Source organism: Cheilinus undulatus, linkage group 13, assembly GCF_018320785.1.
Source record: "Cheilinus undulatus linkage group 13, ASM1832078v1, whole genome shotgun sequence".
Classification (NCBI taxonomy): Eukaryota; Metazoa; Chordata; class Actinopteri; order Labriformes; family Labridae; genus Cheilinus; species Cheilinus undulatus.
Window position 1 is genome coordinate 42,437,502 of NC_054877.1, and position 252,512 is coordinate 42,690,013.

The 252,512-nt window shown below is 38.4% G+C and overlaps 6 protein-coding genes across 6 annotated transcripts; 4 read left to right on the forward strand and 2 right to left on the reverse strand.

Annotated features, from left to right (window-relative positions):
- The first annotated feature begins 5,309 nt into the window (after positions 1-5,309).
- LOC121520656 (potassium voltage-gated channel subfamily B member 2-like) lies at positions 5,310-49,251 on the forward strand. Its single transcript, XM_041804214.1, has 2 exons — positions 5,310-5,894; positions 47,260-49,251. The coding sequence occupies exons 1-2, from the start codon at positions 5,310-5,312 to the stop codon at positions 49,249-49,251; spliced, it is 2,577 nt and encodes an 858-aa protein (XP_041660148.1).
- A 12,977-nt stretch (positions 49,252-62,228) lies between these two features.
- On the forward strand, positions 62,229-98,609 carry LOC121520475 (E3 ubiquitin-protein ligase RNF31). The gene is made up of 24 exons (XM_041803937.1): positions 62,229-62,309; positions 62,934-63,132; positions 65,123-65,269; positions 65,762-65,917; positions 66,084-66,140; positions 67,351-67,546; positions 69,205-69,391; positions 73,933-74,066; positions 74,559-74,731; positions 75,693-75,926; positions 76,021-76,200; positions 78,702-78,863; positions 78,938-79,123; positions 80,491-80,697; positions 83,592-83,765; positions 85,633-85,731; positions 87,026-87,115; positions 89,823-89,937; positions 92,732-92,844; positions 93,552-93,662; positions 94,685-94,733; positions 97,097-97,193; positions 97,427-97,592; positions 97,801-98,609. Exons 2-24 carry the CDS (start codon positions 62,935-62,937, stop codon positions 97,849-97,851), a joined length of 3,282 nt encoding a protein of 1,093 aa, XP_041659871.1. The 5' UTR covers positions 62,229-62,309; position 62,934; the 3' UTR covers positions 97,852-98,609.
- Positions 98,610-103,733: 5,124 nt separating this feature from the next.
- On the forward strand, positions 103,734-129,314 carry xkr4 (XK related 4). The gene is made up of 4 exons (XM_041804197.1): positions 103,734-104,419; positions 116,275-116,474; positions 126,808-127,162; positions 128,714-129,314. Exons 1-4 carry the CDS (start codon positions 103,734-103,736, stop codon positions 129,312-129,314), a joined length of 1,842 nt encoding a protein of 613 aa, XP_041660131.1.
- A 30,468-nt stretch (positions 129,315-159,782) lies between these two features.
- paxip1 (PAX interacting (with transcription-activation domain) protein 1) lies at positions 159,783-184,205 on the reverse strand. Its single transcript, XM_041804196.1, has 23 exons — positions 184,021-184,205; positions 178,870-179,004; positions 178,682-178,725; positions 177,718-177,781; positions 176,752-176,862; positions 176,391-176,466; positions 174,428-174,937; positions 174,093-174,205; positions 172,875-173,700; positions 171,771-171,865; positions 170,378-170,473; positions 169,809-169,946; positions 168,915-169,036; positions 168,654-168,838; positions 167,632-167,675; positions 167,454-167,518; positions 167,269-167,371; positions 164,743-164,911; positions 164,356-164,456; positions 164,034-164,168; positions 163,111-163,186; positions 160,841-160,901; positions 159,783-160,031 (listed from the first exon to the last, which is right to left on the reverse strand). The coding sequence occupies exons 1-23, from the start codon at positions 184,099-184,101 to the stop codon at positions 160,016-160,018; spliced, it is 3,366 nt and encodes a 1,121-aa protein (XP_041660130.1). The 5' UTR covers positions 184,102-184,205; the 3' UTR covers positions 159,783-160,015.
- A 17,486-nt stretch (positions 184,206-201,691) lies between these two features.
- On the forward strand, positions 201,692-226,813 carry cnpy1 (canopy FGF signaling regulator 1). Its single transcript, XM_041803978.1, has 6 exons — positions 201,692-201,861; positions 204,653-204,755; positions 207,828-207,943; positions 225,388-225,600; positions 225,742-225,838; positions 226,668-226,813. The coding sequence occupies exons 2-6, from the start codon at positions 204,662-204,664 to the stop codon at positions 226,706-226,708; spliced, it is 561 nt and encodes a 186-aa protein (XP_041659912.1). The 5' UTR covers positions 201,692-201,861; positions 204,653-204,661; the 3' UTR covers positions 226,709-226,813.
- Positions 226,814-238,157: 11,344 nt separating this feature from the next.
- On the reverse strand, positions 238,158-244,788 carry LOC121520248 (homeobox protein engrailed-1-B-like). Its single transcript, XM_041803623.1, has 2 exons — positions 244,476-244,788; positions 238,158-238,495 (listed from the first exon to the last, which is right to left on the reverse strand). The coding sequence occupies exons 1-2, from the start codon at positions 244,786-244,788 to the stop codon at positions 238,158-238,160; spliced, it is 651 nt and encodes a 216-aa protein (XP_041659557.1).
- Positions 244,789-252,512: the final 7,724 nt, after the last annotated feature.

A 252,512-nucleotide genomic window follows, 5' to 3' on the forward strand; every position in this document is an offset into this window, starting at 1 on the left:
GGGATTTGTGGAACTCCATTACACAATCAGATAAAGGTCCTTCAGTCGGAGCACTTCTAATGGAAACATAAGCCTTTATAGTCCAACGGAGCAAGTTTCCATTCATTCCCTAACTCTGGATTAAAATTAGTTTTCATTACATAAGAAAAAACTCTGACAGTTTCCATTATTCACTGATTTAATGAAGAGAAATCTGTCCAATTAGAAAGTTTCCAGGGTTTAATGAGCCTTCAGGGTTTGAGAGAGCAGAGAGATCACACAATAAGGTGCCCAAAGGCTAGTTGGTTGCACAATGTGGATTTGTTGGATCCAAATGATCAAATTTGTCTTGGAATTGATGGTTTAATGCAATGCTGCTGTCTTTTGAGCGTGGTTTTACTAACTGGAAGCTTGTTTAGACAGAGCAAATTCTCAGTGGTGTATCCGTCATGGAAAAACAGGAAATAACACGAGAAATTAAGAAAAACATTTCTTACTGAACTTCACTTTCGGGGAAATTTTGAAGATCCAACATTAACAACCAAAACATCGGCCAGATGTGCAAACACGTTTGTCCACTTTAAAGCTGAACCAACAGACCTGCATCCTCATTTCCAAAAAAAGTTGGGTTGCTGTGGAAAATGTGGATAAAACAGAATGCAATGATTGTTAAAAGTCATAACAGAAAATGAACAACAAATCATTTTTATGAAAAATGTTTCCTCAGTTTGAATTTTATGCCAGCAACATATCAAAAAAGTAGGGACAGGGTCATGTCCTTCTTTTATGATGCTCCAAATGTTTTCTGTTGGTGAAAAGTCTGGACTACAGGAAGGCCACTTCAGCATCCGGACTCTTCTACTGTGAAGCCATGCTGTTGTGATCCAAATCTCTGTAAGAGATGTAGTCTGGATGGGAACATATGATGCTCTAAAGCTTTTATATTATTTACAGCATTGAGAGTTCATTTCCAAAATAATTAATTATTGTTTGTTTTAACTTATTGTGTATTATCTGTCTCTTGAATAAGTATTATTCATTATGACGTGTGCTGCTGACCTCTTGGCCAGGTCACCCTTGTGAAAGAGATCTCGATCTCAGTGGGTTTTATCTGGTTAAATAAAGGTTAAATAAATAAACTAGAAAAGCACTCGGAGAGCGCACACCTCCGCCAAGGCAGCTCAGTCCCCCCATGCTGTGATTTACTCCTGAAATTAACCCTGGACCTTGAAAACCTACCCTTAGCACTGGATTCACATTGATATTATCTTCTTTTTTTTTATTGTTTTTTATTGTTCCCCCCCCCCCCATTTCATATTTTTTGCCAACACATAAAAATAACAAATATATCAGTACAACTTTGCAAATACAATTTATTTGATAATAAAAATTAGCCCTATCTCCCAATAGTGAAGAATCTTTTAAAAAAATTGCTGCATCCAGACGGTGATCCGGATCACTCCCAAAATCTAATCAGCTCTTCCTTATGCCATTTTTTGACATTTCCTGAAAATTTCATCAAAATCTGTCCATAACTTTTTGAGTTATGTTGCTAACAAACTAATAAACAAACCCTGCTGATAACACAACCTCCTTGGCCGAGGTAACAAATAACATTTCCAGATGTATAAGCTGCCCTAACATAGGCACTAATGCAACCCCAGACCATCAGAGATGCAGGCTTTAGAACTGTGCACCGATAAAAAGCTGGATGATCACTCTCCTCTTTAGTCCACAGGACACGGCACCTGAGGTTTACAAAAAGAATTTCAAATTTTGATTAATCTGACCACAGAACAGTTTTCCATTTTTCCTCAGTTCATTTTAAATGAGCTTTGGTTCAGAGAAGACAGCAGCGTTTCTGGATCCTGTTCACATTTGGCTTCTTATCTGTAGCTTTAACTTACAGTTATGGATGGCACAGTAAGCTGTGACTTCTGGAAGTGCTCCTGTGCCCATGTGATTTCCAGTACAGAATCATACCTGTCTGTAATGCAGTGCCACCTTAGGGCCATAGATCACAAATATCCAGCACTGACCTTCAGCCTTCTGCTCTGTGCACAGAGAGTTCTCTGAAGCTTTTGGCGTCTTCCCAATTTCACATCAAGGAACATTTTTCTGAAATTCATCCATAATTTTTAAACACAGTTTTTCCCAGAGTGGTGAACCTCTGCCCATCTTTACTGCTGGGAGACTCTGCCTCTCTAAAATGCCCCTTTTATACCCCGTCATTTTACTGACATGTTGCTTCTCTAGCTGTTTTTCATTACTTCCACTTACTTTTCCAGCCTTTTGTTGCCCTGTCCCTATTTTTTGAGATCTGTTGCTGCCATCAAATTCAAACTGAGGTGAAATTTTTCATGAAATTGTAAAACGTCTCAGGTTCAACATCTGATGTGTTGTTTATGTTCTATTGTGAATAAAACACTAGTTTATGAGATTTGACAGGCATTACATTATGATTATTTTTACATTCTCCACAGCGTCCCAACTCTTTTGGAAACAGGGTTGCACTAAAGTGTGTTTTCAGGACTGAATTTTTAGGTCTGAACTCCACCTAAACAGATATCAGCACCCCTAAAAAGACCTAGACTGAGTTGAAAAGCTGAAATGATGAGCTGATGTTATATTTTTATGTGACTCTGCAGCAAACGTTGCTAACACTATTTCCTTCCCTTAGACAAATGTAGAACTCCTTGTGGATCTTCTTTAGCTGACTGTTCTCTGGCAGTGGATTTTGCTGTGTTTATGTGAGCTTTAGGGAACTGGATCAAATCCACATCAATCTCTTTCCTCACTGCCTTTACCCCATGACCATCCCTTGACCTTTTTCTAAGTTATAACAGGATGAATTGAAGTAAAACTGCAGGAAAGTCGACATTTCTGATGCTTTAGTATGGATGTCTACAAGCTGGATGTAGATTGTCAAACTGCAGGTGTCCAGACTGTCAGTCTGTCAAACAAGCGGGGAATACATAGTTAGTAGAAAGAGAAGTGAAAGTAAAGAAAGTCAAGTAAAAGACTAGAATTCACAAAACAAGTAAGCAATGCAGGTGGGAGGAGGCGGGTCCATCGCTGCACAGCTGGGAGGCGTTCAGAGGGGCTGTAAAGAAAAAAGGCCCAAACACCTGGAAGCCCCTGTTTGAAGATCTATTCAGCAAAACGTGACGTTTCTGTGTTATTAGAGAACAGGTGAGGAGCTAACTCTGAGTTAACCATGAGTTAACGGATAAATAGAGACTAACTCCTCATCACAGTTAATATTTACCACTGACTTTCACTGATCATCCTAATGAGTGGTTTCTCAACACTGAATCATTTCTTCATCCTTTCATATTCATTCATCGCTCACTGATTTTCAGGATAATGAGCCAGCCACGAGCCGCGAGCTATGCGCTATGAGCTACAAGCTATGAGCTATGTGCTACCAGCTACAACAATGAGCTACGAGCTATGGGCTACAAGCTACAAGCTATGTGCTACCAGCTACAACAATGAGCTACAACAATGAGCTACGAACTACAAGCGTATTATGCTGATAGAATAACACTGAATGCTCACGGAAAGGTTCAGTGTGTAAAAAGGCCAACTGATTTTTATTCTGAAATAAAAAAATCCAAAATCTTGAAACAAGCTGTTTCCCAATTGTCATAAAAAAGAAAAGCTTAAACACAGGAAAGCAAAATAAAGACAAACCCTGTCCTCGACCCTACAAGCACGTTATATTCAACTTAGAAACTATTGCTTTCCAAAAAGAAATGAATAAAGGAAATGTGTTTTTTCATCTTAATATGTTTTTAAATTCTGATTTTTAAAAAAAGCCCAAAACAAAATTCTGTTATTTCAGAATAATTACTCAAAGAAAATGTTTTTCTAATATGCAAAGGTTTACTGTGACCTTGAGCTGTGCAGCAAAAAGTTCAGGGTACATATACAGGGTAATTATACAGTGATAGTATAGTTTATTTTGAAAGTGCTTTGACCTTATGGAAATCTAGAAACCGGAAAGAAAAAACTTAAAAAAAAAAAAAAAAAAACGGTTGGATTTTGTTTCATGTCTTTTCCTTTTGTTGTTTTACCATAAGACATTAAAAAGGCCAAAAAGGACGGTCACATTACCCAGAAGTAAACGTACACTTTTCCAAATCAAAGCATGACCAGAAATTGGTATGGATACCAATGGATGGATGTTTAATGAATACTGGATGGCTGGATGGATGGATGTTAACTGGTTAGATGGATGGATGTTTACTGGTTAGATGGATGGATGTTTACTGGTTAGATGGATGGATGTTTACTGGTTAGATGGATGGATGTTTACTGGTTAGATGGATGGATGTTTACTTGGTGTATGTATGTACGGATGGATTGATGTTTAGTGGATATTGGATGACTGGATGAATGTTTAAAAGACAGATGGATGTTTAATGGATGGATGGATGGATGGATGAATGGACTATTAATTGCTGGATAGATATTTAATGATAGAAGTTGATTGGATGGATGATGAATGTTGGATGGATGGATGTTTGAAGGATGGATGTCTTATGGATAGATGTTGATGAATGGATGGATGGATGAATGTAGCAACGGATCATAGATAGATAGATAGATAGATAGATAGATAGATAGATAGATAGATAGATGAAATGGGGGATTTAAAGGGCAAATTTCACTTCCAGAAACCAGCACTGACCCACCAAAAACATGGGTCAGCAGTGGCCAGTGTGGAGTTATACCATTGGGGCTGCTGGTGTGGGCTGGTGGCGACCCTTGAGGTGTATTATATGATGCAACCCTGCGTTGCAGGTGTGTTTTGGGCTACAGGAAGTCAAAGAACAGAAGTGGTGTTGTGCAAAAAAGAATGTTGCATCACCAGTGTTTCATTCTTTGATCTTTGATTTCAAAATCAGAAAACATTTTGATTCTCAGTTTGATATCAAACTGCCTGGAAGTGCCCAGGTCAGTTTTTTTCCTTGTTTTGCTTTCCTGTTTTTATTAGTGATTAGGAAAGAGCTTGTGTCTTGATTTTCAAAATAAAAGTCGGACCCACTCAAAGATCTCTGGAGGTCATCATTTAGGGTTGTGTACTTTGGTTTTCTTTGTCTAATGTTATATATCTATCGTTTGTTTTTCAGCCATGGATCTAACCTGGAGCTAAGAGGCCTGAACTCGACCAGGTGAGCTCGGTGGGTCTGGGCAGCCCCCTCCCCACATCCCCTGGCCATCACCTTCACCTAACTGAGCCTTATTGAGTCTCTGGATAGACTTAGACACAGATCACAGTAACCTCTGTTTGAGTTGTCTTGCCCCGCAGAGCGAAAGCAAGCATGACGGACAGGGCGGGCTACAGCACTCCTAAGGGCAACCCCCGGCCCCCTGTGCCCCCAGTGCTGCCCCCTGAGCCTATAGACATCATCCGCATTAAGGCCCGTTCCCGGAGGGTCCGGCTCAACGTTGGGGGGCTCACACATGAAGTCCTGTGGAGGACACTGGACCGGCTGCCCCGGACACGGCTGGGACGGTTAAGAGACTGCAACACCCATGAGTCTTTGCTGGAGCTCTGTGATGACTACAGCCTCACAGAGAACGAGTACTTCTTCGACAGACACCCCGTGGCCTTCTCCTCCATCCTCAACTTCTACAGGACGGGGAAGCTGCACATGATGGAGGAGATGTGCGCCCTGTCCTTTGGACAGGAGCTGGACTACTGGGGCATCGACGAGATCTACCTGGAGTCGTGCTGCCAGGCCAGGTACCACCAGAAGAAGGAGCAGATGAACGAGGAGCTGCGGAGGGAGGCAGAGACGCTGAGGGAAAAGGACGGAGAGGAGGAGGATCACGGCTGCTGTCCTGAGCAGAGGCAGAAACTCTGGGATCTGCTGGAGAAGCCAAGCTCTTCTGTGGCCGCAAAGGTAAAGACAGCTTCACGCACAACACCTACAGACACGAGCCAGTGGCCCCAGGTGAGGTTTGACATAGTCGAGTAAAGCCACTGAGGTCAAAAACACACAACATCTGAACTACACAAAAAGTAAGGATGCTGTCAGGGGTAAAAACAGGGATGCAGGACATTTGGAGTTATCATTGTATCTGTCAAAGCTTTATTAATAGATCAGTGTAGATCAGTGTTTATTACACAGTCTAAAACTATGTCTAAAAACGTTTGTCAACTAACTTCTTTCTCTGATGAAGACTGGACTAAGACTCATTAAAAATAGATCTTTGATGATAAAACCTCAGATGAAAATTAAGTTTAGTTTTTGACAAGGAGACTAAAGCCAGACTAAAATGTGAGTGCTGCACTGTTGGAAGTTTAAATTCTGTGGCATTGTCAGTATTTTTATCAGCGTATTTTAAATCAATTAAAACATTATTGATGTGTTAATTGATTTCAAATAAATATAAGTAAATAATGATGAATTATCATCTTTCAAAGGCAAGGATGGAATGTTTTATAAGCTTTAAAGAGCAGAGGAGGGAATGTTAGTGAAGTTGAGGAGATCGGGGCCTTTGTTCCCTCTGTTTCTACCAACTAGTAGGCCATAGTTGCCAACTTTTGGAAAGGTACTTTTTCACCCACTTTTTTATCAGCTGTGATGACAGCAACATTAAAGGCAGAGGACAGCATGTTTTATAAGTTTTGATGGCATCATTTTCAAAGGCAAAGTTTGGAATGTTGGTGAAGCTGGGGATGTTGGGGCCTTTCCCTCTATTTTTGCCAAATGGTGGCCATAGTCATCAACTTTTGGAAACATTTTTTAGAACTTATCCGTCTTGGTTTGAAGAAGGATACAAGTTGTGCATAATTAGGGGCATAATGATGAGGTAGTACCGTGTAATGAGGTGGCATTTTACCAAGTAGTGACTCTGAAATATGGTAGTATTAAGGAAATTTCTACCTAGTGATGATCATAATGTGTTAATTATCAAGTAATTCCATGTGATATTGTTGCAGTTCTCTTGTAATTAGGTGGTATTTTACACTAAGCCTAACCCCCAAACCTTTCTCCAGACCCCTAACCTTCAACCTAAAAATGTCTGGGTGTTTTTTTTAATTATTCAAGAAGAAGTACCTTTCATCAAAGAAATTACCTTTGAATTTCCAAGCAACTTATAAAGAAAATTATCTTCCTATTTCTCAGAGAGTACTTGGTAAAACCACGTTATTACAGATAAATTAAAAATTAAAATTACAAGGGTTAGGTTTACGGTGAGGGGTTAGGGTTGGAGTAAAATACCACCTGATTGCAGATAAGTGCAACAAAATTACTAGGGTTAGGGTTATAGGGTTAGGGTGAAATACCACCTAATTACAGTTAATTACAAGAAAATTAACAAGGGTTAGGGTTTGGGGTGAGGGTCAAAAACCCCCCGACTAATTACAGATAATTGCAACAAAAGTTCAAGGGTTAGGGTTGAGTTAGAGCATCGTTACTCAGTGCTGCTAAACCAAAGAGCCAAATTGTTGAAAAATACCTTTGCAAGAGCCACAATCTAAGAGGTGAAGCAAAAAAGCTTGAAGTACAACAACAATAAGTTAAAGGTGGCAAAAATGGTCCAAAAACAACAAAAATGGGTAAAAGGGGTGAGAATGGGGATGAAAGTGGAAAAGTTTTCAGAAAGTAGCAAAGAATGGGTGAGAAGTTACAAAAATGAGTTATAGGTGACATAAAATGGTCCAAATGTGGCAAAAAAAAATGAGTCAAAAGTGACTCAAATAAGCAAAAAGCAGTCGAGAGAGGCAAAAATGGGCAAAAAATAGGAAACAAGTTCTATTTAGTAGCAAAACGTAGCTGAAATAGGTGAAAAAGGGCAAAAATGGGATATAGTGGCAAAATGAAGTGCCAAACACAATAAAAAAAAAAGAGGAAGCAAGTGGTATTTAATGGCAACAAGTAGCTTAGTGGGATATAGTGGCAACAAGAAGTGGCTAAAATGGGCAAAAACTAAAAAAAAAGTGGTACTTAATGACAAAAGATAGCTTAAATGGGTGAAAATTGGGAGAAAGAATGGTGAAAAGGGGCTAAAATGGGTAAAAAGTTGCAAAAATCTATATAATTGGGTAAAAAAGTAGGAAAAGGGTGGTATTTAATGGCAAAAGGTAGCTTAAATGGGTGAAAAGTGGCAAAGAATTGTGAAAAAGGACAAAAAAGTTTCCCTTTTTAAGGTTTTCTGGGGGAATTATATTAAAAATTAAGACATAAAAGAGCCACAAATAATCGCAAAAGAGCCACATGTGGCTCAAGAGCCACACGTTGAGTATCACTGAGTTAGAGGGTAGGGTAAAATACCACATAATTACAGATAAGTGCAACAAAATTACTAGGGTTCAAGGGTTAGGGTTCAGGGGTTAGGATAAAATACCACCTGACAACCAGATAACTGCCACAATATTACGAGGTAAATACTTTCATCATATTAAAGAGGTAATTAGAGCACACTAAAATAAAGTTCTACCTTTACTTTCTGTATAATTAGGGCTAGAAATAAGGACCATAATGACAAATGGATCATTTTAACTAAAAGAAGATACCCAATACATAAACAATTGTGTCTTACTCTATAATTCCAGGGTTCATATGGAAAATCTGACATTAAATCTCTGAATATACTTCAGACCCTGTTGAATCTCAGTTTCTAACTGGTTACACTGCTGTCACAGTGATGTGCACATTTTGTTCAGATTGTAAGATAAAAATGTTACGACATGGTAATGAAAAAGCAGACCGTATTTCTTATTGTAAAATGCAAATAAAGCTTTCTTTGACATGCTAACATTAGCAGACTCTGTGCTGGCAATACACTCAGCAAAAGCTGCTTTTTATTTGCAAAATCCTGTAAAATGTTGACAAATATCAGCCGTGGCTTCATCTCCAACATCTCCTCCTACCACTTCTTAGAAAACTTGCATTTCTTGATCATTTGCATGCTTATATCACTCAGTCACACAGTTAACTTACTAATTAACTTGGTAATGATACTTTTTAAATAATACTTTTTGCAGACACCCTGATCTCATTTGAAAATCTGTAAGTAAATCTTAAGAGCTTGATTTTTTTTCTCTGAGTGATGAGCTCAGAGCTCAGATGAACTATCCGAACTTATCAAACACTTTCGTTTAAGTCTGACTTGGTAATCATGAGGAGGAATGATTCCTGGAAAGGAGACGGGCCTGATGAACTCGGCCGTGTTCACTCCTGCTTCCATGATTAGCCGCCTCATGCAGATCGTCGGAGAGAAATCAGAGGCCATTAGAGAGCCGTCAGGGCCGTAATCCTCCTTCACCTGCCGAGTACAGAGACAGGAGGCGGGGGGAGGGATTACTGCTGCGTGTCCTCCCCCTCGCTGTGGCGTGTAAGCTCAGCATTAGGCTGTCCTTACTAGAGGAAGGTTAGGGGGGTTTAATGTCAAAGGGTCAGCTCGGCAAAAGTTCTGAAAAGCCAGTACCGATCATTTTACTTCTTCCTCACTGTATTTTTCTGTGAAGACAGATTTATTTGTCTAGGGTTTATTTTGGGTAAGAGGATTATTCAGTCTAGAAACACTACAGACCTTAGCCAGTGTATTTGTCTCCTGTTGCAAAAATATTCCAGAATCAGGCATGTTCACTGAAAAGTCTAAATATCATATTTGAAGACTGTAATCAAAAATAAGGCCTGAATCACTTAAAATGAGTTAGATTATCTGCCTGGTTTTTTTTTTTAGCAGAGAGAACCCACTCAGACTGAGGTCTTTTTTATCACTGGTTAAAAAAAAAATCACATTTTAAATCAATCAATCACTTTCCTAACATAGTGCAGACACAAGGTCTTTAAAAACACCATCCACACTGTCTATAAATGATCAGTACTCACTGTGGTCTGTGGAGGAGTTGACAGCGATGGTTGGATCATAAGAGGCCAATAAAAACATCATCTATGTATAAACTATCTATTATTACAGTGGCATATAAGGACCACTCTTAAAAAAAGGATCTGTTCATTTTCTACAAAGAAATAAATCCCCAAATTCTCAAGTTTAAAGAGTTGTTAACTTGCAAGGAAAAAAGAGTTTTTTTACTTAAACAGTCATGTATTAATATGAACTAAAACTTTGAATTTTGAGTTTCTTAAGCTGAAAATCACCACTGTTACCACTGAAAAACACTATTTTTTGGTTTCTTGGAATTTTTTGCCTTTACAACACCGTACATATATTATTTTTTAGTTTAAATATCAAAATTCAAGACATTAGAAAATTAAAATATTTTTTACATTTTCCTTGTAAATTCAATGACTTTTTAAAGCCCTGAGCTTGTTTTCTAGTAAATAGTGTTGTAGTACTCGATAACGGTCTTGGTCTTGAGACCAGTCTCAAGACCACACTTTGAATGTCTCGGTCTTGTCTCTAACTCAAGAGCTTTTTACTCGGTCTTGTCAAGGGGTTTTCCATCAAGACCAGTCGAGACCAGCACTTATCTGCTATTCTTTGACTTTATTAATGTGATAATAAGGAGAAGCAAACAAAAAATAGCTACGCCATCTTACTTCTAGTCAGAAATACCTCTGAACACTTACTTTAGGCCTCATTCACCTTGAAATTACATACAAGAATTTGTTTTTTACAAGATGTTAGTTGAACAAATTTGTTAAGATTTGAGAGTTTTGCATGTTGTGCTTTGAAAGAGTAGCAGACACCTTGTTTATACAGTGCTTCACAAATTTATTAGACCACCACCCATAGTAAGGTTTATGCCACAGCTGCCCTAAATTAACAGCATTGGTTATTACCAAAATCATGTTTTATATTTCTGCAGTGGTTAATACACCAATATGTAGAAGCTCTTTAACTGAATTGCTATTTATAATGCTAAGATATAATTGTTATTGTTATCCATGAATTTTCAAATTTACTGATTTACAAAAAAACTGAAAAAATTGTAAAGCACATTAATATTTCTTGATTAATATGTCAAATTATAGTTATTTACTTGCATTCCTGAACAGAAAAAAAGAGTTTTAGTGGTTGAATTTTATGCTTGATTAATTTCTGACTTCTCAGACAAGCCCAGTGAGCCAGCTCAAATTTGTCTGTAAAAAGGTGAATTCAGTTTGAAATTCCTCATTCCTGCTCAAAATGGTAAAACTTTTTTTAGTTTTAGATTTTGGTTTTAAACAAGTTTTTGAAAGATTTCTAAAATATTTATGCTTTCTCATTTTTATGACAGGTGGTCTAATAAATTTGTTAAGCACTGTATCTGTCAAATTTAATAAAAAGAAAACTAAAATCAAGGAGAGAATGCTCTTTAACTGTTCAACCTTGCCATGGTTTTTTGATATAGATTTTTATGGTTTTGGTCTTGTCCTGGTCTCGGGCAAGTTTTGGTCTCAGATTGTGTGGTATTGAGTAAAACACTACTAGTAAATATACAACTTTATAATCTCAGATGTTTTTTTACCCAAATATTGTCACTTTATTGCTAAAAAAGATAAACAGATCCTCTTTTTGTTCTTCTAAGGTGGCCCTGATAATCGTGATATGTTTAATTAAAAAAACAAAAAAAAAAAAATGCACATTAAATTTTGACAAGGTTGGAGCAGACAGGATCCCTCACCCCTCTGAAATCTTTAAATCTTTGCTCCCCACTCTAGGAGGTGCCTGGACCCCAGGTTAGGAACCACTGGCTTAGCTATTAATAAATGCAAATACAGTAATATTTTACTTTGCAGACCTCTCTGTTCTCCCTCTTGTTTTTTTGTTTTGTTTTGTTTTGTTTTAAGATTTATTTTTGGGTCTTTTCGTGCCTTTATTAGATAGAAAAATGACAGTGGATAGACTCAGAAACAGAGAAGAGAGTTGGGAGAGACATGCGGTAAAGGGCCACAGGCTGGATTTAAACCTGGGCCGCCCACGTACATGGGTAGTGCCTTAAACCACTCGACCATCTGCGCAACCCCTCTTGATTTTTAAAATATTTTTCATAAGATATTTTAGTTTTACTGCTACAAGCCCATTTGAATTTATAAGAATGAGTTTTTGCTTTTCTTAAACTGCACCGCTGTTCCTGTGATGAACCAATGAGTGAGGATTAAACAGTTTGTTATCAGCACTGCTGTTTGGCTCATGTCTTTACAAATAAAGCATAAAGTGCTGCTTATGATCTTCCAGTCCCATTCAAAAGTTAAGGGAAATTCTGACTAAACAGCGTCATTCAGTTCTGGTCAGAATGGTGAGCCTAGCTGCTGTTGCTAACTGCTAATTAGCATGGTGTTGTGTCCATGAAGAGTGGTGTTGCTGCAGCATTTTACCTTGTTTCTTGCAAAGCTTGAATGACCCATATCCAGCTCCTGACTTTGGGGTCTTTGAAGATTTTGGATTTTAAATATCTCATGGCCAATCAGGCTGTTTTTATTTATTTACAGATGAATCTTAAAGAGCCAACCCTGGCAAAAACAGAAGTGCTGAGGACACAAGCTCTGACATGATGAAGAGTCATCCTGTATTAGAGTGGCTGTGATACTTCATATAGATTTACTGAGTTCTTCAGAGGTCAATGATCGTTTTGAATCCTGGACCCATATACAGCATTTTAATGTTGCTTTCCAAGAGATTCAGAGAATATTTTTGTTAAATTCTTCTTCCAACTAGTAAGCAGAATCAAGTCAGTTTAGTGCTGTAACCCCTGCAAACTTCCTTTTATATCCTCCATAAAGAATAGCGATTTGATGCCTGTTCCTTTTAGGACTGCAGCAGCATCTTTTGAGACATCAGCCACCGTATTTTGTCATGCCAGAGTATTTTGTAAAGATTAAGGGCTTCAGGTTCAGGTCTCCTTTTGTCACGGTGAAGTCCACGTGGAGCAGGGGTTTTTAAGGACCTGATAAAATGATGACATCATGAGTTTTCTGCTCTAATAAGAGCAGATTTGTGGTGGGATAAGCTTTGTGTGTTTTTGTGCGTGTTGCATGTGTACGATGCTTTGTCCTTAAGCTGTAGTATTACACTCAGAAAGCTTAAGAAATGCTTTAAAGATTTTTCAGTGAGCTTACTGAGCTGCTGTCATTATCTGCAGATGGACAGCCAGCACCCAAAACACAATCCACCCCAGGACTACTAATGTCCCAGCAGCAGAGAAAGCGCTGTTGAAGCTAAATAGACTCCTGATAGTTACCCTTAATTTGATTTATAGGGACAGCTCACGTTCATCAACATCTCTGTAAATGTGCCAGAGGACTCATTTCTTTAACGTACTGTTTTTTGTCTAGGAGGGCAGAGAGAGCAAGATAACATAGAGGAAGCAGAGCAGGTCTGTGCAAAGTAACGATGAGAAGGAAAGGAGGAAGCCCACCAGAAAGGCCTAAACAAATCTGAAACACTGTCAAAGGATGGCTATTAACGCCATTATCTCCAAATCTTTAAAAACGTGGGAGACCACCGACATACAGGCAGGATCAGCTAACCTTTAAGATTAAAATTCTCTGAACATACACTCTGGAAAGTCCAGGTATCAGCAGTTATTTTATTTTAAAAGGCATTTGACTATTTAAAAATGACATCATTGATTTTGGACCAGGAAATCTAGGAGTAGCCTGTGTATATATATATATTTTATTTAAAATGGTGTCAAACAATCCATCCATCCATCCATCCATCCATCCATCCATCATCCATCCATCCATTGCAGAATCTTTGTACTCCTTCTCAAATTATACCAAGGTTCTACCACAACCCAGAGTACCACAGTCGGGAGGTGATCTACAGCTGTGTTGGAGTGCTAGATGAATAATACAACACACAGACAAAAGTAGGGGGGAAATAATGTGTGTGTTTTCTGATCTGTAAGTCATCCAGGTGGTTCATTATCTGCAGAAAGCTTAGTCTTTCCCTCATGTGGCTTGTTTCTGTTGTTGGTGCTGCCATAGGCCCACATTTCCTCAGCTCTGTTTGCAGATTTAATTCACTGTTCAGAGGCATGAATCAGCTTTTTAATGTTTGATATGTTGTCTGATTGACTAAACGGCTTTATAGGAGAGAGAGAGAGCAAAAGGACACAGAGCCGAATGGTTAATAAAGACAAGAGCTCGGGGCTGATATTGTGAATTGATTTGTTGTTTCCAGCTGACTGACTGCAGTGTCAGCAGAGAGGAGTGGAGGGTTCATTAGCCAAACTCACATCAGAGGAACGTCATCAGAGCTTCTGCCTGTATGTTTGTGGATGTATACACTGCAGCTCTGTGAAAAATAGTCTGCCCTCTTCCTGATTTCTTATTTTCTTGCATATTAGTCACCTCGGTATTGCAGGTCATCAAGAAAAAATTTAGTATTGGACAAAGATAACCTGAGTAAATACAAAATGCATTTTTAAAATGATGACTTCAATTAAAAAGGTAAAAAAGCCATCCAAACCTACCTGGAACAATGTGAAAAAGCCATCACATGACTGTTCCTGTCAAAAATACGAATCAAATAATCAGGGCCTGTTTTAGAAATGTGGAGGCCCCTAGCAAAGACCAGTAGGAGGACCTTTCTCAGTACTTTTGTACAGTACTGTGCAGACGTGAGCCAAAAATTAAGACTAAAGTAAGGCGTAGAAGATGCTCTAGGGCACCATCAGGCAGGATGGAGGATTGACACAACCCCTGTTGGGCTCTGGATGTCCTTGCTTATTACCAAGGGTTGTCACAAGCCCCTAGTGGTGCTGAGGATGCCCCAAGGCCCAAAAACCACTGGTGGTCTCTGGGCAAATTACAAAGGGTTTAAAGGCCCAGACATAAAGAGAGGCTGTTGATCTTGACCTTAGTAGACTGTCGGGTAGTTAATGTTTGAAATGTTCAGGGTCCCAGTGGGGCCCCTAGAGTGGGTGGAGCCCTAGACAACCGCCTATATCTGATGGTAAAGTTGGGCCTTTTGCTGATATTTAAGGCCGATATGTATGGCCAATATATCAGTTGTAAATGTCTGCAGAAATGTTCACATCTCCCAGCAGTTATTTAACTGTTTCATCTATCTATAGCAGTATCATGCCAATAATATTGTTCATTCCTACTTTACATGAAAAGATTTTAAATTCAAAAGATCAAGTTGCTCAAAAGGAATGTCAGCAATTTTTTCTGCAGGGGAAATCGAGGTGTTGCAACAGGTTTTGGTTCAAATTGGAAATGTATTTTGATTAAGTTCATAAAAACCTAAAAAAAAAAAATCCCAGCACATTGTCTGTTTGCTAAAGTACATCCATTGCACATTTAGACGACTGTCATTCTGTGGGAAATTTCTTTTGATTTATGAAACTGGGGAACAGAAATCTACTGTTTTTCTTAAATGTGTTTGTAGAGGGCTTGGAATAAACGTTCCTGGTTCTAATCCCAGATAAAAAACACCTTGTTTTGCATGTTCTCCCTGTGCATGCATAAGCTTTCTTTGGGTTCTCCAGCTTTCTCCCACAATCCAAAAAAACATGCTCGTTAGGCTAGCTGGTGACTCTGAATTGTGTGGATGTAAGTTAGGATGCTTGTCTCTATATGTCAGCCCTTTGATCGTGACAGGTTTACCACTAGGCAAAGGTAGGCAACACACCTGGGGTCTCATGCTCCAAGGGGCTTCGAGATATTGTCATTATAGGTGTGTTTCAAATATGTAACATTTGTATGACTTATAATGATTAAGATGTGGATTCTGTTATATATAAGAGGCCAAGAGTGATTACAAAGCATGAACAGATTTTAAATCTTACCTAAATTTAGATGATGGTTGGATGGATGGATGGATGGATGGATGGATGGATAATGTATGGATGGATGAATGGATAGATGTTAGATGGAAGGATGGATGAATGATAGATGAATGGATGGATGGATGGATGGATGGATGGATGGATGGATGGATGGATGGGAGGTTGAATAGATGGATGTTATATGGATGGATGGTTGTTTAAAGGATGAATTTATGGATGTTGGATGAATGGATGATGGATGGAGGGATGGATGGAAGGTTGAATGGATGGATGTTGTATGGATGGATGGATGGATGGATGGTTGGATGGATGATGATGGATGATGGATGGATGATGGATGATGGATGTATAAAGGATGGACTCATGATGGATGGATGAATAAAGGATGGATTTATGGATACTGGACGAATGAATGGATGGATGGATGGATGGATGGATGGATGGATGGATGGATGGATGTATAAAGGATGGACTCATGGATGGATGATATATAATGGATGGATGGATCTTGAATGGATGGATGAATGGATGGATGGATGGATAGATGGATGATTTAAGTTAAAAGGATGGATGGATGTTTAATGGATCTTTCAAGGATGGATGGATAGATGGATGCATGGATGGCTAAAGGATGGATGCATGGATAGATAGATTGATGTTAAAAGGATGGATGGATGGATGTTTAATGGATCTTTCAAGGATGGATGGATTGACTTTTTATGGATGGATGCATGAACGGATGGATGGATGTTATTTTTGTATAATAGCCCAGGAGTGTTGTTTTTATCTACAGTTAGGTTGTTCCATCTTTAAATACAGTGTCCCTCAGCTCTCTGATACCTATCATTTCATAGTTTAATAGCCCATGTGTGGTGTTTTTATCTAAAGTGAACAGATATTGATCCATCTTTAAATACAGTGTCCCTCAGAGCCACCATAGCTCTCTGATACCTATTATTTCATAGTTTAAAAGCCCATGTGTGGTGTTTTTATCTAAAGCGAACAGATACTTGATCCGTCTATAAATACTGTTGGCCGTCAGAGCTTCATGTGACCATGTTGGAAGCGTAGTGTCAGCAGGAGGGAAGCTGATTAGGCCGCTCTGTCTTGACACCAGCCGTGATGCAGCTCAGCTCTCAGCCAATCAGATCGTCTCCTCTTGGTGACGGAGACAGCTCAGTGCTGGTACTGATTAGAACAGAATGGCTATTATTGGCCAATATTGAGGTTAATTTATGATTACAAGTCCCCCTTTTGGCTAATGAAAGATGAGATCAGATGTCAGTGTTTGCACATGGGTTTTTTTGTTTGTTTTTGTTGTTAATGACAGTGTTTGAAAAAAAGATATCAGTTCATCAACATAGAGAGAGACTGAAAGCCCCTGATATGGTGGCCCTGGAGGTCAAATGCTAAAAACATTTCACCAAACAGTTCTTTTTTTTTTTTTTTTAATACAGAAGAAGTAAATAAAACACAACCCCTCAAACATCCAACGGACATACAAAAAGCAACATAACATGTTTTGAAATAAAATGCAGTAAAATATGATTTAAAAAAAGTGTGAAACCTTTCATGAAATAAACAAAATTGTGTAGCAACATTATAAAATTTTTTGAAACAAGAACATATCTGGAAAGAGAAAAATATTTTTGACAGAAAAATTCATAAAGCAAATATTTCTTGGGGGGGGACAAAAACTCATCACATTGGGTAAAAGCATTTCATTAAGAAAAAAAAAAAATTTTGCTTGATGCAAAAATATTTTAATGAAATACAAAATGCTTTGTGTTTCATTAAATACTGCTGCATTTATGAATTTTCCTTCTTGTTAAATCAAATATTTTCCAATGAATTGATTTTTTTTTTTTTTTTTTGTTATATTTTTATGATCTATTGAAGAGTTTGCGTTCAGTGATTAATTTTTTTGTAGTTGACCTTCAGGGCCGCTGTACCTCAATTTCTTCATGTATTTTTTGACGATATCTAAGCTTTATAGCATATTTCCATTCAATCTGTTTTATTTCTTGCTCTGCTTTGTTTTTGCCTGTTCTCTTTGGTCGGTCTTTAGTTCTGAGGCACAAAAGCCATGAAGACATTTATTTAAATTCTTCTAGTCGGCCATCTTAGATTTCTTTAAGTCAAATGAAAAAGCCTACCAAGGTAAAGGCCGTATTTATTCTCTAATCCTGTACCATTGCATCCAAATCGTGGGTTAGCTTACTGTAGGTGAAGCGGTACATGGCAGTAAGTAATGACCGAGCGTCTGCATGCACGGTCACCTGTCCATGACGAACACCCACACCCACACCCACAGAGTATGACTTAGGAGTACGACTTAATCTTCTTTGGGGCTTTTAGCAGCACTGCTGCTGCTGCAAATAGCCCGACTGTAGGCAGGCTGAAGAGTCCGTCCTGTCCACTGAGTGACCTGCAGAGCAGGGACAATATAGCAAGAAGTTCAATTTTTTTTGCTGTTGATATTTTAACTCTATATGTGTAGTTATAGTACATTATTGTCTGAATGTTGACTAAAGCTCCTGAACATGCTTTAATCATGTGAGGGTCCCCCAGCTAGAGACCAGTAAGAGGCCCCTACCCCCGATTGCTCATAGCTAAACTAAGCCATCCTGTTCAGGAGGTTTGATTGACATTGAGTTGCTGACTTACAGAAACTACACGTATAAGTGAAGTAGCCAACACTACATCAGCTCTTAGAAGAGCATCAGAACTCAAACTGCCGTCATTATGCAGAACTCATATCCTTCTTCAAATCAAAATGGACAAGTTATCCAAAAAAATCGCCGTACTTCAACCCTTTATTATAGTAGAACACATTTTTACCAGCAGTATTTCTCTTATGTTGACTGTCCTTTGTTGGCAGCTTTTGGAAAAGTGGGTGGAACTGGTGAGGAGCGGGACAAACCTCCTCGCCAGATCCACACCCTGTTCCCAAAGTTGCCAGCTATGGCCTTGTATTTGGCAAAAGTATGAGGGGAGAGGTCCCAACATCACTAGCTTCAACAACATTCCATTCTCTGCCTTTGAAGTTGATGTCTTCAAGAGGCATAAAACATTTTACCCCCTGCCTTTGAAGATGATATCATCAACAACTATGAAATATTCCAACTTCTGCCTTTGAAAATGATTTGATCAAAACCCATAAAACATTCTGTCCTCTACCTTTGAAGATGATTACATCAAAGCTTATAAAACATTCTGTCCGCTGCCTTTGAAGATGACATCTTCAAAAGGCATTAACATTTAACCCTCTACCTTTGAAGATTATGCCATCAAAACTTATAAAACATTCCACTCTCTGCCTTTGAAAATGATTTCATCAAAGCCTATAAAACATTCCACTCTCTGCCTTTGAAGATGATGACATCAAAGCCTATAAAACATTCCACTCTCTGCCTTTGAAGATGATGACATCAAAACCTATAAAACATTCCACCCTTGCCTTTTGCATGCAGGCCAATCTAGAAGAGCATCAGCACTCAAACTCAGCACATTTTGTACAGGTGGAACTTAGAAACATAAAATAGATGATCACTAATGCTGACAGATCCATTCTTCTGACACTTGTCAGACATATGGATTTATTGATTCCATTTTACCTTACAGTAATCAACGATATCATTTTTTTCAGTATGTCTACTGGTAATGTTTTGGCAGCTTTTAGATATTTCAGTGTTGACCTTCAGGACCCCTTAGCACACTGTCTAAATCTCTCTATCTGTCTTTGGCTTGTGTGGAAGGTTTTGGTTAAACCAATGACTGAAGATCTGCAGGTTTTTCAAATATATGCTTCTTTTAACACGACTGATCTTAAAAAAAAAATCAAAGATTGTGTCATTCTAAACCATTTAGTGTCATAAAAATATGGTAGAATTAATATTTTGACAAATCAGGTTTGGGGTTTTGCTAGTTGTTAAGGATAAATCATTTTGGAAAAAAAGAATTTTTTTTAATAATGTTAGCTTTCTATGAGATTTTATGGGGATGCAAAATGATCTATAATCCATGTGTCAAAGAGGCAACATGCTTCCTCCCACAGTTATGCTTGTTATGATGAATGGTGTCTCTAAATTGCCCGTATGTGTGAGTTCTCTTTATATGCCTGCCTTGTGATTGACAGGTGACCAACCCAGGGTGCCCATGACCCCATCCAGGATAAGCATTATCGATACGTTGTTCAGATGCTGCATTACTGCTTGTTGCTCATCAGAGTTGAAGTAACACAAAGTGATGATATAAATAGGAAATGAGAATGAGAGTGATTCGAAACTTTAAGTATTAAAAATGCATGTGGATTTGCTCAAGTACTCAAGAATGGAACTGATACCTCTCTCCCAGACCAAGCCAATGCTTTGGTCCATACCAGGACAGCGGTGATCATTAGTTTCCCAAACAAACCTGAGCTGAATGATACTGCCACCACAAAATAACCTCTATATAGCTTAAACTGGGCTAAATAGTTGCTGTATCCATTCAGATGGGGTGTGGGGGTCAGGTGGACTGGAGCCAACCCCAGTGATTGGGCAAGAGAAAGGGTACCTTCTGGGCTTGTCCCTGGTCAATCACAGTACATCTTCTTTCTTCCTCTTTACCTTCTTTATTTTCATTATATTTTCTATTCAAAGGCATAGCTAAGTAATCATTTGTTAATCATGACCAACATTAATTCATTATATAGTTTTGACTAATCTGTATACTCAATCATAATGCACCATTTTGACACTCCATTAATGGGGTCATGGACACCCTGGGCTGGTCACCAGCCAAGCACAAGGTTTACTAACAGTGACCACTCACACCTTCGGGCAATTGAGATTCACCGTGAACCTAACAAGGGTATCTTTGGTCTGTGGGAAGAGGCCAGTGTACCTGGAGAAAGCCAATGCATGCATGGGAATCTCCTGTCTGAGCTGGGAACTCACCAGGAACCTTCTTACTGTGAAGCAACAGCACTAACCACGTCATCACCATGCAGCCCTGTCATTATGGCAGGATACGATTAGATTCTTATGCTGTTTCCAGTATTATATCTTAGATTTCCTGATGACAGCACAAAGATTTATTCAAGATTTTTATGGAAAATAAAACAAATTTAAATTTCATCCATGTGTAGAACAATTGCACCCACAGCTGCCAAAAGATTATGGAGAAATGATGTCAAAAATATCATTTCTGACCACCTTTCAACTTCAACATGAACAGCTTATCAATAACAAGGGTGGTTTTACTTTCAGGCTCCAAGGGGCCTCAAAATAAAGTCATTAGGATGTCTAACATTACTGTCAGTGACTAAGACATGTATTTTTAATTTAAAGAAGCAAGAAAGGATAAACAGCAGCTGAAGAGACTTTGATTATCCAAAAAAGGTCCCAGTGGAGGACTTCTGGTCTGGCCTACAGACAAGTTCAAATTTTAGGATGTGCTGAGTTTGAGTTCTAGGGCTCTTCTAGACTGGCCTGCATAAAGAAAGGCAAGGAGAGACTGTTTTATACACTTTGATGAAATCATCTTCGAAAGCAAAGACAGAATGTTTTACATCCTTTCATAAAATTATCTTCAGAGGCAGTGGATGGAATGTTTTGTTCACTTTGATGTAATCATCTTCAAAGGTAGAGGTCAGAATATTTTATACTCCTTGATGAAATCATATTTAAAGGCAGAGGACAGGATGTTTTACACGCTTTGATGTAATCATCTTCAAAGGCAGAGGACAAGTGCTTTATACTGCTTGATGAAATCATCTTCAAAGGCAGAGGTCAGAATGTTTTCTATGCTTTGATGTAATCATCTTCAAAGGTAGAGGCCAGAATGTTTTCTATGCTTTGATGTAATCATCTTCAAAGGTAGTTGATGGAATATTTTTAAGCTTTGATGGAAACATCTTTAAAGGTAGAGGACAGTGTTTTATAATCTTTGATGAAATCATCTTCAAAGGCAAGGATGGAATGTTTCATAAGCTTCGATGGTGTCATTTTCAAAGGCAGAGGGCAGAATGTTGGTGGAGCTGGGGATCTTGGGGCCTTTTCACCTCCATTTTTGCCAAACATTTGGCCATAGTTGTCGACTTTTGGAAAAGTTGGTAAAACTGAAGAGGGTTGCTCCTCATTTCCAAAAGTTGCCAACAAAGGACAGTCACTATAAAAGAAAGATTGTTGGCATTTAGTGTTTATTAAAGATAAGAGTTGAAGTATGCTGAATTGTTTTTTATAACTTGGCAGTTTTGGTTTAGAGAAGGATATGAGACCTGAAAAGAGATATTTTGTAATACTTGGTCCACTCACTATGATTGATTTAGGATAAATGAGGAAGGGCCTCATATTGGTCTTTGCCCTTCAAATTACCACACCTGACCTTGCAGTCTGCATTCTGATTCTAACCTGTTTATCAATGTCTTAATTCCAGCTAGAGCTTACTGGGTCATTGCTGCTTCTAGTTGGTGCTTCTTATTATTGCACAGTAAGATTTGATAAACACTACAACAACCATATTTGATTCTAAGGAATTTAACACATTTTAATGAAGGTTTGAAGTGGAGCTGATGATGTTTTAAGTGTTAATTATTCAAACAAAGTGACTCAATCATCTGTTAATGTTGAGCACATTATTCACACATCAATATAATAGTCATGCACTTTATCAACCAACAAAGTTTGTCTCTGTTTGCAAAGTGCTGCAAACATTGCAGTTGATTTGGTTAAAAAAAAACATGTTTTTTTTTTGTCATTCTCTGCATCATTCTGCATGCCGCTCAAAGACAGAGAGTTCTTGTTATCCGGCAGGCAAACACAGTGTCAGCCTCCGTGATGAAGCAGCGGCCCATGACGGACGGAGACATCTGAGTCTGCTCCGATCAGAGACGCAGTCTTTCAAATATTTGTTTTTCTGTGTGAACTCATGCTGCTCTGTGAAGAGAGAGGCTGTCATATGAATCTTTTTATTTTGTTTGTTGGTTCATGGTGCTGTCCATCAAGCTTATTTACTTTAATCCAGAGTTTACAGTTTATATAACAGCTATTTTAGAGCAAGGCATTTAACTGGACAAGAGGTAGGGCTGTTTGATTATGTTAAAAATCATGATTACAATTATTATGATATGATATTATTATGATATTCAAATCATGATTATTAAACACAATAACATACTGATTTAACAATGGCATCTCATGCATCTATTAAACTCAGGCCTTGTCAACACGTAAGCGGGTAGTTTTGGAAACAGAGGTTGTCCTTGTTTGTTTCAAAGGGATATTTCAGTATTTTTTAAGTTGAGTCATATGAGATACCTAGCAGAAGAAGTGGCATTAGCCTCCAGTGATTTCAGTTAGAAATGCTCCTTTAAGAAGGACTCGCTGGTTGTATCAGCCAAGGAAGGTGGACTATACAGTTAAACAGATGGGTACAGTTTCTCCCTGGAATTTTGTGAGTTTTTGGTAAAAATGGGCCACAACACAATGTTTATTTATTTTTACCAAGACAGTCTCTGTGTTTTTGTCACTGTTTTGGAATGCAACTGGTAGCCCAAACTTGCATTGCAAAATAGTGACAAAAACACAGAGGCTAATGCCACTTCTACAGCTAGGTACCTCATACGTCCCAACTTCAAAAAATGCTGAAATATCCCTTTAAAAGAATTATCTTTTACACACTTTGCATTTTCAAAAACATATACATCTCTTCATTATCAAGACCACTTGTTCACAAAGCAGTGACAAAGGCAAAGAAAGAAGGTTTTACAAACTTCGATGGATGACATCATCTTTGAGGGCAGAGGATTGAATGTTTTATGAGCTTTAAAGGATAACAATCTCTAAAGACAATGATGGAATGTTTTGTAGGTTTTAAAGGATGACATCAAAGACAGAGGACAGATTGATAGTGAAGCTGGTTATACTGGGGCCGTTTCCTCCACTTCTGCCAAATAGTAGGCCATAGTTGCCATCTTTTAGATAAGTACTTTTTTCCATTTACTTTTTATAAGCTTTGATGGCATCCTCTTCAAAGGCATAGGTCCGAATGTTTTATAAGCTTTGATGGATCATCTTCAAAGGCAGAGGACAGAATGTTTTACATTCTTTCATGAAATCATCTTCAAAGGCAGTGGATGGAATGTTTTGTTCACTTTGATGTAATCATCTTCAAAGGTAGAGGTCAGAATGTTTTACATGCTTTGATGCTATCATCTTCAAAGGCAGAGGAAGGAATGTTTTACAGATTTTATTGACAACATCTTCAAAGGCAGAGGTTTGAATGTTTTGTAAGCTTTGATGGAATCATCTTCAAAGGCAGAGGATGGAACGTTTTACAGAATTTATTGACAACATCTTCAAAAGCAGTTTTTGGAAGGTTTGTGAAGTCAGTGACATTAGAGCCTTCAGAGGATGACATCATCTTTAAAGGACAGTTGATGGAATGTTTTACAAGCTCTTGAAGATGACATCATCAAAGGCAGAGGATGGAATTATGGCGAACCTGGGGATGTTGGTGGCTTTCCCCCTCCATTTTTGCAAAATAGTAGGCCATAGCTGGCAACTTTTGGAAAACTTGGTTTCATCCACCCGCTTTTCCAAGAGTTGTCATCTATGGCCTACTTTTTGGCAAAAAAAAAAAAAGTTAAAAAGGCCCCAACATCCTTCTTAAGATAATGTAATCAAATTGTATCAAACACTTCACCCACTCCCTTGGGAGATGATTTCATCAAAGCTTGTTAAACATTCCATCCTTTCCTTTTGCATACAGACCAGTCCAAATGAGCATCAGAACTCAAACTCAGCACATCCTAAAATTTGAACAAGGCAAGTATCAATAAAGATAGATCATTATTTATGACATACCCATTCCATCAACATAAGGGAGGGATTGTTGGTATAAATGTGGCCTAACAATGAAACAGAGCTCAAGTATGCTGATTTCTTTTATAACTCTTCTGTGCTGTTTGAAAGGGATATGAGTTATTCATAATTAGAGGTGTGGTTGATCTGATTACAAGCCAGGGTGTTGCAGCTGTTTGTCAAAAGGCTTTAGCCTTGCTTCAGCCCACCCCTCGTTTCTAGGTTTGTGACTTGGGTGTGTTGTATGAAGCAACAGTAACGAAAGCTAAGGCAGTGATGGAATGTTTTATTGGCTTCAAATGATGGCATTACCTTCAAAGACAGACTGGAAAAAAAAAACAAATGGATAAAAGAGATTGTCAAGCACCCTTTCATAAAACCAACCAGTCATTTGGATTACCCCACTGTGTGACAGTGGAAAGTACAGCTCACTAATGTGAGACCAACCTTTTCAACCAATTTTTGCTGAACAATATTTTCAGTGGGATATGGCTCACAACACTTTTAAACTCTTCTGGTGCTGCTTAAGCATGATTTTTTTAGCACATTCGTTCTCCACTGTTTGATGTTCGGAGCCCAATAGAAAAACTTGATTATAACAGCCTAGTATCCATGTTCCTTAAACCTGTACAGGATGTGAAATAGTCTTACAGTATTCTTATATTCGTTCATATTTTAAGGTTCATAGCAGGCCTCGTGGAAGGGTTTGAAGATTGTTTTTCAAAAGTAGACTTTTTGACATTTCTGCCATCTTTTTTTCAAACACTGCTCTTCAAAAAATCATTAGTAGAAAGAGAATGACAAAAGAGGAGTTTTTAAATGGAGAACAGCTTATTTTAAATGTTTTATTTTTCATATTTCTAATTTATGACTGTAGTATTTTTAATAATTTATTTTAACTGACTTAAAATCTAAACTTTTGGCAGTGATGGGGATTCTTTAAAACCCTCAAAACCACCTCTGGATATGGCATTGCCATTTCAGCTTTTATTTCCAGGTATTTACATCTGGATCTGATACACAATTTAGGAGATAGGATTATTTGTCATGGAACACCAGAGAGCAAAAGTACTGGAGCAGATTAAACTTAAAATAGATTAAAGTGAATAAGACTCCATATTTAGTTGTAAATTGCTTATAGTAACTGCATCAAGCCTGTGACCCACTGATATCACCAAACTTTAGCATTCTCCTTTTGTGATGCTTTTCCAGGCTTTCACTGCAGCCTTTTTCAGTTGTTGTTTTTTGGGGGGGTTACTCCCTTCAGTCTTTATAGGGTTTAAGTCTGGAGATTGACTCGGCCAGTCTAAAACCTTCCACTTCTTGCCTCGGATGAACTCCTTTGTTGTTCTGGCAGTGTGTTTTTGGTCATTATCTTGCTGCATGATGTAAGATCTCCTTATCAGTTTGGTTGTATCTTTTTTTAAGCTGACAAGAAGTTCATTTCTACTGCCATCATGTGTTACATCATCAGTGAAGATTAATGAGCTTGTCCCAGAAGAAGCCATGCAAGCCCAAGCCATGACATTACCACTGTGTTTCACAGATGAGCTTGTATGTTTGAGATCATGAGCAGATCCTTTCTTTCTCCAAACTTTAGTCTTTCCATCGCTTTGGTAAAGGTTCATTTTTGTCTCTTCAGTCCATGAAACCTTGTCCCAGAATATTTGAGGCTCGTCTCTGAACTTTTTGGCAAATTCCAGCCTGGCCTTCCTGTTCTTCCTTCTAATGAGTGCTTAGCATCTTCTGGTGTAGCCTCTGTTCTTTTGTTCATGATGTCTTCTGCCAACAGTAGATGGTGATACCCTCACTCCTGCCCTCTGGAGGTTGTTGGTGATGACACTAACAGTTGTTTTAGGGTCTTTGTTTACAGCTCTCACAATTTTTCTGTCATCAGCTGATGATGTTTACCTTAGTCTAACTGTTTGACGTTTGTTTCTGAGTACACCAGTGGTTTTGTTCTTCTTCAGGACATTCCTAATGGTTGTACTGGCTATGGCCAACGTTTGTGCAGTGGCTCTGATTGATTTTCATCTTCACTCAGCTTCACAATCGCTTGTTTTCAGCCAGCTCTCTGGTTTTCATGTTGGTTCTCTCTAACTATAAATGTCATCTCTAATGGCAAAACCCAAATCTGAAACTGGGTGTAGACATTCAGCGGTATTTATTGTGTGAATGATCAGTGTAATAGGACACAACTGGGCAACAAAACATACTTGTCAGCCGCATGTTCTAGTACTTTTGGATCAATCATCATCATCATCGCAGTATTGGTATTATATGGCATAATATTGCATTGCATTGCATCATTTCACATGGTATATTGTGGTTTCATTTTGCACTGCATGTTTTCATGTCCCACTGCATCACATTGCACATATATTAAATTACGTTACATTCGCAGCCAATTACACCGTATTGTATGGTGTATAATTGCCCCTTATTATATAGTTTTACATCCTGTCACATCACTTAAAATAACTTTACTGTACTGTATCTGCTATTGCATTCTATCATACCTAAATTGTCTGGTTCTGCTCCAGGTTTTGTGCCTGTTAAAGGCAGTGATTTATCTCCTCTGTAATGGTGAATGATGTTGAGTCTTTAAAATAATAGAACAGAGAGTATGGGCTAAACCTACCCTGTATAAAGCAAATACCTTGGATTATGACTTAAAGTAGATGAATATTGTTTTGAGCAGGGTTACAGGACTCTGAAAGATGTGACATTTTCTGTTGTCATAATGCTAACGTTTTAAATTTGCATTAATTACGTTTAAAATGAGCCTTTGTTTCCAAATTTCAACCCTTTTTCCCTCCAAAATAAATTCCAATAGCTTAGAGCAGTGCTTCTCAACCTTTTCAGCCCACAACCCTCAAAATAAAGGTGCCAGAGACCAAGGACCCCCACTGTACCTAAAGGGGGCTGAACAGAGCCATGAACATTCTAGTATAGTCATGTGCAGACAAGGCCACCTATTAGGGGGGAAAATGGGGCCCAGCCAAACTGGGGTCCAGCAAAATCATGGTCCATTGTAAAGTTAAGCTGTGGTATATGCTTATCAAAGAAACAAATATCTTTTTAATACATTTGTGTAGAACGTAGCCCTCTTAAAAATGCAAATCCTTTTGTTAAAAATAGAATTAGAATACATTAAAAACAGCTGCAATTGGTTATTAATGGCAAAAATATATATATATATATAGGGTTAAGGTGGTGAAATTGCATTTTAAAAGTAGCAGAAATGGGTAAGAATGGCCAAAACTTAGATAAGAGTGGCAAAAATAATCAAAAAAAGTTGCAAAAGTGGGTTAAAGTTGCGAAAACAAGCATATTAAGTGGTGAAAGGGGATTAAAAGGTGGCTGAAATGGTGTTAAAGTGCCAAAAATAGGTGGAAATTTGGTGAAATGGGATGAAAAATTGATGTAAATTGGCATAAAGGGGTTAGCTTAGGCAGAAATTGGAAGAAATGGGTTAAACTGGCAAAAATTGTAAAATGTGGCATAAAAAGAGGGAAAGAGGGTTAATAGTGGCAATAATGGGAAAACAGAGCCAACAACAGGTGGAGAGTGTCATGATTTGGTTTAGAAGTGGCAAAAACAGGCGGAAAAGAAGTGGTGGAAAGGGTTTAAAAATTGGGAAAAAAAAGGTTTTAAGTTGCAAAAATGTGTTAAAATTTGGCAAAATTTGTGTAAAGTGGCAACAGTGTAATTTTTGAAATATTGTTAGTTTTTTAAGGCATCTGGAGACCCCATCTCAGTGCCCCAATGGCGTCCCGAATCCAACGTCGAGAACCGCTTAGGGAAGGACATGCTCGTGTCTTTAAGCTCTCTAAACCATTTTGTTTCAAATGATGCGCTCTCTCCTTTAACAGTTATGAAGTCTGTCTCAAATGTCCTGTAAAGTCGTGACTAAACTTCAGAGCACCTAAAGGCCTAAAATGATTGGTCATGTCTCCTCATGAAGCAGAGACCACTAAGTGGCTGTAACTTCCCGATATCTGCTGGTTACGTCTGAGTAAGTTTTCACTCCAGCAGAGTTTTTCAGCCTTTAACAGAAACATTCGTCATCCTTTTGTCAGCAAATGTCTCGGTGTCACACGTCTGCGAGAGTATGAGTGTACCAGCTGCCATGCTGTCTTTGTTCTTTTTGTTTTCCTCCACACTTTCCTTTGACTTCGGCACAACGCTGACGTGAGAGGAGATGAGACACAGAGACATCATTTATGCCACACAACGCTCCGGTAGAACGACGAGGAGGGATGAAGACATGAGATGGAGCTGGTTAAAGAAACGACTCAATAAAGAGGAGATTACAGAGAAGTTAAAGTGAAGCAGAGAAAATAAAAATCCAGCAGGATGAGCCGTCAGAGGACATCAGTTTGGGTTTATTCCAGTTCACGCTGATATTAGTAGATGTGTTTGGAGTGTTTTGGTCAAAAAGCAGCTTTAACTTGTTTTATTCTGACTCCAGGCTCTTACTGCAAAGGGCTTTATAAAGATTTAAGGGTTCTACTGCTGCTGTTTGTGTTGTATTTAAACTCCCAGAATCCCCCCACCAACCAGCACCCTTAACTTCTACAGCTTCATAACAAGCACACCTTACATAATCTCACTGTGTTCATATTTCCTGATTCTCCAGCCGTCTTCCTGGAACCCTATGCCTTGCTGTGCAGCTTTTATCAAGAACTGATTTACCCTGCATCACTTTTGTGATTATAAATACCTTGATTCAGTGAGGTCGTTTTCTTACCTGATAGTCCCGGGGACTCGGTTTAATTGGGCACTAGAATTGCAACCAGAGGTGGAAAAAGTACACGTCTCTTGTACTTAAGTAAAAGCACAGCTACTCTGGCTAAAACTGACTAAAGACCAAGTAAAAGTAAAAAGTATTTAAAGTTTACTTAAAGAACTGAGTAACCACTGAGGCATTGTACAGTCTAATCTGATCTTTCCCTTTTGGCAGAAAACAAGAGACTTGAGCTCTGGCCAGGTTGTTCAGTCACACCTCTATAATAAAGTTAAATACCCAGATAAAGTAAATTCATGTTAAAATCTTCAATCTACCAATCAGAGCATGTCTGTACCCAAACAGTAAGTCAATTACCTCAAGTTTAAGACAGTTGAAAAATCAAAAATGGCACAAAAACATATAAAAAATAACAGAATTCTGAAATGTGATAAAAAGGGTGTGATTATTTGCAATTAACTACAGAAGATCTAAGATGAATCAAAATAAAAAAATTTGAATCTTTTGAGAGCCATACTGTTAATTTGATAAAAAGTATAATTTAATGATGATTTTTAAACTTCAAAAAAAAGAAAAACAACAACAATTTTTTCGGTTAATTAATGAACATAAAACCTTAGAATTTAAAGTTTTCTTCCTTAACCCTTAGAGCTTGGCAAGATCCGTGCAGAAGGCACATCCCTTTATAAATCACTTGGTAACGTTTGAACAGTCGATCGGAGACAGTTGTTTTTGTTTTTTCAAATCTGAAAGTTCTCCCTTGTGACTTTTTGATTATGTTCTCCATGCATTCGTAGCTCTTATAGAACATTTTCTTGTGAGCCTTGAACTTGGCTGACTTTCTGGGGTCTCTGAGGACGGTGTTGTCGTAAATAACAAGAAGTGACAAGTTTATAAAAACGTAAATAACTTTTGAACTATAAGTCATAGACAATCTTTTTTTTCCTCTTAAATTCGACTTTCTTGTTTGTTCGTTTGCTATCCCCGATGTCTCCATAGCCCTATAGGGCGCCGTTCTTTTGAGCCCGGAACTTTGGTGACTTTTCAGGGTCTTTACAGATTGAATCCATATTGTTAGATCTGATAATAAGGGTCTTTATATCCATTTTTAATCCATCTTCAATTGATTACTTCAGCTTTTTGCCCAGGGCATTGCCATGTTGTTTACCACAACGCACTGTGGGGCTTGTACATCTGGACACTGACATTTTATTCTTCTTTGCAAAACTGCTCAAGCTCTGTCAGATTACACGGGGATCGGGCGGGGTTTGAGGTCTGGGCTTTGACTCGGCCATTCCAGGATATTCACCTTGTTGTCTTTAAATCATTTCTGTGTAGCTTCAGGTCATTGTCTGGCTGGAAAAGAAATTTTCTCTTAAGCTGTAGTTCTCTTGCAGACCAGATAAGGTTTTCCCCAAGGAGTTTCCAATATTTTGCTGCATTCATTTTACCCTCTACCTTTACAAGCCTTCCAGGGCCAGCTACTGAGAAGCATCCCCACAGCATGATGCTGCCACCACTGTGCTTCACAGTGGGGATGTAGTGTTTGTGGTGATATGCAGTGTTTGATGTCTGCTGATTATTTGACAGTGTGGATCTATCAGTGTTAATCCAACTTTAGAGAGTCAGTTAACCTAAGATCCATTTCAAATTTGGGGATGGAGTTTTTTTGGGCAGAGTGTTTAGATGTGTTTCAGATGTACTTCTATGTGTTCAGAGGTTGTACAGGGATCATTGCTGTGATTCCTTTGCTCATGTTTCTGGTGAATTGTTTTTTGTGTTAAACACTTCTGCACCTCGGGTGAAGTTGTCCACTAGGTTGGTCACTTCTGCCTGTGTACAGTAACGCTGGTGATTCTTCTGTGTAGTGTAGGAACTAAGAAGTATAATATGGTAAAGCACAGTCATTATGTTCTGATGTGTGCCATATTTGGATTAATTTCAGAATTGCTGTGGGTCAATTAAAAATGGACGACAGGCAACATTTGGCCCCCAGGCCATAGTTTAGACACCCCTAACTACTATCTGCATTGTAAAAAATTGACTGTTTTCTTTGTTGTCTTGTTTTTTTTGCATATTTGTGGCTGCAGCAGTCTTCCTCTTGTCAGTGCTCTCAACATAACATGAATCGGATTGGGCCTTCTCCCTGTGCTTGATGGGCTCTCTCTGGTCTTCCCACAGTCCAAAAAGATGTTAACTAGTGACTCTAAATTGCCCATAGATGTGAGTGATTGGTTGTTCTTCTCTGATGATCTGAAAATTCTGACTATAATCTCCGAATTTTAACTTTGATTTCAGAATTTTGACTTTGACCTTGTAACCTGACATGCCAGATAGATTTGTTTAGCACCAGTGAGAAACACGAATACGGGTGAGTCCATCTGCTTTGCAAGGATTATAATTCTGACTTTAACCTTAGAATTTGGACTTTGACATTATGACCTCTGAATTCTGACTATAATCTTAGAATCTGGCCTTTGACCTTAGAAATCTGATCTGATCCCAGAACTCAGATTTAATCACAGAATTCTGACGTTATCCTAACTCTGACCATGATCCCGGATTTCTTAGATTTCTGTTTTTGATCTTGGAATTTGACTTTGATGTTAGAATTTTTAGATCAATTTCATAACTCTGTTTTTTTTTCCAGAATTCAGACTTTTTTTTTTTTTTCCCAGAATTTGAAAAGCTAAAGTTGGATCTCACTTTTTCCCCAGTGGACCTTATTCTGTCACATACAACAGAGTGGACACACTACAATCTCTTAAATTTGATTTTTCAATGAACACATTTGTCTAAAGTCATTCAATGAATGCTAAACTTAACTAATAAAAAGCTTATTAGCATCCTGCTGCATTGAACCTAAAACAACTGATTTTCACAGCTCAAGTCCTGCCTGACACAACAAAAGGTAATCAGAGTTTAGGATTTTAAAAAGGCACTGGAGGGCCTACGACACCCCTAGACCAGGAATTCTCAACCTTTTCGACCCCCAAAATAAAGATGCCAGAGACTGGGGACCCCCACTGTACCTGAAGGTGGTTGAACACAGCCATGAACATTCAAGAATAGTCATGTGAAGACAGGGCTGCCCATGAGGAGGGATAAAGATGGAGGTTTGTGGGACCCAGCCAAACTAGGGGCCCATGGAGGTCAGCAAAACCATGGTCCATTGTAAAGTTAAGCTTTGAAAACCCTAAATTATATTTGACCTGAATAATAACCACTCTTATCAAAGAAACAAATATCTTTATTTATTCATTTGTGTAGTAAATGGCCTTTTTAAAAAGGAAAACTTTTGTTTAAAACCTAATTGAAATGGGTTAAAAAATTGCAAAAATGATAAAGAATGGCAAAAATGGTGGAAAAAGGTGGTGAAATTGGATATTTAAATAACATAAATGGGTTAAAAGTGTCAAAAATGAAATAAAAGTGTCAAAAAATAACCAAAAATGGGATAAAGTGGCAAAAATGTGTACATAAAGGGGTAAAAAGTGCAAAAAATTTGTGGAAATTAGGTGGAATGGGATGAAAAATTGATATAAACTGGCAAAAATAGTTTAGCGGTGGTAAAAATGGACAGAAGGGGTGTAAAAAGCAGTTAATAATGGTAACAATGAGTCAACAAAGGCAACAATAGGCAGAAAGTGGCAAGAATTGGTTTAGAGGTGGCAAAAACAGGCAGAAAAAAAGTGGGGGAAAGGGTCTGAAATGGACAAAAATGGGTTTTAAGTGGCAAAAATGATTTGAAATTGACAAAATTGGTGTTGAAAAGTGACGAAAAAGGGTTAACATTTGGTAAAATTGGTGTAAAGTGGCAACAGTGTCATATAAAAAATATTCTTAGTTTTTTAAAGGCATCTGGTGACTCCCTCTCAGTGTCTTGCGACCCCCAACGGGGTCCCGACCCCAAAGTTGAGAACCACTGCCCTAGATGACCCACCAGAGGGGAGACATCCCACTGCCAAACAGACCGTTCATTTCCCTTTGTGATACTGAAGAAGAGAGCAGACTTAAGAGCAGAAAAGAGTTTAGACTGGCTCTGCTGCTGCAAGAGTAAAATATGCAAATGGCGACTGTGTCTGTGTTTGACAACCTGGGGATTAGAGCCCCATGGACATTGGTGGGATTATGCACAACAAATTAAATGTTAAAGCATTTGTTAACTAAGGTACAATGGCATTAAACAAGGTTTGCACCAGTCCTGTCAAATCTGAACATTTGGCTCAATGCCATGACTTAACATAGCAAACATTCCTATCATTAGCTTCTCCTGAGCTTTCAGTCACATCCGTGCAGTCTTCATCCAGCTGGTCAAAACCACAATATTACTCAGGCTTTCTGAAATCGTTGCAGTGTATGTCTCAAATGTCTTCTCAAAGTCTTTAGGTGTATTGTTGGTGTTACCGCCAATCCTGCAGGACGCCTGCAGGGACAAAAAATCTGTTCTCCTGCATCTGTTGTGGGATTATGGGCAGGGAGCTGGCACTGGGTCTGATTGGGGGATTTGTTGATGTTACTGGATGTTTAAAAGGCCGTGTATTGTGTATTGTTTAAAGAAAATTCACAGTACTTTTCCATTATGGGAGGTACAATTGACAATAGGCCCATTACAGTGAATATACTGAGTAATGAAGTGATGAATATTAGCGTTCAGATGAAAATGATAGAATTGACAACAGCAGCAGCTTTATTGATGAACTGTGTCGACCTCGGCAGAAAAGTCAGTCTTAGTTCTCACTGTTTCCAGAAATATCTCCATGTATTGATCAGTGCTGAGGATGCTCTGGGAAGCTCATTCTTTCATTACATGATGTGTTTTCTGCTGATTCTTTGTCTGACATCCCCTCTCCTTCTCTAGTGAATTAAAACAGCAGAAAAAGGGCAGAAAGATCCAGAACAGCAGACTGGATGTGGCTCCAGGGTGCATAGTGACGTCAAATGTCGGTTTGTAGACAGCAGATCTGAAGCCGGTCAGCATTTAGGCCATCGCTGTCTTGGCTTTTTAGAGCCAGTAGTGACAAATCTTCAACATGAGGCTGCACTCACATTGCTAAGCTTCTTTCCTGGTCGGGTTTACAGCAGCATGCCAGTCACAGGTAGCCACGCCCTGCAGCATGACCTTGATTTTATTCCTTATTAAACCTAAAGGGGAATGGAGCTACACTTTTAAAATGTACGATCTGTAGATATCAAGGTTCAAATCTACCAGTAAAGACCATAAATCCATGCAAATATGTTATGATACAGGTGCAATTCTTTGCAACTGCTGCAGAAACCTTTCTGCAAAACTTTAGTTAGAATGTGATTCTGAGGCACTTACACATGAAACACTTCACCCCCAAAAGAAAGTCTATGGAGTCATTATTGTCGCAAAATTCAGAAGTGCATTTTGATGTTCTATAGGGAAAAGCTTACTGATTTTCGGCTCCAATTTTTTTTCTAACTTTCCCTTAAAACTCATTTTTATGCTTTAAACTGCCTCTATATGCTCAGATTTTCTCTGTCTGTGTTCTAAATGTCTGCTTGCTCTCAGATCTATAGTTGTTTGATTAAAAAAAAAAACACGTGTTAATGCTCAAACAATTCTCTCATTCAGGTTGACTCAGCCTGTTTGTCAAACTGACCCTCTGATTTTTCTCTGATACCACGTACGAAACTTTCTTTAAACAGTCAAAACGTAAAGCGCTCAACAGTGATTGCCCACTTTTATGGTAGCACTGGTTGGGAAGAAAAATTCGCCGTTCATATTCCCCATAGACATTTTGTAAATTCTTTTTTACAACACTTTAAATGCATGAACCAAATTTAACAGCTACCCAAGTACTCATTACTTTAAAACATTTGATGTGGCACATGATTTGAGAGCAGAGAAAAAGGTCCAAGACTTTTCTCATTTCTTTACAAGGAGGAATGAACTACATATCCCACAATCCACTCCATGTATTGTTGTCATCAACAGTCAGCAGCCTTCCTTCACAACTCACTATACATTTCCAAGGTAACCAAGACCAATCAGAGACGTCAATGTGACATCTAAGGATTGTGGGGGCTGTAGTATTTTTGGCTGAAATTGCGAATAACCTATATTTTGTAAAACAAGGTTGATATCTTGTGAATTTTTGTCTTATACCTGACAAATACCATTGTTTTAGCTTGTGGTAAGTACAACTCAGATACTTCTGATAATATAGCTAATAATCAAATCCTCCATGGAGAAAATGAATGGAATTGTTACTTCCAGAACCACATTGTTGAGTCCTATTTCTGTTCTGTTTTTTTTTTTTTTTTTTTTTTTTTGGATGAACCAACCAAAAAAGAAACAGAAAGTGAATGGACCAATCATGTTCACTCTGCCCGTTGTTGCTGTGCTGTTCTCCAGGAGACATTTGCTTTGATCTCACTCAGAGAGTCCCAACATTCTATCACATACACACAGATAATAAAATTCTGAAAGACAAAAATCATCATCAAACTTCACAGAATTGTTATGACTGTAAAAAATGGCATCAAAGTGAATCCAACATTAAAATTTGGATATTAGTCTACATTTTAAAGCCAAAATGAAGTCTGTAGGAGGAACTAAGTTTGAGTTATAGAGCTTGGAAGCTGACTTATATTACTTCTAAGCCCCATAACTCAGTTCATCCTACAGACTTCAAAGGAAAAAGTTTCGTATGTATAATTTTAAAAAGTGAATTTTACACTTTAACTAGGTAAGCATGATATTGAATCTTGCCATCATCCAATATGCCAACATAACAAATTGATTTTAGTAGATATTGATATCAAATATAAATGAAGTTTAGATCTGTACAAATCTCCACTAACTTATTTGTTTGTATGGCCGATATTTACAGTTAATATATAGGGGGATTTTTACTGCTAAAACATTGATTTTAAATATTGGCTGATATTTTTTCATATCTATTGAGTTATAGGGCTTAGAAGTCAACTGAGATGATTTGTGTGTGTGTGTGTGTGTGTGTGTGAGATAGAATGTTGGGACTCCCTTACTGAGATCAAAGCAAAGGTCTCCTGGAGAACACCACAGCAACAACAGGCAGAGCAAACATGATTGGTCCATCCTCCACCTGTTGGATGATCAAAAAAAGAAAGGACATACACATCTAGGGCAGAGAAAGTTTCGTACGCACACACATCAACCTGAATGAGAGGAGAATGGTTTGAGTACGAGTGCTGCAAATAAAGATTTGCAAAAAGCAGACATTTAGAGCACAAGCAGAGAAATTCTAAGCACAAAGGAGGCAGTTTAGAGCATAAAAGCAGGCTTGAATGGAAAGGTTGAAGGAAAACTTTAGCCCAAACATTATGTTTTGTAAAAATTATAACACCATAGTGCTGCCCCCTTCTTGACTGCAATTGCCCAGTGATGGAAAAGTGATAATGATCACAGCTTTGTTTCAGAAGTTGATTTTTTTTTTTTTTTTCGTAGAAGAGCACAGGGAGCTTATGAACACAGGACTACATTGTCTTTGTTTTGAAGCTGAAGAAGGCAAAAGAACAAAAGCAGTCACTTTAAATATACTGGGCACTCAATGATTGCTTGATGAATAACATCTGTTAAGGCCCTGACATACTAAGTTCTTTTCATCCGAACTGAACATTAAGAAATAAATATGATCTTGTGCTGTGTTAATCATGTTTGCACAATGACTCTGAACTCTTTTCTGTATTTTTTTCTGTCAGGTTGAGATGAAGGTTTAGTTGTCATAACACTACTTAACATCCGATTGTTGATGCTAACCAGCCTGCTCACACTCAATAGCTGTTGTGGGTATTCCATTAAGGCCTTACCAACCTTGAATCATTAATATCAAACATGTTTGATTTATGCAATTCAAGGCTAGGGTGTAGAAAAGTCCCACATAATAACCCCACACTGAGGATTATTTGGACATGTATTTGCCTGAATCAGGACATACCCCCTCCATCATCAGGGAGGCCTAACTTTGATCTTAAAATTGTAAAGTAGGTATCCAGGGCTGCCAGGCAGTTAAAGGTTAAATTGGAAATAAAAAACAAAACAAAACAGGAAAACAGCCGTTTTTTGTGTATTTTTCCAAGAGAATAAAAAAGTGAAAAACAGTTTGTTTTTGTGTTCTGATGAAAAAAAAAAAAGGGGGGGGGGGGGTCAAATAAGAAAGTGCTGGGATTGTAACGTTTTTTCTATATCTGTGACATGTTGCAGGTATGAAAAAATAATGTTATGTCACTAGTGTTCTGTTCTTTGATCTTTTTTTATGAAAACAGTAAGATAAAAAAACATGTATGAATTTCTTTTTGAAAAAAAAACAAGACATGAAAAAAGAAACACTTTTGCAGGTGGTAAAAAAAAGAATGTTACGTCACCAATCTTTAATTCTTTTATCTTTCTTATATGAGCAAAACAAATAAACCATAAGATGAAAAACAAAACTGTTTTCATTTTTTAATTTCTGTTTGGAAAACCAAATTCCTTTATCTTTGACAGGCTGCAATAGTGAAAAAAATTTTACATCACCCCATTCTGTTCTTTGATCTTTCTTTTTTAATCTGAACACAATAACATGAATAACAAATCATTTTTCATTTATTAATTCCTCTCTGAAAAACAAAAATGAAAAAAGAAAATGGATAAGAACAAACAAGAAACAGAAATGGCAAAAAGAAACAGCTATGAAAAACAAAATAGTTTTCATTCATTAATTTTTGTTTGGAAAAAATAAGAAAAGGAAAAATGGACAACAACTGTTTTTCATTTCACATTTTTTTAATGAATATAAAATGGCCTATTTTTTTCTTACTGCTTTTGTGCTCTGATCAAAAAAGAAAGATCAAATAACAGAACACTGAGACTGTAACGTTGTTTTTTACTATACCTATGACCTGCTGCAGGTGGGAAAAAAGAATGTTACATCATCAGTGTTCTGTTCTTTGATCTTTCTTTTTTTGATCAGAATGAACAAAGAATAGCTGAAAACAAACCACTTTTTGTTTTGATTTCCTTGTAACAAAAACAAACCAACAAAAAGGAAAACAAATGGAAAAGAAACACTTCTGCAGGTGTTAAAAAAGAATGTTACATCACCAGTTTTAGGTTCTTTGATCTTTCTATTTTGGTCAATGAGATGAAAGACCAAGCAGTTATTATTTATTCATTCCTTTTGGAGAACAAACGAGGAAATGATAAACAAACAAAGGCCTTTTCGATTTTTATTTCTTTGTTCTCTAAAATGAATTGAAAAAATGAGAATTTTTTTTTTTTATCTTATTGCTTTAGTGGTCTGATCAAAAAGGAAGATTAAAGAATGGAGCACTGGGACTGTAACATTTTTTATTATTATTTCTTGTGTGTGTTATCTTCTTTCTCTTTTTTGATCAGAACACAAAAACAATTAGATGAAAAAACAAACCCTTTTTCATGTATTAATTTTTATTTTGGAACACCAACAAAAAAAGGAAAAAGGGAAAACAAGAAATGGAAACTAAACATTTTTTTAAGTGTTGATAAAGAATGTTACATCACCAGCATTCTGTTCTTTGATCTTTTTATTTATCAGAACACAAAAACAATAAGATGAAAAAACAAACCTTTTCCCATGTATTAATTTATATTTTTGGAAACCAAACATAAAAGCAAAAAGGGAAAACAAGAAGTGGAAAATAAACTTTTTTTAAGTGTTGGTAATGAATGTTACATCACCAGGCTTCTGCTCCTTGATCTTTTTTTCTTTATCAGAACACAAAAAAGATGAATCACGAACAATTTTTCATTCATTCATTTCTTTTCAAAAGCAAAAACAGAAAAGCAGAAATGTTTTGTTTTCCTATTTTTAAACCATAATCAAGAAAATTTCAGATTTCTCATTTCAAATAAAAAAAATTTTGTCCTTAAAATACACTGACCTTCCAGCTTTAGTCAGTGCTTCATTATTTAGTGACTCATTGTTCCTTGGTACCTACACCATTCTCTGTGCCTTATTATAAGGTGTTGCCACTAAAGCTTTGGGCCAACAGAACCAATATGTACCATTGTTTATGTACAGTTAATGAGGATTGAGCTACACAGGTCAGCCTGTCATGGATCAAATCAGAGGGGAAAAGATCCGACTGCTAATAAGCCCTTAGCAAGTCAACAGATCTCTTTCTCTCTTTTGAGTTTTCCGGTGATGTGAAGGCACACAGCATGACTCTCCTCAGCTTTTAACTTGAATCGTTTCACCGTGACCGAATGTTTTTCAGCTGAGTCAAGACCACTTCTCTGTCGGCGACCGTATCTTGAATGTGGCGTCTCCATTAATACTTTCTCTCTGATGTACAGCTGCTAAAGCAGCTTGTGTTTTCCTGGTACTCCTCTAATTCTGCCTTTGATGCCAAGGTCAGATCGTTTGGCAGCCATTAAGCCATTAAGACACTGCAAGGTGGACACTCTTTGATACACCTGCCCTCCATCTCCATTTGCCTTTACATTTATCAGCCCCCTCAGCCTCCTCTCTCACTCACTGTCACTGTTCTCCTTCCCTGCCTTGGCAGCTTTGATGTTTTAATCCCACATAAAAAAGTCTGGCCTTGTGTCTGAGTAGGGCTAGCTGAGCAGAAATGGCGTTCTGGCTGTAATCTGTAATGCTCTGTGTCCTCTGACATGCCTCTGACGGAGCAGACTTTCCGTCCTCCAGAAACAGACGAGACAATCCTCCTGTGATTACCAGGAAAGCGTGCATTAAGACAATTTGTCAGACCAAATATAGAGGTCAAAGAAATGTACTGAAGTTAAATATTTAGATCATTTATCAAATATCAAATCAATAAAAGATCAATACATCATATCAAACAAATACATCAGACTAATCAACCATAATTCATCTACTGTTTATTACACAGCATCTTTATAATATAACCTGTTTTTACACGTATCCATATCTTAAGTTTTAATTAGCTACTAACAGTCTAAATTTATAACTAGTATATTTAAATTAATGAGTTATATAATATCATGTAGGTCTTTACTTATATTTATTTATTTACTATGGACAAAATGCCTCTAATATTGTCACATCAAATATATGTGCAAGTATTAATTTATGTTATACAATTTGAAGTATAGTCTGTAAATGCAGCTATATCTCACAATATTTGTTGACCAATATAAAGTTATGCATTTTTCTTGTCAGCATTAATGCATTAATCACAATTAATTAAGCTCCATAATTAGTATATTCATTTTTAATCCCCTGCTTCAGTGTCCCTTTATTTGGTTAATCCACATCAGCCTCTCCCTGATGTGATGTAGAAGAAGTCAACTGCAAAAAAAAAAAAAAAAAAAAAAAAAAACCTTCCAAACTGCTCAGTGACGAGTCATCAACCATTGACCTTTTGCCTGTTCACTATTTTTTTAAGATGCAGACAAGATCCTCTTTTCTAGGGTTGAATTCATATATGATCTATATAAAGACATTTATTTTAGATAAAAGCAGGACTTTGTCCAAACAGGAAGTTACCTGAGATGGTACAAAAAACTAAAGTGCAGTGAAACTTTTAAAAATATAAAATATTGGAATTTCAAATAGGGAGGTTAATCAAAAATTCAAATTGTTTGAAAGCCCTTATATAATATGGAACAAATAATAATAAAAAAAAATCAATCAAACATCCAATGATCGTCAAACAACTTTGATATCCTTTAGGGTCAGTGTATTTTACAGCCAGCATATTTGATTTTTAAATGAGAAATCCAAAATTAAGAAAAAAGTTTATCCAAAATACTGAACTAAATACAAAACATGAGAAAGAAACCCTATCCTTGGCTCTTTAAGGCCGCTTAATATATAAATTTGAAAATTAACCCCTTAAAGCCTGTTGTATCATATTTGATACATACTTTTATGATACCTTTAACCAATATGATCAATAAATCACTGTAATAAACGTCTGCATACAATCTGATAAATGATAAAAATACCCTCAAGTGGATTATCAGTCACCAAAAACACCTAATGTATCAAATGAGATACAAAAAATATTTATGTTAAATTTTATGGAAATTTTGATTTTTTTTTAGATCTCAGTAGAAAGTTGAAATATTATTTCAGTTCCAAAAATGAGAATTTTCTGGCTATAATTTGTGTTTTCAGGCTTTAATGGGTTAAGAAGAAGTTGAATGAAAATTGATTTTACTTTTTATTTTCAGGAAACAAAAATGAAAAAAGAGAAACAGTAAAAGAAAAGCATTACTTTTTCCATTTAAAAAAAATTTCTAAATCTAATGTGACATGCCTGAAAGGGCAAAAAGCTGTTCTTACCTACGTTTTGATAGCTGTTTCCGCTTGTTCCTTGATTACAATTCTCACTTCAAAATAAAGATCTGTTAGCTGAAAATTATTCTGACAGTTTCAGCTCCAGTGATTTGTTTTTTGCTGTTCCCTTCTTTTATCCACACATAAAAACAATGAGATGAAATTACGAACTATTTTTATTCACTCTTTTTTTAACAACATAAAAAACATGAGAAACGTAAAACAAGACAGAAAACGATGTTTGAATCAAATTCAATTTAAATATCGAATTGCCTGAAAGGCAATGTTGTTGATGCTTTTAAACAATATAAACCCACTGACCCCTTTCATGTGAAAGTCATCTCTATACCTTTAAAAAAAACATTTATTGGATTATAGTTTCAAATATATGTACTTTATTCCAATTCATGCCCTACAGTGTGTCTTGGGTTGCTCTTGAAGGCCAGTTTTTATTTTTGACTGAATTCATGTTTTACCCATGAACCCCTTCACAGGATGACTCAAGCGTAGCAAACTCTAAATCCCCAACCAGCAGCTGAATGTGAACAGCACTTCCTCTCCTTTGTCTGGCTGTATTTTTCAGTTAGGACAGGTCGACCTGGTTAGGTCATTTGTGTAAAAGCATCACTGTGTTTACACTTTAAACAGGATTAAGCCTTGGAGGCATTTATAAACCAAAAGAGCATCTAGGTTAACCCAAAGAGACACTTTATCTGGTTATTACAAAAGTTAGAATTATTACAGAAAGATAAAAATAAATAAATAAATAAATAAATAAAAATAGTTCTGTGTTTACTGAAGATATTTGCTCTCTGTGCACTAAAGCAAAAGGCCTAGAATACAAAGAAGTGGGGCAAACAAATTATTTTTGGATAAACTGTGTTTCATTGTACATATTATTTACTTAGATGCATCCTTTAGTGCATCTTTTGAACATATACATCATGAATAACAGCATAAATAGCCTTCTCCGATCATAACTCATCTTTGAGCTTAAAATGTGGACGTTCATACTTGGTTACTAAAAATTGACTGTTTACTGGTCTAAATGTAAGGCTGGTGTTTCACTGCTTTGACTTATTTCTTTTTAAAACTAAATTTTTAAAAGCATTTGAAAGCCCCCAATTCAACCTCAAAAAAGAAAGGACTCCCTTAATAGGCCTAGTAGTTTCATGAATTTCCATACTTCCTGTACTGGTAGTCTTGTTTTTATTTTCATTCTCAAAATAAAGTCTCAGAGTTGGTTCACGTCCTGTACAGTACAGTATGTTGGTTTAATATAAACCTTTTTCCTCTTGTTCCGATGATTCCACCTTATGAGGAAGGAAAGAATGAGTAAACACTCCTAACCTCTCTCTATCCTTTCTATAGATAGCATCACAATCCTATTACAATTATCCTGAAATGTCCTAAGGAGTGCTGCAGGCAGAGGACTCAGACCGCACATGCTGTTGCTACTTCGCCCGCTGTCACATCACAGTCTCCATCATTTTAACAGCATTATTAAAAATGGAGGCTGAAAAAGTGCATTTTGGTGAATTTGTCTCAGTTTTTATTATCATTATAAGTGTGCATTAGATAATGAGATAGAGGTCCAAAATAACTCAGTTAATAAAAAGAATCCCAATAGACTTCTAAATCCTAAATGTCCCTGTGAAAGACAACTGAACCCCAAATCAAGGTCCAAGCCCCTCAAAAAGCCTCAAACTTTCTTCACATCAAGCCAGTGATAGTCAGGTAGATCCCTGTAGACAGGCTAGAACAGTAGTTGGGTGGATGGCTGTGTAGTAAAATGGCATCCATAAATCCAAATGTTTGTCAAGCATCAGTTGAATGGCTACATCACCAATAGTGAGCATCCATTTTAATTTTCTGAGTTCCACCTGGCCTAGAGACGTGTTCAAATATAACTGAGTTAGAGATCTGATGCTCTTCTAGACCGGCTCACATGTAAAAGGCAAGATTGTTTTATAAGCTTTGATGACATCAACTTCAAAAGGCAGAGGGTGAAATGTTTTATAAGCTTTGATAAAATCAACTTCAAAGGCAGGGCATGAAATGTTTTATAAGCTTTGATAAAATTAACTTCAAAGGCAGGGCATGAAATGTTTTATAAGCTTTGATAAAATCAACTTCAAAGGCAGGGCATGAAATGTTTTATAAGCTTTGATAAAATCAACTTCAAAGGCAGGGCATGAAATGTTTTATAAGCTTTGATAAAATCATCTTCAAAGGCAGAGGAAGAAATGTTTTATAAGCTTTGATAAAATCATCTTCAAAGGCAGAGGAAGAAATGTTTTATAAGCTTTGATAAAATCATCTTCAAAGGCAGAGGAAGAAATGTTTTATAAGCTTTGATAAAACCATCTTCAAAGGCAGAGGGTGGAATGTTTTAAAAGCCTTAAAAATGTCATCTTCAAAGACAGACGGTGGAAGGTTTTATAAACTTTGATAAAATCATCTTCAAAGGCCGAGGGGAGAATGTTTTATTAACTTTGAATCTTCTTCAAAGGCAGAGGGTGGAATGTTTTATAAGCTTTGATAAAATCATCTTCAAAGGCCGAGGGGAGAATGTTTTATTAACTTTGAATCTTCTTCAAAGGCAGAGGGTGGAATGTTTTATAAGCTTTGATAAAATCATCTCAAAGGCAGAGGGTGGAATGTTTTATAAGCTTTGATAAAATCATCTCAAAGGCAGAGGGTTGAATGTTTTACACACTTTAATGACATCAACTTCAAAGGCAGATGATGGCATGTCTGTGAAGCTGGGGATGTTGGTGCTTTTTCCCTACATTTCTGCCCAATAGCCATCCATAGTTGGCAACTTCTGGAAAAGTAGGTGGTACTGGCAATGAGTGAGGGTTCCTCGCCAGTTTGACCCATTTTTCCAAAAGTTTCCAGCAAAGGTCAGTCCACATTTGGGAAAGATTTTTAGTATATAATGATAGTGCTATAATGATAGCAATTTTGCTGAATTTTATTGTAGTTTGTTTGTTTTGGTTTGATGAAGTAACTCACATTTGAGGCATTTGAGTTCTGATGCACTTCTAAAAGCTGATGAAGTAGTGTTGACTATTTGGGGATTTAGATTTTGGCGTGTCCTGTTGTTCTCTGGCTTTGGTACCTGAAAAGAGATGTCCTGTATGTTTTGGTGAACTTGCTGTGGGAAAGGGCCCCATATTTGTCTTTGCATGGTCTCTACATTAATAAAACTGTCCCTTACTGTGTTAGTGAAACTAAATAGCATAGGATTAATAAGGAGCAAATTTGTCTCATTTGTTTAAATGTCTATTGTTTAAGCTGTAAACAACATATATACTCCTTGGTCTAAAAAAACAGAACATATCAGTCTGAATAGTTCATGTCTTCACTGGGGGAATGTGGTTGTTTTGATTTTGAAGGTTCACAGTTTTTCATGATAAGGCATGTGGCTGACCTGTCTGATGAAGCCCACTCCAGCTCCACTTCTTTGTCTGTTGTTAAGACCAGAAATTAAATATCATTTCCAATATGGCAACTGCCATTGACAGGCTTCAAGATCCCCTTCAGTAGTTGATCTGTGATGTAACTGAGACTACATTCATGTTTATAGGCAGTCTGTGGGCAGGGCCTAAGCTGGAATTGAACGTTTTGGCTCTGATAAAAGAATGCTAGTACTTAATTTGCAGGAAAGAAATCATGACATGTTTGAGGAAGTTAGCAAATTCACAAGAGAATAGATGTTACTGTCACATTAGTCTTAAACATATAACATATGAACATATAAAGTCAAAGTGAAGGTAGTTCAGTTATTGACCATTGGTTCGAAACCAAAACTTCTTCAAAATGTTCATTATGTTCTTATTCAGCATCCAAGTTTTAGACCTGGGCTCTTTAGTTTGACGTCTGAATGAATGAGCCCAAAGAGAGAGGACCTAGTAACATCACTGTGACATTATCACTTTTATATTCTCAGACATGAGGATGGATGGATGGATGGATGGATGGATGGATAGATTGGATGGATGGATGGATGGATCAATGCATGGATCAATGCATGGATCAATGCATGGATCAGCAAAGCAATAGATGCATGAGTAAATGGACGGATGAATTAAGAGGTGCACAGATGGATAGATGCATACATGCATGGATGGATCCATCAATGGGTAAAGGGGTGGATGCATGGGTGGATGGATTGATACATGAACTGATGGATGCATGGATGATTGATGCATGCCTGTATGGATGCACTGGTGAATAAAGGAATGCATGCATGAGTAAATGGATGGATGAGTATAAAGGAATAGATGCATGGATAGATGAAAGCATTGATGCATGGATGGGTATGGAGATAAGTAAAGGAATGGATACATGAGTAAACAGACAGATGGATGGATTAATGGTTGGATGGATGGATGGATGGATAGATGGCTGGATGGATGGATGGATGGATGGATGGATGGATGGATGAGTAAAAGAATAAATGCATAAGCAAATGGATGGATGCATGGATGGATTGATGCCTGGATGAGTAAATGAATGGATGCATGAGTAAAAAGATGAATGCATGCATGGAGGAATGGATGTTTTATCAATGGATTGTTGTCTAGTGGATAATGGATGGGTGGGTAGATCAGTAAAGGACTGAATACATGAGCAAAAAGATGGATGATGGATGGATGGATGGATGGATGGATGGATGGAATTATAAGTAATCAGATGGCTGGATCAACAGAATAATGAATGGGCATGATAGATACACAGATGGATGGATTAGTAAAGGAATGGGTGCATTCATTAATGGATGGATCAACTGAGTAAAACATTTTGCTGAATGTTTTAAAAGATCAGTGTATAACTTAATGAATGGATGGTTATACAGTGCTTAACAAATTTATTAGACCATCCAGCATCATGAAGTGCTTTAATGCAGACTCTTTCATTTTCAGTGAGCTCTCAATGTTTTATCATTTTGAACAGGAATGAGGAATTTCAAACTGAATTCACCTTTTTACAGACAAATTTGAGCCGGCTCACTGGGCTTGTCTGAGAAGTCAGAAATTAATCAAGCATAACATTCAACCACTAAAACTCATTTTTCTGTACAGGAATGCAAGTAAATAACTATAATTTGTCATATTAATCAAGAAATAAAAATGTGCTTCATTATTTTTTACAGTTTTTTGTAAATCAGTAAATTTGAAAATTCATGGATAACAATAATAACTATATTTTAGCATTAAAAATATCATTTCAGTTTATGAGCTTCTATATATTGGTGTGTTAACCATTGCAGAAACATAAAACATGATTTTGTTTTTACCAATTTTTACCAGTGCTGTTAATTTGGGGCAGCTGTGGCATAAACCTTACTTTGGGTGGTAGTCTAATAAATTTGGATAAGTTGATGTACTGGTTCATGAATAAATGAATGGATGAGTTGATGCTGACCAGTCCAGGGTGTACCCTGCCTCTCGCCCAGTGACAGCTGGGATGGCTCCAGCACCCCCATGACACCAACGGGATAAGCAGTATAGAGAGTAGATGGATGGATCGATGCTCAATCTATGAGTTAATATGTTTATATGTTTATATGTTAATCAAGTGGTGGCATAAAGAGACTATGGATGTGTTAAAAACATCATATACTGGATACTGCCACACTAACCCCAAAATGTGTCTTTTTTCCTGCAGATCCTGGCGATGATCTCCATCCTGTTCATCATCATCTCCACCATCTCGCTGTCTTTGAACACTTTGCCGGAGCTGCAGGTTGTGGATGAATTTGGACAGTTCAGTGACAACCCCAGCTTAGCCCACGTGGAGGCGGTCTGCATCGCCTGGTTCACCATGGAGTATCTGCTCCGCTTGCTCTCTGCACCTAACAAGTGGAATTTTATCAAAGCCCCTCTGAACATCATTGACTTACTGGCTATACTGCCTTACTATGTAACTCTCTGCCTAACTGAGTCCAACAAGAGCGTGCTGCAGTTTCAGAATGTACGCAGAGTCGTCCAGATCTTCAGAATTATGAGAATCCTGAGGATCCTCAAGCTCGCTAGGCATTCAACAGGACTCCAGTCCTTGGGCTTCACTTTGAGAAGGAGCTACAACGAGCTGGGCCTGCTGATCCTCTTCCTTGCAATGGGCATCATGATCTTTTCTAGCTTGGTGTTCTTTGCTGAAAAGGATGAGGACGCCACTAAATTCACCAGTATCCCTGCCTCCTTCTGGTGGGCTACTATTACCATGACCACAGTTGGGTATGGAGATATCTACCCACAAACCCTGCTTGGGAAGATTGTAGGAGGACTCTGCTGCATAGCAGGGGTGCTGGTCATTGCCCTGCCAATCCCAATCATTGTGAACAACTTCTCAGAGTTCTACCGAGAGCAGAAGAGGCAGGAGAAAGCCATCAAGAGGAGGGAGGCTCTGGAAAGAGCCAAACGAAGTGGGAGCATCGTATCAATTAATCTTAAGGATGCGTTTGCCCGCAGTATGGAACTCACAGATGTGTTAGTGGAAAAGAGAGAGGACAGTAAGTGTCCTGTGGACAATCATTTGTCCCCTAGCCGCTGGAGCTACCACAAACACTACACCAATGCAGAGGTTGGTAGCCCAGCAAAGTCCCAGCTTTCACATTACCAGGAGGTGGCTCAGCGCGGATCCCCTGAACGACTCAAACTTTCCTCCAACAAAACCACGCCCCAACACCTCACCTCAAAGCGACTTGACGACACGTACAACGAGAAAGCAACGATCTCAGAGCAACAGGACAAAAAGGCAGAGGAGATAAAAGTGCTGACCTCAGCCCAGGCTCGGAAGATATCCCCCAATCTGGGCAGAAGATTCTCCAGAGCAGATGAAGACCTGTCAGTGGAGAGAGGAGAGCGAAGCTCCAAGCTTCCCAGTACTGAAGTGGGTCAGACTGGTGGGAGACATCAGCACATCCCCCCTCCACTGGACCTGAGTCAGATCAGCAACATGGAGGTGATGCGGGGCTCTGAGGCCGTCCAACCAATGAGCATCATCAAAGAGGGACTGTATGAGTTTGTGTCCACCCCCAGAGAGAGTGGGGCTGCAGACGCGGGGCCACAGAGAGTGGATAACCTTGGCGTGACCTATGACACCGTCTGCAGCTCCCTTCGAGATTATAAAAGCCCTCAAAAGACACGGAGCCTAAAGGTCGACCTAATTGAAGCTAAAGATGACGTTCTCATGGCTGTGATGACACCTGTAATGACCCAATCTGCCACCGGTTCAACCAAGGGCGCTCAGCTCCTTACAGACGAGCTGATTCCCAGGTTCTCTCCTTCTCCTGGCTGTTCGACGCAGGACGTTAAGTCTCCGCTGGCAACACTACAATCTCCGTCTCTGCCACACAGATCTGTCAGTCCAAGTAACTCCCCCAGGGAAGGTGAGGGCTCAGCAGGCAGGAGCTTAGAAGGTGAAGGGCAGCACACGGGCTTAAGCCACCAGGGTAGGAATCACATGGAGAGGTCTGCTGTTGGCTCCAGCAGCACTATTAGCCCACTGTCGGCTAAAGGTAGCCCGTTCAACTGCATCCAGGAGCTTGTAACCATGGAGGGAGAAGGAAGAGAGGTAGCAGAACAGAGAGGAGAGAGGCGAGAAAACCACATCGCTATGGACGGGAGCCTGACGCCACCGTGTGAAACAAGCATGTGAACCGACAGATACAGAGACGTTCACAGCCAAGTGGCAGTCCACCGTCCAGATCACAACTTAAACATGATATGAACAAAGACACAGACATTCGTGTGTTGCTATCATGATCTTTACGGTGTGGCTGTTTAGGATTTTCTGGGGAAAGGTGCTCATTGTATCCTACTGGACTTTTGCACACTGAAACAGGACAAAAAGGAGGAGTAAAAGGCGAGTGCCCGCTTTCTGGGTAACTTTTAAAGACACTGCTTCACGTCAGTGATAATGACTCATTTTTTGAGTGTGATCAGATGCAGAGCATAACAAGTTATGAATCTTTCAGGGCTCAGATGTGAGCATAAATGAAGCCTTGTGTGAATGATCATATTTACTACTGCCCTCAAGAGTTTTCTAGTACAAATATCACAGTTTCCTCTTGCTTGCTACACCATATTTACCAAAGTCTGTGGATTGCTCTACAAGGTGCTGGTATTTCGATTAACAGCATGCATACCTTCAAGCACAAAGCAAAGAAAAACCTATTTTGTCTAAGAAAGGGTTGCACGGTTAAAATGGGCTCAGCTGCTGCATGCGAGCTGACTTCACATGACTATAGACTGCGAATATAGATTGTACGACTGGCCACGCTTGAGCTCTAAAACAGTGGAGATGTCTGTTTGGCAGATTTCAGGAAAATGCATAGTGCCTACTTGTAAAGTCTGGAGGAGGGGGGAAAGCGGTCTGGGGCTGTGTTCACAGTTACACCAAGGCTTGGTAGTCCTAGTTAAGGCCCCGTCCACATGGAGGCAAAAACGATATATTGCCTTTTTGGTTTGAAAAAGTTTTGCATAAAGACGGGATCATTTCAGGAAATAAACACGGAATCACTGAATTGACTGAAAATGCTGTAGTGCATATGCTGAGCCAAAAGAGAGAAGAAGATCACAGAAAACTGACACAAACTTTCTTCAAGTTGTCCTTCTGGTTGTTCTCTGCGTTGTATTTAAGAACATCTGGTGTGTGCGTTTCACAGTGGCGGAAAAGTAGCATCAGATTTTGCTGTAAAAGCCATGAAAAGCTTAGTAGCTTCTGCAGCACGAACACAACCCTGTAGTCCGCCATTGTTGTTTTGGCCGGACCTGCGTAGGCGTCTTAAGAGAGCTAGGCTATGTGTGACATAATTGTTTCAAGAAAGATGCAGTTGGATGTCCACACGGAGACAAAATGGTAGTCGTTTACGGATTTGTGCACTCTGAGGCCCATTTTCAAAAAGTATCATTTACAGTCACCCAAAACGCCGTCTCTGTGTGGATGAAACGCCGATACAACAAAAAACTTTTGAGTATATTCCTGAATTTGTCTCTGTGCGGATGGGGCCTCAGAGTCCTTTTTATTCAGACGGGGAAAAGATGTCAAAGCTAGTTTTTTATTTTGCACCAACAGCTGGGGGAAGGCCGTAGCGGGTCTACAAGGCTGCACAAAGAAAGGTCTGTAAAGACAAGCCCAATTCAGATGGGACAACTTGCAGCTGCTTGATCTGGGTTGCTCTGCAACATCAATTCACACCGCTGCAACTGAAAGAGACAATGCATAATTCCCAAAGCTATGACTTCAACAGTAACTCAATTTAAAGTGATTTAATTCCTAAGTTACTGACCTTACCTTACCTTCCCTAGGCCTTCACCCTCTATTCAACAAGTATCAGCACACCAGAATGTAAACGCACAAAAAGAAGCGGTGGGGTCAAAGAGTATAACAGGGCAATGGATGGCATGTTTGGCATCAATTCCAGTCATGAGTACAAGATGACTAATTTTAAGTCAGTGACAGTGGGAGGTCAGTCCACAGTTAAAATGCTCACAACTCACTTAAAATGAACCGTTTTTCAAGCTTTTTATTTTGTCACAATCATCAGACATGCATTTATGATCCAGACAGCTTGATCCAGTTAATCTTTACCTAATATATCAGAGATGTCAAACTTAACCACAGCACTGGGTCCAAAATGAGGGCCTAACAAGGTCAGCATTTAATGATAAACTGTCAACCTCATTTTCACCAGCAATGAATTATGAGAGAAGAAAATCTTAGCATTGATGAAAGATGATTTTGACATTTAAACAGTAAAAGTTTTGGTTTAAAGGCTCAAAATCTGAGATAAAAATTCAAACTTATTAGCTCAAAGAGCATTTAAAGTCAAAGTCATGTTTCTAAAAGGCAAATATACAGTGAAGTTCAAATTGTTTTTAATGGTCAAGACGTTAGATAAAAATTTGAAATCATGAGTTTCAAAGGTCAAAATATGAGATAAACTTCCAAATCATCAGTTAAAAATGTCAAAATGTGAGAAAAATAAATCAAAATTGTGAGTTCAAAGGTCAAAATATTACTCAAAATTTAAAATTGAGGATCTGAAAAGATAATAAAACAAGTTAAAAAGTCAAAAATGTGAATTGAAAAGTAAAAAAAAATGAAATAAAAAGTCAAATCCATAACTTTGCATGATGATTGTGAGATGCAAAATGAAGAATATGAAATGAAAACAGAAATTTATTTTCCCACATCCCTGACTTTTTATGTCATTATCAATTATTTTTACTTTTCTTATATTCATATCAGAACAAGGATATTTGAATTAATCAGGGTTGGGTTTACATTTTTAAACTGGATCTGCAGACCTCAAACCAGTGGGCCAGTTATAATAAAAATATATGACCTGGCGGGCCACGTATAACTACCATGGGCCAGATTTGCCCCCCGGGCCTTGATTCTGACACCCCTGTAATATATGATTCTAATACTTTTCCATACAGCAAACAGCAGCTTCAGTATTATAAAGGCCATTATACTTGGAAAATGTTAATTTATGGAAACATATTGCATTTACAGGAGAAAATATAATCTATCTTATCAGTCAACCCTTATAATAACCCCAGAAATACAAAAAAGGTCAAAATGCTTTGTCTGATGCATAGCCTAACATATTGATCTGATCCTGGAGAAACTTTAAAAAAGCCTTAAATACTAGTCCAACATGACTTCCTTTATCCAAGGATTTTTTTTACAACACTAAAGACAGCAATTGTAAATCAACACTATATTCTGAATATGAAATATATTAAACAAAATCCTTTGACATCTTAGTTTGTCTTTTTTTGACAATTTCCTTTATAATAATGAAAATAAAATGGCCTTTTTCATTTTTTTTTCAATTAATATCTATAGATCAGATAGTGCTGTGCCTGGAGATTTGAGCCTCAAGTCCAGGACTTGATCAGAATTTGATTAGTGTGAGTGTGTTAATCCATGTTAAGGCACGGTACACTTCCCTTGCCTCAGCATGGGAGGACGAGGTGGGCTGAAACATGGCAAAGTAAAGGAGCACCTGCGTGGGACTGTGACATGACATGACGTGGACCTGATATTTACGCGAGGGGGGGTAATGTCGGAAAATAATGATTTGCAATATTTACAAATTAAAATATCTTTAATACACATATTGCACATCTACTATTAACATTTTGTAATTAGACCAAAGGAGAAAGTTAATATGATGCAATATATTATTTAGATAAGCCACATTGAAAGATCTTTGTGGCAAAGAGTCACGTTGATATGCATGTCTGACATTTATGACAAAAAAATCACTTCATTTTCCAGTGAGTTATGAGCATTTTAATCATGGACAGAGCTTGTAATCACTCTTAATGAGAGCCAGTGCCCCGGGCAACACTGATATCTATGCTGCTTTTGAAGATGATGTCATCAAAGCTCTTAAAACATTCGGTCTTTTGCCTTTGATAATGACATCCTTCAAAGTCTATCAAACATTCCATCTTCTCCTCTGAAGATGATGTCATCCTATTAAGTTTTTAAAACATTCCATCCTTGCTTTTTGCATGCACCTCACCTCATCATCCATTGGCCTGGCATGGATACTATAGCTTCTTTTAAACTTAAAAATGTAAACACTTCCATTTGTGGTGGATGGTTTTCATGTAAACATGGCGTCCAATGGGAAACCCAGAGCCCTGACATTGACCCTATGAAAACTCTTAGGAGGCATAAAGCACCATTTCCACGCTGCAGCTTCCATCAAATATGTACTGTATTGTGTGATATCTGACCATAAATTGCTTTTCCTGAATATCGGTGGCTGTTTTAATGGTATTACTGACATGACTGTTAAAATGCATGCAGAAGTGATGGTGAAGCTTCCGCTGACTTTGGCTGATACGGTGTAGCTAGGCCTTTTTTATATAGTGATGCACTTCTAACACCAAAGAAAAGGCAGAAGGAAATCATATTTTTTACATTCGTCCAACAGTTGAAAATCTTTTGCAAGACTTGAAAACATTGATCATTTTTATTCTGTATCATTGATGTTACTTTATCATTATTCTGTCGGCATAGGTATAAAGTGATTTTAATAATGGGAAATGGATCAAACGCATCAAACTTGTGGTTTTGTTTGGGAACAGCATTATAAGGACTGCTAGGACGTGAACCTGCTGGATCATGAGCACTGGTGTTTGTCTCAGTGATTCATTCATGTATATTTTTTTGTTTGTTTTTATTTTTTGTCTTTCCTTTTGATATAAAACCTGAAATGAAAGCAGGGTCCTGAAGGTGAGAATTACACAGACCAGGGATGCAAAAGGCATTCGGTGCTGCATCAGTTTGCATGCATGCAATAAAAATCCCCAAAAAATCAACCACTAGGACACAGCAATATATTTATTCTAATGAAAAATGGCGTAATGAGCAGATAGACTTAAAGAGCATGTAAAATGCACAATGACAGTGGATGATGGTTCACTGGTGTCTCACTGCTCATGTCCCAGCTCACAGGCTCTCCTCTGATTCGTTGCATATTTGATGGTGTGTTTAGGCAGACCTTGTAAATTCTTAGTTTTGGTCTCTGTGAGACTAATGTCTTATTTAAGCAAAATGCCCGTTTATTATCCTATCAGTGCCCCCAGTCATTAATAATAACACATTACAAACAAGAGAGGTGAAGAAATATATGCCGTCAATTACAACCAGCCAACAAAACCACAATTTAAGGCCCTAGAAGAAACAGAGAGGCTCAGCTGATTCAAGGATTTTACCACTCCTGATCTGAATCATAAATTTGAAACAACTTTGCTTTTTGACGATTCCAGATTGGGCTGCTTTCCAGTGAAACATGCAAAATAATGTTTACTTTTACAGCTCACAAACATAGCAGCAAGCATAAACACAACTGTGGAAGTGTATGACAGCTGCCAACATCGATCATCCTTCATGTGGGCCTTTAGTTTCCTCTGCACAAATTTTACAACATTTTAGGCCATTTATGTCAAAAAATCTCCACATTAGTAAGTGCATGTTCTTAACACCATTATTGATGGTAAAATAATGCAAAAACATTGCTTTTAAATAGAAAAGGACTTCTGTTTGGTCTCTATTAGTTGTTATTTAAAAGTCAGACACAAACTCTCCAGTATCGTTCAAGTTTTGCAGCCTCTTCAGGACAACAGTGGAAAACATTAATCAAAAATACCTTAGAATATTTTTATCCAATTCTTTTGGATTTATTCTTTTTATCGACATCAGTCCTGACCGAAGCAAACAATTATTAAAGTATTATTTTAGAATGCCTTAAAAATGCCAGTTTAAATACAAGAAGTTACTGTTTTATAAAAAGAAATCAAACAAAAGTCAAGAATTATTTGTTTTAAATTACAGTTTTCAATGAGTTAAAGATTAGACAAAAATGGTTTTGTTAAATGATTAGTTTAATCTTTGTAGCAGTTTTAAAAATATATTTTTGACCTGTCTTATTAGTATGGAAGCCCTAAAGGGCCATGCTTTCACATATATTATTTTCTCCATTTTCTCGTGATAACAAGATCACGAAAAAACCAGCATTATCTCAAGGTATCGGTGAAAATAAGTTGAGATCATGAGAAAACTGACGGAAATTATTTTTTATCACAGGAAAATCCAGTAAATAATGTATGTGAATATATGGCCCTTTAGGGCTTCCGTATTTTAGGACAACATTTCAAAGTTTTTATCAATGCATCAAAAACAATTTTTTTTGTCTGATCTTTGACGTATCCAAAACTATGCTTTGAAGAAATCCCCCAGCTACCTGACATTTTTTAAAGAAATAATTCAAGAAAAAAATTATCTTTTTTTTGGATTTTTTTTTTCTTAATTAAAAAAAAAAAAAACAAAACAGTTGTGATTTCTTGTATTTAAACTGACAATATAAAGGTTAAAGACCCAAAACAATAAATTTTTGGACGTTCTGATCCAGACTGAAGTCGATGAAAATAATTTATTTTTAAAAGTGGTAAAAAATATTTTTTAATGAACATTTTTCACAGTAGACTTTTTTTGTCCTGAATGACCTAAATGGTGCAAAATTTGGGGGTTTGTGTCCTCTTTTTAAATGATGACTGATGGTGACTGAACAGAAGTCCTGAGGTTGTTAAAAGCAATGTTTTGGATTCCTTTGGATTCCTGTGTTAAGATCATTCAGGAGTGTCACAGTATACTGCATAGCTGTGTTTTTAAAAGGGGGGGGGGGGGACTGCGAAATGGTCCAGTTTTTGATTTTAAAGAAAGACCCCCCTCCTCCCCTTTGCACTCATCTGGCTACAGGCCTGGTTCCTCTGTTATCACAACCAAACAGAAAATTAAAAGACTAACACCATCCTTTCAGAGCAAAGGTGCAGGTTCACCTTACGTTCCCACGGTTCTACCAAGACAACACCATTGATGGTCATCCCCTCTGATTCAGTGTGAGTGCAGGTACACAGGAGGACTGCAGAGACAGCATGAGTCTGTCAGAGAGATTGATTCATTTCTTCTGCAGGGCCGCTCCTGCTGCTGTGTTCAGGTAGTATAATAGCGCCCTCTGCAGGTGTTTTAAAGGCACTTGACTAAAAGGCCCTGATGCCTCTGTAGCACTATGGATCATTTTCATAGATGTTTAAATTAGCTGAGCTGTGCATTAATGAGTGAATGAATGAATCAGACATGCTGACACGTTCACATACGGGTGCAGAGAGAGCTTGCAGCTCTGGGACACGAGGTGAAACATGTAGACTCTTATGGTCATATTTCCATTACTTTACCATCCTTTCCTTCATTTTTTATAAGAGGAACTTGGAGCTGTGTGTTGTTGTTAACATCAGTGTATTTAAAAATGGGTGCCTTTTCATAAATAGAAAATTTATGAGAAGGTGAAAAAAGCTGTATCCTCCATATGGGCAGATTTTTGTTGTTGATGTTGTTTTTTTTTCTCTGTTAGATATGAAAATCCAAACCCTAAGGTTCTCAGGTTTTTAAATCCTTGACAGTTTTATTTTAATCTTAATCATTTAGTGTTCACACAAAGCAAACAGTTCTGACCTCACCGTGCCACAATGTCCTTTTTTCAGCAAATGAACTTTTTTTTTGAGAAAGAAGTGGCTTCAGTTACGTTCAGTAGTGAGCTCAGTTTGGATTATTATGGTGCTGCAGCACATCTCTGTATATTTAAACCACGGCACTGCACTTAACTAACAGTGACAATCAATAGAAGAAGATTATGACAGACAGAGAGAGAGAGATGCCATGGCAGAAAGTGGAAGACCACCACCAGAGGCTGGTTTACTGAAACAGTGGTAGCTTTAGAGGTGCAGAGAGAGACAAACATGGCTCTTTATTGCTCTGTAGAGGCAGGAAACCATCATTTGTTAGGGAAAGAATCTAAAAGACAAGGATGGCAACATGAATTTACTCCGAACTGCCAGAGGACCTTTTTTCTTTTCTTCTTTTCTTTTTTTCTTTTTTTTTTAAATTGAGAGTTGGATACTCTCGTTTTACAAATTAACTGTACAAAAGGTACAAGTATATCACTTTTCAATTATAAGTGACTTTGACAGCTATTATTACCTTTATGTTTGTGGTCTCACACATTTTGAGATTTTGAGTTTTTTTTTTTTTTTTTTCAAATTCTAAAGAAGTCAGGATTCTGAGATAAAAATCTGAATTCTGAGATAAGAGTCAGACTTTTTTGAATTAAGGTCAAAGTTCTAAGATCAAAGTCAGAATTCTGAGGAAAAAAAACATAATTCTAAGAAGTCAGATCTCTTAAATAAAAGTCAGAGTTCTTAAATAAAAACCAGAATTATAAGATCAAAGACAGAATTATAAGCTCAAACTCAGAATTCAAAGAATTCTGAGATTAAAGGCAGAATTCTGAGGGAAAAGTCAAAATTCAAAGATCAAGGTCAGAATTTTGAAATCAAAGTCAGAATTTTAAGATCGAAGTCAGAATTCTAAAATCAAAGTCAGAATTATAAGATCAAAGTCAGTCTTAAAAGATTAAAATCAGAATTCTAAGATCAAAGTCAGAACTCTAAGATCAAAGTCAGAATTCTAATATTAAAGTCAGAGTTCTGAGATCAAAATCAGAATTATAAGATCAAAGACAGAATTAGAAGATTAAAGTCAGAATTTTATGAACAAAGTCAGATTTAAAATATTAAAATCAGAATTCTAAGATCAAAGTCAGAATTCTAATATTAAAGTCAGAACTCTGAGATCAAAATCAGAATTATAAGATTAAAATCAGTATTCTAAGATCAAAGTCAGAATAATAAGATCAAAGACAGAATTATAAGATCAAAGTCGGAGTTATAAGATTAAAGTCAGAATTCTAAGTTTAAAGTCTAATCTTTATGATCAGTGAAAATATACCAAAATCAAATTCTGAGACCTATGTCAGAACTCAGACTTTTGTTCTTAGAATTGAAAAAAAAAAAAAAAGAATTTGTACCCAAATTTTTCTCAGTGGCCCTAATCCTCCTCTGTGCCAGGCTAACCTTGCTTCTCTGTCTTTTTCTCTTATAAAAAGTTTCCTGAAGTCAAAATTTAAATGAGAATGAACTTATCACGCTCTATGCATGTCTTCTTATAAAGTGGAGCCCCCTCTGCTGGCTCTGCAGGTTACAGCACTGGCCTATTCTCACAAAGCCATTCCTCATCAAGTTTCCATGATTTATTTATCTCATAACAAGAGCTGTTATAAATTATAAAGGGAATAATCTAAGGATATTCAGGTGAGCTCTCAAAAACCCCAGACTTCTGTGTGGGAACAAAGATCTGGATGTTATATCCTGGTCCATGTTTGACGTCTCTCTGGTCATCTTAAGCCTTTCCTCAGTAACAGTTCAGCCTGGTGTGTCTGATCAGATGTGGTTCTCGATACAGGAAATGTTAGTTTAATTTTTTCACTGCTGCAGATTGTTTAGTTTTCTACAGTTAGATAATGATTCAGTGGAAGCAGACTCTTGTTCATGTCTCCTGCCTGCTCTTCTTCTTGTTTTATTCTGTCATGCTCCACTTGTCCATCCCATCACTTTATTTAACTGTAGCCTGTGTGATGACTAGTCAGTTTCATTATTTGTAAGTCAACATAATGATAGTGAATGATTCAGTAACCAATATGCAAGACAAATAAATGTGTTCATGTGACCTCCTGTTGTCTGGACTGGTTTTTGTTCTGTGGGGTTGTAGAACAGTGGCGGTGTGCTCTTAAAGTCAAAAGTTTACAGTGTGTTTAGATGGTATTAGCCATTTAAAAATGTAAACATTTTCAATAAACACAAGCTATTTTGCCCCTTTATGAAGGATAAGTGCACAATACTGGTCCCAGTATGGAATCATTATTGTTGCAAGACTTTTATAATCATACTTTTATAATGTATGTGTATGTGATAGAATGTTGGGACTCAGTGAAATTAAAGCAAATGTCTCCTGGAGAACAGCACAGCAACAACAGGCAGTGCTAACATGATTGGTCCATCCTCTACCTATATTATACAGATCTATTCTTTAAAAACGCTTTAAATCGATTTTTAAACCTCAGGCATTATAGGGACATTTATGTCCATTAGGGCAAACTTTTCCTCTTTCTCTGCTCACCATTTTGGCTGTGTTAGTGCATATGGTCTAACTTTTTGCAATGAAATTTCTTTCTAGGCAAATTTTTGAATTCAAATTTAAATTGCTCTAGTAGGTCAGGGGAACACTGTGAAAAAAATGTACTACCCTTTAAAGCCATTAAGGACAAAAATGTCCACTTCCAAAAAACTTCTATAAAAACTAGGATGTCAGCATGGAAGTGCTGGCATTTGTTTTCTTTCTCACGAGACTACAGATTCCGAAACAGCAGGTGACATTGCAGTACACGACCTGCTGTTAAGCACCAGAGAAGAAGAGGAAGCAGCCCCTGTGCTGAAATGCTAACAACACGATGGCGTTATTCAGTATTTACGGGGAGGATAACACGACCGTGTGTGTAGAATTTTCCCTGCAAAGGTCACAAAGAGTGGAAAGAAGTCCTCGACGGATCTTACAAGTCACTTAAGAGTCATCATCCTAACAACGTTAAAATGAAGTGGCAGCAGCCACTAGCCTTAGCCGCGGGCATTACTGATCATAAGAAGGCATTGAAAACTGCATTAGTTTTCCAGAAAACTAATGGTTTGGGGGGGGGGGGTAAATCAGTCCTGGGTATGTCAAACATTAGCCAAAATATTGACTTTGATGCAGTTTTAGTTTTTGTGTAGCTTCTGATTAAAAATTTACTACCATTTTGAGTCACCTTTGGACTAAAACGTCCCACTGACTCCCATTCAAACCACATTTTTTAATCTCATAGCCATTGCAAGATATAATCATGCATTCTGTAATGTTAGTTTCATTTTTAGTCAAATTTGTCATTTTTACTGTTTATCATTAAAATCAGCCATTTCCCCATTTTCATAAAAAACAACATTGACTTTAAGTAATCAAACTTTAAAGGGTCAAAATTCTCAAAATGATTGATTTTTTTTGGTAGTTTTGAGCTCAGCTGAAGTTGTTTAAGAGATTCATGCAGAAAAAGCAAAATAATTAAAAAAAAAAATTTAATCTGTTAAGTTTTTACAGCAGTCTTTTGGAAGTGGACATTTTTGTCCTTAATGGCTTTAAAGGGTAGTAAATTAAAGTGATGCCTAAGGGTTATGTGTGTATCGCTTTTTATGTTTTAATTGTTTTTTAGGGTCTCAATGAAATGTTAACATGCAGTTTGTGAAAGTTACTATATGGGTGAGTTGAATTCTGATTCATAAATATGAAATTTACCAGGTACTATCATGGGGGTAATTGTCGTAATTTTTTGTTCTTGCTTTCATACAGTAAATATCTTCAGGTGTTTATTTTATTAAGAATTTTTAATGTGATTTTCCTCATCTCTCCAAAATAACTTGGACACAGTACTTTAGTAGTGTAAGTGCATTGTGACATTGCAGAGTCAAAAAATACGCTCGTCTCTGATATCAACGTGTGACGTCACATTCTCTGCGTCCATGTTTCCCCGTCAACCTGAGGAGAGAGAGAAAGCTGAGGATGACGAGGATGCTGCTTTTGAACACGGTGTGGTGACGGAGCCGTTAACGGTCCCGTAGAGAGAAACAGACCTCCGGTGACATGAAGACGGTGTGATCACAGAGACTAAGAGGGATAACGGCTCCGTGGATCATCCCGCAGACCCCCCCCCCCCCTCCTCCTCCTCTCTGTCGGTGTGAATGGAAGCAGCGTGCAGGGCAGAGGGAGGAGCTGATCGTTTCTTCTGTTGATCTGTGGAGCTGAGGTAAGAAACAACAGCAGCACTGACCGCTGACATGCACATGGACTCTTCTCAGAGAACATAAAGGGTCACACAGCAGACTCGTGTCCGCGTTTAGGTAGTGTGGGTTGTTTTAGACGGATTTCAATGATGATTCCCTGTTCGTGTGACCTGCAGCTGAGAGGAGCAGTGACAGCAAGTCATTGGTCAAGTCCTGCTACAGTCGAGACTACTAATGTAGCTACTGAGGTCAAATAATCCTATAGATTACATTAATAATATGCTAAGTTAGCTGTGAAATTATTCATTCATCATGTACCTGATCAGCATGGTGCAGGGGCGGGTCTGGACTTTCCCAAGACGGTCTGGCTGCAGACCGTACATCTCAGACAAATCCCTCTCACAGACCTTAAACCGACACATCAGAACAGAAGTGCCGTAATTTCTTAGTGCAGAGTATTTCCATTCTTTTTCAACATAACACATAAAGAAGACAGTTAAATTCATGAAATAGTTTTATAAGTAAATACATGAACGTGGCTCACTAGCTTTGTTAACTTTAGCTAAAGCTAGCATAGCCACGCTAGCTATGTAGTTAACTTTACTACCTGCGCCCATAAATATTGATGCATAGATCTGTGTTCAGTAAACATAAAGCATTTACTTAAGAAAATGCAAATACAATTTATTTCTCAGTTAAGATTAAAAATATTAGAATTGAAAATAAATCAAATGTGTGCTCAGTTTGCACAAAGACAGCACGTTTGTAAAAAATAAACTATTTACAGTAGTGCAATCAAATCTCTAAGTGTGCCAGATCCACATGTTTGCAGAGGACCACATTGAAACTAACCTGGCATGCCAGATGGATTTGTTTCATACATCCATCTGGTAAACCACTCATAGACAGCGTTTGGGAAAGGGCAGAGTCTTTGAGAAAACACTTGGAGGGTGATTGGATGAACGTTCTGTCTGTCACATCTTTATGGGCCAATCAGAGCAACAAAACGTGATGTAGCCACTACCGAGGACTAAACACCTTAGAGAACTGCAAAACGCGAACTATGGCGACTGTAGACATGTCAGTACATGGCTTTTGTCATTTTTGAAAAGAAAAATGAAGAAATGTCATCAAGTTCTGATTAAACTGGCGCTTTAGCAGCATCCACGCTAAGCTCTCCCGCCATATTTTCACCAGCCTCTTGTTGCTGCTTGCTTATGTCACGACTCCGCTGCGCCCAAAAGTACTGTCCCTTGTTGCTGATTGGTCCTGTCACTTTCTAATCAGGCCCAAATGGTTCAGGCGGGAGCTTTGGAAGATGGATTCACCAGTGAGAAACAAGGAAACGGGCGTACCCATCTGCTTTGCAAGGTTATGTTGAAACAATAATAAGTGAGACTGGTGACCTGCAAGAAAACAACGCTATAGGTTTGTGTGGACAAACATCATCATATGTTATCAAGTACACCTAAAGTAAGAAGTGCTATGAGAGGCAGCGGTCATGATTATATTATAGTATATTTTTTTTGTGATGTATGTGCTTCTCACTACATTTCTGCCATAGAAGTAAGGATAATTCTTGAAGGAAACAGTACTCTAGGACACAATTAATGTGTGATATGTTAGTGTTACTCCTCTGGTTTTATATGCAAAAAGAATTATTGCTCTATCTCATTTGGCTGCAATCCTACCCATGGTTATGCAATGAGAGCGCCGGCACTCCTGCAGGTTTTAAAATGCTACAGCTGAGAAATCTGTGTGAAGCCAGGCTGTTGTAACTAATGCAGAATGTGTCTTGGCATTGTTTCGCAGCAATAAGGAAAACAGCTATTCACCAATTAACCTTCTAACCTATGGAAAGTTGTTGGTGTTTTTGAGCGTACCACAGCTTTCCCAGTTCTTTGAAATGCACTTTGTGCATCACAAAAAAAAATTGTGTTGATTTTGTTATTGATTGATTTTTTTTTTTTACCAGAATTTTATCATGACAGCCTTTTTCAGTGATTTTGATTTCAAACGTTTGAGTCTCACAGACTATTTGTGTGACTCCAGGATGCCGTCCTTGTCAGAGGACCTTCAGGATGTTCGGAGTCGGGCGGAGGTGTGTCTCTACTCCGGGGGTAGGGTGGTAGAGGTACGAGCCGGGGTCATGGCTATGGCTAATCTGTCCTTACCGCCATGCTCCAAATACCGGCACATCTCTGCAGAAACCATGGTGATGGAGAACAGCTTCGGCGGCAACAGGAAAGAGGTGAGACAGAGTATGGTCATACCATATCTGGAGCCACCATAAACATGCTGCTTATTTCCATGGCTGCAGAGCTGAGGTTTGGTAGATCTGGAGGATGGCTTGATCTAGGCAGATTTACACATGTGCCATATCCCTTCCATTTCTTGATGATGGATTTAATTGAAAGCTGGGGGATGTTCAGGACCTTGAAAATTGTTTTGTATCCATCCCTGACTTGTACTTCTTAATAACCCTTTCTCTGAGTTGCTTGGAGTGTTCTTTTGTCTTCATGATGTAATGGTAGCCAGAAATACTGATTAACCAGTGACTGGACCTTCCAGACAGAGGTGTCTTTATACAACAATCACTTGAGACACATTCACAGCACTCAGGCAATTACCATTTCATGAACAGTGAGACTACCAGCACCAATTGTCTGGACCTCTGTTGAATTAGGTCAGTCACTTTAAAGGGGGTGAATACATATGCAGTCACTTATTTAACAATACATTTTTCATTTAATTGAAATGGCTTTGTAGAAATCTGTTTCTTACTTTGACATTAAAGGTTTTTTTGTAATTTTTTTGTCAAAAATGCCAAATTATGTTGACTGTGATTGATTTATAAAATCAATAAAAAGGTAAAACATCCAAGGGGTTGTATATGTCTTTAAAGATCAAGTCCACACCGGGATGTTCGGTATTAAAGGTTTTAAACCATCTTTTAATCCATTTTTGATTGTCTTTGTCGCCAGGGGCTCATCCTAAACACCAATTTTGAATCCCAGAATGCTTTGTTCTAGCCTGTGACAACCAATGGCAGGCTGTTACATCATCGTGTCATGATGGAATAACCTGCCATTGCCAAACTGTAAGACTCGTACTGCACAGATCCTGGTGGAGACGGCCTGAGTAGCTCATAATGGAGAGAAAGAGAGAGAGGCTGTGATGTGGCCCTCTGTGTCGCTGCAGGCAGGAACTGCTTTGAGTAATGGCTCAAATAGGGCCAATATAGAGGCACAAAGACTTTCCATAGTACATATATGAATTTTTTTTTAGGCGTTTTGTCATGTTATTTTTCCACTTTTTGGTCCCCATGAGATGGGAGAACAAGTTTGTTTACTGTTTACTGTGTTTACTGTGTTACACATTAATGTCTTTGCGTTTAAATTTCTGTTTAGTTTTTTTTGTCTTTATAGTCCCATAAATTTCTCAAAACTCAAGTGACATTACTGCAGCTCATATATCCCTAAAGCCCAGGTTGTCCTAGAGAAAAAGATTTTTAGAACTTGACTGTGCACAACAGTGATGATGTTTTACAAGCTTTTTAACACCATAAGTCCAGTTGAGAAATAATGGTTAATAGAATAGCTTAGAGCTTGAAGGATTAAGCCATGGGTGGGCAACTGGGGGCCGGGTGGCCACATGCAGCCCCCTTTCTCACTCAAAGTGGACCTTCCATCTATTTTAGATATTAAAAATGTAAACATGTAAAAAACACCTGCCATGCTGCTTTAGTTTCTGGTGAGTTTTCATTTTGCAAGAAATGCAAAGTACAATGTTTTTTGAGAAAAAACTTGGAGCAAAGCATTACTAAAGGCATTTGACATTAATGGAAATTTCAGTTAAATATACTTTAAAGTGTGGCAGTATTCTGTTCATTGCATTGATGAATTGGCTTGAATCAGCTTTACCTGATAAGATTAAGACTTTGATTTTAAAAATCTTGGTATGATGAATTATCCTGAAATCCTCTTATATTCGTGGATTTTTTGAAATTATACGAAATTATGATTGTCTTATTAATACTGCCCTGCAATTTAAAACATTTTAGCCCTTTGGTAGTGAGAATAAAATGAATGTAGCCCTTTTGTTTTACAAAGTCATCCATCCCTGATTTTATTTGCATCACATCAAAGTTTAAATTTCTTGTATGCTGACAATCTTAGGCTGCAGTTGGATTTAACTAACCCGTGCCCATATTTCTTCTCTCTTGGCGTCTTCTTTGTCAGACTCTTGCATCTCTGCAGCGACTTTCTACCGCCTTAAACATCCTGGAGAAGTATGGCTGTAATTTAACGAATCCCAACCGGCCGAAGTACTGGAGGACAGTCAAACACAACAACCCGGTGTTCAGAGCCACAGTTGATGCTATCCAGGTGACAAATATTTCAAAGATCATAGAGGAATGCCACATTTTTTCTATAAAATACGCTACTTTGGGGGCCTTTGATAAAAGGAGATATTGAAAATAATTGCTGACTGTGCAGTAATGAATAACCAGCCTTTATGACAAATTTCTGTCCTGGTTTTTAGTTTATTCATCATGTTATTCATATATGTTCGTTTCATATTTTCATTGTTGTTTTACCTTCCAGCACTGATATTCTGGTAAATAATGTATGTGCCAAAACACTTGACAGCAGGTATAACAACAAAGTTTTAGCACAGATTTACCAAAAATTTCAGATAGTAGTAAAAATTGTGAGGCATAAAAAAGCAGAAACTATAAAATAAGGACAGCCTTCACACCAAAACGCCAAACTTCCTCATAGTCCTGTTACTTTTACATTTAATTCCAGGGTGACTTCTAACTGTTTTGACCAATAATCATAAACATTAAATTTCATCCCTTCTTTGCTGGTTTTCAGGGAGGGAGAGCCGTGCTCTGTCTCTATGGTTATTCCAATCAGCAGGCGGACGGGCTCAGCTTCCCTGATGATGTCACCGACCCGGATGTTGGCCGAGTGGCTGCGGTGACACTTGAAGTGATGAGTCTGAGGATGGAGCTGGAGATGCTGATTAAGGTGAGTGATTTATCCCTGCAGGCTTTTTGGTGAATAACAGTTGATTGATCATTTATTAAAAATAATTGATTATCTAAATCTTTACCAATAACCAGTTCTCACTAAGGCAAACCCCATCCTTCATGTTAAAACTCTGATTTTAACAGGTGATTTGCTCTGATTGCAGGAGACTCACCCGCACCCCGAATTTTACGAGAGAATCATACCAACACTGAGACATAAGGTACGGTCCATCAGACCAAGACTGGATCCTTCAGCCTCACTGTTTGTTGAATGTAAAGAATATAAAAACTAACGGAGTCAGTGCTAACTAAATCACATCAGCTCTAATGACACCAGGAATCCATCATGGAAATCTTTATCACAATGTTTTTCCAGAAATGCAAAGTGGGTGTTTTTACACATGAACATGGCTGACAGTAAAATCTGATGTGTAAGATGCACAGTGACCGTGCAAGAAGGAGAGAAGTGAGAGAAGCCACCAAGACACCAATGACTACTCTGAAGGAGTTCCAAGCTTCAGCAGCTGAGATGGGAGGGACTCTAAATACAACTTGGCCAGGTTCTTCACCAGTCAAAGCTTTATGGGAGAGTGGCAAAGAAAAAGTCACCGTCGAAGAAAACTCGACTGTAGTTCGCCAAATGGCATGTGGGAGACTCCATGGTCAAGAGGAAGAAAGTTCTTTGGTCTGATTAAAACAAAATGGTGTTTTTTGGCCATCAGACACCACAAACACACAATCCCCATTGTAAAGCATGGTGGTTGCAGCATCATGCTGTGGGGATGCTTCTCGGAAGCCGACCCTGGAAGTCTTGTAAATGTATAGGGTAAAATGAATGCGGCAAAATATAGGAAAATTCTGGAGGACAATCTTATTCAGTCAGTAGGAGAACCACAGCTTGGGAGAAGATTTCTTTTCCAGCAACACACTGATCCGAGGCATACACAGGGTGTCCGCACATCCTTAAAATGTCTTAAAAAGTCTTAAATTTGACTTGCTGAAACCTGCAGATACCCTGCATACAGCGAAAGCTACACAGAAATGGTCTAACGATAAGGTGGTTGTTCTGGAGTGGCCAAGTCAAAGCCCAGACCTCAATCCAATGGAGAATTTGTGGCTGGACTTGAAAAGAGCTGTTCACGCCTATCCCCATTCAACCTGACAGAGCTTGAGCTTGAGTAACTGGTATCTGTCCCAAAAAGACTATCAGTCGACCCCTAGTCTATCAAAGTTACCGCAGACTGAGAGCTGGACTAGTGTGCTGTTAGCCAGCAGGATCACAAAGTCCACATGGTGAATACAGACGTTACTAAATCAGCATTGTAGACTTTGTTGAACGTTGGTTTCTCACTTTAAATTAAAATCATAACTCTATCGCCTAGTATGAGGAATGACTGGTAGTGACTGTTAGAAATGACTCTTCTTTTCCAGGATGTCGGTCTGAACACTGAAGCTGTGGTCTTCCAGTCCTCCTCATCATCTTCGGGACATTCAAAGGGTCAGACTAAATCTCTGGCCTTCCCCCTCCACCATCACTCGTCCAGGAAGAGCGGCCACTTTCTGTCGTCCAACCACCAGAGTCTCAGGTCCATCCAGGTCTTCTCCACCTCCTCCAACAAACACCCAGGTTAGAGGATTGAGCATGAAAGTCAGATGTGGGTCAGGAAGTGAAGAATAGTGGTTTAGAGTCAATAGTAACGGAGGAAAGTCAGTCCGTTAAAGCTTGTAGACCTACACGCTGGAGTTATTATCAGAACATTTCTAACATTTTATTTCAAGTGATTTTTAGGGTTTGGAGGAGACCAGTACTAAGCTCAGAGGCTAGCTGAGCCTTTTTAACAGCTTTTCTCCCTTGTTTTGTCATAAACAAGCTTTTAATGGAAGCACAGATATAATATTAAGACAACAAACCTTTTAGGGTAGTGTTAGTTTGAAATGACATATGGGGGTCTAGACAGGCCTGCATGCAAAAGGCAAGGATGGAATGTTTTTTAAAGCTTCAAAGGATGACATCATCAAAGGCAGAGGACAGAATGTTGGTGAAGCTGGGTACTTTTTCCCTCCATTTTTACCTAATAGTAGACCATAGATGACAACTTTACCTCCCTCCTTGCCTGTTAACTTTTATATGAATGACAGTAGCTGGCTCCTGTTTGAGAGCCAGTTACCTTTCTTCTATTTTTGTTATGTAATCCACATTTAAAACCAAACTGGTACCACACAAAGAGCCATTTAGGAACAAAAAGACTTTTTCTTATTACTGAGCAGGGCCAAATGATCCAGATTTAAATTTACCCTCTGGGACTGATGTTCTACAACAAGAAAAAGAGACACAGATTACAAAAAGTAAAATAAATTTTGAGCCATAAATTGAAGCCGCTTATTCGCTTACTGTCGTGTCTTTCTAATGACGCTATCCATGCCTTTGTAGCCTCTACAGAGGCTTATAGGAAGCCTGGCATTTTGGTGACTTTCTGGGGTCTTTAAACAATCTATCCGCACCAATGACTCACATTAAACATTAAACATCCTTTTCTCCATTTTTTTCTCCATTTTTTTTCTCCATTTTTAAATGTCCTTGCTGCTAGTGACTAATGCCAGCCGCCGTTTTGTTTCCCACAATAGTGTGTGACAGACTTACAATTTAAAATTTGAACTCATATTTTGAGCTTTGCAACTCATGATTCTTAATCTTATTTCATATTTTGAGTTTTACAACTCATGATTCTTAAATTTTTTTCTCATATTTTGACCTTTAAATCTTGTTATTTTGACCTTTAAAAATAACAAATTTGAATTTTATCACTTAATTTTGGCTTAAAAATTTGTGATTTTGACTTTCTTTCTCATATATTTCTGACTTTAAAAAACATTATTTTGACTCTGAATTTCACGTTTTGACATTTTGAACTAATAGGTTTGACTTTTTATCTCTGTTTGAGATTTTAAAAATGTAATTTTCATTTTTTTAAACCCCAAAATCATTTTTGAGATAAGCTTTTTCAATAATTACTGGCAGAGTGTCAAACTACTTGAGTTTGTCACTCCTGGCTTATATCGTTAGCCAGAGTGCTTGTTCCAGTCCATAATCACTATATGCCCAAGTCATCCATGAATTATTATCTATTAAGTCACTTTTATTTGTTATGTATGGGACCAGAAACAGAGAATATCTCCTGCCTTAATGTGTCCATTAGAACTCAGACTGTAGCCATTCTGTGGGGTTCTGACCTTCTGTTCTTCTATCAGAAATCATCTTGATATTTGTTATTTCTTGTTTTTCAGAGAACTGCAGCATCTGTGAAATCTTCCGAATCTCGGCCCATTGCCTCACCTGTCTGCAGGGTCTCTGCTCAGAGTGTGACAGACTCTACCACTCCTATCCCGAGAGGGCCAACCACCGCCGAGTGGCCGTTACATCTTCATCGTCTTCATCCTCATCATCGTCATCACAGAACAGGGGCACTCACAGGTCAGGATCAGTAAAGTGTTATGAACATGTTGCTGGTCTACGGTCACTAAAACAGCAGTAAAAAACTTGCATGTCAGGATTTCTGAGGTTAGCTGATCAGCTTCATGTTGTCATCCTTAAAGCCTGACAAAAAGGTGGGGGTGGGGTGGGGGGGCTGGCTGTTGTTAGCTGATGTCTGTGCTTTCACAGACATCAGCTAACAACAGTAAGCACTGAGATGAACTGCTCAGGGATTTTTAAAGCATTAAGCTGGGCATGCACTGTGTGTCTCAATCGCTTACAACGTATGGCCAGAAAACCCTAAAAAAGATTAAAAAGCATAAAAAGGGAAACTTTGACCTCAGAAATTATCAGTTGCAATTCACATTTATCAGTTTGTTTCCCACAATTATACAATTGACTTTAGTTGTCAACCAATAATTTTTGTCTATATGTTTCCATTGCATTTATTTGAAAATTTTGCCCCTTTTTTTCCATTTTTTGCTACATGTGGTCTATATTTAGAGCTTTAAGCCGACTACAGCCACTTCTTTTTACTACTTTTTCCCCATTTTTGTCACTTTTTCACCAGTTTTTGCCTCTTTCATCCTGCTTTTTGCATTTTCCCCCTTTTTGCCACCCTCCCATTTCTGCTGTTTTTTTGCCCATTTTTCCCATCTTTTTTGTTTTTTTTTGCCTGTTTTACTCACTAGCCACCGATTTTTGCCATGTTTTGTTGCTTTTTGATCATTTTTGCCCCCTTTAACTAATTTCTCACCCATTTTTGCCACTTTCTGCCCTTTATAACCACTTCATTTGTACTTTGCCCATTTTCACCCATTTTCTCCACTTTATGGTCATTTTTCCCACTTTTAACTTGGTTTTTTTTTTTGCCACTTTTACCCATTTTTGCAACCTTTTACCACTTAGATTTTGGCTCTTGTGAAGGTATTTTTCAACAATTGGGCTTTTTGGTTGAGCATTGTTGAGGAATACTGGTCTAAATCCAAATTTCAGTCACACAGAGATCTCAGTGTTTTCACGTTAACCTTGCCTTTGTGGTTAAGTTTGTCCCTGATAGCCAAAGGTTATAATCATCAAAGGTGCCACAGTAAGGGCATGTGGATCATTTTGACCCACTTATTGAATATGAATCAAATAAACACATTTTTTTTAATATTCTTTGAGAAGTTAAATATTGTAATAAGAAAAGCATGTTTTTGTGAAAAACTGGGAGTGTGAAATGAGTAAAATTCAACAGTAGTACAAATAAAAAAGTATGACCTACTCATCCATATAAATTTTATCTTTCAATTTTCTTTTTTTTTCTTTTTTATTCTTTTTTTTTTTCTTTATATCTTCACTGCCTGTCCTGTTCAGACTAAAGCCGTCCAGGGTTTACCTTCCTCTTCATGGAGGCTCACCCTGGACTGGTTGTCAGTTCATCACAGGACAGATATAAAGACACAATAATGGGAGAAACCAGAGCACCTGGAGAAAACCCGGCACGCAGTCTCCACACAGGAAGGCTCCATCTGAATCAAGGATTAAAACCAGGAACCTTTCTGTGAGGTGGCAGCCGTAACCTTGCTCCACTATGCAGCCCTTTTATTACCTCTGCCAAGGAGGTTATGTGATCGGCAGGGTTTGTTAGTTAGTTTGTGAGTTTGTTTGTTAGCAACATAACTCAAAAAGTAATGGACGGATTTTGAAATTTTCAGGAAATGTCAGAAATCGCTTCCGGAAGAACTGCTTGGATTTTGGGAGTGATCCAGATCACTGTCTGGATCCAGGAATTTTTTTTAAAGGATTCTGTTCCATTGGGAGATAGGACTGATGGCGGAGGTCTGCACTCTCCAAGTGCTTCTCTAGTTGATGTTACTTTTGCTTGAATTTGACTCGAACTGAGGCTCATTTTGGCTTCTTCTGAGCCAAACCAGTCAAATCCCGGCAGCGGCGAGGTCTTTCCAAATTCAGTCTTCGAGTCTGACACTTCCTCCCTGTCTGCAGTTGCTTGTTGTTGGAGGTTTAGAGTCTATTCCAGGGTGTCTCCAGCAGGTTTCTCGCGCTGAATCTCAAGCTGGAGTTCTGATGATGTTCCAGCCTGAGCCCTCCTTTCAGCCTCAAGCTCCCACGGAAGGTTTTGGCTGTTGAAAACCTCAATCTGAAACATCATCTTGTGCCTCTGGTAGATCTTACAGTACTTTTTCCTGAGATCCTCAAGCTCGTCCCTGGTCCCTTGCTCTTTTTTAATCAACAGCTCTGCCTGCTTCCTCTGCTGATCTAACTCATTCTGGAGCATTATCACTGTTTGGCTGAGCTCTATCCTCCCCCTCTGCTCCTCCTGAAACATGGCTGGTGCTTTTCTAAACTTATCACCCATTTGTCTGTAGGAGTGATCCAATTTATCAAGCTCAGCCTTCAGGTACTGAACCTTGCACCAGTACCTTTTAGTTTCCCTCTCACCTGAAACCAGAAAAAAGAAAAAATTCAATCTGTAATTTATTGCTTTTCAAAAATAAATTAAAAGTTTCTCTCTCACTTGTTTTAGACAGCAATTCTAGAACATCTTTCCGATAAACAGTAAAAGCAAACGGCAAGTCAGACCATTTCAGACACAGTAAATGTCACAGAATTTAAGTATTTTATTCAAAATTATGTTTCTCATACCTTCAGCATGATGGCCAAACATACAGAGGGTTGAAAGCGGGTAATTTGGAGGTAAAGAGACCGTCCAAGTATAAATAACGTTACGACTCTGAAGTTTGCTTTCAACGTTAGCGTCGCCGAAAGCTAACAGGTTGTCTATCCCGCGGTGTGAGTTTCCAGTCAATAAAAATGTGCTACGTCATCACAGCCAATGACAATGTGCCACCTCATCAGCAGGCACAGCCCCCTGGACGGATCTGGTACCTAAACCGTGTTCGGGCTTCTCAGATCGGTCACGCAGGCGCCTTACTCAAAAGGGTGAGTCATGGCTGAAAATGAATGTAAGTCAGTGGCGGAGGAAGATCTGTCCAGGAGCGGAGCTGGAGATTTTGGGCCCCCAGAAAGAAAATTACATCAGGCTACCCTTAGTTGGCTAGTTAAACAACTGTTGTGTCGTTTTATGACTATTTATGACTATATATGAATTTTAATGTACTTTTGAACTAACATTTTCCTATATCAACGTGCAACATTTTTACTATGGTTAAATTGAATATACTGATAGATTCTGGAAAAACTCGTGAAAGTCTCTTATTCCTTGTGGGATTGTTTGAAATTAAGAGGAAAAGTCTCAGAGAAGAGTAGCAAAAGTTCAGATGAAATGCACAAAGAAAACTCCCTCAAAAAATGTAGGAAAACTCCTTAACCTTTTTGGAAAAATTACCAGTTTCCTTATACATCAAGGAGACAAAATACTACTAATAATTATTTAATAATTCAGGTTAAAATATACAAATCTAATTATATCCATGGCTGTCAAAAGCTTTAACAATGTAACAAATCACTAGAGGACCCTTGCAACCCACTGAAAACAGCTCCTCGACCTACTTTTGGGTCTCGACCCACCAGTTGAGAATCACTGGCCTAAATTGACTTTAAAAAATAAACACGTCTATTCTGCCCCTTAGCTTATATTATTTTAATGCTTTGTCATTTGGTTGATTCAGAAGCGTACATTAGACTTTGCAAATAAAAACATAACAAATATATTTTATTTAAATCCAACTGGTGGTTGGTGCGCCTGCATCCTGCTGCGTCCCAGTTTGATTGACATGATCAAGCACATCTGTCACTATGGGTGCTGCCTTTGTACAAGCACATGACATTTTTTTTGGGTCTGGAAACATGGCTGATATTAGCCTTTACCACAGTCTTTTAACCTGTATGAATGGAAGTGTTGCACAGTGTGGAAAATGCTAGTTAGTTCAGCTGCTTTTACCTTATCAGCTTTGAATCTTGTTTGGGTTTTAGCAGGAACATATCCATAGACTGGGAAGCCCCCTTTTGAGCTGCACATTTTTTTGTGGATCTCACATTTTCAGTGTTGTTTCAAGTCATATTCACCTCCGTGTGACATGAAAAAAATTATTTAAACTTCACAAAAATCTCTCTCTGGATCGCTCTGCACTGGTCTCACCCACAGATAAATAATTTTCCTTATCATAACTGCATTTCCTTTTCTGTGCTGTCATTGTATTTTCCTTCCTTTTCCTCCTGTTCCCTCATGCTCTATGTTGGTGGTTGACGTGTGGTTTCTCTAAGCAGCCGTTCGATGAATGCCAGATTTTAAAACGTGCACTTAAAAAGTTGGAGCCTGTCTGTTACAATGCAGGACAGCGTCTCATTTTGCAGGGTAGGAAAAGTCATGAAAATACAGGACTATCCCACAAAAGGTGGGACATCTGGTAACCCTACTCGCGGCCCAAAAACCAGTCAGTCCCATCAGGAATTCTCCGGGGTCTCCAAATTAGCCACTCCAGACCTGCATGGTGTCATGGTTTAGCTGGTGTTGGATTAACTGGTACTCCGTACGGCATTGTACAACACTAATGCTGTCCTTCATTTGGTTTTAGTTCTTCGACTTGGCGTTGTCTCCACTGTACCAAAGTGAACTCGATGCAGGATGTGCTGTGTGAGGAGTGTGAGCGCCCCCGTATGGACTCCATCAGCTCCAAAACAGATGAATTTCAATCTGCCAACATCACAGGTGGGTCTTCTACTTTCTCACTGAAAATCAAATGAATGTACATATCTATAGGCTTTTCCCTTGACTTTAGTGCTGTTAGGCTTTTTTCCCCAATAAAGCTATGACACAGATGAACCAGGAATGAACTGAAATGTAAACATGGTTGAAATTTTAACCCTCAGATACCCCCCAAAAAAGAGTTACCACACCTGCCCCATGTCCAAGAATTGACACCATACATAAATAGCAATAGAAATGTTACATATTGATATTTTTCCCAACTTTTTTGCATCAGTGTTTTTCATCAACATGAACTTGATGGGAAATATTACATTTTTTAAATTATTTCCAGGAATTTAACCCTTTTAATACCAGTTTGATAAAAAAGACTCTGATTTTAATCGAAGTCAAAATAGCTAAAGTGATTTTGCCCAAATGGAATGAAAGGTTGAAATTCTTGCTAAAATTAATAAACTGACATTAAAATGTATGATTGTATGTTCCTCTCCTCAGAGTGGCAGTGTAAGAGCTGTACTATGGTGAACGCAGCCAGCAGTGTTCTGTGTGAGGTTTGTGAAAGACCCCGTCTGGCCACACGACCTCCAGTAACCCCGTCACACCCTCCTATCCTTCCCCCAAGGCCCCCAGCACCCGTACTGGGCATGCCTGGTGACCCTGACAGCCAGGTATGATGTTTTATAGAAAAACACTTCAAATATTTTGATATAGGTCCTTTTCAGATGACATCACGCATAGGGCTGGGCAATTAATCGCAATATGGCCTGCTGCAATTTTCAAATCACAGAAGTTGCAATATTACTTTTACTTGAATTTGTCAATGTCTCAGTAGAAGACTCCTTAAGACTCTTGTCTCCCTTCATCTGGCTAGACATGTAGTAAGAGCTCTGTAGGACTGATTTAATTGAGATATTGATCTTCTCCAAGTGAACAAACTTTGGAAAAAAGTCACGTTTTTGTAAAGCTTTGAGGTTGTAGCTAATGCTTTTTTAATAGTTTTCTGATAATTATTTGAGTATACAAGTCTATTTAAAACTGTAAAGTAAAAGCTTTCTCCTGTTCCCATTCATTCCTTATGGCTGTGCCCCATTTCCCTCAAAAGGCATTCAGGGCCCAATAATTGCAAACAACCTATAGCATAATTTTGAGCCAACATTGTTTTTTTTTTTGTTTGTTTTTTTTTGCAAATTTTTTACCTAAAATTTGCAGAACTACACCCTGTCACTTTAACCTAGCTTCCATGCTGGTCCACGCAGTGTGCTCTCCTTAAACACTGAAATCCCTGAAGACTAATGTCATTATTATTGAGGAGCAACTTATACAACCCAACTTCAAAAACACTGAAGCATCCCTGTAATGTTGATGACAGTGGTTGCCATGGTTGCCTTTTCTTTCTTGGTCGATTTGTACACCAACTTTGTTGTGAAAGCTTATGTGAAAAAGCCTCTTATCCTTATCCAGTTTTTCATCACTGAAATTTGTTGCAGATTTTTGACTTTATGATTTAAAAAAACAAAGGAAAGAGGTATTCATCAGGACAATGTGTGTTTTAATCATTTGCTGTAAATTTGACAAACTTCCAGCTAACACGGTCTCTTGTTAAACACCTGCACTTCCTCTCTCCACCAGTGGGTGTGCCAGTTCTGTACCTACCTGAACTACTCACCTGCAACAGTATGCGAGATGTGTGACCTTTCTCATCCCGAGCCTGCACCTCTGCCTGTTAAGCTCCGCCCTCCTTCTCCTGTCAGACGTGTACCCGCCCTGTCAATCAAGCCCAAAGAGCCCGCCTCCGAAGATCAGGACTTGCTGAGGCAGAGGTTGATGAAGGAGGAGGGGCTGAAGCTGATCCGACTGATCAGAGTAGGTTCACCTTCAATAACCAGTTTTCCATGAACATAGGCCACATTACTTTAGGTATTTAAGAGTGTTTCTCTCCTTCATGCATGCATCTCAGGACGGGGAGAAGAAAGGAGTGAGTCCAGAGGAGGTGTACACGAGCATGAAGGTTACAGGAGACAGCAGCACCCTGCCCTGCAAGTGGTTAAAGACTGAACTTCCTCTGCTATTGGACAAGATCCGTATGATGGCGGCAACATCGTCTCTGCAGTGTGAAAAGAGCAAAACAGACAACAGAGTAAGCATGGCTGTTTCAGCTTTGAAATGTCTGCTCTTTTCTATATTCCTCTGATAGGGGCTGTCAGGATCTGTTAAGACCACTAGGAAAGTGGAGTTTCTGATTATGAGTGTGTTTGGGATTTGTTAGATTTTTATTATTGCTAAAATACTAATGATTAGTGTTATAATTATTAATATAAATAAATAAAACTATTGATCAAGATAAATGAATAACGGGACAAAACCCTGAAAACAGGGGACAACAACCAAAAGAAGCAAAAATCGGTCTCAGAGTTAAAATTGTAATACAAACATCATTAATATTTAATAGTTATTTTTATTGTGATTAATAGAAGGTGTGAAATTGTACAATGACCCTTTCAACCAGCAAAAATCACATTGTCTATGCAAAATAATCACAGACAACTTATCTATTATCAAATTTATTTAACAAAGCATCACAATCAGAGTCAGTGAAAACAAATAAAACAAATAACTATTGTAAAATTAAACTACAACACACAATTTACCAAACAAAGCATTGCAAGTGTGTCTTGTGTAAGAGACTGGGAGGAAGAGACAGAACAAATTGGCCAAATCACATGTGATTTTAAAGAAAGTGGACTAAGAACAAAGGTGGAGCTGTGTAGCATAGAAAGAATCTGTTTCTCTAAGCTACAAACTCAATATGGTCACTTTACCACATAGAAACCCAGAGGACGGACTCTTAATTTAATGTCGGTTACACTATTGTTGGTGTGGGTGAAGGCACTGTACTGGATATAAATGGACACAGCAAAGTAAAACAGCAACACCTAAGCAGAGACAAGAGGACAACAAATACAGCTGTAAATGAAGGCACATGAACACTTCATAAAGCTCTTTTGCTAAATCTTAGCCTCATATTTGTGATCAGGGTGTGTAAACATGTCCAGACTAGATCCAGGACTAAGCAGAGGCCAGTCCATAAACATGTCTTCCACAGTTTCTTCAGTGGACGGTCTTTGGCAGCAGGGATCAATTTTCTGACAAGAGCAAGGCTCTATCGTATTTCTGGGGACACTAGATGAGCCTTTCAATGTCTGTCTTCTTTGGGGGCTATCTAGAGCTCTTCATATATACCTGTACATTGAAGAAAGGAATGAGGGAAGAAAAACTGTGCTGAACTTAAGCTGAAGCTGGGAAAAAACAGTGGAAGGCAACTAGGCTGCTGCTGGCAGTGTTCATTTCGTCGACTAAAACTATGAATAAAAATGTTCGTTAACAGCCTTTTTTCCATGACAAAAACTAGACTAAGACTAACAAAAAAGATCTGTGATGACTAAAATTGACAAAAAATTAAGTTTAGTTTTCATCAAGATGACTAAAACTAGACCAAAAAGGAATTTAGTTTCTGTCGGACATTCAAAATCTGTGATATTACTCCACTGTGGGTAAATCTGTCAAAAAACAATGCATCTGTAGCTCTTCTGCCTCTCAGCTGTAGAAATCAGGGACCCCTGGTTTACCAGGGTGCATCGAACACACTACCATGACTTGGTACCAGATTTAGGCAAGAAAATAAATGCTTGGACTAAAAGTAAAGACTAAAACATGAGGACTTTTTATGGACTAGAACTAGACTAAAAAGTTTTGATTTTTTGTTGACTAAAACTAGACTAAAACTAAAAAGGGTAGAAATGACTAAAATGTGACTAAAACTAAAATACATTTCATTTAAAGACAAACACTAAGACTAAAGTTAAAAATAGCTGCCAAAATTAACATTGGCTCCTGGAAAGTGCAGGGAAATGGTATGTCTCTGGGGCAGATGGCCTAAGGGCTTTTATTGCCTGTGCCAAATCATAAGGACCCCTAGGATTTTCCTCCAATCCTCCAATCAGAGAGGAGACGGTGTCCTTTTCACACCTCTAGGTGAAGTGCTGCAAGGGCCACTGGGCAGATGAGTCCGTCATGCTTCCTGATTTTTTGTTTTAAGTTTCCCTCTAAACTGCAACACTCAGGCTTCATCAGTGCTCGCTAAGCCTGTCTTTGTTCACTGCATTGATGCTCATCACTAGCGATAATCAGGTGATGGTTATTGGTATGGAAAATATTTGTTTGCATTGCCAAAGCAGTAGGCTATACAAACAGAAAAAACTGATTGCAGTATTATTAATGGTACATTCATTAAAAATCCATGTTTGACTTTGTAAATTACATCTAAATTTGAAGGTTTTCACTGAAAGTATCCTCAGATTACTAGATCAAACTGATTGAAAAATATTCCACTTAAAAAAACAGGCAAACATTTTTTTTGTCTTTTTCTCCTCTTCTTCATCTTTGTCTTCTTCTTTGTGGTCTTTTATGCCTTGTTCCTCTTTTCTTTGTCTTTATAGTCTTATACTCGTCACCCTCCTCTTGTTTGTTTTTATCCTCTTCATCTTCTTTCACATGTGCTTTACTTGTTTATATACTTGTTTCAGTCAGACATGTTAGTGAATTAGTTCAAATGTCTCATCTGATTTTCCTCCAAAGCAGAGCTGTACTTGTGACACTCCTGCAGAAAGTGATGGTAAAGACACTAAAAGTGCAGAAACGGGGATCCAGTTATCTAGAACAGAAGCAAAGCAGGCCTGGCTGACAGCAGGGGGCGACACCGAGAAAGCTGCCAAACAAGCTCTGAGGGACAGGCTGGCCAAGGTAATTTTAGTAATCCTTTATCAGTTGATCATGAGTTTCCCTGTAATAAACCATCATTACGCCCCGGCCCACAGATGAAGGAGCTGCGTTCGCTCGGCTTCAGTGATGAGGCTCACTGCCATGACGTTCTGAGGCAGAGCGGTGGAGACTTAAGAGGGGCTTTAGTGCTGCTGCAGCGCCCCCTGCTGGAACCCTTTCATAAGCGGATTTGGAGTGACAAACCAGAGCAGCCTGTGGACATTCATCACCCTGACAAACAGGTGAGAGCAGCACATACAACACACCTTGGATTAAAACCAATCCATGGACATCTTTGTTGTTTTATCACAAAAAAATCAGAACTTCTTGAAAATTAAAAATAATGTTTTACCCAGGCTACTCAAGAGGCAGGTATTGATTCAGATGGTTGCAGTCTGACAGATCAAACTGATGCATGAACTCCTCGTTGAGCGATGTGATTGTTAAAGACATTTCCACATTCAGCCAAACACGCATTTAAATTTTGTTTAACCAACTAATCTTAAGAGGAGAAAGTCCTTGGAAAACTGTCAAATTCATCAGAGGGTCACAGGTGTGATGTGAGCCTGATATACTTGCTATAGTGTGGCTAACATTAGAAGCTAGTGCCGCCAGCCTTCGTTCCTCTTTGCAGATTAACATCGTACTTTGATATGTGGCCTCTTTTTTTTACATTGAGTAGTTATGAATAAGTTCAACCCTCAACAGCCTACATACCCATTTATTTCCATTTACTACTTAAAAAACTGTCATACTGCACTGTTCCTACTACACGCTAACCACTAAACTACTGCTGAGCTTCACATATTTACATCTGGTGACGTGCCAGGGGAAAGCTCAGACAGAAAGGCAGAGGCTATTAACTGAAGCTACAGCGGCTTTTAGTGGCGGGAGGTTCATGCCAGTTTAAAAGAGCATGATGGACAAGGATTTCAAGCCCTTGTTTGTAAAAAAATGAAAGGTAATTAGTTTAACCGACTCGTACATCTTGCACCAGCTAATTTGATCAACAAATTTACCGTTTAACCACGTGCATCCGTCGTGATTATAATTCTTTTCATGTCAGCAGCAGCAACCTTTGAAGAACCCAGCCTTTGTACGCCAATCTGAAATGAGGATCACTTGTAGACCTCACTTCTTACCCTTTTGCCTTGCAGTCTTCAAAGCTGCAACAAAACTAACAAATGTAACTAAACCTTATAATATATTGCAGTAATCTTGTAATTCACAAACAGGACCAACAGTCACACACAGTTAGAATTTTCTTAAAATGAGCGTCTCGTAGGAGCTGGTTCAAGTATTTCTCAGTAATGTCACACTCAAACTTTCTTGTAATCAGAAAAATAATCCCACCTCTCTTACAACATCAAAAATGTGTAAATAAAGTCTTTAAATATGACACTGACATTACTGTTATTAATATAATGTGGGATGAAATCAGTTAGGGTTGTCAGAATCTCCACAGTTCATCCGCATGTGTGGAGACAGGAGTCAGAACTGAACTCTGTCAGCATGAGAGCTCAGCTCACGTGTTGAGTATCTGTGTAGTTTGGGGTATCTATAATAGGGTGCATTTCTCTTCATGACATATTTACTTTCTGTTTTCCAGCGAATATGTCGAAGGTTGTTAGCGGTCTACGATCTTCCCAGCTGGGGTCGGTGCGAGCTGGCCCTGTCGCTGCTTTTGGAACACGGCGCCCCCTACTCCCTGGAGGATGTAGTGACAGCTGTGAGAGAGTCCCACGACCGAGAGTTTATCAAGAGAGTTCTGGCTAAAGAGTGTCCCATCTGTCTGTCCATCTTCCCTCACAGCAAGGTACCAAGGCCGTGATTCTTTTCTGAGGCTGCCGTTCTCGTTGTTCTCTGGGCTTAAAGCTGTTGTTGGTGTGAGAACTGGTGACTAATTGTAGGACTTGTATCTAATCTTACATAATTTGTGCTATAAACCTGAAACTTTGAGCAGTGATGCATTTCATAGAGGAGAAATGTGTACTTACTTTTCTTGATGCCAGCCCATACCAATGATTTTATATAGATGTTTAAAATAGTTCACGACTGAGAGATGATAAGCCATTAACATACAAGCCTGTGCTATTAAAACGGTTCTTTAAATGTGAGCCAAGGTTGCTAGCTCCCGTTTGAGTACCAGTTTCCTTTCCTCCCTCCTTTGTCATTATTTAATCCACATTTAAAAAGTCAGACTGTTACCAACTAAGCGACCAGGTCTACTGAGCTGAGCCAAATGATCTGGATCTCTAAAAAGAGACAGATTTCCTGTTACAATGATAGAGGCTGGAGGTTGGTGAAATGGACATCGGGGCAAGATGAGAGTTTAATGTGCTAAACCACGGCAAAACTGTATGAAACCAAACCATTGAGTGTTTAGTGACATTGCATGTCCAGGCTTTAGATGGAGGCTTTTTTCATTCCTGCCTGCTGCCGTTTCTCTTAGAGTTTTTTTAAACCTTCCTCTTTTTTGCCTGAATATTTCACTCCTTTTGGGACACAGAAGTAGCTTGAGGATTTGATCTTTGGACATGGGCATTTTGGTAGCTTTTCTCTATGCAGAAATTATTCATTGCCCCCAAGAGGCATTCTTTGCTGCTGTGTGTCGTCTTCTGCAAAGAATGTATATTAAAACTTATAATAGCATCTCTATGGGAATAACCTGACACGCCACATGGATTTGTTTCACACGTCCATCTGGGAAAGCTTCAATAAGAAACCTTATGGAAAAGGCAGAGGCTTTAAAAAAAGACTCAGAGTGTGATTGGATAAATGTGCTGTCTGTCACATCTCTACGGGCCATTAAGAGCAACAAAACACTTGACGTAACTGCTATCCAGCTGCACGTGCGCAGCTACCGAGCAATAACGCGAAACATGGCAACTAAAGCCATGTAAGTACCCGACTTGTGTCTTTTTTGAAAAGAAAATAACTCACGGCTGTCCTATGTTCCTCTTTTAATGAAGAAATGTCATCAAGTTCTGATAAACTGGCGCTTCAGCAGCATCCATGCTAAGCTCTTCCACCAATTGCACCGGCCTCTTGCTGCTGCCTGTTTACGTCACAACTCCACCGCGCCTGAAAGTACTGCCTCTCATCGCTGATTGGTCCTGTCACTTTCTAACCGAGCCCAAACGGTTCAGAGCTTTGCAATATGGATTCGCCAGTGAGAAACAAGGAAACAGGCGTATCCATCTGCTTTGCAAGGTTACTCTGGGAACAGATTTTGAAACATGATATCTCAAAAACTTAAAGTGCTTGAGTGCTGAAATCTGAGAATATGATTTGTGATACAGACCTGCTTAACGTAATACAAAACTGTATTTATAGCGCCACCAGGTGGTCAGTTATTTAGTTTTTGCATTAAATGCTATTAACTTGCTAACAGTTGGCAAGTGAAAAGTGATATTCACAGAGCATGTTCCTTGGAATCATTTTCCACACTTCAACCTGTGGTCAATTCAGAGCTGCATCACCCTGTATTTTTCAAAATATGCATCGCCAATCAACTACTATTACTCAATATATCTTAACTGAAATTATCCCAAAATTGGCACAAGTATTGTTTATATTCTCATTATCAAACATGTCATATTAGGTTCCTATCCATCAAAGAGTGTGCCCACACTGACTGTAGGATTTACTGTAATCAGTACTGTGTGCAAAATGTTTTTTTCTTCACTAAATATTTGATCGAACTTTCCCAGATTGGATCAGGATATTGTCAGATTTTTGTTCATCAATATACAAAATATCACACATTTCTAAAGTTTAATGGCAAAAACAAAACTTTATTTTTCCCATCTGATGTCATTGCATCACATGCTGGAAGTGTGTGTGTGACCTCCACTCCTCATTGGCTCTGTCAGTTTAGCAACTGGCTGGTAAGTCCCTCAACTGGGGAAGAAAATTAACTAAGGTTCAAATCTCACTACTGCCAAGAAATCCTCACTATTGTTTGTCCGTGTGTTCAGCTATTATTGTGTCATTCACGAGGCAAAATTTCACTTTATCCTCCAGAGTTATTATGTGTCAAATTATGAACATTTTTAATGCCAAAAATATTTCAACTTTCATGGCAAAATCATTTTTCCCCATACACTGTCCTTGCCTCATGTGCTGGAAATGCTATTCTTCCAGTGGCTCTCTCAGTAACGCAGCTGACAATCATTCATTATATCTGGGTTGAAGACTTTGTAGAGACCATTCTTCTGCGCACCTGGCTACATTGTGTAGGCGCACACCATCAGAGTTAATATGCACAATTACTGGACAAAGATTTGCCTTTATTCAAAACCACAGGTGGTGCAGTACTAACATTTAAATGGATGTCTTTTAGTTGTAGTCATAGTAAATCTTGATCATTATGTTCTATTCCAGATCTATTCCAGCAGGCCACCGAGAGCTTCACACTGTGGCAATGTGAAAACATTTTAAATGCTTTTTATTCTTGACATATAAATAATACTAGATCTCAAAACAAGCATGTTCCACCTGACAGGTCACCTGTAGGTGGTGCTCAAGGATTACAAATATTTTAGCTGCAGCTTTCTGGTGGTAGGTGCTCTAGGAAAAGGCACTGTTGAGGCTCCAGTAACGATGACAGCAGGTCACGCTTGTAGCTCACCAGCTTGCCAGCTCTCACACTGCAATTTTCTTTCATTCTAGTTCTATTTTTAGACTTTCCTTCTTCCTCTCTCTCAGATGCAGTCCCTGACGTCGTGTCAGTGCTCGGTGTGCTGTGGATGTTTCCAGCAGCACTTCACCATCGCTGTCAGAGACAAACACATCAGAGACATGGTGTGTCCGGTCTGCTGGGAGCCCGACATCAACGACCCAGAACACCTCAACAGCTACTTCTCCACACTGGATATCCAGGTGAGGGCAGGGGGAAGGGAGGGCAGCCAGCACTTTAAGTCTGGTTTCACATTAGGGGGCCTGGACTAAAATCTGAGTACTCTTGACTCTGAAGTCTGGTTCCATTTGGTTGAACCAGAGAGTACCATACTCGAGCACTGGGCATGAGTCTGCTTAAAGAGGCTCTAAGACAGACTTTCCCAGACTTAAGTATGCTGCTGCAAAATTGCCTGGAGCCCACCAGAACCCTCCTACAACATATTTACCTCTATAATTTCACTGCATAAATGTTTAGTTTTTATTATGTATCATTGTTTTACCTATCAAAATGACTTCAAACATTCCATTTTGCTGCTTTCCTCCCAGACACATTACATTAAGAGGAGAGGGTTTGTGTGGATTAAAAACACAATTAGCAAAGCCACCACTGTTTTTATGCTTTTGCTCAAGTATCTGCTAAGTCACTTAGACTTTTTTCTAATATTTATCTCTCTAATAATGAATCAGTAAACCCTTTTTAAGTAACAATAACATCTAAAAATTCTTAATTTGGAAGTGAGCATTTAACAGATTTTCAGTGGTTAATCCAACTCCAGTTACACCATGACTCCGATTCTGTGACAAAAGGGGGACATAGAATGTAAGTTTTGCCTGTTTATTTGTTATTCAGTTATTGAATTTTTTAATATGTGTAAACACATAAACAAGTTTTTATGATCATGTAAAACTGGATTTTTTTAGATTGTGGTTTAAAAACAACCTTTCACGCCCCCCAAGTTGACTTACCAAAGATCTTGCTGACCAAACTGATCTTCTTTGGTCATTTTTCCAGAGATCATGTTTTCCCTTTGAAGCAGAAGTTTCCCACTCCTCAAGCATCAGGACCTGCAACCACCTCCTTGACCACAATGGTGTCCCAAATGTTTTTCATTAAAAATTAAACACTTTGGACTTGAGATTTGAACCAAAGATGTGATTGAACAAAGAGAGGGAGTTATATCCTTCAAAACAAAAGCCTATCCTAGACTTTTAGCTGCACAGCGTATTGAAGCAAGCCACCCTAAAAGATAGAAATAAAGAGGTTCCTTTATTAATTATTTTTTAGTGTTGAATTAGAAAAAACTTTTTTAGATTTTAAAGTCCTATATTTAAAAGAACCAGAACCAGATTTTTGAGCTTTAAAAGTCCTAAAATTTGATATCTTGATCTAAAAAATATTCCACTTTTTAAAGTCATAAATATGACATTGTAAAGTAAAAATGTATAAGAAACCAGACTGAAAAAGTGGTTTGATAACCCTAGTAAACAGAAATGTCTCTTCTAAGTCCACATGATTATGATGTGGTGATTGTAGGCTAAAATCACAAGTATTTCCTTATTGATCAGTCCTGGAAGTGTCATTTGATCAACTGCAGGATTTATGCTAGAAAAACAGCTTCATCAATTCTGATTTTCTTTCACACACTATTTTGACTTTGTAATCAGTTTTGGTTCACATGAACAGACAACTTTTAAAATCATTTTAATTTATTTTTCCTGTAAATTTACCACTTTTCAACTTTTAGAGTTGTATCTTGAAAATCAACAGATCTCTTTTTAAGAGTGGCCCTGAAATGCAGTTTCAATAATGGATAGCTGACATGGATCTTTTAGAGAGAAGTGTGTAGGCCTATCATGTTGGGATTTTGTCAATGAAAACAATTTTATTTGATGGTTAATTTTCTAAGTGGGTCCTCGGGCTTTTCTCAGATATGAATAGAGCCCAAAGGAAAGAAAATTGTGAACCTCTGCTTTAAAGGAAGATGCCTGTAACAACTCAGTAACAACTCATCTACATATTTACCATTTAACCGTTAATTCATTTTTTCTTCTGCATGTTGTGTTTCAGCTGCGTGAGTGTCTGGAGTCAGAAGTTTATGAGCTGTTTCATAAGAAGCTGACAGAGCAGGCTCTCATCAAGGACCCAAAGTTCCTCTGGTGCTGTCATGTAAGTCTCCTGCTTCACATTGTTTAGATTTTTAAATATTGTTTTGGGTTATTACCTTTAAATAATTTAGGACAGTGAACAGAGCAGAGAGACTGGAGAGAGAGTGGGCAATGGCATGCAAAATAAGTAAACTCAGCATGAATAATTTGTCTACTTTTGTAGGCAAACTCTTTAGGAAGACCTGAGTTGGAGTAATAGAACATGGAAGTCCCAACCCTCGTTAACACACACACCCACATTATCTCAGTCGACTGCCAAGCCCTATAACTCAAACTTCAGTGTGGCTTTAAAAAGTAGAAAAAGTGTGCAGCTATTAATGCTGGATTCACTTTTTTCCCTCTTTTACAGATTGTAAGTTATTACGGTTAAAGTTTGATGATGATTTTTGGCTCTCAGACTTTTACCGTGTGTGTGTTTGTGATAGAATGATGGGACTCTCTTAAGCAGGTCATACACTGTGAGATTTAAGGCGACTTTGTGGCAGTTGAGTTGGAATGTCAGGACCATTGGCATGATTTATGTGCTCATGCTTTACGGTCTGATGGTCATGCATGACCTGAGTGTACGAGTGAAGTTGGGACGGACTGTGAAAAAAATCTGAGGAGTTTCCTTTGAAAAAGTTGAAAACACTGAGTTTGAAGTCTAACATTCTTTTACATACAGATTCCCAGCTATTGCTATTGCTACTATTCATGACAGCAATGGATGTCAATCAGAGCATAGTACTTAATGAGTTAAGTATCATCACGTCCTTCAGAATGAGGTGTTTTTAAAAAAAGTAGAATGAAAACTTGTTAAACTGAAACATAAAAATTAAATAACACAGAAATTTGAGAGTCTGTACCCAAAAAGATCCTTATTTAGCCTGTACTTAGTAAGTCCTCGTAATTTTAGTGGAAAAAATATGTCTTACACAACTAAACATACAGTTATATAAAAATTAGGGAAAACACTAATAACATAAAAAAAGCACTTCAAGTGAAGTTTTGATTTCTGCCTATTAAAGTTGTGCCAACTCAAGTGAAAAACACGGCTCCTAGATCTATAGTCCTAGCTCTACGGTCCTAGATCTACAGTTCTAGATCTGCGGTCCTGAAACTGCTGCCTGCAAGCCTGCAGATACGTACAATTGGATTACTTTGGCTCTGAAAACCATTGGAAATATTTGAGTGGTGGTCATTTTTTGTGGGTGGAGACATAATCCAAAATATTCAACATGTTGTTGCTTTAGTTTCACAAAATGTTAAAACAGCATCATTGCGTAGTTATTTTCTGTGCTCCTTCTTTTTCTCAGTGCTCCTACGGGTTCATCTATGATGGCGACCAGCTGAAGGTGACATGCTTTCAATGTCGTAATAGTTTCTGCGCTCAGTGTAAAAAGCCTGTAAGTATTAAGCTTGTTTGTTTAGTTCAAGTTATGATATCAACAGATGCTTTAGATATTGGAATTACCAGAATTTAAATTATTTCAAATATTTATCATTAAACAAACAAAAAACTAATTAGGACCATTGATTGTGTCATCTGCTGGTGCAGAATGTAATGTTGAATGAAATTACTTTGTATTCTATGTTTTGTGCCCATTAAATTGCTTTCTTTACTCTTTAACTTTTACTTTACTTTTCTTAGCTCCTTTCTATTTTACTTTTTGTGTCTATTGAATTTATTTGTATTTAATTTTTTTTGTCTATTGAATTCCTTTCTTTACTTTTTCTCAATTGAATTCCTTTCTATTGTATTTTTGTCCATTTAATTTATTTCTTTTCTATGTTTTGTGTCCATTAAATTCCTTTTTTATTCTTCTTTTTATGCCCATTGAATTTGTTTCTTTTATATGTTTTGTCCATTAAATTCCATTTTCATTTTTCTTTTTTTGTCAACTTAATTCTTTTTAAGTCTTCTTTTAATGTCCATTGGATTTGTTTCTTTTATAAGTTTTTCGTCCATTGAACTCTTTTTATTCTTCTTTTTATGCCAGTTGAATTCCTTTTTACACACGTGGACAAAATTGTTGGTACCCCTCCGTTAATGAAAGAAAAACCCACAATGGTCACAGAAATAACTTGAATCTGACAAAAGTGATAATAAATAAAAATTCAAAGAAAATTAACCAATGAAAATCAGACATTGCTTTTGAACTGTGGTTCAACAGAATTAAAAAAAACAAACAAACTCATGAAACAGGCCTGGACAAAAATGATGGTACCCCTAGAAAAGATTGAAAATAATGTGACCATAGGGACATGTTCAACCCAGGTGTGTCCTCTAATTAGCATCACAGGTGTCTACAAACTTGTAATCAGTCAGTCGGCCTGTTTAAAGGGTGACAAGTAGTCACTGTGCTGTTTGGTGACGTGGCATGTACAACACTAAACATGGACCAGAGGAAGCGAAGGAGAGAGTTGTCTCAGAAGATTAGAAAGAAAATAATAGACCAGCATGTTAAAGGTAAAGGCTATAAGACCATCTCCAAGCAGCTTGATGTTCCTGTGACTACAGTTGCACATATTATTCAGAAATCTAAGATCCACAGGACTGTAGCCAACCTCCCTGGACGTGGCTGCAGGAGGAAAATTGATGACAAATCAAAGAGACAGATAATACGAATGGTAACAAAAGAGCCCAGAACAACCTCCAAAGACATTAAAGGTGAACTCCAAGGTCAAGGTACATCAGTGTCAGATCGCACCATCCGTTGTTGTTTGAGCCAAAGTGGACTTCATGGGAGACAACTGTTGAAAACAAATCATAAAAAAGCGAGACTGGAATTGCCAAACTGCATGTTGACAAGCCACAAAGCTTCTGGGAGAATGTCCTATGGACAGACGAGATAAAACTGGAACTTTTTGGCAAGGCACATCCGCTTTATGTTCACAGATGCAAAAATGAAGCATACCAAGAAAAGAACACTGTCCCTACTGTGAAACATGGAGGAGGCTCTGTTATGTTCTGGGGCTGCTTTGCTGCATCTGCCACAGAGTGTCTTGAGTCTGTGCAGGGTACAATGAAATCTCAAGACTATCAAGGTACTCTAGAGAGAAATGTGCTGCCCAGTGTCAGGGAGCTTGTTCTCAGTCACAGGCCTTGGGTCTTGCAACAGGATAATGACCCAAAACACACAGCTGAAAACAGCCAAGAATGGCTAAGAGCAAAACATTAGACTATTCTGAAGTGGCCTTCTATGAGCCCTGATCTAAATCCTATTGAACATCTGTGGAAGGAGCTGAAACATGCCGTCTGGAGAAGGCACCCTTCAAACCTGAGACAACTGGAGCAGTTTGCTCATGAGGAGTGGGCCAAAATACCTGCTGAGAGGTGCAGAAGTCTCACTGAAAGTTACAGAAATCGTTTGATTGCAGTGATTGCCTCAAAAGGTTGTGCAACAAAAAATTAAGTTGGGGTACCATAATTTTTGTCCAGGCCTGTTTCATGAGCTTGTGTTTTAATTTTAATTTTGTGTTTTTAATTTTCATTGAATTTTTATTTTTTATTACTTTTGTCAGATTCAAGTTATTTCTGTGACCATTGTGGGTTTTACTTTCATTAACAGAGGGGTGCCAACAATTTTGTCCACGTGTGTAAGTCTTCTTTTTGTGTCAGTTGTTTTCCTTTTTATTCTTGTTTTTGTCAGGTGAATTCCTTCCTTTTTTACTTTTTATGTCCATTGAATTTGTTTCATTTATACTTTTTATGTCCATTGAAATCCTTTTTTTTCTTCTTTTCGTGTCCATTAAATTCCTTACTTTTCATGTCCATTTTTTACCTTTTTTTATTCTTCTTTTAATGTCCATTGAATTCCTTTTTTTCTTCATTTTGTGTCCATTGAATTCATTTTTTGTTCTTTTTTTAATGTCCATTTCATCTTCCTTTTTTACTTTTTGTGTCTATTGAATTCTGTCCTTTTTGCTTTTTATGTTCATTCAATTCCTTTTTTATTCTTCTCTTTATGTCATTGAATTTCTTTCTTTTCTACATTTTGCCTATTTAATTCCTCCCTCTTCTCCCTTTAGCTTAGATTTGATCAGGTGGAGGGCAGGTGGTTGCCATGGTAACAGAGAGAATGTGCATGTTGTTGTGTGTTGTCTCTGCAGTGGGAGTCCCAGCATGCAGGCCTGTCCTGTGAACAGTTCCAGTCATGGAAGAGAGAGAATGATCCAGAGTATCAGAGACAAGGCCTGGCTGGATACCTCCGAGACAACGGCATCAGTGAGAAAAACACACAGCCTAATGCATGCAGCTCCTGCAGGATTATTCCTCCAGCAGCTGAAGGATATTTGTGGTTGGAGCTGTGGGGGATAAAAATACATTTATAATATATGTAAAACAAAACAGCATGAAAACCTGCAGGGAGGCAGACAGCAGTGAGTCCTGGTTTTATTTAAGTAAACATAATAACAACACATGATGTTAAATGTGGTTATTATGCAGTTAAAATACCAAGGTAGATTCTGTATGCTGTTAAAAAACATGCCAGCGGTGCAGCAGATCATTTTTCCTCACAGTTTAGGTCAGGTCATGGATTTCTGTCACAGGTCAGATCAGTTTTTTAGATCAACACAAAAAAACTCAAAACGTTCATAATAGCGGCACTACAAATCGCAATGTATCTCCTTCTATTTTATGAATCAATCCTCGATGTCCTTCACAGGGATTCTCATGCTAAGGTAAGGTGACTTTATTTAAACTATGGACAGGCAGACTCAAGACATCAATGAGCAGGGGCGAAAAAAGTAAGGGCACACGGTGATGCAGTGGGGTACGAAAAGCTGTCATACATTTACATTGAAATCGTTTAAAATCCTGGTGAAGATTAATTTGTTAAATAATATGGGGGCTTTACCATGTTTTGTTCACTGGAAGGGCATCCAAGAGGGCACTTCATCATGTTTCGTCAACTGAAAACAGCGTTACTAAGTTTGTGCTTCGATATAAGTGAAGTGTACTAAAACACCTGAGAATGTTCTGTTGTACAGGATGGGGGTCCTTGGTCTTTGGCGTTGTCATTTTTGGGGTCACAGCCTGAAAAGTTTGGAAACCAATGCCCTACAGGGCACATTTATTGAAGACCTTGTAAAGTGAAATCCAAATTTTTGGTCTTAACACTCTAGATATGTTGGAATATGGTTGCTGTAAACATGTTAAAACACTGAGATCTACATGTGACTGAATTCTGGATTTCGACTGTTAGAATGTTTTTCACCTCTTTCCTGGCTTGGTATAATTTGGGCGGGGATAACATGTGGGCTCATGATGTCATGAGCCCACAGTGGGGAACGACCCCGCCCCTCTAATGCTACAATATAAAATCACAGAGCATTTCATCTCAGTACTGTCTGTTGTTAGCTGATGTCTCTGCCTTTATTGGAAGTCAGTCAGTTAAATGCTGTTTTAAATTTGCCAAATCTCTCAGCCACAGTGGTCTGTGGATAATTTAAAGCATCATAACAGAGATTTGATCCAGAAAACAGACTTTGTCTCCTCTCTGGCACAGAGCCAGGCAGCTACACTGTGATCAAAAGGTCAATGTTTAGATTCTAACATTTTTAAAATCTGAGAGGAGCGTATTTCTCCCGAGTGGCCATGGCTTCAGCTCATTCAAAAGACACGCCCACACCATCTTGGAGCAGATTTTACTGCTTCATTTTTCATGACTTTGAAGCTTGATTTTACAAACTTAGAGATATTTTATTTGACTGAAGTTTGACCTGGATGTTCATAACACAGTGATCTGTCACACAGCAAACCTAAATACAGATTCATTTTCACTTTACAGGGTCTTTAAGTTTTGTCCACTGGAAAAGCACCCTAGACCCTTCTTTCCCAAACTGGGATCCAGGACATCCTTTGGGAGGACCGCCAGAGATTTAAGTGGGGCATGAGGCTCTGTCTGCTTTGAGGTTTTAAAATTTACATTTGCACAACTCCCAAAATCATGCTTAAACACGTATGGTCCAATTGTTTTCCAAGCAAATGGGGCATTTTTTTTTTCCCCACTGGAAGGGCATCATAGAGGGCACTTAATCACATTTTGTCCACTAGAACGGTACCCAAGTGGGCATGTGCCACAATTTGGCCACTGTAAGGGCAGACATGTGATCACTTTATCCCATTTTGTCAACTGGGTGGGCACTTAAACGTTTTATACCATGGTCTCGATGAATACTCGGTTCTGATTGGCCCTGGAGGTTCCATTGGTGTCCATTAACTTCTTATATATATAGACCTATTGAACTTCACAAGTAGTTCCAGTCAAAAAATCTTTACACTGTCCCAAATTAATGCACAGCAGCTGTTAGATGATAGAAGTAACCATAGCAACCTGAGGCGGTCATATTTCCTGAGTAGGGAATACAGCGTCGCCAGCCTAGGGAGCCTGCTCGCTGGCATCACACATCACTTAACTGACATAAATATGATGACAGACTCCAGGTTCAAGACCAGTAACTCAAGACAGTCTTATCTCCTATTTCCAACATACGACTTCCTGGATTGATTTTGGATGTAGTAATAATGGATAATATGTATTTCAAAAAGAACATTATTAACTAAATGTCTTCATAAATTCACATTTGATAGAGTTTTCATATATATTTTTAATGTTTATTAAAGCTAAAGTGTCTAGTCTCTGTGCTGCTGATTTGATTTGTGGGTTTTTTTTAACATCAAACTTGATAAAAAATTATAAATTGGTACTTTCTGTAGATTTTCTGAAACAAGAAGATAGAACTAATAACCATGATTTTTAGGTCATGATAACTGTCATATGAAATTTAGATATTGTTACTTCTCTCCCACGATGACGTCCGGTTCTTCTCATGATGCTAACTGCCTTCAACCCGACCTTCCCAAAGGAGTCACAGAGCTGGAGCGCATTAATTCAGTGAATAATTCATCCGACATAGATTAGAATAATTTACCTTCATGTTTGTACTAACACTGCCTCCTTACTCTCTCTGTTTTCTTCCTCTCCTCCTCGTCCCTGCCTCTGTCCCTCCTCCAGCCTGCCCCAACTGTCGCTTTCAGTACGCACTGTCTAAAGGAGGCTGCATGCACTTCTGCTGCTCTCAGTGTCGGTACCAGTTCTGCAGCGGCTGCAACAATCCTTTCCACACCGTAAGTCTCGCACATGTTCTGTGTTGGGTGTTCATGTTTTGTGAAGACAAAGCTAAAGCAAAACACATTTTTAAGGCTACATTACAGCCTGATTTATACTTATATGTTTTAGCTATGTGAAACTCATCACAAGAGGCAATAAGGAAGCTTTCTCCAAGCTTTGACTGCAGAAGTTCAGTAAATACAGGATGGTGGTTGCCTTCAGACATGCACCGACTCTTGCACCGCCGGCTGCAAATGCCAGAAAATACTCTGCCTTTGTGGTTGATTCATGTAATGTTTATATACACAGAAACAAAGCAGTTTTCAGGAAAATCAGTGTAGACTAATGTGTACCACATTCACTAAGCATTTTTACTCACTTCTACTTGTAAACTGTTGGTTGTTTTCCAAAATCTGCCCAAAATATATCTTGAACAATAACATCATAATAAAGAAATATCCTCATACGGGTACTTCTGCTGGGTTGTAATAGGTTAGAATATGCGATACGCATAGACTTGCAACCTACACAAAGGCCTACCTAGGGTGTTTGAACATCACAGACTGTAAACCCTATAAGCAGTCATTATTGTTGCAAAAAAAGAGCGCATTTTTATGTTTTGATGCAAATTCGGGGCTCACATTTTTCTTTCCGTTCAAACCTGCTATTGTGGTTAGATTTTCTTGTGCTCTAAAGTCTGCTTGCTCTCCGATCTTCCAATCAGACGTGTGCGGTAGATGAGTGCAGTGTTTCTGGATTACATGCTCATCATCCCAGAGACTGCCTCTTCTATCTGAGAGACTGGGAACCATCAAGACTGCAGGCTCTACTGCAGGTACACACTTACAAAATATCATTTCAATGAGAATCTGCCTTTGATTGCAGCTTTAACAGGAAGTTGCTGTTCTGCTGCAGACATTTTTGCCATTTATGTCACTTAGAGAAATTCTGGACCTACATGCAGGTAAACAGAGTATAGATTGTTTGCAGATGACATAATGTCACATTGAAAAACTCCAAATGGAGGGCAGGAAGTGATTTCTGCATAGAGAAGCAGTATCAAAATGCCACAGTGTAGGGGGCGCTAGCGAGCCGAGCATTGAGTAAGACGTGTCTCCTGGAGCTCCTGCCGAATTGATAGCATTTGTTTTCAAAAGTGACTTTTTCATGTAAGGACCAGCCAGAAAGTTAGCAGATACCAATGTTTAGACACTAGAACTCGAATTATCCGAGCAAAATTTTCCTGAATGGCGGAAAAGCTTCAACAATTCAAATACAGCGGCAGCTGGGCTGGTTACTCACACCAGCCCTCGTCACCATGAGCTAAAACTTCAGAGATGACCGCTGAAGAAATTAAAGCCAGCATTCTATCTTCACTACGAGGAGAGCTATCAAAAATCATAAGAGATGAACTGAAAAGTGCACTCCCGGAAGATTTCCATGCTCTCAAGTCAGAGTTAAAGGCAGTTCGGTCGGAAATTGCTAACAACACCACAGCTTTACGGTCAGAGATGGACCGTATGTTAACAAACAAATACAGAGATATCCTCAGTGGAAACCTGTTCCTCAGCACTCAGGACCTCAGCCTGGGCCAAAGGTTCACCTTCAAACATGACATTGATCCTAAGCACACAGCCAAGACAACACAGGAGTGGCTTAGGGACAACTCTGTGAAGTCCTAGAGTGGCCCAGCCAGAGCCCTGACTTAACCCTTACACAGCATCTCTGGAGAGACCTGAAAATGGCTGTCCACTGATATAATATTTTTTGAAATATCATCAAGTGTGTTTTGTTGAAAACTTAAATGTGTTTAAATGACTAGTTTAAGAAACCTTTCTTCTTTTTGTTTGTTTATAGAATAACGGAGTAACCTTTAACACTGAACCTCCTCCTGGAACACAGACAGGTAGGTCAGGACTCCACCAACATTTATGGATTTAAATTGGTGATTCCCAAAGTGGTTTTAAGAAATATAAAAAACATAATTATGTAAGATTATGTTTTGATGAGTGTATATGTTATATGTCTCTGTGTTTTAAAAGCTAACCAAACTAATACAAAAAGAGACGTCAACAACACTCCATTTTATCATGTAATTTATCATATTTTCAGAGCCAGTGTCATATTTAAAATGGTGTTGGACTAACTGGTGACACTCTAGTAAGCATTCTACTATGTGCTCCTGATTGTAAGCATTTACAGTCATGGACAAAAGTATTGGCACCCCTGGAATTTTTCCAGAAAATACATCATTTCTCCTAGAAATTGTTGCAATTACAAATGTTTTTGGTATACACATGTTTATTTCCTTTATGTGCATTGGAAAGACACAAAAAAGCAAAAGAAAAAAGACAAAATTGACATAATTTCACACAAAACTCAAAAAATGGGCCAGACAAAATTATTGGCACCCTCAACTTAATATTTGGTTACACACCCTTGAGAAGAAATAACTGAAACCAATCGCTTCCTATAACATCAACAAGCTTCTTACACCTCTCAACTGGAATTTTGGACCACTCTTGTTTTGCAAACTGCTCCAGGTCTCTCAGATTTGAAGAGTGCCTTCTTGCAACCGCAATTTTGAGATCTTTCCGTAGGTGCTCAATGGGACTTAGATCTGGAGTCATTGCTGGCCACTTCAGAACTCTCCAGTGCTTTGTCTGCAACCATTTCTTGGTGCTTTTTGAGGTTTGTTTCAGGTCATTGTCCTGCTGGAACACCCATGACCTCTGATGCAGACCCAGCTTTCTGACACTAGGCCCTACATTGCAGCCCAAAATCTTTTGATAGTCCCTAGATTTCATGATTCCTTGCACACAGTCAAGGCACCCAGTGCCAGAGGCAACAAAATAACCCCAAAACATCTTTGAACCTCCACCATGTTTGACTGTAGGTACTGTGTCCTTTTCTTTGTAGGCCTCATTCTGTTTTCTGTAAACAGTGGAATGACGTGCTTTTCCAAAAAGCTCTACCTTAGTCTCATCTGTCCACAACATGTTCTCCCAGAAGGACTGAGGCTTACTCAGGTACATTTTTGTAGACTCCAGTCTGGCTTTTTTATGTCTCTTTGTCAGCAGTGGGGTTCTCCTCGGTCTCCTGCCATAGCGCTTCATCTCATTCACCCTGAGTCTGCAGGACAGCCTGAATTTGTGTGGAAGTTGACTGAGGATGTTTATCCACCATTCCAACTATCCTGCGTTGCATTCTTTTGTCAATTTTCCTCTTTCTTCCACATCCAGGGAGATTAGCCACAGTTCCATGGGTTATAAGCTTCTTGATTTTATTACGCACAGAGGACAAAGGAATTTCTAGATCTCTGGAGATGGTCTTTAACCTTGAGATTGTTCATATTTTTCCACAATTTTTCTTCATAAGTCCTCAGACCATTCTGGGCTCTTCTTTCTCTTCTCCATGCTTGGTATGACACACAGGCACACAGCACAAAGGTTGAGTCAACTTTTATACATTCTAACTGGCTTCAGGTGTGATTTCTAGATTGCCAGCACCTGTTACTGCCACAGGTGAGTTTAAATGAGCATCACATGCTTGAAATAAAATGATTTACCCACAGTTCTAAAAGGGTGCCAATAATTTTGTCTGGCCCATTTTTTAATTTTGTGTAAAGTTATGTCAATTTTGGCTTTTTTCTTAATTTTTAAATTTTTTTTTGTGTAGTTCCGATCACTTAAATTAAATAAACATGTATACCAAAAACATTTGTAATTGCATCAATTTCTGGGAGAAATGGTGTATTTTCTGGAGAAATTCCAGAGGTGCCAATACTTTCATCATCTGGTCATCTTGTGTGGGAAAAGCTGGAAAGTGTTGGAGCTGGAGATGTGATAGCAAAGCATAGCTTTAATTAGCAGTAATGAGGTAGCTATGATCTTAATTTCAACTTTGACTCAAGCTTGCTAAATCAAAACACCCAAAAACAGTTTTAATAGAAGTCAGTTAATGTGTTTTAAAAGATGAGATTCACCTTTCTTGCCATTGAATCCCTTCATTGGATTGGCACACTTTTGACCATCTGAGAGCATGTCAAACATGTCAAAACTCCTCAATACAGCCAGTTGAACTGTTAGACTCCTGGATTACTTCCCACTTTTCCCTCAGACAGTGATGTTAGTGGCAAGGAGCAGTTCTCCATTATATGATATCAACATGAGCTTAGCTGGTAATGCTCAGTGATGCTGTCTTACCAGCATATTAAATGATTGTACTGTTATAATGCCAATGGTCTGTGTGGTCTTTTTCAAATTTCAGGTCAGTGCGGGGTGATCGAGCAGAAGGATGAAGGCAGTCAGCAGTCCGATTCAGCCTGTGGAGCTCAGACTCAACCCGGACATGCTGGACTCTGCGAGTATGACTGCTTTCTTTTTCAGCTTTAAATAGTTTATTTCTGATAAATGCATTATTTTTTTCAACAGTTTTGCTCTTTGGTTGAACAGGGTTGAGTAACACTGGTTTAGATAGTCTTTATTTTTGCTACAGAAATTCAGAACCTGAAGGCTCTATGGTAAAAGTAAAGTTTAACAAATACGCTTTCTTCTTTCTGTTTCTTCACCATCACTATCATATATTTTTGGTTTGCAGGAAGCATTACCGTGAGTACCTGGTGAGCCTGATCAACAGCCATTCAATTGACCCTGCCCCCCTCTACAGCTCCAATGAGCTGCTGCTCGCCTGCAAGAGGTACAAGGTGGACGAGAGCCGCAGGGACGGAGAGGACAGCTTCACCTACTTCAGCCGCCTGCTTGAGGTCAGGCTAAGTTTGTCTTTATCAATGTAAAAAACTTGTTCTATCATCAACTCTGTACTGATGGTTAGGCAAGTCTCAGTAAGTTCACTTGCAGATTTGAAACCTGCATGTCACTTTGTATAAATTTATGTATTCTGTAGATTTAAAAATGTATAGTTTTGTTTATTTGGGGCCCGATAATGAGCATACGTCTGTGCTCTGTCTGCAGAAACTGATGAGTGAGGTCACACTGGGAGACAAGGTGCCACGCAAGAAATAACCAAGAACAGATTCATGTTACCTGCAGGTGCAAACATCTGGACCCATCAACACTGAGCTCAAGTACTTGAGGCAAAAAGGAGAGTTTCCCTTCAAGCTTCGACTCTGTAAATGTTCAACACTGTGATGTTTTAAAAACAAGGAGGCAGCTGCTTTCTGTGACATCGATCTCACTCTGTGAAACATCATAAAAACATGATCCATTCTGTGAGAAATCATTGAGAGAAAATAGGCAGATAAACTAAAGCTTTTTATCCATCCTTGAGCCTGATTTATGCTTCTGTGTCAAAGGTCAGCTTAGCCCTGAACCATGCAGAGGCCTTCATGTGTAGCCAACGTTCACCTCTTCAGAAATGTTACTACATCTAAAGGAAGCAGACCGCCAGCGCTGTGATTGAATGAAGTGAGGGGGCCTGAATACTTCCTGAATGATTCAGACTATGATCTCTTCACTGCACATATCTCACTGTATTTAAATGTCTGTCAAATCTTCTAACTGTGCATGTTTAAAGTTGACATGCTCTGTTTGCAGCACCATTAACAGCTCATGCGGCTGATTTTCCTGCATTTGTTTGGACGTCTAATAAATGGACTGGAATGCAGCACAACGTCTATGGATGTAAAAACACCCTGGACAAGTTGGTGACTCAATTTTAAAGTAATACACTTTGTGCTTTAATAAGTACTCTGTTTAATTTAAATGCTGAAAGGTTGGAGTGTAAGAAAAGGAACAGAAGTGTAAATGGTGGTAAGAGTGCATGTTGTGGTCTGTTAATGTTTAAATAAATGTGATGTCTCATCATGGCTGCCACATTTGCTTTACCTTAATCGTATATTTCACTGATGGGCAATGGATTATGTCTGAGTGCTTTATTGAATGAGTTCTGTTACGGCAAGAAAATGCACAAGCAATAATCCATCCATTTGTCCATTATCTATATTTTGTGTTGTAGGTCACAGAGCCAATCCCAACTGTGATTGGTGGAGACAAACATTCACACTCACACCTATGGGCAATTTAGAGTCACCAATGAACCTAACAGATGTCTGAGCTATAGGAAGAAGCTGGAGTACCAGGAGAGAACCCACACAAGCATGAGACTGCAGGGCATTGTGTATAAAAAGGAGCATACAGAGGTGAGAGCAGAGGTAGCAAAATGTCAGTAGCATTCACATTTAAATAAACTGTAAAAGCAATTGCACCCTTGACTCTTCAGTATAAGAAAAGGGATTATGGTTTGATTATACCAAACATTTATTTGAAAACTGGAACATCATTTAAACCAGTGGTAATTGAAGAGAGGCTGTTTGCTTTTTTTCTTTTAACTTTTTAAACAATTCATAGTTCTGTTTTTTTTTTAGTTGTTCAAATATGGATTTCACAACATCACAAAAATAGTTAGAAATATATCCTTTTATCAAAGCTCTGTGTTTATGATTGTTGTTCTTAAAGCTAAAAAATCTTTGGGGTCTCACAGGGGTCTCTTTATTATTTCTTATCTATACTGATGACCTGCACAATGCCTCAAAATTTTTATGATTAATGTTGGCAGTTGACAAATTACAGTCCATTGATGAGAAAGCTAATGATTGTTTTATTGCCCATTTGAAATTGTTCAAATTAAACAAAGACTATATAAGAAATGTGTCTTTAAAATTTTCCCTGACAAAAAAATATGACCATAAACTTTGTCTAAAATCTTAAATGATTCTTTTGAGATGCCCCAGGTTTTATCTACTACATTCCTAGGTTTGTTTGTTTGTTTGTTTTTTTTTTTCACGATGAAAATTTGAGTTGCAGACAACACATTGACTTGGTCAGTACACAAACTAACAGATGTCTTGGCATTTTAAGAAAGCTTAGTCATCTTGTCAACACTAGATGCCTTCTTTTGGAAAAGTGAGTGAAAAGTGCTTTTTCAGAAGTTGCCAATCATGGCCTGTTTTTTGGCGAAAGGCCCCAACAACATCCCGAGCTTCACCATCATTCCTTCCTCTGTCTTTAAGATGATGTCAAAGTTTAGGAAACATTCCATCATCTCCCTTTGAAGCTGATGTCCTCAAATCTCATAAAACATTCTTTCCTCTGTCTTTGAAGATGATGTTGTCAAAGCTTATAAAACATTCCATCCTCTCCCTTTGAAGATTATGTTCTTAAACATTTTGAAACATTCTGTCCCTTCCCTTGGAAGTTGATGTCCTCAAATCTCTTAAAACATTCTGTGCTCTGTTTTTGAAGAGGATTTCATCAAAGCTTACAAATCATTCCATCCTCTCCCTTTGAAGATAATGTTCTTAAAATTTATAAAACATTCCATCCCCTCCCTTTGAAGATAATGTTCTCAAAATGTATGAAATGTTTCATCCTCTCCCTGTAAAGATAGTGTTCTCAAAATTTATAAAACATTCCATCCTTTCCCTTTGAAGATAATGTTCTCAAAATTTATGAAACGATTCTTCCCCCTCCTTTGAAGATAATTTTCTCAAAATTTATAAAACATTCTGTCCCCTCCCTTTGAAGATATTGTTCTCAAAATTAAGAAAACATTCCATCCTCTCCCTTTGAAGATAATGTTCTCAAAATTTATGAAACGTTTCTTCCCCTCCCTTTGAAGATAATGTTCTCAAAATTTATGAAACATTTCTTCCCCTCCCTTTGAAGATAATGTTCACAAAATTTGTAAAACATTCTGTCCCCTCCTGTTGAAGATGATGTCCTCACAGCTCATAAAACATTCCATCCTCTCTCTTTTAAACATTCCATATTCTCCCCTTGAAGATGATGTCATCAAATATTGTAAATCATTCCCTATTTTTTGCATGTACTCTGTAAAACCTAATAATTAAACCTTACTGTAAAAAAAATGTTCTAACCAATTGCCTTAAAAACAGACCTCAGTAAAGTAAACTGGTAATTGTGTTACATTTATAGAAGCTGTTTTAGAGCTGTGCACATCCACTTAAGTTTAAGTAATACTCACTGAAGAACAGTATTTGCTAAGTATCAGGTACACAACCATTTTAAGTTATCAGCTCAATTTTACTTGTACATTTATGTTAGTTTAACTTGTGTTTCTTGCTCATTGTACTTTTTAACATAAGGGTTTCACATTGTTTAATTTCAAACCTCCATGCCACTTAAAGGAGTCCAACTTTTGGAATTTCCAGTGGCAATGAATAAAAGGTGCACTCTGAATCAGGAAGTTCTTTTCCTTCTTGTTCAGTACACTAGCCTACTACCTTAGTGGGTAACGTAACAAAGAGGACGGAATGGATGGAGTGGAGAGCTGACAGGGCCCTTTGCCCCCCCGAGATTTCTGGTGTCCCCAGAGGGTTGCCCAGACCCCAGGTTTGGAACCTCTGCTTTTTTATTTTATTATTATTATTATTATTATTATTTATTATTTTTATTTTTTTTAAGATTTTTGTTTTTGGGCCTTTTCATGCCTTTATTAGATAGAGGAAGACAGTGGATAGACTCAGAAACGGGGACGAGAGTGGGGGAAAGACATGCGGCAAAGGGCCCCATGCCGGACTCGAACCCAGGCTGCCCGTGCACATGGGGCGCGCCCCAGGAACCCCTGCTTTAAACAACAGTGAAATGGTTTCATTCACCCTGCAATTAAACAATACTCAATAAAACCTAGTAATGAGCTCATTCACTTGTTATGCAGGCCAGAGTAGGAGAATTATAACTCCAGCTCAGAAGTATCAGAACATGTCTGTGGTCTAGGTGGAACTTACACAGTGATGCACAAATAAATTGTTCAGTATGTCTGAGGGATCTAACTATCACTACGTTGCCATGAAGAAGAAGGGATGTTAGTAGGGCCTTGGGCCTTCATGTTGGGGTAAGGGCTTCTCCACATGGACTTTTTTGGATAATGAAATTATAATTTGATGCTCTCTCACTGGTAATATAAGATAAATAGCCTTGCTATTATTTGATGTACCTATAATGATCATACTTTTGGCGCTTGAGGCCCCATAATCCCCTTCCTTTGCCTCTGATTTGCACCATTTTCAGGGGTGTCAAACTCAATCACAGCAGGGGCCGGATTCTGAATTTGGGTCTAACCTGAGGGCCTAACGGTCAACATTTAACCATTGACTGTCAACCTAAATGATTTTGATGTAAAGGTCAACATGATAAGTTAAAAACTCAAAATCTGAGATAAAAGTCAAACTTACAAGTTTTAAAGGTAAAAACATGACATTTGAAGTCAAAATAATGTTTTTAAAAAGCTAAGTATGAGAGAATTCTGAAACCATGATTTTCAAGTCAAAATATGATATAAAGTCAAAATCATGTGTTTTAAAGGTAAAAAAAAAAACGAGCTAAAAGTCAAAGTTGAAATGGTCAGCAAAACTGGGATAAAATTCGAAATCATGATATTTAACAATCAAAATGTGAGACAAATTTCGAAATTGTGCGTTTAAATTGTCAAAATATGAGATTAAATTTCATATTTATGAGTTTTAAAAGTCAAAATATGAAACAATGTTAAAAATCAGGAATTTTAAAGGTAAAAAACGAGATAAACTCAAAATTAGAAGTTGTTAATGATCAAAACATGAGATAATGTCAAAATCATGACTTTAAAAGGTCAAACTAGGATTCAATGTAAAATTATGAATTCAAAAGGTAAAAATATGAGATAAAAAGTCAAAGTTATGAGACGTAAAGTTTCAAATATGAAATAAAAAGTCAAAATCATAACTCTTAGTCATAACTGTGAGATGCAAAATTGAACATATGAAGAAAACACGTATTTCTCCTGCATTCCTGACTTTTTATCAAATTATTTTTACTGTTTACTCTTTCTCATTTTTATGACTTAGCAAGGACGTTGTAAATCATCCAGGTTAAGTTTACATTTTTATACTGGAGGAAATCTGCAGGCCTCATACTGGTGGGCCAGTTCCAATAAAAGTATCATGTGATCTGGTGGGCCAGGTATAACTGTACCGGATTTGGGCCCCGGGCCTTGAGTTTGACACCCCTGGTTAACATGCTTCTGCTGTTTCTACTCTGGCTGCCCCTCTTTTGTAGCCAATGAGTATTGTGGTGGTCATTTGGGGAATTGCAGTTTTGACACTTCCGCGTTTATTCGTGTGTTCTACCCTGAATTCATCCGCCAGTGTTTAACTGTGGTGTCATATCAGTCTGGGTTTGTTTAAATTAAGCGTATTCAAGCGTGCTAAATTGAGAAAAGGAATGTTTTAGGCTAGTTTGTGAGCAAACTGAGGAAGTATTGTTCTGTTGTGAATGCTTCTTTTGTTTTTAGAAACTCCAGAGGTGACTGAAGTTTCTCCAGGAGTTGCTGAGTGGATCAGGATCTGTATGAGGTGCTGGAGCTCCTGCAGGGGTTTTAACTCTCTCTTGCCCCCCACGGGAGGATTTAAGGGGAATATTTTTGACTTTGAGCAGAAACGGTGTGCACCGAGCAGAGAGAGAGAGGCAGAGAGAGAGGAAAGAGGATGATGTCATAGTTTCAGTCGGTGCCATGGATGAAGCAGATGGCTGCAGCCTTCCCGTTTCTCCTTCTCTGCTGATTCCAGCTCCTTTCCCAACATCTGCCTCGGTATCAGGAAGCATCGAGGGCCCGGAGAGGCTCTAACGGACCCGGTTAGTGTGGATGGTGGTCAGGCAGCAGCCCGTTAGCTGGATGTGAGCTGATCATCGATATGGAGCCAAATATGGGAGCCTGCACGGAGCTAGGGCCAGTCCTCCTCTCTGTCTTTATTCTGTATGATGAGGAGGAGACTGGGCAGAGGAGCTAGTCCTGCCCAGGAGGGAGGAGGAGGAGGAGAGACGATCAGAAGGGAGGAGAAGAGGAGGGAGGAGAACTAAGAGAGTCATATCAGAGCAGGCTGCTAACAATGGCTGCTAAATCGGACGGGGTGCTGAAGATAAAGAAGAGCGACGTGGCCTTTACCCCCCTGCAGAACTCGGAGCACTCGGGCTCGGTGCACGGGCTCCACCCGGGCGCCCAGCCTGACTCCGGAGGCCCCGGGGATGGAGACTTCGTGAACGGGGAGTCGCGGTGCTGCGGCGGGGGAGGCTCCAACACGCCGTGCCTTCAGCTGGGCCGGGAGCAGCAGAAATACACGCTATGGGACTGCTTGTGGATCGTGGCTGCAGTGGCAGTGTATCTGGCCGACGTGGGCACCGATGTGTGGCTGTCCGTGGACTACTACCTCCGCAGAGACTACTGGTGGTTCGGCCTGACGCTCTTCTTCGTGGTGCTAGGGTCCTTCTCGGTGCAGCTCTTCAGCTTCAGATGGTTCGTCCATGACTTCAGCACCGAGGACAGCGCCGAGTCCTCCGCCGATTGCTCCCACATGGACGGGAATAAGCTGCTGAGCGGCTCGGCTTCTCACGGGGATGTGACCGCGCAGCAGCACCCGGCCACGCCGCAGAGGCAGGCGTCGACCGCCAGCAAGAACACCACGACCACCAGCACGGCGAGCACCGGGGCCCGGAGGAGACCGTCGGCCTACTACTCCTTCTGCGTCTGGTTCACCCAGTCCGTCATCCACATCCTGCAGCTGGGGCAGATCTGGAGGTAGGTCGAAGGCCTGGCACTGGCTAATGAATGAATGAATACATGAATGAATGAGAAGCCGGTTTCTTGGACTCTAGTAGGGCTGGGCCACCAAAAATCATACCCCTGTATTCTTGAGCTGAATGGAGGTCCACGATATAAATATGTGGATATTTTTCTATAATGTTACGATATTACCGGCATATCGATATAGACATTATTGCCAAATACATATTAGCTCTACATATCGGCAGTATAAAACATATCAGCTCAGAATGTACAACCCCAATTCCAAAAAAGTTGGCACGCTTTGTAAAATGTAAATAAAACAGAATGCAGTTATCACCAAATCTCACAAACCCATATTTTATTCACAGCATATCAGATGTTGAAACTGAGAAATTTTACCCTTTAATAAAAAATATTACCTCACTTTGAATTTCATGGCAGCAACACATCTCAAAAAAGTAGGGACAGGTCCATGTTTACCATTGTGTAGCATCCCCTTGTCTTTCAACAACAGTCTGTAAATGTCTGGGAAGTGAGGAGACCAAGGTTATCATTGTTAACTAAAACTAACTAAATAACTAACACTAAAATTCAAAATCATTTTAGTTAACTGAAACTAAGTAAAAACTAAGCTTTACCAAAAAACAAAAACTAACTAAAGCTGTATAGTGCTTTAACTAAACTAACTAAATGAAATAAAAAAGGAGACAAAATATCCTTAGTTTTAGTCTTTGTCACAATTATACTGACTGGCACCTACACACAAGTCTGGGGAGTGTAACATGGCCTGAACTGATTGGTTACGACATCCCACAGTGGTAGTTTTATGTCTGGAGTTCTATTCAAACATCATCATTAAGTAAATAAAATGATAAGTGAAGAGTAGCCTGTTTTAATATGTTTTTAAAAATGTATGACACTCACTCAGCCCCGACATCTATCCGTAAAAAAACTAAAACTAACATTAAAACTAATAAAAACTTAACCAAAATGAAGCATTTTTGCAAAATAAAAACTAAACTAAACTAACAAACCAGCAGTCAAAACTAATAAAAACTAAACTGTAAATGAATACAGAGAGTGAAAACGAAAAAAAAAAAAAAACTCGTGTAAAATCCAAAACTGTTATAACCTTGGAGGATACCAGTTGTTGGAATTTCAGGAGACGAATGTTGTTCATTCTTTTCTGATCTAAGATTCTAGCTGCTTAACAGTCCTGGGTCATCTTTGCTGACCCAAGATTTATGATGCTCCAAATATTTTATTACTGGTGAAAGGTCTGGACAGCAGGCAGGCCACTTCAGCACCCGAACTCTTCTACTGGAAAGCCATGCTGTTATTATTGATGTGGTTTGTGGTTGAGCATTAACTTGCTGAAATAGTGAACGTGTTGCTCTAAAATCTCCTTATAGTTTTCAGCATTGATAGTGCCTTTCCAGATGTGTAAGCTCCCCACGCCATAGGCGCTAATGCAACCCCATACCATCAGAGATGCAGGCTTTTGAGCTGTGCTCTGAACAAGCTGGATGGTCCCTTTCCTCTTTGATCGTCAGGACACGACATCTGTGGTTTCCACAAAGAATCCCAAATTTTGATTAATCTGACCACAGAACAGTTTTCCATTTGCCTTAGTCCAATTCAAGTGAGCTTTGGCCCAGAGGTGATGGCAGCGTTTCTGGATTGTGTTCACATACAGCTCTTTCTTTGCCTGATGCAACTTTTTCCAACTGTGTTGACAGACCATGATTTCTGGAAGTGTTCCTGGGCTCATGCAGGGATTTCCAGGACAGAACCATGCCTGGTTTTAATGCAGAGCAGCCTGAGGGCCGTAGATCACAAGCATCCAATCCTGACATTCATCCTTGTTCACAGAAACATCTCCAGATTCTTTGACTCTACTGACAGTATTATGGACTGTAGATGGTGGAATACTTAAAGTCTTCACAGTTTTATGTCAAGGAACTTTTATCTGAAATGTTCCCACCATTTTTAGACACAGTATTTCTCAGATTGGTGAACCTCTGCCCATCTTTACTTCTGAGAGACTCTACCTCTCTAAAAGTCTCTTTTTGTACCAGTCATGTTACTGACGTGTTTCTAATTAACTAATTAGTTTGTTTTTCATTAGTCCCACTTACTTTTCCAGCCTTTAGTGGCCCCGGCCCTGTTTTTTTTAAATATGTGGCTACCATCAAATTCAAAATAAATGAATATAATTTCATCAAATGGTAAAATGTCTTAACATCTGATATGTTGTTTATGTGCTATTGTGAATAAAATATGGGTTTATGCAATAAGGTGGTTGTCTAGGGCCTCACATACTAAAAGGGCCATACATAAAACAACTACCAGACTGTCTACTTCCCTGCCCCTCACTCAGCTCTGAGCCAATCAGGAGACACTTGGCATTCTTTACTATGAAAAGATGTGAATATATTAGTATCAGCTAAAACCGAGTTTGGGAATATACTCATATCAGGTATTGGCAAAAATCCAGTATAGTGCATCCCTACTTTTTGTATTCGAACGTCAACCAACACCAATTTCTGCAGTTTGACTTCATGAGAGATATCCCTGAGAACCAGCCATGCCTTGTCTCTGATGGCTTATCCTGATATTGTTGCCAAACAATGAAAGCAGTAATTAGTACTAGCCAATTAAAGGGAAGGTAACGCCCATTTTTAGGCTGGCTGCATGTTCACTGTGTGTCTGCTGCTGCACGTGTTCACCCTGGCTTTCAAAGCAGGCATGTGTGGTCTGTGTTGACCGTGTCTCCATACTGTCACAACCTTGTCTTTCTTCATCACTTTTACCTTAATAAATCTCCCTACAAGTGACCTGATTCAGTGTGGATCTCAGCTGGGAAAATTTCAGAATAAAAGCACTCAGGTCAAATGAGGGGTTTTTCCTCCTAAGAAATTCCAAACTAAAACATTTTCCTGCATTCTGTTCAAAGCACTGCAGTTGGTGTTCTTGTGTCTCAGATCTTCTGTGGTTCTTTTCTTATCTTCTGACTCAGACTCTAAACATGTTCCTTTGAGCAGATTTGATCTTAGGAAAAAGTAAAACGTAACACAGTGCTAGATCAGGTGAACAGGGAGAGTGATCAAGCACTGTGATTTGTTTTTGGAACAAAAACTGCTTTACTGAGAGCTCAGTGTGAGCTGGAGCATTGTCTTGAGGAAGAATGAAACCATTTTTTCCACAACTGTGATCTCTTTCCTCAGACTTTTTCTCTCAGTTTTTTTAGAACCTGTTTGTAAAAGTGTTGATTCACTGTTGACCCCTCTGGGACCCACTCCTCTGAAATTACAACCTTAATGTCAAAGAAAGCAATCAACATGGCTTTGAATTTGGACATGCTCTGTCATGCTTGGGGTGCTTTGTTTCAAGATCATATTGAAGATCCAAGTTGCATATAATCACTCCTGAAATATTTGGCTTTCCATCAGTTTGTTCTAAAATGTGTCCACAAATTTGCGTGGGTTTTTCCTTTTGATCAGGGGTCAGAAGTTTTGACACACACTTTTGTCGTGTTCAAATTTTCATGCAAAATGGAACCATTTCTGCTATCATTCTTATACCGAGTTGTCCATCATTTCGTCCAATAATTTCTTAAATTTGTTGAATGTTTCCAGAAGTTTCCGAGGTACATGAGCACCCAGAACGTTCATTGTTTTGGACGTCTTCTCTGCCTTCACTAAATCTTTAGTGCCATTTAAACCCACATGCATGTGACAATGCGTGTTCCCTATTCACCACAGTAAATGTAGGAAAAGATTTGGCAGCTTTGTTGCCTAATGTTACCAGAAATTTCAAGTTAATGCTGTTTAGATTTCAAGCTAATCAGTTTCCAATGCTTTAGCAAAAACATGCACTTCAGTCAGTAGTTAGCAGTGAACTAAAGTTGTCACTTATTGCAAACTTACAAGAGTTACGCGTGAATATCCAACTGTTTATATGTAACACTCCATGTGAATCGATGGCATCCTTCAAAATTTATAAAACATTCTAGCCTTGCTTTGAAGATGATGGCATCCTATACGTTTAATAAAACATTCTAGCCTTGACTTTGAAGATGATGTCATCCTATAAGTTTATTAACTGTTCTAGCCTTGCTCTTAAGATGATGTTGTCCTATAAGGTTAATAAAACATTCTAACCCTGACTTTGAAGATGATGTCGTCCTTTAAGGTTAATAAAACATTCCAGCCTTGACTTTGAAGATGATGGCATCCTATAAGTTTGATAAAAAAATTCTTGCCTTGAGTTTGAAGATGATGTCATTTTATAAGTTTATTAACTGTTCTAGCCTTGCCTTTGAGGATGATGTCATCCTTTAAGGTTAATAAAACATTCTAACCTTGACTTTGAAGATAATGTCATCCTATAAGGTTAATAAAACATTCTAACCTTGACTTTGAGAAGGATGTAATCCTTTAAGGTTATTCAGACATTCTAGCCTTGCCTTTGAGGTTGATGTCATCCTTTGAGGTTAATAAAACATTCTAAACCTTGTCTTCGAAGATGATGTCATCCTTTAAGGTTGATAAAACATTCTAAACCTGACTTTGAAGATGATGTCATCCTATAAGTTTATTAAAGTTCTAGCCTTGCCTTTGAGGATGCTGTCATTATTTAAAGTTTGTTAAACTTTGCATTAAGACTTTAATTTACCAACTGGATGAAAAGTATTAATTTAAGGTTTTTCTGAAAGGTCAGCAGATAATTTAAATGGGGAACTTTTCTTTTGGAACTTGAGCAGCTGAAAGAGTAGGAAGGCACTAAGTTTAACACAGTTTAGGATTTTTTAAAATTATTTTGTATTTTTAATTTAATTTTTACTTATTCTTTCTTTTTGCACTGATTGTTAGTTCAATTTTGATTTGCAAAAATGCTGAATTTAATAATTTTTTTATTAGTTCTGGTTTTTCTGCAATGCATGATACTTGTCAGGGGTGAAACTCAAAAGGGTCAAAGTAAACATCTGACATTAAAAAAAAAAATCAGAAAGGTTACTCTTCATTTTCAATTCATTTCATTTGTTAAAATTTAACATCAAAGACTAAAACTAAGGTGATTTTGTCACTAACTGAACTGTATTTTTTTAAATTCATTTTAAAAACACAATTTCAAGTGTTAGTCTTTTTTGTAAAGCTTAGTTTTTATTTTTTTCTGTTAACTTAAATGATTTTTACACTTTAGTTTTAGTTATTTAGTTCGTTTTAGTTAACTGTAATAACATTGGTGGGCACTCTCAAGCTGTGTAGAAGCTACAAGGCAGAGATGGCTACTTTGGCTGATTGTTCAATAAAGTTCTTTACGTAAGTATCTACACAATTATTAACAATTAACAGATGAACGGCTGTGTGCACAGCTGTTTTTATGTTAATGGGTTGGATGTTGATTTGAAGTTTAAAAAATTGATGTCAGGCCTAACGCACAGTAGATAGATAAGAACCACTGACCATAAAATGCCATCTGACCACAAGATAATGGATTTGACATCTTAAGAGTAAATGAATCGTTGTTTTTCTGTTTGTTATTTAATTTAAGTAGCAATTATAGAATTATTTAAGATTAAATAATAATATCAATACCTGTTTAATACCCTGGCTACAAAAATAGATGTACTCAACAACTGAGATTGGGCATTTTTTTTGGGTTGTGATTATTAACACTCACAGTTAGTGAGTAAAGTAAGTAAAATGATCCAAGGTGCTGGTTTAGCTCAGCTGGTAGCAGGCGTCCATGTGCAAAGGCTACAGTCCTTAACAGGCCGGTCCCAGTCTGGAATCCTGGTCCTGGTGCATGTCTCCCCCCACTCTCTCTCCCTGTATTTCCTTTCTTTCTTCAGCTGTTCTGTCCAGTTAAGGCAAAACTGCCTAAAACAGACAAAAGAAGAAGAAAAACAAACAGAAATTTATCAGGTATTGCCATGCAGCTCAAAGATATGTGGAAAGGATTTTTGGCCGGTATCTCCCAGCCCTACTTGGCATCCTCTGAATGATGTCAGCTCCGTCAGCATGGTGACCAGATGCCATCTTTAGCTGCTTCCTCTGCGGGGCCGACACACAGACTGCTGGGAGGCTGCCAGTCATTTCATTCACAGAAATATATTTACACTAATATAGCCATGACCTGTCCCCTTCTGATGTTTAACATCAAGTCATGGAGTTGATATCTGCTATTTTTGAAGCCAAGAAGAAAACTTCCTGTTTGCCCAAACAGATCCTCAATGTAGTGATGATAGTGCAGCCAGGATGGATTATAAACATACCCTTACATCTGACTAAATGATTCATAATTAATGCAGATTTAATCACGACACATCCAGAATGCTTTAATGAGATCAAAGATTCACTAGGATTTATGTTTGTAGATCGTGAAAGCACTCTATTATCCTTTAGTTATTAAATTTAGCATAGATGAGGACCAAATTATTATTTGCTCCCATATGAAAATTCTATTTTTAAAGTATTTCCCAAGTGCTTTTTAACAGAGCAAGCTTTCATCACATCCTAGTTTTATGCTAACATTATTTTACTTTGCCAGAGGAACAAAATAATTTCACAAAAAACACTTTTGTGCACTGATGAAAAAAGAATGTTACATCCCCAGTGTTCTTTGATCTTCCCTTTTTGATCAGAAAACAAAAACAATAAAGCCGTTCACACACTGCAGGGCCTGAGGCCTTGTCCACACGTTGGTGAGTATTTTTGTATTTTGACCTTTCGTCTACACACAAACGGTATTCAAGAAAATGCACATTTTTAAAATCTCCTTCCAGGGTGAAGAAATTTAGAAACTCCGTTAACAGCAGTGGTTCTCAACTGATGGGTTGGGACCTAAAAGTGGGTCACAGAGCCGTTTCCAGTGGGTCGCGAAAATGTGCAGGGAGAAAACAATAATCGAGTCATTGATTCTAGTCTGAAAAATAAAAAATAGTGATGGATGTCTTCCACTCGTTGGCAGGTTGACCATCAGGTGAAGTTAGGCAATTCTACGGTGGCCCTGAAGGTCAACCACATAAATATTTAATGAATATGAAACAAAAACATTTTCTGTTGCATTTATATTTTTTGTTTTTCATGAGATTTTTCATTACATTTTTTTGGCGTTTTTTTTTTTTCTTTTATTTACTTTCTTTTGTGTAATTTAGATGTTTTAACAATGCAAAGATTTTTTTATTATTCAATCAAATTTTATTTCAGTTCTTTTTACTGTTTGTTTAGTAGTTTTTCTTTGGACTTTAACAGTCTTTCCTTGGAGGTTCCAGGAATATTTCAGGATTTTTTTTATGGGAAGCACTGGGGATTTTTTATGGGCCTTCCTGTAAACTTTTTAGAAATTTATGAGGAACATGTTTCAGAAACTTTTGGAAATCTTGTGGCAGACTTTTACGGAAACTTTGGGTTATTCTTCAGTCTTTGTTTAGGCCTGTTCTGTTCTGCCTGTGGACCAAACAGTACTATGTGAAAAGCTGTTTCATAGAACAGACTCATTCTCGAATGGAGCATCATCACTCGGTCGTCACTCCACAAAGTTGATTCTGTCGATAGTACTACATCACCGTTTCAGTTAAAAGCATGTTTGTGACAAAATGAGTCCTATTTTAGATGTTGAAGGGCTCAGCGAGCCTCTCAGCTCAGTAGAAGACTACTGTAGACTCTTGTCTCCCTTCATCTGGCCAGACGGTGTTAGGAGGTCTGCAGGACTGAGTAAATTGTAGTAAATCAGTTAAACTGTGGAAAAACACTTTTTTTGTAAAGTTTATGGATTGCACTCTGTATGTAGAGATTTTCTGATGATAAGTGCAGCGTACTGGTCCATTAAGAGCTCTAAAGCACCTTTTTTTCTCATTGTCCTGGTAGAATCAGAATCACGTGATTTCAAACAACCTACACCAGCACTGGCTAAAATTAGCTTGGAGGTACTGGCATATCAGCAAAATTCCAATATTATGCACCCCCATAAATACCTAATACTACTGTATGTGTTGATTTTACTTTATCCTTTTTATTAGAATAAAGGAGACAATGCTTTAAGAAGTTAAATGTTTAGTTTTTGACAACATGATGTAGGGCTGTAGGAGCCCAAGCAAACTGGCTTAAATGATGTGCTGGTTATTAGTTTGTGAAGCCATGCTTTAATGAATCACTGTGAGTCTTCAGGTTTTTAAGTAAAGTTGATCGTTGTTTAAATTTGGTATGAAACATACCCTTCACACTAATATGCTCCTTGGCCTGTAATTCCTGCTGCCTCCAGTAGGTGGAGCTGTGAGTTTGACTGCTGTTGAAATGGTCATGTCCAGCCCTTTTCTTTCTGTAAATGTTATAAAGCCATACTGTGAGAGCATAGAGACAGACAGAGAGAGAGAGTGCTGCATTATTTATAGCCTAGAGTGACAGCAGCAGCAGGAGGTGGAGGGGAGCAGCAGACTGTAATGTAATCTCTCTCCATCCTTTTCTTTGTCCCTCTGTCTTTTTGTCTGGTTTCATGTCTTCGTGTCTGCGGGTGGAGACGTTCTTATCATTTTGGAACCAAAAGGAGTCACGCTTTAAAAACATGCTCTGTTTGTGTCAGCGATCCACAGAAGCAGACGCCAGCAAAACATGCAAACATGATTCTAGTCTGGAAAATAGAAATACACAGAGCGATGTCTTACACTCATAAGCAAGTCGACCACCAGGTATAGGCAGGGTATGCTACGGTGGCCCGGAAGGTCAACTGCAAAAATGAAAAATATTTAAACAAAAACTTTTTCTGTTGCATTATTTTTTGTGTGTTTCATGAAAGATTTTTCATTTCATTTTTTTGCATTTTTAGTTGACATTTTTCTTTTTTGTAATTTAGATGTTTTTGCAATGCAAAGATTTTGTAACGTTTGATAATTTTGATAATAATGATAATAATAATGATAATCAATTTCATCTGAGCATTTGTCATAGGTAAATTTACCCAGTCACTGAAGTCCACCATAAGTTTCTACTCGGCCCAGGCCCGTCCTCGTCCTCATTGCTGCCTCAGTGTTAATGTCGCTCAGCGGTTCCCTTTGTTTTGGCTTCTGCAGTGCTGACTGACTCAAAACCCTTCCATACTGTCAGTTTCCCTGCATAGTTTTCAGAGGCTCTAAAGTCCTCTGGAGACCAGCTTTGTTTGACTTCGACCACATCGATCTCATGAATATTCTCAGCCTAAATTAGCCATGTGCTTTGCTCTGTACACAAGCAACCCCAGCACCAGGAGTCTGCTGGACATCCATCCATTAAACCGGTCAAATGCAGGCTAACAGAAACTCTGCGGCGTAATATAGTTGACCTTCAGGGCCACTGTACAATGCCAAGGGCCTCCTGCTCTGAGAGGCCTCAACATAGAGTCATTGTAGGTGTGACATCAGATATGAGGCAGACGTCGAACATGACTTTCAATGTTTAATGTGTGTGTTTAAATGTAAATAAGGAGCCAAGAATGGTTAAAATAGCATTAAACATGTACAGAGAAGTACTGGGAATGTTGACAACCTGTGTTAGTGATTCTGATTTTGATATCGTCTTTGAGAGACTGACGGCGAGCCTGAACAAGCTGACTTTGGTTTTCACGTGACGTGAGTGAGGCAGTCAGATCCGGGACACCTTGGGTTAGAGCGTGGATGTAGAGGCAGGTTTAAACATAACAGCAGTGATGGTCTGGGGTCAAAGAAAGGGCACGGCATTTAAAATAGACCGGCTCTATTTCTCTAAACCAGCACAGCAATACTAAGATTTAAAGTTTAATCTCACTGACATGTTAAGTGTGAGTTACCGATCTAGCAAAATGCTTTCCTAAGATTTATTTTTAAAATAAAAAGCAGATGGTTTTTGGATTTAATTTATAATAAACAGAAATAAGTAGCAGTACATAGTTAAATATATGGTTCAAGCCTCTTTGCCTGTTATTGTTTGGAATCATTTCTAGGGGGTTTATTTTGAAAAGTAATACACTGCAATACATTTGGCGCTCCTGCCCCATTAATGACAACATCCTGTCTAAGGGTATAGAAAAAACAACCTTTTGTCATTTCTGTCTTCTCGTCTTTCTAACTTTAAAACAAAATGAAATAATTTTGAAACTTTAATCATCTGTAAGAAATCAACCAAAAGAAATCACCTTGTAATTTAATTTTAATCATTGTGTTTTAAAGCAATAGTTATCTTTGATTTTGAAATCTCCATTCCAGAAACAATTATCCCTTGAACAAAGATACAGCTATTTTGCTTGGTCAGCATCCTTTCATAAAAAACATTGATTTTATCTGCACTTCTAGATATTTTCAGTATGCATGGTTCTTATGGGGCTATAGTTCGGCGGCCGTTCTGCCATTTGCCCTCATTCTAGATCCGCCACTGCTCACACGTGGATGTAGGGTCTGCTTAAACGTCTTCAGCCCAGATTTAATTTGAAACTCCTTTATTGACAGTGTTGGTTCATTTCATGGCCCATTAGCCTGCTGCTAAATGACTGCCGCGTACGTGTGATATTTCTGAGAGAGCAAGGAGATGGAAATGAATTAGGGACAGAGAGAGAGAGAAAGTAGGCCACAGACAGACAGAAGGTAATAATGAATTCACTTCATTAAAGGAGCGTTGCCTCCGGTCTGCAGAGGTACAGCTGGAGCTGGAGAGAGCTGCAGCGTGTGCTGTGAACACATTTAAATCCAACCTTCAGTAACTGCATTGAAATGCTTCGATTAAAGGATGAAGTTAGCGTTTAAAAAGTTATTACCTTTTAAAGTTTATTAAAGATATTACAAAATAAACCAACTTCAGCTGCTGACTGAGGCTGTTTTCACACTGGGATTATTTGGAGGTACTCTGAGGCAAATAGGATTACAAATCTTCCCCAGAAACCCTTCTAGACGGGACAACAATCCTGGGCATTTGTGCTTTAGGGAAGGGAATTTAGACCACAGATAAATAGACGTTTTTGAGACACCCTTTTTATTTTTAAATTCTGACTATAAAGCCAGAATTCTGAGATTACAGTCAGAACTCTGACTTTAGAGTTCCTGATTGTCTCTGACTTGTCTTTGCTGTCCTGCTTGATCCTACATGATACTGTTGTGTTTCTCCACAGTGGAGTTTCTGTATTGTTCACCTGTCTTGTTTTGTTTTGCATCACTTAATAGAAAAAATAAAATGAAAACAGTCAGAATTCTGAGGGAAAAACAATGTAGAAGTCAGTCAGAATTTTGAGATTAAAGTAAAAACTATGGCAAAAAACATTATTCCAAAGATCAAAGTCAAAATTCTGAGGTTGAAGTGAAAATTCCAAGATTACCATCAAAATTCTGACTAAACAGAATTCCAATATTTCATTCAGACTTCTAAGATTGTGTTAAAATTCTTAGATCAAGGAAAATATTCTGAGATTACAGTCAGATTTCTGAGATTAATCCAAAGTTCTGAAAAAGTCTGAATTCTGGGGTTAAATCTAAAATTTTGAGATCAAAGTTGGAATTCAGAGATTAAAGTTAAAATTCTGAGAGTACAGTCAAAATTCTGTGACTAAACAGAATTCTGAAATTTCAGTCAGAATTCTAAGATTTAAAATTAAGGAAACATCCTGAGATTGAAGTCAGATTTCTGATTTAAAATTTCTTATTTAAAGTTCTGAAAAGGGGGGGGGGGGGGGGATTTGAACCTAAGAGACGATAAAGGACGGTGATTGTTGAAGCCAAGAAGACAAACAAGCAAGAAGCCTGATTAAAAAACAGGATCTGACATGAAACTTTGACAAAGTCAACTCATTTTGAGAGCGAATTTATCTTTTTGACTGTTGTTATTAAACTCTTCTGTGGATATTAACGCCTGCTAATCTTCTTTCAGGTATTTCCATACCATCTACCTGGGCATCAGGAGTCGACAAAGTGCAGAGACAGAGCGCTGGCGTTATCACTGGAGGATGGTCTACGAGTTTGCAGACGTGAGCATGCTCCACCTACTCGCCACCTTCCTGGAGAGTGCACCACAACTGGTGTTACAGCTGTGCATCATCATACAGACGCACAAGCTGCAGGCTGTACAAGGTAGCATGTTTACCCTCACAAATTCTGTCTATCTATCTATCTATCTATCTAGAATGTTTTATAAACTTTAAATAATGAAATCATTTTCAAAGACGGAGGACGGAATGTTTTGGAAACTTTACAGGATGACGTCATCTTCAGAGACATAGGACAGAATATTTTGTAGACTTTACAAGATTACGTCATCTTCAGAGACATAGGACAGAATATTTTGTAGACTTTACAAGATTACGTCATCTTCAGAGACATAGGACAGAATATTTTGTACACTGTAAAAAATGTCCGTAGAAAATACGGCAAAAGACTGTCAAATAGCAACAGTAAAAGACCGTAAAACAAATAAACATATATTACTGTATAAAATACACAGAATTGCTGTAAATCAAGCAACGGTATGAAACATAAATTTTTACAATTAAAGTACGTAATAATTACAAAATTGTACCGTTTAAACGAAAGAAGATTGTGAAAATAAAGGAAAAATACTGTAATCTTCAAGACGGGCAATTACTCTAAAAATTACAGTAGTATTTTGTTAAAATTACAGACTTTTCTCTCATGTACATTTAAATTCACAGTAAAAATCTGTGAAAAAAATTGCAATCACATACCGTAATTTTAGCAGGGACAAGAGGTTAAAAATACTGCATGATCAGGAAAGTTCTGTAGAAAATACAGTAAAAACCTGTCAACCTGCAAAACCTGTGAACAAGCACCAATTTGTTGTTATGTTCACATTTGTTTCTCAGTGCTACACCACATGATGCTGCCTTGTGAAATAAACGGACAGTTACAGTTAATATGAAAACCTTATTGAAACAAGAATGGTACCAAAAATCATTTTGTTTGTTCTTAATTTGATGGATGAAAGTGGTCAATTATTTTAGTTTAACTGATTTATTGGAAAAGAATGATGTTAATTGCTCTCACAAAGAATGCCATTGCATTTGTAAAGCCATTCCACTTCCTTTAATGCATCTAACACAAAATACATTGATGTACTTTAATGTTTCAGTCAATCTTTCAGAACTGGAATTGGATGACACATATTACCGATAGGAAATATAACAAGGTAATTGGAAAGAACTACTTTATATATACATAAAGAGAGAGAGAGAGAGATACATACTGTATATATAATATGTATATAATACAGTTGAATATATAGTATATACATTATATAAATACAATAGTTATTTTTACTGGTTAAACAACTTAAACATGAATGCAAATAGAATGACAAGAAACCCTCCATAATCAGTTTTAAAAATGAATGGGAACTGTACATATAGTCTATCAAATTGATTTCTAAGGGGAAAAAAAAATCTTAAAAAAAAAAACAATATGAAACCATGGTTTAGTTTCTGAAATTTTAATTTACTTCTCATACCTTATGTAATTTAATCTAAACTTCTCTTTACCTGTATGTGGGGTTATTTGTGTCTAGTAAATACGTTTTGTTTCATGTGCCAATGCTGTATTAACTATTGGAATCTGTTCAATAAAGTTGTATCAATATAAAAAATAAATATATAAAAATAATTTTGAAAAACTGTTTCCCGTCGCCATTCAACCCTGTCTACACAGGAACGTTTTCTATTCTGTCTGTACTAGAACAGCGATTTGGGTGTTTAAAAATGGAACAATTTGGAAACGAGCTACAGAGTGAACAGCTTTCAGTCACCTCCCTCCATGTACACTAACAGTGCTGCTTTCTCGAAATGCGTTTGCGCACTGTGGTTGCAGTCAATTGCCATGCGCGAATACGGTTTCGCGCAGGCGCGGGGAAAGAAGGACCTTATACGCATGCGTGTGTGTGGTTCGTTGGAAAATCAAACCGCCAACGGCTGCCTGGTAAACTACAGCGTTTTCGTGTCTTCTGTGGTCTCGTGTGCGCGGAAATATTTCATAAAGTTGCTGTCTGCTCGTAGAACGAGCTGCAAACGAGATGGAATACAAAGCAGGACATCGGGCGTGTATTAATTCGGCGTCACCGGAGCATCAGCCTACGAGCTATTGGTAAGGTATGTAGAACTTCTTTTGTCGTAGTGTCAAATATTTCTTGAGTTCTTTTCATTCAGTAACACCACGTGTTTATAGGTAGAAGTTAAATGGGTCAGGAGGCATTTTGTTTCAGTTCTAGACCAGCCAACATTGCTGTTTGATTTGTATTTTTTGCTGTCATTTTAGCGTGGAGAACGTTTAACACTTGCTGTGTTGGGGACCATAAGTGAACCCCAAGCTCAGAGCTAACTCCGCCCACTTCAGACTTTTGAAAAATGCACAAAAAATGGGCGGTTGGATACTGGGAACACTGGGAAGAGGGAAAGAAAAAGGACGGAGTTTTCCAGATGAGGTGGGAGTGACCGTGAGGACCGTGATGTCCCCTAGCCAAAAAGTGAGAGTCCCGCCGCAGCACTGATGCTTCAGAGCGACCTAAGGTGAAGGATTTTTTCCCCTTCAGAGTCACATTCATATCTATGTTCAGAGTCATATCCATATCTGTGTTCAGAGTCACATTCATATCTGTGTTCAGAGTCCCCTGAGGCAGGCTTTCCAGCTTATTCCTACCCCTCCATGAATATGGGCGCAACTTCCGCTCCGTTCTATCTAAATGGGACTTTGCATAGAAACCAGATGCTAAACGTGACTATTAAAGCAATTTTAATACCAAACTACATAAACTTAGACTGCTTCACCTCAGACGGGATAATATTATTATTATTTCTCTAGCCTCTACTGGAGAGTTCAAATTGATGACATTACTTTAGATAACCTACAAGGGCATATTTAGCTAACTTTAGTAGCTTTATATCGGTATAAAAAGATACATTTCTAGTTTGTGGAGTTGCTGAAATTCTCATTTTACAAACTAATCCCTCTTAAATATGGGAATTATATTTATAAAATTATCCATGACTCAAGTTGCCAGCTCTTCAGTTTGGTAAATGTCAAGTTTTGTATTAAGAATTAATGATAAATTAATACTAAAAGAATCACATCCCCGATGCATTTAGACAGTGGACAGCATGTTGTGAGAGACATATTTAACTTTGTCATAATATTAGTACCATGAACATAGCAGCAGGTACTGAGCATTACAGAAAATATGATTAAAACATTTCAGCTCATTGATTTAACAAAAATGAAGCAGTATTTATTACAGCAAATATTTATTTATTTCAGAACAACCACTGTTGACACTAAATCACTTTAGTAAGCCTTTGGAAATATCATGTTTTTGCTATTATTGTTACTGTACTGGAAGTTCCACTTCCATTCATAGCTACAGTAGACCCCCAGGAATAATGTGGTATCCACCTTATTTACTTATCTACAGCTTATAATACAAACAGTGTGAACATGTGATAACAAAATATAAATATTTACAAATTCCAGAAGAATTCCTATTGAAACAACTGTCGTTCTTTGTTAGCGTCTATAGTTAGCTGCTGTACTAGAATACATGTATTTAATGTAGCCTACTTCCGTTTTGGCACCGGAAGTTTCGCCCATATTCACATTTGCAGTAGCAGCCCCAGGAATAAGGGGGATAGTGTGGTGGTGGACTGTGGTGGTCCTGGGCACTACCTGTTGGCTCCAGCACCTCCTAAATGCACAATGGGGATATGTGCACATCAGTGTCATGGCACTAAAGATTTAATAGCTCACTTGATTTTTGCAGGATGCCACAAAGCTCAAGATTCAGAGAGGACAGTTGGAGGGCTGCTCAGAGGACATAAAGGGTATGGTGTTTCCCCTTCTCTCCTGTTTTGACAAAAAAGAAGACAACCTCTTTTGCCTTGTTGAAACATTCTTGCCAGATGGGGTACCAGTGGAAAGCCTGCCCCATGTATTGTTTTTTGTAGTAAGTGGATCTCAGAAACACTTTAAAGACTCATTTGGATGGTAATGGATGATTTGCTTGTAATTCTTTTCTACTTTTATCATCCTCCCAGGAGCCTCTTGCTAGGCTTCAAGGCAGCTCATGCTATGCATTGACCAGCATTGGGATCCACTCAGGAGTTCCTACAGAGGTAATAATTTTTCCTCTTTAGAGGTAGTTATATGGTATAGTGTAATGCTGGCAAAATGTTTTATTTCCTTCCAGCCATGTGCATCATGTGATACAATATCAGTTATTTTTATAACTGTGTTATTGTCACCTGTAACAACTGCTATCCTGAGGAAGACGGTTCAGGACAATTAGAGCCAAAACTAACAGACTGAAAAACAGCACATATCCCAGAGCAGTTGCAATAATAAACTAGAAAAGCACTCAGAGCGCAGACCTCCGCCATTAGCCCTATCTCCCAATAGTGAAGAGTCCTTTAAAAATTCCTAGATCCAGACGATGATCTGGATCAGTCCCAAAATCAAATCAGTTCTTCCTTTTGCCATTTCTGACATTCCCTGGAAATTTCATCAGAATCTATCCATAACTTTTTGGGTTATGTTGCCAACAAACAAACCCTGCCGATCACATAACCTCCTTGGCAGAGGTAATAATAATTGCACTGAATGGAACTGTGCAAAATTTCGTTGTACTTGTGTACAATGACAATAAAGATTCTGGTTCAGATTTTTAGGTTTGATAGTATCCAAATTTTCAAATTTAAAAACAAAAAGAAATAGATGTGCAGCATTTTTTTCTAAACCAAAACTGTTGTGAGCAGAAAAAGCGCAAGGGCAAGCAAGATGACATACAGAGCTGTGGGATCAACACACACTCTAAGTGGAGAGGGTAGCACCAGTCACAGCTTAGTGTTGATTTTAGAAGAACATATAAACACAGCAAAACCCGTCTGATAACTGCTTGACAGCTGGATCACTCTACATGTATGTCTGCATTTTGTGTCTGCTGTAGCTTCTGCCACAAAACACAAGGGATGTGACAAGACATTCAGCTCACGGGACAAGAAGAGATTGGGTCCCCTCCTTTTTTGAGTGAATTCAAAAATTGGATAGTACTTTGCAATCAGTGCATACATAAGTGTTCAAAACTTCTAAGTTGACATGATTTGGTGCTTTACCTTGTCTTTCTATTTTCCTTACTCTTTTTTAAGGTCCTGTTTCTTCTGCTAGTGGTGACTAGGACTCCATTACTTTATACTGTCTCCGGTATTCCACTCTTCTAAAAAGACGCCAGTTATCAAGGAAAAATAATGGTAAGCCTTTCACAGCATTTGTACATACCTCAATAAATTCTTTAGATTAATCTTTCTTTAAGCAACATGAAGCCATTTTATGTTTATTTTATGTAGTTTACACCAAGCACTGCATTAATCTGGTCATGTAGAAATACCCAGAATACTGCCATGCCACTGCTTTGTCCAGCTTGTTCTCAGTGTTCTGATGATCCCACCATATGGGGGCCAATACAGTTTTCTGTGTGAGTCATATGTTTTCATTATGATTGATTTAAAATTCAGCGCCCATCATCTTTGTTACAGCAAAATCCTTTTGTACCCCAAAGCATTTAGGGTAAGTGTACCCATTAGGCCCACCAAAATCTAAGTTCACGTATTTTTCATAGATACTAAGATGGTTTATAAACATGATAATTTGTTAGAATGAAGGATTAATCCCTCATTTGAAGGTATATTTATTTACTTATGCATATTTTAGAGAACAAATTAAAGAAATGTTATGAATAAAGTCAAAAGTCTGGCATGGGCTTAATTGGTACCTAAGTACCATTTAAGCCCACGTGTGTTCCAAATAAGCCCACAACCACGTTTATTGACAGAAATTTAAAAAATCATTACATTTTTCAAGTAGTAAACATATATTAATTCAGTAACATGTTATACATGTTAAACACAATTTATTTTTTTAACTTGGATTTAATGTTTGGCTTGTAACAATGGACCACCACAAACATGACTAAGTAGGCCTAAACCTAATTTTCATTGGCTTCAGTATTTAACATTTCATTGAACATTTTATTTAATATTGACAAAATTTGATTCAATATTGACAAAATAAAGAAAATGTGTTTGTTTTTAAAAGTATTAAATGACATTACAGTGAATCAACAATATCTTATTGAACTTGGATTTAATGTTTGGCTGTAACAATGATGATTTTAGGACAGTTGCTGTAATTCCTCTTTTTGTTGGCATTTTTCTCACTATAAACAATTTATTATGAAAAATTAACTGACATAACAATTCTTCTGGTCAGTGTGTGATCTGTGATGTACTCGTGTTAATGAAGTTAGTATAACAACATCCAACATGATTACAGCGAAAAGCTATCAAACCTCAAAATTTCATTTTTTTCTATTGAAACACATAAGATGGGCTTAAATGGAACACACTGGGCTTAAATGGTACTACAGTGACTACCAGGAAATGAAGATAATATGTTCTCACCAAAATTAAACAAATGTTTAAAGAAATGCCTGTAGGCTAAATATGCTGCAAAACTTGCCATCACAGTTATTCCTCTTCTGCCAAACTTTCTGAATTATCAAGGAATTCTTGTTCAAAGTTTTATGTAAGATTTATGTAAAATGAATCAGAAAACACTTAGTTTGTGTACTTATCATTTTTAATCATTAAGCAGTGTATCTATCAGTAGGGCTACATGTATTGACTAGTGATTAGCTTGCTACGCTAGCTAGCATGACTCATCTTTTCACATAAAACTAAATAGTAAGAAATTACAAAAAACTACCTGTTTATACACAAAAAAACAAATCAATAATCTCTCAAATTACATAATATGAATGTACTTAACAAGTCAGTGGCTGAAAATGGTTGAAAAGAGGTTCTTTCTGAGGGTCCCAAAACACCAAAGTTTTGAGGCGACTTTATCTGAGCCTTCTTGAGACTGCACAAGTGTAGGCGGGCCATTTTCAATATCTACAAATGTGATTGGTGTCAAACAAAAACTGACATATAATTAAGAAATTGTGTGATTGGACAAAATAATGTATAGCATAAGACAGGCCCCTCTTTTTTTTTTTTAAATTGACTTCAAAGTCACAAGTGGGCTTAAATGGTGCCTGGGCTTAATGGGTAGGCTTACCCTAATACAATACAATAATAACTTTATTAACCCCCGAACGGAAATTATATAGAAATTATATATAAAATTATATATTATATTTACATGTAAAAGCAAATTCTATATTTATTTGGGTGGTCTTACAAGTAAATATATAAATAAAGAGCATAGTTTGCAAATATTTATCTTGTGGTTCAACTACCTAAAATCACAATATAACCCTTATGAATGGTTCATACCAAGGTCTTTTGCTAACACTTGTGGTTTGGGCTATTGTGTGTAGCTTTAAACCAGTGTTAATTTCATCGACTAAAACTATGACTAAAAATGTTTGACAACAGTCTGTTTTCCATGACAAAAACTAGACTAAGACTAACAAAAATAGATCTGTGATGACTAAAACTGACAAAAACTAAGTTTAGTTTTTGACTAGAATGTAATGTAGTTTTCGTTGGACATTCAAAATCCATGATATCTCTCCACTGTGGGTAATTCTGTCAAAAAACAATGCAGCTGTAGCTCTTCTGTCTCTCAGCTATAGAAAGCAGGGACCCCAGGTTTGGCAGGGTGCAGAGAACATTCCCACTATGACTTGGTACCAGATTTAAGCAAGACAATAAATGCTTGGACTAAAAGTAAAACCTAAAATGTGAGGACTTTTATGGACTAAAACTAAATGGACAGAAATGACTAAAATGTGACTGAAACTAAAATTCATTTCACTTAAAGACTAAAAAATAAGACTAAAATTAAAAATATCTGCCAAAATAAAAACTTCTTTAAACAATGAAATCAATTCAAATTTATGTTTAGTTTTTAAAGCAATACCTACGTCACTTTTTTGTGTGTGTCCATATATTATTGGATATGTTAAGGAGGGGGGAGCTCAGTGGATACAAGCCTGGGCACCACAGCTCTAAACTATAAAGGAAAAGCAAATTGCAATTAATATGTCATAACTGTCTCATTATAATCAATAACGGAAAAAGTAATTGGCTGTTGTTAGGTGATTGCTGACTTAATAGCTGGCACTTGTGGGTACATTTGCGTTTCTTCACCATATTCTATTATAGAAATGATCTGTATGTACTGTACACACTGTTTATTTTATTCTGTTGTGCTGATTGTAAGCATGGCTTATTAGAGCCTAGTTTTCTCAAATTTACATCTGTGTAGGCATTAAACTGAAGCACTGAATCACTCTAACTTTGTTTTGTATATGTACTTCCTGCAGAGAGGATGGAGCCAGTCCAAAGTAGAACACCTGATGAACTGTGCTCGAGTCTTCAAGAAGATGAAGTTTCTTGGCCATGTGAAGCTTCCCAAGTGGAAGGCCTTCTTCAGTCAAGACTGGACTCATTACTCTTGAATCATTTAGGGGCAAGTGACTTTGTTTCATCTTCATGCATTACACCAAGGACTACCTGTCATACATATGGACACAAGCTTTTTCTTCCAAGATCTAAACTGCTTTGTGAGTATACAGACAAGTTATCAGATGTGTTGAAAGGTTTTTTATTGCAAACATATAACTGCAGAGTTTCTTATTGTTTATCAGAGAGCTTGAATCTTTTGTTAAAAGTAGGAGTATTAGGGCACTACTGCAAAAATCTAGCAAATTAACTGAAATTTCACATGTTTTGTACTGTATTTTTACAGTAAATTTCTGGCAACCACAGCTGCTGGTAATTTACCGTAAAATTTAAAGTAAGGCAGTATTAAGCTACTACTGTAAAATCTGCAAACATCAGCTGTAATTTCTCATGTTTTGTCCTGTATTTTTTACAGTAAATTTCTGGTAACCACAGCTGCCAGTCAGTTACTGTAGTATGTAAAGTTGGGGAGTATTTTGCTACTACCGTAAAATCTGCAAATATCAGCTGTAATTTCTCATGTTTTGTACTGTATTTTTTACGGTAAATTTCTGGTAACCACAGCTGCCAGTAATTTACTGTAAAATTTAAGTAGTTATAATAAAATACCGTTTAACTTTATACGGGTCTACTGTTTTTATTACTGAGATAGATTGTATTTAGGTTTACAGGATTTCTGGTGTTTTTACAGTAATTTACCGTAAACAGGTTTGTTTCATTATCGTTATTTTTACAGCCAATCCCTGTAGAAAATGTTGTAATAGAGCTTTAACTTCTACATCAAATTACAGTAAGTTGTACAGCAAATTACCGTAAATATGGTTACAGTATAACTGTTATTTTTACAGCAAATCCTTGTATAAACGGTTACAATATTGTATTTTTTTAACAGAAATTTACAGTTAAAAAAAAAACAGGTTTGAACTGTAATATTTACAGTTGTAGAATGAAAACACCGTTTTTTCTCATACATTCTCACCGTAATTTTTACAGTAAATCTCTGGTAACCACAGCTGCCAGCGTTTTACCGTAAATTTAACGGAATTTTTTTTACAGTGTAGACTTTACAGGATGACGTCATCTTCAAAGACATAGGACAGAATATTTTGTAGACTTTACAGGATGACGTCATCTTCAAAGACATAGGACAGAATATTTTGTAGACTTTACAGGATGACGTCATCTTCAGACATAGGACAGAATATTTTGTAGACTTTACAAGATTACGTCATCTTCAAAGACAGAGGATGAAATGTTTTGCAGACTTTAAAGGATGACATTTCCTTGAAAGAAGGAAAAGGACAGAATTTTGGTAAAGTGGGGATTGTTGTTTTTTTACCTCTCCTTTCTGCTGTGAAATTGACTGTAGTTAGTTTCACCCACTCTTCCAAAAGTTTCCCATAAATGACAGCAACTTGTTTAGTTGGTTGAAATGTCAGATTTGACAGTCTGTTAAGACATTTAAATTCTATCCATGGCAAAAGTTAGGGAAAAACTCTTTCAATCAAAGAACATGGGTTGTTAGTTTGATGAATTTTTTTTTGTACAAAAATGTTCTATTGAAAGTCAAGGAGTTTCAGTAACAGTCACAAAGTGAGAACTGCTCTTCTTTTTTTTTTTTACATAAACGCTAGTGATGTCAGTTAGAACTAGTCTAAAATATCTTTGCCGACAACATATTAACCCCTCCTACCCCCAGATGTTTATAAATACATGAAATAAACGTCTTTATAAATCAACAATTAAAGAAAAATGTCGGCTTTCTTACTGTAACGATATCAGGAGAAGGTAATTATCTGTTATTGGTATTGGTTAAAAAAAATAATAGTTGTGCATCACTAACAATAATCTTTAAAAAGTAGCATTTGGTTTACATTAAAGATCCTGTCCCCCATCAGTCTTGATATCCTTTGTAAGTCTGGTGTTTCCTTGTCCGCCTGTTGCAGGAATGACAGCAGCAGCCTCCCTTGTCTCCCTCGCCTGGGCTCTGGCATCCTATCAGAAAGCCCTCAGAGACTCTCGAGATGACAAGAAGCCAATCAGCTACCTGGCTGTCATCATTCAGTTCTGCTGGCACTTCTTCACCATCGCTGCCCGGGTCATCACCTTCGCCCTGTTTGCATCTGTGTTCCAGCTCTACTTTGGCATTTTCATCGTCCTGCACTGGTGCATCATGACCTTCTGGATCGTCCACTGTGAGACGGACTTCTGCATCAGCAAGTGGGAGGAGATTGTGTTTGATATGGTCGTGGGGATAATCTACATCTTCTCCTGGTTCAACGTCAAGGAAGGACGCACAAGGTGAGGATGCTCAGTTCCCTAAGAAGTAGGCCATGTTTATATATAGAAAAATCCAAAATTATACAAGACAAACAGTTCAAAAACAGCTAATTTTGTTTGTTTTCAAAAATGTCCTGCAGTTTTTGACAACATAATAGTAACAACCATTGCACACCAAAAAAAACACAACTATAAACATTGCATTATTCCTTCCAGGCCAGTAGATGACAGTGTGACTCTATAATAAAACATGTCCATGCTCACATCCTCTTCCTTCTAAGGTGTTAACATCTAAAAATGGCTAACACACCAGTGTTTGTTTGGAAAGAGGATGAGGTGGATGCATGCACAATGGCAAGGATGGAATGCTCAATTATCTCTAAAGGATGACATCATCTTCCAAAGCCAGGCTAGAATGATTTATTAACTTTAAAAGATGACATAATCTTCAAAGGCAAGACTAGAATGTCAGATACAAACATCAAAGGATAACATCTAAAAAGGAGGGCTAGAATGATTTCTGAACTTAGAAGGGTGAAATTATCTTCAAAGGCAAGACAAGAATGTTTAAAAAAACATCAAAGGATGGCATAATCTAAAAGGCGGGGCTAGAATGGTTTATAAACTTTAAAGAGGTAAATACTCTTCAAAGTCAAGGCAAGAATGTTTAAAAAACATCAAAGAATGATATCATCTCAACGGCAAGGCTTTAATGATTTGGAAACATCTAAGGATGAAATCATCTCCAAAGATAAGGATGCAATGTTTGGTAATCTCTAAAGTTTGACATAATCTTCAAAGGCAAGGATGAAGTGTTTTGTCAACTTTTAAGGACAACATGATCTTCAAAGGCAGGGCTAGAATTTTTTATAGACCTAAAAGGATGGCATCATCCTCAAAGGCAAGGATGCAATGTTTGATCATCTCTAAACATTGACATCATCTTCAGGCAAGGTTAGAATGTTTTACGAACTTAAAATGATGGCATCTTCAAAGACAATGCTGGAATGTTTTCTTAACTTGAGGATGGAGGTAAATGTTGGTGAAGCTGGGGATGTTGGGCCCTTTTCTTCTCCATGTTTGCCACATAGTAGGCCACAGTTGGCGAATTATTGAAAAGGTGATAGAACAGGTAAGGAGCAAGGGTTTCCCTTGCCAGATAGAAGAATATTTCCTACAAAGGCTGAAGCCTTTTAAAAGGGCACATTATTTCATTACCGTCATTGTTAAAATTATTCATAGCTTGATTCCTCATTTGGAGCCACAACAAAAAGCTGATATTTGTGTTCCAGCTAAAGAAACTGTATATTTGATGATTTTGAAAGAACATAACATTTTTAACATAAAAGTTAAATATTTAATGGAACAGATGATTTGGAGGGATAGACTAAAAACAATCATATATTTTCTGCAAGCAATTGGCAAAATTGAGAAAAAACTTTTAAACTTACGTTCATCTTTCTAATCAGCAGAGAATGTTTTTTTCTCTGATTTGTAGCATGAAGACCACGCCAGTGGTCACCGATTGAATCTGATGAATTTCTTCTCTTCATGTCTCTTTCTTCTGTTCAGGTATCGTCTGTTTATCTACTACCTGGTGATTCTGGTGGAGAACGCTGCTCTCAGCGCGTTGTGGTACCTCTACCGCTCACCGCCTACGACTGACGCCTTTGCCGTACCAGCACTCTGTGTCATCTTCAGCAGTTTTCTCACCGGTGTGGTCTTCATGCTCATGTACTACGCCTTTTTCCACCCCAATGGGCCACGCTTTGGACGCTCGCTGAGCGGGCAGGGTCTGGACCTGGACCCCACCTCCCAGTTCTCCACACTTCCATCTGAAGGTGCCACCAACTCGCTACGCTCCAACCGCGGCGCCACCACGACACTGGAGAGGGACATGGGGAAGTACTCCGAGCGTGACGGCTGTATGCCCGTCTTTCAGGTTCGACCCACGGTGCCATCTACCCCATCGTCTCGTGCTCCGCGCCTCGATGAGACTGTCATCAAGATCGACCTCTGTAGGAACCGCTACCCAGCCTGGGAGCGCCACGTTCTCGACCGCAGTATACGAAAGGCAATACTGGCCATAGACTGCTCACTCACTCCTCCACGGCTGCAGTACAAAGATGACGCTCTGGTTCAGGAGAGGCTGGAGTACGAGACCACGTTATAGTCCCACTCTGCTGTGTGAACTCAAACGGAGCACAGATGAAACCCAACAAACAGTGAAGACGGACCGTGGCAATAGGAATTTATTACTACCAACAACATCCTGTCTCATGGAGCGTTCCCTTCTTTCTGTTTCTGTTCATCAGCATCCTGTTGGTAGTGATCCATGAGGCCGATGGTTTGCGCTCTCTGAGGGGTTGATACCGTTAGTTTTACTTTATCTCATCAGGGAAACCCCGTCTGTTACCAACAACTAACAGAGCACTCTGACGCTGGGCTGGGACACCACGCTGATGCTCTGTTTGGTGGATAAAAATGATGAATATACATATCACCATGTCCACGTAGGGGAGCTCTACACCATCAGATATTCCACTTGAACATAAGTGACACCTTTATAGAGTTTAGGGAAAAGTGTTGATTCAGCATCACTACAAACATTCACAGTGCTCCTTATTAGTCAGTGGTTTTATGGTGATGCAGCCACTGCTGAATGGGTGCTGACGTCCATATCTACATCACTGCTCATGTTCTCTTTTCAAGCTAGACATGAAAGGAACAAGCAGCTGAGCAGATATCTAGGGTGGCCCCGAAGGGCAACTGCAAAAAAACATTAATTTAGATGCAAAAATATTTAATCTAATGAAACCAGAAATTGTTTTTTTTTTTTTAAATACAACCACTATTTCATTTAGTGCTGAAGCGTTTCATACAGACATTTAATGAAACACAAAAAACATTTAATGAAAAACAGAAAAGTTATTAAACACTGAAACATAATATAAAAAATGTAAAAAAAAAAAATTTAACTGAAAACAAAACAAAAAGAAAAACATCTTATGAAATGAAAAATACTTTCATTAAATGTTGAAAAAAATGAATCAAAAATTTAATGAAATGCAAAAACATTATTTAAACACAAAAACATTTAATGAAACAGAAAAATATTTAATAAAATGTCAATGTTTTATCATCTTATTAAATGTAAAAAATGCAACTAATAAATTTTTTCATCAAATGCAAGAAAAAATTTTTTGAATATACAACATAGACAGTATTTATTGAAACACCAAAAACAAAATTAAATGATATGTAAAAAGTATTTAATTAAGTTTTATAACAAGTAAAGAAATGCAAAATCATTTCATAAAAAACAAAAAACATCTAAAGAAACTCAAAAAGTATTTAATGAAATGTAAAAACATTTTAAGAAATGAAAAATCATTTCAATTGTTAGAAAACAAGTATGAAAGAAAACATTTCATTAAATGCAAAAACACTTAATGAAACACAAAATGTTCAATGAAATGTAAAAGATATTTAATGAAATGTTCAAACATTTTCTAAAAGCAAAATCATTCTATGAAACACGAAGTGTTTCATAAAATAGAAAAAATGTATGTAATGAAACATAGAATTAAAAAAAACAGTTAATAAAAGTGTTTAATGAAACATTAGAAAATTGTATGAAATGCAAAATAAACTCAGAAAATGTTCAACAAAGTTCTGAAACACAAAATCATTTCATGAACACTTCATTAAACACAAAACATTTAATGAGGCACTCAATTTTTCATGAAATATTAAAAGTAAGAATGTGAACACACTTTTAAATGCAAATTAATTTCTTTAAATGTTAAACAATATTTTAAAACAAATAAAATGTAATTACATGCAGAAACATTTTATGAAACACAAAAGCATGAACCATAAAATCATATTTCATGAAACACAAAAACATTTGAAACATTAAAACAAACGGTTTTAAAAAGGTTTATATGATTCTCACATTGTTTTTACTTATAATGATTTTTTTTTCTTTAAATGTTTTTATGTTTCATTTTGGGCTGTCAGGGTAAATGCATTAATTTCAATTAATCAAGATCCACAATTAGTGCATGGAATTCTTTTTAATTGTGATTAATTCCATGCATTGTCATCTGCACCTTGTCCTCCCTCCTTTGTTAAGTTCATGTCATAATTTTCAGTGTACCTGAAGTTCATTGTTTTATTTCAAAACAAGACAGGAAGTCAGTTACTGCTTCCATTTAAGAGTGAACAAAAATGAAAAATGGAAAAAAACATTTGAAATTGAAAATAGTTGACATGCCACAAAAAGGGAAGATTAATTGCAGTCAAACAGAAATGCAGTGATTAATCACAATTAAACTTTTAGTTGTTTCACACCCCTAGTATCATTAAAGATGTTTGCAGTTGACCTTGAGGGCCACCGTAGCCTCAGATAGTTTCAGTTTCTCCTCAGTGATTACATGTTCAGTTCTGCACTCTTTCATTTCATTAAGCAAAGGGAGGGATCCCCCAAAGTGACAGGAAATCAGTCTCATCTCCAGATAAAGGTCCTTTCCATCCACCTGCTGCTGTTTGCTAACTTTGCTGTACGTTGGGAAGAGGTGTTAGTGCCAAAAAGTTCCTTAGCAACATCCTCGAACTTTTGGGGAGTTTAAAAACCTTAGATAGTGTATGGTAGTACTAAAAGTTCCTCTCTGGCCAAGATGTTTATTTCCTCTGGTTTAGACTGAGAGAATATGAACTACACACAGGAGTCTAAACAGCATCAGTCACAGAGTTATGTTTGGAAAAAATCAACCAAAACTGGCTGAAAGTGAGGATAGAAAGAAGGAGCAAGGGTTAAAACGCTGGACTGGCACCAGCTCACAGAGGAAAATCAGTCAAACTCACAAAATGCCAAGGCAAAATCTCTCCGGCAGCTCAGCTGAACGATTTGCCATCAGACACAAAGACCCGTCTGTGCAGCGATACCGCCGTCCGCCTGTCGAAGAGAGCGAGGAGGGCGGGGCAGGATCAAACTGTAGACGGGAATGAAAAGGTAACGACAGTGGAGTAAAACGCAGAAGAAGAAACGATGACAAGCAGCCATCTCAGCCAAACTAAAGCAACCACCAGGATGTACAGTACTCTGATATAATGCAGCATTTTTTTACTTTTGAGATGAATTAGAGGGTACTGAAGTCACTGTAATGCTGTGTTTTTGTGGTGAAGTGTGTATGTGTTGGTTCTAGGTGATGTTTGTATGTGTGTGTTTGTGAGAAGCAGCTCAGGATGATTGGGTGATAATGCCTGGATCAGGTCTATGATAGGTTGTTAATGCCTGGCTCAGTTCTGTGATAGGATATCAATGCCTGGCTCAGATCTGTGATAGGCTGTTAATGTCTGATTCAGATCTGTGATTGGATATTAATGCCTGGATCAGATCTGTGATGGATATTAATGCCTGGATCAGATCTGTGATAGGATGTTAATGCCTGGATCAGATCTGTGATAGGATATTAATGCCTGGCTCAGATCTGTGATAGGATATTAATGCCTGATTCAGATCTGTGATAGGTTGTTAATGCCTGGCTTAGATCTGTGATAGGATGTTAATGTCTGGATCAGATCTGTGATAGGTTGTCAATGCCTGGCTCAGATCTGTGATTGGATATTAATGCCTGGATCAGATCTGTGATGGATATTAATGCCTGGATCAGATCTGTGATAGGATGTTAATGCCTGGCTCAGATCTGTGATTGGATGATAATGCCTGATTCAGATCTGTGATAGGTTGTTAATGCCTGGATCACATCTGTGGTATGATGATGATGCCTAAATCACATCTGTTATAGTACTAATGGTTTAAAAATACATTTATGGCGTTTTCACACCTAACATGTTTGGTTCAGTTAAAACCAACCTAGTTTCACATCAGGGACTTTGGACCTTGAACCCAAAGTCTGTTTCTTTTAGTCAATGAGAAAACAAGCAAACAGGAAGTCTGGTGTTCGATTCATCTGTACTCGAGCACAGTCCATGATTGCTTTGTACTGTACCCCCCTCCTCTCCCCTGCTGGTCTGGTCTGCCTCCACATCAGTAACATCATTGTGTGCATGTGAAAACATGTGTACACAGTCTGATAGAGCAGGTGATGGTATGAACGTACTCGGTTCGAAAACTCACCAAGAGGAAGAAAGAAGAAGCAACCAGCATTAGTGCGAACAATGTCCATCCTGCTACTATGGATGTTTTTATTATTTTTGAGACACCAACAATGACCCTCTTCCTACTTTTACATCTACCGTGTTGTTGAGGATGGAATGGGTCCATGCTGCACAGATATGACAGGTTTTGAAGAGACAGGAGACATTTAGAGTTGACTTTGATCTGCTCTAAATGTCTGCTTGCTCTGAATGGTGTTTGTTCAAATTTCCTCAAACTATTCTCCTCTCTTTCAGGTTGCTTCTGATTGCATGTAAATATTTCAGCTCTTTGATTTTTGTAATGAACCAATCAGTAAGAGGTAGAGGATGGGCCATTCATGTTTACTCTGCCCATTGTTGCTATGCTGTTCTCCAGGAGAGATTGGCTTTGATCTCACTAAGAGAGTCCCAACATTCTGTCACATACACACACATTGTAAAAGTCAGAGAAACAAAAATCAACAGCAAACTTTAACAGTAATTATTGAAAATCTGTAGAAGATAGCAAAATAGTGAATCCAGCATCAATAGCTGAATATTTTTTCTACTTTTTAAAGTTGATCTTCTACCTTTTCCTGTTGGTTGGTTCATAAAAAAAAGTCAAAGAGCTGAAATGTGCTTCTAGATAAAGTTTCGTACGCCAAAGAGGAAAATCAGAGGGTGGCAGATTCACAGAAGCAACTTGAAAGTGGGGAGAGTGGTTTGAGGAAATTTGAGCAACCAAAGATTTGAGAGCAAGCAGCACAAACAGAAAACCTAAGCACAAGGAGGCAGTTTAGAGCACAAAGGCAGGTTTGAATTGAAAGTTTGAAGAAAAATTTGAGCCTAAAATTGATAAGTCATGCTCTCAAAGTGTTCAGATGTGCTCTTGAGTTTTGCAACAGTTGTGACTTTATATTAGAACACCTGAATTTTAAATGTTGCCATTAAACTTCGAATATTAAGTTGTTTTAATGCCACAGCAATAACAAGAGAAGCCCTAGGCACCAGTCTCATTTTGACTGCTTGTATCCATGATCTCATTCTTCTGGTCAGGACTGAGGAGGATTTTCTGATTGATTTACAAAATTTAACGATGCCCATGTTAGTCAATGCAACCTGTAAGGTGAGCTCTAACACATTTTCATGAGAATGGGATCTGTGGACTGTGGCATCACTCGTACGATCATGGATGATAAAGAAAGGGAAAGCACAATGAATAATGATGATAGCATGAAACTGTAAAGTGCGTTTGTCTTTATCCAGAAAACCGAACCATTTTTCTAAACTGTGTTGCAGGCCAACACGTTAGATGCCTAAAAAATAAAGTTAATTGGTTTTTCCTTGGATTTACTTTTGTTATACAAAGCGTAAGAAGAGCTCTAAGGTTTTCTGTCTTCAGGATCCTGAAGGATTAATTCCCACGATCCACTGTAAAATTGGCCCTTGTACACATTGCACTGTGTGTAGGTTTTGTAGGAAAAAGATCTCAGCAGAAAAAAAGCACAAGTTTTTGGATGGCATAATACTGTTTGACTCAAAGCATGGAACATACTAAAGCTCAGCTCTACTTTTTGCCAAATAAAGTTGAAGAAATCAGCCTGAAATCACCCACCACTGAGCTGACAGCAGAATTTAAGAGTTTGTTTTTATTCTTAGCCTATTCATCATGTTTGTTTTGTTAAAAAGAGAGAAAACGTGTAAAGACCAACAGTCAGAGGTTCCAACATTATCGTTATCGTCTAGCTTCTCTATTAGCAGTACTAGTTCAGGGTGAGTTTATCCAGAAACACTTAAGTTGTGAAGAAACAACAGAAGCATACGTCTGATGATGGTAATAGATTTTTTAAACACTAAAGGCTAATTAATGCTCTAAGTTTGACGTGCATATGGATACAGATGGGGCCCTGCAATACCAGCAGTAATCGTGGGGGCAGCATTGAGCAGTATAGCCAACCGTTTAAGCTAGAGCAGCAAAACACAATGAAGAAGAACTGGCAGAACTTTACTGGAACTATGTGAGTAAAAACTGTATTATATATTATATGGACAAAAGTATTTGGCCACACCTGTTAGTTGTTGTATTCAGGTGTTTCAGTCAAACCTGTTCAAGCCCCAAGCCATATAATCTCCATTTGCAAACATTTGTGATATGTGTTGGTCTGAAGAGCTCAGTGATTTCAGTGTGGTACTGTGATTGGCAGTAAGACAGTTTGGGAAATCTTATCCCTGCTGGTTATTCCACAGTCATCTGTGATATTACAAAAAAAGTGGAAGCGTTTAGGAACAGCAGCAGGTTGAGGCTAGGCCCCTTACCTCCAGTGAAGTGCAGTGTCAATGCTTAAGCATTGCAAGGCATTTCGGACAATGTTATGCTTCCAACTTTGTGGCAACAGTTTGGAGAGGGCTCTGGCTGCAGACCATACATTTCTGATGGCCACTCTCACAGACTGTTCATCTGAGGCAGGGTATATCTCAGAAAGGAAGTATCTTAATGTTCCAGTACAAAGTTTTTCCAGTTAAATATATTTTATATTTTCATAAACAAAGTCGGTAAGTTGCATTTATGAAATAACTACATTACAAACATCACAGATTAAGAAACATTTAGTAAAAATGAAGTAAAGCAATGGTGGCTTACTTCAGCTTCAGTGGCTTTAAGCTAAAGCTAAACATGACTATGCTAGCTATGTAATCAAAATTACTACATTAGCCTATGTAGTGAAGTTAGCTTTAGCAAATATAGCTAAAGCTAAGATAGCTATGCTAGCTACGTAATAACAATATTACATAAGCCAATGTAGCAAAGTTAGCTCTAGCAATGTTAGCTTTGCAAAAGTAGTTAAAGCTAACTTAGTTAAGTTAATAACATTCCTATGTAGCACACATAGCTGCTTTGTGAACGTAGCTTTAGCTATATTCGCTATATTGCAAAGTTAGTTATGTAGGCAAGTTTTCTTTAGCACAGTTAGCTTTGGCAAATGTAGCTAATAGAAACTCAGGTACCTAGCTAACGTAAATACGTAGCTTGTGTAGCTGCTTTGTGAGCTTAGCTGTTGCTGCATTAGCTACGTCAATACGTTACCTATGTAGTCCATACAGCTAACCGAGCTATGTAAGCTACTCTGACTGTCTTTGGATGTTTTCATGGAAGAAGAGTTTTTTTCCTGAAAGAAGTCTGTTTTTGACTTTTAACTTTTGGTATCCAAACCATTACCTTAACTCTTCCCCTAACCCTAAACAGAAGTTTAATCTGATTTCATTTCAAATGTTTTAGCATGCATTTCCAATCAGAGATATACGATGTCTCAGAGCTGTGAGAGTGGCCATCAGAGATGAACGGTCTGCAGCCAGGCTGTCTTGACATTTTTGGGAAGCCCTTTTTTTTATTCTAACATAACTGTTCCCCACTGCAGAAAGCATGGACTATAAAGACATGGCTTGATGAGTTTGGGGTGGAAGAACTTAACTGGTCCACACAAAGCCTTGACCTCAACCCCATCATACACCTTTGGGATGAACTGGAATGGAGATTGAGAGCCGGGCCTGTTATAGCTGCAGAAGGGGGGCAACTCCATATTAAAGTGCATGCATTTGAACACAATGTCATCATAGTCCCAGTTGGTGCAGTGGTCAGGCAACTGAATACTTTTGTCCGTATAGTGTATGTATGATGTTAGCTCACCTGCAGAGCATAGATGAGCCTAAAGGGCGTTTTCACACCTAACCTGTTTGGTTTGATTACAACAGATTAGAGTCTGTTTACAAAGTTCATGAGGCTCATTTGTGCAGGGGTGAAAGTGAGCAATGAAACCCTGATGTGGACCGAACAACTGCAACAAAGCTGGTCAAAAAGGTGGGGCAATGTTTGCTTCTATTCAACCTTTCCAGCAGTTCAAATGAACCAGCCTCAATCAGGCCTAACTGCCAGAAGCATTGAGTTTTTTGGATTCAATCAGCCAGACAAATGTTGTCAAAAACACAGGCAGACTCTGCAGCCGCATATGGTTCACTTGCAGGGATAAATGCAAACAATGTAAAAGCAATGAACAGAGCCGAAATCAGTCTGTGTCTTTGTGATGAAATTTTCTCGTGATGAGTCTGGAGCAGCCACAGCCAGGTACAAGTCATCCAGTCTTTGTTGACTCCAAGGAGTCTTCCTGCAAAACATCCAGACCAATTAGAGAGCATTTTCCTCACACATTATGGCCCACTTGTAAATGTCCCATGTGAGCACAGAGTTAACTTTAAGTAATTATATAACTGCAAAACAAATTGGTCTGTGATTCAGACCAGAGCAAACGATCCATAGGTGTGAAAACGCTCAAAGACATCATTTAACTGGGCATGTTTGTTATCCAGGGGCCTTATTTAAACGAATCATCATGAGTCAGGAGAAAAAAAGTATCACCGAAGGTTGAAGAGCACATTTCCTCTTTGTAGCTTCATTTTTGTAAATGCAGCTTTATTTATTTTGAAGCAAAGTCGAAGCATTTTACTCACGTTTATTTGCAGTATCTTTAAACCCAGTGTAGCCTTAGTTTATTAATGATCATCCTATGAACCGACATTCTAATAAATATAATTTTAGTGACTTTTTCTGAACATTTAACTACCTCAGTTTGATTCATAGATTCTCTTATTAGCACTACATTGCTTTAGCACTGCTAGAACAAATCCAGATGGATAATAATGTCAAAGACAATGCGCACTAAAAATGCCATGATTAGTTTTAATTGACTCCAAAACACATAAATAAATGTAGGCCACATTTACACTAATTTCAGCTAAAAATGGTATCCTTTTGCGTTTTGGTTGTTTATTTACATGACAACGGCATTCTGCCTGAAAACGCAAAGAGTGCAAACTTTTGAAAGCATGTTAATTGCACTTCCGGTGAATACAATCGCCCTGTTCAATTTTGCATGAATGACGCCTTTTGGGCATTTGGATATCAAGGGACTTCACTTACACTGGTCTTCAGTGACGACCAGAACTCTTCTTGTTCAAAGAACAGCCCATACATCATCTCTGTGGCTCTCTCACTGTGGCTTAGTAACCTACATGCTGTGTGCAGTGAAGCTGCTGATAAGAATGAATGGAGAGGCAAGAGGTGCCTCTTTAACAGCTTTTCTCCCCCAGACTGGCCTGTATGCAAAAGGCAAGGATGGAATGTTTTATAAGCTTTGATGACATCATCTCTCTAAGCCTAAGGCTTCAAAGGATGACATCATCAAAAGCAGAGGATGGAATGTTGGTGAAGATTGAGGCTTTTTTGCCAAACAGTAGGCCATGGTTGTTGAGAAAGGCCAGTCAACATAAGAGAATGATCGTTGGTATATATGTGTTCTAATTATGATAGCGAGATGAAATATGAATTTTTTTTAGCCAAAAGCAAAGAGGCTAGCTTTGCCTCTTTAGCAGCTTTTCTCCCTCATGTTGTCATAAACATTTTAAAGGGCACACTGAGATACAATCTAGTAGATTAATCTTGTAGGGTACTGGTTACACTGAAGTGACGACTCATTTCAAGTTAGGAGGCAGTTCTGATGTGTCATTCATGGACAAAGTGATTCAAAGAGCTAGCTCCTTTTGCGATTCAGCTTCCATTTGAGAGATTTTTTTTTGTCACTTTAAAGACATTAAAAAGGCCAAAAAGGTGCCAAAAGAAGAGCCATTTGGGATTTTAAAAAATGACTCTAACTACTAAGCTGAGCCAAAAAATCCAGATCCAAAAAAGGAGCCACATTTCCCATCACTCTGAATGAGGCTGGACAGAAATAAATAAAGCCATGCTTTTAAAGGACAGGCTCATATACTACCTAGCAGATTCATTTGTTGGGTATTGGTTAGACTGAAATGATGACTGAATTCAAGTAAGGAGGCTGTTGTGGTGTGTTGTCCCCGGACGAACTGGTTCAAAGAGCTGGCTGTTATGGGGATTTAGCTACTGTTTGAGAGATGGTTTCCTTTTTCCCATTTTTGTTGTTTTAAAAAGAAAAGCCAAAATGGTCTCAAAATGGATCTTAAAAAACATCTCTTATTACTTACTTGAGCCAAATAACTCAGATCTCTAAAAAGAGCAACGATTCCCCTCAGTCTGAATGCAGTCTGAGCTATTACATATCAAACCATTCTACTTGGTATCCAAATGTCCTAAATGGAATGAAATCCCAGTTAACGCGTTGTGTAAACATAAACAATTTAGCATGTTTACATCTCACTCCTGATGGAAGAAAGAGAATGTGTGCATCCACATGTTGTTGCATTATGAAGTTACACCGCCAACTGCTGGCCTGGCATGGTTATTACAGTGTCTGTAGTGCTTGTAATCAAAACTCTGTTGTCTGAACATGGGACTGTTTTGGAAACAAATGCCAAAATAATGGATCAATTTCCTGTAAATGTGGCCTCAGTGAAAATTACAGTGTGCCAAACTAAAATATTCACGTGTCTTTGCTGGATAAAGCAGCCTTCTGACCACTAAAAATGTCTCATTTATCTTACATTTACCACCATAGATAAGAGTCTCTTCCTTTTAAACTTATCAAACATCATTCAAACAGCCCTTTGGAATCATATTTTGTCGCTTTCCCCCCTCTGGCTGCAGAAATGCATCAGAATAAACCCAACGTCGGGCTCCCTCCTCCCTCTTATGATTCTTTAAAGCTGCTTTCTGTTTTGTTTGCCTTAAAGAGAATATATTTCTATTTTTGTCTTTATTTGAAGCTCATAATCCAGGACATTGTTTGAGGCTGTAAGGAAGCACAGCTCGGTTTTATGGTTAGCCCAGTGTGTCGTCTGTGGGTACGTGTGTGAGTCTGTGAGTGTGGTGTGGATGTGTGCTGGTAAAGCACAATATATCAACAGCGGGTTCTGTGCTTGTACTACGACTGAATCTTTTTCCAGCCTTATCCGTCTAAAAAAAACTACTTGGGCATAGACTGGCCTGCATGCAAAGGGCAGGGATGGAATGTTTTATAAGCTTTGGTGACATCATCTTTTTAAGACTGTAGAAAACTTCGAAAGATGACATCATCAAAGTCAGAGTACAGAATGTTGATGAAGCTCCCTCCATTTTTGCCAGATATAGCTCAACAGTGTGGCCACAGTGGCATCTCTGATTGGTTGGGTCTCTGATTATCAAGGAAATGTCTATCTACCAAGCCCACAAGTGAAGGCTGTCAACTGTTGACAACAGCAATTCATGCTGCCCCAGTATGAAGCAATAAATGCCCAAACTACAACATATTACTCTACCCTGGCACAGAGCCAGGCAGCTGTGCTCTGGCCAGACTTCACCGTAATACCAGGGGGCAGGCTAACTAGTGCTTGTCTATTTTTTACTTAAACCAGATGTAGCAGCAATAAACGTCTTACCTGCTGAAGGTGTGTTTTAATCCATATTTCACTTCTCTTTAGTCGTGGATGATTAAAACAAGCAGACTATGGCTTTGTCTCTCTCAAAGCAGCAACAGTTTTATCCCTCCTGTCTGTTAGCATCTTGATGCTAAAAGTTTAGTAAAGTACCTGACAACACATGACAAGGAAGAGCACGGAATGTTGGTGAAGCTGGAGGCTTTTTCCCTCCAAACAGTAGGCCATAGTGGGCAGCTATTGGAAAAGTGGTTGGAACGGGTGAGCAGCAAAAAAGAGGAGGTCTGTATCCAGCTCAAAAACCCCTGCAGTTTCTGCCCTAGTGAAAACATGTCAGCCTTCTTTCACTGCTATTCTTCAGTTTACACTTTTATAAGTAAGCCTTCATAATATCAAAAAGACAATCACATGGAGCTTATAAAAGCTGACAACACACCAGATGATGTCTAAATGATGCTGAAAAAGTGGGCGACCACAGACATGAGGACACTTTCAGCTGATTTTGACATCATAATCCTCTGAATACTAGACCAGTGGTTCCCTAATGGCCTGCCATGAGGCTATTTTTAGGCAGAGATGGAGGGAATACACAACTTGCGTACTCAAGTAAAAGTGTAGTTACTTTGCTTAAAATGAACTTAAAGTGGGGGTATTATGCCTTTTTTTTTTAAAGCTTTCTCACACTGGCGTCCTGAAAAACTCTTATTTTAACCTCTGTCTGAAGAGCTGCTGTCTCTTTAACAACCCCCCCACCCTGGACCTGCTTTCCTCCGATTGGCCAATTTCCGGAGGCTGGCCGGCAGCAGGACTCAATGTTTTGTGCCTGCCCCCTCCAATGTGGCTAATTTGCTATGCTAGTATTTGTTAACTTTGAATGAACCGGTCTGACTGAGTAAAATATGGCGAATTTTGATATACGTCCGTACGTGTTAGACCTGGAGTCTGACCCTGATAGTTTAGAGAGAGGGGGGAAGAAAACCAGCGGCAGCGAAGGATAGAGCAGGACGTATCTGTTTGTGTTACTGTGTTACTAAATGGCTAAATGACTAAAAGGCCCTGTGGAGGCGATCTGTTCCGCTTTGCCGGCAGCACGGATGAACCAGTCAGGAGATCTTATTGCGATTACCTCATCAGTTCGCTCCATCGAAATCTTGTCTCGGGAAGATCTCGGAGAGATTCCCAATGAACCATTTTCATCAGTTTACACTCTAATTCCAAGATTTCTGCCACATACGTTTATCTTGCGGTTAGAAAATTTGCATACGTTAAGTATGGACACCCAACATTGAGACGTTATATTTATGTTTTAAAAATCAGAAAAGTATAATACCCCCTCTTTAAGTACAAGAAAAAGTACCAGTCTATAAATCTACTTCAATAAAAGTAAAGTGTATTTATTTATTTATTTATTTTATCACTAGAGCCCAAAATTGGGCCTAAAATCCTGTAGTGCTGTGGTTTTCAGCATGTTTGTCCACAGGACCCTCCACCACCTCCTAAATGAGAAAACTCTTTGGGAAGCACTGCTATAGATCATCAAGTTTTCTTGAATCTTAAAGCTTAAATACATCGTGGGATATTTGCCACATTATTTCCAGGCATGTGTTTGCAACCCCATTTTGGGACTGGACCCTCTAGTGGAGGTAGAGGTAGTCAGCCTAAGACCAAGAAGGTTACGTTGACATCACACAAAGGTTTGGAGGAGCATCGCAACTTCTGTACGAATAATTTATTATATTGTTTCATTCAAATGAAGTCAACCACGTGCTCAAAGCGGATGTTGAGGACGACATGGAGATGAAATATTCAGCCGTTGTACGAGCACAGTAACCAGCAGACATAGAAATAGGCCTGCAGTCACTCTTGTATAATCATTCTGTACAAACGTCCATGTAGAGCGATGGTCCAACATGGAGAACCACAGATAGTGAAGCGATCTTATCTGTAAATAAATGTATGCAAAGTGTACACGTTAAAAAAGAACATTCCTCTCTTTGAGTTCGACTGTGACGGGTGTCTTTAGAGGTTTAAACGCCACCACCATGGCTGTAACTACGACATTATATAACAGAGGAAAAAATGAAATAATTGTGCTGTATGTGGTGTATTTAAAAAAAGAAATAACCTAAAAGACAAAAAAATTATGGTCCTTTCAGTGAGTTGCATTGTGTGATGAAAGTCTGAAGTGCTAAAATGAGTTTAATGGGAAAAAGAACATTTTATTGTAAAAAGAGAAATCAAGAGCGATAAACATGATCAAATGACTTTTTTGTATATATGGGATTTTTGTAAATTTTTATTTGAATCTAATGCAACACAAACTACCAAAATTCATTTAATAAAGTACACTGTGGTCATTTCTCTGCTCTCAGAAGTCTTCATTTTTATAAATGTGTTTATGCTGGTAGGATGAAGCCAAAGTGGTTTTTACAGCTTTCTGTCCTCAAATTAAAGTGATGGGAATATGTTTGTGGAGAAATTTGCCCTTTACGGCGTTTTCACATAAGGCAAGAATATTTTTGTACCATTTGCTGGAGCAGAAGCTGACTGGTGATGAGTAGGTATAAAACTTGGACAGGGCCAGACTGATGATGGACAGGCAGAAACTTAGAACCAGATTGATGACGGACAGGCAGAAACTAAACTAACTTAAAGCTAAACTTGGAGCAGAACCTGACTGATATTAAACAGGTAGAGACCTGAAGTAGAACCAGACTGATGATAACCAGGCAGACACCTGGATAAACTGAACCAGATAGCGAATGGACAGGCAGAAACCTGGAGCAGAACCAGATTAAAACCATGTACTGTAGGTAGAAAGCTGGAACAGAACCATTCTGATATTAAACGGAGACCTGAAGTATAACAAGACTCATTATGAACAGGTAGAAACCTAGACGGAACCAGATGGAGGATGGACCTGCAGTAACCAGGGACAGAGCCAGAATGATGCCTGGCACCAAACAGACAGAAACCTGGAGCAGAACCATACTGATATAGACCAGGCAGAAACCTGGAGCAGAACCATACTGATATAGACCAGGCAGAAACCTGGAGCAGAACCATACTGAGATCAACCAGGCAGAAACCTGGAGCAGAACCAGACTCATGATGGACAATCGTCTACTGAAGCTATGCAGGGTTTTATATGGGGTATTAAGAAAAGCACAAGAGAGGAAAGTGGGAGATGTAAAATTCACCTAAAAAGGCCTAAAGGGGAAAAGAAGAAGAAGAAAGATAACAACCCGAAGGCCTGGGCCATCAGAAATCCACCAAATAGAAAATCTTAATCAAAACACCTGAGGTATGGACTGAACCGAGAGCTTACTGTGTTATTTCTCTTCTTTGAGGGAACTAGAGAAACAACAATGAGGTTTGAACATACAGGGAAAAATAAGATATTTTCTTCGGTAAAAAACAATCAGATTATCTTTAAAATTCAACATTTCATACACTATAGAGCTTTGCAGAAAATAAAGAGAGGATGGGATGAGAGATGAGATAAAAAAGTAATTTAATTGTTAAAGTTGCAAGCAGCGATAACGGGCCCTTGCAACCCGTTGCATTTCAAAGTGTTACCCGAAAGCGGATACGTAGCAACCGTTGAGTGCCAGCAACAAGGCGCGTGGCACCCATGGGTTATGTGAGCTTTACAACACTCACACTGTCACAGGAACAGAGGGTGATACTCGTCATTAACTTCCAGAGCTTGCCATCATTTTGGCAGTAAAACTAATGGGAAGGAGGCATGCGCCCTGAAAATTCTGACTGCAGCTCCAAATTATGAACAAATCACTGTATTGTCATTTTCACAGCTCCTCTTTCTGCTCTGCTTGGCTCAGCCACTGTTTCTCTATCTCTCTCTCCTGCATGCTTGCAGCCTCACTCCCTCCCCCTCATGTGCACGCTCACTCCACAGGAGAAAAATGACCAAGTGGCTAAAAGCATTAACTGAATGTTCCAATCATTGGTGATGGAGATCGACCAGAGGAGCAAATAGAGAGCTCAAGATGTGTACAAGTTTGTTTCATCATTTTCGTCAATGCTTTAATATCTATTTATATCTCCTCTCAAGTATGAAAACGGTAAGCAAAGATTGTGGATTGTAGAGATGTTCTACTCCAGATGTGAAGTCTCAGAGAAACTGCAGCTAGATTTAGCCTGTGCGTTAGCTCAGTCGGACAGGTAACTGCCCTGGAGTCATGAGGTTGTTGGTTCAAATCTTCTGTGGATTTTTGAAGCTGCTGGGGTAAATCGCTGACTCAGGAGCAAAGAGGACTGCCATAGAGTTGAAAGGTTGTGGGTTTGATTCTTGGTGCATTTTTAAGTCCAGTCCCCAAAAGCAGAGATCAGATCCTCTGAGAAACATGAACAGGTGTGTGTCTCAGTGGATTAGTGGAAAAGCCAACTAACTGTGAATCAGGAGTTCACAGGTTCAAATCTTACCATGGGTTCATCTATTTTAAAAGTCTGAGTCCAAATCTAGACTTCAGGAGACCTGGACAGGAGTTGGCCTTTCAAATCTAACCAATGTCTTTAAGTTTTATAGATTTGAGTCCAAATAAAGAAGGAAAAGCTCCTCTAAGGCTCTGCTGCATGTCTGGCTCTGTAGCCTAATGAGATAGTGGACTGACTCAGAGTCTGGAGGTTCCAGGTTCAACTCCCATCTTGGTCTCGGTGAATTTTAAAGCCACATCCTGAACAAAGAGGATAAATGCACCAGGAGAAGAGATGGTAGTGTGAAAGGTATGGCGGCGATGGCACAGAGGACTGGACTAGACCAGTTCTGCAGGGGATGCTGGGGTTCAAACCCCACTGTGGCCGGTACCTGGATCAAGGCATGCCTGATGGAGGAGGGGGGACGCAGTGTGGCGCCCCCCTGGGGGGCCATCAGAGATGTAAGTAAGGGGTTATGCAACAAAAACGCAGACACAGCAGGAGTTTTACAGGATGGAGTCTTTATTTGCATGCATGGATGATCACTGAGCCCTCATGGGGACTTCATCTCCTCCACTGTAGAAACAGGAAATACTTACCACGCTCTCCTCCAGGGTCAGGGTACCAAAGTATCATTTATTTTGAAAAGGCATTTGAACGTACGGAAATCAAGAAAACTGACAACTTTACTCGTTTTTCGATTCTGGACACAAATCGAAAAACGAGTGAAGTTGTCTGTTTTCTTGATTTCCGTACGGTCAAATGCCCTTTCAAAATAAAAGATACTTTGGTACCCTGACCCTCCAGGCCCTTCAGGTCCTCTCTGGCCTGCTCCCTCTGCTCAGTCAGCAGCCTGCCAACAAAAACCACATGAACTCACATTCCACTTAATTAAACGTACGGATGAGTCCTTTACTCACATGAGTTTCTGCAGCTTGGCGTCCTTCTCCTGCTCTTCAGTCTTCAGTTTGTCGTAGTCTGACATCAGCCTCTCCTGCTCCAGCAGCAGACCCTGGTTCAGACTGAGAGGAGATGCTCGCTAAGCTCTGATTGGGCGCTTTTTAACAGCAGAGTAACTGTCTGGAGAAATGTCAACAAACCACATAAACATATATTCATTTTGTTCATCTGGTTTCTGTAAATTTCTCCAAACAGTTATTTGGCTTCAAAAAATGGTACAAGGCAGAACATTTCTGAAATGATGAAGCTTTACATCAGTGGGTCCTAACCTTTTTTTGGGGGGTCCCTCTACTCTAAACACTTTAAAGCCCCCCAGGACAATCTCTGAAAAATTAAACATTACTTTTAATTGTTTTATTGACAAAATCCCAGAATAACAGGTCTGCATAAACAAGTTCCTCATAAATATCTGCATATAAACTATCCATCATTACAACGGCATTTAGAGCCATGATAAGAATACCAAAATGAGAAGGTTCAGTCAAGTAAAATCTCAAAAATTTCTAATTTAACAAGTCATAAATTTACCAGAAAAAGAAAACTGGAAATTTATGTCAACTAAAAGGTAGAATTTTTTGTCATTATAAAATCCAAAACATCTGTGGAAAAAGAAAATGACAAGAGAAGAAGCTGTTTTCCTTCCATAAGTCCTACAGTTGATCGCCTAATCAGGAGATTTTTCTTAGTAGGATTGATCAGTGAGGAAATGATCCAAGAATGATCATATTATTATTACTCCCCAGACTCTGAAGAGACATTTCTATTCACTGTTTTCAGTTTGGATCCTTGTAAATTCACTAGTTTAGAATGTTCAATTCTGACATTAAAAACTTGAAATTTAAAGTGCAAGATGTAATAATTTAGGACTTTTGAACTGGAAAATTCTGAGTTCAAGTTCTTGAAAAAATACGACTTTATAATCTTTTAAATGTCACCTTTTTCCAAGAAATGTACAGATCCTCTTTATTTTGTTGGACCTTTAGAGGGCTCTAATACTTCCTCTTACATCACATTTTCAATCATGACTCTATAAATTAAAGTTCATTATAGGCGCCCCCCCTCGGGGTGACCCCAGGTAGGGAACCTTCACATGACAACAATGTAACAGGTGTGTGTAGACTTTTAGAGCCAGTGTAAAGCCAGACTACAGTCGTATGCAGCTAAAAGTTCCTGGCTCAGTAAAGAGGAGTGGTACGAGGATTTTACATCCTTCCTCATGAGGATCACACACAGTAGACAGTTGTAATGACTGTCACTACTTTGGTTTGAAAAAACAATAAAAAATTAACTTTATGATAATTTAAACAGCATAAAGTGGTTCAGTGAGAACCAATCACATCTGTGGAAATATCCTAGATCTAAAAAACATCAAACATGAATAGGTTTGTTGATTTTTCTACTGCTTCATTCGTCTCTGTGGACTTGAAGTCAAAATTTTAGGCCTAGTTTAGACAATTTTAGACTAAATTCCTGATCCAGTTGAAGTCTTGTCACATACAGTTATTAGTCTAAATGAGTAAAACTCAACATGTGGCTTCATTGGGATGGTTTGTGGCTCTTTTATGTCTTCATTTCAAATATTTTTCCCCCAGAAAACCTTAAAAAACTTTCACCTCAGGAATGATCCATATCAAGTCACATTAATCAGTTTGTTTCCACTCTTATACAGGAGGCTTTAACTGTCAACCTTTATTTTTTTCTCTTAGTTTTTTTCATTACCCTTATTTCTAATTCTTCTCCCCTTTTTCCTCTTTTTTGACACTTTTAATCCATTTTTGCAGCTTTTAGCCCATTTTGCCCCTTTCAGTCACTTCACCATTATTTTACCACATTTTTTTTACCAGTTTCTGACCGTTTTTTTTCATCTGTAACTCTTTTAATATGTCGCTTCTCACCCATTGTTGCTACTGTTCAAATAGTTTTTTGCAATTTAATGCCTATTTTTCGCCTATTCACCAATTTTTTTTACTGTGTCTAGCCGTTTTAGTCACTTTTCATTCATTTTTGCATCTTTTTTGCCCATTTTACTTACTTTTATCTATTTTTACCACATTTTTTGCTGCTTTCCAAACATTTTTGTCATCTGTAACTCCTATTTTGTTGCTTCTTGCCCATTTTTTGCCATTTAATTCCAATTTTGCACCTTCTCACCAATTTTTTGGCCACTTTTTGACCATTTTAGTCAATTTTCATTAATTTTGTCAACATTTTTGCCACCTTCTGACCATTTTTATCATCTGTAACTCCTTTTTTGATGTTACTTCTCACCCATTTTTGCCACTTTATACCTGTTTTTTGCCATTTTATTCAGATTTTTCACCTTTTCACCATGTCTTGCTGCTTTTGGTAGTTTCAATCACTATTCATTCATTTTTACCATATTTCTGCATCTTTTTGCCCATTTTAGTCACTGTCCACTATTTTTTAACACTTTTTTTTCAGCTTTTTGCCATTTTAGTCACTTTTCACTGTTTTACAACACATTTTTGCAGCTTTTTGATCATTTTAGTCACTTTTCATTAATTTTTACCACATTTTTGCCGCTTTTTGCCCATTTCAGTCACTTGTTACTATTTTTTACCACATTTCTGCAGCTTCTAACTATTTTTATCATCCATAACTCATTTTTTATATCACTTTCCCCCCATTTTTGCTACTTGTCTCCTAGTTTTTGCCATTTAATGCCTATTTCTTGCCTTTTCACCAATTCTGTTTCTGCTTTTTGGCCATTTTAGACACTTTTCACTATTTTCAGCACATTTTTTTGCTGCTTTCTGACCATTTTTGTTATCTGTTACTCCTTTTTTGACACTTTTCACCCAGTTTTTGCCATTTTATTCCTTTTTTATACCATTTTTTTCTGCTTTTTGACCATTTATGTCTCTTTTAATCCATATTTGCCACTTTTCACCACTTTAAATGTGGATATTGCAAAGGTATTTTTCAACAACTTGGCTCTTTGGTTGAGCAGTTTTCAGTAACACTGGTCTAAATAATTAGTGTACTTATTTTACTGCAGACTTTGATTCAAATATCTCATGCCATGTGTTTCTTCTTATGTCTGTGGTCTTTAACATCTTTAAATATGTAGTTGGATTTAAAACAGTCAGACTTACTCTGTGAGCTCGTCCAGCATCCTCTGCTCATCTTCGATCTCATCTCTCAGTCGGCTCAGCTGTTTGTGGTGAGCCTCTCTGTGGTTCTCCAGCTGCTCCTCCAGAGTTTTCTGTGCCACACAGACACAAAAACATTCAGCTATTTCACATGTAGCTGTAACAGAGATTCTCAGTGACGTGTTTCCTCCTCACCTTTATGTCCCCGTCCCCATCGTGTCTGCCGATGTCTTCCTTCTCCTTCTTCTCTCCTGACATCTTGTGTCTTTTCTCTGATGAAAAACAAAGCGGGAAATTCCATCAAGTTCACCTGTTTTTACTTGAGCTAAGATGTTTTAATGGTTAATATAAATGTGCGAACCATGAGCCTGCAGCTCAGCGAGCTCCTCAGTCAGAGCGTCCTGGCTCTCCTCCAGCTGTCTCTTCTTCTGCTCCATGTTCTGCATGTAGTCCGTCAGAGACTTGATCTTGGCCTGGTGCTGCACAGACCACACAAAAATGTGCTGTTTGTTTGTGCTGCTCACTTCCTGCCAATGTTTATATGTTCCCATTTTTTGAATATCTATTTATTTTGTGGTTGACTGTCACTAGGAAGCAACCCGACTTCATCTGTCCACACAAACATTTGTGTGTCAGCCATGTTTGTCTGTTGACACCACCAGGAGGAAAAAAAGGTGTGCATGCATGTGTTTCATTTTCAGTCACGCTGCCATCTACTGGTCTGGCATGCATACTACAGCAGTTTCAGGCACATTAGTGGATCTGATTGACATTTAAACACCAAACCTTTAAAAAAAAAAAAAAAAAAAAAAAAAAGGAAAAAGAAAAAAAGAAACAAAGAAGAAAAGGGATTCTGTTTTTGGAGGATAGTTTTTGTATAAAAATGGCTGTAGTAAAAACCATGCTAAATGTGCTGCTTTTTGGCCACAAAAATAAAAATGGCAGACTTCCTGTTTGTTTTACGGCATGGGTCTGCAAGGCTTTTTTTGTAGAACTTAAAATGATGTATAAGCTCAAGAATTTTCAAAATCCTCACATAATCCTGCTGCCTGGGCTGAATTTTCAAATTACTGTAGGGAGCATTACTAAGCCAAAAAGCCATGTCATGCCTGTTTGACTAACGATATGGGTCCAAGAGGATTTTTTTTTTTTTTTTTTTTTTTTTTGCATACTGACATGACACATCTGCTCATACATGTTCAAAATCCTAGGTTAAACCTGCTGGGGCTGAATTTTTGAAATGTTCTAGGGGGTGCCATTGAGCCAATAGGCCACGCCCACCTACAAAATGAAAATCAATCATCTCAGCCTGTCAAAGAGATTTTTTGGCAAGTTTCATTGCTCTAGATGTCGTATAACCATTTGAAAAATCTACTTCCTGTTTCATGGTGAACAAAAAATTGCCATGGCCACGCCTTTTAACGGAGACATTTGACCATTGTATATGTGTAAGACCTATTCTTTGGGAACAGCCTGAGCCAATTCCAGAATGATTTGTTCAACCATGTAGGTACTGCAACGTGAATTCAGGAGTAGTGACTTTCTGTTGCCAGAGGGTGGTGCTGTACAATTTTTCAAAATTTCAAGTATGGATGTGTTCTGGCCTGGACTGTTAACAAGCACATGAAATTTGTCTCAGATATGACCATGAATACTTGAGTTATGACTGTTTTTGACATTTTTGGCGAGACAAAATAGCAACTCTTGAATTTGTCGCCCCGCAGAGGCCACGCCCTCTGATGCTCAATATACCTGAGCAATATGAGTGCAATCGGACAATGCACAGCTGAGTTATAAACTACTTCCTGTTTACCAAAGAAATATGCTAATTTGAAGGCTGGCCATGGTCACACCTTTCGACCAATGAAAAAACCCCAAATAACTTTTCATCTAGTCTCATCTAGCTCTGTGCTGAAGTACAAGTCGATTGGATGAAATCCCTCAGTGGAGTAAATCCAGATATGACCCCTGGAAAAGGCCAAAAACAGCCCTTTTTTGCATATGTATTCAAAATGGCGGATTTCCTGTTGGAGATAGCGTGTAGGCCCAAAAGGCTTTTTTGTAGATCTCCCCAAGCCGCACCTGCACACAAAATTTCATGAATCAATGACAAAGTCAAAGGAGGGGCTTTAACTTTGAAAACTGTTAGGAGGTGCTTTTTTTGCAATTCCGAATTTTCATGTAGGAGACCCAAAAAATATCAAAATTTTCAAGAGACTGAATGCATGTGCAAAGTTTCCTGCAAATTCAGTAATGTTAAGGGCCTCAAAAGTCCATGCCGTGACAGCAAATGGGTAAGCAAAATAATCCTAGAGATTACAATTAGGTCCTCACACCACTCGGTGCTCGGGCCCTAATAATGATAAATCTGTTGCTTTTGACTTTTCTGAAGGTGTTTTAGAGTCAATCTGTGGGTGGTGGGACTAAAGGTTTTTAGTACAGCCACCATAGGGCAGCAGCATACACATAGACCTCTATCAGCAGCAGAGCAGACTTAAGAGAAGTTAAAAAGAGGAATTAAAGAAGTGATTTCGTCACCAGAGGGCAGCATTGTGCTAGAAATACTCCTGACCACAGAAACACAGTGAGAGCTTTAGTATGAGAATAAAAAAGAACAATGTTGGATTAAACATTGAAAAATAAAAATCAATAAGGGAATCAGTACATTTATCTAGTTACAGATTTGTGTAGACCTCACTGTTTGGGCTGCTTGTCCGTTTTTTTCTGCTGTATTTTGTTTTTTTCAGTTTTTTTTTTCACATCATGAGAATTAAAAGTACTGGAAGATTTCACTTCCAAACCAGCACTGCAGAAAAAATGGGTGGGCACTGCTGAGCTCTATTTGGCAAAAAATATGGAGGGAAAAAGGCTCCAACAACCCCACCTTCACAAACATTCCGCTGATGCCTTTGATGATGTCATCTTAAAAAAAGCTTGTAAACATTCCAACCTCCACCTGCCGTTTCAGACCGTCTTCATACACCAGAGCAGTGGTTCTAAACTGGTGGGGCAGGACCTAAAAGTGGGTCGCAGGGCTGTTTTTAGTGAGTCGTGAACTGGAAACAAAATAAGTCAAAATATCTAGAAGTCTTAGGCTGACGTGCCTCAATACTTTAATCTGTTTTGCTGGACAAGGGGTTAGTTTAGTTGATTTCTTGACATCTTGACTTAAAGGGGACATATTTTACCCCTTTAAGACAAGTTTATATTGGTCTTAGAGGTCCCCAAAACACGCCTGTGAAGTTTGTTGCTGAAAAAACCCTCCAGTATAGGATTTTTGCATGTCTAAAAAATGTCTCTTTTTTTAGCCCTGCTCAGAATGAGCTGTTTCTGTCTGTGGCTTTAAATGTTAATGAGCTGTCTGACTCCACCCCTCTCATGAAATGGATGTGGCGCTCCTGATCCTGGATCAGGAGAGGAGGGTTAAATTTCTTCCAGGCAAGGGCCAACTGAACCTGGGGGTGGGGCTAATTCTCAACATGACATCATGAGGGGAAAAATCTGAGAACAGCTTGTTTCAGCACACATTTTCTGAGAGGTGTAGAAAAAGAAGGGGGAGAGAATGGATTTTTCAGATTCTTGGGGGGATTGTGGACAGGCCAGGGGCACATAAAGCCTGAAAAGGTGATTTTTGCATGATACGTCCCCTTTAAGTATTCTGTTATCTTAGATGGAAATAAAGTCAAGAAAGTTGGCTTTCCTCTAATTACGTATTAAGTTTTTGAGGATAAAAATCTACATCAACATTTACATTATAAAAAAAAAAAAGATTAAAATAAAATGTTTGAATGCAGATCACCCTAAAGTTTTGGCCTGTCTCTTTGTTCAGTCAGTTGTTTTATCAATTAAAAAAACACAACTTTAGGTCACAGTTCACACTGGTGGTGTGTGGTTGTGGGTCCTATGGGTGGTCCAGTTGACCAAAGCACTAGAGCACTAAAGATGTTAAAACAGAGTCTCCTCTTATTTCAGTTCCTCTGGCCATGAACAGATTTAATGATGTGGTGTGGAGTTTAAACCAATCGTTATCGTCACGCCGGCTCAGGTACCCCCCATCGGTGTATGAAGCCCCTCTGTAATTAGCTCCTTTATTAGTCATTACTGCCATCACATGCTAATTAGCTCACATGTAAATTGAGGAGCAGATGAATCCCCGAGCCTCCACGTCTCCGTGTAATTAGCGTTTGACTTGTCTGCATGGCGAACACGCCGCTGAGTGTCTCTGAGTGTGTGTAATTAGAAATAAAAACTGTTTCTCTTTAATTACAACGTTTTCTGTTTCTTCTTCTGCACAAACCAACAAGGAGCCCACGCTGTAATCACCGATACTCCACTCATCTGCATTTTTAATTGGAGTTAATTATCTCTGTTTCCTGATTGGTCTGATGATGTCATAATCAGCAGGACGAGTGGGATCAATCAGCAGCTTGGTGACTCTCTGACAGATAGTCAGCAGCCTCACATAAACAGAACATCCTCCACAGGTTAATGAGTGAGGGGCAGGCCAGGTGCATTCTGGGAAGGATCGGTGCATTTGGATTGACAGGAGGGAGCTTTAACCTCGGGTGTTAACATCCTAATGCACATCCAGCTGTGACATGAAGACACGCATCATTAAGTCATTAACGCTCCTCTCCTCCATAGGTGAGCTGGTTATCCTGCTCATCAGCGTCCACAGAAGAATTATTATGATGTGAGAATTTGAGAGGTTGGACAGACTAAGAACACAGTAAGACGGATTATTTGGCTGATATTTATACATGAAAAAATCTCCAGAAGGCACAATGCTCTCCAAAGACACCCACAACCTCCTCGTGTCCAAAAAGTGACACCATACGTACACAGCAATGAAAGTATTATACATCATCATCAAATATTACATTTTGATTGAATTTCAGGAATTTAACCCCAAAATGCCAGTGCAGTATTTCAGTTTAGTTTTTATTAGTTTTTCCTGCTGGTTTCTTAGTGTTGCTTGGTTAAAATTTGGGAAAAAAACAAACAAAAAAACAAACAAACAAAAAAAAAACCCTTTAATTTTAGTTTTTATTTGTTTTAGTTTTTCTGTAATATAGGACACCTGCCAGGTGCCAGACCCAAAACAGCTCTTTTATTTTCATTTTATTTATTCAGTTTTGATGTTTGTATACAAATAAAGACCTAAAATTGTTCGAAGTCTTGCAATCAAATCAGACCACTTCACTCTCTCCGGGCCTGGGTGTTCATGTCAGGCAGTCTGCTGATGTCAAAGACTAAAACTAAAGAGATTTTGTCTCTAATTTTATTTGTTTTAGTTTTGTCAGCACAGAGTAAACTTTTAGTTAGTTTTCTTTTTTCTTGTATAGCTCAGTTTTTATTTAGTTACAGTTAACTAAAGTGCTTTGAACCTTTAATTTAGTGAGTTTGAGTTAACTATAATAACCTTGGTCCTATGTTCAAAATATCCAAATTGATCAGTAAAGTAGAATTGTGAGATAATGAAAAAACACACGGGGACAGAACTTTTGGTACAAAATAGGGTACCAACAATTCAGGGTTTTTCTTTCTTCCGTCAAAAAAAAAAAAAAAGAAAGAAAAAGAAAAAGCCACAGTGGTCACAGAATTAACTTAAAATTGGCAAAAGTAATAATAAATAAAAAATTACTGAAATTATCTCATGAAATTAGACATTGCTTTTGAATTGTGGTTCAACGGAATCATTTTAAAAAACAAACTAATAAAACTGGCCTGGACAAAACTGACAGAAAACCTGACAAGACTGAAAATAATGTGACCAAAGGGACATGTTAAACTAGTGTGTTCTGTAATTAACATCACAGGTGTCTTCAAACCTGTAAACAGTCAGTCTGCCTATTTAAAGGCTGGGAAGTATTGACTGTGTCCAGCTGCAGTCACCTACAGGCCTCTGATTATCAACAGAAATACAAACAGGAAAAATATTTGTTGCTGTTTTACTCAATAAAACAGTTTCAGGGTGTCACCTTTCTAAAGACACCTTACACGTGCTTGTACTCCAAATGGTTTAAACACAACATTCATTTCAATTTAGGTTTTCCTGGAAAGGCCTTGGTGTTTTCACTCAATTTACCCAGAATTCTAGGGGGTTAAGAATTACGGAGGCTGAGATAAAATATTTAGAGCTAAAGCAAAATAATGAAAATACTGGCTTTAATGAATCAATACTAAAGCTAAACACATAACACAGAGCTACAGCTTCAAAATAAAAGAGCTACAGTTGAAAAACAGAGCTAAAGCTTCAAAATAAAAGAGCTACAGTTAAAAAACAGAGCTACAGTTAAAAAATAAAAGAGCTAGATAAAAAAACAGAGCTAAAGCTTCAAAGTAAAAGAGCTACAGTTGAAAAACAGAGCTAAAGCTTCAAAATAAAAGAGCTACAGTTAAAAAAAAAAAACAGAGCTAAAGCTTCAAAATAAAAGAGCTACAGTTAAAAAAAAAAAAACAGAGCTACAGCTTCAAAGTAAAAGAGCTACAGTTAAAAAAGAGCTAAAGCTTCAAAATAAAAGAGCTACAGTTAAAAAAAAAAACAGAGCTAAAGCTTCAAAATAAAAGAGCTACGGTTAAAAAAAAAAAAACAGAGCTACAGTTAAAAAATAAAAGAGCTACAGTTAAAAAAACAGAGCTAAAGCTTCAAAATAAAAGAGCTACAGTTGAAAAACAGAGCTAAAGCTTCAAAATAAAAGAGCTACAGTTAAAAAACAGAGCTACAGTTAAAAAATAAAAGAGCTACAGTTAAAAAAACAGAGCTAAAGCTTCAAAATAAAAGAGCTACAGTTAAAAAACAGAGCTACAGTTAAAAAATAAAAGAGCTATAGTTAAAAAAACAGAGCTAAAGCTTCAAAATAAAAGAGCTACAGTTAAAAAGAGCTAAAGCTTCAAAATAAAAGTGCTACAGTTAAAGAATAACAGCTAAAGCTTCAAAATAAGAGCTACAGTTAAAGAATAACAGCTAAAGCTTCAAAATAAAAGAGCTACAGTTGAAAAACAGAGCTAAAGCTTCAAAATAAACAGAGCTACAGTTAAAAAAAAAAAACAGAGCTAAAGCTTCAAAATAAAAGAGCTACAGTTAAAAAAAAAAACAGAGCTACAGCTTCAAAGTAAAAGAGCTACAGTTAAAAAAGAGCTAAAGCTTCAAAATAAAAGAGCTACAGTTAAAAAAAAAAACAGAGCTAAAGCTTCAAAATAAAAGAGCTACGGTTAAAAAAAAAAACAGAGCTACAGTTAAAAAATAAAAGAGCTACAGTTAAAAAAACAGAGCTAAAGCTTCAAAATAAAAGAGCTACAGTTGAAAAACAGAGCTAAAGCTTCAAAATAAAAGAGCTACAGTTAAAAAACAGAGCTACAGTTAAAAAATAAAAGAGCTACAGTTAAAAAAACAGAGCTAAAGCTTCAAAATAAAATAGCTACAGTTAAAAAACAGAGCTACAGTTAAAAAATAAAAGAGCTACAGTTAAAAAAACAGAGCTAAAACTTCAAAATAAAAGAGCTACAGTTAAAAAGAGCTAAAGCTTCAAAATAAAAGAGCTACATTTAAAAAAAGAACTAAAGCTTCAAAATAAGAGCTACAGTTAAAGAATAACAGCTAAAGCTTCAAAATAAAAGAGCTACAGTTAAAAAAAGAACTAAAGCTTCAAAATAAAGAGCTACAGTTAAAAAAAGAGCTAAAGCCTCAAAATAAGAGCTACAGTTAAAGAATAACAGCTAAAGCTTCAAAATAAAAGAGCTACAGTTAAAGTATAAAAGAGCTAAATCTTTAAACAAAAGAGCTACAGCTAAAAAAAAAAAGCTAAAGCTTCAAAATAAAAGAGCTACAGCTAATAAAACAGAGCTAAAGCTTCAAAATAAAAGAGTTACAGCCAATCAAATAAAAGAGCTACAGCTTCAAAATAAAAGAGCTACAGTTTAAGACCTTTAGGGCCAAAGCTAAAGGCTACAGTAGGTTATTTTAAAAGAACTAATCAAACTCAGGGTAATCAAACTCTTGATTAATTAGTCTGTTCTGGATTAGTCATCGTCTTGCAAAGTTTCTTATTCCTGAAAAGAGAAAGTTAGCGCTCATGTTTGACGCCTCCTCCGTATGTAGTACACGACCTTGGCTCAGGCAGCGTCTAATTCAGTCTGATGGAGTTTTGAGGGCAGCACCTCGGGCGACGCTTACACATGCCACCCACATCCCCACCCACTGGTTTATGTCCCCCAGCTATCTGTCTGACAGCCACCAATCACCACGTCACCAGTAACTACCCCAGACCCTCATTAGCAGTTAATTAAATCAAATCTATCAGGAATTAGCCGCTTGCACCGGGACGGGGGCCATAGCAGTTCTCTGTAACACCTTCTTTACAAAATAAAAGTCTTCTCCCCCAAAGAAACCTTTACATACCCTTCTACAAAATAAAAGCCAAAACAACCATCTAACACCTTATCTACAAAATGAGACTTTAAAGAATCTGATACAATTTCTTCAACAAAATAAAGGGCCCACAATGCCCCGGCAATACTTAATCTAACCAAAGACTCAAAATGTCAATGACACCTTCCCAACAAAATAACAATTAAAAAACACTGCAACATCTTCCTTTCAAAATAAAAGTCCTCCCCCCTCTTACTCCTACACTTTACCTTACAGAATAAAAAAGAACCAACACAATAAATGACTCCTAAACATCCCTTTAAAACATTCCCTACAAAACAGGACTTACCAATATTACACTGATCTTCAAAATAAAAGACTTAAAAACACCCTACCACACAGGATCTCCACAATAAGACTTAAAACCCCTCCTCTACAAAAACAGATCCCAAAATAACCCAGAATATTAAATAAGTACAAACCTTACAACTACAACTATAGCTTTCCTACAAAATTAAGCTGAAAAAGTATGTTTTATTTTGTAGGGGAGATGTATTAAAAAAACAATATATCTCCCCTACAAAATAAGACTTTAACAACCCCTTCTTTACAAAATAAAAGTCCCTCCATAAAAATTCAGACGCTTTCTCTTCCTAAATATTCTCTTCAAAATAAAACACCTCTCAAACTATTATCCAATACCACATTGCCTACAAAGAGACAAAAATGTTCCTTTTACAAATTCTCTACAAAAAAAGACCAAGAGACACCCATTTAACACTCTCCACAAATAAATAAGTCATTACAATCACAGCAGACCTGTACAGAATAAGAGACAACATTAACCTTAAACAACTTCTCTACAAAATAAAAGACCGCAAAAACACCCCTCTGACACCTTATTTACAAAATAAATTAGTCAAAGCAACCAGAACGGACATTCCTTACAAATTCCTTACAAATTAAAGAGCAAATAAACATTTGAAAACATCTTAACTAAAAAATAAAATATTAAACCAACAAAAACTTTCAAAAATAAAGAAAGCCTTTAAAAACTTCAATTCAGTCCTAACCAACAAAATACAACATTAAAAGTATAAAACAACCCTTTTACACTTTTGCTACAAAATAAAAAACCCATAAACACGATTACACCCATGCTACAGAATAGGTCTAAAAAACAGAATAAATGCTCTTAAAATTAAAAGAGCCAAACTCACCCCTAAAATCACACATTATCACATCAGCAAAATAAGAGTTTAAAAACACAAAACTTCCGAAAATCTTCTCATCACAGTGACATCCCTACACACGCACACCTCTACAAAATAAGATTTATCACACACCCACTACAAATTAAAAAAACTAAAGGCAAACACTTTAATACCTTCATTACAAAATGAGTGAAACCAATGACAATAGACCTTCTCTACAAAATAAAAGAGCCAAAAATCATCAGACAACTCTACAAAATAAGAGATAAACAAGCCTTTAACACCCTTGCTACCAAAATAAGTCTAAAAAACTTCCATCTGTGTAACCACTCCACTATGAATCAAGTTAGGGGAAAAAAAGCATAAAAACTCTACAAATTAAAAGACCTAAAATAATTCCTATATTATTTAACATTATCACATCAACAAAACATTTAAAAGAAAAACAAGACATAAAAGACATCTAGAAAATAAATGACAGAAATCTTCATCAAAACAAAAGACCCCCCCAAAATAGGAATTAAAATCATCCAACTTTATCTATAAAATAAGATTTGCAATACCCCTCCTCAGAAATTAAAGAACCAAACTCATCCTTTAACAACTCTACAAAATTAAAGATGGAAATAACCCATAAACATTAAATTTAAAAAAGAAAAGAAATTAAAAGCCCCACAAGATTCTTTTCAAAATAAAAAATAATGCTTACACAGTCCTAACCCACAGAATAAGGAACACCTTCCCAACAACCCTGTAATATCTTTTCTAAAAAATATGACTCCAATATAACCCAGTAATGCATTTCTAAAAAATACAAAAGACCTAAGTTAACTCTATGATACATTATCTACAAGACTTGAAATTACCCTTAAAACCTTCTTAACCAATTAAGATACCTAAAGACAACAGCTTCTCTACTAAAAAAGGCTTAAAATCATTTCCATGACATGATCTCTTCAAAACAAAATCCCTTAAAAACCCTCATACTGGCTCTAACTGACAGAAAAAAAGGACAGAAAGGCGAGTCACAAACAGATGTGGTTTTTATTCCAAAAAGCAGCAGAAGCTTTAACACATTCTATGTGAACAACAGGAAAAAAGTTAAAATCCTCCATAATTTAAACATTCATTTCACAAAAATAACATCCATTATTTATTTATTAAACTGGTTACAAAAAGCTACAAAAACACAAAAATCTGAAGATAGAAAAGTCAGACGCCTGTACACACTTGTCCTTATCCCCCCGGCACCGCTTCTTCAGGTGAACCTGTACGTGTGAATGTTAAAGAAAAGCTCGGATAACACTGCTGAATACACACGTAGAGCAGGAAGTACACACTGAATTAAATATAGAGAAGACTGGGATATCCACCTTCAGCTGGCTAGAGTGTTAAAGCTTAAATAGACTGCACCAGAATCAGTTTATAGTCAAATGAGTCATTAATATTTCATATGTTGATTTAATATTCCCTGGTTGTTTGCCAAATGTTATCCTTAACCCAAATCCTGCCAGACATGCAGCTCTAGTGGCTGCTATGCAGTTTATCCCATTTAGATTAAAGCAAACATGAGACATGCTAGGATTGCTGGTACTGATTTTCACTTTCAATTATTAGCCATGACGTCAGAGCCATTCATAACTGCTAACCGTTAACACGACTGGTCTCATTCAACGGATTTATAAAATCAATAAAAGAGTAAAACATCCAATGGATTGAATACGACTCACTCTATGGTCATGGAGAAGACACAAGTTCCTATAATATCAACTTCATTTTAAATAAAACTTGTTTATTCACAATTTTGGTTAACACTACATCACCCACAAGCCTAGAACGTACCAGCATTAGTTATTTATCAACACAGCTATAAATGTTTTATTGATGCATTAGTAAAGCATTCCTAGCTGTACCCCTTTACTAATGACTGACTAATGCATCAATTAATGAGTTATAACTCAGTTTATAAATAAAAAATACATTCATTAGAAATGCTTTGCAGATTATGACTTTACTAGTAGTTAAAGCTCATCAAAAATGTTACTGACTTTGATTTAAAGCCTCTGATTGGCTGAAAGGATATGAGTCGTAGTTGAGTTTCTGGGTAAGGACTCCAGTGAGGATGAACTCAGCGTTGTGAACATCTGGATAAACAAAGACACATCATCATCACAGTGGTTCATGCAGAATAACACTGTTCAGCTGCTGATTGAACTTTCTAGATTTTTAAATTAGTCTTTACTGGAACTTTTCACAGAGCTGATATTAGACATGTCATTGAAATAGTTCAAATAAGGGAGACTGTTTCTCATATAACTTTAAACAAATAATTGTAAATGTGGTGTTTTTACAAGGACTCGGGTAACCCAGTTTTGACTGTGTTTCAAACGTATTCAATTTTATTTCTAGTCATGACCTGATTCAAGAGACCAGGATAAGCCATCTCAATGTTGAGTACTTCAGAGGAAAACAGGATACTGTGCCATGTAAACACCTTTACAGATTTTTGACAGCCGCCAACTAACAGCAAAACAAACATGGCAGCAGCAAAAAGAGGCTCAGAATAAGCCTTTTATTCATACATAGGGAGGGTCCCCCCCAAGGATGCTGCCATCTTGGATTTTTGCATTTTGCCTGTTTCTATGGCACCATAGAAGGAACCAAATAACAGTTAAGCATGTATTGATTTTTAAACTTCACTGGTTCCCACAGTTATCACCGGAGAAATGAGCATCACGCTCCAGAATTGACTGTTAGATGTTGATAGTTCCAATTTTACACACTGCACCTTTAAAAGACGGCAAAGGGTGAAATAAAATTTAAAGGCAGGAATGCAAAGTTTGTAGTCTTTAAATGGATTATGTCAACTTAAATGTAAAGATATCATGTTTAATAAGCTTTAATGAATGACATCAACTTTAAAGGCAAGGATGGAATGTTTTTTAGACTGTGAAGGTTGACATCATCTTTAAGACAAAGATGGAATGTTTGCAGGCTGTTAAGGATGATATATTGAAAGGCAAGGGTGGAATGCTTTTAGACTTTAAAGGATTGCATCTTCAATGAAGGGTCGAATGTTTGCTGATTCAAATGGGTTACATAATCTTTAAAGGCAAGCATGGAATGTTGGTTAACCTGGGGTTGATGGGGCTTCTTCATTTTTGCCAAATAAATGTGGGTGGAACTGGTAAGGTTGGAACTGGCGAGGGTCTCTCTTGATCCTTGCAAGTTCCATCCAAGCCTGTCCCTCTACTTTTGAGTTGAAGTAGGTATGTTTGGCAAAACTTAAACAACTTAAAATGATAAGACATGCTTCTGCTTGTGGCCTTCAGACATAATGATGGGTATGGTTGGTGTAGTTATATGAGAGTGTTTTTTTTGTTTTTTAAGTTTTTTGAAGCTCAACAGTCCCTGTCCCCTTTAGGATTTTCTCGTTTTCCAGAGGTAAATTTTTTTTACTCTGCTACTGTTTCTTCCTAAGCTTTCTAAACTTCTTCCCCTGAATGTGGCACTACTTTCTGGACTTAAAAGTAGCTCAAGATTTTTTTTCTTTTTAAAGGGACAATGTGTAGAATTTGGCATTTTAGCGACATCTAGCATTCAGATTTTAGAATGAGCCGATCTGTTACCAAAACGTCACATCACTAGGCGACGAGAGCCTGTGAAGACCACAAAGGATCGTGAGCCGGACATCATTTACAGCAGTGACGAGGTGAGGGTTTATTCATTCCTTTTTGTAACCATAATTTTTATAGATTATAGGTCAGTCTTCTTCTCCACCTGCCTTCCAGGTAGCTTTCAGGACCGGCGGGCAGGTTCGTATTTAAAAATCGCGTTTCGCTCTTTCTGTCCCCAAAACGTTGCCGTAGACAACATGGCGGTTCAATATGGCAGCCTCCGTGAGGGCGACCCGCAGTAATGTAAATTTAAAAAGCTTTTTTCTAATTTTGTAAAAAGAAAACGAAAGTTTAAAGGGGATGATTGTGCACTTATTTTAACATACTTCACATAGATATATAAACATTATATCCCATGTACACTGTTTCTGTTCGGCGAAATGCAGCCAAATTCTACACATTGTACCTTTAATTAGTATGGTTCACAGCTGTAAACAGCACAAACTTTGGTGTTTTTGTAGCATTTCTCTATGCAGAAATCACTTCCTGTCCCTTTTTGGGTTCTTCACTTTGACGTAACGTTATCAGTAAAGAAGCTTAACAGGGATACGCTAACCAGGTTTTTCTGAGTGCATATCCTCAGTACGATCAAAACCAGGATAACGCTCATCCCTGGGATACTCAAGTCCATGTAAACACCTTCACTGAACCCTATAAATCTGTGTTTGTGTGTTACCTATGTTCTTCATGAAATACTCTCTGCACAGGTGTAGGTCGTTGTCACAGGAGATTAGAATTATCTCTGGAAGGTTCTGTAACAGAAGTCAAACAGACAAAGATTTAAATAACAATTTATCATCACCATCAGCTGAGAGAACACACTGTTATTTCATCTAAGGCTGACTACTCACCAAACCTGTCTAAGTCTGGTTTATCCCACTTAACTATCCAGAACAGGACAAGCCTGGTAATGGATGGACAATGAATTATCATGAGGCGTGGACAAATAAATGTGTGGTGTCAATACGATTGTTTTACTATTTCTGATTGAGTCACAGCCTTGATGGTCAGGAATCATTTACACCAATTTCATTTTTATGATTCTAGGGTTGATTTTAGGGTTGTCTCTGAGACTGTCATTCTCCATGCATTTTTTTGCCCTTCCAAAGTCTCGTTTGATCCCTTGAGTTTCTGTGAGATCTCATGTCTGTGAAATCTCCACTGACAAATTGTATCTACAAACAGCGGCTGTGTGATATCATGGTCTATCATGTGCATTCGGAGCATTATGATGTGAAAAATTATACTAAAACTGGCCCCATGTCTGAGGTCTCCTACATTTTAAAAACTAGTTAAGGTTGAAAATCTTTGGGGCACTGATAGCATCGTGGCTATGTTGTGCAGAGGTTATTGTCCTTGGGGTGGGCAGCCTGGGGTCCAGCTTGTGGCTCATTTACTATATATCATTCCCCACTCTCTCTCTCCCCAGTTTCTGATGTTATCCACACTCCTATCCTCTCAATAAAGATTTAAGAAAGCCAAAAAATAAATCTTAAAAAAGGAAAATCGTCAATGGTCTTGTGTGTAGCCAGCCAAAAATTAGGTGTTATTTCAAATTTTCCAGGTTTATGAAATGATTTCAGGAGATTTTTTTAGGACCTTGTTCTGTTTGTGCTCCATGATCTTCCTGTATGATGGCTGTTTGGTCAGCAGCTTCCCTCCAGCGCTCTCCAGGATAGACTTCATGGTGCCCAGACTGGGACACACACCTGGGGTCAGGTAGAAGAATTTACCCTGCATCATAACAGAGATAGGGAGACGATAAATATATAGATGAATGGATCATAGAGATGTGTGGACAGGCAGAGGAGAGGTTATTCATGATGACCTATACATTTATTAGATCAGTTGTTCCCAACCTGGGGTCAGGGCTCCCCTAGGCTCCCCAGCCTAAACCTCTTAGTGATCTCTAAGGACTCACCTTGAACAGTGGCGTGCTGTGAGCTCTCTTTAAGGACTCCTCCAGACTGAAGCTGAACAACATCTCAGCCTCTGCATCCCTCAGAGAGAAAGGCTGTTCATCTACACAAACACAGACATGAGAAAGTTATCTCCTTAATAATGAGCTTCTTCGCAGGGTTCAGGGCTACGTCAAAGATTCAAGCATAAATCACACTTAAGTCACTAAGGTTCAGTGTTAAGTTATATATGTGGGGACAAGAAACACCAAAGTTACATAACCAAACCAATTCTCCATGTTTCCTTTGATTTCATTCACTTGAAGAGCAAATCATCCATTGTGACTGCTGTTAAGTTCTGAAGGATTTCTGTAGCCTGAGCCCTCACAGAGAAAAACTTAAAAACATACCGAGGAACTTCTGGCTCCTCCAGCTCTCCTCAAGCCACTCGGGGCTGACGATGTGTTTGACCACGGACATGGCGGTCAGGAACTTCACCGTCCGAGTCACCTTGGCGGCCACCAGGTGAGTCACCTTCTGACTGCTGTCTGCCACCTCTCCTCCTAACGAGTGTAACCTCTGCAGACACAAAAAAAACCCCAAAATAAATCGGGAATTTAAGCAGCTGCATACTGATACCGGCATCGTCTTAATAGGATATCAACATGTCATTATCATGAAAGTGCTGATGATCATTTGAAATCCTTTAAAAATAACAATATAAATCAAATGAGGAGCAAAGAGGACTTTACACTTTGTGTTAATAAAACCATTATTATGGCAGGGATATTTCTGTATTTTGTAGCTGGGCTGCATTAGGTACTAATACAATCAACCAACCAATACATTGGCTACAAATATCTGCCGAATGTTCAAAAAAGTTTGTGGACTTTTAGACTGGACCAACAGACCTATGTCAGCTGAAGTCTTTATTTTGTTTCTCCTCAGTCATTCAACTTTGAAGACTATTTTAAGGGCTGAAGTTTTAGGCTTGAGCTACATTTATACATAGTTATCAGTTAACATGAATTTGTAAACATTGGTTAAAATCCAGTAATGAACATCTTTAGGTGAAATCAGCCTCAACGTACCTCACACCATGAAAGAGATAATTACTACAACCATCAGATATCAGGATTTTGCCAACTTTGCACAGAAGGTGAGGATTCAAGCCAAAAATGGGCTAGATAATCTTGCTCTGTGATGTCCAAACCATGATGTTTCATAACATGTAGAGTTGAGAAACTCATCTAAAGATGTATTCTGATCATTATTGACACAGTGAATCATGATCTTTGTCAGCAGGCTGATATTTAGAGTGACTCTCTGAGGTTTGTGTGCAGAGAGAACCAGTGTTGGAGCTGTGTCCATGTTCTGTTTACCTACAGCTACCTGAGCAGTCAACATCATTTAGGCAAACAGAAAAGGTAAGAGTAACACCTGTTGAAGTCTTTGGCAAAAGGAGAGTGAAAGCTGATGATTATTAAAGCTATTAGCTGATTTTGATGCTTACAGTCCTGTAAAAACATTAGAGTTGCTATGCAAAGTCATTCTGACAATACCGGAGGTGAGGATCCACATTTTACATAGCAATGACTTCAGTTACCGCTCCCTCTATTCTGTCTCTCTCTCTCGTATCTTCAGATTATTAGTGGTGTCTGATTGTGATAGAGTGTAACTCTCTACGACTGACTTTCAGCCAAAAAAAAAAAGAATGAGAGAATTCAGACTTCAGAGCTGTATACAAATGCTTCAACAGAATACCCAGGTGCTTAGTGCCAATTTATGCAGTGCTTTTGAGGCAGGAGCTGTCCCATCTTTGGTCTCCAGGTTCTTCCTGGAGCAGTTTCATTGTTTAGATCAGGTCTAGCTTTATTGAGAAGTCGCGAGCAAAATTCCCAATTGTTCACTGAAGGGTCCCAAGAGTCCAGTGCCCTCCATAATTCTCAAATGGAAGCCCACATGGAGTCTGCAAAAAAAACCTGAAGGACTCTGAGAATGTGAGTAACAAGATTCTCTGGTCTGATGAAACCAACATTGGACTGTTTGGCCTCAATTATTAATGTCAGGTCTAGAAGAAACCAGGCACTGCTCATCACCTGCCCAATACCATCCCAACAGTGAAGCATGGTGGTGGCAGCATCATGCTCTGGGGGTGTTTTTCAGCAGCAGGGACTGGGAGACTGGTCAGGGTTGAGGGTGAGATGAATGAAGTAAAGTACAGACAAATCCTCAATGAAAACCTGCTCTGCAGCACTCAGGATCTCAGACTGGGCTGAAGGTTCGCCTTCCGACATGACAATAACTCTAACCAGACAGCCGAGACCATGCAGGCTTAGGGACAAGTCTCTGAATGTGGCCCAGCCAGAACCCTGACTTGAACCCTTTGGAACATCTCTGGAGAGACTGTAAATATCTGCCCACCAACTGACCCAATCCAACCTGACTGAGCCTGAGAGGATCTGCAGAAACGAATGGTGGAAAATCCCCCAGTCCAAGTGTGAAAAGCTTGTCATATTCAAAAAGACTCAAGGCTGTAATTTCTTTCAAAGGTGCTTCAACTAAGTACGGAGTAAAGGGTCTGAATACTCAGGTGAGAGTTCAGTTGTTTTTTTTTTTCCACTTTGTCATTAGTGGGTAATGGGTGTAGATTAATAAGAAAAATGAATTTAAATGCCTGTAGCATTAGGCTGCAAAATAACAAAACCGAAAAAGGGAAGGGGGTCTGAGTACATTCTGAATGCACAGTACACATGTTTGCATCTTAACAAAGGGCTCTGAGGGTTTAGGTGTTGAACGTTGGTGGACTGGAATTGCCATAACTTTGGAACAATAACTTTACTTGACACAACCATCTCTAAACCAGATATAGGCCTCTGTAATAGCCGCCTGTCTGTAACTTCCTGTTTAAGTAGTGTGAGGTCGTCTGTGTTTACCTTGGTGTACTGCTGCACCTGGTTTGGCTCAAACCCTGTGAACATGACCCGAGGAGTAGACTCTGGAGGGAGCTTCTGACTGGGAGACTGGACGTCCTCCAACCTAAACACGGAGATAGTATCATCAGTATGATCAATATGTGCTGAACAGGATCGGTCCAATCCAACTGGTGTTAGGCTCTCACCTGGCCTTCTTGTTAGCAGGCTGGTTGGAGTCACTGATCCTTTGTTTGTGCTGCAGCTGAAGGCTCTGTGAGGATAGATCAAGAGTTTAACATCAAGCTGCTCAGGTACAATAGATCAATAATTACAAGAGCGATGATCAATATCTGAAAAATAAGAGAGAAGTTCCATCCAACTCACAGCTAAAGACTCAGGAGACACTTTGATGGGAGATCTCCACGAGGCTGCAGAAAAAAAATACACCATAGCAAATTAAAAATTCAGAATCTCATGTTTATGCTGACATTACATGGTACACAATACTGCTGCACAATTAATCACAACCACAATGTCAGACTGTCTCATAACAAAGTTGTATAAAAGGCTGCAGTTATTTTAGTATTCCGTAGAACTTGAAAGGTTTTCAAAAATGCCTGCAGAAAGACCTTTAAGTTCACACTAGTATTTACGGACGTACCTTCATTTTCCAAAAAGGATAAACTTTTAATTTTGGAAAGCATTAAGATATTTTGAATACAGTACCGTAGGATTGGGGGTCATTCATATTTGAATAACGTCAAACCTTCCAAAAATTTTACCAGGTATATGGTATTACTGCCAGTCATGTAAAAAACACATTTTAAAGACGCCGAGTGCACCCCTCTACAGGCGTTTCATTCAATCCTTTAACAAAATGCTTTGGCATCTGGTGCCTGATGTTGCTTTTGCAGCAAGCAGCATGTATGGTTATTAAAAACGTCCATTTCTTGTCACTGATCACCATACAGAAAGAAGAATTTTAAGTGTTTTTAAATTCACGTTGCTATTGATCAAATTACAACCAGCAGAGCATGTTTAATAGTTTGACTTTAGAGAGGGCTAGAGCACTGTGCCATAGCACTGCATCACTGCTAAGATGAGGCACATGAGAATATATGCACTGGTCCTTTAATTCCTTGTTGTTTGACAAATAGCCCGACTGCCAGGGATCACATTATAACCAGCAGTGCACGTTTAACAGATTAACTTAAGAGAAGACTGGAGAGGTGTGCTAGCACTGGGCCATGTCACGGAGCACAAGTACATACAAGGTACAGCTATTAAATCATGAAACTGAGCTTATCGAGATAAAATGACTTGGTTCGCAGTCACACTGAGTGACATATACATATAAAATTTTGGGTATTTACATACAATTCTTTCGCTCATGGTTAAGAACGTACCAAGCAGGTTCTGGACCAGCTGTGGGTTTGGTACCAGAGGTTCTGGGAGGGTGTAGTTGGAGTATCTGCTGTGCTGGATCTGTCTGAGCGCCTCAAAGTTTCCCAGCAGGACATCACACAGCCACTGAGCGTTCACACACGGGATTTTCCATTCCTTTGCCTTCTCATATTTCAGCCCACTGGGTCTGCGGAAAAAAACAATCGATCAGTGAGTCAATCCATCACTTTTTCAATTGATAGTTAACAGGCATCATATCTTACTCTTTACAGATGAGCACAGTGTTACTGCGACACAAGTAGCCCGTGTATCGCGCTCCAGCCAGGTAAGCCATCAGCTTCAGGTCGTCTCGGTCAGCGTCCACAAACCCCGTCACTGAGATGATCTGAGGAACAGAGAGGGAAAAGACAACTATTTTAATACCAGGTTCTTGTTTTGATACCAGGATATGAGTACCATTAAATAGAGAGCCCACCTGATGCACCAGAGCAATAAAATATATAATTAATACTGTTTAATTAGCGTTAGCTATGACTGCTGTACGTTTCACCTTTGTCTGGTTTTAAGGTAACCTTGCAAAGCAGATGGATTCAACTGTTTACATGTTTCTTACTGGCAAATCCATCTTGCAAAGCTCCCATCTGAACCGTTTGGACCCAGTTAGAAAGTGACAGGACCAATCAGCGTCGAGAGGCAGTACTTTTGGGCGCAGAGACAAGAGACCAAAATATCTGGACCGTTGCTCAGTGGTACAAAGTCCTGTTTTCAGATGAAGGTACACTGTGAATTTTATGTTTAGAAATCAAGGTCCCAGAAGCTGGAGGAGGATCTGAGAGGTACAGAATCCAAGGTGCTTTAGTTTAGTGTTTTCAGTTTCCACAGCCATGAAGGTTTGCGGGGCCAGGTCATCTGCTGCTGTTGGTCTACTCTGCTTTCTCAACGCTTTCAACCGTCTACCAGGAGATTTTAGAGACCTTCATGCTTCCATTTTTGAGAAGTTTTATAGAGATACTGATTTCCTTTTCTAGTAGGACTTGGCACCTGACCACAGTGAATCCAAAACTACTGGAAACTGGTTTGCTGACAGGGGTATTACTGTGTTTGATTGGCCAGCCAACTAGACTGAACCCGATAGAGAATCTCATATGTGTACGTACATGCTGAGAGCAGGGCTTAGCTCCAGGTGGGAAGGCAAAGGGCAGGTGCAACGTCCGATGAGGGGGGACCATCCTCTTCCTCTTCAGCACAGTGTTTAACCAGTGAGCCGTCACGCAGCGTTTCCCCTCCCTCAGCGCCTGTAACAGGTAACAACACACAGAGAACACCTGGTCACATTAAAGCAAGAGGTGAACATCTGAGACATTAGATATGGTGGGTAAGTTTTAAAACTGTTGTGATGCTAGGAAAAAAAGCCTTTGATCTCACTAAGAGAGCCTCAACATTCTACCACATACACACTCATTCAATAGTCTGAGAGCCAAAGATCATCATCAAACTTGGACAGTAATTAAAATCAGAAAAAGATAAAATAAGTGAATTTATAATAAAAAGCAGAATAATTTGTCTCCTTTTGAAAGTCAAAACGAAGTCTGTAGGAGGATGTGGGTTGGAGTTATAGGGCCCAGAAGTGGACTGAGATGACGTGTCTATGTGGTAGAATGTTAGGACTGTTTATTACATCTTATACCTGTGTTAAATGAAGTCTGATTCTCAGGTGTGTTCTTACCTGCACATACATGTTGCTGACCTGACTCTCGCACAGCAGATGTGTGCAGCGAGGGGTTATGGTGGGGTCTACAGCTCCACCACATGCTTGGATCACCTGAGGGATCGTGAGCATATGTTATCATTTCGTTTATATTTAAAGATCATCTGTTGTCATTGATTATATCAGTTGAAACCTTGAATAAACGTCGATGCTGGGCATTCTGAAACCAGAAACCCAAAAGCTCAGACTGCATATGGAGGTAGGCTGGGATGCCAATACCAACACTTGCACACATTAAAGGCTGCCCTGCAACTGATGTAGTGTTCAAGTTTGTAAAAAGCATGGTTTATTAATGAGTTTTAGAGCCCGACAACTCAGTTCAAGACAGGTGACTGGCAAGTCTGGTCAATAAGCCATGATGAGCCTGAGAGACACAGAAACAATGTAGGGGCTGTTACAGACATTAAGGGTGTGAATCTGTCAATTCTGATTCCTCCAATACTGGTGCAAATTCCAATTCTGGGTGTTACATTTCTTTTGTCTTATCGCAGGGCATAATTGAGTATCTACTACTCTCTGAACTAAGATGCAAAAATGTATAACTTGCCAGTAAAAAGCTAGAGAAAGTACATCTAGGACAATGTAGCTTTTAATCTACATTTGCAGCATTTAAAACAGCTGATTATAATCACGCAAACATAGAAAAACCTAACATTACACAGAATTTCTGGGGTACACATGGCCTTGCAGTTAGGGGATGCCCCATGCACAAGGGCAGTCTGGGTTCAAGTCCAGCCTGTAGCTCCTTTCATGCATTACTCATGCCTGTTTCTGACTGCTTCCACTGCCCTTCTCTCTAAATAAAGGCATAAAAAGCTCCAAAATGCATCTACAAACACAACCTTTATTTTTGCTTTATTTGCAAAATAATAAAAAAAAAGGAAACAAACATTCCCAGCGAAAAAATTGGCATGATAACAAATCAAAAGATTTTGCCACTGACAAAAATGTCTGCTGAAGGCAGGTCTTTGAAATTCTCTTATTATTCAATTATCCTTCAGTGATGGCTTAAAACATACCTAAAGCAAAATAAAGAATGTTTAAAATTACTGTTTCTTCAAGACATTCTGAAAGTGTTCCGAATCATAGGAATTAATATCAGTGATTTTGACAGTAATAGATATCTTTACCTCTAGATGCAGGCATGTTCCAATCCCTGGGTGTCACGGCAGACATGATAATCAGATTAAGTTTAACTCATGTATGACAGTGCACTCATCTATGTATCTGATTTCCCAGCATGGATGTTAATGTTAGATGTTAATAGGGTCACTGAGCGGGTGGTCAGTCCCGAAGATGTTTCATCAGTAACAGACCGACTACCTCCTCCTCTGTGGAGAGCTCGTCTTACCCTCTTCCAGGTGTTGAGCAGCTGTTTGTCCGCCATCTGTTCGGGATAGTCAGCGATTGCAAACACACAGCCCAGCAGGAAGCCGTCCTGAGGAACTGAATGACATGACAGCAACACGTTACATGATTCTCTCAACACAAACAAGTCCATCTACACTTACCAGTGCTTATGAAAAGTTTTCAGCCCCTTCTATGTTTTACCCTTTTATTAATTTTTTTAAAGCAACCATTGCCAAAATAAGTTGGCTTTTTTGACAAGAAAATCACAAAAAAAACCCTCATTAATGTCAAAGTGAAAACAGATTTCTGCAAAGTAATGTCAATCAACAAAACATGTCAAGTAAATTAAATGACTGCATGATTATTAACCCTTTCAAGTCAGCATTTAGTAGATGCAACTTTGGCTGCAATCACAGCACAGTCTGTGTGGATAGTTCTCAATCAGGCCTGCATAGTTTTACACTGCAGTTTTCCTTTATTCTGCTCCGCAAAACTGCTGAAGCTCTGTCATGTTGCAGAGGAGTCGGGCATGAACAGCCCTTTTCAAGTTCAGCCACAAATTCTCTATTGGATTGAGGTCTGGGCTTTGACTCGGCCACCCCAGAACATTCACCTTGTTGTCTTTAAACCATTTTTGTGTTGCTTTCACTGTATGCTTCAAATCATTGTCTTACTGGAAAATAAATCTTCTCCCAGGCCATAGTTCGCATCATCATGATGCTCGCTCTGTAGGCCACACAATGGACCTTTTTAGCCTGTGACCCCGTGCAATTTTCCTCTCTGTCCTTCACACTGAAATGGATGAGGCACAGAGAAAAATAGGTGCACTGTGTGACGATAGCGCAATGCATCATGCTGGAACAAGTGACAAGGGAGATGACAATGAACCAGGGACATCTAAGAGGAATATTTTATTGATTTTCTTTCATTTTCCTCACTCAGAGATCTCTTGAGCTTGTTTTACACAGCAGAGACAGTGGTGGACAGATAATATCTACATCTGTGATTCCCATGTTGTGCTCTGGCTCATGTTAACATGTAGGTATAACTCAACAGCTCACCACCAAGGGGGAGGGCTGCTGGGTGTAACCACAGTCATACTTACTGTCTTGTCCAGGCTCGTGTCCAAAAAGCTGAGAGACATGAGGCGTCTGCTGGATCTGAGGCTGCAGGGTTGTCTGTTGCTGCTGCTGCAGGCTCTGCTGGTTCTGCTGCAGCGCCTGCTGCTGCTGCTGCTGCTGCTGGTTCTGCAGCTGCTGCTGCTGCTGCTGCATCTGCTGCATGTGCTGCTGTTGTTGCAGAAAATGTTGCTGCTGCTGCTGCTGTTGTAGATGTTGTTGGTGTAACTGTTGTTGGTTCTGTTGTTGCTGTAACATTTGCATGCGCTGCTGCTGCTGGAACTGTTGGAGCTGCTGCTGCAGTGCCTGCTGTTGCTGTAGTTGTTGTAAACCCGGTCTAAGGAGCTGCTGAGGCCGCAGCTGCTGCTGGGAGAATGCGTGCTGCTGTTGCTGCTGCTGCTGAGAGAACATCTGCTGTTGGTGCATTTGTTGCTGCTGCTGCTGCTGCAGGAACTGTTGCTGTTGTTGGGGCAACTGCGAGAACCCTTGTTGTTGTGCAACCTGTGACTGTTGCTGCTGATGTTGCTGCTGTTGGTGATGTAGCTGCATCATCTGATGTTGCTGCTGCTGCTGCTGCAGGTGCATCATAGGATGCTGCGGTTGCTGTGGTAACTGCTGATGTTGCTGCTGAGCAGCTTGGTGCGATTGTTGCTGTTGCAGTAGGTGTTGTTGCTGCTCGGCTGTAAGGGGCTGGCTGCCTGGTTTCGACTGATTAAAGAGGAGGGGCGTGGTACTGTTCAGGGTCTGAGCATGGCTCTGATTGGTCTGCTGCTCCAGTGGCTTCATCTGATTGGCTGTGAGATTCTGTATGATCTGCAAGAAGATGACAGAGAGAGTTTTTAACAGGTGTATGTGTGCTCAGGCTAGAAGTATGATTATAGCCCAGTCCAGCAGATATGGGTTTTTGGGGATCCACCGGCCCTTAAAATATTTACATAGCATCTTTTAGGAACAGGTTTAACTCTATTTTGAACTAGAAAATGGAGATAAAGTTGTTCGTAGGCTGTGCCAGGTTATACTCACAAATTATCAATGAATTGAGTGAAAGAGGCTTTACAGCTAGTGGTGCTAGCACTGCTAAGATTAGCTACATTCCTCAAAGGTTATGTTGTTTGACCTCGGTGTTAAATAAGACAGGTAAAAAAGCTTGTTCACAAAGACAGTACAGGAAATAACTATTAATGTGACTCGCTCTGGTTTCTCACATGTGCTACGTTGGCAGGTCGGCTGGTCGGCTGCATGTCTGAGTTGTTGGTGATGTTTCTGAGGTGTCTGGCTGCAGGACTCCACCCAGGAAGTCCTTCATGACCTGAAACACCTAGACAACAGAGAGGAACGACACCTTCAGCAACAGACCATCAAGTTAAGATAAAAAAAAAAAACATCCAAGCTTAGTGTGATAAACTAAACACTTACAGTTAAGTAGATCACACAGTTTAAAATGAAATACCATAAAATCCAGAATATAAACCGCACCGTTACACAATCCTCAGTCTTGTACAGACCCAGAGGCTCCTCTGATCACTTAATCCAAACTGACCTTGTTGTGCGTTGTGGCTGACAGCAGCAGCAGCTCGGGCCTCTGCAGGTGTGGTTGCCCCAGGTACAGGAGGCACAGTGGCACAAAGGTTGATCAGTCCACTTCCCGTCGAGACCACTGGCTCCTTGGTGCTGGGGGGCCCACCCCGCCGTCGAGCCGTCCCTGTAGCAACAGGGTGAGTGGGGGTGGTGACTTCGGCTGGGGTCCAGTTCAGGTTGGAGCCCTCCTTCTCTGCAGGGGAGTCATCATCAGAGTCATCGAACATCCGCTCACTGCGGCGCTCAGGTTTACGGGGGGAAGGTGGTGACAAAGAGTTTAGTTTTTTGGGTCCAGGTCTCCTGCGGGGGCTTGACTCCTCACCAGACGAACCCCCGCTGGACAGCCGGGGTCGCCGGGGGCTGTAGCTTCCATCAGAGTGCTCATACGACTCTCCATCGCTCTCGTCCTCCTCCTCAGGCTCCACGTAGGTAAGTCTGGGGTGATAGAGAGCCTCATCCTTTCTGCTTTTGTCTATTTGGGAAGAAAAGATGGAAAAATAAAACAGTATAGCATAGCTAATGAAACTTATGACCCAACAAGGGAGAAAATGGATAATAATGGCACCAATCCATGTCTATCTGGTCTGTGTTTTTTAGTATAGCAGCATGTTTGAAGCAGTGGAGCGGCAGCTTATAATACACAATGAGCAGGATGAATTTTGGATTGCATGACAGTGACAGCTGTAGTCACTGTTGCAGCAGTATGTTGAAGCAACAACTCCAATTCCAAAAAAGTTGGGGCACTGTGTAAAATGTAAATAAAAATCCTATATTTTTCACAATTAAACCTAAACAAATCGGATGTTGAAATTGAGACATTTTACCACTTCCTGAAAAATATTAGCTCATTTTGGTAGCAACGCATCTCAAAAAAGTACAGACAGGGCAACAAAAGGCTGGAAAAGTAAGTGGTACTGATGAAAACCAACTGGAGGAGCATCTAACAACTAATTGGGTTAAGTGAAAACATGTCAGTAATATGACTGGGTATAAAAGGAGCATTTTAGAGAGGCAGAGTCACTCAGAATCAAAGATGTGCAATGCAAAGTTTCAACAATCTGAGAAATACTGCAGCTAACAATTGTGAAACAATTTCATAAAAATGTTCAACATAAAATTGCAAAGATTTTGAATCTCCCACCATCTGAAGTCCATAATATCATCAAAAGATTCAGAGATTCTGGAGAAATCTCTGTGAGCAAGAAGGTCAATAGTGGATGCTCATGGTATTCAGGTCCTCAGCTGCCACTGCATTAAAAAGCAGGCATGATTCTGGACTGGAAATCACTGCATGGGCTAAGGAAGACTTTCAGAAGTCATTGTCTGTCAATACATTTGGCCTTGCCATCCACAAATGCAAGTTAAAGCTGTATCATGCAAAGCAGAAGCCATATGTGAACAGGATCCAGAAACGCTGTCATCTTCTATGAACCAAAGCTCATTTAAAATGGACTGTGACAAAATGGTAAACTGTTCTGTAGTCAAATTAATCATAATTTGAAAAGAGCAACATATGTGGCCATCCTGACTACATCTCTTTCAGAGAAGGCCTAGACATTTTAGCAAGAGAATGCTTAACTGCATACCACATCCACCACAACAGCGTGGCTTCAAAGCAGAAGAGTCTGGCTGCTGAACTTGCCTGTCTGCAGTCCAGACCTTTCACTATAGAAAAAACTCGGAGTATTATAAAAGGGAAAGTCCAGCAAAGAAGACCCAGGACTGTTGAGCAGCTAGAATCCTACATCAAACAAGAATGGGAAAACATTCCTCTCAAAAAACAATGGTTAACATAGACTGTCCCTACATTTTGAGTTGTGTTTCCGCCATCAAATTTATAATGACGATGGCTGTAATTACACCTGAACTGCCCGCCCAATAACTGTCTAAGGTGCCTAAGATATAAAAACGATTAAAAGAAAGACCTTGAACGGAGTCTGTGATCCAGTCCGGCGTGACGATCTTGATGTTGGGATGTTTCAGGGCACACTCAAACTTAGCCTGAAGAAAAGAAAATATTTATAAAAATAAACACCGTCATAAGAAGAGTAAACATGTTTGACTTCAGTCGATATTTGTAAATCTGAACACTTTCTTACTAAATGTCCCATCTCACTTAGTATGTTGTATGGTTCAAACTCAAACATGCGATTTTGTGTGGTTGAAAAATCCCCAGATATTAACTAAAAACAAACTAAAACTGGCCTGAATTTTTGAGTACTAAGTGTGTGGTTTCAGAGTTGAATCAGCTGATGGATAAAGGTTACAGGCAGGGAACAAACTCACCCCTTTCGGCTCCTTCACCACCAAGTGTGTGACCTTCTTGTTGAGGTTCAGCTGACATTCTCCTCCATAGAAGGTCACATACGCCCACAGTGAGTTCAGGTCCTCTGGAAGCTGTTCACATTAAAGAGAGAGTAGCATATGAGGAGGTACTGAACTATCCGCAGTGGACAATTTTTCACTTCTTCAGAACAGCTTCAAATAAAACATGATGCAAGGTTGTTATAGTTAACTAAAAATAACTAAATAACTAAAATTAAAATTCAAAATCATTTTATTTAACTAAAACTAAATAAAAACTAAGCTTTACAAAAAAAAAAAAACGAAAACGAACTAAAACTGTATAGGGGATTTTCCTGTCTTGGCGGAAGTTACAGTTGAGATCATCAGTTTATGAGGACTTACAAACTGGACATTGACAGTAAGACTTAATTTTCTTGTCTGATGCAGAGTTTTAGGGTGGTATCTAGTTAATTTAGCACTTGTTAGTGTTTGTTGGGATAATTTGTAGGTGTTTTTAGTAGAGGAAGGTATTTGAATGTTGTAAACTGCTATGTTACGGTAACAGCTAATGTGATAATGTAAATCTAAGTGCTGTTGTTTGGGTGTTAAACAAAGGGTTATACTGAATGTGTGTCAGGAGAATCTCACAACTTTCGTTACGTTTGTTTGTAGAGCTTACATGTAGACGAATCCCTGGATCCTCACTCCAAGGTTGTCTGATAAAGGCCTGATCTCGGCTCAAATTTAAAATGTTAGCAGGATGATCATTTGATCATGATCAAGCGTGACAGAGACCACAGAGATCCTGTGTGAGAGCTGTCAGTAACTTTTTTTTGTATTTAAATAGCCTGAGAAAGAAGAAAATCTAAAAACCTCATAGGATCTTAATAAATGACTGTATGTGTTGCTGCATGTTTTGTAATAAATCTGGATTTCAGAGTTGACAAAAAACACTGAGATACTCACCCTGGGCAGACACACTGTCACACCAAAGAATATCTGTCCTGATTCAGGAGAGAATCCGGTGACTCTGAAGAGTTTTGGTTATGGACAAACAGCTCAGAGCATCTTCATTCTCTAACTAGAATAAAAACAAGCTTAAACCACAGCATCTGTATAACCCTTCTGTGGACATTTTACTGTTATGACGTCTCTTCAGTGGATCGCTGTCAACATCGGACTCCACTATGCATTTGGTTGACAGATCTCTGTGTATTTAGGAGCCACCAAAGTAATAGGAAGTAAAACAGCAGAATTAGCACATAATAAAAATGTCAGAGACTCTGACCAATGAGCAATTTTATTTCTGTGTGCAAAGTAAAATAATGTAAGCAACCAAAATAAAACTAGGATGTTTGGAAAAGGTGTGTTAAAAATTCCTGGCTCCGTTTACCAGCACTTGGGAAATACTTAAAAAAAAAAAAAAAAAAAGAATTGAATTGAATTTTTATAGAGTGGCTGATACCTTTGTCCTCATTTGTAGAGGGAAGTAAAAGTACAGATTATAAATCCCAGAGTTTTTGGCATAACTGTTGCCACCTTATTCCAGAAAGTCTGACAGAGGGAATAAATCTGAAACACACGGGCTAGATCGACCTTAAACTCACCACAGTCCCAGTTTAGCAGGATTTCTGCTTGGAGGTGAGGAGAAGTCGTTTCAAGTTATTTCAGCAAAAGTCTCCATGTCGAAGAGTTTGAGGAACTGTATTTTCCATGCATGTATGCTGCCTTGATTCTTCGGTTATTTTAATACCCATATTTGTTTGACTTGGTCTGTATTTTCTTTTTTTAAGTGATGTGATGCCATCGTACTTTTGCATATTAAACTTTCCTACTGCTGACATTTTAAGCATCAACAATCAGTACAATTGTTCATGACTATCTTCAGTGAGTGCATTTGGAAGTATCTGTGATGATGTCTAAAGGATACGGTAGCAGGTCTCCACACCTGACAGAGAGGATCACCCAGGACGGCTGCAGGATAAGAGCACAGAGACCAGGTCATCATGACAGTCTGAGCCAGTTAAACATGGACAGTTTTAAAGACTGACTCATACATGAACATATCAAATAAAGCTGTTTTTACACATGTACTTCAGGTCCAGGAGCGACTCTTACCTTAACCACCGGGAGGTCAAATACCTCTCTGGACTCGCCCACCTCGGGGTTGTCCCCGTCCTCAGCAATGATGTGAGTGGCCAGAGCATTATAGGACACCTCCTTCCCCTTTCCTGCTTTCAGCAACTGCACCACCTGAAAGACGAACAAACACCGTCATCAGCACCATGCTAGTATTAGTGTAGCAGAGCGATGCGTGACAAACAACAGCTCAGTCTGAGTCCAGTCATCTTTATCTCAGACATTAAAGAGCAGACGGGTAACTAACTCAACACCACTGTTTGAGTCTGTGTGATTAATATAGAATAAAGCAATGAGGTGAATGTGTGTTCTCTCCTCTTTAAGCTTAATGTGTATAATGGCAGCAACATAAAGTGAGTGTGCTCATTAGCAGAACTTTAAGCTTTATAGAAAATACTTGAGCTGTGTAGCATTGCTGATAATGAAGGCTTCAGACAGCTCTTTAAAGAGTATGAGTAACGCTAGTTAATCCTCACTCAGTGGTTCATTAAAGAAACTATGGTGCATTCGTTTTATGCAGTTGTAAAGCAAAAAGTGATTCTAAGTGGGATATTTTAAATTACAAAAGCTAAATATGACTATTTGTATTTATTAATAGTTTATTAAATATGAATAGACTATTTTGATCTAATGCATCTCTTAGGATCTGAAGTTAAGTGTTTTAAAGTGTGAAATTCTTGACACTGTTAAACTGCCTTTTCCCTTATTGTCTTCAGTAAAGAACAGCTGCTGTAGTGAATTTTATGTAGGACATGTTTATTATCCTAAATTAACAGGAACCTTGATATGATCATATGGTGGGGCTGTGGGAAATACGGGCTATATGCACAAATAGGGCATCCTTCATCCTTAAACTTCAGTGTTCTGAGGGTTGAAGTTAAAAGACTGAACACATTTAAATATCGGTAATGATATTCTTATCAGATATCTGCAAAAAACAAGTTTCCTAGTTCATTGTGAAGGGGAAATGTCACAGAAGTGTTAATATCACACCTTTAAAAACAGCCTTATTGTAGACAAAGGTGGAAAAGTAACTAATTACATCTATTAAAACTACTGATATAGTTTGGACACTTGAACTTTTTTGAGTACAGTATTAGCATCAATAAATATATTGGGGGTATCCAAGCAGTGGCCCTTGTTTTTTTTTTTAAATGGCCAGCAAGAAATCCATTAAAAAAAAAGAAGTATTAGCCCAAATTAGAATGCAAAACTTGTACTTCATTTTATTTCTTAGTTTTGACCAGGGATGCACAATATTGGAGTTTATCCAGTATGGTGATATTTACAAATGTATTTTCGCCAATAATACTGATACATGAATGTAGTTCAGGCCTCACACTTCAGTGCTTAGAACACAGCTCAAGGATGAACTAAGAAACAAACTCCATACTAAGCATATGATTCGGTTACTGGTTGGTTTTAGAGATGTAACAAACATTTTATTTATTGTGCCACATGTTTTTAGTTCTGTTGTACTCAAACTCTGTAGTAGGGCGGGGTATTGCCACTGATTGCCTGAATCGACTCAATTCCGATTCACAACGTCTCAATTCAATGCAATTCGTACCTCGATCCATTTCAATATCATCTCATGTGGGGATATTTTAGTTGCAAAACCTATGTTGCTTCTACATTTAAGATATTCTAAGAGAACTTCAGTTGGAAACAGAACTGCTTTGCCTCTGTCTTTGTAGTGTTTAAATCAAAAATGAAGCCTGAGGTTCCTTCAGTGGAGCAGAGCTGCCAGGCTCCACCATGTTTGTTTTTACAGAGATAAGTCACTTATTGCCAGTCCAAGTTAAAAATCTTGTTAGATGAATGAAAAAAAAACAGTAAATTTGATAAATTATCTTTACTTAGTTTGAGACGGTCTATGATGTATAATTACACTTATAATGTTTACAACGTGGTAGTAGTAGTGCTAGCCACATTTTCAGTTACAGTGCATGCAGTGTGGTGCTCTAATGTTCATCTGTCCCTATATCATAAGCTTCTGTGTGTCTGTGATCTGTGCGCTATAGACAGACACACTCTTTAATTAGAAGGCAGGAACTACAGCACTGATTAAAAAAGAAATATGCATCATGTTATCTATTTTATTATGTACACTGTTTGTTGTTGTGAATGTTGTTATTCCAACTTTATAGAAAATCTACATGAGATGTGAGTCTATTACCCACCTCTTTCTAAATAACCAGAGTTCCTCTTCCTTTTGAGCGCTCCGTCGTGCGTAATTTGCAGGTGTGAAACGAAGGAATAGAGGGGTAGTAAAATAAAGCACATTGTACGAAGCATCGTGTACTGGGCTTTCACAAACAGTCAGGGTTTGCTCCTCTTGAATGTAGCGCACCAGATGATCACTATTGTGTGTGTGAGTCAGCCCGGTCGGCAGCAGCAGCGGCTTAGGTGCTCTCCACCAAGTCACCTGTAGAGCTCGGCTGATCGCGCATTGATATCCAAAATAAGATGACTGGCCTAAGATTCAACCCTCTAATCAGAGTCTAAAGGCTTTTAGAGGCAAGAGCAGTTCCAAGCTGCATGAGTGACCTATGTCAGAGACTGGTAGCAGGAGGAGCTGACAGGAAAAGGCATATATTAAAACACGGGTGTCAAACTCAAGGCCTGGGGACCAAACTGCGGCCTGTGGTGCAGTTTTACCCAGCCCACAAGATCATATCTGTATTAGAATTGGCCTGCTGCTATGAGGTCTGCAGATTTCCTCCAGTATAAAAATGTAAATTTAACCTTAAAGATTTTTTTTAAAATCCTTGTTAAGTTATAAAAATCTGAAAACGTAGAGAGTAGAAATAATTAGATAATAAGCCAGGAATTCATTTGTGTTTTCATTTCATATTTTCATTTTGCATCCCAAGATTATGACTGAAACTTAGGATTTTGACTTTTTATTTCATATTTTGACCTTTTAAATTCATAATGTAACCTCTTTTTCTCATATTGTGACCTTTCAGATCCACATTTTTTCCCTTTTAAATCAAATCTTGTCATTTTTAACTCCTAACTTATACTTTTAATCCCATGTTTTCACTTTTTAAACTCGTGAGCGAGAATTTTATCCTATATTTTGACCTTTAAGAGTCACTACTTTGAATATCATCTTGTATTTTGACTTTTTAAACTCTTGATTTTGTATTTTCTTATATCTTGACCTTTAAACTAATTATTTTAACTTTCTATCTCATATATGTGCCGTTAAATAAAACTTATTTTGACCTTTAATTTTGTATTTTGACCTTTAGGACTTACAAAGTTAACTTTTTATCTCAGATTTTTATCCTTTAAACTGGGGATGTGCGATATTGGATTTTTGGCGATATCTGATATGCCGATACCTACAGATTCATTTTAGCCGACACCGATATTGATACGATATTTAAAAACCCTATTCAGACATAAAATGTCAGTCCTTTAGGACACTTTAAGGTTCAAGGATGACCAAGGAAACGATTTTTAGTCCTTAAAAACACTGTCAAGTTTAAAGAATGAGGATAAATAAAGAAAAAGACCTCACCCAAAATAGCTCTGTTGGTTCAGACTAAAACTCCACCAATTTATTAGTATATATGGACAAAATTTACAGTCAATCTATGCTGAAATACCCAGGCAAAATATCAGATGTAAATATTGGCAGAAATTTTGATATCTGCCGATACCGATACCAGACTGATAATATCGTGCATCCCTACTTTAAACCCATTTATTTATTTATCTAGTTAGCATTTATTTGACATTGACACACAGTAACATTACCGCTGTGATATTTAATCACCTTTTATTTTTTTATTTACTTTTTTTTTTTTTTAGAAATCTTAAAATTATTTATCATCACTGTTTAATTTCCCTCAAAATTCATTACCAGTGAAAACATAGTTAACAATCTTCAGTTAAATCTTGACCCTGTCAGACCCTCAGGTTAAACCTAAATTCAGATGTCGGCCCCTGCTGTAAAAGATCCATCTTTGGATTAAATGAATTGATACAGACATTTTTTTAAAAAGAATTGATCTGAATCAAAAATGGATTTTTGAACCCAGTCCTACTCTGTAGCACCAGTGCTACAAGCAAGAGTTAATGTACTGCCCCTAATTAGGATTATTTCAAATAATATTGCAAATTCAGCATGAATTGTTGTATTGAGGGGAATGGAAGTTTTTATGTCATTTTTTTTCTTATCCAAAAAAAAAAAATCTTATACAAAATTAAGGAAAATAGCATCATATCCCTGCTGCAAAATAGATGATTAAACCATTCTGACGTTCAGTTAAGGCTGAAGAAATGTTGCACCTTCCTTTAATCAAAATTTGGATCAATTGCCCAGCCTTAGTAACTGCTCAGTACTTAAAGTAAACTTTGAGTACAAAAGTCCTGTAGTCTTTCCCCCTTTGACTATTAGCTATGCATTGCAGGATTTCCCAAAACTGGAGGAAGGCTTAACTTGAACAGAGATTTGGATCAGACTAAAGTCTACTCTCCTGTATGCCATTAACAAACTCAGTCACGGTTTTTAACCTGTCTTCCCTGCACTTTCAGCTGACTATAACCTCTCTAACAGAGTTCAGAGGGTATCCATGTGTCAGGAAGAGCAGCTGTGAGCTACAGGTCTCATCCAGCGGTGATGACGCATGCGCAGAGGGAGTGTCTGTGGGGTGTTGATGGTCACAGGTTGATGCAGAATAACAATAATAATAACAAAGCTCATAACTTTGACAGAGCAGCGGAGTGACAGCGCTGAAGGCTGCTATTTGAGTATAATAGGATAGCTAAGGACAGATTTAGCACGGACGTTAGCACAACAAGCCGTGACAGATAAACCCAATGCTACATGCTAACAGCTAACCATCAGTGCAACTACGAAACTCAGGGCAAACGCTAAATCACTCAAGTACAGATCACCAACAAGTATCTGGATCATATTTACGAAATACCTTAACATCTGGAGACATACCGCTTTGTCACCGTAATGTCAGTCAAAGTTTAACCCCACTGTTTTCACACCAGCCTCAAAGCTAGCTGTTAGCTTCTCCTGCATCTCTCCACTTAGATTGAATGGTACTAGCCAGTTAGCATGCTATCTAGTTAGCTAGGAGAAGCTAAGGTCCTGGGGCTCACCTTTTGGTCGATGTCCCCCACCAGGTAGAATTTGACATCTTTAAACAGCTCGTCGGACACCTTGTTCTCCTCTTCAGACATGTCTGTCGGTTAAAATCATCAGTTTGATGTTTTAAAAGCTAACAAAGCTAACTGATACAGTCTAAGTGCTACAGCAGCTGCTTACAGTAAACCAGCCGGGGACACGAGCGCCAAATCACTGAGCGCGCCTCGGACGGTACCAGTGTGAGATACCGAGAGGGGGGGACTGATATATCATAGACGCTTTACTCTGTCTTTTATTACTTTGTTTTAAATTTTACCACTTCATGCGCGATTCACACATTAAGATATATTCAAAAATGCTAATGTAATATAGCCAGAGCAAGCTGACGTTCTAAATATTTTTTAGTAAACATGAGAAAACCCCTGTGATAGGAAAGTTTATGATTTCCCCTAAACGTCTAACCTAGATTATCCGAGGCAGACAGTGAGCTAAGGACATTTCATGTGGCAGCTCACTAGAAGTCGCTTTTACAAAATATGACTTTTCCTTTGGAATATGGAAAAGTGGTAGGAATAAGGAATGATACAAGAAATATGAACAATACTAGCGAATGTTAATGTTATTTTGTAATATCTTACATTTTATGCTGAATCTTACTGTGTAATTAAAGTTTTTCAACATTATTTTGTGTCAGAAATTTTTGCATATTGAAACAACATTTTCTGAGTTATTGGTTTTTATAGTGTCTGCAGCTGTTGTGGAAAGAGTGCAAGAATATTACACTCAAGGAAAAGGACAGGTCCTTCCATTAAATTTTACTTTAACAGAAGTATAATGCTAATCCCTGAATCTACTAAAGTAGACCCTTGCAGACTGTTGTTAAAAGAAGAGGGGATGCTACGCAGTGGTATACATGGCCCTGGCCCTACTTTTTGAGATGTGTTTCTTCCATCAAATTCAAAATGAGCTAATATTTTCAATGAAATGGTAAAATGTCTTTGTTCAGACATCTGATACGTTATTCATGTTCTGATGTGAAAAAATAAGTTTAAAACATTTGACAATGATTGCATTCTGTTTTTCCGTACATTTCACTCAGTGCCCCAACTTTTTGGAAATTGGGGATGTAAATAAAGGGCCAAGAGTGAATACGATAGCTTCAAAATAGATTTTGATTATCCAAAAACGCCCCTGTGGAGGACCACTGACCCCATCATCAAGGTCTAAACCCCCAAAAAGCCCAAAATGTCTTCATGTCTTCATATCAAGCTAATGATAGGTAGATTATAGACATATTAAAACTATGAATTTGTTGATTTCTGTATGGTGAAATGGCATCAATATGTCCAAATGTCTGATTGGTGCCAGAAGAAAGGATAAGTCACCAAAGGTGAGCATCCTTTTTATTTTTCAAAGAGTTCTGATGCTCTTTGAGACTGGCCTGCATGCAAAAGGCAAGGCGGGATTTAATTTAATAATTAAGTTTGATAAGATTTTATTAAATCATCATCAGAGGCAGAGGATGGAATGTTTTATAGGTTTCACAGGATGACATCATCTTCACAGGCAGAGGATAGAATGTTTAATAGGTTTTACAGGATGACATCATCTTTAAAGGCAGAGGATGGAATGTTCTGTCGGGTTTACAAGATAAAATCATCTTCAAAGGCAAAGACGGAATGTTTTATAGGCTTAACAGGATGACATCTTCACAGGCAGAGGATGGAATGTTTTATAAGCTTTTACAAGACAACATCTTCACAGGCAGTGGATAAAATGCTTTGTAGGTGTTACAGGATAACATCATCTTCACTGGCGAGGATGGAATGTTTTATAGGCTTTACAGGATAACACCATTTTCAAAGGCAGAGGATGAATGTTCTCTAGGCTTTACAGGGTGACATCATCTTCAAAGGCAGAGGATGAAATGTTTTATAGGCTTTATGGGATAACATCATTTACACAGGCAAGGACTGATGGTTTTATAGGTTTCGCAGGACAACATCATCTTTACAGGCAGAGGATGGAATGTTTAACAGTTTTTACATGTTAACACCATTTTCACAGGCAGAGGATGGAATGTTGTATAAGCGTTACACGATGACATCATCTTTAAAGGCAGGTGATGGAATGTTCTATAGGCTTTACAGGATAAAATCATCTTCAAAGGCAGAGGATGGAATGTTTTATAGGCTTTTACAGGACAACATCATCTTCACTGGCAGAGGATGAAATGCTTTGTAGGTCTAACAGGATAACATCTTTAAAGGCAAGTATGGAATGTTCCATAGGCTTTACAGGATAACACCATTTTCACAGGCAGAGGATGGAATGCTGTGTAAGTGTTACAGGATGACATCATCTTTAAAGGCAGATGATGGAATGTTCTTAAGGCTTAACAGGATAAAATCATCTTCAAAGACAAGAATGGAATGTTTTATAGACTTTACAGGATGACATCATCTTCAAAGGCAGAGGATGGAATGTTTTATAGGCTTTTACAGGACAACATCATCTTCACTTTCAGAGGATGAAATGCTTTGTAGGTCTAACAGGATAACATCATCTTTAAAGGCAAGGATGGAATGTTCCATAGGCTTTACAGGATAACACCGTTTTCACAGGCAGAGGATGGAATGTTTTATAGGTGTTACAGGATAACACCATTTTCACAAGCAGAGAATAGAATGTTTAATCAGCTTTAATGGCATCATCATTAAAAGGACAGGATGTTGGTGAAGCTGGGGATGTTGGGGCCTTTTTGCCGTCATCGATAGCGGGTCATAAATGGCAACTTTAGGAAAAGCTGAGGATAGTTAACATAAGGGGACAATTGTTAGTGCGTATGTTGGAAAATATGTTCTAATACTAATAGAGAGATGAAGTATGCAGATTTTTTATAGCTTGTCTGTTTTGGTTTGCAGAACAATACATGCTCTGTGTAATCAGGTGTGTCTGAGTTCTGATGCTCCTCTGAGAGCTGATGAAGTACTATTTTGGGATTTAGATTTCTACTTGGCTATGTCCTGTAGTTCTCTTGCTTTGGTACTGGAAAAAAGATCCTTCAGAATATTTGTTCACTCACTATGATTGATTTTAGCAACATGGGGAAGGGCCTCATATTGGTGTTTATCTAGCTGTCTCTCCATTACTGAAAAACTGATGCTGTGTTTGTATTAATGCCCGCCTCCTGTAGGTGGAGCTGTTGAGTAAGTTAAATGGGTCAGGGGCAGCAGAGGAATGACTGGAGATAGAGGTGTTTATAATGAGAGCACCTGCTGCAGGAATACAGAGGGTCAGTAAATGCATGTTGATGCATCATCTGAACTGTATTATGATTTATCTGTTTGTAATGTTTGGTTTTATATGAGCGTAATATAATCAGTACAGGAGTCTGTACAGCTCTTCATCACTGCAGCTCCTTTAATTGTTTAAGCAGGGTGTTTAAATGTGAATCAACCAGTGGCCTGTGTGAGTTAAAATGTGTGTATTTGTACTAAAAATGTTCCCCGGGGTGTAACAGCAGATTTACTTACTGTCTCACATTCAATCAGCAGCACATTAAAAACTGCACTCTGCTTTAATTAGCCCATTTGTTCTGTCATCTTATATTAATGTTATGTTATTATTTTAATTATAATTATAATTAGAGGAGACAGAATGAGGAAGAGGATGGACTTCTTCACGTCAAGGTCACATTACTGCAGAAAACTTCATTTCAAACAAACTTTAACACAACCTGCTCTCATTTTCACGTGTCTCAGTCAGTGATGCTCTTTTTTAGTACCAAGGTTATTATGAATAACTTTAACTAAATAAATAGAACTAAAATGGAAAAAAATCATTTTAGTTAACTGAATCTAAATAAAAACTAAGCTTTACCATAAACAAAAACTAAATAAAAACAGTAAAGACCTCTTACAACACTGACAGAAATTTGATTATTCTTCATTCTGCTCCTTTTCATTCAAAGTGGAAGATTTTACATTAGATATGAATTGTTTGGTTTGATTGAAACAAATAAATAAAATAAAATAAAATAAAATTAATAATAAAATAAAATAAAATAATTAAGTAAAATAAAATAAAAGTAAATAAAATCAAATTCATAAAAATAATTGAATTAAATTGAATTAAATTATATTACTAGAATATAATTAAATTAAATTAACAAAATAAAATAAATAAAATAAAATAAAAATAGAGACGACATAGCTTTAGTTATAGTCTTTGACAAATCCATATTGACTGGCACCTACACTCAAGTCTGGGGAGTGTGTCTGGCGTTATATTCAAACATCATTCTTTAATAAATAAATAAAAAATGAAGAGTAGCCTGTTAGAATATGTTTTTAAAAATGTATAATGTTCACTTAGCTCTGACATGTATCCTAAAAAAACAAAAACCAACACTAAAGGCAGTAAAAGCTACACTAAAACAAAGCTGCAAAATAAAATCTAAACTAAAGTTAGAAACCAGCAGTGAAAAAAATAATTAAAGCTAAAATGAAGTTTAAATTTAAAAACTAATGACAAATGACAAAAACTAATGATATTGTTAAAAATGTTAAAACCTTCCATACCCCTTTATAGGGTTACACAATATTATTACTATGACGTCATATCTGCATGTATGGAAATTTCTGTCAGCCACATTTAGGAATATGACCAACAGATCTATGAAGCTGAAGTCTTACTCATCCTTGATAGTATGTTTTTGGACTGAAGTTTTACTTCAAAACTTTATTTGCATATCAGTATCCATTTCAGCTAAAATGAATAATATGCATCCCTGACCCATCCTCATGAGGGTACCTCTATACGTGTGCAAGTGTATTGCAAAACACATTATAGCCCACATGGAGTTTTTAAAAAAGCACCTGAAGGACTCTGGCTGTGAGAAGCAAGATTCTCTGCTCTGATGAAACCAAGATAAAACTGTTTGGCCTCAGTTCTAAACATTATGTATGGAGAAAACCAGGCACCGCTCATCACCAGCACAATACCATCCCAACAGTGCAGCATGGTGGTGGCAGCGTCATGCTGTGGGGGTGTTTTTCAGCAGCAGGGACTGGGAGATTAGCCAGGGTTGAGGGAAAGCTGAATGGAGCAAGGTACAGAATGACAGACTCAATGAAAACCTGTTCCGCAGCATTCAGGACCTCAACCTGGGCTGAAGGTTCACCTTCCAACATGACAATGACTCTAATCACACAGCTGAGATAACACAGGAGTGATTTTGGGACAATGTTCTAGGGTGGCCCTGCCAGAGCCCTGACTTGAAGCCCATCCAACATCTCTAGAGAGACCTGAAAATCCCCCAAACCTGCAAAGCTTGTGTCTTATTCAAAAAGACTCAAAGCTGTAATTTCTGCCAAAGCTTCAAAAGATCACAGAGTAAAGTGTCTGAATACTTCTGTCAGTCTGATATTTTTCTTTTGAATAAATTTTCAAACATTTCTAGCATTCTGTTTTCACTTTCATTAAGGGGTACTGAGTGTAGGTTAAGGAGAGAACAAATGAATTTAAACGACTGTAGCATCATAACACTGTTTTAAAAGTGAAGGCATTGTTGTAGATTCTTTAACACTCCTGGATTTCTTTATTATGGATGGTGGCTCATCAATTCGCATCAATTATACCACGCATTCATGTTGCATTCCCTTGCTGGTGTTCATGAATGAGCGTGTTGAGGCGTCCCACCTATGGGTCTTCACCACTGGTCAGACATACTGGATGTTGGGGGTCAAAAGTACTTGGGCACAGTGTGGACTACCTACTACGAGTTCTCTCTGAGTCTGTATGTGTGTGCAGGTTGTCCGGCTCTTTGTCTGCTGGTTGGCACGTCCTTCACAGTCTTCTCTAAGCAAACAGTCAGTCAGACCCTGCAGTCGTCCTCAGAGACACACAGAGAGGAGCAGCTGCTGTTCACATACACAGTAATGGATGGTAAACACTGACAGTCATGGTTCAGTGTGATAGGAGCCTCGGGGATTTAATTATCCTGTTTGATTTCAAACAGAGCCAGCGTGAATGTTATCCGTCAAAGGTTTGTAGTGATGATGATGATTCTGATAATGGCTTGCCGGAAAAAGATAAGTTAGAAAGCCTTGTTGACCAAGTAAAGGTGCATTTCTACAAAGTAGGGCTTAGTTTGTCTCGACTCTGCTCATTTTAAAGAAAATTGCCTCAGGGCCAGGGCCGGCTCGAGCTATTTTGGTGTCCGAGGAGAGATTATAATTTGGTGCCCCCCATCCTCTGTACTTTGCTGTAATCAGGAGCATTTTTGACATGAAATGTGAAGCAGGAATTCAAGAAAGACTTTAAATGATTTTACTCTATAATACTATCTGGTTTATGTCCAGAACCGGCCCAGATTAGGGAGCCGACGTGGTACCTGGTATTTTGGCATTTCTTCAGGTTGATGCTGATCAGCTGGCGATTCATAAAAGTGCTAGTGTGACATTTAGAATTTCATCAGTGTGGATTTGATGAAGAAGTGACTGTTTGGGTTTTTTTAAATATAAAAATATCCAATAATGTAAATCATGTATGTCAACTCGGCTAAAATATTACTGAGATTTCACCCAACTTAGTTCTGTGATTGAGTGTCAACAGAAGATAAAAAGGAGTACTAGCACTTATTTTTCCACTGAGCCCTTAGGGGTCTAGAATCACACTGGTGTGATTTCATCAGCTGCTATTTCTGTCACATGAAAGCATAAAAACAAAGCCACGTTTTCAATCACAATCACTCAGTGTGGACAGCGTGATTTTTAAGCTTTCTTTTTGTTTCTATTTGGTGTCAATATGCCGAATTAAACAGGAAATATGAACATTTGAATTTGATATGAACAGTAATTTTACACATAAGGACAGTTGACCATACTGTGTGGGACTGGCACCATTTTTTTCCCATAATTTCAGCATTTTGCAATTTCTCTTAAAGAATGACAATATATAGTTATGAATTACAATATTTAAAAATCCACTTTGAGTGGTTTATGTTTTTAGAGGTCCTATATCTGATATAGTAAATTAAACTTTAAAGAATATAGTTTTCATCTCACAAAGTTGAGGTAGTGCAGGAAAAAAAAGGTACCAAACATGAGCAGGATGTACATTTTCTGATTGGTTTATATTGTCAAAAGAAAAGTAAGAACAAAATAGAAAAATGGCCAAAGGACCTCTAAGGGTTAAAGGACTTTTGGTACCACGTTTGGAAAAGCACCATTAAGAGGACATCGCCCCTTGTAGGAGGTTCCAGCACTACAAAGCTACGTGGACTGACCAGCTAAGCCCTAAACCCGCTGCTATGTCCCAAAAGCGTACAGTGCTCAGGCACCTGCCTGAGTCAGCATGAAGAGGTGGTCTGGGGCATGATTCATGTGAACTCAGGCACAGCCATTGGATTTTTTACTTGAAATGAGAAATCCAAAATCGGGAAACAAGTAGTTTCCCAATCACTGTGGGAAAAAAAGAAAACAAAACATGCCTTTGGCCTAGGCAGTTCTTCTTAAAGGGGACATATTTTACCCTTTTAAGACAAATTTATATATCGGTCTCAGAGGTCCCTGAAACATGCCTGTGAAGTCTGTTGCCGGAAAAACCGCATCCTCCTGAGAGGAGGATCAGGAGAGGGGGGCGGAACTTTATTTCAAGTAGGGAGGACCAACGAAACCTGAGGGCCGGGCTCACTCCCCACATGACATCATGAGGGGAAAATCTGAGAACAGCTACTAATTTACACACAAATTTTCTGTAAGTTATTTTTTTCATAATATGTTGGAAAACAAAAAAAAATGGATACATTTTTAAAAAATGTTTCAACAAAATGAGTAAATGAAAAACTGTTTGTTTAGACTAAGAAGATCAAAGAATGGAATGTGAGCGTTACATCACCAGTGCTCCATTCTTTGATCTTCTGTTTTTGATCAAAGAACCAAAAACAATAGCAAACGTTTAAAGACGATTTCTTTTATTCATTTGTTTTTAGATAACCAAGAAAAGAGAATTGAAAACAAATATTAAAAAAAATTACAGTTTTTTTCCCCATGTGTTGCTCTCCTGTTCTCCTTAATCTGGAAGATTGGGAATCAGTTTTTTTCTAGAATTTTTTCATCAGTGGTAGCAGGATGGAATCAGTTGTCCACATGAAGCATAAGCAAATGTTGACCTGAGTGGTTGCCAAAGCCTTTTCTTCTTTTTTCTTGCAGGGTTCTTCAACCAACTACGTCTAAACCGCCACCTAGGGTATCAGACTGTGTGCGTACGGAAGTGTGCTCGAGCAGGTAATGATGCCCAGGCACTGTAGGAAAAAATCATACCTAATGTGAAAACACTCTGAAGAATAACGTCTGACCAATCAGAGTGCTGCCTTTCATTTAAATGCCATATTCACTGTTTACTCTCTGTCTCTCTCACACATGGCCTTACAGTATGGTGCAGCAGTTATCGTTCGAGGATTAGCGGCAGCGTCGAGCACCTGCAGGCCTGAAAGCAAACTGATGAGCGTGACAGGATACTGTCCTCGGGCCATACACGCACCCGCACCCACACGGCCGCCATAGAAGGTTCCGGTGTGGAGATGAAGCGGCATGTCGGATCAGTGGGACAGGCGGTGAATGAAGATGTTGGACTGCTCAGCCATGGTTCAGCTTCTCCTGCTGACAGCACACTCACAGGCCGCAGACTGCTCAGGATAGTCTGTGAGTGCGGGCAGAATGCAGAGAATGTGTGGTATGTTTTTATCAGAGGGCAGAGCTCATTGGTCCATGGAAGTGATGTCACTGACATGTAATTCGTTCACAAATATTCATAACTTTCAGTCTCACGATTAGTGTGGACCTGCTGGTCAAAAAGCTCTTTTACTGAGGCTTGGCATCCCTACATGCTGTGTGCAGTGAAGCTGCTGCTGATTAGAATGAATGGGAGGCAACGAGCCACTAGCTGAGAGGCAAGCTTCACCTCTTTAACAGCTTTTCTCCCTCGTGTTGTCATAAGCATGCTTTTAAAGGACACGCTGATGTTCTATTTAGATAATAAATCTTGTGGCGTACTGGTGATATTCGGATATTCAAAGGCAGAGTGGATTGTTTTATCAGCTTTAATGGCATCGTCATCAAAGGTAGAGGACGGAATGTTGGTGAAGCTGGGGATGTTGGGTCCTTTTCCCCTCTATTTCTGCCAAATAGTGCCATAAGTGGCGCTTTTTTGGAAAAGTGGGTGGAACTCATTGATTTTTTAAATCAATTATGGTAAATGTGATTTGGCTTCTTTGACAAAAAAAATATCATCATGTCATGCAAAATGAAAGACAACTGAATTGAAAATATGCAAGGTAAAATAAGGCCGCAGAATCATTCACCTCCTGTAAAGTGACTGTGTCAGCAGGGATCTATGCCAGTTGGTGCTAGTAGTCTCACATTTAGTGAAATAGGGATCACCTGAGTGCAGTGAATGTGTCTCAAGTGATTGTAGCATAAAGACACCTGTGTCTGGAAGGTCCAGTCACTTGTTGATCAGTATTCCTGGCTACCATTACACCAAAACACAAAAGAACACTCAAAGCAACTCAGAGAAAAGCTTATTGAAAAGTATCTCAGGAGATGGATATGAAAAAAATCCAAGATCCCGAAGATCCCCCAGAGTTCAGTTAAATTCATCATCAAGAGATGGAAGGAATATGGCACCTGTGTAAATCTGCCTAGATTAGGGCGTCCTCACAAACTCAGTGAGCGTGCAAGATGGAGACTAGTGAGAGAGGCCACCAAGACACCTGTGACTACTCTGAAGGAGTTCCAAGCTTCAGTAGCTGAGATGGGAGAGACTCTACAGACAACAACTGCTGGCTGGGTTCTTCACCAGTCAAAGCTTGAGTGGCAAAGAGAAAGCCACTGCTGAAGGAAACTCATGAAATCAGGACTTGAGTTTCCCAGAAGGCATGTGGGAGACTCCATGGTCAAGTGGAAGTTATTTGGTCTGATGAGACCAGAATGGAGCTTTTTGGCTTTAAAACAAGACGCCAATCACTGCACATCACCACAAACACACCATCCCCACTGTGAAGCACAGTGGTGGCAGCATCATGCTGTGGGGACGCTTCGCTGCAGCCGGTCCGGGAAAGCTCATAAAGGTAGAGGGTAAAATGAATGCAACAACTACAGGAAAATCCTGGAGGACAATCTTATTCAGTCTGCAAGAGAGCTACATCTTAGGAGAAGATTTATTTTCCAGCCAGACAATGACCCAAAGCCCACAGAGAAAGCTACACAGAAATAGTTTGAAGACAACAAGGTGAATGTTCTGGAGCGGCTGAGTCAAAGCCCAGACCTCAATCCAATCCAAAGATTTGTGGCTGGACTTAAAAAGGGCTGTTCACACCCGATCCCTGTGCAACCTGACAGAGCTTGAGCAGTTTTGCAAAGAACAATGGAGTAAAACTGCAGGTTCCAGATGTGCAAGCCTGATTGAGACCCATCCTCTGTCAAAGGTAACTCTACTAAATACTGACATGAAGAGCGTGTGGGGGTGTGTGTGTGAATATTTTTTATAGGCAGTACATCAAACCATTTTTACAAGGTATTAAAGATTTCCACTTGGTATCAGAATGCCCATAATGGATATAAATCCATCTGAATGCAGATATAAAAGGGTCTCTAAACCCAGAGTCTCCCATGCCTGAAGCTGCTTTTATTCCCAACATTCAGCATCCATCCTCAGCTTGAAGATCTGACTACCACCTATAAAACAAGGACACACAGAGGATTAATCCAGTGTGTGTGTGTAAAGACTCAGTGTTTGCATCATGTAAACAACATTTAAACATTCAGTCTAATCCAACAGCATGTAAACACTCACAGTCAGAGCTGTTTGAGCTGTAATCTGTCAGATTATATTCCAGTCAGAGATTCACGTCCCTCCACACATCACTGAGACTTTAAAGACGTCTGATGAGGGACAAAAACTCTTTGTGTCATTGGTACCGGCAGAGACAAGAGGCAGAGGAGGCAGTGAGGAGGAGAAGGTTAATTGGTAATCAGTAGAAGGCAAACATCAGCTCCATTATAGAAGAACAACAACAAACAGGGCAACAAGAGTGTACTAATCCAAGAACAACAAAAACAAGTGTGGGAGCATCACTGAGATAAGAGCAGGGGGAGTGTGCTGCAGGATTTCATCAGGCGTTGGCAATCTGCTTCTTCATTTCTCTATGGTTGTGATAACTGAGGCTAGAGGCTTGTGTTTTGGGGTTTTCCATCCCTTCATCCATCCAGTTCATCCTTGTGATAAAGGGGTATTCAGCGCAACATCTCAACAAAACTTTGACATTTTTCTATTAGACTCAGCTCAAATGTTCACCCTGATCCAAGGATGATCTGATTTTATTTTGGAGGTCAGAAGTCAAAGGTAAAGGTCATAGATCTCACCTGCATATGCTGCTTGTTAACACAGTAACTCAAAAACATTTTGAGGGTTTTTAGAGGGGTCTGGCTGCAGACCGTAGCTCTCAGATGGCCACTCTTGCAGACCACTTTGGTGAGACATTGCACCCGTCAGACCAGGTGGACATGCTAAAATTCTCAAAATAAAATCTGATTAAATTCTTAGTTTGTTAAGGGTAGAAAACCAGAAGATAGAAGTTAAAAACCCGCAAGACCTGTTTAGAAAATGTTTAATACAGCAGAGAAAGCAGTCTGCAGACAGGAAAAAGCTAGTCCTCTGTGAGAACCTTCTTATGTAGCAAATGTAGCTTACGTAGCTCTGGCCCCGTCCACCGGAGATGAAATTGATATATTGCCATTTCGTTTTGAAAAAGTTTTCTGTAAAGATGGGATCGTTTCAGGAAATATCCGCGTAAACACAGAACGACTGAAAAACACTGAAAACGCTGTGGTGCATATGCCAAGTCTGTATGTGGCGCTGTGTTGCTGCCAAGGAAATGCACCAAAAGAGAGAAGACAACAGAAAACTGACACAAACTTTCTTCTAGTTGCCCTTCTGGTTGTTTTCCACGTTGGATTTAAGAACATCTGGTGTTTGCGTTTTGTGGTGCTGGTAAAGGAGCATCCGACTTTGCTGTAAAAGCCATAACAAGCTCAGTAGCTTCTGCAGCACGAACACAACCCTGTAATCAACCATTGTTGTTTTGGCCGAACCAGCGCAGGCGCCTAGAGAGCTACGCTACGTGTGACATAATCATTTCAAGAAAGATGCAGCTGGCCGTTCACACAGAGATGAAACAGAGTCGTTTATGGGTTTGTGCACTCTGGGATCTGTTTTCAAAAAGTATCATTTACAGTCAGCTGTTTCTGTGTGGATGAAACGCCAATACGACATAAAAACTTTTGCGTATACTCCTGAATTCATCACCGTGTGGACGGGGCCTCTGTTGGCTGCTTTTGCTTGCTTGTGAAACTGACACTCTGATTTTCCCCGAGCACATACAAAACTTTCTCTGCTATAATGTATTTCTGCTTTTAGATTTTTTTGATGAACCAACCAATAGGAAACAGGAAGAGGATGGACCAATCATGTTTGCCCATTGTTGCCGTGCTGTCCTCCAGGAGACATTTGCTTTGATCTCACTAAGAGCGTCCCAACATTCTGTCACATACACACACACCATCTCAGTCAACTTCTAAGCTCTTTAATTCCAACTCAGTTCCTTCTACAGACTTTATTCTGGCTTTAAAAAAATTGAAAAATTGTTCAACTATATAGTACGCTGAGTTCACTTTTCTGCTGTCTAAGATTTTTTAATAATCACTGTTAAAGTTTGTGAAAATTTTTGGTTCTCAGACTTCTATGAGACCAAACACCTGAAACCCTCCTGGATCTTTAACCCTCCTGGATCTTTAACCCTCCTGGATCTTTAACCCTAGACCAAAACCCCTTTAGAATGGAGCCCAACAGGATCAAACCTGACAGGCAATCTTCTTTAATGCTGTGGATCCTAAATTACAGGCCTTCTCCTGAGCGTCAGGGTTAATTCTCTGAGCCGCCGTAATGAAACGATCCCACATGACACCTCACGGCGTGGCGTTTGGAGCCCTGCCCACCAGAGATGCTGCTGTCACAAAGGATTCACCCACAGCAGCGGGGAAATCAGAGCGACACGACGACGTTCAGCAGGAAAATTACTTTAGTGTTCAGAAATCCCTGCAGCTTTTTGGTCTGTTTAATTATGAGGAGGCGGAGGAGGATCGGACACAAAGAGTGATAACAGAGATGATTGTTTTTAAAAACAAATATGTAAACAAAAGAGCTGTCAGGGTTATGTGACCCCCTCCTTTATTTATTCTTTATTAATTATTCATTTTAGCTAAATTTTATGAGCATAAAATGAAATGGTTAAAAAAAATTGACCCGCTTTGACAATATTAGAGCATCTGATTTGATTTGATTTTAAAAGAAATGTACATCCAGTTGATAGTTTGTTTGTTTTTCTTGAAAATTCCTCCTTTACTGTTGCTGCTAATTTTTCAAAACGTATTTTGATTAGTTATAAATTTGTGTTTTTGCTAGTTTACAACCTTGAACATTCACTTTGTTGTCTTTAAACTATTTCTGTGTAGCTTTCTCTGTGGGCTTTGGGTTATTGTCTTGCTGGAAAATAAATCTTCTCCCAAGCCGTAGTTCTCCTGCAGACTAAATAAAATTCTCTTCCAGAATTTTTCTATAATTTTTGGCATTAATCTTACCCTCTACCTTTATGAGCATTCCACAGTCTGCTTCTGAGAAGCATCCTCACAGCATGATGCTGCCACCACTGTGCTTCACAGCGGGATGGTGCAGCGTTTGCCAAACATAGCATCTTATCTGATGGCCAAAAAGCTCCATTTTGGTTTCATGAGACCAAAGACCTTTCTTCCATTTGACCATGGAGTCACCCACATGCCTTGTGGGAAACTCTAGTCCAGATTTCATGAGTTTTCTTCAACAGTGTCTTTCTCTTTGCCTCTCTCCTATAAAGCTCTGACTGGTGAAGAACCCAGCCAATAGTTGTTGTCTGCAGAGTCTCTCCCATCTCAGCTGCTGAAGCTTGGAACTCCCTCAGAGTAGTCACAGGAGTCCTGGTGGTCTCTCTCACTACTCTCCATCTCGCACGCTCACTCAGTTTGTGAGGATGGCCTGATCTAGGCAGATTTACACAGGTGCCATATTCCTTCCATCTCTTGATGATGGATTCAACTGAACTGGGACATTCAGTACCTGTGACATTTTTTATATCCATCTTTTGACTTATACTTCTCAATAAGCTTTTCTCTGAGTTGCTTTGAGTGTTCTTTTGTCTTCATGGTGTAATGGTAGTCAGGAATAGTGATGAACCAGTGACTGGTGTCAGGTGTCTTTATACTGTAACCACCTGAGACACATTCACTGCACTCAGATAATCCCCATTTCACTAACGGTGAAACTACTTGCACCAACTAGCTGTTGAATTAGGTCCGTCACTTTGCAGGAGGTGAATATTTAAGCAGTTAACTCACCTTACATATTTTTGTTTAACTGGCATTACTTTGTAGAAACCTGTTTTCACTGTGACATGAAAGAGTTTTTTGTCAAAATGCCAAATTTCATTGACCACAATTGAATTCATAAAAGGGTAAAACATCTTAGATGATAAATACTTTTCATAGGCACTGTAAGTGATCATTACTAAGCTTAATTTACAATAATAGCTGTGAGGTAAAAATATATTTATCAAATACCTGTCAGAATTTAAACATGTTGCTGGGTAATGCCCTACATGTTCTATTAGGGATGCTGTGATGAAATTTAAGGTTGATTTTACGCCTTCAAAGGGTCTAAAATCAACCATGTTTCATAGTTTCAAAGAATGATCCAGGGGAACCAGAACAAAGTGTTTTGTGCTGACAGCTTCATCCGTACTCCCTCCTCTCCTCAGGAGATGATAATAAACCTGATCTAAGTGTTTATTGATCTGTGATCACTGTGTTTCACTGATATTTGTGTCTCTGTGCTGTTATCGGCCATCAGACGCTCTCAAACGCCCTCATTGTGTTTTATTTGGACCCAGACGTCTTTAGAAGAAGAACAATTAAACTGTCAGTCAGATGATCATTTCCTCCCCTGAGACGATCAATAATCTTTATCTTTAACTCACACTGTCTGTCACTCACACTGAGCATGCTCAGTTCTCAAGGTCACCAGTAACAGAGCTGCTGGTCGTTGAAACTCCACCCAAACTCAGCGGTCTGATTTTAATGGTATTTCCTGCTTGTTTATAACATGACTGAAAGTGACTAATTCAGTTCAAGTTGTTGCTGATAAATACTGTTCGTTAGTTTATTATACTGCAGTGATTGATGAGAAGAAAAAGATGAAAAATAACAACAAATGGAAAGTATTACCACTGAATCATCGGACAGGGAATTTTAAGAAAGACATGAACGAGGACAAGAAAGTCTGATATTTTCATATGAATAGATTTGGCAATCTATGGATGGATGCATGGATGGATTGAAAGATGGATGGATGGACAGATGGATGGATGGATGGATGGACATATTAAATGATGGATGGCTGGATGGATGCATGGATGGATGGATGGATGGATGGATTGATGGATGGATTGATGGATGGATGGACATATTAAATGATGGATGGCTGGATGGATGCATGGATGGATGGATGGATGGATATATTAAATGATGGATGGTTGGATGGATAGATGGATGCATGGATGGATGGATTGATGGATGGATTGATGGATGGATGGATATATTAAATGATGGATGGTTGGATGGATAGATGGATGCATGGATGCATGGATGGATGGATGGATGGATGCATGGATGGATGGATGGATGGATGGATGGATAGACTCATCACAGTGCTATTAAGTATGTTGAGTTATTCAATGAGCATTTGTATCTTTAACAGACTGAGGCTGTCGGCGTTCAGTCGTCTTTTGGTCCTGCACAGATCAACCTGAATGTTTCAGGTGACCTTCAGTGAGTAGGAGAGAAACCAGGTCAGATCCTCCTGGGAACACACCAGCTGTTCGCTTACTGGCGTGTGTTGCTGTCGTATTCTCAGTAATGATGGCGGGTTCAGGCCTGAAATGCTATCATCACATTTTAAAGAAAACAAACACTTTATTTCAGATCAAAATTAACAACATAGCGATGAATCCTACTGCTAGTTTGTAGTAACCACTTCACCTAAAGCATCCTTTAATGTCTGCTGACTGTGAATATACACATACAATTCAGGAAGGACAGAAAAGAAAATGCTGTAAGATAAAAATTCTTTTAAAGATGAAAACGTTTTAGATTGTTATTAATAGTTTGTTTTGATAGTTGTTTGTTTTAAAATTTTGGTGTTTTTTTCTTGTGCTTCTCTCTTCTTTTCTTTTATTTATCTCAGTATCTTCTTGATTGTATTCTTTGTCATAAAGTCTAATTATAATGTGGTGATGTTTGATTATCAGGCCTTCTGGTTTCCGTTAAAGATGTTCCAATGTCACAAGAAATTATACATATCATCTATTAATAAATTAATAGAGAAATTAAATAAATAATCATGAACAGAAGAAGCTTTTATAATGCAACATATTTACTCACCCATATTTTAAACAGAAAAACACACAAGCATTGTCAATGTTTTGAGAAATGAGTGGGGCAGAAGTGAGCTTCTCTTGAATCTACATTTTTAAACATTAAATTTTATTTTATCATGAAAGACCTTTTCATAAATTTTATTTTGAAGGGGGCCTTTAACGCGCCTCCAGCTGTAGCTTTCTGATTGGGTAGAGGTTCTTTAGGGCTATGATCTGATTGGTTGAGCAGAGTGTTGACAGACTGAACGTGGCTCCACCACAGGCGTGCACGTGAAGGTATGCGCTTACCTGTTTCAACTGTGATTACGTCACAAAGCAGGAAGCACGACCAGCGAAGCCTTTTATTTCAAAATAAAAGGAGAGCATGTCCTTCGAAGATGTATGATCACACAATTACTGATGAATATTAAATTAAACTTTGATAAATTAAATTGTTTGTTATTCTTGATCAATATCTAAAAATCTGATCTCTACTAGAGCCAGTCGTTTTTTCGTTTTTGTTATGTTTATTGGATTTTATCCTTTTTTTGGGTTTGGTTTTTGTGCTAGGATTGTGAATCCATCCTTCAACCAGTGAGCCGAGGACTTTAACCACTGTGTATTGGTGCCAGCTCTGCTAAACCAGCACAAAGTTGCCAACAAATTTCAGCAATTTAGGGAGAAAAAAACCACTTCCTACTGGTCCTTACCCACCTCTCTGAATGTTGTAAAGTATCTGTTCAAGTTAGGGGAAACCCTGGCTCTTTGTTAGTCCCCCCTCCCTTTCAAAATATCCCCAATGCATTTGTGCAATTTAGACAGTTTTTAGGAGTTTGATTGCATCAGAAAACAAATTGCCCAACACTGGATGTCTGGGACTTCTGTTTGTTGCTGTAGTATTGATACTTTGATTATTTGCTATTGCTATAGTTGTTGTTCCTGGCAGATGTTTTTTTTAAATAGATGTTGGTGGTTCTAACTGTAAGCAGTCCTTCCACTGAGCATTAGGCCTCTTTCTTACCTTAAATCGAATTTGAAAATGCATTTTTAAAACTCGAATCTCCCTGTAGTCTCGTTTCCTCCTCTATCTTTGGCCAAAGCTTTTATTTTGAAGGAGCAGGCCGGCAGTATGTCCGTTGACAGATGAGGAAGTGTTGTTAGCAGCATGTTGTTCAGCCTACAGTTTATCTCTGTTCGATGACAGCTCCTCTCTGAGCTCCCTCTGTTCATATTAGACCTTCACCTCCTCCTCTTCATCATCTTCCTCCTCGGAGTGTCTCCTCTGCAGGTAAGAACACCTTTCAGCCAGCCGAGTCAGCTGACCACAGAACCCCGCTGAGAAAAGTGCCGATTTAACGAAGTCTCGCTGTTTTCGGCAGCAATCATCGCGACAACATCGGAGTTATTCGGAATAAAATGTCAGTCCTGATCCTGAGCTCAGTTCGGCTCAGTGCTGTCACCTCTCAGCTGATTCCTCAGCTGCCAATCACAGAGAGAGACCTGACACCTGTACCTGCTGTTGCCTCTGGGTTCATTCACCTGTCCTCGTGCAGCACTGTCGTCAGAATCTCCCCTGAGTACTGCCATAGAGAATAACAGCAGCCACCGTCACAGTTTTATGGATTTTATTGATTATGTTATTTTTCTATTATTGTTAACAGCTTTGTGATTTATCCAAGCTGTCTCCAGACTACGGTGGCCCTGAAGGTCGAATGTAAAAATGTTTCTCCAGATGTTTAAAACGTTTAATGCATTGAAAAAAATAATGACTTAAACACACACAGATTTAACTACAAAAATATTCAATCTGCAAATATTACAAAAAGATATTCACTCAATGTGAAAAAATTTAAACAAGACTGGATATTGAATCAGACCCCATCTGAGACTTGTCCTAATATATGTAGACCTTTGCTAATAGGTGCTTGTAGAAGGACCAAGACCAGAATCTAAGAAAATGCACATCATATTTATGTTAAAGTGGGGTTTTATCATCTGGTGAAGTTCATCAAATAAATATAATTATAATAACATTAATAATCAACATGTAGTTAAGAGGTGAAGAAAAAATTGCACGCCTTGTGTCGGTGGCTGTGACATGTCTGGGACAGTGGGAGTGTACACAGGCATTCACATATCTATACATACACACACACACACACCTATACACCAGCATGCATACGACATTTACATGGTGGTGTTATAAAGTCTGATGGCAACTGGAATGAAACATCTGTGGTAGCATTTTTTTCTGACAGGGGGAGTGTGAAAGCCTTATCATATATAAGTTATTTTTTTTCCTGTGATTTAACTGAAAAAGTGAATGTTCCATATATTGTAGATCAGTGTTACTCAACCCTACTCAACCAAAGAGCCAAATTATTGAAAAATAACTTTGCAAGAGTTACAGTCTAAGTGGTGAAAAAGTGGCAAAAATGGGTGGCAAGTGGTAATAAAATAAGTTAAAGGTGGCAAAATGGTCAAAAAGCAGCAAATAAAGGGCAACAAATGGTTGAAAGGGGAAAAATAGGCATAAAATGACAAAAAAAAGTTTAAAAAGTGGCAAAAACTGGGTGAAAACAAGCAAAAATGGTTGAGAAGTGACAAAAAAAGAGAGTGAAAAATAAACAAAATAGGCAACAAACAGCAAAAAGGTGGGAAAAATGGGCAAATATGAGAAAAAAAAGTGGCATTTACTGGCAAAAGGCAGGTTGAATGGACAAAAACATGGCAAAAAGTAGCAAAAAAGGGAGGGAATTTGCATATAGCAAAAAGCAGAAAACATTGGCCAAAACTGGATAAAAATGGCAAAATGGATTTAAAGTGGCGTTAAAATTAGTTAAACGTGCCAAAAATGGGTGAAAGGGGCAAAACAGTCATTAAGTGGTAAAAGCTGGGTGAAAAATGAGTTGACTGAAATTGGCAAAAAGCAGAAAAAAAGGTGAAAAAAATGGGCAAAAATTAGACAAAGTGGCACTTAATGTCAAAAGGCAGCTTAATTAGTTTGAGCAGTGGGAAAAAAATTGCTAAAAGGGGAAAAAGACTGTAAATAACAAAAAGCAGGATAAAAGAATCAAAAACTGGTTTAAAAAGGGGCAAAAACTGGATAAAAGTGACAAAAAACACTGCAAATAATGGCGATGGAAATATACAGACAACATAAAGTTGACAATTAAGTTTGAAGATTTAAGCTCACTGTTAAAGTGTGGGAAACAAACTGATTAATGTGACATGCGATAGATAATGGGGTCAAAGTTTTCTTTTTTTTTTTAGGTTTTCTCGGGGCATAAAGAGCCACAAATCATTACAAAAGAGCCACAAGTGGCCCAAGAGCTTGAGTTTCATTGTTCTATGTTCATCTGATACAAAATAAATATTTCAAGACTTTTTTTACACGTTGATAACCGCATACAGCTCGTGAAAATAAAAAAAGTCCACTATCAGAAAATTCTAAAAAATCACAAAATATCAGTCCAAAAAGTTATTTATAATACAGAAATGCTGACCTTCTGGAAGATTATGCCAATTTCTGCACCTAGTACTTGGTTGGAGCTCCTTTTTCACCAATTACTGTATCTGTGTGATGTGGCATGGGGCTGATCAGCCCGTGGTACTGCTGGAGTGTTATGAAGCCCAGGTTGTTCTGATAGCAGCCATCAGCTCATTTGCATCGTTGAGTCTGGTGTCTCTCATCTTCCTCTTGACATTTTTCCAGAGATTTTCTATGGGGTTCAGGTCAGACCAGTTGGCCAATCAAACAATGCAATACCATGGTCATCAAACCAGTTATTGGTAGTTCTGACTTCACTGTGGACAGGTGCCAAGTCCTGCTGGAAAAGGAAATCATTATCTCCATAAATCCTCTCAGCAGATGGAAGTATACAGGTCTCTAAAGTCCTTAGACACCAGTTTCAACAATCCAGATGAGCTGAAGGCTGCTCTCAGAACCAGGGCTTCATAACGCTCCAGCAGTGCCACGGACTGATTAGTTCCATGCCATGTGGAATAGATCTGAAAGTCAATCCTCATAAACATTCATACCTTAAAAGATAAAAGCATGGTGCTTTATTTTCTCTCAGGTGCTCAGCATGGCGTGCTGGGTGGTTCAGGTGACGATGATGATGATGTCCATCTTCATCAGCAGTGCTAGCGGAAAGAGGGACAAGGTGCTTTACTGCTCAGGTGAGTCTAACAGGTATTTTATTATCCAAACATCTCTTGTTAAAAGACACATCTACAGTTTTGAAATTCTCTATGAATCTAGTAAAATGTTATTATTACTTTTTTTAAAATAATAAAACAAGAAAAACAAAAGTCCTGCACCACTGATATTAGGAGGTTTCTTGGTATTTAGTAACAAAAAATGAAGGCTGCAATGCTCTAAAACATTGAGAATGTTTTTGGTACCTAAATAACCTAACGTACCTTAAAATATGACTTTAGATCTAACATCTATTTAAGATTGAGTACCTTGATACAGCAGATCGTTAAAATAGCAGCTTTTGTGTCCAAGTTTGAACATCTGGACAACCATAGCATGTGGGCTGATTTCTTGGCCGCTTGTGTAAAATGTTAAATGTGCTGGTTTGACTCTGCAGAGATAAAGAAACAAGTTAGACATGTTTGTAATTCTTTTAGGATCTTTGACCAATCTAATCTTTACACCTACTGTCTCTACAATGTATGCATAGGAATGTGTTTTATTGACAGAAAGCACTAAAACTCCAAAAAAGAATAAATTGTTGTGCAATCATTCAAAGTTAAAGCAGCGATGCTATGATGTAGTTTGCTTCTGCGGAAATGGAGTTCAGGAAGTAAAGACAGTCACAGGGAGATAAAATAGAGATGACGTTTTTATCTGCTGTTTGAGATAAGACCAAGAGTAGCTGATCCCTCTGTCTGTATCATGAGCTGTTGAACAGAGTGTGACTAATGTCACCCATTTGGTTATTGAAGCTCTTTTGAAGATCTCAACACTGTGTTTCCTGCAGTAGAAATCCAATTCATTGTCTTATTATTATTCGCCATGATGTCAGAATTTTGGAAGCTAGGGTTTGCTATATCCTACAGCCTCAAAATACTGTAAATATTACAATACAGACGCCGCAATATGATACATATCATAAACAAAGGCCATGATTTAATACATATATGTTACATATACCAGGGTGTGATACATGTCACGATACAGAGGTCATAATAAATTGTCACAATACTATGGCCTGAATATCAAAATGTCACAATACAGAGGCCACGATATGATGTCACAGTCCAAAGGCCACAACACAATAAAAAGGCCACGATATGATACATATCATAAACAGGGGCCATGATTTAATATGTCTTATTATACATCCAGTATGTCAAAATATGATACATGACATGATATGATAGGTATCATGATATGGAGGTCACAATATGATACATAACATAAACATAGGCCATGTTACAATACGTTTCATGTTTCATATGCCAGGATATGACACACGTCACAATAAAGAGGCCTATAATTGATACATGTCATGAAACAGAGGCCAAGATATGACTGGTATTATGATATATAAGCCATGATACAGATCATGTTATGATAAGGAGGTCAGGATTTGATAAATGTTATGATACAGAGGCCCCAGCATGATACATATGATGATAAAGAGGCAAGGATATGATAGCTACCATGATACAGGGGCTATTTAAATCATACATGATGCAACAATATGATGAGACGCCAAGAAACAATACATGCCATGAGATAGAGGCCATGATATGATATTATGATACAAAGACCATGATACGGTACATGTCACAGTATAGAGGCCATAATACAATATATTACATGACACAGAGGCCGCAATAGCTTTTGCGATACATGTTGATTTTGGCTAATATAATTTAATCCATGTCCTAAGAGTTCCTAGAAGTGTATTTCAATCTTAAAGTCTTTACTAATAACTCATAAAGTACTAATTTTCAAAAAATTGGATTTTTTATATTCTGCAGAAATGGAAGGAAAGAGCCCCTAACATCCCCTGCTTCACCAACATTCTGTTCTGTCCTCTGCCTTTGAAAAATGATGTTACCCTTTAAAGCTTCTTAAACATTCTATCTTCTGACTTTAAGATGATGTCATCCTTTAAAGTCTATAAAATATTCCATCTTTGCCTTTGATAATGATGTCATCTCTTCAAGCTTCTTAAACATTCCTTACTTGACTTTGAAAGAAATTATCACCCTTTAAAGCCTTTAAACAGTAAGTCATCTGTCTTTGAAGATGATGTCATCCTTTAAAGCCTATAAAACATTTCACTCTTGCCTTTAGAAGATGATGGGATTTTTTTTAAAACATCCCATCCTTGACTTTGGAAGATGATGTCATTTAAACCCTTCCAAACATTCTGTTCTCTGCCTTTGAAAGATGATTTCATTGTTAAGAGCTTCTAGAACATTCTGTTCTGTGACTTTATAGATTGTGTCATCCTTTGAAGCCTTTAAAACATTCTGTTCTCTGCCTTTGATAGAGGTAATCTTTTAAAGCATATAGAATATTCCATCCTTGCCTTTAAAGGATAATGACATCCTTTAAAGCTTTTAAAATATCCTTTCCTTTACTCTGAAAGATGATGCCATCCTTCAAAGCCTATAAAACTTTACATCCTTGCCCTTTAAGGTTATGTCTTTCTTTAAGGCCAAAAAGTCATTCCATCCTTGCCTTTAAAAGATTATGTCATTCTTTAAAGCTTATTTAACATTCTGTCTTCTGCATTCAAAAGATCATGTCATCCTTTGATGTCTAGAAAACATTCCATTCTTTCCTTTTAAGATATCATTATTTTATGCCTAAAAATGTTCCAGCTTTGCCTTTGAAAGATGATATCATTATCTAACCCCTCTAAAATACTCCATCCTTGCCTTTACAGATGATGTCATCCTTCAGAGTTTACAAAAAAGCTCCATGTCCATGTCATTCTTTAAAGTCTATAACACATTCCATCCTTGCCTTTTGCCTTTTTGCCTGCTGCCAGTATAGGTCTCTCTTCAGTGTGAAGCCATGCTGTTGTACTTCATGTAGAATGTGCCTTGGCAATGTCTCATATAAATAAGCAAGGCAAACTATCACCAAGTACCTTCCTATCTGTTTAATGTTCTACCACAGTCTTTTCTTACCCCTGTCCCACCTTTTTTGGAATACATTGCAGGCTTCAAATTTATGTTGCATTTCTTAGGATTTATCAAAAGTGTTTCCTGTTCCCCCAGCATGCAAAGCAATAGTGGATGAACTGAACTTCTCCATTAGTCAGGTGGACCCGAAGAAGATCATCAACGTTGGCGGCTTCAGGATCAATCCTGATGGGACCATGAACGACAAAAAGGTAGGCAAGACTCGCCTTCACAAGTCAGCTCTCACCTGAGCCTCACCTTTGAGCTTACTTACATGTTTAGTTATGTGTTTAGTATGTTTGGATGTACATGCAAGAACATGTTTCATCACTGGTATGTGATTGGATGTTGAAGGACCGAGGCTATGTCATATGGGATGTTCTAATGGCGTATCTATTTGCCCCCTTCCTGATTTCTTATTGTTTTGCATATTTGTCACACTTGAGTGTTTCAGATCATCAAACAGATTTAAATATTAGACAACAATAACCTACAAAAGTAGAAAATGCAGTTTTTAAATGATGATTTCATTTATTAAGGGAGGAAGACATCCAAACCTACCTGACCCTATGTGAAAAACTCATTGCCCCCTAAACCTAAAAACTGATTGTTCCCTTCTTTGCAAGCTTTTTTGTTAACTGGCAGCAAGTCTTTCACATATGGAGGAATTTTGACCCACTCCTTTGTGCAGAATGTTTTTAATTCAGCCACACTGGAGGGTTTCCAGCTTTAATGGCCTGTTTAAGATCATACGTCATTCTTTTTTTTCAAGCCATTCAGAGGTGGACTTACTGGTGTGTTTCCGATCAGTGTCCTGTTGTTTAACCGAAGTGTGCTTGAGCTTGAGGACACGAACTTATAGCCGGACATTCTCCTTCAGGATTTTCTAGTTGGGAGCAGAATTCATGGTTCCATCAATTTCAATAGGTGGTCCAGGTCCTGAAGCAGCAAAGCTGCCCCAGACCATCACACTACCACCACCATGTTTGACTGCTGGCTCCAGGTGTAACGGGACACACACCTTTCAAAAAGTTCAACTTTTGTCTCTTCAGTCCACAATATTTTGCCTAAAGTCTTGGGGATCATCAGGATGTTTTTAGTCAAACATGAGAGGAGCCTTTGTGTTCTTTTTTGGCCAGCAGTGGTTTCAGCCTTAGAACTCTCCCATGGGTGCCATTTTTGCCCCGTGTCTGTTTTATAGTTAAATCATGAGCACTGACCTTAACTGAGTCAAGTGAGGCCTGCAGGTCTTTAGATGTATTTCTGGATTCTTTTGTGACCTCCTGGATGATTCTTCCTGGAAAGGTTCACCACTGTTCCAAGTTTTCTCCATTTGTGGATAATGGCTCTCACTGTGGTTGGCATGAGGTACCGTAAACTAGAGCGCTCTAAACATATTTAATCTGATCAATCAGCAGAGCAACTTTGAAGCTTATCTGACAAAAACATCCTGTTTAGCTCAGCAGTTCTCAACTGGTGGGTTTGGAGCAAAACAGTGTGTCTCAGTGGAAAAAGTGAAAAGGAAACAGGAAGAACAGTTGTCTTACATTTAATTTTACCCAGTTTTCCTGTGGCAATGAGTACATTTTGGTCTATATCTCAAGTTTTTTTTCAACTTATTTCTCTCCTTTACGCTCAGCAGAAAAAGTTTTTTTTTCCCCCACAACAATGTGTGAAGAATTGCCAGAATTTTCATGCCTTCTCAGGAAAATGGATTGAAATGTATGCTGACATATCCTTCTCAAATGATGCACTTTCCACACATTTTGTTTTGTAATGCTGGGATCAGTTTCTCCTGATAGCCCCCTCCCCCTGATGCCCCGAGCTGACCCCCTCCTCCACCTGGTGCTTTGTTTCTCCATCAAATGTTCCTGAGCCGCTGAAGAAGAAACCTTGATCCCTGCCCTGGCGCTCCGTCCTTTCAGCAGCGTTTGACCTGCTCTGAATCACGGAGGGAGGGCTGTCACAGCTTAGGAGCCATCAGGGAGGAGGATTTTCAGGTTTTAAGTCTTTGCTCTTTGGCCTCCTCACAGTCAGACTTCCTGGGATCATGGAAACAAAAGTTTAAACCTGCCTGCAGAAACAAAGACTCATCTCAGGCCTCCAAAGACATTGAACTTAGAAGGAGCGCCGAGCCGGTCTCATAGTGACCGAGGGAAGTCATGCATTGAGAATGAGAGGATGCACAAAGGCGAGCTGACACTGTGACACATGATATCAGGGAGCTGGAGGAGGCAATCACTTCATGTTTGATACAGGGGAGGAAAAGTTGGACATTCTCTTTATGTTTGAAAGAGAGGAGGAATAGTCAGACACTCTCTTCATGTTTGATACAGAGGAGGGAAAAGTCAGACACTCACTTCATGTTTAATACAGCGAGGAGAAAAAGTCAGACACTTCATGTTTGATACAGAGGAGGAAAAGTCAGACACTCCTCTTCATGTGTAATACAGAGTTAGGCCGGCCACACACTACAGGATTTTATGCTTGATTTGGGGCAAGATTTGCCTCCCCCGACAATCGTGGGGGCGTATTCCAAGAGGAGCCTTGTCGTAAATGACTGTTAGTCTGAATAGTCTGCATGTGTGTGGTGCCAACACGATTGTTTTCCTGCTCCAAATCGCGTCACAGCCTCCAAAATCCCGAATCCTAAATGTCAAACACGTTTGATATTTACGATCCTAGATTGTAGTGCCGCTGACGGAGTACCCACAACAACCAATGAGAGCGAGCAGACTGGGTAGCGTCACAGCCAGATCATACATACTGTATTTTCACCACTCACAACCATGAACACAACTTTAACTTAATTTTAGCCATGATTTCATCCAGAGTCTTTCCCTTGTATTATGATTTTTGCTGCACCTGTAACGCATGCCAGGACAGCCTGTTGTGGAGAGACAGCAAGACGCTATCGACAGACATCCGTGTTTCGTTTTTTTTTTCTGAAGTGACGTGATCACGTGAGGTTGTAGGCAGGTCGGCAGGTGTGTGGTTTCCGATGATCTGACAGCCTGGCTGAGTTGTCTAGTGTGTGCGTTGAGAGGATTAAAGATGAAAAATCTTTGGAAATTGTCCTGAAGTCTGTGGTCTCCCACAGTTTAAAAATCGTTCCAGATTTAAAAAATCGTCCAGTGTGTGGTCGGCCTAAGGTTGTTCCGATACTGATACCAGTATCGGAAATACGTCCGATACTGCTTAAAATGCAGGTATCGGTATCGGTAAGTACACAAGTTCAAGCACCAATCGGTGCAGTTTGGTTTAACTTTATATTTGCTTCGCTTAGCCATGCTAACTGTTACCGCTATAAACCAGAAATTAATCCTTCTTCGCTGCCACTGTATGAAGGGACTTCTGTTTTTGGTGCAGCGGCGGTGAAGAACAACCAAGGGACCTGATGCAGCAGCAAAGAACGTAGTCTGCGTGACAGTTTTTCTCAGAATGTGATCATTAAAACACCCTCCAGACCCGCGCTGTCGTACAAGACAAGAAGTGACACAGTTTATAAATAGTTAAATAACTTTGAGCAATTAACCGCTGCATCTTACTTGTTTTTCCTCTTGAAGCTAGCCATTGTGTTTTCCCATTGACGCTATTTATGCCTTTGAATCTTTGCATTTTCAGCGAGCCTGGAACTGGTGTGTCTTTTGGGGACTTTAATGATTGAATCCACACCAGTAAACCCGATACTGAACTTTTTTTTTTATCCATTTTAATCAAATTACGATCACTTATTACCGTTAGCTTAAATGCTAACCGACATATTGTTTCTCTCTGTGAGTGTCTGTCAGCCAATAGCAGGCTGTTCCGTAATCACCTGATGCTGCACAAAATGCTGCAGAAAGGAGAGAGAGATTTGAGATAGATGCTTTACATTATGATTCTATTTGTTGAGCCATGTTCTGAGTCAGATCTAGGTCTAAAATAATTTTTTAGTCTGAACAGTCATTTCAGAAAGTTCAGACTGGTATCAGATCAGTACTTGGCCGATACCCAACACCTTGGTATTGGAATCGTATCAGGAAGGAAAAAATGGTATCGGAACATCCCTAATGCAGAGGACGAAAAGTCAGACACTCTTCATATTTAATACAGAGAGGAGGAAAAGTCAGCCGCTTATTTAACTTTTTTTTACAGAGAGGAGCAAAGAATAATTCTCGCTTCACTTTTGATACAGAGGCGGAATAGTCAGAAACTCACTCGTGGTTATTTTACAGAGAAGGAAACTCTGGATTCTCTCTCTCTCTGAGGTAACAGGATGTTGCTGGCTTTGTTTAGCCTTGGGTTTTGACATCATTCTGTGATGAAGGCATTCATGAATGTAGCAAACACCTTCACTCCCTCCGGCCCATCCTGGTTTGTTTAATAACTGTCCATCAGTGGGAGGCCAATGAGGGATTTTGTCTCAAGGTCACTATGGTAACCGTGTGAAGTTATGTACATGGCAGCTCCCAGCCTATGTTGGTTTAGTGTGTGTACTCAGCAGTGCTGTCATGCTGTAGTCACCTAGCGTCTGTTTTATAACAACATCATTTTCTTCACAGAACCTAAAGGGTTGGCGACAGCAGATTTTGTATTTAATTTCTTTCATTTTTTTCCCTTTTTTCTGTTCATGAGTTAAAATCTTAGGCCAGAGAAATAGTGATTGTGAAAAATGTTCACCCCCTCGGATGTTTTACCCTTTTATTGATTTTAGAAATCGATCATGGTCGATATAATTTGACTTTTTTGACAAAAAAAATTAGAAACGAGCCTTTTTGATGTCAAAGTAAAAACAGATTTCTACAAAGTAATGTCAATTAAATAAAAATATGTCCTAAAAAATAAGTGATTACGTAAATATTAACCTTCTTTAAAGTGACTGAACCAATTCAACAGACTTCCAGCCTATTCGTGCTAGTAGTCTCACAATTAGTTAAATGGGGATCACCTGAGTGCCATGAATGTGTCTCAGGTGATTGTAGTATAAAGACTGGAAGGTCCAGTTACTGGTTAATTGGAATTCCTGGCTACCATTACACCATGAAGACAAAAGAACACTCCAAGCAACTCAGAGAAAAGGTTATTGAGAAGGGTCATTCACAGCATGGATACAAAAAAAACCCAATGAACTGTAAGTGTCTTGACACAACAATTTTGTGAAACTGTAAAAATTAACAATCACCAACATCAGTTTCTGCCTAAAACATTCCCAGAAGTTAATTTAGTGATGAAATAGAACCCAAAGTCTTTAAAAAATCTCTCCATTGCTGTGTGGAGGTTCAGATAATTAAGTCAGGATTTGGGCAGAAGTGCGTTCTTTTTTCAAGGCGGAAGACATAAAAATCACATGTTGTCAATTAGGCCTGAAAGATTATATTCAATTCAAATATTTAATTGAGATTTAATGTGTGATTATTTTTTTTTTAGTTCCCCATCATATTTTTTTAACAAACAAGCAATAAATTATTCTATATAACAACAAACAGTATTTGGTAGGTTAAACTAAGGCTGATAAATTTTTGATAAACATCTAATTGTTGTTATTTTTTTCTCATTTCAACATCAACATGGAGAGTTGTGTGAAGAAATTGACACAGAATTTTTGCATGACATGAAGATCATAGTCCCTGCCTCTAAAAATGAATTCATCTGTTTTTTTGGACACATTTCAGATAAAAAATATTGCCCCCTCTGCGATTTGAAAATGGTAGTAGGACATATTTGAACTAATTATTTAATCCAAATTTCAATGAATTGCACAGCCCTATTATAAATGATAAAAATAACACTGGATGATCACTTTTTTTCCTTCACAAACATTTTCATCACACAATATCTTAATTCATGTGCATTTCTGATGCATAATAAGTCAAATCACATTCATTTTCTTCACTTTTTCTTTTAAAATCACTTGGGACTTCCACCCTTGAGTGCTTTTTCCTTAAATGAAAATATTTGAGCTGTTAATGATAAATGATGAATGGATAACTATAAAAATTGTAAAACTTGCCACTAATTTCATCAAATTAAAACAATTTTCATCAAATCAACCTCAAACTGATGAAATCAAATAACATTTTATGATTTTATTTTTAAATTCACAAGTTTTTATCGTAGAGAGTGCAGTATTTCCCTAACCTGAAATATGTCAAAAACATAAACAAAAACAATCTGAAAAAGCTTTTTTGCAGCTGAGATGTTTAGCATTACACATTATGCAAACATTTAAGTGTCTCTTTTTTCTAGAATTGTTTACAAGAATTCTACTTTTCCTGTTCAGGTATATGATTATCCTAATCAAAACGAGTACAACAAAAAAACGATCATCCCCTTCAGAACAGCAATTAACATTAACTTACATGAGCCAAAATCGCAATTAGATATTTTTTTCAAACCTTTCATCCCTAGTGTGACTTATCTATTTATTTATTATTGTTGGTTGTAATATAGAATGATTTATTGTGTGTGTGTGTGTGTACATACATATATACACACACATATATACATTGGTTAACAAATTTATTAAATCACCTGTCATATTTGTGTCACAGACCATCCAGCATCATGAAGTGCTTTAAGGCAGACTCTTTCATTTTCAGTGAGCTCTCCACATTTTACCATTTTGAACAGGAAAGAGGAATTTCAAACTGAATTCACCTTTTTATACCCAAATTTGAGCCGGCTCATTGGGCTTCTCTGAGAAGTCAGAAATTAATCAAGCATAACATTCAACCACTAAAACTCATTTTTATCTTCAGGAATGCAAGTAAATAACTATAATTTGACATATTAATCAAGAAATATTAAGGTGCTTTACTATTTTTTCAGTTTTTTTGTAAATCAGTAAATTTGAAAATTCATGGATAACAATAATAATTATATTTTAGCATTATAAATATCATTTGGGTTAAAGAGCTTCTACATATTGGTGTATTTACCTTTGCAGAAACATAAAAAATGATTTTGGTAATTACCAATGCTGTAAATTTAAGGCAGCTGTGGCATAAACCTTACATTGGGTGGTGGTCTAATAAATTTGTTAAGCACTGTATATATATATATATATATATATATATATATATATATATATATATATATATATATATATCTTGATTTTACAAAGTTTTTTCCTTTTTTTCAGTTTTTCTTTTATTTACTTTTTTTTGTTTATTTTGCTGGTTTGTTAGTCTGGTTTAGTTTATATTTTGCAAAAATGCTTTGTTTGAGTTTTTTGTATTTTTTCAGCCATATGGGATACCAGTCAGGGGTGAGACCCAGAAGGTCCAGAATGAGTAAATATCATACATTTTTAGATTTTGTTAAAAGAGGCTACTCTTCACTTTTCATTTAAAGTGTTCAAGTTTGATGTTTGAAGGAAAATTAGCATTATGAGAGGTCAGGGTCAATAAACTTGGAGCATTTTAAACTCAGGCTGGGGTGTCATGTCAAATGTATGTGGTATGCTAATGTCAAAGACTGAAACGAAGGAGATTTTGTTCCAAACCACGCCGGGGCCAAGGGAGTGGACTTTAGGGGTCAAACATTCTTGGTTATGGACTGCCTAGTGTGAGGATTCTCCTGTTTACTACTTTTTTCTTTCTTGTATTAAATGTGACTAAATAAATATTTTAATTACACTGTGCTGCAACTCTTACTTTCATACATTTGCTTTTGTTGTTCCTGTTTTTCAGTGTTTTTTCTTTGCATTGAATTTTCTTTAATCGGCTTATTCCCTCATAATACATTTCTTCTCCTTTTGTCACGATGCGTCTGATGTCTTGTATGAAGCTCGCTGAATCGCTTTGTTGCTTGAATATGATACAGAAATGAACGCGCTCTGCCTGGCTTTGAAATAACAATTGAGCTGTAAGCATGTCTGCGGGTTTGATGACATTATTATGATTATTATCATAAATATAAATATTAATGTACGGCTGATCATTGGCCCACAGCAGCGGGACAATAGGCCGAGGTCTCTGTCCACAGCCGTTTAATAATGGCCGCCTGTCCGACGGGAGCTGAATGGAGGGGAGCATCCTGAGAAGCCTTTTCTCTGTTCACACATGCAGCCCCCCCCTCCATTCTTCAAACGGCGCTGTGACTGACAGCTCCTTTCACGGTGCTGAGACTGGCAGAGCTTTAGCACCATTCTGTATCCTGGCATGATAATGACTCAGACCAGAGCCAAGCCGGACCAAACCAAAGGTGGGGGGGTCGTTTTAATGTGGTTTGGATTAGGCCAAGGATTCAGTAGAAGTTTAAATGTCAGCAGAGACAATCATCAGTGATTAATCAATCAAAGAATATAAGATATATCAACAACCAGATTGAACAGAGACCAGAAAATGTTAGAGAAGGCAAGATAAAATATAATTAGAATAAAAGTGGAAAAATGAGCAGATCTGAAAGACAGGGCGAGAAAACGAGGAAATAAAGAGATCAGCAAAACAACAGAAGGCATGGTCACATCAGAGAAAATCTCCTTGTTTTTCTGACGATATTTTTGGTTGGTTCACCAACTGTCTGAAAGGCCTCTGTCATCAGCCACCCATTTTCCAGCGCTCATTTTCAATACAGCGCCAATCTAGTCCACCATTTTTAGTGGAAACAATGCCCTCAGCATCAGCAACACTGCCTATAAAAAGTATTTACCCCCTTGGATGTTCCCATGAAACCCTCTTAACTGTTGAAGTGAAAACTAAAAGTAATGTCCATCAATTAGAAATATGTGATGTAAAATAATGTCCTGCTATTACTGGTTAATCAGTTTTCCTGGCTACCATTACACCATGACAACAAAAGAACACTCCAAGCAACTCAGAGAAAAGGTTCTTGAAAAGTATAAGTCAGGGGATGAATAAAAAAAAAAGATCCCAAGGCACTAATCATCTCCCAGAGTTTAGTTAGATCCATCATCAAGATATTGAAGGAATATGGTCCATGTGTAAATCTGCCTAGATCAGGCCGTTCTCACAAACTGAGTACAAGAAGGAGACTAGTGAGAGAGGCCACCAAGACACCTATGACTACTCTGAAGGAGTTACAAGCTTCAGCAGCTGAGAAGGGAGAGACTCTGCAGACAACAACTGTTCCCCAGATTCTTCATCAGTCAGAACTTTATGGGAGAGTGACAAAGAGAAAGACACTGTTGTAAAACATATTCACCCACTTTAATTTTTTATCCATTTATTGATTTTATAAATCCATCCAGTCAATGTAATCTGGCCTTTTGACAAAAAACGCCAAAGAAAACCTTTAATGGCAAAGTGAAAACAGATTTCTACGAAATAATGTCGATTAAATAAAAATATCTTTGGCCAAGTGACTGCGTAAATATCCCCCCTTCAAGTCAGTATTTAGTAGGGGTGGAAAATTAATTGCAAATTAGATTAAATTGCAATATGGCCTGCTGCAATTTACAAATTGCAAAAGTTGCAATTTTTCTTAAACTCAAATTGTGTCAAAATACCAGTTTTATATTTTTTTGCAGCAAATATTTTATGCACTTTATGCAAATGTTCCATTTATTTTAGAATAAAACTTCCTGCTTTGCTTATGTTTATGTTTTTCTCATATAAACAAGCTGACATAAAATGATCAGCCCTTCAGTATAGCAGTTTATATCAAATCTGCAATATGAGACAAAAAAAAAGCAATCGCATATTTATTTTAATTTGTTTTGCCCTGGCATATTCTAATATTGTGTAGGTTACAATATTGAATGATTTATTGCTTGTATTTATTGTTATTATTACTTTATTGGTTGGAAAAAAAATTGCAATTAGATTATTTTCCACCCAGTTTTCTAATCATTCAGCCTTAGTATTTAGTAGAGTCACCTTTGGCTGCAATCACAGCGCTGAGTCTGTGTGGAAAGGTCTCAGTCAGGCTAACACATTTGGATACTGTTATTTTACTCCATTCTTCTTTGCAAAACTGCTCAAGCTCTGTCAAGGTTCCTCAGGGATCAGCTGTGAACAGCCGTTTTCACGTCAAGCCACAAATTCTCTATTGGATTGAGGTCTGGGCCTTGACTCTGCCACTACACAACATTCACCTTGTTGTCTTTAAACCATTTCTGTGTAGCTTTCTCTGCATGCTTCAGGTCATTGTCTTGCAGGGAAATAAATCTTCTCCAGGGTGGCTGCCAAGAAGCATCCCCACAGCATGATGCTTCCACCACTGTGAGGAATTGCAGTGTCTGGTATCTGCAAAACACAGCGTCTTGTCTGATGACCAAAAAAGCTCCATTGTGGTCTCATCAGACCAAAGAACTTTTTTCCACTTGACCATGGAGTCTCCCACATGCCTCTAGGTGAACTCTAGTCCAGATTTAATCTGTTTTCTTCAACAGCAGCTTTCTCTTTACCACTACCAATAAAGCTCTGACTGGGGAAGAACCCGGCCAACAGTTTCTCATCTCAGCTGTTAAAGCTTGTAACTCCTTAAGTTTAGTCATAGGTGTGCTGGTGGTCTCTCTCACTAGTCTCCTTCTGGCACAGTCACTCAGTTTGTGAGGACAGGCTGTTAAGTGAATGGTTAGATAGTTAGTTAAGTCCTCATCTGCTGTATTACAGAGGTATAGCTGGCTCAGTGATAATAAGAATAATAAATGCTAACCAGGATGTCTGACTATAAAAGTAGGCTTGTCAGTGTCACCAAACATTATGAAATCAATCAGGTTTCAGTATTTTGGAGTCATAACAACCCCGGTGAAATCCTCATAGACAAAGAGAAAGATCATCTGCTGGTGTCAAAGTCATCAGGACAGAGTTTGATTGACGGGTGAAGCTCATCGTCATTGGCCTATTTGACCTATGCCCCACCCTCCTGTCCACAGGTCGGCCAACTTCCTTCCTGTGCGTGTAGATCTCATCTTTGCGAGGAGGCGGGGGCTGAATGAGGAGCTGCACTTGGCTTCCCCTCCTCAGGATGCTCCTCCCACCTCTTTGACTCCCGCTCAGAGGTGTTGCCCCCCCTTCTACCTCCTTTGTGCCCTCTTCACCCCCTCCTCACCCCCTACCTCCTGGTGTCACTCTGTCACTGAGCTCTTCCGGGGCTGGGGGCCCGCGGGGGGGGGGGGGGGCGCTCTGCACCTGTACTGACCCGTCTAGACGAGAGGACGGAGATTTGGAATAGAGGGAGATACAAGGGAGAGGAAATAAGGGGGAGGCAGAGGAGGAGGAGGAGGAAGATATGAAGTAGAGGTGGAAGAGGGAGAAAGAGGAAAGGTTTCTGCTCATTTTTCAATGTATTCATATTTCTCATCCTTCCCCTTCAGCCTGTCCATGACTGCAGCTGGGAGGTATTAGCCTGAAACTCAACTAGACCAAAGCATGACAGCTTAGCTAATTCAGGTTTGGATTTGACAACAATAGAACAGAAAATAAGGATTTGACACCTGTTTTATGAGGAGAAGTCCAAGCGTTGTCAGACCAAAAAGAACCCTTGGTTACCATGGTAACTATAGTCCTATAACTACAGTAAAAGGCTGCTATTCCTGAATGCTTCAACGTAAACATAATTTTATTTCAATTTCTATTGAAAGGTGACACTTAGAGGAATCCTGGTTTCTGTCTTTTCATTGTTACTGGCACAGAAATAGAGGTATAAATACAATAAAGTGCATTTTCAACACCTCTTGCATAATTAATGAACTTAAAAATGCAAAAAAAAAACAAAAAAAAACATTAATTTTATATTGACATATCATCCTACACTCATTTGCATGAATCCAGAAATTATTTAAAGATTTTACTATTTTTATGTTCCTGGCAGCATGCTGGTCTTTATATGGCTGGCACTGATGACATCTCAAAAGAGGCGGGGGCTTCCCTTCTACCCAGGCCCTTATTGGCTGTTGTAGGCCCTAGACAGAGTAAGGAAGGATCCAACTGGTCAAATGTGGTGCCAATCTGAAAGTCAGAGGTTGGCCAACATTTTTCTATAAAGCATCGCCAATACACGCATGAAAAAAAAAAACGTTATTACATCAAATATAGTGGACTATCGAGAACAACAATGGAAAATTTGAAATGATACAAAACCGGTCCATGGATCTTTATGGATGTAATTTTGTTTTTGGCTGGATTTAGATTGTGGAGACTCTTTCTGATACAGCAGGACTGTTTTTGAAGGAATATGAAGGAGAGCTGACCTGACACGCCAGATGGGTGTGTGAAAAACCTCCGCCAGCGATTGGAAACGGGCAGAGCCTTTGTTAAAAAAAGTAAAAAAAGAAAAAAAAACTCAAGGGTGTTTGGATGAACTTTCTGTCTGTCGCATCTTTTTACGGGCCAATCAGAGCAACAAAACACGTGACGTCGTAACCACTACCAAGGTGTAAACTCAATATAGAACAGCATAACACGAACCATGGCGACTTTTGTCGTTTTGAATAGAAAACAACTCACTGCTGTTCTTTGGTCTTCTTTTAACAAAGAAATGTCATCAAGTTCTGATAAAACTGGTGTTTTAGCAGCATCCGCACTAATGTCTTCCGGCATAATTGCACCGGCTTCTTGTTGCTGCTTGCTAACGTTACAACTCCACTCCGCCCAAAAGTACTGACCCTCGACGCTGATTGGTCCTGTCACTTTCTAACCGGGCCCCAGTGTTGGGAAGGTCAATTTCTACATGAACTACTTCAAGTTCAGTTCACAAATTTTAAAATGAACTAGTTCAGTTCATAGTTCCTAATTCAAAATTTTATCTAAGTTCACAGTTCCAAAAATGAACAAGTTCATAGTTATTATTATTTTTTTTTCTTTTTCTTTTTGGTTGCCACCCATTCATTCCACACTAGCAGCCAGCTGCAGCTTTCACCCCTACAGTATATTCTCAAAAACATGAGGAAAAACTTGCTGCTTGAATGGTCCTTTTTAAATGGGGAATTGGATAATGGGAATTATTAAAATAAAAACAGGACAGTAGTTTCAGGTTTGCTGTTGACGTTGTTGATGTACGGAGATGCCTCTTGAACACCGGCGGGCAAAGTTTACGCAAAAAGGTACGATTTTTCCCACCAGGATCATCGCTGACCTTTTCATAAAATTCTTTTAAGTAATCATACAAAGATGCCGTAGAGGCCGTGGAGGCAGAGTCTGAGATAGTGCTGCTGCCTTCATTTGTTTTTGCCTCCATTGTTCGCATTTTGATGATGCAAGCGGCGGTGCGACTCTGTGGTGGCTGGTGTTGCCAGATTGGGTGTTTATCCCCTACATATGAAGCCCCGTGTACGGTGTGTTTTAGCCGGGTTTTCGCCTGGAAGGCTCCATGGAAATCTGGCACTCTCTTGAACAAAGTTCAACTGTGAGAGAGCGGCGTTCACAAACGCCAGAATGAGCACACTCACAATAACGTTCATCAGGTAGAAATACAGTACATTCAGTTTGCGTTCACCCAAAATATGAACGAGTTCATGAACAATCGTTCACTAAACTCGTTCTGGCACAACACTGCCGGGCCCAAACAGTTCAGACAGGAGCTTTGCAAGATGGATTCGCCATTGAGAAACACGGAAACAGGCGAATCCATCTGCTTTGCAAGGTTACAGTAGAGTGTAGTAGAGCTTTGAATGTTGAGTTGTGTAACTGTTTTTATTGCTTGTATGTCTGTAGGCTGATTAATGCATTAATTATGACTGCTGTGGTGGTTTCACCGCATGACACAGTGGTATGGTCTTTTTTAAAATGAAACTGTAAAACGTGCACTGCTGGCGGTACTGTGATCCACAGCAACATACGTTTAAAAGTACTTTAATTTTCCATTCTGAGTGTAGATCAGTGATAAAAATGATGCTGCATCCTGCAGCAGCAATGCTAGGCACAATTAAAACCATCAAAGGGTTTTAAAACTCAAACTTATTTTTACTGCTTTTTATATGAAGTAGCTGAAGTTTATCGGTTATTTGAGGCACTAAAGTATTTTCTAACATTTTATAAGCTGTAAAGGGAATGGGTGTTTTAGATGTGAGACACATTTGCACCATGAGTGAAGTTATCCACGAGTTAGAGTTGCAGTCTGTGACTAAAGGTGTTTGTTTCTAAAGGACGCACGCCACAGGAGACTTTGCCACAGATTTTCACAAGTAACTGGAGCTCTGTCATAAAATATATAACGCTGTCAGAAGTTTAGTTCTATGTCCTGTGGACAGTATGGATATTTTTAAAGCATTTGATTAAACTCTATTTTAGTTTCATTAAAACCATCAATTTTGCTTTAAAAGTTTGTTTTGTTTTATTGTAGAGGTGTCTTTACCTGAACAACCTGTGGACATCTATTTTTCCTGTTCTGCAAATAAGGAAAGATCAAATTTTACTGTCTTACTCCTCAGTTAACTTTAAATTAATACTTTCTACTTTTATTTGTGTAGATTTATAAATCAGTACTTTTACTCCAGTACAATAGTCGTCTACTTTTCTACCTCTGTATACTGTCAACAGAATAAACCTTGTGGGGTGAGAAACCAATGATGATGTGCCGTTCACAAACGAGCCTGTCCTAAAAAACGGCTCTTTAAGTTGAGCCACAGAAGCAACCTCCCATGTGGGTGCCAGTTTCCTTTCCTCCATCCTTCGTCGTTTTTTAATCCACGTTTAAAAAGCCAAACTGGTACCAAATGAAGAGCCATTTGTGAGCCAAACAACCAGCTGTACTGAGCTGAGCCAAATGATCAGGATCTCTGAAGAGAGACTGATTTCCCAGCACAACAGGCAAGACTGAGCCTTGTCAGATGAAGAAACAGGTTTTTTTTCTTTTCCTTTTATTTTGCCTGAATATTTTTCTACTTTCAAGACTGCAAGGTTGCTTAATAACTAACTAATAACTAACTTTTATTTCCGCACTTTGAATATCATACTCGTAAACCGCTCTGGCCTGTTTGGTTGAGTTTTCTGCTGCTGCATGATGTCTTCTGAAAAGAACTTATTTTTTTAACAGTAATCAGGAAACAGCTTGTATTTGATTTTGGATTTCTCCTCTCAAATTAAAAATCTGCTGGCTGTTAAAAACACTGATTGTAAGAGCAGAGCAGAAAGAAGTGATGGACAGGTGGAGGAGGAAGGGGACCCAGAAAAGGAGGAGGGTGAAAAGAGGAGAAAGAGGAGGTGGAAGAGGATTTGTAGAGCAGCTAGATGAAGAATCAAGGAGGTGGTGGTGGAGGGGTGGGGGGCAAGGAGGATTGGTGGCTGTGGATCCTGCTGCAGGTTAAAAGTCAAAGTTTGTTGTTGAAGAAGGAGAAAACAGCGGAAACAAAAGGTCACCCTGCTGACCCAGCCTTCAAACCACAAGCCCAGAGTGGGGGTTCGGAGGGTTCGACTGAAACTCCCCTCACTGCCAAAGACCCTAAACTTAAGTCACTGTTTTTTTGTTTTTATTCAATAAAAAACACCAGCCAATAACTCTCATCCAATTCAACAAAACAGATCATCTAAACCAATCAGACACACGCTATCATTTATTATTAGTATTATTGTTTGGGGGGGGGCTTTTTTCTTTTAGATAGGACAGCAGAAGAGAGGAAGTATAGGGACGATACCAGACAGCACCAGGATGAGGTCAGTGTTTTTAATGGCCACCAGATTTTCTTATTTGAAATAAGAAATCAGTGAAAACCAAGAAAAAAAAGCTGTTTTCCAGATACTGTTGAAAAATAGGACAAAACATGGAAAACCAATTACCTTGACACTTTCAGGAAGTTCACTTTAAAACTGGGAATCAGAAAATGGAAAACAGAAAATGAACTGTTTTTATTTTTTCATTTTCATTTTCATTACATATGAGGACATTACCTTTTCACCTTCCTGAAACATAGTAGTAATTTTAGCCATTAGAAATTTTGATATAACTGTCCACAGTGCCCGTTGAAGTTTAAGTAATTTGACTGAAATGTTGGGAGAATTTGCTGTAAAAATTTTCATATGGATTCTAGGTATTTTTTTTGCTGTTTTGGGGGATTTGCTGGTTTTCAAGGAATATTTGAGGATGTGTTTTTATATTTTGGAGAGTTTGATTAGAAGTGTTGGAAAAAGTTTGCTTTGAAATTAAATGCCATTTTCATAGAAATCTCTGAAATTTGTTTGGATGTTTTGGTGAACTTGCTTTAAAATTTCCAGATATTTTCATGAAAATTTGAGAAATTAATTTGGAATTAAAACATGATTTGGATTTGGGTGGGCCTCCTTTGAAATTTTCTAGATTTTTCAGGGAAATAAAAGAGAATTTGTTTAGGGGAATTTGATTGGACTTTTTTTTGAGAGGAATTTTATGAAAATGTGGAAAATATATATCCTTTTGATTTTGATTTTGATTAATTAATTTATTTTAAAGGGGGTATTTGAAATTTTCAAGAATTTCATGGAAATTTAAGAGAAATTGATTGAAATGTTTGGGGCAATTTGCTTTGAAATTTTAAGGTATTTTTATGGAAATTTTTGATTTTTCTTTCTCTTAATTTTTGATAATTAAGGTTAGAATATGGGGGATTAGGATGTCCTTTGAAATTGAAATTGAAATTTCCAGGAATTTGTTTGAATATTTTAAAGAACTTTCCATCATTTTCATAGAATTTTGAGAATGCATTGAAGATTTTTTAAAGGAATTTAAATGGATTTTTTTGCGAAATTTAATTGGAATGTTTTTGCTTTACAACCAAGTTTCTCAGGTCTCAGGAGGTTAAAATGAAATTAATAATTCATTAAGTTAATCTATAGTACCAGGCATACCTTTTCACCCCTTAGGGTGGAGCTGCACACACAGCGGACATGCTACAGTATGTTGATTAGTCCAAACACTTCCTGTTTGTCGTCTTCTTGTAATAAACAACCACATCATCACGATGGATCTCCTCCATCCTGGCCCCTTGTCAGCTGTGTGGCGCTGTTCTTCATTGCAAAGCTACTCTTCATCACACTCCTCTGATGTCATGCTAGTAAGTAGCTCTAACTAAGCTGTAATCATTGGGCTTTCACCCCTGACCACCACGTGCCAGTTAGGGCCCTTGCACTGATACTTCTGAAGAGGCCAAAATGGTCGGGCTTTACGACTGAGAGGTCTACTGTAGACCACATCCTGGCACTGTGGGTCTCCACTGAGCACTTAAGGAGATTCAATAGTGTTTCTTGCAGCCCATGTTGACTTCAGAAGATTAGACTTGGTGGGTAGAGATGTCCTCTGCATGTGAGGCTGAGATCAACCACAGACTTGGCGTCACGCATTGGGTGATTGTTTCACTGGGCGTGGTGTTGTGGCACTCAGACAAAAGTCGGTGTCTTTAGGTTCTTTGTCCTACCGGTCTTACTGTACTCTTGTGAGGCCTGGACGCTTACTGATGGATAAAGGCATTGACTGGACTCCTTTGGGATGAATTTCACATGCATTGAAGAGGGGTCAGTTGGGGTGATACCTGGAGAGATAGGACATGGGCCTGGAGGATGGCCGTCAGGACACCAGAGCAGTACAGGACCAAGACTGATGCAACAAAGTGCTGAACCGGAATACCTGTAACTAACCTGACCTGAACTGATACTTCAAGCCCCACAATTCCAAACCAATATGATCCCCTCAAAAACGAGATGACAAATCTCAAGGGGTTATTCCTAATAAAGAATATGAATATCTAATACAACTTTAAAACATTTTTTCTGCCTCTCTCTTTCTTTCGCTCTCTCTTCAGGTGCCTCTGGCTCGCTCTCAGACTCACCTGGCTGAGCTCCTGGAGAGCGTTTGTGAAAGTATGAGCGACTACGCCGCCTATGTGGACCCTGACACAAAGGTCAAAGAGTACAGGAGGTTTGCTCCTCGGAGCGGGGTCAGCACCGGAGATTTCCCGGACTTTAAAAACTTTCAGTTCGATGGCCCTGAGGCATCTGGTGCACTGAAGTTCGCAGTGAGTGCAGAGTTTATGATAATATGTAATTTATAATGTATTTTTAAGAATGTAACAGTCATATAACAAGCATAATGAAAGCTTAATGTAGATATGAAGGTTTGTGTTATTTATTAACTTTCCTTAAACATTGTGTGTCAGTGTGAGACCGTGGTGGAGGATCTGGAGGATGACATCTTGTCTCTGTTTGGTGAGGAGACTGACGACGTGAAGGACGAGTTATGCAGCAGAGTTTCAGGTACCATCACGCACATGCACACACTTCAACGGGAATCAAGATTAACAAGCTGAGGGCCAAGTTTTCTACATCCCACAAATATTAGTGACTGTAGATCAGTGATACCAAACCGATGACTCTCCAGCTTCTCTTCTGTAGCTGGTTGAAGCTCTTTAAAGTCTGCCTTGAAAAAGGCATCTCCCAAAAATGTCATCAGAAAGTATATCAGATGCAAGTCTCAAAAATGAATGTTTCTCACATTTGGAGGGCACTCAGTTTGGGCAGCCCTCATACCTGTATCTTTTATCCACATGTAAAGGTATTCAACTCCTTAATTTGGCTTTTTTGACCAAAAAAAAAAAAAAAAAAAGAAATTTTTAATGTCAATGTGAAATGTTGACATTGATGTCAATAAAATAAAAATAAATGAGGTCTTTAAGTGACTATATATATATATATATATATATATGTATGTGGGTTTGAACAGCTCTTTTTAAATCCAGCCACAGATTCTCTATTGGATTGAGGTCTGAGCTTTGACTCAGCCACTCTGGAACATTCATCTTGTTGTCTTTAAACCATTTCTGTGTAGCTTTCTCTGTATGCTTTAGGTCACTGTCCTGCCGTAAAATAAATCTTCTCCCAAGAAGTAATTCTCTTGCAGACTGAATAAGTTGTATTTTGCTGCATTCATTCCACCCTCTAACCTTTACAAGACTCCCAGGGACCGCTGCTGAGAAGCATCCCCACAGCATGATGCTGCCACTTACCTCACTAAGACTCTAATAATGTTTTTACTATTATTATTATTGATCAATATCATGAACTTTCTTGTGTTTGTGTGTTTCAGATTACTGCAGCGGCAGCACGCGCACTAAAGAGGATTTATAGTTTCTATGAAGATGAAGGAGGATCTGTGTTACACTGAGAGGCCTTTAAATAAAATGTTCTGACAAATCACTGATATCTTTTCAATAAATAAAGAATAAATCCTAATCCCCCGTCTGTGATGGCTTATTTAGGGTTTATGTGCCATGTTTTTCATGTTTTCAAACATACTTCATGAACCAGACTTTTCCTAACAGCTCCCCTGTGCGGTTTTAGTGTGAGGTTGAGATAAACCAACGGCCCAGAATCACATTGTGTTTAGCCGGCTTTATAGCCTTCAGATTACCACCAACAGCCACTAAACAAAAGCAGCAGCCCACCTCTCTGACACTCTTTACCTGTCCTCTGCCTTGTCTGCTGTGGAAACTGCAGGTTAATTGCAATTCCAAGTCGAGGAGGCAACTTTTTCCTGTCACAGGTTTCATATCTCCCACTTAGCTCTAGGATTTGCTCATTATGTCTACTGGTAGGGTGGCAGCAGAACATCTCAAAAAAGTATGGACAGGGTTATGTTTACCATTGTGTAGCATCCCCTCATCTTTTAACAACAGTCTGGAAACATCTGGGAAGTGAGAAAGATAGTGGATGATTAATTAACCTTAACGCAGGCTCCACAGTAGCTGAAAGTTTTAGCTTTGGAGACAGAAACACAGCGAGCTTTAGAGGATCCCACGATGCTAACAGGTGTTGAGCCTGAGGCATTATTGCCATTACCTGTGTAGTGGTGAGGCTCTCTAAAGGGGTGAGTGGCTGTCGCAGAGCGAAGCATAGTTGGAGAAGAGTGGTCGTTGGTGGAGGTCTGCGTCCCGGAGGCCGGTACTTTTGGGTACTGGGGGTGGAAGTCCTAAATCTAATACAGTAAGTTAAACTTGAAAACAATATTGTTTTAATTTTTTAAATTTGAGATGGCGCAGAAAAAACTAGAAAAGCACTCAGAGAGTGCAGACCTCCGCCATAAGCCCAATCTCCCAATAGTGAAGAATCCTTTTAAAAATTCCTGGATCCAGACAGTGATCCAGATCAGTCCTGAAATCTAATTCGCCGATTACTTCCTCCCCAGTGGGGTGGAAACATGGTGAGGCAAGCATTGGCTTCGCTACGTGTGAACTGTCATGGCGGAAGCACCCATGGTCTCACCGGACAACTGAAAGTCATAGCAGAGGGTGAATATTCCTCTATTCCTCCCAGCATTGTGAGTAGTCTTGCTACAATTCGCTGTCTTTCTCTCTGTTACGCTCCGACTCGTCTCCTCGACCAGGCGTGCGTCTTTGACACTCTATGAACTCCAAAACTTTGGATAGAAACACACCCAAAATGCTGCTGGGATTGAAGTTACTCATGTCCGCCATCTCCTGGTGTAAAGTGGTAAAAGCGCAGACCTCTGCCATTAGCCCTATCTCCCAATAGTGAAGAATCCTTTAAAAAATTCCTGGATCCAGACGGTGATCCGGATCAGTCCTGAAATCTAATCAGTTCTTCCTTATGTCATGACGTGAGCATAGTATACATTTTGGAGTGGTTTATGTTGTCAAAATAAAATTATTGAGAAAATGGCGAAATAGCCAGTTGACCTCTACGACAGTGGTTCCCAACCTTTTTTCCTATGAGCCCCCCCTTACTTGTATCGTAGAGGAGCTGAGGACCCCCAGAACCCAAACAAACAAAAGGTGATACATAGATGTTAGCGTCACATTAAAAAGTTTTTATTGTTCAAATCTCCACACAACATCCCAACGCAAAGGCTCTTTTATCAAGACAACTCTGCATGAACTATTCATAGCTTCTAATCATATTTTTAGCTAGTATGAGTGAACTAATTTCCTCAAACAACGTCAAAGCAGACGGAGCCTCGTGTCCACCCTTAAATCCCTGGTGCTCCCCCAAGGGGGTTCCACGACCCAATGGTTAGGAACCATTGCTCTAAGATGCCTACGCCATAGGCACTAATACGACCCCATACCGTCACAGATGCAGGGTTTTGAACTATGCACTGATAACAAGCTGGATGGTCCCTCTGTTCTTTAGTTCACAGGACATGGCATCCACAGTTTTCAAAGAGAATTTCACATTTTGATTCATGTGACCACAGAACAGTTTTTCATTTTCCCTCAGTCCATATTAAATGAGCTGTGGTCCAGAGAAGAAGGTAGGGGACTCTGGATCCTGTTCACATTTGGCTTCTACTGTACATGATACCGCTCTAACTTGCATTTGAAGACGGCATGTCCAACTGTGGCCCTGTCCACAGGAGTAGGCGCAAAAGTTTTTTGTCGTATCGGCATTTCATCAATACAGAAACGGCGTTTCGGGTTACTGTAAACAATACTATTTGAAACCGGGTACCAGAGTGCATAAATCTGTAAACGACTACCGTTTCGTCTCCGTGTGGACGGCTATCCGCATCTTTCTTGAACGATTACGTCACACACAGCGCAGCTCTCTTAAGGCGCCTGCTCGGGTCTGATCAAAACAAACATGGCAGATTACAGATTTGTGTTCGTGCTACAGAAGCTACTGGGCTTGTTATGGCTTTTACAGCAAAATCTGATGCTCCTTTACCACCATGAAACACACACACCATGTTCTTAAATCCAACTCGGAGGGCAACTACAAGAAAGTCTGTGTCAGTTTTCTGTGTTCTTCTTCTCTCTTTTAATGCATTTCCGTGGCAGCAGTACAGCACCACATACAGGCTTGGCGTATGCATGACAGCGTTTTCAGTCGTTTTCAGCGGTTCTGTGCTCACACGGATATTTCCCGAAACGATCCTGTCTTTAAATGGACCTTCAGTCTTGTCTTTTGCTCACAAAGATTTTTACAGAAGAAATTTAAAAATTAAAAATGTTTTTTTTCAACACATTGTTAAAAAAGATCAAAACAATGACGAGGTAACATTATTTTTACACACCTGCAGTGGGTCCCCCATAGAGGAAAACAGAAAGTTACACCACCAGTGTTTCGTTCTTTGATCTTTTTCACTGAAACACAAAAACCATCTGATCTGTCCATTTCTTTTGGGGAAAACAAAAACAGAGAAATGGAAAACAAAAAAATGGAAACCAATTTTTTTTGTTTCCAGGTTTTCTTTATGAAATCAGACTGCCTTAAAGATCCAAGGACAGATTTTTCCATGTTTGGGAAAGTAATTGGGAAACAGTTGGTTTCTTGATTTTGGAGTTCTCATTCCAAAATATAAAATCAGTTGGCCGCAATACACACTGATCTCCTCCTTGTCCACCAGTTTGGTAAAAGTAAATAAAATGGGACTGTGCCTTTATCTCTGATTGGATGGATCTGCTTTATTGATCCTCAGCTGGGGCCTTAGCTGTGTAGATTGAGCTGAACCTTGATGATCGATCCGAGCGTGTTGATCACCTCAGCAGGCTACATCTGGTGTCTGCAGAGGATAAAAGAGGCGGGACTTCCTGTTGTCTGTGTTTTCTGCGAGTGTTTGTCGAACACAAACAGATTTCGGTCTCTTCCAGCAGAAAGTTTCCTCTCGGAGCAGCAGCATTAACTTGTATTCTAACAAGATTAAAATATATTTGTCCTGCAGATTAGCATAGTTAAGTGTTTCTGTCTCCGGCAGGCTTTGATCAGCAGAGCGCGGCGAGGCCTCGGCTTGGCCCGGCCGTCCGGGGCCGGGTGTGAAATCGCTCTGATGTCATCCCCCATTCTCCACCTCCTCTAGCTTTCACAGGCTGTAATTATATTTCCGCCACAAAGCCCCCGTCCCCTTCATCCATATTCCAAGTTTGACTGGGAAGCATTTAGCGCCTGTGGACAGATCTCTCAGCGGGGGGAAGGGGGTCTTTGTCTGCAGGAGACACGGGGGACACCAGGACTCACTCATATGTACTTTTCTTTTCTCCACTCGTCTGGCCTTTGCTCCGCCTGCAGGAGAGGTTACCTTAAAGACACCCCGACACAGGAACTCTGGCTAGATAACACCATCGACATGTGCTCCATGGACTAGTGTGGAAAAATCCAGAAGATGCCAAAACATTAAAAGAGACTCTAACAAACAGAAAATGTTCCTTTAAAACCGTCTTTGTTTGGAGCTCAGAGGTTCAAATTTCTAAGTAGGACAGGGTTTGGAAGTTGACATCCAAGAGTCATTGTGTGTATGTGATAGAATGTTGGGACTCCAAGTCTAATTCCAGACCCTGTAATTCCAGCTCAGTTACTCCTACAGACTTCATGTTGGCTTTAAAAAGTAAAAAAAAATCTTCAGCTATTTATGCTGGATCCATTGTGTTGCTGCCTCTTACAGATTTTGGTCCTTAGCCTTTTGCAATGTGTGTGTATGTGATAGAATGTTGGGACTGAGATCAAAGGACAAGAGCACAGCAACAACAGTTAAAGCCTGTTGTGTTTCCCTCCATTATAGCATAATTTACTTTGTTTTGTTTTTGCTGATATGTCACTTGGCTGTGGCGGCGTCTGTCCAGGTAGTCAGCAGCTGCAGAAAACAGGGTACACCATTTACTCCCCAGCAACATTGGGCTTCTCAAAATCAAGATTTTTCTGAAACAGGATATGATGTTTACATTTCCAAACAAAAAAATCGGATACTTAATAGGCTTGACCAAACCTGGATACTTAGGCTTGTGTAAAGGCTCTAAATGGACCAATCAGAAACAGGACTAGCACAGACACTCCTCTCATTAATACTAGCCTTCAGGATGTCTCAGCAGGAAACTCCAACAAACCTGCTGCTCTGCTTTCACCTGCTGCTACTCACAGAGATCATTCGACCTTCATCTACAGTCCCACCCTTTTTGATTGACAGGAACCCCACTGAGCAGGGGAACCAATCACAGCTGGACCTGCGGACGCCAAACATCCTCAGCTCATCTTAAGGTCAGTGAGATCAGAGATGCTGCAGTACAAGAATCACAACAAACCTACTGAGTTTGACTTATGATGCCGTTCTAGACTGGCCTGCATGCACCAGGCAAGGATGGAACGTTTTATAAACGTTGATGACATCATCTTCAAAAAAAAAAAAAAAAAAAAAGATGGAATGTTTTATAAACTTTGATTACATCATCTTAAAAGGCAAAGATGGAATGTTTTATAAATTTTGATAACATCATCTTAAAAGGCAAGGATGAGATGTTTTATAATTTTGTTATCATATTCAAAGGCGGAAGACAGAATGTTGGTTGAGCTGGGGATGTCGAGGCCTTTCCCTTTATTTTTTTGCCAATGGTTGGCCACCACTAAGAGGCTGGCAGTGCCTCTTTAACGGCTTTTCTTCCCTGTGTTTTCAAGTAGACATTGATGTACTATTAAGCTAATATATGTTGAGGGGTACTGGTTAGATTAAATGACAACTAAGGGTAGACTGCCTGAATGCAAAAGGCAAGGATGGAATGTTTTAATGACTTTCCAAAGTCTATTAGAGGCTTTAAAGAATGACATCATCATTGAAGGAAGGGACAGAATGTTTTATAAAATTTAAGGGATCAAATGATGGCATTAAATACGGAGGATGGAATGTTGGTGAAGTTGGGGCCTTTTTCTCTCCATTTTTGCCAAACAGCAGTCCTTACTTTGCAACCACTAAGAGGTTAGCTTTTCCTCTTTCATGGCTTTTCTTGAAGATTTTAAAAGACATGTTGATTTACCATTTAGCTATTAAATCTTGTGGGGTACTGGTTAGATTGTGACAATGTGGGCCTAGACTAGCCAACATGCAAAAGGCAAGAATGGAATGAGTTTTTTAACTTTAAAGGTTGTCATCCTGCTAAAGTATATCAAAGGCTTTTAAAGATCATCCTCTTTAGAGGCAAGGACCAAATGTTGGTGAAGCTGGTAATGTTGGGGCCTTTTTACCTCCATTTTTGCTGAATAGAAGGCCATAGTGTGCCACTTTGGAAAAATGGATGTTTGATCCACTTTTCAAAAGTTGCCAACAAAGGAGAATCAATATAGGGAAAAATTTTTAGTATGTAAGTATTCTAATAATGATAGAGAGGAAGTATGCTGATTTTCCTAAAAACTCGTCTGTTGTGGTTAGAAGAAGGAAACCAGTTATGCATAACTAGAGTTGTTAGCATTCCCATGCTCTTCTAGGTACTGTATGGAGGTTTGGATTACTGTTAGGTAATTGTTTGCGGTCATTTTTCCACTTGCTCTGATTGCTTTTAGCTAAGCGGGGAGGAATAAAACGGGCCCTGGTGATATGCTGAAGGTCAGAGCGAGCATCAGAAAGGTGATTCGTTGAATGTGCCAAGGTTGTTGTTGGTCTGGCGCCAGGCCATGACATGTTCAACACGAAAACACTTGCTGATGCTTGTTTTGACCTTCAGCTCATTGTCTTTACTGTGCATGCCTGCTTCCATGTGATTGGCTGATTGCATTAATGAATAGTGTGCCTAATAAAGTGGTAGGTGCAAAGCATGTAAGAACAGAAAAATATTCTGGTGTATGTTTAGAAGAAAACCCCATAAAATAAAGATGAGAATAGTCACATTTATATTGTTTTATTTTAATCATCATCCTGATATAAATTATGTACACATGAATCATAAAAACAGTCCGTCAGCTGTTCAGTATTAAACATTATAAATGACATGTAATCAGCTGATCACTGACAAGGTTTGTGTTTAAGGCAGTGAAACTTCAAATCATTCAGGCCGTCACATGCTGCGTTCAAGCACACCAAAAACTGCAGGAAAAATAAATTATATTGTCAACAGTCCACATGTTTGATAAATAAAGATAAAATCCCTTTTTTAAATTGACACAACAGCGGGACACTTTCTGGCTCAGACAGGGTCGACCCTCAGCTGAACGGAGCCAAGAAATGTCAAGGCAGGCCGTACTGAACCTGGCTAAGTCATACTGTGCCATGCAGGGACGAGCTGATCCAAGTAGTGCTGAGCTGAACCATGCAGGGCCAAGCACCGCTGTGTTCAGTCCACTTTTCTATCCTAAGAAAAAGCTGTGTGTTTGTGACATCATGTGAGGAGTCTGAACGTATTTTTAGGCACGAGGTAATGTTGCTTTTTTCTGTAAAAACATTTCTTCTTTTTTTTTATTTAGCCAACATTTCTAAAATCAGAGCTGCTCTCAGACTGAAGGGAAAACACAGACACAAAACGAACACAAATTTGAACATTTGCTTTAAATTTCTTTCAGCACAACGATCTAATTCAGTCCAATCAAATCTAGATTAAATCTAATTAATTCTGCACTGGATTTTCAGATCATAACTATATTTTTATTAAAGACTGTCGACACAGGCAGAATAATACACTTTAATTCACAGGGGCACTGTTTGGACCACTGGTTCTCAACTGGTTTTGTATCAGGACCCACAACCACCTCCTTAACAAGAAATCAGGACCCAGATTTCTTTAACTTTTTTAACCACTGAAATTCATTTAATGAGAAGTGCTGCAATTTGGACCCTGGATGGAACAAAACAGTAACATTTATTTTGGTTGGCCCTAATTACATAGTCATTTATAGTAATAAGTGTAATTTACTTGTCTTTTCTCAAGAATAAGGTGGCAATTGCCTAGTAATAAGATGGCCTCTTATCAGGTAATACCTGGAAATATGGTAATATTACGGAAGTATTTACCTCTAATAATACAAATTACTAAATTACTTGAAAGTTATTCAGGATGCAAACATGTTTTGCCATGATAACATAGATTTAAAACTTCTTGACAAATGAAGACATGCATGGGAAACCTTCTTCAAGACATTTCTATCCAAGATAACTGGATAAAAAGAATCAAGCAGAATGGTTGTCTTTGTCCAGCAATACGGAATATATGGAAACATGTCTGACTAGAACTTCCACACATCCTCGTAAAGCTACAATTTTTTTCAAGGCACCAATTCAGGACCCACTGAAAACTGCTCCATGACCCACTTTTGGGTCCCAACCCACCAGTTGAGAACCACTGTTTAGATTATGCATTATCAAGGGTTAATAGTGTATTTTGGGCATTCAGATACCAAGAGGTCATGGCTTGGTACCCCTACAGTCTATGTGCAGTGAAGCCGCTGCTGATAAGAATGAATGGGGCCAATTAGCCTCATGCTAGGGGCTAGCGATGCCTGTTTGACAGCTTTTCTCCCTCATGTTGGAATGATGGAATGTTTAATAAACTTTAAATGATGAGGTCATCAAAGGAAGATGATGGAATCTTTAATAAACTTTAAAGAATGACATCACCAAAGGCAGGTGATGGAATGTTTGATAAACTCTAAAGGATGATGTCATCAAAGGTAGATGATGGAATGTTTAATAAACTTTAAAAGATGATGTCATCAAATGTAGATGATGTAATGTTTAATAAACTTTAAAGGATGATGTCATCAAAGGTAGATGATGGAATGTTTGATAAACTTTAAAGAATGACATCACCAAAGGCAGGTGATGGAATGTTTGATAAACTTTAAAAGATGATGTCATCAAAGGTAGATGATGGAATGTCAGGGAAGCTTGGGCCTTTTTCTTTCCATTATTGCAGAATACTTGATTATAATATTTTTGCTCTTCACCAGTTCCACCCACTTTTCCAAAAATGGCCGACAAAGGACAGTCGACATCGGGGAATGATTCAGGATATGTTTTCAGTTCACACGGAGGTACGTCAACACAAAACATCAATGTTTACCACTTGGTGTCCAAATGCCCAAAATGAATATAAAGAATATAAATCCCTGTTAATGCGTGGTATAAACAGGGTCATTACTATGTTAGAACTTTCCGCACATACACACCTGAACCTGAAGAGTTACAGGCACACACACAGAGGAGGCTGTACTGAGAATGCAGCAGGTAAATCTTTGGATTTCAGCTTTTCATCATTGATCAAGTTCATCAGACAAATCAAGGCTGCAGAGCTCGTCAACACTCTCTCTGCACCCACTGCATTTAAAAAACAACATAAATATGAAGAGTTTTTTGTCTGTCAGAGTCTCTATCAGTGTTTGTTTTTCCTCCAGTTCCTCGTCATCTCCATGTCCCATCACAGACTTCAATTTTCACACTAATTCAGTGTTTTGTTTCCTGCTAGAAGCTCTCCATAAACATCCTGTTCCCTGTCCTGGTCTTGGACCTGATCCTTCTGCAGGCCCAACCAGTCAGAGGGCCGTGAACCTGCTGTTTCTCCTCTTCCTCTGAGGTTAAAGGCCATCATTTGTTCTGACACGAAATAATTTAAACTTTCATTTTAAGGTACAAAAGTCAACCTCATCTTTATTCTTAAAAACACAAAAGCTCACCTGAATTTGTTTGATCCTGATAACCTCAGAGTACGTAAGCCCTGTGGCATTGGTTCCCAACCTGTGGCTCTAAGCTGTGGTATAAATCAGTATTATTGAATTATACCAACACATCCTGTAAAATAGTGTTACTCTTGGCCCTGTATGGTTTTGTATAACTACAACCAGTAATTTGAGTAAAATGCCTGAACACATTAATAGGGGGAACGCTGATAAATTTGGCTAGTAAAAGCCACTCTTAATGATCCAGATCACCACAGTCTGCTCTGAAGTTAACGTTATACTTGTGTTAACGTGTGTGCACTAAAACCACTACTAAAGTATTTAAACATATCCTACAATGTCCTTGTTAGATTATACTCAGCCGTTTATCAAGGCCTGTACTTCAGCTTACCATGAAAGAAAATGGTTGGGAACCACTGCCTTGAAAGGACAAGTTTGAATACATATTTTACTCTGTTTTATGTCATAATGAGTCAATTTTGTTTTGTTCTTTCCTTTAGGATCTCAACCCATTATCTCCTTATCCTTGGCATAACAGCTTGTTCTTTATAATGATGATGTGTTAATTTAGATAGGATCTTAAGAAAATAAAAATATAATTAATATTTTTATGATTTTTCAAAAAATGTTTAAAGTATCTTTTAATGGGGAAAATTAAAAATTAAAACTCCAAATTCAACTCAGAGCAACTCAAAGAAAAAATTGAAAAAGTAAAAAAAAAAAAAAAGTAAAAAATAACAAAGAAGAAAAAAAAGTAAGTTTAATTATCTTACTAGGCTTAAAAGGAGACATTTTATTTTTTGTTATTAGAGTAAAACTTGAATGGGAAAAAAGACTTAAAATAGAATAATGCAAACTAAAATAGTTCAAATGTGTGTTAAAAAAAACTTCAAGTTAGAAAAAGAAATATAATGAAATGAAACAATAATTAAAACACAAATTAAAATTAATTTTAAAATTCATGAAAACTTTAGGTGTGAGCTGGCTTTTTATTAATGTGATAATGAATCTACAAAGATACAGTAAAATGGAAGACATTTTTTCCTTATTTCTAAATAAAATGTATTTTAAAGATTTTATAAAGGAAAATCAGTGTTAAACTTAAACAAATAGAAAAAAATAATGAAAAACAAAAAGTCATTTAAAAATATGAATTAAAAATTTAAAAAAGGAATAAAAAACCTTTTGAAGAATAAATTGAGAAACCTAAGCCAAAATTGACTCGTTATCATGTAACACAGAGTAAATCAAATATATTGATACTTGTCCCATTAGGGCCTCTGTATTAGAGATAATCTTTATTGCTGTTTAATTTAAGGCGGAGTTTAAAGACAAATAAAGATTTTAGCAGCTGACTCTCTGTGAGTCAATGAGGCCTTCAAAAGGAAGCTAGCACATGCTAACGTGCTAACATCAGGCTACACGCTAACGGTGACGACGTACACCTGAGAGAGCTCGGTTTACTACAGGTGAGCTCTGAGTCATGTGACCATCTGTGAATGACGTCATAACTACAGCCCTGAGGATACACAGACAGTCCTAACGCTGGCTCTGAGGAGGTTTGTGTCGCTGCGTGGTTCCTGAAGTAAAACATCATGTCCATTTTCTCCACTGTGGATTTCATTACTCGCCATGATGTCATAACCATCCCAGGCAGACTTACCGCGTGCTACCTGAGTGAGAAACAATGGTATGTGCTCCTGAAGGGGTAAAAACTTTGTATGCTATCAACCTCATTTAAAGAATAACAGAGTTTATTCTGGACCTCAGGGAAAAGAACTACGCTACCCACAATCCTAGGGTGCATATTAATGCAGTCTCTAATTGGTGGAGCCTGCTGTTACCATTAAAATGTTGATCGTGACTGCATCATGTTTGAAAGAAGCATTCTGAACTATCATTTGTAAGGATGGCATTCACAATGAATACATGGAATCACAATGGATTGTGGGATATGTAGTTCCTTACTCTAAGGAGAATGATAAACACAGTACTGTGCCTTTCCTCTATTTTTCTGATATTTTCTTTGCCCTAAATCCAATATTTTCTGGTCACAAGTAGTCAGGAATCTGTTGGTCTGGTTTCAGGAGGATTTTCTGAAATGCCATTGGAGGATCTGAATGGGTTAATATACTTCAGGAACAAGAGCCGCCAGTGAAGATGGCAGTCCCCGCTGAGCTCCATCGGCTCAGCGTTACTCGCTGTCTGTGGGCTGGTTGTTACTGCTGTGGTTGTTCGGCTGGTTCGTGGAGTGGTTGTAGAGTCCCTGCGCCATCAGGTGCAGCGCCAGAGCGTTCTTGTTCCCGGACGTCTTCTTGATCTTGGCGCGCTTGTTCTGGAACCAGATCTTGATCTGGGACTCATTCAGACCCAGATCCTGGGACAGACTCTGCCGCCGCTGCTCCGTCAGGTACCGATTCTTCTGGAACTCCGCTTTTAACCGCAGCAGCTGCTCCGCTGTGAAGGCCGTCCGGGGCCGCTTGTCGTCCCTCCCGGGACCTGTGGACCGCTTCGGTTTTCTTGATCTGGGCCCTGAGGGGGGACAGAAACAGAACATGTGAGCCAGGTAATGAACTTATTTTTCAACTAGGGTCAAAATCTAAATGTTATCTAAAAGGCTAGCACTAACACTACACTGTAAAACCTGAGAAGTTTATAAAAGTTTCCCACTAACTGAGTGGGTAACTTCACTCATGGTGCTAGAGTGTCTGACTGTGGCAGGAACATGAGCAGAAGAATGTGAACAGAGATGAACAGGCACCACATTTAAACAAAGTGTGCTCTTATCTTTTCATCCAAAAGCACAAACCCAAGGGAATGCTGGGAAAACTGCCCATATAAGGTGATAGAGTACTGTTTACTCAAAACTAAAAATGTGTTGTATTAACTAAAAAAATAGAGATGGAATAGCTGTTTTGAATTTCCAAGTTAACGCAACTGATTTTTCTAAACAACCTTTTACTGTTTTACAGTGAGATCATCTTAAGCTCATTATTTATTATGAATGTGGGAACCATCCAGGGGGCCCTACGGGGCCCAGATACATTTGTTGGGTGGGCCTTGGCCACAACTCGTGTTTTTTTTTTCTTTTTTTTAAAGCCATTCTCCCACACAGTAAAATTCTATTTGTTGATGTGATATTTCTGTAAAGATCTATCGTGCTTTAATTGTCTTGATATGAAAACTTGGCGGGGCTTTTTGAGGGTTTTGAAACTCGGTTGTGGGACAACAGGGTCCCTCCAGGAATTTTCTGGGCTCTCAGACTGTTTTCGCGTTATCTGATTGAGCTCCTCATTTACATTCCCATACTCTGCTAAATTACTGAATTAACTTTTGACATATTCCTCACATTTGCTTTGTCTCAAGGTCCCCCCGGTTCACAAGGCCCCAGATCAACTGAACATTTTTGTGGATTTTATGTTCCATTTGATGTTTGCTTTTAATGAACTGGACTAAATATTACACTCTGACATTCACACTGACAATGATAAATGACAAATACCACTATATTCTCATAGTACCAGTGCAAAAATGCAAGAGACGTTACAGTCCAGTCCATTGCCCTACCTGTGCCGCTGTTGAATAGCTTTATAGACAGAGGAATGAATGAATTTTTAAACCCGCTCTGTCTGCAGCAGGGAACCCTGAGCCTCTTTCTGCAGAGCAGCATTGTTAAACACTGTGTTAGCTTAAAAAATCAAAACCGCTAATTCAGCTCTATTTTTCAGAGTTGATAGAGCACACTTTTAAATGAGCAGTACTTGAAATTGTACTGAAATTGTTTGACCAACATCTCTTAGTCAGCACAGTTGTCCCAGCATGCCATTGAGTATTAAACACTTTTGCACCATGAGTGAAGTTGCCCATTCAGTTAGGCGGGCCGTGCCTGTATGAAGCCAAAAAAAAAAAAAAAAAAAAAAAAAAAAAAAGTATGACTGGTGTGCAAAACATAATGGAAAAGTACTTCCTGATTCTGTGTTCACCATTCAGTCATGGTCACTTGAAAACAGAAAAGTAAGACTATTTCAGGAATGTTTGAAAATAAAAAGTGCAAAAGATTTTATAGTGAAAATGACAACAGATGAGAAAGGTAACTCAACCTAACATAAATGTACATGTAAAATTAAGATGGGATAACTTTAAATCGTATCACTTATTTAGGGTCATCATTTTCCTCTGTTTTATTAAGTTATCAGGGTTTACAGTGTACCATGTTTAGTTTACTGAAGTGTTTCAGTGAAGTAAACTCAAAAATATTGAAACGATCATTTGCATCGATATTAATGAGTTTCTGATAACATGATTTAAGGTTTAGAAGACAGTGTTTTTCACTGCAGAATAATTTATAAAAATGAATTTAAATAACTTTAAATATACAGTAGAGCTTTTTTCTATACTTACTAAAGTTGTGATAACTTCATGTGCAAGTGAAAGAACGAGTCGTATTAACTAGAACTATTTCAGTTAACTAAATATAATTTTTAAACAATAATCGATGTATTTAAGTTTTTCGATCAACTGGCTTTTTTAAGATCCTCAGCTTAAAAGAATGGAGCCAATGGTTTGCCTGAATATTTTCGGTTCTGGTTGCTCATTGGAGTTTACAGTGTACTCACATTGAGCTCCTCATTTGCATTCCCACAGTCTGCTAAATTATTGAAATGACTGTTGACATGGTCCTCTCGCTTATTATCATTATTATCATTATTATTATATATCCCTTATTATTTTGCCTCGAGGCCCCTCGGTCAGGCCCCGGATCATTGCCCTCCTTTGTTAAAACCGTCAGTGCTTTAGATCTGATCAGACGGGTCTGTTTTTGTTTGTTAAGGGGACACACGTTTAAGTTGTGTTTGAGTAGAAATTTAGCAGAATGATCAAACATGTTTAAAGAAATAAAAATGCTCTTTTTGGTCATTTTTTTGAGTTTATTGTGAAGGAGTCAAACAGCTGATGGGCCCTTGGGGCCGGGGCCTACCCTCTGCTGTGATTGGCCCAGCTTCATTCCAAAGATAAAATAGACTTTTAAAAAGATTCGGACCTGATTTTGAACGCTGTTTCACAGAAAACGACGTTTCTCTCTGAAAGTCGTTCTAGTCTAATTTTACGTAACCGTGTCTGACGTCTTCAGACGATAACACAACAAAGAGTCAGACAGCATATTTAAAGAGTAAAAGTCTCTTTCTGAGTGTTTCTAGATTGAACAGTGAGAATGAACCATCTGCTCCTCGTCTGATCATCAGTTTAACCGGTCAATCCTCGATCAGGAACGTTTTTCCTCGTTACCGTGTGAGAACTCCACATATCAGCCTAAAGGTAAAGATGATATTTCACAGAACGAGCCGTTTTATGAAGAAATATTTTTAGTTCCTCCATATATAGAGAGATCTTGCCTTCAAATGGACCTGTAACCGACTTTGAATCAAACGACGTGAAACGCAGTTCGTCGTTTTATTAATTCACGACGTAACACAGGCATTAAAAATGAGAAAATGGTGATTTTTGACTGCTGTTTGGTTGGGATATTTTATTTCGTAGGCTTACTTCGACCTATCGGCTATCGACGTTTATAAAGGGGGTACACTGATTGATTTATTTAAATACTCGGGGCCTTTAGTCGAACCCCCTGGGTGCGGACATGATCTGATTTTTCCGTTTAGGTTAAATTTGTCTTCTTACTTCATGGCTTTTCTTCTGAATCTAAAAATAGAAAATAAACATAAATGTTAAATGTTGTCCGTCTGGACAGAAGCACCGAGGATAAAAGCATGGGCGTTTTTTTATTTGAAAGAAATGTTGCGGATATCTTCGTTTTACATTTTGGTAGCAAAACATTAAATTCTAAATGATTATTCCATGTCAGGATACAAGGGATCCTTTTTAATGGTACAAAGCGCGCATGTTCGTAAAGGAATGTTAGGTTTGAGTATTTTAGTCTCTTTAATTCATGAACAACCGAAGTCAGAGAGCACGAAACTGTAAAAATAGATATTAACCATGAAATAATCCAGAGAATAATAGAAATACTGTAGATAGATAGCTAGATGATAGATAGATAGATAGATAGATAGATAGATAGATAGATAGATGATAGATAGATAGATGATAGATAGATAGATAGATAGATAGCTAGATGATAGATAGATAGATAGATAGATAGATAGATGATAGATAGATAGATAGATAGATAGATAGATGATAGATAGATAGATAGATAGATAGATAGATAGATGATAGATAGATAGATAGATAGATAGATAGATGATAGATAGATAGATAGATAGATAGATAGATAGATAGATGATAGATAGATAGATAGATAGATAGATAGATAGATGATAGATAGATAGATAGATAGATAGATAGATAGATAGATAGATAGATGATAGATAGATGGAGATCAAACTTTTAGAAAAATAAAAAATAAAGTTAAAATCTAATATCAAGGTTAATCTACAGCGACATCGGTGGAATATTAGAGTTATTAAAAATTATGTAAATGTCAATTAATAGGAAATAAATGGATGCACGTTCATCAAAGTCTGATAAACAGTGATACAAAGCCTACTGTCTCTGCACGAGCACTTTTATTTTGGTAACTCGAACCAAAAAAAAAGTTAAAGAGTTAAAACTGTCGATTCTATTCTTCATTGAGACGTTCTGTCACATGATCATAGGAAAAACATCTAATAAATATTCCCTCGTGCATCCACGAGTTTGGAGCACTGTGTGCGCGTCCGTGCGCGTGCGTGCGCGCGGTGCCTTTTCAGTCTCAGTGACGGGATGAGGAGGATGAAGAAGAGGAGGAGGATGAAGATGAGGAGGATTTTGGGGTGGGGGTGGGGTCACGATGGAGGATGGGGGAGTTGGGCGCCTCTTTCCCTCCTTGTTTCCGTAGAAACTTCGTTTTTAAAAAGTTTTCCACAAAGATCAGAAAGTTTTTCCAGGCTGAAATATTCACAGTCGATCTGTTTTTAATTTTTAAAGAATAAAAACATAAAATTAAAGACGAGTCAGTGATGGAGAGGTGCACATTAACAGAGGGGAAAACCGAGTTTAACATTCACAGTTCTGTATCCATACACATCCTCTCATGTTTGTTCATTTAAATAAAATACTCACTTTTAAAAGTTTTTGTTGAATCAGCCTGAATGTTGGCTGTCTCTGCTCCATGCGAGCCTTTGTTTGACCTGCAGTTCTCAAACTTTATCACCAATAATAAAATCTTCATTTATCGAAGCAAACTCTTCATAAAGAATAATCTACTCAGAATAATCCCCCTCCTCTTTCCCCTCGAGCTCCTTTTAGATCATTTAATTCATTTATTAGTGAGATTATTTGACTGAGCGCGTGAACTCACAGTGACAAAGAAAAAGTCCAAGTGCAGCACGAGCTCACCCCCAAAACACCAACAAACGTAAAAAAAAAGCATTCAGTAATATTTTTATTCTTTTATCGGCGTGTTTGATCTTTATCACGATGACTATTTAATCCTGAAAAGGCCGCAGCGGGAAAAAATATCAAATATATTTTTTAATGTAGTCCTCTTTGAAATCAAACAAACTCCTCCTGAGAGAAATGTTCCATGAATTAACTTTTTCATCATCACTGTGATAAAAGAAATCCTTTTTAACTGGTTTTAATTGTTATGAAATCTGCGTTTTTGGGGGTCTCTGCGTCACTTTTTGGGACCCCCCCTCCCCATTGTCAAAAAAATATGCTAATGAAACATCAACAAAGAAAACTGACGAACAATGGCGTTAAACTTGGTTTTACTACAAATCTTCCTTTTAAAGCTCAAATTTTCCTCCTAATTTCACTTTATTTTCACGATCAGCCCCGAGATAAACGCCCATATTCACATTCTCATATTTACAGCTGCTTTTCAAATCGGGTTTAACATTTGAAAAGCACCTTGTGGAGGAGTTTAAACTGAAATAAACTCGCTTAATTTAAAAAAAAAAAAAAAAACACGTTAAAGGTGCTTATTAAAAATACTCTTTTTTTCGTTTAAAGAATATTTTAGGAACGGAATGACGTTCTTAAATGGATTAAAATCATCTTAAATTGATGGTGCGATCATCTCTTTGTCAGTTGGAGTTGATGTGTTTATTAAAAGAGGAGGGGGCTTTAAAGGCTTAAAAATATCACCCTTTTTCTGCAGAAATCGAAATATTCAAAAATTATTTATTTATTTTTTTAATTGCATGTTTCATTTTGCAGAACGTATTTTTTTTCCGTGCTGTAGCCGTTATAGTTTTTCTGCATGTGCAAAATATGCAAACCTTCTGCTGAAGTTGCCTTTTTATGATGCAATGTATTTCATCTGCTGTGGAATATTCTAGATTTATTCTTGTTTCTTGATTGTCTAAATTCAGTACAGCTTTTAATGAACAGTATTTCGACACTATGTCATTAAAATGATCTTTGTTTTTATTCTGCCTATGTTTTATATATTTTAATAACTATATTTTAAATCCATTTCTACGTTTAAAAGTCGGTGTTTTCTGACCTGAGGACGGTCGGTCGGAGTACCGGGTGCAGTAGACCCAGGCCGGCCACAGCATCTGGCTCTTGTCGGCCTCCTCTCCGGGCCTCAGTTCGGGCCTGCGGGCCTCACAGTCGGCCCCGTGCTCGTCCGCTGTCCCCCGGTGCTCCCCCCGGTCTCTCTGCGGCTCTTTGGAGGCTTTGCTTCCTTCGTGTCTCTGGATGAATCCTCCAGCTCTTCCCCCCTCCCGGTCCTTCCCGGACCGGCCGAAGTCCGGCCTCAGGATGGTCTCTATGTAGAAGTTCGTGACCCGCTGAGTCTGCGAGTTCCCCTCCATCCTGTCTGATCAATAATCCCTCCGAGATGATTGATTAAATATTAATTCTTCTGCTTTTATTCATCCAAATAAAAAATGGCGCTGATCAGAATAATCCTGAGATGATTTTAATCTCTGAAGATTAAAATTAAACTTGCTTCAGCTCCTTCCTCTTCTCCTTTAAAGTCTCATTTTTTTATTGATTAAAAATGTTAAAGAAATAAAATAAATCAGAGTGAGAGCTCTGTCTTTGATGCAGCTGTGATCCAAACTGACTCTCACACACTGCACGCGCTTATACTTTTACTACACAATTTGTTCTCTTTTCTGATTGGCTGACACACCCTGTGATGACGTTGTACTACAGCGCTCTCAGACACGTGCCTCAGACCAATGGAGCAGCAGAACAGAGGTCACGTGAGGTTAAAAGAATTCTCCCCAGAGCAGGAAATTAATCCAATCATCAGTCAGAACCTGGTGCGTTTAGGGACAGGAGGAAATATGTGTTACTGAAACACAAAAAAATGCACCATCACCTGCAGAGTCTGCCCCAACATGATGGGCGATGATGTCAGTGAACACACCACGCAGGCTGAACAGACCAGGGATATGGCAACGAAACAGAAAGATCCGGCAGACATCAAACGCATCATAATGTTTGAGCCTTTACAGATGCTGAATTAACAGGAATAGATTTACTATTCCAGTATTCAAGAATAAAGGACTAATCTTAAAAGCATCTCTTCCTAAAAGCTCTCTTCAAAACTTATAAAACATTCCATTCTCTGCCATTAATGGGGTCTTTCTTTAAAACTTATAAAACCCTCTGTACTCTACCTTCAATGACATCTTTCTTTAAAACTTGTAAAACATTCCATTCTCTGCCATTTATGGGGTCTTTCTTTAGAGGACTATAAAGCATTCTGTTTTCAGCTTTTGATATCCTTTAAAACTTGTAAAACATTCCATCCTCTGCTTTTAATATCGTCTTTCTTTAAAATGTTTAAAACATTCCATTCTCTACTTCTAAAGAATATGTCATCCTTTAGAACTTATTAAACATTCCAATATTTTGCCTTCAATGACAGCTTTCCTTAAAACCAATAAACTATAAAACATCCCATCCTCTGCCTTTAATGATGTATCTCTTTAAAACTTATCAAACATTCTGTCCTCTGCCTTTAATGACATCTTCCTCGAAACTTGTAAAACATTCCATCCTCTGCCGTTAGTGAATTTCCCTTCGAGGATGAATAAAGTTCTTGTATTGTATTATTTAATGATGTCTTTCTTTAAGGCTTACAATACCTTCCGTCCTCTACCTTTGATGACATCCTTGCCTTTACAATTCTGTAAAACATTCCATCCTCTGTCTTTAACAATGACTTTCCTTAAAACTTATTAGACATTCCATCCTTGCTCTTTACAATGTTTAAAACATTCTTTACTCTTCCTATGATGACGTCTCCCTTTAAAACTTGTAAAACATTTCCTCCTCTGCCTTTAATGATGTCTTTCTTTAAAGCACTATAAAACATCCCATTTTCTGCCTTTGATGATGTCATCCTTCAAAAGACTATAAAACATTCCATCCTCTTCCTTTAATGATGTCTAAGAAACATTCTATCCTCCACTTAATGACACTATCCTTTAAAAAACTATAAACCATTCTGTCCTCTGCCTTTAATGCAATCTTTCTTTAAAACACTTGTAAACATTCCACCCTCTGCCTTTAATGATGCCTTTCTTTAAGACTTATTAACTATTCCGTCCTCTACCTTTGATGAAATCATCCTTTAAAATACTATTAAACATTCCATCCTCTGCCTTCAGTGTCATCTTTCTTTAAAACAAACAAAACATTCCATCCTCTACCTTTAATGACATCATCTTTTAAATCCTTTTAATAGGCTGTAGGAAGATTATGTCATCGTTTAAAGCCGATATAACATTCCATTCTTGCCTTTTACATGCAGGCCGATCTAGGCCTCCAGTTTTCATCCAGTCTAACCAGAGCCGCATGGTTGATAAATATTTTATCAACATGTCCTTTAAAAGCATGTTTATGACAACATGAGAGACACTGCTAGCCTCTTAGCTCGTGGCTAACTGGGTTTTCTGAATGAAAAGCACTTGCTTTAACATCAAACAGAATCTGATGAATCCTTCTTTGTACTCAGTGGTTCTTATTCATGTGACAATCACTGAGACAAGAAATGAATGCTGCCTGTGAATCAGAAACACTGGCACTAACAGGAAGTAGTCAATATACTGAATAATCACAGTAAAACAGTGTCTGTAACCGTGTTCTCCATATTGTCCGTGAATGTGCTAATTCTATTTCATATTTCTGTAAATTGTTCAAAAGCACAGGTGACAGTACCCTTACTGCAAATTGGGTGAAAAAAGCAGATAGAAAGCTTTACTCAGTACTTAGCTGAAGCACCTTTGGCAGCAATTACAGCCTTGAGTCTTTTTGAAAATCACTCAACAAGCATTGCTCACCTGGACTGGGGGATTTTCTGCCATCCTTCTTTGCAAATCCTCTCAAAATCAGCCACTCCTGTGTTGTTTTAGTTGTGTGATTAGAGTCATTGTCAGGTTGGAAGGTGAACTGTTGGCCCAGTCTGAGGTCCTGAGCGCTGGAACAGGTTTTCATTGAAGTATCTCTGTATTTTTCTCCATTCAGCTTTCACATAACCCTGACAGCCTCCCAGTCCCTGCTACTGAAAAACACCCCCACAGCATGATGCTGCCACCACCATGCTTCACTGTTGGACAGGTGATGAGCGTTGTCTGGTTTCCTCCTGACGGAATGTTTAGAATTGAAGTTATGCAGTTCAATCTTGTTTTCATTAGACCAAATGACCTTGTTCCGCACAGTCTGAGAGTCCTTCAGGTTCTTGTTTTTCAATCTCCAAGCAGGCTTTCATGTGTTTTGCACTGATGAGAGGCTTCCATTTAGCCACTCTGCCATAAAGCTCATCAGTGGAGGGCTGCAGTGATGGTTGTCCATCTGGAACATTCTCCCATCTCAACACAGGATCTCTGGAGCACAGTCAGAGTGACCATTGGGTTCTTGGTCATCTCTTTTACTAAGGCTCCTTCTGAATTTAAAAGACTGTAGCATCAGGCTGCAACATAACAAAAGTGAAAAAAGTGAAGGGGTCTGAATACTTTCTGAATGCACGGTAGGCACCTGCATACATGTGGATTTGTTTCTGTGGAACAGAAGAACAGTCAGTCTAATCCTCTAATAGAGTGGTTCTCAACCACTGAGAGGGGGTCTCCAGATGCCCTAAAAAACTAGGTATAGTTTTAAAACTACACTGTTGCCACTTTACACTAACTTTGCCCATTTTTAACCCTTTTTTTCATTATTTTTACCACCAATTTTCACATATTCTTTCCATTTAACACTTATTTTTGTACATTTTAAACCCTTTCTACAATTTTATTTCTGTTTGTTTTTGCCACTTCTAAAAAAATTCTTGCCACGTAAGCCTAACGTTGCCTCTGTTGAACCATTATTCTCCCTATTAACCCCTTTGTATTCCCAATTTTTCCTATCTTAACCCCATTTCATTATTTGATATGTCCATTTTTGCCAGTTTAAACAATTTCTGCCAATATTTGCCTTTTTTTCTTTCTCCGTAACCATTTCTTGCTAGTTTATATTAATTTTTCATCCCATTTCACCAAATTTTCATACATTTTTCATTTTAAAGCCATTCCAGATGCTATTTAATCCTGTTAATCACTATGAATGCCCATTTTGCCACTTTATCCCCTTTTTGCCTTTTTTTTTTTGCCATTTTTACGTACTTTTTGCCACTTCTAATCCAATTCTGCTACTTTTAAAACCCATTTTTACCACCTTTCCACCATTTTTGCACATTATTAACCCATTTAAACTATTTTTAACCCATTTTAATTATTTTTAAGGGATTGACATTTTTAAGAAGGCTATTTCCTACACATATGATTAAAATTATATTGTTGTTTCTTTGATAAGAGCTAGAAGAGAGTTATTTTTTCAAGTTAAATATAAAATATTGATATCAAAGCTTAATTTAACAACAGTCCCCCAGTTTGGCTGGGCCCCATTTATCCCCCCTTTTGGATGACCTTGTGTGCACATGACTATTCTTGAATATGCATGACAGTTAAACCACCCTTCAGGTACAGTGGAGGTCCCCGGTCTCTGATTCCTTTATTTTTGGGATCATGGGCTGAAAAGGTTGAGAACCACTGCTTGAATCCTAAGAACAGCATCTGTGTCAGAGCTTTGCTGCCCTCTAGTGTTTAACATCTGTCTAACACATAAATACACGACATTATGAGAGTAGTTAACCTTTTCAATGTGTAAGTTATGAATGAATATATATATATTATTATTAGCCTTGTAGACAAAATAATTGGCATATCCTTTTTTATAAGGCTTTACTAAACCTGCTTTCATCATACCTGTGTGATTTTATTCATGTTAAAAGTGCTGGAAGCTACCGTCACTCTGACTCAGTCACTGGACTTACTTATGCTCTCTGTTCCTACAGAGTTTCAGGTTTCTGCTCCTGCAGCCTGGGATCTGCTACAGAAATATGAGCTAGTCTCTTCAAATTGTTGTAAAAGCAGATTAAAGGAGGAAGATGCACCAGGTTGTAGATGTTTTGATTGATGACTTTCTGATCTGTGACTCAGGAGTTGGTTGATCTGTGTTTGTAATCAGGAATTTGGCCTGCAACTTTAGAGATGGAGAGGCCCTTATGTCTTTGCATGTTTAAAATTGTATTTCATAAAATCTGCTGAAAGCACAGTATGTAAACTCACAATTTTTTGAACCCATCCAATCATTGGTGCAGTTCTCCAATGCTGTCACCAAGTTACTCAAGAAGAGTGACACTCAGACTTGATGGACTCATCTCATCGACAAAATCAAAGCAAATAATGGTTGACAGAATTCTAGGGATAATATGATTGCCTACCGAGCCCCACTGACTACCTGCCAATGTCTCTTTGCTTGTTTCTGCTCTGTTTAACTGGCATCAATCTGTCCCTCATTTATGAAGAATTGTGTCATCATAAAGACACCATAATACTGAAAAAAAAACTGTTTATCAATGTTATAGAATACAAAACAGTAAAAAAAAAAAAAATTAAGTTGGTATAAGTATTATTTATTACAATTTAGATTTTTCTTACAGTCTATAACCACATAACGTATAGCCACTTATAAAAACGTAAATCATGCTAGTAAGTCATGATTAAATAGACCTAGAAACTTGCTGTATGTGGGTGTATATGGCTCATTATCATATCATCTACTTTTGTTAATTGTTTTCCTGCCTCAGCTGTAAATTTAGCATCTTTCACTGAATCTTTGTAGATGATGAGTTAAGAGAGTATAATGCTCTCTGAGCTGCCACTGATGTCACAGCTAATTGATGTGTAGCTGTCCATGGTGCTGATCATGTGATCACCCTGATTTCATGGTGCAACAGACTTAACTGAGGCCTTAGATCCTTTGTGAATGAACCAGGCTATCAAGGTTCAGTGTGTCTCTTACACACAAGAGAAAGAGTGCAGCCTACCTGTCTGTCTCTCTTTCTACTTCCAGTCTAATCAGAAGCGGGGGAAAAAAATCCCTGGTGTTCCCATACATCAGTCCACCTGTGTTTGTAGCGTTTTATATGTCTCTAACTCTGCCTGTCTTGGCCAGAACACTCTTTTAAATGAGAATTTTAATGATTTTTCCTGGTTAAAAAAATATAAGTAGCCTAAAAAAATAAATAAGATAAAAAAATGAGGTTAAGGCAGTTTGAATCAAAGAAAAACCAGATTAAATCAGGATTTATATAGATTTATTTAGGATGAAAGCTTTTCAAATGGGTAAAAGCCATTTAAAAAAGTGTCAAAGCAATTAAAATCATGGTTAAAGTAGTTTACTTAGGAGTTTAGGAAGTTTAAGTGTTTAAATCAGGGTTAAAGTTGGAGTTAGAGGAGATAAAATGGTTAATGTAGTTTACTTAGGAGTTTAGGAAGTTTAAGTGTTTAAATCAGGGTTAAAGTTAGAGTTAGAGGAGATAAAATCATGGTTAAAGTAGTTTACTTAGGAGTTTAGGAAGTGTAAGTGTTTAAATCAGGGTTAAAGTTAGAGTTAGAGGAGATAAAATCATGGTTAAAGTAGTTTACTTAGAAGTTTAGGAAGTTTAAGTGTTTAAATCAGGGTTAAAGTTGGAGTTAGAGGAGATAAAATGGTTAATGTAGTTTACTTAAGAGTTTAGGAAGTTTAAATGTTTAAATCAGGGTTAAAGTTGGAGTTAGAGGAGATAAAATCATGGTTAAAATAGTTTACTGAGGAGTTTAGGAAGTTTAAATGTTTAAATCAGGGTTAAAGTCAGTGTTAGAGGAGATAGAATCATGGTTAATGTAGTTTACTTAGGAGTTTAGGAAGTGTAAGTGTTTAAATCAGGGTTAAAGTCAGTGTTAGAGGAGATAGAATCATGGTTAATGTAGTTTACTTAGGAGTTTAGGAAGTTTAAATGTTTAAATCAGGGTTAAAGTCAGTGTTAGAGGAGATAGAATCATGGTTAATGTAGTTTACTTAAGAGTTTAGGAAGTTTAAATGTTTAAATCAGGGTTAAAGTTGGAGTTAGAGGAGATAAAATCATGGTTAAAGTAGTTTACTGAGGAGTTTAGGAAGTTTAAATGTTTAAATCAGGGTTAAAGTCAGTGTTAGAGGAGATAGAATCATGGTTAATGTAGTTTACTTAGGAGTTTAGGAAGTTTAAATGTTTAAATCAGGGTTAAAGTCAGTGTTAGAGGAGATAGAATCATGGTTAAAGTAGTTTACTGAGGAGTTTAGGAAGTTTAAATGTTTAAATCAGGGTTAAAGTTGGAATTAGAGGAGATAAAATCAAGGTTAAAGCAGTTAAATCAAGGTGAAGCAATTTGGATAGCACAGGTGGGGAGTAACGCGTTACACTTACTCCGTTACATGTCCTACTTCTGAGAGTAGTTTTTGAACAGAGTACTTTTTACTCCTACTCTGTTACATTTGTGATTAAAAAACAAACTTCTACTCCGTTACATTGGGCATGCACTGGTCGCTACTTTTACTAGTCTATAATTTATTTTCATTCAGTATTTTTACACTCAGCTGAGCTCTCACAGCAGCGTGAGGTAAAATCCTCAGCACCACAGAGTAAACGGAGGAGTGACCCCCTCCCCCTTAACCATCAACAGTTGATAATGGCTGAAGATTTGATACCTGCATCTCCTCAGAGGAGCATGATCATCCCTGGTCCAACATCAAGACCTTTGTCTTTCAGACGACGAGGAACAACAGCCACATAATGCTCTGCCTACTGTGTCTACCTAAAAAGCTTCAAAAATAGCACGTCAAATCTAAGAAAGCGCGTTATGGTAAGTAAGCTAAACAAGCTAACGACTGCACTGCTAGTTAGCTAAACGTATAAGTTCAAATCTCTGTTTTAACTCGCAGACTGCAAAGATGTGACAGTGATAAATCACGTCACGTGTCCAACCACCATTGAAACTCACAAATGTGATTTTACTCGCCATTATTTAACGTTACTGTGACATCGTAGGTGATACTGTTATCGTGTGTGGCATATCTGTGATAGGGATTATACCTAACACGGTTATAACGTGGGGCTAGGGGGCCAAATTTGTCTTTGGTTTACTAAGTTTCAGCTTGGCTGGCCAAATTTGTTGAGTGATAA

Excerpts from the sequence above, each read along its gene's own strand:
- LOC121520656 (XM_041804214.1), top strand. The coding sequence starts at position 5,310 with ATGACGGACAGGGCGGGCTACAGCACTCCTAAGGGCAACCCCCGGCCC. Across the intron at positions 5,895-47,259 it reads GCTCTTCTGTGGCCGCAAAG|ATCCTGGCGATGATCTCCAT; the intron begins GTAAAGACAGCT and ends TTTTTCCTGCAG.
- LOC121520475 (XM_041803937.1), top strand. The coding sequence starts at position 62,935 with ATGCCGTCCTTGTCAGAGGACCTTCAGGATGTTCGGAGTCGGGCGGAG. Across the intron at positions 80,698-83,591 it reads CCATCTTCCCTCACAGCAAG|ATGCAGTCCCTGACGTCGTG; the intron begins GTACCAAGGCCG and ends CCTCTCTCTCAG. Across the intron at positions 85,732-87,025 it reads AGTTCCTCTGGTGCTGTCAT|TGCTCCTACGGGTTCATCTA; the intron begins GTAAGTCTCCTG and ends TCTTTTTCTCAG.
- xkr4 (XM_041804197.1), top strand. The coding sequence starts at position 103,734 with ATGGCTGCTAAATCGGACGGGGTGCTGAAGATAAAGAAGAGCGACGTG. Across the intron at positions 104,420-116,274 it reads CAGCTGGGGCAGATCTGGAG|GTATTTCCATACCATCTACC; the intron begins GTAGGTCGAAGG and ends ATCTTCTTTCAG. Across the intron at positions 116,475-126,807 it reads CAAGCTGCAGGCTGTACAAG|GAATGACAGCAGCAGCCTCC; the intron begins GTAGCATGTTTA and ends CGCCTGTTGCAG.
- paxip1 (XM_041804196.1), bottom strand. The coding sequence starts at position 184,101 with ATGTCTGAAGAGGAGAACAAGGTGTCCGACGAGCTGTTTAAAGATGTC. Across the intron at positions 173,701-174,092 it reads GACCTGCCAACGTAGCACAT|ATCATACAGAATCTCACAGC; the intron begins GTGAGAAACCAG and ends ATCTTCTTGCAG. Across the intron at positions 169,037-169,808 it reads CTAAGCCCTGCTCTCAGCAT|ATCATCTCAGTGACGGGGTT; the intron begins GTACGTACACAT and ends TCTGTTCCTCAG.
- cnpy1 (XM_041803978.1), top strand. The coding sequence starts at position 204,662 with ATGGCGTGCTGGGTGGTTCAGGTGACGATGATGATGATGTCCATCTTC. Across the intron at positions 204,756-207,827 it reads CAAGGTGCTTTACTGCTCAG|CATGCAAAGCAATAGTGGAT; the intron begins GTGAGTCTAACA and ends CTGTTCCCCCAG. Across the intron at positions 207,944-225,387 it reads GGACCATGAACGACAAAAAG|GTGCCTCTGGCTCGCTCTCA; the intron begins GTAGGCAAGACT and ends CTCTCTCTTCAG.
- LOC121520248 (XM_041803623.1), bottom strand. The coding sequence starts at position 244,788 with ATGGAGGGGAACTCGCAGACTCAGCGGGTCACGAACTTCTACATAGAG. Across the intron at positions 238,496-244,475 it reads CTCCGACCGACCGTCCTCAG|GGCCCAGATCAAGAAAACCG; the intron begins GTCAGAAAACAC and ends GTCCCCCCTCAG.